This window comes from Engystomops pustulosus, chromosome 1, assembly GCF_040894005.1.
Source record: "Engystomops pustulosus chromosome 1, aEngPut4.maternal, whole genome shotgun sequence".
NCBI classification, from domain to species: Eukaryota; Metazoa; Chordata; class Amphibia; order Anura; family Leptodactylidae; genus Engystomops; species Engystomops pustulosus.
This window is the reverse complement of record NC_092411.1, coordinates 47571025-47859382: the sequence shown is the minus strand read 5'-3', so window position 1 is coordinate 47859382 and position 288358 is coordinate 47571025. Positions and strand designations below refer to the sequence as shown.

Sequence of the window (288358 nt, the reverse complement as noted above, 5' to 3'; positions counted from 1 at the left end):
GTCTGCGTTTGCAAACGCAGACAAAGCCGCACTCTCCGGGGCGGGCCGCGGCCCGATCGCATCTGCGTTTCTATGGTTTTGCATTAAAACACCGGCGGTTCATTCCCGATCGCAGGCGTTTCCATAGAAACACAGATGCAATCGAGCCGCGGCCTGCCCCTGTGGGTGCGGCTTTGTTTGCGTTTGCAAACGCAGACAAAGCGGTACATGTGTCATCAGCCTTAGTGTGATGGTTGTGTTTGAAGGCAGCTAGGTTTCTCATTTAACTTTTCAGAGTTGAATCCCAAATAAAATGTAGAAACTTTAAGTAATTCTTGTGTTACTGATGAGGGTATAAAATGGCCCAGGCCACTTTAACCCAGAGTGTAATCTAGGATGGGGGAATACTCTGGCCTGATACAATGGTATATAGAGCATTATGTTTCTACTGTGTGCATGTATATACTGTATTCAGTTCTTTGTGTAGTTACTGAGACTGAACCCTTGAAGGCCCCTGTGAACAAGAGGAATATTTAACAGCAACATTTTTTTTTCCCTATTACCTCTCTTCTAAATATAGGGTGACTAATGGTGAGGTGTATCTTATAGTCTGAAATATATGGACTCTAATAATGCTATAATTCAGACCATCAATAAATGGTGATCCCTGTACCAATAAGTGTTTTTGGACAAACCTCAGTCTTTCCCAGATTATGTAGCTCACCACTACACCATTACCATAGTTACAATCCACTGTGAATATACAATGCTAATGTTTTGTTTATACACTTCCGTAAGAATTTTTACACATTTTGTTGGACCTGTGATAACTAATTGACAAATGGGGTGCACAAATAACTGAAAGAAAATACAATACTGTATCTATTAAGAATATAATTTTTTTTTTTTTTTTTTTGGTATTTCAAGGTCCCACGGATATTCATTGGAGAGAAATGCATAGGAGGCTGTTCTGACCTGGTGCCTCTAGATGGCAGTGGAGAGCTAGAGAAGATGCTGGTATCGATTGGAGCCCTGCTGTAGTGATAAGGTAATTAGGACAATGGGAGCGGATTCTCATTTCGCCAATGTATTCTGTGTCATGTTTGAAATCTGGGAGATGCAGTTTTCTCATTGGTTTCTCTTAGTAAGTTTTTTTATATAATGCACACTTTAAACGAGAATGTTTTTAATTTCCCTTCATTACACCTTTATCTCCGGTGAATAAAGAACATTTAGCCCAATAAAATATGGTTAAAAGTTTTTAATCTGTATATAATAAATAACAGAAAGTATTCCAGCGCTCTTTTTCATATACTGAATTCTCACTCTTCTTTATTTCAGAATTCTACGACTGGTTCCATGCAGATTCCAGAATGATGGCCTGCAATGTATTTATAGGATTTTTCCATTTCCAAAGATGATATTAAGCTTGATTTACATGATACCCAATAAAATATGTATGGCTAACTCTCATTTTTTTACTTGTTTTTTTAAGTTCTAAAAATACAGAAAAAAACAGGCCTAATGCTACTATGTTGCCCAGTTCTGTGCTGCACCTTTTTAATGTTTTGTGTGTGTGTGTGTGTGTGTGTGTGTAATATATATATATTTGGTGGTACTTAGAGGAACCATAGGTCTCAGCATAACATAGCAATGAATAGTTGCACACTGGAACTTTTGTACATACAAGCAACAACTAGCCATGGACAACTACACACTGATAAGCTACATGTTCCACTATGTATAAGTATCATCCAATGTATAACTTGAAGCTGCTAGGCTCAAATCCACAATCTGCACTAAAATTGTAATGTGCACTTATTGAATAAAAATATAATAGAATATGTAATTAAAATATTAAAGCAATTTTATTTTGGAAAGAAGGAAGGCTCCTGTACCCTGTGGGCCAGCACTGGCCCCGAACACTCCCCTATCCAGGCACCTCTTCTCCTTCCTGCTGGTCCGACATTAGGACCCAGGTCCGTGCAGCCTCTAGAGAGGGGCAGGCAATGTGCAGGCTCCAACCCGAGGCTCTGTGGGCTGCATGTTGTGCAACCCTGCGTTAAATTAACAATTTTTTTGGTCTAGAAAAGAGACAGGATTTGTCATTAAAGACAAGAGTTCCAGTCTGTAGTATCGTTCCAGTGCAGCGCCTATTGTCATATTCACATACCTCCCAACTTTTAGGCGAGAGAAAGAGGGACAAAAAGCCCCTCCCCCTTTTTCTAAACCATGCCCATTAGTATAATATTGACCTTGATGGTCCCCACATAGAACAATGCCCCTTACTTTGGCCACTCCCTCCCCCCATGGACCCATATAATTACACCTAATGCAAATCTGTCCTGCAGCCTCCTCTTGGAGCTCCTGTCCTGCAGCCTCCCCTTGGAGCTCCTTTCTTTCAGCCTCCTCTTGGAACTCCTTTCTTTCAGCCTCCTCTTGGAGCTCCTTTCTTTCAGCCTCCTCTTGGAGCTCCTTTCTTTCAGCCTCCTCTTGGAGCTCCTTTCTTTCAGCCTCCTCTTGGAGCTCCTTTCTTTCAGCCTCCTCTTGGAGCTCCTTTCTTTCAGCCTCCTCTTGGAGCTCCTGTCCTGCAGCCTCCTCTTGGAGCTCCTGTCCTGCAGCCTCCTCTTGGAGCTCCTGTCCTGCAGCCTCCTCTTGGGGCTCCTGTCCTGCAGCCTCCTCTTGGAGCTCCTGTCCTGCAGCCTCCTCTTGGAGCTCCTGTCCTGCAGCCTCCTCTTGGAGCTCCTGTCCTGCAGCCTCCTCTTGGAGCTCCTGTCCTGCAGCCTCCTCCTGCACCTCGTCCTGTGGCCCTTTATCCTGTCCTCCAGCCTCCTCCTGCAGCTCCTGTCCTCTATCCTCCTCCTGTGTCCTCCAGTTCCCCCTTTCCTGCAGCCCCCTCCTCCTGTCCCCCACCAGCCTTCACCTGTCCCCCACCAGCCTTCACTGTCCCCCGGCACTGTCTGGTGCCTGTCCTCTAAACCATCTACTGGACATTCAGAATCTGATGAAGAAAGCAGCACGCCCTCAAAACACACAATCCACCACTTTAACAATAAACTTGATTACCCTCTTGATATGATTCCACCATTGGCGCCCACTGGCCCAGTTATGTTTACCACTATCCTCATCTGGGATCGCCCTCCATCCAGGACAAAGGATCCCCGTGCTGCCAACACTGTATTCTCTGCCGTGAACAAGGTAAACCCCTAACTATACTGGATATTGGGTGAGATATTTTGATGGAACATTGTGCTACTAGACTAAATTACTTACCCCTGAGAAAGTCACCAGTTCGGGTGACGATACGCGTGGGGTCTGCCTTACTCCCTCCTCCCCCTTTTGGCTGCCCCTGCAACCGGTTCGCATTAACCTGTCACTCTCCTACTCTGGGACCACCTTTGGTATTGTATGACCAGGTTCAGGGACAACTTCATTCATGCACCTTATCTGCACAGGCCACTTTATGTACCTTGTTTACTGATTGTTTATACATGAATTATTATTGAGTATTGTACCTGTGTGCGGATATTAGATTGACCAACTTGGGATAGGGAGTCTTTGGGCATCACTTTCCCTTGGTAGCTGTATACATCCGTTGGATGTACTTTTTAAGTGTTTTTAATCTTTTGATTGTCCTGTATGTTTAGTTACTTTATGAATTAATAATGTTATATCATGTATACGCATCCACCTTTGTCTTTTGTTGTGGTTACATATTGCCGATTGGGATGCGTGAATATTATTATGCATAATATTATATAGGTAGTGCCCGCTCATCTTTTTTGTTTCATTGACTAGACTAAATTACGCTGTGGGAGCACTGCCTGCCCTTATTAGCTGTGATATATATATCCATGTGCCAAGTTCACAATGCATGTTTTGTCAAGGTGTGTATTATTATAAAACTTTTATAATAATAAACTTGCTATATTATAGAATTATATACTATACTTATACAATACTTTTATTTACTATATTTTATTTTTTCTATGGTGAAGAGAAACATTATAGACGCCATATGGCTCCTAGGCCTGGGGGAATTCTTCTCCTTTCAACTTTTTCCTGGAAGCAAATGTCTTCTAATTTTTTGCTTTTTTATGGTATAGATATGTGGTTTGCATCTGCAGGCTGAAATCCATCCATTATATGATGATGCTCATTTCTATGTTTGTCTACAAAGCATTCACAAAAAAGGCACAAGAAATGATAGTTCCAATGTTTCAGTTTTATTTCTTTAAAATGTGGTATAGTCAAATACATTCCAGGCTTACACCACTCCTACATTAAAGTGCATTTTACTGTACATCACACATATAATACAAAATGGCAGTATATCAATGATTATATCACTCGGCCATAGCTCGGAAGCATTAGGTGTTCAGCTTAAGAATTCATATTTACAGGCAGTCCCCGGGTTACGTACAAGATAGGGTCCGAAGGTTTGTTCTTAAGTTGAATTTGTATGTAAGTCGAAACCGTATATTTTATAATTGTAGATCCAGACAAAAAAAAATTTGGCCCCAGTGACAATTGGAGTTTTTTGCTATAATAGGACCAAGGATTATCAATAAAGCTTCATTACAGACACCTTACAGCTGATCATTGTAGTCTGGGACTATAGTAAAGCATAGTCTGTAACTATGGGTTGTCTGTAAGTCGGGTGTTCTTAAGTAGGGGACCGCCTGTATTGGGGAAAAAAAGTTGAATTTAATTTTTGTTGGACAATGGCTCAAATATATAGTTGAATGGGTTGTCCAGAAAGAAACAAACATGTCTGTGCTTTTTCATAAATCGCTCCAAATCTGTTTGTAGGCTGTGTTTAATATTACATCGATGGTGCTGAGCCTTGTAGGGGTATTCCCGTGAGTTGTTTTAAACAGGTCTCAACAAATCCTCACGGATCCCTTGACATTTAATAGGCTCTTTTGGATGTCTTTGAGACTCTGGTATTGAGGACACAAATAGCACTGCAGATTACGCCAACCTTGTCTTCACTGGAATTTTTGGCACCATATTTACACTGTAGGATTATAGAACGCTCTTCTTGTTTTTGTGATTTTTTTTTAGCTAATAGCAACAAGTTTATCAACATTAGACGTTAATTACCTGTTTGCAGTTGCTAAACCTAGGGCTGTAAACTGTAAAGGGGTTTTCCACCTTATTGAAATTGGCAAACCATCCAATAGGTTATAAAACTGTATCAAGTGTGATTATATCCCTTATGCTGTAAATAGGAGAATACAATCTGATCTTTGGAAATCCAACTGCTGGAAAACCCACGATCTTGAGGACTGTCTATGAGAGTGGCTGAAGCGCAGTGCTCAGCAATTTCTAACGCTTCACATTATTAAATAAAGAGGCAGGATACATGCTTAACCTGACGTTCTATCAGGAACCTTGTTCTGAAGATCACTGGGGGTCCCAGTAGTTAGTCCCCACCAATCAGATTGTTATCCCCTATCCCAAGGATAGTTCATAACAATAAATCTTGGAATAGTCTTTTTAATACAGGATAAGTGGGGTTTCTAAAAGTTGGGCCCTCCTGAAGTCATTTGTCTCGCTAGAATCAACAAGGAAAATGACAATGGAATAAAGTGCTAAATTAGTTTTAGTATAAAACTGTTTTAAGAGTATATTCCTCTGTAGCAGAAATCCATGCACACAATAATGTATGTATCCAGCCCATGACGATGTATGGGATAGATTTTTAATTCGCTGAAGCTTGGTGTACAAATTGTAACAGCATTGCCGGAGAATATCTGGTAATAAAATTCCATTATACAAGTTTTTATTCTACCAAATCACATGATCGTACTGGTTGGTTTCCATTTGTTGTAGTCATCAGATGTGGTGCCACAGACCCTCCACAGATACTTATACTCAGGCAGGTACCTTTGGAAGGTGTCAAGATAGTACTTGTTGTAAATTGGTGCAGTATCAGTATTCACTGAGAGGTTATAGAAAACTAAAACCGGTAAAATAGTCACATGACTGCACAACTGTGTTTCGGTGAATGGATGTAGCTTCTGTATTTGGAAAGCTGATTCAGGTAATAGTTTGAAGGCCACTTGTTTATTTCCACAAAATCCAATTGCCATGCTAGATGAAATGATAAAATAGAGAATGAAAATAAAACCAAGATTACATAGGACTTCTGAAATACAGATATGCCACCTTGTGGCCCCAGCCTTAAAAAAAATGGTGCTGACTATATAAAGGTTTACTAAATATATATACAAAACCAGAACCAAGCTTACTACATAAATATGCTTACAGTACCAAGTTTATGGGGTAGCCAGGTTCATAGAACTAGGCTTACTGCATATATACGATGCTATAACATTGTAATGCTACCAGGGCTAAGCTCACTAAACAGATCCAGTACCAGTCAAATGTATTTTGTAGATACAATACCAGAAACTAGCTTTATACATAGAAATAGTTTGTGGCACAAGCATCTCCTGCGTACCTCCTGCAACCTATTTAGGCTACATTCACACGACTATTGTGGGACGTATATACAGCCGCAAGCTTGTGGCCGTTTATACATCCCTCATAGGCCGGCAATGGGCGCACGGAATACGAAGCAATACGTGTGGCACCGTACCACTTCGTACCCGGGGAAAAGATAGGACATGTCCAATCATTCCCTGCGTTATGGCGCCATGCGCCATGCATCTCTATGGGCAGGGGCGAGCAGCACTGACGCCCTCCTCCACTCCCGTGCGCTGACGTGTGCCCGAGCATTAGTCGTCCCATGCGTTAGTGTGAATGAACCCTTACTATGTGTGCCACAAATTTCCTCTTTTCCGGACACTCACGACTTGTATTGGTCTCTTAGTTTGAGCGCAGCTTTTTCTCCCCAATACTTTCTTGCTCTTCTAGTTTAACAACCCCTTTTTCTGTTGCAACTTGTATTGCCCACTTAGACCCACAACAGACTGGTCCACCACCTTCTTGAATGGCAGTTTCCGCTGTATGCAAAAGGCGCTGGGTATTTATTAAGCATACTTTTTGGCATATTTTTCGATACTCTAGCCTTTGTGATTATTTCAGGGCTTTTATGCCATTTTTGTGGCATAGAAGTCCTGATAAATACCCCCTTTGACTTTATTTGAAGAAATTGTTCTGGCAGAGGGCCCACTGTCAGGAAGTCAGAATACAAATATGGCAATATTGTATTGTATGTAATATAAACTGGAATTTAAATGATCAAATAAAAGTTAGATTTAATGTGTTATCTCTGTGGTTACACATATATCCACTTACAAAGGAACAAAACTCTGGATACATCATAAACAGAATATAATGACCATAGAGCTGTGCTTCCTTTTCCTCTCTTGTAGTAGACTTGAATAAATGCGAAAATGTGTGGTGAATCTTTGCTATCTGTGTTGTGGAGCCTATATTGCTGATTGCAATACAAAAAGAAGAGCAAAACTGCACAATTTAAAGATAAGTTACCTGAAAGGTCTTGGAACTCTTGCTTCTGACTGAAGATCTGGTAGTGTGTGGCAACAAAATGCAGTAACCAGTTATAAAGACTTCCAAAGTTATAAAACTGTCAGGCAAAACACAAGTGAAATTACAATAAGTCAGCTATATCTAACAAATACACAAATTCAGAAGCAATATATATATATATACCACATAACACATAACTTTTTTGCAGTTTTACTATGAAAACTCTTTGGCAATGAGTACACTATTCTCTATGGGTACAATGGAGGAGCCATAAAAAGGGCTCCTGACGACAGGTTCCCTTTAAACGTTTTTGTACACACAATTTTTTGAGTATCGTGTGACTTTGTAGGGTAGCTTCATCATGCTTGACCTAAAATAAACTTGTCTTGTAATGTGGTCAGCATATACAAAGTGGTTAATACTATTTGGACTCAAATAGTGGCCACAATACTACTCCTAAATGAAAAAAAAAGCAAAATAAAGCTACACATTGGGGCACATTTACTTAGTCGGAACCTGCACTTTAAGTGCTATTTTGGTGTATAATGCTTGGAGGGGCAATTCACTTTCCCACACGGGCCTAACAGAGTTCACCAACTTTTCTTGTGGTGCACCTTTAACATAGGGCGTGCGACACAAATTGCAAGTTAAATACGGCTCTTGGTCTGAATCAGGCAGACTGGGGACGCAAGCACGTCCCCTAATTTGTGCTGCATGGAGGCTACCGCAGCTGCGCCACAAAAGGGTTTGCCTGCGACAAAATAGCGTCGCAGACACTTCTTAAATACCTGTGGAATCTATTTTAGCCATGAAGAACGTGCACAGTGCGACAAAAGTGCAGTGCAAAGCATTAAGTAAATGTGCCCCACTGAGGTAAGGCTGTACAGCCATTGGCATAAAAGTAAGCTCTTAACAGACAACGTGACCAGATTACGTGGCCCCTGAATAGTCTTAGGTGGTTTTCACTTGTAGAATTTGACTTAAAAAATAAAAGCAACTAATTACAAGAGACATCACAAATAGCTTTTTACCTATTTTGTGGGTTTTGGAGATGTTTTTTTTCTATACATAGCAGTAGCTGTACCTTCCAAAATAGCAAAAGGGTATCCAGCATCCAGACGAAAATCGTTTTGTACTGGTTACAATTTACTTTATAAGGTATACATTAAAAACTTGAAGGAGCCATTAAAACATTGAACGTGACGCATTTTGGACAGTCTATGGTCCTTAGTCATAGAAATATAAATACAAACTAAAGACACGTTCAGCTGAGAGCTATGGTAACATGCTGAGAAATCTGCCAGCATTGAATTTTATTGCATGCTATGAAAAGTCTGCATTGCAGGTTGAGGTTCATACATTACCTTAGCCTTTTGCAGCAGACTAACTACATTAAGGCTCGTGGATGCCAGTTCTCTGCTAGTCATACTCTGGAGCTGGGTGGCGATACAACCTTCACAGATATGTTGTAGTCTGGACACTTGGTACATCTCAGAGCAAATCATAAGAGACATGGCTTCAGGAACACTAGCTGTAAGTAAATTTGGACAATTAAGGTTCTCATGAAATACTTTCAATCCAAATGAAACAGCATTATGCAGTTAAAGGGGTTGTCCACTTTCATCAAATATTTGATATGGATTGTGTAAGGAAACGTTATACAATTTTCCAATATACTTTCTGTATCAATTCCTCACAGTTTTCTGGATCTCTGCTTGCTGACCTGCTATAAAAGTTTCTATGTTTACTTCCAGCGGATAGAAATCTATCGATGTGATGTGATGGACATGCTGGTACATGAGTCGTTATTATCACAGAGAGTAATAGGAGCTGTGTGATAATAAAGGCTGGTACACCTGCCTGTCCATCACATCACATGGTCAGGTTTTTATCAACTGGAAGTAAACATAGAAACTTTTATAGCAGAACAGCAAGCAGATATCTAGAAAACTGAGGAATTTATACAGAAAGTATATTGGAAAATTGTATCACTTTTTCCTACACAAACCATATCAAATATTTGCTAAAAGTGGACAACCCCTTTAAGGTTTATGACACACATCACTTTTTTATCTGTATTTTATACCATTAAAAAATGAAAAATAATGTAATCTGCATATTCAGATACTCAAAACACTCCTACAGAGAAAGGTGTATTTTTTTGCAAAAATAAAACATTTTCAATTATGCTATTTCGGGAATTTTTAATGTTAGTAAAAAGGACATTTTTTTTTACCGGGCATTTCGGACACACAGGTACCTAGTATATTCATCATTTTATTTGTTTATTTATATAAACATTTGAGGGAAAGGGGACAATTTAAAACATTTTTTTTTAAATGTTGTTGCTTTTTTGAAATTTTCATTTACTGTTTTTTTCAGGCCCCATTGACCCCTAGGTCTGAATACCAAGGAATAGCTCATACAATATACTTCAATACAACTCTATTGCAGTATATTGTAAATGTACTGCTCCTTCAGCAGGCTGTAGTGGATTGTGCTGAATGATGTACTGGGAAAGCGGCAACTGATCGGCCCAATCAGGTCCCAGCCTGTAAGATGATGCTGTAGTTAGGTGCTGTGGATCAAAACAAGTTTACTGCTGGGATTGGTGCAAACAATGATCGCGCCAGTTAGCAGTAGGTGTCTGCTGTATAATAGAGTAGACATGTGCCCTCTATGGCTAAATATGGGTTTCTACTGAAATTCTTGCACTCGGTAACAAGCAACATGTGTTTTGCATTGCTTATATGCAAAACTTGTGGTGCTATTTGCCAATCGCTTGTATTTGACTTGAAATGCAAATGAAATCAGGACAAGCCCCGCCCCGTTCTGTTTGAATTGAGTTTTAAAACACTTTTCAACAGGAACATGTGAATATAGTCTGTGGAGAAAACTCAAACTGTGAACCAAACTGTTGTACAATTGCCTCATGGTGAGGGGAGGAATTTAATGTCTACTATTACTCCTACTTTGAAGGAGTCAAAGGTTACTCAAAGTATAGTGCAAAAAAACCCTGCTTTTAAAAAACCTTGTCTTGTTCTCAATCTAGTTTATGGCGTTGTCTTAGACCATGATTAAGATTCTTGGAAGTCAAAATGTCCTTTTGGAAATGCTATGTCTGTGATATGCTGGCACCAATGTTTTATTGGAGGACCCTGCAGTGCTGGAGTCTACATGTGCAAACCAATGTGCCCCAGGGCAAGTATTTCAACTTTTTATCTGCTGATTTTATAGCACTTTGAGTGAAATAATGGGGCAGATTTACTTACCCGGTCCGTTCGCGATCGCTGGATTCGGGTCCGGCCAGGATTCATCAAGGTAGTTCCTCCACCGTCCACCAGGTGGCGCTGCTGTGCTGAAAAGCATCTGAACGAACTGGAGTTCACCGGGCCGGACCAAGTGAAGGTAAGCGCATCCCAAGCGACACTTTTATTGTTTTAAATGCGGCGGCTTTTCCGAATCCGTCGGGTTTTCGCACGGCCATGCCCCCGATTTCCGTTGCGTGCATGCCGGTGCCGATGCGCCACAATCCGATCGCGTGCGCCAAAATCCCGGGGCAATTCAGGGAAAATCGGCGCAAATCGGAAATATTCGGGTAACACGTTGGGAAAACGCGAATCGGGCCCTTAGTAAATGACCCCCAATAAAATTACTTACCACTTCTTGCAGTTTCACCAGATGTGACTGAACAGTGTCAGGGATCAGTATGAGCGGTGTAACTTAAATCTGATGGGCCCTGGTGCGAAGTCTGTGCCAGGCCCCCTGACTATAATGTATGGTTTATATTAATAGTCTTCTCATATGAGAAAGTGAAACCTTATGGGCCCCCTAAACCTCTTGGGCCCGGATGCGGCTGCACCCCCTCAATTTACGCCCCTGATCAGTATGTATTATTTTATGGGATTGGAATGTGTGTAGAAACAAAGCATCTATGATTCCCAGGCAGGGAAGAAAGAAAAATAACTTTCCAAAGAATCTTGTTACCAGTGTGACTCACCAGGGCAAACTGTATCCGTATAGATGTACTCTAGGAAATTGAGGAAAGTGTCTTTTGATATACCATGTACTGGAATAAGAGCACAGTTCGTTTCCATGTAACTTCCACTAAACATGGCAGCCATGACATCACAGCGAGCTGCTAACACAGACCGATGAGCTGGAATTTTAGTATCTGTAGCCAAAAACACATAAATATATACTCAATAATATTTTATGCATATTAATTCTAGAAGTCAAATTTCCTCATCAATTGTTTAGCCTGCTCTGGACAAACTACAGATCTACGGTATGTTGCTACGCACTATTTTTTTCTTTTTATTTTTTTGACAAAGGAAAGCAGCCATGTGCATATAATGTACATTAGCTTCCAGCTGACATGTCAGATGTGCTTAGTTAGCAAACCTGCTCAGACAGGACACTGACCTATCATTTTCATTATAGGCAAGTAGAAGTTGTGCATGTGTTAGTACAGAGGTACATTGCAGCAGATTTACTAATAGGTAGTGAAAAGTCGAGATAGATTAGGGGTGCACAACATTTTATGGTCTGAGGTTTGCAAGCCTTGCAGCAGCAAGGGGCCGTACTGGTAATGACCAGAATAGAAACATTGAATACCAATAACTGCATCCCATATATGACTACAGTAAATGTCAGTAAACAAATAAACCGACCACAGATGAGATGATAAACAACAGCATAGACCACAGACCAGGCAATTTATAATAATGCAGATCCCAGATCAGATAATAGTAATACAGGAACCAGACTAGCCAATAATATTAAAAATGGTGCAGACCACAAATTAAAAAAGTAAAAATACATACCTTAGTGAGTAAGTAGCAGCAAGACTGTGGAAAGTGAACTGGGTGCTCTGGGTGTGTCATTCGGCCTGAGGAGCTTTCTGCTCTTTACAATGGCCTGTTCTTCAGCACTTTCCCTCTGCTGTGCGACCAGTTTCTATCCAATCAAAACTCTGTAGACAGCTCTTCAGGCACATAGGGGCTCACAGCTCATAGCCACAAAAACGTTGGATATTCCGACGATTACCGTACCATTTTGCGCCGCATTTAAAAGGTGATTTCATGTGACAGAAATGGGGGGGGCTGTCGGACGATCCGACGGATTTGGACTGAGCGCGTGAATTAACATTTAAATTGTGTCACAAGACATTGCACTTACATACGCCGGGTAGAAGAAGGTGAACTCCGGCAGACCTCAGAGGGGAAGCAACACATGCAGGATATCAGACGCACGATCTTAGTGAATCGCGCCGGACTTCATCTTCGTCAGACCGTGCGGATCGGGGATCGCGACAGGACTAGGTAAGTAAATGTGACCAATAGACTCCTCCATGGCCTTTGTAGAAGCGTCTTAAATGAATTATAACTTCACTTTTCACAATCCTTTCATGTTGCGCTAGCCCTGTCTGCACGATCCTGCCATCACCTACTCTCTGCACTGTGGAGAGGCAGGACTGCTAGCGCTACAGGGGAGTGAATCAATTAAAATACAAAGTGCTCTGAGACTCCCCGATGATGTAGCCGAAGTGCCCCAGGCTAATTAGCATGATTTTTATACTTCTGGCAAAATCACGGCGTATAGAGTTATAATAAATCCTGAGAAACGGATAGTAGATGGATAACAGATGTATACATCTACCATCAGTAAAACTAATGTCCTTTAAATATGGCAGGTTTTGCATTCAAGTCAATTTAAAGACTGCCTAGTTCTAGGAAAGAGGGGAAGGAGGGGTTTATTTGTTTTGTATTGTATTAAAATAATAAAGAAATATCTGATTTATGTCTAGTTAGTTTACCCAAGACAAATGCACCAACTTTGTAGTAATTATCGAATCTTCAGCCTTGCAAGTTTCCTAAAAAAATTCCCATTCACCAAATGCCACGTCTTGAAATATTTGTCACACGTTTGAAAATTTCTTTGAACAAATGACAACATAATTCTGGGGCATTTTATAGTCAATATGCCATACTTTCTTCAGCTTCCAGGTTTTGCAAGGTTCCTCCCGATAGACGGCGAATAAAAATATTCATTATTTACGCTGAAAACATGTCCTTCTGTATAAAAAAAACTCTGAAAATAAGGGCATGACACAAATAAACCTGTCTAAAAAAACACTTATGTGTTTAAGGTTGGTTTGTCCTAATCCAAAGGTGTGTACCTGCATATTTTACCTAAATGGGGCGTCATATAGGAAATGCAAATTCACAACTCCGAGCAAGTGCACAAAGACATAACAGGTTAAACAAATAAATGTTTTGCAAGAATAAATAATTATGAGGCACATGAGATGCGGGTGCAAAGACATTCTCCTATTGTCGCTTTCTGAAGGCTAACAGGCTATTTTTTTCTTTCTGTGTCTCATAGGCACAGGCAGAAAGTTATGTCATATTTTCACATCCAAGTTTTACAGCTCTTCTTCCATGTATGCAAAATACTGACCACACAAGGATAGCATCCAAGTGGCATCTTTTCCTTCACACACTCATTGACATCAATAGGCAAATTTCAGATCCGAGTAGTTCAGGTTGGATTTTTCTTGGATTGGATGAGATCAATGAACATCTGGCATGTACATAGCACAATAGACTATCATAAAGACAGAGTTCTGTCCATGTAGGCTCAGACACCACTCAAAAAAATCTGTGTATGGGCAACAAACCTCACAGGTTGTGAGTCTATTAGAACTGGCATCTACAGCATGGTAAATTTGTAATGTACGTGGCTAGTGTAACACATAAAACATCCATGTCCTTACCGTACATGGTGAAAACATGAAATAACACAGTACCTTGTACTTGGAAGACCACATCTGCCAATGATGTGTTGTTAAAAAAGAAGCCAATAGATTCCGATAAAGACAGAGGTGTTCCAGAATGTGAATCTGTACCCTTAGGAACAAAGACATTTCATAAATGCACCGATTAATACAGTTTACATTGTGCATACATATACTGTAGGTATTATATAATGCTTGTTTATGTAATTTGTTAGACTGCGATATTTATGAAAGATTTTTGAAACCAAAGTAGGTAACCAAATGAGACTCATTTGAGCAAGTTCATACTATCATGATAACAGGATCAGTCATATCCCCCACCATTGCTGTAAATATAGAGGCCATGCTAAATGAGCAGTCCACACATACCGCTAAGAATTAACTCTCATTAGACCAGAGAATTTTATTTTCAGTGTGTTTTTTTTGCAAACTGTAGGGAGGGTTTCATATGTCTTGCACTGAGGAGAGGCTTCTGTCATCACACTCTGCCATAAAGCCCCGACTGGTGGAGGCTGCAGTGATAGTTGACTTTGTGGAACTTTCTCCCATCTCCATACTGCATCTCTGGAGCTCAGCCACAGTGATCTTGGGGTTCTTTTTTACCTCTCTCATCAAGGCTCTTCTCTCAAAATTGCTTAGTTTGGCTGGATGGCCAGGTCCAGAAAGAGTTGTGGTCGTCCCAATCTTCATCAATTTAAGGATTATGGAGGTCATTGTGCTCTTAAGAACCTTGTATATCAACACATTAAGGATAGGACCAGCTGTCACGGCAGGGGTTTAGAAACAATTATTGTCTACTAACACTACCAGGGGTAGCGCAAAAAAATACCCATATCCGGACAGAACTAAATGATAAAACGTCACTTTTAATGGTACTTGAAATAAAAAAGTGGTAGTGTGTGATTGACTACTCCACTCGAGAACAAGGTATTTAAAAATACAGATGCCGAGGGCTCATGAGTAACACTGTTAAAGGTTATAGCAAGAGTGTAGGTAGAGGATGAGCCTGTAATCAAAAGAGCGAGTTGTCACCACAATGTGAGTAAAAATGCTGAGGGTAGCAAGGGTAAATGGTATAGTGCGGTCCTGGTGTAAAGGGTTATGTGATTTGAACCCAGTACAACGGGTTTGGTAGTGGGGGGATCAGAATGAGACTCTGACACACCGATCCAAATTATGTCCCTCAAAATACGTCCCTGATGCAAAGGGTTATTATATTTAAACCCAGTGCAGCGGATTCAGTAGTGGGGGGATCAAATGTGATCCCTTCGCATACCGAACCAAGCTATATCCCTCAGATAAGAAATTCTATGCTCACACGAAGCTAATGTGCCAGGCACCTCTTAATTGGCTAGTCCTTGCAGATGTCCAGACAGATAGCACTGACTGGAGCCTAACAAGTTCAGCCTACCTACATAGTAACTCATAAAGAACAAGTATATTGGTATGAGCCCAGTACGTCTGCTAGTTAAAAGACGAAGTATTAGCCCCCCGACATGTTTCACCGGAGCACCGGCTTCATCAGGGGTCGGGCTAATAGTATTTTTTTGCGCTACCCCTGGTAGTGTTAGTAGACAATACTTAAGAACCTTGAGCACTGCAAAAAATATTTTTGTATCTTTGTCCAGATCTGTGCTTTGTCACAATTCTGTCTCTGAGCTCCCCGGGCAGTTCCTTAGACCTCATGATTCTCATGTGCTCTGACATGCTCTGACATGCACTGTGGGCTGTGAGCTCATATATAGACAGGTGTGTGCGTTTCCTAATTAAGTCCAATTAGTTTAATTAAACACAGCTGGGCAACAATAAAGGAGCAGAACCGCCTCAAGGAGGATTCAAATGAAATGGACAGCATGTGAGTTAAATATGAATCTCAAAATCTTTCAGTTTTTCCTGTTTAATAAATTAGCAATAAAATCTACATTTCAGTTTTTTTTCAAGTTGGGGTGCAGGGTGTACATTAATGAGCAAAACTGTTTGGCCATTGTACAGCATAATTTTGTTCTGCTGCTTATTGGAAACTAGGGCTCTAAATCAAACACAATATATCATCAATTTTTCTATTCTTAGAGCAAGTGCCTACACGATTAAGGGTTATGCAGTGCTTTCACGTGTATATGATAACTTCTAAATGATAAAGTTGTTATAAAAAGATGAGGATTTCATGTGGGTGTATGGAAAGTATGCAGGAGTGTAGGAGGAAATGAAATATAATAGACTTACTGGTTTGTTTAATAAGCTTTGTACAATGTGGGAGACATAATCTGCTTCTTCATCATCTTTCAATTTTTCTTTAAGGTCATGCTCCAGCAGCTGCCACTGTGATGCACCTATAGGAACAGCAAAGTGTGATAATAACAACAGACTCTGATGAGGTATGCTATAGAATAATACATACAATGGGGCAAATGCTGATTTTGCAAGTTTCTCACCTCCAAAGAATGGAGAGTTCTGTAATTTTTATCATAGGTACACTACTACTGTAAGATAAATAATATAAAAAATATCAATAATGGGTTTTTAAATCATTACTTGCCTTTTATTGGATGAAATAAGTATTTGATCACCAATCAACCAGCAAGAATTCTGCCTCTTAGACCAGTTAGCTTTTTTGTTTTTTTTTAAACAAAACCTCCTTCTACTCTACACTCATCATCTGTATTAACCCCTTCCCACAGTTGCCCTTTTTTGTTTTTGTGTTTCCATTTTTTGCTCCTTTTTTAAAAATTTTCTGTGTAACAAATTGTGCTTCCAATGAGCTGTATTTAATCTTTCCATGCAAATTCCAAATGGAGTGGTTTCACAGTGCGCTCCAAATGACACCTCCCCTATATTCTTTGGTTCGGATTGATTACGGGGATACCAAATTTATATTAGGTTTTAGACGCTTTTAACAGGTTTTAAAAAATGAATTAAAGAAATGTCTTGCATTAGCCATTCTGACACTGACAATAACTTTCTCATACTTTGGGGTATGGAACTGTGTAAGTTAACATTGTTTGCAGGACATAGTGGCATTTTCTATGATTCCAATTTGTGGGACTGCAAAACCTTTTGATAACTTTTTATTTAAATGTTTAAATGTGAAGGTGGTGATTTGAACTTTTTGTGTTTTTATTAGTTTTTTTTAAATCACTTTTTTTACTATTACTATAACTAATCACAATTTTTTAGGCCACCCTAGGAGTTCTGATTGTTTCCACCATATACTTTAATACAGTTGTTTTGCAGTATGTGATGGATTTATTTATGATCTGTTACAATGTGCCACCCACAAATTGTAACAGGTCATCTGAAATTACATTGCTTGGAGTCATCCCCATGACTCCAGGCTGTCATGGGGATGAACGTTCTCTCCACTATTATGTCAAAGAGAGACACACAGTGAAGATGGGGGCCCCATTTGCCATTACATGCATATAAAAGGTTAACACCAGCAATCAGTGCTAGCCCGTGAGCCCTCTCCATACACATTGACGTACTATTGCATTAATGTCTGCAACATCATCTTAAAGTGGTATTCCAGGACTTTGTTTTAATAATCTACTTTTTATAGGTGATCAATATCTGAATGTTTTCAATATCAAAATTTCTTGTGCACACTCCAATCAGTTCTTTGAAGAACTGACAGGACTCCAGTCAGTGCTGCTTTGTCTTTTTAGCCAGTGATGACCCTTAGAAGCAAAGAATTAGGAGTTTTTTAACTTTTCCAATTCATTTCTCCTTAGCAGGTGATGGGCCAAGATGCCCATATGCACCTTTATAGCACTGTGTTATGGTGATTCTGTAAGCATAATACCTAAGATATGTTGGATTTTGGATAAAACAGAGTACAAAAACTTAAAAAGTATAAAAATGAAAAAATATTGTGAATGTCATATTTTCATACTTAACCAAACAAGGTGTTGTTTCACTGGTATTACATAAAGTAATTGTCACGTACCCCCACTCTCAGATCAAGTCACTGGGTGCACTCAAACTGGAAAGTCTCTCAATTTACCTGTTATAAAATTATACAATTTGCATACCTTATACAAATTCTAAAAACAATTAGGACAACTTTGTTTAAGAATTTGAAATGTAATACATGAATTTGCAGTGCAAACAGAAAAAAGATGACAGACAAAAGATGAAATAATGGTTGCTAAAAAATATACACACCATACAGTTAAAACTAGTTATAAAATAACTATCCAAATGGTACTGGAGTTCCCAAAGACTGGCTCTTGGGCATTCCACAGCCCTTTAATTTCAGCTTAGTGAATTTTCCCTCCCACCCACTGACTTGTGATGTCACTGAGAGGAGGTAATTCATATTGTAATTTGGGTTACCCCTCCTCTTGATTATATACATTTTAGTTACTCATTCTAGTAGACTCCATAAGTCTTGACCCTGTTAGTGGGTAATCATAGTTATGGATTATGTCCATGTTATTTGGAATTATAAATTTTTCCTCGGTTTGGTTTTTCGCAACAACTACAATCCATGGAGACTCAAAGCATTTAAAAGCGATTTTATTACAGGCATGTCTGTCCCTAAATGTAATTTTGAGAAGTAATGGGGGCTTCAGACAATAAAAAATGACAATATATCTGACAATGTACCTGAATAAATGAAGTGAAGGATGTCAGGTAAACATTTATGGAAGAGGACATCTTTAACAATGACTCTTACTGGAGTATTGTTCATGGAGACTGTAGGCTCCTGGTACACGGAGAGATAGGTTCGGACCGTCTCTTGTAGGTTGAATTCATGAATGTCTTTAGCAGGTATCAAATCAAACAGCAGCATAAATCCATAGCTCACACTACAAAGCACCACTCTGTGAGCTCCACATATCGGGTTTAAGTCTGCAGTACAAAAGTGAACATCCACACAGTGACACTGATCCAGCAATTTTCTGATATCAGTATTGTACCGGGAGGGCTCATCTTTCAAGACAGGCATTGTCACTATAAAAATAATAGAAAGTAACATAAGCAAGAATACTCACTACAAATATGTTATCTCTGTATTTTATTTTTTTATAGGACATAATCTTAATAACTCATTTTAAATGGTAAACAACTGGCGTGAAATAGAAAACTTAGCTGCAGAAGCCTAACCGGTATATTGAGTGGATTGTCCTCCCAAATTTCCTATAAACCTACTAGGCTAAAGAAGGAAACCCTAGATGACGTCCCATCAGTACCAACGTTCTTCAGGATAGAGTCAGGTGTGGGGGAAAGGTGCTAGTCTAGTGTAGTATGCCAGGTGTGAGAATTAGGTTAGGAGTCATCTGTTCCAGGAGACTCAGAGGACGCTATCTTGATACAGCAATAACCCAAAATTCATTCGGAAGTGTCAGGTGCCGGCGCTCGGAAGTGAACTTCTCCAGGTGTGATTCCAGACACATTTCGGCTTAACACCTAGAAAAGTTCACTTCCGAGCGCGGGCACTTCCGAATGAATTTTGGGGTTTTGCTGCTCTATAAATCTACTAAAAACACCTCTGATGCTAGACCTCTATGCCAGAGATGAACTTCCTTTGGCTTTATCCTCTTGTGCTTGAATAGAGCTCGTGGGCCAAAAAATCTTTTTTTAATTACTGATTTTAGGGGCAATTTTTTAAACTGAAGGGAAAACAACTTGTCTGAACACACATACTACATACAGACAGTCCCCGGGTTACGTACAAGATAGGGTCCGGGGGTTTGTTCTTAAGTTGAATTTGTATGTAAGTCGAAACTGTATACTTTATAATTGTAGATCGAGTGTCACTGTGGGCCCAGTGACAATTGGAGTTTAAGTATTTTTTGCTGTAATGGGACCAAGGATTATCAATAAAGCTTCATTACAGACACTTTACAGCTGATTATTGCAATCTGGGACTATAGTAAAGCATCCAAAGAGCTTCACCAGAGGTCAGAGGGGTCTGTGTGTAACTATGGGTTGTCTGTAGTAAGTCGGGTATCCTTAAGTAGGGGACCGCCTGTATATACATATTCAGTATATATATATATACACACACACACACACACACACATGTATACACAACTGGCTATAACAAAACAGTGCACATAGATAAAAGAAAGGAGTATAGGCGGTCCCCTAATTGAAGACGGACCTCTCGGCCCACTGTGTCCTTTGGTGGAGATCTCTGAATGATTTAATATACTCCCAAGCTGCATTGATAAGCTGTAAAGTGTCTGTTACGAAGCTTTATTGATAATCCATGGTCCCATTGTAGCAAAATATTTTGAAACTCCAATTGTCACTGTGACAAAAATTTTTTTAGTCTGGAACTACAATTATAAAATAAACAGTTTTGACTTACATACAAATTTAACTTAAGAACAAACCTATGGAACCTATCTTGTACGTAGCCCAGTGACTGCCTGTATACGCACTCATCTAGTCTTATTCTACTAGAATTAATTTGAAATGGACTATAAGCTATAGAACAAATTTATAGTGTAATTTAGGTACCTACAAAAGTAAGCCCTCTTCCCCAATCATGACAAAATCAAAAGGTCCTTCACCATGTCACCATGTAGTAAATGGTGACCATGTGGTCCACCTTGCTTATCCCCACAATAAATCCATTTCAGGATTGAAATAGTAGCCTATTAATATACATTATACTATCTATCCTATGTTTTATGCATAGGGTTAGTGAATAAGCAGGTAGGCGTTTACATATCAGAGCAATGAATAAGATCGTTATTTGCCTCCTACCCATCATCAAACAAATTTTCTAGTTAACCTGGTTCCATTTTCTTTTAACATGTGACTTATATTATAATTGATTTTATTATACTCACATACTGTCTTGTAAATGTATCTGCACTTTGGATGTATGTTTTGCATATTCGGACCGGAGGGGGTGTGTTCATTTCATGTGATCCGTTTCAGATCATGTGATCTCCTGGATCCCGGAAATGTGCTTAGTCTTGCGGTTTACCAGCGTTCCACGATCTTGGATTTCTCCGTTGGTTTCCGGGGAACACTGAGCACCTCCCTCCTGCCCGGGCGTTTTCCTCATTGGGTAAGCCAGTGTATATATGTTTTTTGTTAATGTGTTTGTTACAATAGGATCATGACTAAGACGCTGCCGCGTCGAAACGCATAGATCATTGTAATGTCCATTCTAAATGTGTGCGGCTATTTGAATAAAAAGGAGTTTTAATAAAGCTATCGTGTGGAGGTATCTGGAGTGCTGCTAATCTTTGTTTTGGAAACTATTTTGATCTGGAGGTCGAGGATCCAAGAAGCGTGCACCATTCACACGTTATTACCAACTAATAGGAGGTCTCATGTGATTGGGTGAGCAGACAGCTTTTTTCTCAAACTGTAGATTTTGCCTCTCCTAATATTGTAGAAATTTCTCAGATGCCTTAAGGATTGCTTGTTTGATCTGCATGGAGAGCTCCTTATACTGCATGCTTTCTTCACAGCAAAATGTTCCAAATGCAAGCACCACACCTCAAATTAACTCCAGACCTTTTATCTGCTTAAGTGAGAATATCTGCCTGCCCATACCTGCTCATAAAACGGCTTTTGAGTCAATTGTCCAATTACTTTATGAACATTATGTCTATGTCCATTATATAACTATAACTGGAATATGTTTGAGTAAATAGGTAAAAGAAATCAATTTCTATCAGTGTCCAAATATTTATGGACCAAACTGTAGCTGATACTTCCTCCAGTGGTCAATAGTGGTATAAATGTTTATAATATATTATTTCATTTGTATATGTCCCCCATGATTTTTAAAGCGCTACGGAATATGATGGCTCTATATAAATAAAGATTATTATTATTATTAACAATGTTATTATTCAATGTTATTATTAAATTTAAATATTACTCAACATGGGAAAAATAAATAAAAAAGTCACCCCAAAAATCATAAAATTAATAGACAGTAATTTACACTAATACAATTATATCAAATATACATTCCCTTTAAAGGGAACCTGTCATCAGAAATTGGTCTAATAAATACATTCTTTATATATAATAATACTAGTATATTGTCAAGCAGCGTAACACCTTCTAGTTTTTGGGTTTTTTTCACGGCCCATGGTGGTGACATCATCCAGAAAATCAACTTTGAAGTGAGATATAAATTGGTTAAATAAAGTCAAGGAGGTGGAGAGTTTAACACTGAAATCAAGGAGGGGAATTCTGAATGCCTCCTGCTCTGTGATTGCTATTGTGCAGTGGACTTCAGGAGATCTGGTTAGTGATGTCTCTGGATGTAGGTTCATGGGGGCATTCTGAGGCAGAGAGAACTTGACTTCAGTGTTAAAATCTCTGCCTCCTTGATTTTATACAACAAATTTACATCTCACTTCAAAGTTGATTTTCTGAACGACACCACCATACTGGGTCATGAAAGAAACATGATCTGAAATGTGTTCAGCTGCTTTGCAACATACTGGTAGTATTAAGTCAATTTCTGCTGACAGGTTCCCTTTAAGTGAAAAAAGAAGACTTTCTCTTTATGATATATATTCCAAACTTTCTTGCCCCCTTTTTTCTCACATAACTTGCTGGATATATTATTATTATTATTATTATTATTATTATTATTATTATTATTATTATTTAAGGAGCACCATTAATTCCATGGTGCTGTACAATCAGTAAGGGGTTCACATACATTACATTAAGACAAGAACAAATGCAAGTACAAATACAAAACTACAGTGATCAGGAGACAAGTGGAAGGAGGATCCCCACAATAGATATGATCAAAAATAATACTTAACATTTTTGATACATTTGAGAATGTGCCACTATAATGATAAATGAGCTTATTGCTGAAATATCTAAACAGAGTGTAGAAAAAGGTAGTAATGACTTCAAGGCTTTCTAGGCTACAAACAGATATTATTGTTCAAACCGCAGAAGCTAAACATGATCTTATATCAGTGATATTTCCTATATATCTTACCAGGCTAATTTGTACATAAATTATGGTTTAAAGATATAATTTACCAGGTTGCTCCAGTTTGGGAGGTTGAACGCGTATGACTTTATTTTTCTTCTTTTCTCTTGTTTCAGATGACTTATTCTTCATAGTCTGCACTATGTAGTATTCCAGCTAGAAGACAAAATGTAACACAACAATGATGACATTTGGGGAAATGCTTTTGCCTTCAGTATTGCCCTTTCTACATGAGCATTCCACCCATTTCAAGTCACATTGTCACATTGATTTTTCTTGGTCATGAATCAAGGAAGTATTTAATGAAGTTACTAAAAGGGAACTTTCCAGGAGCATTTAGGTCAATGCATTGTCACCAAATGTTATTCAGGTGAAGGAGAGACTCACAATGATGTCCTAATAAGGAACATGTTCAAGAAGACTGTACATTAAAATGTCAAGTTAAAAAAGTATGTATTAAATGGGGGTGACCCCTGGAGTCACATTCTTAGTTTGCCTCTGCAATCGGTACCTGTCCCCAATGGGGCTCACAATCTAAGAAACCTACCAGTATGTTTTGGAGTGTGGGAGGAAACCGGAGGACCCGGAGAAAACCCACGCAGACGTGGAGAGAACATACAAACTTCAATGTTTGGCTTGTTGCCCTGTAATGTTATTTTTCTCAGATATAAAAATGCCCTTTTATATTTAGTTTGACAAATGGGTCATGTCTTTTATATGGGCTATTGTAACGCAAACTGGTGGAAACTATACTGACATATGACAGAAGAACAGGTAATATTCCTTACTTTATACTTACCAGCTCTCTAAAGTAATATAAATTGTTTTTAAGATAAATACAATTAAAAGAAAGCAGTTCTAGGTATGTAGCTCCCAGGCCTATGTCCTTGGCAAGCTGAAGCCCTTCTAATGAAGATACGGTCATTGCTCTGTCTGAGGTGCACATGGGGCAGGTACATGATGGTGAATCTAAAATTAAAGAAAATTTATTAGCCCATCAATTATATGGCCTATCACTTTTCATAACATACTTGAAATTTTTATGCAAGATCAACGCCTTCCCCACCCATCTGATCCTGGACAATGCCTTTAAATTAATACCGGGTCCTCAATGAGGCTTCACTTTAAAAATCACTAAAAATGAAATACAACATGCCTTAGAACTTGAGACGTGGGAAACAATGTTTGGCACTGCCACCAATCTGCTGGACAAACTCGCACAGGAACCACATCCCTTCTTTGCCAAATGTGGCATCAGTTTGGTAGTGGTCTCCAAACCTACAATATGTATGGTACCATGTCCCCTTCATTATTTACCAGAGATAAGCAGCCACTTTAGTCAGGTGACTAGTAGGGGTGCCAAGAGGCAGCTCCCCCCCCAGTAAGATGATATTGATGGACTATCAAAGTGGTTAAAATATTTTGGCATATTGCTGATTAATTAATAAAGTTCCCAGTATACATGAAGGGATCAATATTCATGTCAACCACTATGATAAATAGCTGGGAAAATTTCTAGTTAGAGGTGAAGCTTGGTAAATATTAACTTCATCTACACTTTGGCCCAAAGACCTTCAAGGGTTTATGATGTCTTACAAGTGCATGATAAGAAATCATGCAAAACATTACATATATAACTGGTAAGGAGATAACCGCTTTTTGCTAATTTTTGTTATTTTCTATACCGTTTAGTATACAAAAAATATTCATGAAAGAATGTCTTGTAATCAGAACAAATACAGCACTGAATTTTTAAAGCTTTTGCATAAAATAACATTAAACATGCAAAGTCCGACAGAAGTGTCACATGCCCCATGTTAAAGGTGCAGTGCAGGGGGCGCCAGATTCATGAAGAACGGGAGGCAAACATCATGAATCTGGCACACCCTGCACCCTACACAGACAAACTGCACATAGTACAGTTGGTACTCTTTTTAGTAAATGTGCCCTTATAGGTTTCATTATAATATATGGATTTAATTTTTTTTTGGGGGGGGGATGGAGAATGTAAATAAATGATTTTAAGACCATCTTCTGGTGAATGGAAAAGGCCCAAATAGAATATTGCAATTCTAGGAGTAAAGAAAGCTGTTTCTGCAATTAACCCCTTAAGGACGCAGCCTGTTTGCAGGTTAAGGCTCGCAACTTTTTTTTGAAATTTGACCAGTGTCTCTTCCTGTGGTAATAACTTTTGAACACTGTTACTTATCAAAGCGATTCTGAGATTGTTTTTCCCCCACATGTTGTACTTCATTTTAGTGGTAAATTTTGGCTGATAAGTTTTGCGTTTATTTACAAAAAAAAGAAAAAAATGATGAATTTTTAGAAAAATTTGCCATTTTCGAAATTCAAAATCACCGCGTTTTCAGGCAGATAAATTTACCACCTAAATAACTTGCAGAATAACATTTCCCATTTGTCTACTTTACATTTTCATAATTTTTGAAATGTTTGGATAATTTATTTTGACGTCACGCGGCCTACAAATCGAATAGCGATTTTCCGTATTTTCGGAATTGACTATTTTGGGGATAAATACTGTTTGAAATCAAATTTTACATATTTAGCAACAAAACCCCCTATATAATTTACCCATTTTCAAATCTGCACCCCTCAAGCTATCAGAAACAGCATTTACAAAGATTGTTAACCCCTTGAGATCTTCATAGTAATTGAATCAAAATGGCGGTGAAATTTAGAATGGTCAAATTTTGTCGGTTATACGTTCATTTAGCCCTAAAATTTACACATTTCCAAAAGATAAAAAGAGAAAACTCACCATAAAATTTGTTCCACAATTTCTCCTGAGTGCAGCGACCCCCCACACGTGGACATTACTTGTGTTATGGGGGCACAGCGAGGCACAGAAGGGAAGGAGCACCCTGCAGCTGCCAGGATTTTAGTTTTCTGGTTGCCCCCTTTTGAAGGCTATAAAATTTTCGCTTTTCCGTTATTGGGGTCATGTGATGGCATTTTTTTTGCGGGACGAGATGCTTTTTCCAGTGTTACCATTTTGGGGCTGGTATCACCTATTGTTGAAAATTTTGGAACTTTTTTTGAGGTCATGAGTAGAAAAGCATCAATTCTGTACTGGATTTTTTACTTTTTTTTTTTTTCGTGTTCACCGTATAGCCTAATAATCATGTTATCTTTATTCTATGGGTCGATACGATTACGGGGATACCAGACATGAATATTTTTTCTTATGTTTTACTAAATTTGCCAAATAAAACCCTAATGTGGGGAAAAATCTATAATTTTTGCATCGCCGTCTTCCAAGTGGCATAACATTGTTACGTTTTTGGCTACAGAGCTGGTTGATGGCTTGTTTTTTGCGGGACATGTTGTTCTTTACAACAATAGCATTCTGGAGTACATATGTTTTGTTGATCACTTTTTATTGCATTTTTAGTGGGATATAATAGGTAAAAATCATAATTTTTGGCGGGTTTTTGGCGTTTTTTTTTTACGGCGTTCATCATATGGGTTCAATAGTTATTCAGTTTTATTCTATGGATTGTTACGGACGCGGTGATACTATATATGTGGGGTTTGTGTTATGATTTAGACTTTTTTGAGCGTTATATGTCTCTTTATATGTTTTGGGGCTTATGGGCATTTTTAGTGATTTATAAAGTAATTTTTTATTGAAAAACATTATTTTGTACATTTTTTACATGATCCACCATGGGATATGAACAAGCAATCATCTGATTGCTTGTTCTTGATAATACTCTGCAATACTAATGTATTGCAGGGTATTATCAGTGCCAGCCTATGCAGATGCATAGGCTGACACTTTGCCTTTAAGATGACGTCACAGACGCCATCTTAAAGGTAAACCCTCCAGGCTTTTCTGGGGTCCCGATCGGACCCCAGAGGAGCCAAAACAGCGATCGGCCCCCCGAAAACGGTGCGGGGGGGCCGATCGTGGGGTAAAGACCCCCAGAAGGCAGGTTAAATGCCGCGGTCGCGTTGACCGCGGCATTTAACGGGTTAAACACCCGCGATCGGAGCCCACTCCGACCGCGGGTGTTAGCCGGGGATGTCAGCGGTAAATTACCGCTGAAATCCCGCGGCTAACGATGCCGGTTCGGCTGCTATACAGCGCTGAACCGGCATCGGCTCTGCGCAGTAGCTGTACTGCGCTGAGCGCTAATCGCAGGACTCAGCGCAGTACAGCTACGGCGCAGAGCGCTAAGGTGTTAATGAATCTGTATATATGTATATGTATATATGTATATGTATATATGTATATATATATATGTATATATGTATATGTATGTATATGTATATGTATGTATATGTATATGTATATATGTATGTATATATGTATATGTATGTATATGTATATATGTATATATGTATGTATATATGTATGTATATATGTATATGTATGTATATATGTATATGTATGTATATATGTATATGTATGTATATGTATGTATATGTATATATGTATATGTATGTATATGTATATATGTATGTATATGTATATATGTATATATGTATGTATATGTATATATGTATGTATATGTATGTATATGTATATTTATCTTGTCCAATTACTAGATACAGAATCTTTCAATTAAAAACATTACAGATTGTCCCTCACAGCCTCTTTCATAAGCAAATCCACATACGGCAACAATAATACCTATACTTACCTCTATGCCCAGTTGCTAAAACGATTATTGGTACAGACTGGCGGTGACTGAATATTTGTTTTAACAATGGAGCAAAATTGTTCTTTATTTCCAAAAACAAGGGTCTGTTCTCTACGCCAAAATTTAACACAACGATATCTGCTCCTGCAAGTGTGGCCAGGGAGCTCTGCAAGTCACAGGAAAATTTATCCTAGAAAAAAAAACATATTTGTAGTTGTCACATTTATCAATGACCATATTTAGAATTTTGTGTATATAATGCTATTATCCTTGTCTACTAAAATGTGTGATCTATAATTTATTACAAGAAGATAATTCAGGGTTTTCACAAATGGGCAGATTTACTACTCCTGTCTAAGGCTACTTGCACGCGGTTGTATGCTTGGCTAGTGAAAATGTGCACGTGGTAGTTCAGTGTTGTACGGCGCTCGGACGTATATATGGGGAAAGGTATAACATGCTCTATACATAAACATAGAAAGAGATGACGGCACTCACCGGTTCCAAAAGCATGAAAAGCGTCCTTTATTGGTGGGGAAGCATGCAGGGGGTTAAACAGACAGGTTCCGGCAACGGGGCCGTTTCACGCACTGTGGCGGGTTTCTCAGTGCGTGAAACGGCCCCGTTGCCGGAACCTGTCTGTTTACCCCCTGCATGCTTCCCCACCAATAAAGGACGCTTTTCATGCTTTTGGAACCGGTGAGTGCCGTCATCTCTTTCTATGTTTATGTATGGATATCTTCTTATATACATTGATTGAGCACCACTGGAAAGTCCTACTGTGATCACCCCTGTCCCTGGAGAGTCGGGCCACGCGTTGGGCTGTCGGCGGTATCGTTGGGGCTGTGCCCGCCAGAGACTTTTCTCCATTTAATATTGAGAACATGCTCTATCCCTGCGCACAGTATAGTAAGGTGCCACCCGTGTGTGGTCAGCATACCGCCATCAGGCGCCATAGCTGGCAGGGTGAAAGGGGCCTGATATGCTAAATGTATTGTTCATGCTTTCCTTTGGATCCAAAAGACTTTATTGTGGTAATCATGGCTAACACTCCAAAAACTTGATATTTCAGCCAGGCAACTTTTGTCAAACACAGGAGTCATATATAAGGAAACTCCTTACAATGAGTATGTCTGTACTTTGCATATCTCCCACACAGGATAGACATAGTTTTAGTGATGCCATAATGACTAAAATTTTTTTCTTGATAACAATAAAGTATTTTGCATCCATAGGAGTGCTTTAACTCTATGTTTTAACATCTTCATCTACCTTATCTACCTTATTAATAGGGTACCCACGTATATACAAGGTGTGGCCATACACCCTACAATTACCCCTAAGATTATACAGTGTAAAGTAAGACTAAGAATTTCAGTAGATAATTATTTTTATAGTTACGTTTAAAAAAAAAAAATGCTGATGAACTAAGACGGCAACATAACTGGTATTAAATGAAAGCATAATAACAAAAATATGTAAAGATAAACTCCATATATGTACTCAAAGGCATAGCTTGAAGCCTGTGCCATTTATAAAACTTGTAACCTATATGACAGAGTAGCAATTATACCCCTGGGGTTCAACACCACGTATGGCGTTGCCTATGTACTGTGAGCACCATGGTTTGATGTAAGCAGTGGTTTTTCTACTGGGGTTCAGAGGTAACAAATGCCTCATGTGTGTACTTCAGGGGTGAAAATAATTATAAAATGGGCAAATAGTGCAGTCAACAAGGGCCGAGGATTCGGGGGAACCCGTGGTTACCTAAACCAACCAATAAGTTTGATATTGTAACTGCAGAACTGAACTAGACATCTTCCTCTGTTGTTTCTCTATGAAGTAAGCTTGGTTCTGGTATGATATCATATGCCAGACCATTTTAAAAAAAACAATAAGAAAGTCCAGGGCCTCTCTGCCTTGGCCAGGGTATTTGTCCAAGTGTCAGTTGAAGATTCCTGCTTTGGATAACGTGGCATATTTTTCAGGCAGAAATATTCACTAGTTGCCAAAGGTTGGACACTGCTGCAGAAAGTCTTCCTCTGTCCACAGAGTGTTGTCTGTATCTGTTGTTTGTCCCTTTATGTCCTTATGTGAACACTGATCTGTCTCTGACCTCCATCCAGCAGCTGCCAGATTAAGTAAGTTATCCCTATCCACTTGCAGGATCTCTCTGGGTCTGTTAGTTGGGTAGTTAGGTTCCTGATAGCAGGTTTGACCTTGTCAGGGCGGTTTAAGCAGGTCTGTAGCTTTCAGGGACACCACTAGGTGAGTTTACCACCACTTACCCAGTCTGACACCTTGCCCCAATTCTGGTAGTGGTTACGCTGTTTGCTGGACAGGTATATGACACACAGGTTACAACATATTTCTCAGTAGTCACTCAGTTCAGTGCTTACAATTTTTTGATTCATCATAAGCCGTATGCTGAGATGAAGTGTTGGCAATGAAATGAGACAATGAAACTTTTATGTGAATATGAGGTTAAAAAGTAGGCATGGGTCTAGCTGAGTATTTCAATTATCCAGTATGTTACAGGACATTCCTATGAAGGACAAGGACAATGCACCCATACAAAATTATTATTGGTTCAACGACAAACTAAAAAAGAGAAAAATGAATGAAAGTACTGGATTCTCTTACTGCCTCTAGGACTCTCTTAGGGTTTATCAAAAATAGTTAGTCTAATAGTTATAAATAAAGAGATGATAAGCATCATTTAGATGTTATTTGTTATTCATCACATTTTTTATGAGCTGATCTCAAAGAATTTTTCTTTGTACACAAAAGGCCATTTTCTCTCAAATTGTTCACAAATGTGTCTACATCTGTGTTAGTGAGCATTTCTCTTATTTCCAGATAATCCATCCACCTCACATTTCAAACATTTAAGGGTAGCCTTTTATTGTGTCCAGCTTAAAGGAAATCTACCATTTGTTTTCATGCATTGTGAACCCAACATACCTTGCGAATGCTGTAACTACACTGATGCAGGCACCTATGTTGTTTAATCCCTGAGCTGAGTGGTTTTGCTGGAAAAAAACAATTATTACAACGTTGGTAACGTTGGATTGCTTCAGCCTGCCATTGATAAACACATTTCACGGAGCTTCCTGAACTGTCTGGACAGGGATAATCAACCTGAGCTGGATCACCCATACACAGCAGCTAGGGGATGGTGCAGCGATTGATTACTTCTGCCTGTCAGTTACAACACAGTGATTACATCATTCTCCTGAGCAGTGCATACTTAATGTGATATGTGAAGCACTGAGACAGCCACAGGAGCGACAGAGCTTCATTATCATAATTCTATAATAGTTTTTTCAGCAAAATCACACAGCTCAGAGTTTAAACAATACATGTTTATATGAATATATGTATTCTCAAGGTATATTTGGTCATAATGCATGAATTAAAAGGTAGATTTCCTTTAAGGCCGCGGTCACACCTGCCGATAACATTGCATTCATAACGCAACTTTAGAGCACAGGTGAGCCTCGACCTGATTGTATATGCATTTCCAGGGGAATGTGATTGTTAACCTGCCTCCGGTGTCAATCATGTAGATTGCATGTTGCTTCTTGGTGACACACTGCCAACATTTATTATAATACAGTGAGGTCTGTCAAATGTCTTTAGTGTCAATTGTGCAACAGATTTGGTAAAAGCTGTTACTACACTGTGGTTGTGAAAGGGTTCTAGCTTGTAGTATCTCTCAATTGATCTTATTCAGGAAGTATTGTATGAATAGCAACAAGCAGAATTGTTATTAGAATTATATATTATAGTGCAGGCTACATCTCAAAACTAAATGAAACAATTGGTATGTATAACTCGTGACCTGTTTTCAGCTTCACAGTATTTATATTCTTTCTCCAAACTTACCAGGTCTAGACACTCATATGCCACAATTCCCACTCTGTCCTCTGATCTCAAACTGGCTTGGTAGACCTTGAAAACGGGGTGGCTTTCATTTATGTCCTGACTTCTCAGTATGTATCTAAGATATAAACCGACCACACTTGTTTTCTCAGTATCATATAATCCATTGTAATGATTTCCAAGTGACACAATCTGTATTGACCTTAAACAAACACATTAGTTACTCAATCAGTCTAAACGTGAAGTACTTTATACGGTTAATTAAACAATTAAATTGAATCCTGAAAAAAATAAGCAAATTACAGTCACAACCAATACAATCTTCTGTCATAAAGACTGATTATTCCTTATATTTTATTATATTATACTAGGCACATTTATCTTTCACATAATCATGGATGCTGTCTAAGTCTAAAACAATATTAAAAACCCATGAAAATAATTCAGACAAACGCTGTTTAGGGACACATCCCTAAACAATTAATATATCCACACATTTCAAATAGGGCTAAAGGGCAATTATTGCCATACAGAGGCTTAAAGGGGTATTCTCGCCTGGGAATTCACATTCAGTTTGATTAATCTGCCATTAATAAACATTTCTTCAATTAGATGTTATTAAAAAAAATGTTCCTGTGTGAAGATAATTTTCCATAAATGTAGTGATATGGTCCCTTAGAAACGAGATAGCTTCCTCGGATACGGCCACCTCTGCTGAAGGGATTGCACAAATAAACAAAAAGTTTTTGTATATGAAATATCTGAGAATTACTACATGTCCCACAGCCGTCCTGTAGTGATGATCGCTGAAGCCAGGTGGTCAGGCAGGGCTCAATAGTACATGTCTGGCCACTGCTGCCTAAATGTGACGTGGTCGTAACCGAGGAAGCTATCTTGTTTCTAAGGGACAACATGGCTATGTTTATGGGAAATTATCTTCACACAGGAACATTTTTTTTAATAACATCCAATTGAAGAAATGTTTATATATGGAAGATTAATGAAACTGAATGTGAATGCCGAGACGAGAATACCCCTTTAAGAGAAGATGCCACAGGTAAAATATGATGGAGATGACAAATATTTACTAAAACAGATTTGCCTGAAGAGTTGACAAGTATGTTAAAGGGGTTATCCGGGTTTAAATTTTTTTTTATGGCCGGGCTGGGGAGGGCTATTTAAACACAATAAACATGTACTTACATCCTCCGGTCCTGCCGATGTCCCGCGCCGTGGCCGGTCTTCTCTGTGCGCCGGTTTCATTACAAGAGCGCACAGAGAGCTTCCGGCCGGCCAGGGAGCTTCAGCTTACAACGCTGAGAGATAGGGACGGATGGGAGGAGCCGTCCACATCGCGGACCGGAAGCTCCCTGTGCGTGGCTTCCGTGCCCCTGTAAACAAACAGGGGCACGGATCGAAGGGACCGCGGCGTGGGGCATCGGCGGCGCCGGAGGAGGTAAGTACATGTTTATTATGTTTAACTAGCCCTCCCCAGCCCTGCCATAAAATTTTTTTTAAACCCGGATAACCCCTTTAAGGCTGGGAACACACGTAGGGGCACATTTACTTTCCCCATCTCCGGAGTTCACAGAAAGTGCATTATCCGACTCCAATGCAGTCTGCTGCAATTCACTAAGATCATGCTCCCAATTTCATGAATGTGTCACTTCCCCGCTAAGGTCTGACAGAGTTCACCATCTTTCTAGTGATGCATGTAAGTGCTTGGCTTGCGACACAATTTGAAAGTTAAATCCCGCTCTCCGTCCGAATCAGTCGGATCGTCTGACAGCACGCCCCCTAATTTGTGTCGCATGAAAGCCAGCACAGCTGAGCCAAAAAAAAAGGGTCGCACGTGACACAATCGCAACAAACCCACTACTTAAATACCTGTGCAAGCCTTTTTTCCATTGAAAAAAGGTGCACTGTCCGAGAAAAAGTGTGTGGCAAAAGCGGTAGTAAATGTACCCCATAGTAGTTTGGCAGTAGGTGTACATTAGCAGCATAGTGTGCCTGCTCTGGAAGGGGGATAGAAAGTGATCCCTGTTATGCCCCCATCCACTGCTTTCAATGCCTACATGATAACTTCTATAGGTGATACCCCCCACCCCCCATATTGGTGAATGTTCTATACACTGACTGTCGAGGATAGGAAAAGTCAAAATTAGGGTCATACCAAGATCATAATCAGGAGAGAGAAATGAGAGGTACGAACCAAATGTACAACCACCAGAGGGAAATGAATTAGAAAATCAGTAGACATGGAATGGACAGAAAAGAAAACAGGTCAGGCAACTCTCATCCACGACATGCAGAGCAAATACACAGAACCCAATAATTGTCAAGGTATCCTAGCCTCAAGAAAGCTTTTTAGCTGGCTAATGAGTTGACTGAGATCTAGCTGATCTAAACCACCTCATACTCCATCTGTCTACGAACCTTAGATTTCGCACATACTTTGGAACATCTAGCTTCACATATTGCCACCAATACCAGTCTAGGTACCGGTTGCAGTGGATGCCTACTGAGGACAGAATTATTACATCATGAGCAGAGGATGTCCAACTGAATGCGGGATTTGCGCTCAGGCCCAGGGACAATGTAAATTCTACACTCGAGGTGTATGGCTCCAGGGGCCAACTAAATAGCATGATAAGTAGTAAGGAGGAAAAGAATCTGAAACACACTGAGAGAAAGCATCACCAATTTGGTAGACAATACCAATACATTTCTCAAGACAGACTTTCACTAAAGATATAACCAACCACCAGGTTGTACCAAAGTAACCTCAAGATGGGATACCATGCATGACATAGAAAGGACAATTCTCTGATACTGATAAACTGAAGAGTAATGGTATACACACCCCACACCTAGAATAGTGTTATCTAGTCCACACAGTTCTAGAGGACACGACAATGGCACCAAGGGCAAATTTGCAGAATCCAATAAATTAACAAGTGAAATTTACCATGTGGGAAATACCCTTTGGCCCAGATATATTTCCCCGAGACCATCTAAGCTGGCTTGAACATCTTTGTACCGGGTTCTGTGCTTGAACCAGAGGTTGCAGAGCCCTTATTTGGTGAATCTCGTGAATGGAGACTTCAGACTGGAAGCTTAAGGCCTCTTGCACACTAGCGTTGCGTTTCACGTCAGGGTGCAATGCGTGAAAAACTGACGTTTTTGCTGCGTTTTTGTTTCATTTTTGTTCGCGTTTTCGGTGCGTTTTTCACGCGCGTTTTTTTAAGTCAATGGGACTTTTTCAAAGGGACCAAGGTTCGGGAATAAAATGTTTTATTTAATTGAAAAATAATGTCTTCTGATAAGTTGCAAACATCTGCGATCTATTCTTCACTGTTCCGCGCGCGTATATTATCTCCCGACAAGTTAGCAGATGTGAAGAACATTGAAGAATAGAATAAAACCAGTGAACACAGTGAAAACAGTGACCACAGGATCATTTAAGAGAAAAACACAGTGCAGAACACAGTGCAGAATAGATTACAGATGTTCGGCACATCTGCTTACTTGTCGGGAGATACGCGCGGAGCGGTGCGAACAAAATAGCATGTGAAGAACAATATATATGTGTGAAGAAGACATTGCAGATGTATGGAAACATCTGCAATGTGTTCTTTACACACATATATATTGTTCTTCACATGCTATTTTGTTCGCACCGCTCCGCGCGTATCTCCCGACAAGTAAGCAGATGTGCCGAACATCTGTAATCTATTCTGCACTGTGTTCTTTACTGTGTTTTTCTCTTAAATGATCCTGTGGTCACTGTTTTCACTGTGTTCACTGGTTTTATTCTATTCTTCACTGTTCTTCATTGTGTTTTTTTAATTAAATGATCGTTCGCGAGCAGGGGAAATACTGTTATACTGGTCACCTAGCAACCCTTACGTTTAAAACGCATTGCACTCGCATTGCACTTGCAATGATTGCGAGTGCAATGCGTTCTTGATGCATCTCCATAGACTTGAATGGGGCGTGAAAATTGCGCGTGACTCGCAAAAATAGAGCATGCTGCGATTTTGACGCGCGTGCAAACGAACGCAAGCACGCGCGTGCAAAACAACGCAAATGAAGAAAGACCCATTGAATACAATGGGACAGAGTGCAATGCAAGTTCTGCGCGTCAAATGCACACGCAGAACTCGCGCGTGAAAAATGCCAGTGTAGAAGGGGCCTAAGGGTTCGCAATTGCATAGGTTCATCCAAGCAACGAGATCCAGAACTGGAGGAGGTAGGGATGCTTGCTCTCTCCTGCACTCCCTAAGGCGTGAGTCTCCCTAAGGCATTGGTCTGACAGCTAACGTCATAGCTGTCCCTAGAGAGTCAAATAATTGGAACAGACCAATATGTCCTTAATCTGGAACTATGACCCTTGGCCAAAATAGACTCCTTAATGCTCGGCCAACCAAATGTCACTAAACCTATTCCAGAACTCATTTGTTACTAATCTGTGGCCCTGACACAGTCTGAAGCTTAGTGCTGCCCTATCAGGTTCTTTATATAGTGTCCAAAGCGTGTCCAAAAATCTACTCTCTGACTGTATTTCAGGGAGGTCAGAACTGCCCCATCCTGTGGGTCACCTCAGGTAAGTCATTATGACTTCCATCCCCTGGGATTTGGTGGCAATGGATTGGGGTCTCAGTCTGAAGTATAGCCTGACACTTCTAAGAGAAGTAAAAATGTCCAGACATGACTAGCTGCTCTATATATTCAGGGGGTACAGGGTATCTCTATTCTTGTGAATGGATGAGGGTCCCAATAATCAGACAGATCCCCAACTATCAAAAGTTCACATACCAAATTAAAATATTAAATAGAGTATTGGTTTAGGATTAATCGCTTTAGCATTATCATATCTATACAACTGCGACAGTTATGGAAATTTTGGAATATAAAATACAGATCATTTCCACAATAGTTTGTTTTTACCAGTACATGATTTGGCTATAAGCAGACGTGTTTGTCCACAATTACAGTTTGTGCTAGCGCAGTAAAATATTGTTATTCTGACTATATATAGCACAGATATCTTTTAAGCTATCAACAGGGTATAACACAATGGCCTAAAACTAAGACACAAAAGTGCAGAATTACAAGTAAGTAGAACTTCCGCTTCATAAACTCCCACTGAGATCACATTTAACCCATTCCAGAGAGTAAGAACCCTATTAGGCAGTGCAGCCCCCCTCTTCAGAGTATTGTACAATCTACATTACATAAGCGCAGAGTCAGTAGTATTCTGGGCAGTTCCCTTTTGTATTAAATTGAATTCCAACAAGTATTCCGAATCCCCCAGATCTGTAATGATCACCTACATTGCTGTAGATCAGCTGCAGCTTGTCACATCTGTCGGTGGAGCTGGCTGCAGGCGGTAGTGTAGAGGCAGGCAGAGGCTAGGTGTGGGTTAATGTTCAGCTTGCTGTATACACCAGCCCAGGCTACAGCGGTGCCTTCCCCAGCGTCATCATGAGCTCATCATTGACTCACTGCCGGGATGCACTGAAGTGCTGTTGCCTGCCCTAGATGTCTGTAAACAATACGCTGCAAGCAGCATGTTGTGCTATGGGCGTGAGCTGTGCCAGGCCTTACATAGTCAGCTGCGATTCCCTATAACGGAAGAAAAATCAGCCAGGCAATGCCTTTATTTATGCAATTGGCTAATTAAACACGGCAGTTTTCTGGTCAATATTTTGCATCAGTTTTTAGAATCTAAAGCCTGAAGTGCATTCTTAAACTATAAAAAATATAATGGAAAGTTTCTACATCTTTTGGTTGTTAGGCTCTGGGTCCCATTAATAATAATAATTCTTTATTTATAAAGCACGCACACACACATATAGCTGCACAAAGCTTGTCAGTTCAGTTCCTGTCCTCAATTGGGCTCACAATCTAATCAACCTACCAGTATGTTTTGGGGTGTGGGTGGAAACCGGAGGACCTGGAGTAAACCCATGCAAACACGGAGAGAACATACAAACTCTTTGCAGATGTAGACCCTGGGAGTTGAACCCAGGTCCCCAGTGCTGCAAGGTTGTAATGCTAATGACTAAGCCACCGGCCCCGTGACTTAAAAGGGCCCATTCCCAGCTTACAATCCATGTTCTTAGGATGAAGACAGAGTTGAATTCTGTGTCTGTAGTACAAGGAATGGCACCTCCACTTCGCCCACCAGGGGTACATGAAAGCTGCCAGTACGTTGTGTGCAGACCATGCTCTGCAGCTGCCCGCTCTAATCTCCCACACTATAAGCTCTATGGGCTCTAGAAGAGCCGGGCAGAGATGAGCAGGAGTGAAGTGAAACCTCAGCCAATCCTTGCTAGGTTACCGGGTCAGCAGCACATTAGATAGTACTGTGTATGGGGATATCTGTGTCCTACAGACAATTTGCTCTGCTGGAGACCATAGGGAATAGAGGAGAAGAACATTCTAAGAAAGACTGGTGAGGAGAGGATATGTCTTGTGAGGGGGAGGGGGTCCATTTGAGTTATAAGGGTTGAGGGTTAAAGGGGTCCCGTGTGTTTTGAGTGGGGGAAGTGGCTCTAATGTAGTACTCATGCCTGGTCACCCCTTTATAACTGTGTAACGCCCTGGTTTCCCCTTTATATCTGTGTAATACATCTTCTAATATACATTTCGTTGCAGTGATTACACTAGATTGAGGTTGTAGTCACACGTGGCATTTGTATTGAGTTAACAAATGCAATGCAAACACCCTGGGGCGGTGCTCAGCTCGATCACTTATGTGTTTCCATCGAAACGCATTTGATCGGCAACCAGAACCTAATGCTTTTAAATAATGCAAAACACTGGGTGTCTGTTACCAATTGTGTGCATTTCCAGGGAAGCATACATGCGATCGGGCCAAGCAGCACTCCCAGGTGTTTGCATTGCATTTGTAAACGCAATACATTTGGCACGTGTGCCTTCACCCTAACTGACCCTCTACAAGTCATCAAAAAAACTGAATTGAATGGTACATCAGGGAGCTATGGGCCTCTGATATTCTCTAAAATTGGCATAACTTGTCTTGGAGCCCACTTGAATGTGCCTTCCCCCCCCCTAATCTGAACCCCTAGCTACGCCACTGCTTCTGAATACAATCTTCCTACAGGCAAACCTCCCAACTGCCCTGGATCATTGACAGATTTCAGAGTCTGCCCTGCTGTCCCTGGTGGTGGAAGGCATGCCCAAGGCGATAGAAGGTATACATCTAGCTGCAATTCAGAGAGGGAGGGACAACCATGAGAGAGGAATCAGAGAGCAGGGGCCACAGTGAGGAGCAGGGTAGAAAGGGGGTCACAATGAGGTGGGGGTATGTAGAGGAGGCAACAAGGATAGGCGAAACTGAGAGGAGGAGAGCAAAAAGGGGGACAGCAATGAGAGAAGTATCTGAGAAGGGGGACCACAGTGAGAGGCAGGGTAAAGAGGGGGCCACAAAGTGGTGGGGAGCAGATGGGGGGGGGTGCAACAAAGAGAGGGGGAAGAATGTGAGGCAGAGCAGTGGGGATAACAAAATGTGTGTCCTCAATGTGTGTGTGTGGGGGGGGGGGGGGCTCAATCTGATGATATAATTGCGTCTGTCTACTTCAGAACCCTCAATGTGTGAGGGAGCAAAGACACCGGCCTCAATGTGTGGGGGAACACAGAGGAGGGCCTCGATGTGAGGTGTTGAAGTGAGGGAGGGATTTAATGTGTGGGCGAGCGGAGAGTGAACTATATAATGTAAGGCAAGAAGAAAGGGGATGTCACAAATGGGGGGAAGCAGGATGGTGGGCTTCAATGTCTTAGTCAATAGGAAGAAGTGAGTCATGTGCCAGATCCAAATGTATTGGTAAGGGGGGCCAAATCCTCACAATGCTGGCCATAGGGCCCAGATGCAACTGTGGCCACTGTGATCCCTATATATATATTCCACTAGCATTGGTATATTGTTCACAGTTACAGATAAATGGCTTACACTCTGTGCCTTACACTTATCACTTTGTAAATATTGGTTTTCTAGGTTTTTTATTTTCAGACCCTTGAAGATTAAGGGGAAATCAATACAACTGTACAAAGAATTCACCTAGCACTCATTGTTGGAGAGAAGTTGTATGAGGTGCTGAGGTGAATAATAATTTTATAATCTGCGGTACATGTTTTCAGAGGTCAATGTATATCACTTCCATTCATAATGCTGACAAACCAGGGTATAACTACAGCAGAGTGCAAGGTACACGGGCCCGTGGTGCATGGGTCAATCATAATTTATAATTGACATGCTCCCGAGCCCGACTGGCGCATATTTATTCCAGGGGCCCACTGCCCACCATACATGCAGAACTCCTTTGTGCAGCACACAATCAGGGGAGAGGATTCCCCACTGCCAGAGTTGAGGACAACGTCTGCTATATTAGGTTAATATTGTCTGAGCCAGTCCCTTATTCTGCTTTTCCCCAATATTGCCAACCTCGTCTGCCCAATCTGTCTCTTTTTCCTGCCTTCACCTTCTGAGTCAACGAGAAGAGCCTGGAGGAGCCATATACACGTGTGTATATGTATACATATATATGTATAGATACAAATGTGTGTGCATATATACATATTATAATGTGTGCCTTTCCCAATCAAGTCCAATCAGTTGAATTAAACACAGAGTATTCAGACACTCATATTTAACTCACATGTTGTCCATTACCTTCTGATTATCCTTAACATGGTTCTACTCCTCTATTGGAATCCAGGTGTGTTTAATTAAACTGATTGAACTTTATTAGGAAAATCACATACCTGTCTATATAAGACCTCACAGTTCACAATGCATGTTCACTGAGCACATGAGAATCATGAGGTCTAAGGAACTGCCCAAGGAACTCAGAGACATAATTGTGGTAAGGCACAGATTTGGCCAAAGTAACAAAAGAATTTCTGTAGCACTGAAGGTTCTTAAGAGCATAGTGACCTCCATAATCATATATGGAAGAAGTTTGGGACGACCACAACTCTTCCGGGACATGGCCATCCAGCCATACTAAGCAATCGTAGGAGAAGACCCATGGTGAGAGAGGTAAAAAAGAAACCCAATATCATTGTGGCTGAGCTCCAGAGATTCAGATGGAAGAAAGTTCAACAAAGTCACTGCAGCCCTCTACCAGTTGGGGCTTTATGGCAGAGTGTGTTAAGAGCAGCATCTCTTCAGTGCAAGACATGAAAGCTGTATACAGTTTGCAAAAAATACAGACTTCCAGATTATGGGAAATAAGATTTTATGTCTCATGGGACAAAGGTTTAATTTTTTTGGTTTTAATTCTAAGCAGTATGTGTGGAGAAAACCAGACACTGCTCATAACCTACCAAATACAATCCCAACAGTGAAACATGGTGGTGGCAGCATCGTGCTATGGGGGTGTTTTTCAGCTGTAGGGGCAGGACAACTGGTTGCAGGAAAGATGAATATGGACAAGTACAGAGATATCCTGGATGAAAACCTCAGAGTGCTGTGGACCTCAGACTGGGCCGAAGGTTCACCTTCCAACTAGACAATGACAATAAGCACACAGCTAAAATAACAAAGCTGTGGCTTCAGAACAACTCTGTGACCATTCCTGACTGGCCCAGCCAGAGCCCGGACCTAAACCCAACTGAGCATCTCTGGAGAGAATTGTAAATGTCTTCCACCAACGTCCACCATCCAACCTAAGGGAACTGGAGAGGATCTGCAAGGAAGAATGGCGGGGGATTTATAGGAATGTGAAGGTAGGATCGATTAATGAAAATCACAGAACTATTCAGGTGAAAATCTTATATATGTTATATTACTCTCCAGTTGCGTTGCACAAGATGAAAGTAAGAGTGTCTTCCAAGTGCTTTAAATGTGAAACAGAGGAGGCCCATTTCCTACATACAATTTGATCGTGTCCCAAAATAAAATGTTTCTGGGATAAAGTATACTACTGGATAAATAAAGCTCTAGAGATGTCCCTGACCCTCTCTATTAGTGCGGTGGTCATGGAAATGTTTGGGGGTAGCGACAAAATTGAATCAAGTGAGTGTGTATTGGGAACAAAGCTCTTGTCAAAAGCCAAGGTTCTCATAATTCGGGAATGGGGGAGTAGTATAATTCCTAACGTTGATCAATGGTATGGTCTTTCCCAGAAGATTAAAAGATATGAACAAATCTATGCCACAAGGGGAAAATGGGCTGAGATTTGGAGCAATTGGAAATAGAAAAATGAGTCAGTGAACTGAGCCAACTTGATGGAACTGCTAATTAATTGCTAATTGTTGTTTTCTCTTGCCAGTGGGTTGGGAGGGAAAGGGATGGGGGGGGGGGGGGTTGACCCATCATATTGTGAGTTATTAATAAGTGCATAAGAGAAGAAATGTGTAGGAAACAATGTTCATAGTTTTTTTGGATGTTAAATGTCTGTATGTTTTTGTAATAATAAAAAATAAATTAATTTAAAAAAAAAGGGAAGAATGGCAGAGCATCCCCAAGAAGCATCATGGCTGCACTAGCTCAAAAGGTGCTTTTACTCAATACTGAGCAAAGGGGCTGAATACTTATGGCAATGTGATATTTAATTTTTTTTTTAAATAAATTAGCAAAATTATTTACATTTCAGGCTTTTTTTGTCAAGATGGGGTGCAGAGTGTATGTTAATGAGCAGAAACAGGAATGTTCCAATCTTACCGATTGGCTGCAATGAAACAAAGAATAAAAAATGTAAAGGTGTCTGAATACTTTCCATGTGGTCTGGGGGAGAGGAGCAACTAAACACTTGCAGATAGCTAGAAATGCTTATTTTTGCAGAGTTAGGCAAAAGTTTTTCTACTTTACAGTTGTACTTTAAAACATTCAGGTGGCCATTTGTCTAGAAACAGTTTGGATTTGGTTTGTGGTGATGCATGGAGCCGACCTCCAACCTGGAGGATTCTTAAAACCAGGGGCATACCTCATGGAAAGAAGCAACAAAATACAGGACTGTTCCAACAGACCCAGTACTGTTAGGAGGTATGCACAAACAACAAATCCAAAAAATGGGGAGGAAGGCTGGGCACGCTAAAAGATTAAACAGATGAGCAATAGGGAGAGGTGAAACAGGAACCCTTACAAAAACCTAGAAGATTTAAGACAGCCCCCAAAAGAATCCCCAACTCTTAATGCCCCTCATTGTGCATCCCCACCAAGTCATGTACCTCAGAGTGTCCTCACAGTCAATAAAGCAATCTTAATGTGCCACCTACACTTAATGCCAGCTCACTTAAAAATGCCCTCTCCCACACTATTATGGTCACCCATATTATACTTCCCCTGATAAAGTTTCTGTGTAGCGGCAGGACACATGACCCCCCAGTATCCTTCATCCTGGACAAGTGACAAACATTCCCATATCAATAGGAGGGACGTGAGGCTGTCCATTAGTGTCTAATACTTATCCTGGTAAAATTTTGTATTAGAGGCCAATCCTTTTAATGAATTCATTGATTGCTTCACCAGTTCAATAACTCAAGTGCTAATTTCAGAAGTTAGATGACTACAAAGTGCGCAGGTGGTTGGGGGATTTCTGCCGTGATCTGCTTCTACACTGTGCACTGAGGCTATTATCCGCTCTGTGGACTCCTATAGCAGCTCACACCAGTCTGAAGTCCATGGAGAAGAATACATATACTGTAAAGGTGTCTGAATACTTTCCATGTGGTCTGGGGGAGAGGAGCAACTAAACACTTGCAGATAGCTAGAAATGCTTATTTTAGAGTTAGGCAAAAAAATTTCTACTTTACAGTTGTACTTTAAAACATTCAGGTGGCCATTTGTCTAGAAACAGTTTGGATTTTGGTTTATGGCATCTGAAGTCTTTCCTCTGTATGGTGATATTGTATTTGTCCACTAGATGGAGCAACTTTTATACAACTTCTGATTCAACATGAAGCATTTACAAAGCTTCTGGACGATGTTCAATGTTATTTGCATTGATAACTACAATATTTCACATAATTACACCAGACACATTTATTAAGGGCTTCGCGGCCGCACTTTCGTCAGGTTTCAGGTTTTGCGCCTTATTCCACCAGGATTTTGGTGCACGCAATCGGATTTTGACGCAATTGTGCTGGCTTTCACGAGACAGAAATGGGGGGGGGGGCGTCGGACAACCTGATGGATTCAGTAAAACCGAAGAATTTGAAAAACTAAATTTGTCGCAAGATCAAGCACTTACTTGCACCAGGGAGAAGCAGGTGAACTCCGGCGGACCTTGGCGCAGCAGCGACACCTACTGGATATCGTGCGCACGGACCTTATTGAATCCCGGCAGAACCCGAATCCACATCGGACAACGCGCCGATGAAGAATACATATACTGTATATACTCGTCTATAAGCCGACCCCAGTATAAGCTGAGGTACCTCATTTTTAAAAATTACAAAAAACTGGGAAAACCTATTGACTCGAGTATAAGCCTAGGGTGGGAAATGCATTGGTCACAGCCTCCACCCAGCATATAGCCAGGACGTGTGCCCTAGTATATAGCCAGTAGCCCATGCCCCCTATTGTATAGCCAGTAGCCCATGCCCCCTAGTACAAAGCCAGTAGCCCCCAGTATATAGCCAGCCAGCACATGCCTCCCAGTATATAGCCAGCCAGCCCCGGCTCCCCAATATATAGCCAGCAGCTTGTACCCCCAGTATATAGCCACACCCAGCATATGGTCACAGCCTCCACCCAGCATATAGCCAGCACGTGCGCCCTAGTATATAGCCAGGAGCCCATGCCTCCAAGTATATAGCCAGCCCCGCTTCCCAATATATAGCAAGCAAAATCAAAAAGCTAAACTACTAATCTCCCGGTTAAGCTCGCCATTTTCCTCAGTGTGATGTCTGGTTTTGTGCAAAACTGTCTTGCTAGCCTTTGGACCTCCGCCCATTTCTCTCCAGGCACGCTTAGGTGAAATAAGCTTGTATCTATGTGAAACCCTAAAAATATTAAGGACTGGGTCAGATCTAAAACCGATTTCTTTCTGCTTAAGTGGAAAGCTGTCTTTCTCAGCAGATCTAATGTTGTGGTTTATTGAACAGTCAACTGGAGCGGATCTAAATGTAAAATTAGCATATTGTCCAGATATACTAGGCAAATGATGCCTTGAGATCTTAAATGTGTTATGACGGGTCTTAACACTCGTGTGAACATGTATGGAGCTTTTCATAGGCCCAAAACCCTGAGGTGTTTTGGTGCAATTGAAACATTCTTTCAGGTCTTTCTTTATAAGAAACATGTCTTTTTCTAATAAAAGAAGAAAACCAAAAAAGCCCACATATGCAGTTTCATACCGCCCTCAAAAGATAAGAACTAACAAAACCAAAAAACAAAGAGCTTAAAGAATAATAAATGTGCTTTATTTACATACAAATAATAATACAAGTAAACAACTTCCAGTGAATATGTCTAGAAGTATAAACATAAGGGGAACCATGTTGTCCCGGATGGAATATGGGACTACCACAGAGTACCTATGACCCCCCCTCCTCCATATGCCCCAAAAACTGCCAAACAATGTGCTTGTTCAAATACATAGTTCGTCAAAAAATAAGACAGACCCAAATGCACCTAGGTAACTGCAAAAAGCCCGGAGGTACCGTCCGGTGTATACAACTGTCAATAGTGCAAGTCACACTTACCCAAAGGCATAGTAAAGGTCGGCAAAGAGGCGGTCAGAGGGGAGGCCAGAAGATACACCCCGATGCGCGTTTCGCACTGATGCTTCGTCCGGAGGTAAAATACAAATGTTGTGCTTACCCTTAAATACCCCCAGCCGGCGTGTCTGCATAGAGACGCGCCCATTCCGTGACGCGTCAGCTCCATGAGGTCGCGCACCGGAAGTGCGTCGCCATGACGCGCCCGGCCCGATCACATGATCGGGTCAGCGCTGCCATGGAGACGCATCCCGGATACGTGCACTTCCCCATGAGAAGACGCGGTGCACGCGCCTGGGCATGTCAACAGAACGCCGGACTGGTAAGTATGAATAGAAAATGATAACATAATTGTTAAAAAGGAATTACAATACAACCAGACACTATGGTCTGAATGATAAAACTACTGCTAGACATAAATTGAACATACATCACAGGAGGCAGCAAAAAATAATAGGAGTGAATGGGGGACAAAACATGATATCGATTTGAAGGCTCATACATGACCCGAACATACAAACATACAGATTGTCTCAAACTATCAAAATATTATGGGGAGTCAATACATAAAGTGCATTATAGATATATTATGTGTGTGACATAACAAATTTATATTGAAAACTCCTTATATCCGCTATATACAATTCATATTTAGTATATGTGACAAAAAGATTTTTTGATAAAAAATTCCTTATATACAATTGTGCAATTTACAAATTTCGAGAAAACCACCATGTACAAATGCATGTATATCAAAATACATAAGTGTAAAAAATGCATAATACACAACATAACTATTTTATATTTGGTATGTGTGACATTTAAAAAGATTTTATAATACGGAATCCAGTCACACTGATAATGAATTTGAATTTTTTATTTATTGCACACAGTTGTATTTAAGTGACGTTTCGGTCAATCACTGACCTTCTTCAGACACAGTATGCAAGTTAAGAAAGGGTTTCAAAAGCTGCTATGCAGGCTAGGCGCTTAAGGGGAGAGCGGGGTCCGCTTGTATAGTAGCAGCGCTTCTACTATACAAGCGGACCCCGCTCTCCCCTTAAGCGCCTAGCCTGCATAGCAGCTTTTGAAACCCTTTCTTAACTTGCATACTGTGTCTGAAGAAGGTCAGTGATTGACCGAAACGTCACTTAAATACAACTGTGTGCAATAAATAAAAAATTCAAATTCATTATCAGTGTGACTGGATTCCGTATTATAATGTTTGAATGGGATTGGGACCCTATCCAGAGCACCTGAGCAACTATACCTAAAGGTGTGCGATACAACTCCTATACGAAAATTTAAAAAGATTTTGTGATAAAAAAAAAAAAAGAATTTTTTTTATATATATATACAATTGTGCAATATTACAAATTTTGAAAAAACCACCATGTACAGATGCATGTATATCAAAATACATAAGTGTAAAAAATGCATAATACAAAGTAAAAAATGCATAATACATAAAATAACTATAATAATAAAGTGCCAGTGCATAAAGTCAAATACAATATACTGCCCACGCATAAATGGGCAAAAATGCGCCCTTAGAAGTGACTGACAAAACTGGCACACATGGCCATAGATCACTCGTATTATAGCCACCCAAAAACACGTGACATTGCCCAAAAATTGAAAACATGTGACACTACAATATACCAACCAAAAAACCACAGAAACCCCCCAACCCCACCCCAAATATAAAAAATGAATATACACATATTAAAATCAAACCCCATAATAATAATATGTCAGATCGTGGATGTCCATATGGGTCAATATGAGAGATTGAATTATAATCCTCCTTTTGCGAATGCCTGGAACGAATCAATATGCCTGGTAGATATCAAACTGCAAGTTTATTGTATACATCAGACCATTTAAAGCCATGTATAATATCTAAAAGTAGAAACGAAAGAAACATAAATTAGACACAACACCAAATCAACTGGACATAAATCATAAAAAAGGTTTAAAGCTTGTTGCCTCATTGAGACCCTTTGGTTGTACGGTGTCTAGGAGGGTGATCCATCTCAGCTCTTTCTGTAGAAGTCTTATCTTCTCGTCACCCCCCCCTAGACCCCATGATAACCCTGTCTATTCCTCTGACTGTAAGTCCCTTGGGGTTACAGTCATGTTTTTCACGAAAGTGTCGCGGGACCGGCTGTAATTTCAAATCTCTCAGGGGGCCAAGGCTATCGTCATTCCTGGCTGCTCTTATGCTCCGGACATGTTCCAGAACCCGTACCTTTAGAGGTCTGGTCGTCATGCCGACATATAATTGACCACAAGGACAGCGCAGACAGTAAACCACCGACTCAGTGTTGCAGTCGGTGAATCTCTGTGTGCGCTCCATATACTGGCAAGCCTTGCATTTTCCACAGCAGTAAGAGCCCCCTGTTGAACCCTTCTTCCCTAACCAGCTCTTTTCTATATAAGGGATATAATGGCTCCGCACCAGCATGTCACGTAAATTGCGTGATTTCCGCCACATAATGGACGCATTTGGCGTAAGATTTTGTGCCAGATCTTTATCAATCAGCAAGACAGACCAGTGTTTATCTATAATCTCCTTCAGGCATCTCCATTTGGAGTTAAAGCCAGTGATCAATCTCACTGGTTCAATCACATTTTTCTTTTTAGGTCTACTCACCAAAAGAGAATTCCGAGTTTCATTTCTGGCCCGGTTATATCCCTGTTGAATAGTGGCTTCCCTGTAGCCTCTGTCCCGGAACCTTCTCGTCAGATCACTGGCCTGTTTCTCGAATGATTGGTCGCTGGAGCAGATACGTCTCATTCGTAAGAACTGACCCACTGGGATGGCTTTTTTGGACTGTGTGTAGTGGGAGGAGGAAGCATGGAGAAGGGAGTTAACAGATGTCTCTTTACGGAATACATCAGTGGTGATAAAACCCCCTGTATCCTTCCCAATTAAGATATCAAAAATCTCAATCTGGTCCTGACTATACTTCCAGGTAAGTCTGTCTAATATTTTGTAAGTTGACGTTGAGGCCCTGCAAAAATGAATCCAAATCAGCGGCAGATCCCTGCCAAATGAAAAGTATATCATCTATATACCTTGACCACGAGATAACGGCGTCATGACCTGGTGTGTTATCAACGATTTCTCTCTCCCACAGCCCCAGGAAAAGGTTGGCATACGAGGGCGCACAAGTCGCCCCCATGGCCGTTCCCTGGAGCTGTAGGAAAAATCGATCGCGAAAAATAAAAAAATTATGTTTTAAAACAGAATCCAAAAGAAGCAAGATGTATTCTACCAGGTCCATGTCTAAATTCGACATTTCCAAAAAGTATCTTGACGCCCACATCCCGTGGTCATGGCATATAGATGTGTACAGGGCCTCAACGTCACAGGTAACCAGCCACATGTCTGGATCCAAATGGACCCCCCACCCCCGACATGATAGGCCTACCTGGGATGGGCGCGTCTCTATGCAGACACGCCGGCTGGGGGTATTTAAGGGTAAGCACAACATTTGTATTTTACCTCCTGACGAAGCATCAGTGCGAAACGCGCGTCGGGGTGTATCTTCTGGCCTCCCCTCTGACCGCCTCTTTGCCGACCTTTACTATGCCTTTGGGTTAGTGTGACTTGCACTATTGACAGTTGTATATACCGGACGGTACCTCTGGGCTTTTTGCAGTTACCTAGGTGCATTTGGGTCTATCTTCCCTTTACCTGTCTTATTTTTTGACGAACTATGTATTTGAACAAACACATTGTTTGGCAGTTTTTGGGGCATATGGAGGAGGGGGGGTCATAGGTACTCTGTGGTGGTCCCATATTCCATCCGGGACAACATGGTTCCCCTTATGTTTATACTTCTAGACATATTCACTGGACGTTGTTTACTTGTATTATTATTTGTATGTAAATAAAGCACATTTATTCTTTAAGCTCTTTGTTTTTTGGTTTTGCTTTTTCTAATAAAAGTCTGAAGTCTGTTATACTTTCCATCCTGAACATTTTCCTTTTCAGGAATCTGTTCAGCGGTTTTACGTTTAGGGTGCAGTCACACGTTGCAGTTAAAACTGCATGGCAATTAGTTTTGGGTTGGTTTTAGGTGATATTACTTATTTTAACAAGTGAAAGACATCAAATCAACAGGTGAATGACATTTGTGGAGCAGCTTTCTCCTTCAAAATCAAATTCACCCATTCAGTTCATGTCTTCCACCTGTGAAATTGACAAAACTGCACCTAAAACCACCTCAAAACTAATTGTGATGCAGTTTTAACTGCTACGTGTGAACGCACCTTCAGGACTGATCTTAATGACCAATCTGACTTTACCACAGTAAACATGTGGCTTATCCAACTGTTCTGATCTACAACTGCTTTTGAAATTTTTCCCACTTTTAATGCTAGCACCAAACTTTTTCAAAGGCAGATTTAGACCGTTTCTTATGATCTGAGATCTGTATTGCACTCCTTCCAGGCGCTCAAATATGCCCTTGAATGAACAGTATTCCAATTTACCTGATTGACCTGTTCTTGAGGTTCCAGGTCTGTAGGAACTACCTCTGACTGAAGAGATGCCTCTTGCTTTGGTCTGTCAGGTCTGTTCTTGGGACCTGTATGACTGACCTGTTGCACCAAAGGGACGTTTAAAAGTATGGGCAGACTTCTTAAAATCTACAAAAGATTTCCTTTCCCTGTATCTCGCTTTGACCTCCTGAAAGAATTCTGGGCCAAAAAGGTTAGTTGTGTTCGGAAACTTGTGTTCTTTTGGGGCTAAATCTAACATCCCTGCAGCTGTGCGCTATTTATCCCTCCATACATTGGTGCCAAAATTTAAATGTCTGACCCACTATGAGAACAGTCCTGCTTATGGTCTTTAGCAGCGCTATCTTAGACGCTAACAGCCTCTGGGTGTTGTTGGCCGTCTCTAAGCTGCCCTCCTCTTCTGCCTTGGGACAATGGACCAACCACGTCTGACATTTTAAATTGTATGTTGCATAAAATGAAGTCCATACTGGAGTATGAAAGGTTCCAGAAACGGACAACAGAACTAGAGCGTGCAAGTTCAGGATGCATCACGTGGCTGTGGTGGTCACTTTCAGTGCACCAACGGAATTAACAGGTGCTGCCACCCATTAGCTGGTGCTGGATGGCTGCCTCTCAAAGAATAAAAATGGTTCTCCAAGTTTAAAATACTGTAGCCACCCATATATTAACTGGATACCCCATGGAATGGCAATGACTAACTTTTTGTATCTCTGCACTATGTCATATTTTTATAATTATCGTTAACAAGACACACCAAGTCTCACACTCATAATTTATAACCACAGACTTGTGCAGACACCTATTTATTAAGGTAACACATTCTATTTTAAAAATAACAGAATTTTCTTTTCTTCCAAAATTTTACTCCTGTTCTGTATCATGAAAACCACTCCACCGAGAAAAGCTACCCAATTTAGTCATTTCGTTTTTAAAAGCTTTGATGACCCAGTAAGGTCAGGCTGCCCTAAGCTATTCCGTAAAAAGAACAATTCTTAGTAATGCTCTTCACAATCTCTACAGTTCTTTACATTCTGAACAGGCTTGCGATTAATCTGTTTTTAAACATTAAACATCTAAATGTAAATTTCTGTAGAATAGCTAAATATTGCATCCAGGCAATTTCCAGCATGACCCTTAGATCTTCGGAAAGGTAACATTTGTGGTAGGAGTTGTGCCAAAAATAGAACTACAAATACCGTAAGAAAATGTCAATGTAGTTTGATAGTTTGATTCTTTACAGGTCTCAGTTTTTTTGCTGTGTCAGACTGGGGTTCCTTAGGCCCACCAGAGAATCTTGGGGACCCATTCTTCATTATTTCCCAGGAAATAGACTCTATCATCTTCCAAATTGCTTTTTGCTTGACCTCTGAGGTTCAGTATTTCAGTAAGGTTAAACCAGGGCCCAGATCCAGATCCTCTGATACTCTGGTGGGCGAGAACGACACTGTTTTATGTAGTTCTGTTTTTCGTTCTCCATCTTCAAAAAGCCATTTTTTTAATTTATAGAGACAGATAAGGGCTTGTAATCTGAATGACATATTCTACTTTTTAATATTGGTGTCTGTATAGCTGCAGCTGAATATACTATGTAGCATTAAAGGTCTACAACCAGGATGAAGGATTGTAAACCAAGTACACATATATACTGGTGTGCCCCCTCTGGCAGGATCCACTTTTCTGTGATTTTCGTATGCCCTTGTTTTAAGAATAAAAGGCCATTAAACTATGCAAATGATCTTGAGCTACTAACACCAATGGAGCCTGGAGCCCCTCATTTGCATAATTTTTAAATCATTCTAGGTGCAAGGGTTCAGGAGATATAGGTGTTTGTGCCCTCCTCCAGCCGGTCAGCTTAAAACAGAAAGTAGAAGGAGCTGCAGGAAACTCTCACTTTTCATTATTGCAGAAGTACATGCATCCTCTGCATTTGTAACTGAACCTGGGAAAGGGTGATGGAATAATGCTGTACATATTTATAATATATTTTGGTAAAAGTTACTTTTTAAAACACACTTTAATTGGAAAAATTACCCAAAAAAAGTTATTTTCTCACAGTTGTAGACTATTTTAACCCCTTCCCGACAAACGCCGTACTATTATGGGTGCATGGAGATGGGTGAAGGTCCATGGAAAGGGTTCACGTGCTGAGCCCTCTCCTTAGCCGGTAAATCTTTGCTGCATATTGCTGCAAGCTACCAGCGGCTTAAAAAAGATGGTCAAGATCGTCGCTCTCTGTGACGTCACCGTAATGAATAAGGTGTAGTATGGCAGTATATGGTAGGATTGATCAGGCAACCAGGGGTTAAAGTACCCTAGGGAGTCTGAAAAATAGTAAAAGTAAAAAACGTTTTAAAAAAATTATAATAAAAAAACGTAAAAATTCAAATCACCCCCCTTTCCCTAGAACTCAGATAAATAAACAGTAAAAATCATAAACACATTAGCTATCGCTGTGTCCAAAAATGCCCATTATATCAAAATATAATAAAGTTTTTTCACTGCATTTAACCTTGTAACAGAAAATAGCGGCTAAATTCGAAAATGACACTTTTTTGTCATTTTGAAAAATATAAAAAAATGTATAAAAAGTGAGCAAAAGGTCATACAGTCCTAAAAATGGTAGCATTGAAAACGTCATCAAAAGTCACCACCAGCCACAGCTCCGTACACCGGAGTATGGAAAACCTATACAATTTGGTATTACCGTCCCAAAGAATAAAATAGACATGTCATTTAGGACATACAGTTAAATTCGGAAAATCCAAGCCCACAAGAAAATGTCGCAAATGCGTTATTTTCACAAATTTCACTGCATTTGGATTTTTTACTCTTGCTTCCCGATACACAGCATGGAATATTAAATATGGAAAAATTGAAATGAATGGAAATGAAAAAACAAAAAAGGGCCAGGACGTTAAATATGTATTTATTAAAACTTTTGTATCATGATAAAGTCTCAGATGTCTTCAAAAAAACAAAGTAAAATTTGTTATGATATGTAAAGCTTTTCCAGATATATTGTCATTTAAAGAAGTGCATAGCACAATGTCAAAAATTGACCTGGACATTCTGGCACCAATTACCATCGGTCCTGAAGGGGTTAAGGACTAAACGAGCCAAGCACCAGACCTTCATCTCTAAGGAACAGCTTATATTTTCATTTTATGTTACAGCTTTTAGCACAAATCACAGAAATAAAGCAAAGGCAAATTCTCAGAAATATTAGTGACTCACCATTGAGAAATACATTTAATGGTAGACCAATCTGTGTGATTACCCTCTGAAATGTTTTCATTAAATACTAGTTTTTACTAGATTTGACATTCGAATAGGCGGAATTTGTTGGACTGTGCACGGTTTTCGGGGATTACACGGCTTGGACAGGTGTCTGTGCTGACAATCGTTTTTTGGCACAGCTGCGTTGGCTTTCATGAGACACAATTTAGGGGGAGGGCCGTCGGATGATCAGACTGAGCGTGGGATTGAACTTTCAAATTGTGTCGCAAGACAATGCACTTACATGCACCAGGAAGAAGAAGGTGAACTGTGTCGGGCCTGAGCGGGGAAGCGACACATGCAGGATATCGGACGCACAATCTTAGTGAATTACGGCACAGTGCATTATTGCCGGACAATGCACTTTATGTGAACTCCAGCAGACCAGTAAGTAAATGTCCCCCAACATACTATACCCACTGGTATAGTGTTGTCACTTGTTCTCATTTCTTAGCCCCATAATAATTTAACCCCTTGACGCCGAGGCCCTTTTTTGTTTTTGCGTTTTCATTTTTCACTCCTCACCTTCAAAAATCTATAACTTCTTTATTTTTCCATGTAAAGAGCTGTGTGTGGACTTCGCACTTCATAGTGACAGTATTCAATATTCCATGCCATGTACTGGGAAACTGTAAAAAAATTCCATTTGTTGTGAAATTTGTGAAAAAACACATTTGTGCTGTTGTCTTGTGGGCTTGGATTTTACAGCTTTTTACTGTGCGGCCCAAATGAAAAGGCTACTTTATTCTTTCGGTCGGTACGATCACGGGGAAACCAAATTTGTATAGGTTTTATTATATTTTCATACATTTACAAAAATTAAAACCTCCTGTAAAAAAAAAAAATATATATTTTGTCATCTTCTGGCGCAATATGCTGCAAAGACTTACCAGCTACAGAGAGGGCTCAGCTCGTGAGCCCTCTCCATTCACCCGACGTGTGACGTAATACTACATTACATGTTAATAAGTAAAGTGTCACGGGTGCTCCCGCGATCCATGTCGCGGATCGCGCGTACACCCGTGCTCCGCTGCCTGCCGGTCCCCGTCTCCCTGCCCTCATTTACCTCTCTGGCTCCTGTCTGTGCTCCGGCTCCCGGCGTGTAGGCCGCAAGCCTCCTTGCCTGCAGTCGCACGCTCTCACCACTAGAGGGCGCGCGCGCGGACTTCTCAAGCCTTAAAGGGCCAGCATCCTCCTGATTGGCTCCTGCTAATCCGGCTCACCCTTATAATCCGGCACCTCCCTTCACTGCCTGCCGGATCTTCTCCTAGGATCTCCTATGGTTTCCATGCCAGGCTTTCCTAAGCCGTTCCTGTGGAAGAGAAAGCCCATTAGCGTGTCCAGACGCTTTCCTGTGTTTCTGTGTGTCTCCAGCGTTCCCATACGCTCCTGGTGAGTCCTGCCTTCCAGCGTTTCCAGACGCCTCCGTGTCTCCCGTCTCCAGCGTTCCCATACGCTTCCTGCTGTGCCTTCCAGGGCTCCAGTCCAGCGGTGTCTGCAGTCTGTGCCAGCGTTACCAGTGTTCCTCTGTGTTGCTGCTGTCATTCCAGGCTTGGACTGTTTCCTGCACATCCATGTACCTTGGCTGCCACCGCGGGCCTCATACCATCTCCTGCGGTGGTCCAGAGGGTCCACTGGTCCACAGACTCCTCCCTCCGGACTCTTCCCATAGAGACTTTTAGTTCTGTTGTCTGTGTGACCCGTTACATATAGAGGCCTATGAGGGAAGTATATCGGCAAATTTGCAGTCAGATATACGTTCCCCAATACGTTCTTGTGAATGTACCCTTATACAGACATGTTTATACAAGTACACACATTAATACACTCATATATACCCACCTCTACACTGGTATACTGGCACCTCTATACATACAATACCCTCATACACACACATTTATGCACACATATACATTTTTTCACTAATACACAGAGTATATACAAACTCATACAGTATATACACACATACAGTATACACATTATATACATATAATACATATACTATACACACATTTATATATATACATATATATACACTCACCGGCCACTTTATTAGGTACACCATGCTAGTAACGGGTTGGACCCCCTTTTGCCTTCAGAACTGCCTCAATTCTTCGTGGCATAGATTCAACAAGGTGCTGGAAGCGTTCCTCAGAGATTTTGGTCCATATTGACATGATGGCTTCACACAGTTGCCGCAGATTTGTCGGCTGCACATCCATGATGCGAATCTCCCGTTCCGCCACATCCCAAAGATGCTCTATTGGATTGAGATCTGGTGACTGTGGAGGCCATTTGAGTACAGTGAACTCATTGTCATGTTCAAGAAACCAGTCTGAGATGATTCCAGCTTTATGACATGGCACATTATCCTGCTGAAAGTAGCCATCAGATGTTGGGTACATTGTGGTCATGAAGGGATGGACATGGTCAGCAACAATACTCAGGTAGGCTGTGGCGTTGCAACGATGCTCAATTGGTACCAAGGGGCCCAAAGAGTGCCAAGAAAATATTCCCCACACCACCACCAGCCTGAACCGTTGATACAAGGCAGGATGGATCCATGCTTTCATGTTGTTGACGCCAAATTCTGACCCTACCATCCAAATGTCGCAGCAGAAATCGAGACTCATCAGACCAGGCAACGTTTTTCCAATCTTCTACTGTCCAATTTCGATGAGCTTGTGCAAATTGTAGCCTCAGTTTCCTGTTCTTAGCTGAAAGGAGTGGTACCCGGTGTGGTCTTCTGCTGCTGTAGCCCATCTGCCTCAAAGTTCGACGTACTGTGCATTCAGAGATGCTCTTCTGCCTACCTTGGTTGTAACGGGTGGCGATTTGAGTCACTGTTGCCTTTCTGTCAGCTCGAACCAGTCTGCCCATTCTCCTCTGGCATCAACAAGGCATTTCCGCCCAGAGAACTACCGCTCACTGGATGTTTTTTTAATTCTTTTTCGGACCATTCTCTGTAAACCCTAGAGATGGTTGTGCGTGAAAATCCCAGTAGATCAGCAGTTTCTGAAATACTCAGACCAGCCCTTCTGGCACCAACAACCATGCCACGTTCAAAGGCACTCAAATCACCTTTCTTCCCCATACTGATGCTCGGTTTGAACTGCAGGAGATTGTCTTGACCATGTCTACATGCCTAAATGCACTGAGTTGCCGCAATGTCATGGCTGATTAGAAATTAAGTGTTAACGAGCAGTTGGACAGGTGTACCTAATAAAGTGGCCGGTGAGTGTACATATATATATATATATATATATACACACAGATAAATAAGCATACCTTTTAGCATGTTTGAGGGCTGTATCGATGACCACCCAGGCGTAGCATCAGGTGGGTGTTCGGGTGGTTGGCGGGGGGCCACTCAGACGGCAGAAGGGGTCAGCGAGCGGGGGCGCGAGCGGGGGGGACGAGCGGGAGGGGGCGGGCGTCGGCTGTGCTGCCCTGCAGGGAGATGAGTGGGCGGGTCAGTGAGGCAGCGGGTGGGTGATCCAGGAGAGAGGTGTGCGGGCCAGTAGAGATGTGGGTGGACACAGGGGCACTGCAGGAACCGTGCATCCCCGGGCCTCTGAACCTCACGCGGTAGTTTTGCAACTGCTCTAGTCTATTAAAAAAATTAAAGAGGAGAAGCAAAAAAGTTTTTTGAGCTATGTGTGGGTGCGCTAATAACCAAGATGGAGAAGAAGAATATACAGATCTAGACTGAGAATAAAAGTTTAAACAGATCTAGACTGAGAGTAAAAGTATTTAGTGTTTTTACTACAGCAGTGAAAAATTAAAAAGTCCAATGGTGCAATGGTACCATTGGACTTTTTAATTTTTCACTGCTGTAATAAAAACACAAAATACTTTTACTCTCAGTCTAGATCTGTATACACTTTTATTCTCAGTCTAGATCTGTATATTCTTCTTCTCCATCTTGGTTATTAGCGCACCCACACATAACTCCCAAAACTTTTTTGCATGTCCTCTTTACACAATTCTGGTTCCTTTTGGATACCGGTCATTGGAGCAAGTGGGATCTGCTGGAGTAACCAACATAGGAGTTCTGCAAAAGGGTGGATACCATCCCCTACTTGATTTTCTTACTGCACCCGTACAGGTGAGCACCTATCAATACTTAACTGACGGAAAAACTACCTTGACGTTATCATACGAGGTGCCATCCTCTTTTGTTGTCCTTTTGTTCTCCACTTTAATTTAAAAAATTAACACTGTACTCACCTTCTCGATGCCCCCGGCAGGTCCTTTTCTTTCTTTGTGTGCTTCGGCTCCCCTTCGGTTTCCTCACAAGTGACAGAGACAGCAGCGCACAAACATTAACGTTGGTAAGCGTTGACGTCATTGTATGTGCCAGCCACATGCAGGAACCCAAACACGTAGCTGGAGGACACGGAGCCGGAGCTGGCAGGCTATATACTGGGGGATATGGGTTGGCAGGCTAAATACTGGGGGGCAGTGGCTGGCTATATACTAGGGGAGCAGGGGCTGGCTATATACTAGGGGAGCAGAGGATGGCGAGTTATATACTGGGGGCAGGGGGCTAGCTATATACTCGGGGCACTGATAGGCTGGCTGTATACTGGGGCAAAGGCTGCTGGCTATATAATTGGGGCAAGGACTGGATGGCTATATACTAGGGGGCATATATACTGGGGGAAGGGGATTGGCTATCTTTATACTGGGGGAAAGGGGCTGGTCAGCTATATACTAGGGGAGCAGGGGTTGGCTATATACTGGGAGCCAAGGGCTAGTTATATACTAGGAGGGCAGAGGCTGGCAAGCTATATACTGGGGGAAGGGGGCTGGCTATATACTGGGTCATTGGCTGGCTGGCTGTATACTGGGGCAGGGGCTGCTTGCTTTATAATGGGGGGCAGGGGCTGGATGGCTATATACTAGGTAGAATGGGCTGGCTGTCTATATACTGGCCGGCAAGGGCTGGTCAGCTCTACACTGGGGGGAAGAGGATTGGTTATCTATATACTGTGGCATGGGATGACTGTCTATATACTACGGTGTGGCGGGCTATATACTGTCTGGAGGCTGTGACCAATGCATTTCCCACCCTAGGCTTATACTCAAGTCAATAGGATTTCCCATTCTTTTGTGTTAAAATTAAGCATTTCAGCTTATACTCGAGTCGGCTTATATGGTATATATGGTATAATTATCAACCTGAAGCGTGGGGATGAGATATCCGGTGCATCAGGCTGCTAATTATTCATGCCTCTCACACCTCTCTCTCCCATGTTGGGAAAGGGAGGTTTCTATCATGGATGAGTCTTGAATTCATGATGTCACCTCCCTCTCCCAGAAGGAGGTGCGAGAGGTATCAATAACTATAAGTCTTTTTTTTTTTAGGCGATCCAAGCGTGTCAAGATTAAAGGTCAACACTAAGACTTCACACTGGTGACTGTCACTGAGTTGTTATCTTGCATTGGACAGACCTCTTAGCAGATGTCTTCATCCACCATGATGATGGCCACGCAATTTTACTGGAGCTTCAGCTTCAATGAAAATGTATTGGAGCCCAACCTCCAGAAATGCAGCACAGCTATTACACAGTGAATGAAGACATCTTCTTAAAGCTCTATCCACTGTGCAGTGACAGCCCCGGGGCTATTCCAATCAGATATTGATATCCTACATATCTTTAGAGTTGGTCATGAAAACAAAAAACATGAGAAACATAAATCTAAAAAAGTTAAACTTTTAAGGAAGAATAACATATAAGACTCCACATGCTGCTATTCTAACAAGAACAAGCAATGACACAGTAATCCCTCACAGTAAAAAATGACTAAAAATTTCTGCCGTCATCATCAGCAACAAACACATTACAGGGAGTCAGTAGAACATCACAGCTGGGAGCCGATGTCCATATTTCACTATACACAAAGCTTTTATGTTAAAAACCTCTTATGGAGTAGTTTTAACCACTCAACATTATAGAAGTGTACAATGAAAGTGTTTTACTTTTCTGTTCTTAATCTGTTGTAAAACCTTTTTTTTAACCTAAAAGGTTTATAGCGGCAATAAAAAACAGTATGTGCAACCTATAAATAGTCCAGTATAACCTTAAAGGACATCTATCTTGTAGACTTCCCAAACTTACTTGCTCGTTACGTCTGTCAGGGGTTGACTTCACTTTTGGTATCACCAAGAGCAGCTGGATTCTTTTAAAAAAAACCTCTGTAAAAACATTCAGAGGCACTTTGGTCTAAGTCATCCGAGCACCTCTCGGCTGCATTGCCTGCTCATATATGCCGCCTCCTCTGTGTTCATGGCAACCTGCTCCCACCCGCTGATCCTCTGACATCAGGATTGGTGGCTGGGACCAGGCTGCTGTGAACACGAGCACATGTGGAGCTGGAAGGGTCTTGGATGACGTAGGCCGGGGCACCTCTGGCTCATTTGAATATTATAAAAGTCTTTTTTTTTTCCGGTTGTACCTGGAGATACCAAAAGCGAGGCCATCCGCTGACAGATGAGACAAGCTGATGGTAGATGTCCTATAAGTCATAAACTCCTCAGTAAAAATAGCAAAATGCATCTGTACAACAATAACATGTGGCTGTGTATATAAGAATTGGGCCACAGTGATTATTGTGGCCCCTCATTGTTGTGATTCTGAATGGTCACTAAGATCAGACTTTGACAGATCTTATAAATAAAATCTTTATTGATAGGGTTATTCACACGAAGACAAATTCTTAAATATTCTGAAGATAACAAAATAACACATTCTCTAATTCACTGTTATTAACAAACATACAGCATTTCACAGATATAAGTCCAACCTTTTGCTTTCAATTTTGGTTGTCCCTGGATATGACTGTAAGTATTCTGACTACGGTTGGATTCTTCTCATGAAAGCTTCTCTTATGTGCACACTGCAGTGCTCTCTGCCTCCTGCCCCTCCCCCTTGCATTACAAGACCAGCTCGGACACAGGCACTTCCTTGCAGCAGGCAGCAGCATGCAGAGACTTACTCTACAAGCTATAGGCAGATTAGGTCTATATAGCACAGCTGACTCTGTATTTTATTGATTAAGTGAGTTGGCAGAGCTGAGAGTGTCATTGTGTTTTTACCAATCTCATGGATTTCTTCATCTCTCATTTCTGATCTGTTTCATTTCTTTTTTTCTATGCTAATAGCTACTAGTCAGTTACTAGTAGAATTTACAGAACCTAAGTAAAAGTGTAGATAAACCCCATCCTCCCATCATCTAAGCACATTGTCAGCACACAGCATCTCATGGCACAGAAGGATCATGAAGTGCCAGCTTAGAGAGTCACCGCCCACACTGGAATTTTTACAATAACCATCACTAAGTTATAGGAGATAAAACATCAATAAAATTTATTGTGTAAACATCACTAGGGGATTAAAATTTGAGAAATTTCATGGTTAAATCTCTTTAATAGATAACCACTTTAAGCGAGGTCTTCCACAATGGACAATTATCTACATTAAAGGTGATAAAAGTCCTATTCTGCACTGTTCTTTGCGCCTTTTACATTCACCATTTTCTAGTTTTCTGCAGTGTTTCCTGAGTTATCACGCAATTCCCCAAAAATTTTGGCTCAAATCTAAGTCTGCCCCTTAAAGGGAACCTGTCACCAGGGACAACATTTTAACTCAAGACAGGTTGCAAAAGCCCATTGCAAATATGCATTGCAAATATGTCCTTCTGCTTTCTCTGAGCATTTGTATTACAATATAATTATGTGTTCTAACTTACCTTGTACCCTGATAGGATCCTCTGTGTAGTCCCAGGGTTTTGGCTTTGGTTTAGATGCAATTCAAAAAACAACATGTGACTTGTCTGTGCTGCAGACTGCTCATCTCTCAGCCCCCACCTTTGTGCTCCTGTATAGCTCCTCCCTCCTGCTCCTTCACAGAGTTCACAGCCTGGGAAGCTGACATCAGTGGCAGAGAGCTGTACAGGAGCACAAAGGTGGAGGCTGAGAGCTAAGGAGTGAGCAGCACAGACAAGTCACATATTTTTTTTAAATGCATCCAAACCAAAGCCAAACCCCTGGGACTATACAGAGGATTCTGTCAGGGTGCAAATTATATTGTAATGCAAATGCTTAAAAAGGCGGAAAGACATATTTCAGCTATAATCCAGCTCTAAGGGGCTTCTGCAACCTGTCTTAACCAGGTATAGAAATTAGCTTACAGCTGATTGTGACTTTTTCCAACTTTTGTTTTTAGAAGTTGCAAATTCACTTAAGACCGAACGCCACATGTATCAATAAGATATTTGTGACCAGCACCCCCCCCCCAAAAAGAAAAAAAACTGATGGACAAAGCCAGACTTATGATACATGTGCCCCTTTTAATACATCTCCCTCAAGAACTCAAACAGCTCCATCAATGGAAAAATTAAAAAATGTTGTGGCAACACAAATAAACTAATTGACAAAAGTGTTCATACTGCGCAAAATGAGTAAAACACCAAAACCTTGGTATATTCATAATCCTACTGATCCATATAATTAGAATAACAATAATTACATCATACATGAATAACAATAATAAAAATGATTTATGCTGTATAACAAAACAAAACTCATAATAGTAAATAGTAACTGTAAAATTTGAAAAATGAGTTAATAAAATGTTTTTAATAAGTTATAGAAATGTGAAGGTGATACCAGTAATAGCAAACCATCAAAAAGCTACATCAAAGGAAAAATTAAAAAAAAGTTACAGCTTTTAGAAGGCCTATAAAATTTAAAGGGGTTGGCCAAGAAAATGTTAAAGGAGTTGGCCACTTTTTGTAAGGTGTATGTAAGTGTGTGTGTGTGTGGGGAGGTGGGGGGCAGGGTAATAGGTAACTTACTAATATACATCTATTAATAGTTCTGCATCGTAATTCAGAAATGTCTTTACTTCATTAGCTACCATACCTGACCATAACCTGTCCACAGATGGAGGGTCATGTGATCTCTAACTGTCCACCAATCAGTATAGTACATGCTCTTATTATTGTCACTCTCCTTTAACCCCTTAACGACTTGGCCTTTTTTAGTTTTTTCACTTCCATTTTTCACTCACCAACTTCAAAAATCTATAACTTTTTTATTTTTCCACATAAAGAGCTGTGTTATGGCTTATTTTCTGCGTAACAAATTGCACTTCGTAGTGACGGTATTTAATATTCTATGGCGTGTACTGGGAAGCGGGAAAAAAATTCCAAATGCAGTGAAAATGGTGAAAAACCACATTTGTGACGTTTTCTTGTGGGCTTGGATTTTACAGCTTTCACTCTGCGTCCCAAATGACATGTCTACTTTATTCTTTGGGTCGGTACGATCACGTGGATACCAAATTTGTATAGGTTTTATAATGTTTTCATACATTTAAAAAAATTAAAACCTCCTGTACAAAATATTTTTTTTTTATTTTGCCATCTTCTGGGGCCAATAACTTTTTCATACTTTGGTGTACGGAGCTGTGGATAGTGTCATTTTTTGCGAATTTTGATGCCGTTTTCATTACTATAATTTTTGGGACTGTGCGACCTTTTGATCACTTTTTATTAATTTTTTTATATTTTTCAAAATGGCAAAAAAATGCCATTTTCGACTTTGGACGCTATTTTCCGTTACGGGGTTAAACATAGTGAAAAAACATTATCATATTTTGATAGATCGGGCATTTTCGGACGCGGCGATACCTAATGTGTTTATGATTTTTACTGTTTATTTATTTTTATATCAGTTCTAGGGAAAGGGGGGTGATTTGAATTTTTAGGTTTTTTTATTATAATTTTTTTTTTTTAAACTTTGTTTTATTTTTACTTTTACTATTTTTCAGACTCCCTAGGGTACTCTAACCCTAGGTAGTCTGATCGATCCTATCATATACTGCCATACTACAGTATGGCAGTATATGTGGATTTTACTCCCCATGCATTACAATGTGCAATTAGCACAGTGTAATGCATGGGTTAAAAGGAAGTAGCCTTGGGTGTTCGGAACACCCGAGGTTACCATGGCGACGGATCGCCGCTCCCCGTGACGTCATCGGGGAGCAGCGATCCACAACAAGATGGCGGCGCCCATGCGGCGCCATCTCTTTGAAGCCGCCGGCAGCATTGCTAGCACCGATCGCGGGTGTTACCGGTAAGCCTTTGCTGCAATATGCAGCAAAGACTTACCGGCTATGGAGAGGGCTTGGCCCGCGAGCCCTCCCCATGCACCGGAACCCGGCGCACGCCATACTAGTACGGCGCGCGTCGGGAAGGGGTTAAGGGGTGTCTTGTCAACAAGTTTATAAACTCACAGCTTCATTCATAACGATAACCGATGTATATTGGTAAGTTACCTAATATTCTGCACCTCATACAATTACAATAAACTTAAAGTAAAGTGCCCAACTCCTTTAAGGCCAATACAGGCTGCATAGTCATGGGGCTAGACAGGATCAGGACATGGTTCATCATTGAACTTTTCTTTTGCATAGAAATCAGAGTCGCATCTTTCATTTAAATCTGAGAGTGTTACATAGATCTTCCCATCTTTCACCGTCACTTTGTGAGTTCTTTGCTTCTTTCCTTTAGAGAACCACTGTTTTGTTCGCTTTGGGTCTTGATGGTTAACTCCTTGGTACAGACCTTCACCAGTTTCCAAAACGATTTTATATTTGTGCCAAGGGCAAACAATACACGTTTTTCCATTAATATCCTGAATAAAAACAAGAGCATGTTTAAGTGTCTGGAGCCTGTACTAATGTGAACCTTGGGTGTAGGTCATGATGGCGGTCTACTGCACTTACTATAAAATCATGCAATATATGCAATATACTATAAAGAAAAAACAAGACTTCCATGCAATACTATGAGTTCCCAAACTTTGTAGTATAATTTACAATACACTGAAACTAATGCATGATGTTTGTGGAACATCACACTGAACTATACACCAGCTTGTAACAAATCTAACTAACATCAGGGGCGTAACTACAGTGGTAGCTGGTATGGGGCCCACAATGGCAGGGAGCCACGTCATTCAACCTGACAATAAAGAAGGGAGGATGTGCACCATTATATACATATTATGCTGCACACTGTATATGCTGTGTATATGTGTGTATCTGTGATGTGTCTATGGTGTAGGGCAGTGGTGGCAGACCTTTTAGCGGCCGAGTGCCCAAACTGCAACCCAAGGTGCCAACCAAAAATTTAAGAAGTAACTTACTGTACTGTTCTACAACAACTTCCAATCATATTGGCCTCCTGAGGACACCAACATAGGAAAGAGGAAGGGAAAACTTGCACTATCAATATAGCTTCTTTCCAGAGTCACACTGCACATGGAGAATCGTCTAATGTGCTGTGGTAGTGGCGTCGGGTGCCCAAAGCAAGGGCTCTGAGTGCCGCCTCTGGCACCCGTGCTATAGGTTTGCCACCACTGGTGTAGGGTGAATATATATGTATACTGTACGTCTGTATATGGCACTGTATGTGTGTGTACATATGAAGTGTATATGCTCTACATGTGTGCATATGTGTGTAAGAAAGTGTGTGTATGTGTGAGAACTGTATGTTTATGTATATAAATTTGTACGTGCATATATGAGTATAATATGTATATTTTTAAGTGGAAAAGGGGCCCTATTCAGAAATCTTCTATGAGGCCCTGCCTCTCCTTGTTATCCCACTGAATAACTTGTTAAAATATATTGAGGTAAGGTAAATGTCCTTAGAATTAGAGGTATGAAAGTGTTCTGTAGAGAGAGCTTAAATGCAATCTACCATCAAAATCAAGCATAATACACCAGGGACAGTTACTTGTAGATTCAGGCACAGAGACTGGTAGTCTGCTTATATTTGTTTTCCTTGGGCTCCTTCCTTCTAAATCAAAATTATGCTAATGAGTCAGAAAGGCTATGGGGAGCTTACCAAAGCCCCTCTGTGCTCTGGCTCCACTGTGTGCTGAAACCTCCTCTGCTGCCATGAGATTACAGCAAGCAGTGGGAGAGGGGAAGGGTGAGACAGGCTGTGAAGCCAGAACACAGTGGGACTCCTGTAATGTCCCTCAGAGCCCTTCTGACTGATAAACATAATTCCATAAATTGATTTTAGAAGGAAGGAGGCCACAGATAACAAATATAAGACAATTACCACACACTGTTGGTGGTAAATTTCCTTTAAGCTTTCTGAACTGAGAGGATACAGTAGACAATAGTTTGCTAAACGCAGAAGAACGTAGTAAATGTCAAAATTTTCATTCTTAAAACTAAATGTACTCATCACACAGGCTGATTTCACACACGTGGACTAGGCAGAAAATCTCATCTTAAAAGTTGTGCTGGTGCACGCAGAATAAGTCAGTCTATGTGTGCAGTAGAGATAACAGAACTCAGCAACATTACTGATGCCTGGACAGAAAGATAAAAAAATATCCTCTTTTTCCCGTGAATTACGCAGAATATGACGCTTCTTACGTGATCCATTACTTATGGCATACACTATGTCACTTCTCTGATACCAGGTACAAACTGTACTGCCTTCTACGTATCTACGTATTCCTGGCAAATATTAAAATAACAAACTGTGATACACAAAATATTACAATAAAAATAAACAAATTAATTTTTTTTAAATCTAACACATATTCTAGATAATTCTTAGAGCTGCTATATGTGTGAACATGCAGTACAAGGTTTAATCTTTCCCACTTAAAGTGTGAAATCCACACCATGGCCAAGAGCACATGTTAGATAATTGCTAAGGGATCAGTACAGATACATCAGGGGCTTTAGGGTTCTTTAATTTAAAGTAGCATAAACTATATGCTGTCCAACCCCAAGACGAAGTAATAGCACAAAGTATGATGAATATCTAATGATACATTATATTAGGGCTATGATAAAAGAGAACTTGTCACCTCTTCTGATTCTTGGAATAATTGCATTTTCCTAAAATAACAATTCACAATCATTGTTTTTCCTAACATTACGTTGTGCAGTTTCTTTGTTTTTCCTTCTAGAAATGTTTGAGTAGTTAGCCAATCGGGGTGTTACCAAGTTGGGGGTTTGATACTACCAGTGCTGCCTATATCTGACTATACAGTGACTTTCAAACTGGTTACAACTTCTTGTCTAACTACTCATAATTTTCAATAAACAAAGCAACTGCACAACACAAGATCATAGGAAAACATGTTTATTTCAGGAGGAACGCAAATAACACAGACAATGTGGCAGCTAAGTCAGGAGAGTTGACACTTTTCTTGATGGTTGGACTTAAGAAACAAGTTTTTTTTCTTTATCTAAGAAAAGCTCCTAAGATTTCGATAAAATAAAGCAATAATAATAATAATTCTTTATTTATATAACGCAGACAGATTATGCAGCGCTGCACAAAGCTTGTCAAATTGGTCCCTATCCCCATGGGGCTCACAATCTAAACAACCTAACAGTATATTTTGGAGTGTGGGAGGAAACCGGAGGAGCCGGAGGAAACCCACTTAAACACAGAGAGAGCATACAAACTCTTTGCAGATGTTGACCTGGGTGGGATTTTAACCCAGGACCACAGCGCTGCAAGGCAGAAGTGCTACCCACTCAGCCACCATTAATAATCTATGATTTATGATATTTGAAATACACCCACCTCGATTTCTCCAAGATGAAGGGGTCCACCGGAATCTATGGCAGAGAAAAACTAAAACTTTACCTTTATCCCGTTTGAAATGTTATTGAACTTTCTACAAAACAACTTACGATAGCAGCGAAGGTCCATGGCGTGATATTTGCCTAGATGATGAAATATTACTACTTCTCTGTCATTCACTGTGGTTCTGATCCGCTTAGATACTTTCAAGTCTTCTACTTTCCCCACCAAGACAGCAGATTCATCCAATTCTTCCGGCTCTTGGATGACTGTTTGTTGCTGACCCATTTTTACAATATTACTAGTAAATAAAGAGTTAATGTCACTTGTGCACTGATAATAAGATCCAATATCATGAAGAAAGACCTAACAAAATGATGTTCTAATATAAACCACCCATTGTATTACTACCATCTCCATGTGCCTGGATGACATATGCATGAAAAGAAACCCTTATCAGAGTGTAAAATCCATTAACCTGAACGATGCAACGTGCTGTAACTATCTGGGCCATCAGTCCGTGAGATATTACTGCTGGTTGTCATAAATAAAAATGATTGTGTATTAACCTGGACATGTATATTATCATTCACATGCCTTATTGGATGAGTGTTTAAACCAAAACTGGATGGCAAAAAAGAGGGGTATAAATCCAGATTCACAAAGCATTATTTAATGTTGATTTTATGTTTAAGTTTTTTTTTTTAGCAAAATCCAGGTCATAAAATAAGAACAGAAAGAAAAGATCTGTGATGTGATGTAACTAATAAAAGAATTGTTTCACCATCTAGAGATTTGTCTTTGGTAATAGCCCTAATTCCCAACTGCCCATGTCTGGAACATCTATGTACAGATGTAAATAATTCTTCTACATATACAGTATTAATGTATATATAGATGGCCCCTTCTTCAAGATATCAGTAAGTCCTTGTGTAAGCAGTAGATGATTGTAGATCCACTGATATACACTGTATCACCCCAAGTCTAGGCTTTCCTGTTTTGTACTTTTTGTAGGAATAACTACTCATACACATTATATCATATATCATAATATTATTATCATAATGTATAATTTACTCACCAGTCTCCTGCTCAATGCCACGGTCCTCTCATGTAAAAGACAGTGACACGATGAAGTGCAGTCCCTTATGTCATTTAGTCATGTTTTTGGGTGTCCCGCCCTTCTGATAACAAGGGCAGAACACCAAAATCTGCTCTTTGAGGTTTTTTTTAATTTTTGCTTACTGGACACGTGTAAGTTAGGGGATGGAATACATTGCTTATCCTATGTGCTTGTACTACATAGACTATACAGTAACTTAAAAGGGCTCTGTCACCAGCTTTAACCCCATTAAACTACTGCCCCCCTCAGGAAGAGAATGAAATGTCCCTTCTAGAATTTCCCGTTTTATGTAAAATCTTCCCTGTTTACCTATAAAAAATATCCTCCAAAGTAAAATGAAACTGAGCAGAGAAGAGTTAATTTGAAAGTTTGACGGGGGTATTCAGATGCCCGGTATCTTCAATTCTAGACATATTTTTTAAGGTAGAGGGAGATATTTCATATTTAAGAAGGAATTCTAGAGAGGACATTTCATATCCTAAATGAGGGGACTGCTAGTTTAGTGGTATAAAATATGGTGCCTTCAAAGAAGATTCTTCACCACGTTCGCATATCCTTTAATAAGCATTTGTTCCACTGATTCAGGTATAGTTGGGATCCCATGATGTCTCCATCTGACAGTAGAGATCAGAAGATAATGATATTGATTACCCCTCATCATTTCCAAGTGATCAATGTCAATGGGGGTCATTTACTAAGGGCCCGAATTATGTTTCCCCGACGTGTTACCCGAATATTTCCGATTTGCGCCAATTTTTCCTGTATTGCCCCGGGATTTTGGCGCACGCGATCGGATTTTGGCGCTTCGGCGCTGGCATGCACGTCATGGAAATCGGGGGGCGTGGCCGAACGAAAACCCAACGGATTCGGAAAAAACGCTGCATTTAAAAAACAAAAAGTGTCGCGGAGCTTGCACTTACCTTCACCAGGAATAGGCCGGTGTACTTGAGTGCATTTCAGCGGACTTCAGCGCAGCAGCGCCACCTGGTGGACGTCGGAGGAACTACCTTAGTGAATCCCGGCCGGACCCGAATCCACCGCAGAGAATGCGCCGCTGGATCGCAAATGGACCAAGTAAGTAAATCTGCCCCATTATCTCTTGATCTCTACTGTCAGATGGATGGAGCCTGGTTGTCTTCTCCAGCCCAGTACTAGCCATCAGACATCATGGGACTAGCAATGAGAGATAATATCCATTTCCATTTGGAAGACATAATGAATATATTCACACTCCAAATACCCTTATTATTGGACCTTGAATGAGTTTTTTTGATAAATGGTTACGTCTTTGTAATATATATTTTCACTTTAGTCCTGAATCCACTTTGTCAACTGGTGAAAGTACATATTCTTACAGTATTATTTGTAATCAAATTTATAGCATCAGAATCTTGATAACATGTCACATCAATGACCATGATCTGTGATTGCAGAATGTCTAGTTATCCAGGGAAGAGCTCTGTAATTTACAGTGGTATTAATAACGAGGTTTAATCAGAGGACATCCATTATTTACAGAATGAAAAGATGAACTGCTCTTCCTTGTGTAAGAAAATAAACGGCAATAATTTGGTCATTCTTACATTTCTACATTTCGAGCCATTTAAGACAATCATGGCATTATAGAAATGACACAGAATAAGATAGCATTTATTTTTATAGCTATAATAAAAAGAGCAGAATTGCATATTCTATTAAATAAAAATGCACTTCATCAAAGGGATAATTTATGAAGTCTTCAAAGAAAAAGAAAACTTTATTCTTGCTCTGTCTTCATTTTTTACACCATGTTATTGTAACGGGTCACACAGACAACGGAACTATAAGTCTCTATGGGAAGAGTCCGGAGGGAGGAGTCTGCGGACCGGTGGACCCTCTAGACCACCGCGGGAGATGGTATGAGGCCCACGGTGGCAGCCTGGGATGACAGCAGAAACACAGAGGAACACTGGTAACGCTGGAACGGACTGCAGACACTGCTGGCCTGGAACCCTGGGAGGCACAGCTGGAAGCTTAAGGAAACGCTGGAGACAGGAGACACACAGGAACACAGGAAAGCGTCTGATAACGCTAATGGGCTTTCTCTTCCACAGGAGCGGCTTAGGGAAGCCTGGCATGGAAACCATAGGAGATCCTAGGAGAAGATCCGGCAGGGATTGAAGGGAGGTGCCAGATTATAAGGGCGAGCCGGATTAGCAGGAGCCAATCAGGAGGACGCTGGCCCTTTAAGGCTTGAGAAGTCCGCGCGTGCGCCCCCTAGTGGTGAGAGCGCACAACTGCAGGCAAGGAGGCATGCGGCCTACACGCCGGGAGCCGGAAGCACAGACAGGAGCCCGGAGAGGTAAGTGAGGGCAGGGGGACCGGGACCAGCAGGCACCGGAGCACGGGTGTACCCGCGATCTGCGACATGGATCGCGGGAGCACCCGTGACAGTTAGCTTTTGGAAATAATTCAAATAAAACTACCCAAACTTACAAACATGTATTCAGAGTCATGGGCCCTGGAGCCTAATTGGGATGAACCTATCAAACCAGGCATCATTGTTGCCAGTCTGGTGGCTAGAATTTTGGACATAATTTTTATGTCCACATTGACCAAGGATATGGGTCTATAAGACCCTGGATCAAGGGTGTCCTTCCCTGGCTTAGGTATTAGTTTAATTAAAGCGTTCTTAGAATCCTTCCCTATTCGTCCTCTCTCTAGAACGTAACAAAACCATTTTTATAGCACTGGGACTATCTGACGGGGACCGTAACAAAAACATTTTTCTAGCACTGGGAGTATCTGACCGGGACTAAACTGTTGTAAACTTCCCTGGAAGCCGCCTGGGCCCAAAAATTTACCACCCAGCAAGCTTTATGATTCTGTATAAAAAGTTCCTTCCAATCATGTTGATTCACTGGAGCTGCTCACAGACCCTTCCTTCTGAGTCCCTTAAAGCTGTAATTTGAGTGATGAGTTTCTCACCTAATAACTTCCCAACCTAGTCTCCTAGTTTTAAAAAGTCCATCTCCAGTTCTGATCTATGAAACCCTTCCTTACGGTCTACCCAGGATTCATGTTCTCTTCTTACCCTGATCCACATACCTTTATCAGCTTGAGGCCTCCACGTGAGATCTTGCAGAAACTCTACATCCTTTGAACATGGTTTTATATTAGCATTGTATTGCTCTATTTACTATGTACTAATCATTGAAGCACTTGCACTTTTTGATACCTTTTCTATCTACTTGTTGAATTGTTTAATAACTGCAGGTCTGGTGCAGGATGAACCATAATATTTATGTCTTTTCTGCATTTATATTATTGACTTTTTTGGCTTGGCACATGGAGGGAGGTATAGTGTCTGGAGAGAGGTGAGAGGTGGACGACCCACACCTGGGTCTCCGCTCATGAAATTCTTTGTATTATATTCTTTTAGTTGTTTTTAAATGTGTGTTGGGTTTGTTTTGTCTGTCCTTGAATATTAATAAAGTGATGACCTTGTTTTTATATCTTGGCTTATATGACTGTTGACTAGAGATGAGCGAGCACTAAAATGCTCGGGTACTCGTTATTCGAGACGAACTTTTCCCGATGCTCGAGTGCTCGTTTCGAGTAACGAGCCCCATTGAAGTCAATGGGAGACTCGAGCATTTTTCAAGGGGACCAAGGCTCTGCACAGGGAAGCTTGGCCAAACACCTGGGAACCTCAGAAAAGGATGGAAACACCACGGAAATGGACAGGAAACAGCAGGGGCAGCATGCATGGATGCCTCTGAGGCTGCTTAAATGCACCATTGTGCCAAAATTATGGGCAACAGCATGGCCATGACAGAGTGACAGAATGAAGCTAGATAGCATCTAAAACATCCAATAATTGACCCTGACACTATAGGGGACGGCATGCAGAGTCAGCGGCAGCAGCGGAAGGCTAGAGAGTGGCATGGCGACATACCCTAAATGGACTTCAAACCAATGGGTAGCAGAGAGGAACCAAAGGAGGTGAGCAAGAAGCGCTCAAATAATATCGGTACATGATAAAAGTTTGCCAGTATATTTTGTGGATTACACAGCAGGGTGGCGACAAAGTTAACATGGAAGCCATGAAAACAATCCAAAATTCTGCCTGACACAGCTCGTTTGATAAGGGGACGATGTATGGAGGCAGTGAACTAGTAGTAGATTAAAGGTGCTGCAGTTAAAACTATGTTAGTTGTTTCTTGGCATGGAGCTGGCGCTCCGCTGCCAGGCAAGCTTTCGCCAATCCAAGCCCCTGTCTCTAGGCTACTCCCCAAACAGCACTTCTAAGAACCTTTCGGATAAGATCAAGTGTAGTAGCGTTCTTATAAGTTTGGGATATGGCGGGTGAGGGGAATGTAAACATCTGCGCAAGAAGCGCTGAAATAATATCCGTAAATGAAAAAAGTTTTCCAGTATATTTTGTGGCTTACACAGCAGGGTGGCGACAAAGTTAACAAGTTTGATGTGGAATGCCCTGCAATAGCTCTTGGGCGGTGTGCCTTTTATCACCTAGGCTCAGCAGTTTGAGCACCGCCTGCTGTCGCTTAGCGACGGCACTGCTGCTGTGCCTAGAGCTACCGACTGATGGCGCCATGCCCACGGATGGGAATTCGGAGGAGGAGGAGGTGGAGGAGGGGTGGGAGGATTTGGAGGTATAGTAGGCCTTTGAGACCTGGACCGAGGTAGGCCCCACAATCCTCTGCGTCGGCAGTATATGACCAGCCCCAGGGTCAGACTCGGTCCCAGCCTGCACCAAGTTAAGTGTAGTAGCGTTCTTATAAGTTTGGGATATGGCGGGTGAGGGGGATGTAAACAGATGCGCAAGAAGCGCTGAAATAATATCCGTAAATGGTAAAAGTTTGCCAGTATATTTTGTGGATTACACAGCAGGGTGGCGACAAAGTTAACAAGTTTGTTGTGGAAGCCATGAAAACAACCCAAAATTCTGCCTGACACAGCACGTTTGATAAGGCGGGCATGTATGGAGGCAGTGAACTAGTAGTAGATTAAAGGTGCTGCAGTTAAAACTATGTTAGTTGGTTCTTGGCATGGAGCTGCCGCTCCGCTGCCAGGCGAGCTTTCGCCAATCCAAGCCCCTGTCTCTAGGCTACTCCCCAAACAGCACTTCTAAGAACCTTTTGTATAAGATCAAGTGTAGTAGCGTTCTTATAAGTTTGGGATATGGCGGGTGAGGGGAATGTAAACAGATGCGCAAGAAGCGCTGAAATAATATCCGTAAATGGTAAAAGTTTGCCAGTGTATTTTGTGGATAACACAGCAGGGTGGCGACAAAGTTAACAACTTCGATGTGGAATCCATGAAAACAACCCAAATTTCGGCCTGACAAACCTCTTTTGATAAAGGGACGATGTATGGAGGCAGCTATATGGACGACTTTTGGAGGTAGCAATGGAGACAACGTGTGGAGGCTGCTATGGAGACAATTCAATTTGGATAGTGCCTGTATGTGGCAGTCCAAAAAATTTTTCAAACCAGAGGAGCAGGTAGGTGGCCCTCCAGAAAAATGGAATAGATTGAGTGCCTGTATGTGGCAGTCCAAAAAAGTTTTTAAACCAGAGGAGCAGGTAGGTGGCCCTCCAGAAAAATGGAATAGATTGAGTGCCTGTATGTGGCAGTCCAAAAAAGTTTTTAAACCAGAGGAGCAGGTAGGTGGCCCTCCAGAAAAATGGAATAGATTGAGTGCCTGTATGTGGCAGTCCAAAAAAGTTTTTAAACCAGAGGAGCAGGTAGGTGGCCCTCCAGAAAAATGGAATAGATTGAGTGCCTGTATGTGGCAGTCCAAAAAAGTTTTCAAACCAGAGGAGCAGGTAGGTGGCCCTCCAGAAAAATGGAATAGATTGAGTGCCTGTATGTGGCAGTCCAAAAAATTTTTCAAACCAGAGGAGCAGGTAGGTGGAGCTCCAGAAAAATAGAATAGATTGAGTGCCTGTATGTGGCACTCCCAAAAATTGTTTAAAACAGAGGACCGGGTCGGTGGCCCTCCAGAAAAATTAAATGCATAAGGTACTATAGGTAGAGCCAGTGGGCCCTGTCAAAAAATAGCCAGTTTCCTCTGCTTTACTGTACAAAGAGCAGGAGAAGGAGGAAAATGAGGAGGAGGAGTGGATAAATTATTCAGGTTGAGCTTCCTTCACCTGCTGGAGATTGGAAATTAGGAGAAATTCATGCTTTATTCATCTTGATAAGCGTCAGCCTGTCAGCGCTGTCAGTCGACAGGCGTGTACGCTTATCGGTGATGATGCCACCAGCTGCACTGAAAACCGCATTGACAAGACGCTAGCGGCAGGGCAGGCAAGAACCTCCAAGGCGTACAGCGCCAGTTCGTGCCACATGTCCAGCTTTGAAACCCAGTAGTTGTAGGGAGCTGTGTGATCATTTAGGACGATGGTATGGTCAGCTACGTACTCCCTCACCATCTTTCTGTAAAGATCAGCCCTACTCTGCCGAGACTGGGGACAGGTGACAGTGTCTTGCTGGGGTGACATAAAGCTGGCAAAAGCCTTGTAAAGCGTACCCTTGCCAGTGCTGGACAAGCTGCCTGCTTGCCTACTCTCCCTCGCTACTTGTCCCGCAGAACTACGCACTCTGCCGCTAGCGCTGTCAGAAGGGAAATACTGTTTCAGCTTGTGCACCAGGGCCTGCTGGTATTCATGCATTCTCACACTCCTTTCCTCTCCAGGGATGAGAGTGGAAAGATTTTGCTTGTACCGTGGGTCCAGGAGAGTGAACACCCAGTAATCGGTGCTGGAATAAATTCTTTGAACGCGAGGGTCACGGGATAGGCAGCCTAGCATGAAATCTGCCATATGCGCCAGAGTACCAACGCGTAAGAATTCGCTCCCCTCACTGGCCTGACTGTCCATTTCCTCCTCCTCCAACTCCTCCAATTCCTCTTCTTCTGCCCATACACGCTCAACAGTGAAGGACTCAACAATGGTCCCCTCTTGTGTCTCGCCAACATTCTCCTCCTCTTCCTCCTCATCCTCCTCCACCTCCACCTCCTCCGATATGCGCTGAGAAACAGACCTAAGGGTGCTTTGGCTATCAACAAGGGAATCTTCTTCCCCCGTCTCTTGTGAGGAGCGCAAAGCTTCCGACTTCATGCTGACCAGAGAGTTTTTCAACAGGCCAAGCAGCGGGATGGTGAGGCTGATGATGGCGGCATCGCCACTGACCATCTGTGTTGACTCCTCAAAGTTACTCAGCACCTGACAGATATCAGACATCCACGTCCACTCCTCATTGTAGACTTGAGGAAGCTGACTGACCTGACTACCAGTTCTGGTGGAAGTTGACATCTGGCAGTCTACAATCGCTCGGCGCTGCTGGTAAACTCTGGATAACATGGTCAGTGTTGAATTCCACCTCATGGGCACGTCGCACAACAGTCGGTGAGCGGGCAGTTGGAGGCGGCGCTGCGCTGCCCTGAGAGTGGCAGCATCTGTGCTGGACTTCCTGAAATGCGCACAGATGCGGCGCACCTTCGTGAGCAAATCAGACAGATTGGGGTATGTCTTGAGGAAACGCTGAACTATCAGATTTAACACATGGGCCAGGCATGGCACATGTGTCAGTCTGCCGAGTTGCAGAGCCGCCACCAGGTTACGGCCGTTGTCACACACAACCATGCCTGGCTTCAGGTTCAGCGGTGCCAGCCACAGATCAGTCTGCGCCGTGATGCCCTGTAATAGTTCTTGGGCGGTGTGCCTTTTATCGCCTAGGCTCAGCAGTTTCAGCACCGCCTGCTGTCGCTTAGCGACGGCACTGCTGCTGTGCCTAGAGCTACCGACTGATGGCGCCATGCCCACGGATGGTCGTTCGGAGGAGGAGGTGGAGGAGGGGTGGGAGGAGGAGGAGGCATAGTAGGCCTGAAACACCTGTACCGAGGTAGGCCCCGCAATCCTCGGCGTCGGCAGTATATGACCAGCCGCAGGGTCAGACTCGGTCCCAGCCTCCACCAAGTTAACCCAATGTGCCGTCAGCGATATATAGTGGCCCTGCCCGGCAGCACTCGTCCACGTGTCCGTGGTCAGGTGGACCTTGTCAGAAACGGCGTTGGTCAGGGCACGGATTATGTTGTCTGACACGTGCTGGTGCAGGGCTGGGACGGCACATCGGGAAAAGTAGTGGCGGCTGGGGACCGAATACCGAGGGGCGGCCGCCGCCATGAGGCTGCGAAAGGCCTCGGTCTCTACTAGCCTATAGGGCAGCATCTCCAGGCTTAGCAATCTGGAGATGTGCACATTAAGGGCTTGGGCGTGCGGGTGGGTTGCACTATATTTGCGTTTCCGCTCCAGCGTCTGGGGTATGGAGAGCTGAACGCTGGTGGATGCTGTGGAGGATCGTGGAGGCGACGATGGGGTTTTTGTGGCAGGGTCCTGGGCAGGGGGCTGACTATCAGCTGACACAGGGGAAGGAGCAGTGGTGTGCACGGCCGGAGGTGAACGCGCTTGTTGCCACTGAGTGGGGTGTTTAGCATTCATATGCCTGCGCATACTGGTGGTAGTTAAGCTAGTAGTGGTGGAACCCCTGCTGATCCTGGTTTGGCAAATGTGGCACACCACAGTCCGTCGGTCATCCGGTGTTTCCTTAAAGAACCTCCAGACTTCTGAAAATCTAGCCCTCGCCGCAGGAGCCCTCGCCACGGGAGCTTCACTAGTTGACACATTTGTCGCTGATGCACCAGCTCTGGCCCTGCCTCTCCGTCTAGCCCCACCACTGCCTCTTCCAACCTGTTCTGGTCGAGGACTCTCCTCCGTCTCAGAAGCACTGTGTTCACCCGGCCTCTCAACCCAGCTTGGGTCTGTCACCTCATCATCCTCCGATCCCTCAGTCTGCTCCCCCCTTGGACTTCCTGCCCTGACAACAACTTCCCCACTGTCTGACAACCGTGTCTCCTCATCGTCGGACACCTCTTTACACACTTCTTCCAGTACGTCAACAAGGTCATCATCACCCACAGACTGCGACTGGTGGAAAACCTGGGCATCGGAAAATTGCTCATCAGCAACCGGACAAGTGGTTTGTGACTGTGGGAATGGTCCAGAAAACAGTTCCTCAGAGTATGCCGGTTCAAATGGCAAATTTTGCTGGGAGGGGGCAGACTGGGGGGGAGGAGGCTGAGGTGCAGGAGCTGGAGGAGTGCCGATTTCGGTGACATGGGTGGACTGCGTGGAAGACTGACTGGTGGACAAATTGCTCGAAGCATTGTCGGCAATCCACGACATCACCTGTTCGCACTGTTCTGGCCTCAACAGTGCTCTACCACGAGTCCCAGTAACTTCAGACATGAACCTAGGGAGTGTAGCTCTGCGGCGTTCCCCTGCTCCCTCATAAGCAGGTGGTGTCTCACCCCGCCCAGGACCACGGCCTCTGACCCCTGCAGTAGTTGGACGCCCACGTCCCCGCCCTCGTCCTCTACCCCTAGCCCTCGGGTTAAACATTTTGAAAATGAGAGTTATAACTTGAATTTTTTTTTTAACTTTTTTTTTTTTTTTTGTTTTTTTTTTGTGTTTTTTAGTTTTTAAAACCAAACGAGCATCCTATTGCTATGGCTATTTTATAGCCAAGTATGAAAGCACACTACTATGCCAGATGAGATGACGCTGAGTTATGAAAAAAATAAACGTAAAATAAAAAAGGAAATGGCAGACTGTGCCTAATTGAAATACAACCCCGGGCCCTAATAAATTTTCCCACTTCGGTCTTTGCGATGGATATGTGCGTCACTAAGCGCAAAACACAGTGGTCGCAAGTCTGACTCCAAATTGCTCACAATTTGCTAGTAGATGCACTGCAACAACTACAGCCACCAGCAGATCAACCAGAAATCAAATATATATAACGGTACTGTAGGCGTAATTAAGCCGTTTGTATTCTCCTATGGCTATTTTCTAGCCAAGTATTACAGCACACTACTATGCCAGATGAGATGACGCTGAGTTATGAAAAAAATAAACGTAAAATAAAAAAGGAAATGGCAGACTGTGCCTAATTGAAATACAACCCCGGGCCCTAATAAATTTTCCCACTTCGGTCTTTGCGATGGATATGTGCGTCACTAAAACACAGTGGTCGCAAGTCTGACTCCAAATTGCTCACAATTTACTAGTAGATGCACTGCAACAACTACAGCCACCAGCAGATCAACCAGAAATCAAATATATATAACGCTACTGTAGGCGTAATTAAGCCGTTTGTATTCTCCTATGGCTATTTTCTAGCCAAGTATTACAGCACACTACTATGCCAGATGAGATGACGCTGAGTTATGAAAAAAATAAACGTAAAATAAAAAAGGAAATGGCAGACTGTGCCTAATTGAAATACAACCCCGGGCCCTAATAAATTTTCCCACTTCGGTCTTTGCGATGGATATGTGCGTCACTAAAACACAGTGGTCGCAAGTCTCACTACAAATTGCTCACAATTTACTAGTAGATGCACTGCAACAACTACAGCCACCAGCAGATCAACCAGAAATCAAATATATATAACGCTACTGTAGGCGTAATTAAGCCGTTTGTATTCTCCTATGGCTATTTTCTAGCCAAGTATTACAGCACACTACTATGCCAGATGAGATGACACTGAGTTATTAAAACAATAAACGTAAAATAAAAAGAAACTGGCAGACTGTGCCTAATTCTACTCAAACCCCTAATAAATTTTCCCACTTTGGTGTTTGAGGTGGATATGTGTGTCACTAAGAGCTAAACACAACGGTAGCAAGTCCCCCTGCTAATTCCTCACAATATGGTACTAGCTGCAAATAATAAAAAAAAAAAATTATAACGTTATTGTAGCCCTAAGAAGGGCTGTTGGGTTCTTTTAGAATCACTCCTGCCTAACAGTAAGCTAATAGAACACCCTAACGCTTTCCCTGACCAGCAGCAGCTCTCTCCCTAGCGGCATCCAGACAGAGAATGATCCAAGCAGCGCGGGCAGCGGCTAGTCTATCCCAGGGTCACCTGATCTGGCCAGCCAACCACTGCTATCTACGTGTAAGGGTACCACGTCATGCTGGGTGGAGTGCAGAGTCTCCTGGCTTGTGATTGGCTCTGTTTCTGGCCGCCAAAAAGCAAAACGGCGGGAGCTGCCATTTTCTCGAGCGGGCGAAATACTCGTCCGAGCAACGAGCAGTTACGAGTACACTAATGCTCGATCGAGCATCAAGCTCGGACGAGTATGTTCGCTCATCTCTACTGTTGACCACTTTTTGTTCATTGCTTTGGTTTTGTGTTACAAGTCGCCCAGTTTGTAACTTATTTCCAAATCTGTGTTTGGGGATTGCTTTTACAACATACTTATACTTCATTCCAGTTAAGGACACTGTGATTATTACAACTTTATTTTAAGATTGTGCCACTTAAATCCAGAAGTATTCGGACTAGTTACCTTGTTATTCGTTTCTGAATATCCCTATGGTACAGTTAGGGCAAAGTTCACACAACTGTATAAAGTATTAGTGTGTCGTAACTGTTACTGACACATCAAACTAGTTGACAACTACAGATAGCTTGCCCGCTGACACGTTACTGTCAGTGCCTTGTCACTATAATCTCATCACAACCTATCACAGCAGTGTTATGTCATATCCATCCTAGTTGTTGGTTAAAAAATATAGATGCTTATCATGTGGCTGTCCATGGATTATTCTGTAGCTGTGTAACAGCTTACTATGGATTTTTGCACTTCTTAATAATTATAGTTTGTAGTTAGTTGTTCCTAGAAACTGTTCATTAGCTATCTATAGTAATCCAGGCTAAATAGCTTCTACCTGATGTATAGCAATTGTGAAGATATCTGTAATATAACCAATTCCCTTGCTCTTCTCGAGTGCACGGCCCGTGGTCTATTGCCGCAAATCAAAACATCACAGGCAATCAGCCTTACATTGTGTTCTATCTTCCTTTTGTGGATTACACTGACTATCTGGTGTTAAAAGCTCATGCCCTTCCATGTGTATTTACACAGCGTGCAAATAATATACCATGCCCATAGCCGTTGGGCTAGTGACTGCCTGCAAGGGGTGGGGGGGATCCGGTAGTGCGTTAGAGTAAAACGGCATAGTGGTAGTCTTATTCTCCATGTCTTTCATTCTATGAGGGCTACATCATGTGGGCTGGATTCTGGAGTTGGTGGCCATAGGGGTTGAGTAACATACATAAATGTACGCTGGTGGGGGTACTCAGCCTCTTTTCCTAGAAATCATCAAACCATCCCTCCCTTTTATCTTTATGGATTTAATGTCACAGCTGGGGATAGTTAAGTGGGTTTGTGACCTACATGCCCTGTTTCAGGCTGGCATACAGGTGTCTGATTTAAAGGACATTTACCACAAGGATGAAGGATTGTAAACCAAACACACTGATATACTGGTGTATGTCTCCTCTGGCAGGATCTGCTCTTCCTTTAGCTTTTTATGCCATATCTTTAAAAAAAAAAAAAAAGGCTTTTTATTATGCAAATAAGCCTGAGGGGCTCTGGGCTCCATCGGAGTTAATGGAGCCCCTCAGGTTTATTTGCATGTTTTTTTAAAGCCATTTTTTCTGAAAAACAAGGAAATAAGCAGATAAAAGAAGAGCACCTCATATTAATGACCTGTGGCAGAACACCAGCCAATCACGGCTCAGCTTCCAACTGCCATAGCAGCAGCAGCAGACAATAGCTCCTGTATATGGTGGTTAATAAGTGGATTTTGTAAAACACAGGGTGAAAATTTTGGCTCGAAACCTAGTCAATGACATTCCCTGAGTCAGAGAGATCAGCTGTGAAAAATTTGGTGAATGTAAACACAACGATGCAGATTCCTTTAGCGGACATACATACATACACTAAGCTTTATATATCAGATGAGACAGCAGAGCACAGTCTATTATTGTGTCTTATATCCATCTCATGACTCATCTCTCTTTTTCTATGTGTCAGACACTAGTAGACTGTTCAGAAGCTAAATGAAAGTGTAGATAAACCCTATACCCTGATAATGTAAGCACCTTGTCCGCACACAGCATTTCCCAGCACAGAGAAATCTGCTTCAAACACTCTGGAATTTTATACTTATCAACACTGAGTTATAGGAGCTACAACATCAATAAAACTAAGTCAAATTGTAAAATCTTTATTGTGTAAACATCACTATGGGATTCAAATGTGAGAACTTTCTTTCATGGACAAACCCCTTAAAAGGAAAACTTTGAAAATGGAAAGAACTGACTTGATACATTTGAGCAATATTTTTGAGACATTTCATTAAACAGTTGCAAAAAAAATTTACAAATTTAACACAAGCTAAAAGATGAAATAAATGAAAAGTTGCTCAGAGGTGAAAAAGACGGGCAAAAACTAGCAACACAACAAAGAGAAAAGACTAATGACCCCCATTGATCCCTTTCCCTAAATGTTTAAATTGATATAAGTGTATCTTATGTTTTACTTCTATTGCCCATTTTTGTTTATAGCACTAAATATTCTAGATGATTCTAATGTATTTAACACACACACAGCTATGCACTGAATTAGCTTTGTTATCATGTGTAGAGGTTACTTAGATCCTTTCCCATACATTACTCAGGAGGTTTTCTGACCAACCCTCTCCAATGAGATGTAAGCGGGGAGGGATTGCTTCCCTGTGCTCACATTTATAAGGGAATGTTACAGTAGTATGGTGCTTACTACCACTACACACCTGTGGAGCTTAATGCAATACAAGGTATGTTATTATTTTTATATTATGGTTTATGTTATATCCTTTGATAGCTGCAAGAGATATTACTTTGTTCCAGATGGTATCCTTTATTGCATGCTATTTTACACAGAACTGTTAACCCCTCAAGAAGTGATCCTCTATTTGGAGGCTTTAGATTAGTAAGTGTAATGTATGTTGAGTGTTGCTGTTCTCTTCCATACAGGATAATGGGATCTTGCTGTCGGTTTCTTTTATATAATTTATAGGTGAATTGTTAACCCCTTAATAAGATCTAGTAATCTCGCTGGTTGCCTGTTTTGCACAGTATATCCTGCTTCTTATACACACAACTACTGTATGTCATACCTCTGTAGGTTGACTCTAGATATTATAGTACCATGGAAAATAAAGGGACCCTCTTTTACACAGGAGACGGGGGTCTTTCCGCTTGCTTCTTTCACACACAGAATTCAGAAGGAGTTCGGTATGCTGCCCCCACCCTCCCTCTATTGAGAGGTAGATAAAGGGATTCTTGGGCTTCTTGGTAAATTGTAGAACATGGTAAGGAATACTAGAATTTAACCAGCAGAATGCTTTGTCTTACAGATTTCTAAAATGCCTTCATTCTTCATTAGTTACCAATAGACCTGAAGATAAAGACATGAAGAAGAAAGCTCATCAGAAGAACAGGGTCATACACTGTATCTGTCTGAGATGAAAATCTGCAGAACTGATTGATGTGTGCCCCCACCTCATGTAATGAGCAGCGTATTACAGGGGTACCGTATATCTGGAGACCACCCATACATGAGCATCACAGGACAAATGAAAGCTCTTGCTGTGCCAGTCATTAGATAAAGATTTAAGCACCTGGGTAACAGTGGACAGATCCTGCGGGCACGCAGAACATGGACGAACTCTTCCTCTATGGAAGTTTCTCTCGAGACAGGAATTTCACTGTGGTTGGAAGCAATTTTCCGCAAGCAAAACCACTTTTGAATATCTCTTCTGAGCAAAACAAGACTATGGAAACCCCAAGGTACAACCGGCAACTTCGGATAATCACTATGACAATCATCCTGACAGTGGCGCTAGTAGGGAACTGTTTGGTGCTGTACAAGATTTGTAGAGGCAAAGACAAGAAGAGGAAAATTAACTTTTTGATCACCCACTTGGCATTAGCTGATCTCTATGTTTCAGTAATGACTCTCTTCTCTCAGATTGTGTGGGAGCTACTGGAGGATGAATGGTTGGCTGGAGACATCTCTTGCAGGATTTTCAAGGTGTTCCAGGTTTCTGGACTGATTGCATCATCTAATATAATAGCCATAGTGGCCCTGGAGAGACACCATGTCATTATGAACCCTTTAAGCACTCCGCTGCCCACTAGATGCTTTGCAGCATTGGGCTGGTTGTTAGCTCTTCTCCTCTCTGTCCCACAGGCTTTTGTGTTCAGAGCCATCTCTACAGAGGAGGGGAGCAGGTGTCGCAATATTTTTGGACAGCTTCCCCGGTGGCACTTCCAGGTCTATGTCATATACAGCTCTGTCACAGTGTTCTTTTTGCCCTTCTGTATCTTGACTGTGGCATACATCCGTATCCTCTGGCTTATCTGGAGAAAGGGTAAAACCCCCAGAACACCAAAGGACCACATTGGAGACTGGGATCTTCAGATGACCAAGAGACCATTAAAACTGATTGCTACTAATAGTTGTATTCCAAGAGCTAAGATCAAGACTCTTAAAATGACCCTGGTGATCATCATCTTATTCATTGTGTGTGGCCTGCCCTACTTCATTGTAGAGATGAAGGTTGCCTTTGGAACTATCACTGGGCTGGATGAAGAAGTGATGGCAGTGCTTGGTGTTTTTGTTGTGACCAATAGTGCTGTTAACCCTTATGTGTATTTATTTTTTAAAACTAACAATGTTTTCCTCCAGAAACTAGAAAAGAAGTTGTGTTTCTCCTGTTGCCTCCGAGAACACAAAGAGATCCCTTTCAAGAGGGAACTTTTCCCATCCTGCAACCCTACGCCGAAGAAAGAAGCATCCACCACCACCACCACCTCCGATATTGAGGCATCTTCTACCTTGCATCGATCAGTCTCTTTTCTGCATTCTATGATACCCATAGACAATGAACTCAATGCTCCTTGTGAAAGTTGTATGTAATGTATTCCTAGACAGGACTTAAAGGTTTTGGCCACTTTATGCTAATGTTTTATTATATATTGGGGACATGATATTAACAACTTACCAATAGATGTTCAAATAAAGTTCTTCACCATTTTTATGAAATCAGAAGCCACAGCCCTCCTTCAGATATGCCTTCCAGCCCAGCAGCCAGCAGATGGCAGGAGATGGAGGGTCCTATACTCCAATGATCACTTACTCCTCTACAGCATCCTGTGATACCAATGCACAGATACCTCACAGGATGCTGTAAAAGAGTGACTGCTCATTGGAGTCCATGACCCTCTATCTCTTGCCATCTTATGGATGTGGAGGAGCAGGCTGCTCAGACGTGAGGCATTTCTGAATGAGGACTGTGGCTCTAATTTCATGAAAATTTTGCAAAACTTTATCTGAATATATATTGGGAAGTTGTTTGATATCACGTCCCCAAAATATAATTAAAAAATTACGTAAAGCGGCCAACCCATTTAAGGGTTAGTCAAAAATATGCAAGTACCAGACAGTAATGAAAAGGATGTTCTACAATCTTACTAATGTAATGGGAGGTATAGCAGTACAATGATAACTTATTTTTGGGAACTTCTTATTATAAATATTTTAAAGTTGCAGTCACAAGTTTAGTTTTTTATGGTTTCGGACTCCTGATAAAATTATAGGAGAGCTCCCCCTGAATGCAGAGTACCCCTGAAGACTCCCAGGTGATGGAATGATACAAATTCACAGTAAATACTGACCTATGCTATAGAACTTGCAGAATGTCAATTTATGCTTTTGGATTCTCCCACAGGTTTCAACCTTTACAATGCAGTAATGCTATCGTACAAAGGACTACAAATCCGTTTTTGCTATAGTGGAACCTGAACTTCATAACTGAAAGGACATCTACCACCAAGATGAAAGAATGTATGCAAATGAGCCTGAGGAGCTCCAGGCTCCATTAACACCTATAAAGCCTGGAGCCCCTCAGGAACATTTGCATACAGTCCTTCATCCTGGTTGCTCTTTAAGTTCAGTCATCTTGTGTCACTGTATCCTTAAAAAGTAACTATTATTTTTGGTGAAATATGCTCTGTGTTGCCACATGTGCCTGTGTCTGTGTCTCTCCTAGTTAGCTCCATCTCCCCCCATTGACATATGGAGACAGATCTGAGCAGTTATGCAGAAATAAGAAGGCTATGAGAGATGATACTGATATTTTTCCCTTATGAGGTATAATACAACATTTCTTATATTCACCTGAACTATCCATGAAAAACATTTTTAAAACAACAGTTACTCGTTTAAGGTAAGGAGACATGTTCTGTTTGAATGCAGTTTTGAAAGGGAACATGTCATCAGGTTTTTGCCATTAAACCTAATGAGAGGTTCCTACAGAATTCTTCATATTGTGTCCCAGGATTTTTTTTGTATAAAAATCTATAACTCAGGTAAAGCTGAGTTGCTGGCACCTTGCTCGACTTACCAAGTCACAAAGGGCATGTTTTCTCTTCAGCTGAGTCTCTCAACTCACTCATTTCCCCTCCCTCGGGAATTTCTCTTCAGCGTATCACACACAGCCAACATCTCTCTCAACTCCTTCATTCCTCCCCACCCTCATTCATGAAAGGTGACTCAACTGAACAGTGATTTTAGCTAGATGAGAGGTTTTATTCAAATAAAATAAAGAATGGGCACAGTATTAAGACTTCTGTGGGAAGTCATCAAAAAACCTGATGACAGATTCCCTTTAAGTAAAGGACGGTTTATCCTAATGAAAGTTTAGGTTTTAGCTTCAAACATTGCTTGAAAAATCTACCACCAGGATGTAGAAGTGCAAACCAAGTACACTGACATGCTGATGTTTTCTCCCTCTGGCAGAATCTGCCCTTCTTTTAGCTTCTTAATCCCTGTTTTTTACAAAATATAAAGGATTTTAAAATTATGCAAATAAGCCTGAGGGGCTCTAGGTTTCATAGGTTTTTATGGAGCCTGGTGCCCCTCATGCTCATTTGCATAATTTTTAAAGCCTTTTATTCTTAACCCCTTAATGACCTGGCCCTTTTTTTTTTTCATTTCCATTTTTCACTCCCCACCTTCAAAAATCTATAACTTTTTTATTTTTACACATAAAGAGCTCGGTGAGGGCTTTTTTTCTGCGTAGCAAATTGCACTTCATAGTGACAGTATTTATTATTCCATGCCGTGTACTGGGAAGCAGAGAAAAAATCCAAATGCCGTGAAAATGGAAAAAAACGCATTTGCAGCATTGTCTTGTGGGCTTGGCTTTTACAGCTTTCACTGTGCTCCCCAAGTGACATGTCTACTTTATTCTTTGGGTTGGTACGATTACAGGGATACCAATTTTGTATAGGTTTTATAATGTTTTCATACATTTACAAAAAATTTTAATCTCCTGCACAAAAAATGGCGCTAATAACGTTTTTATAATTTGGTGTACCGAGCTGTGGTTGGTGTAATTTTTTGGGACATTTGATGACGTTTTTAATGCTACAATTTTTAGCACCGTACGGCCTTTTGATCACTTTTTATTGAAATTTTTAATGTTTTTTTAAATGGCAAAAAGGCAAAAAAGTGCCATTTTCAACTTTGGCTGCTATTTTCTGTTACAGGGTTAAACGCAGTGAAAAAACGTTAATATATTTTAATAGATCGGTGATACCTAATGTGTTTATGATTTTACTGTTTATATTTATATTAGTTCGAGGGAAAGGGGGGTGATTTGAATTTTTAGGTTTTTTTTATTACAATTTTTTTTTTTTACCTTTTTTATTTTTACTTTTACTATTTTTCAGATCCCTAGGGTACTTTAACCCTAGGTTGTCTGATTGATCCTATCATATACCGCCATACTACAGTATGGCAGTATATGGGGATTTTCCTCCTAATTCATGCGCTGCCAACTATTTGAAGCCACTGGCAGCTTTGCCGACCTGTGAGCCCTCTCCATGTACCCGCACCCAATGTACTATTACGGCGTGCATTGTTAAGGGGTTAAAAACAAGGACATAAGAAGCTACAAGAAGAGCAGATCCTGCCAGAGGGGGCACATACCAGTATGTCAGTGTGCTTGATTTACAATCCTTAATCCTGGTGGTAGATGTCCTTTATCCTCAGAATACAAAAGGTGTAAGTACATTGTGAGACTTCTGCAATAGTTGCTGAATATTTTCCCCATAGAGAATATAGGGGGAGCCTGACTGGAGGCCTCACCTACATGTAGAAAACTAACCACCATAGAATAAAGGGCTTGCATATTAAACATGGTGCTAGACCCCTTGTAAAAATGAATATATCAATAAACATTTCTGATTGTCATTGCTCTGTTGGTGTTGATGTTGGTGTATGATGTATCCATTCATGTCCTTTCTATTCCCACTGTTCTGTATGGCACGTACTACTGCTAATTAATCTGAAATATTAAGATACAAATCTGACAAACCTTTAGGCTAAAAAAGTGACTGATCAGCTTTTATATGAATATGTGGAAGTCTAGCAAACAGCTTGTATAGTTTTGTATTGTGCACTGCCCTTTCTTATCTGTGTGCCAGGCTATATAGTCAATGCATTGTAAAGATTATTGTAAAGCATTGCTAAAAAGGTGACTTTTCCTATTGATGTGGGTTATGCACATGGCTGGTTTTGGTATTGTTCTTGGAAATTATTAAACAAATATATTATTGAAATTTATTACTCTAAAGTATATTTATATCGCAGTGTAAATACATGTTGTAGAGTTATAGTATTAGACACAATGGGGCACATTTACTTACCCGATCCATTCGCGTTCCAGCGGCGGCTTCTTTGACGAGCGTTCGGGTTTTCCGGCGATTCATGAAGGTGCCCGATGTCCACCAGGTGTCGCTGCTGCACCGAGGTCCGCCGCGTTGCGTCGGAGTTCACTGATCTCTTCCTGGTGCATGGACCACGCCCCCCCCCCCCGATTTCCGTTGTGTGCATGCCAGCGCTGATGCGCCACAATCCGATTGCATGTGCCAAAATCCGGGGCAATTCAGGGAAAAGTGGCGCAAATCGGAAATATTCCGGTAACACGTCGGGAAAACGCGAATCGGGCCCTTAGTAAATGACCCTCAATAAATCATGAAGCCTCTGTGGCCACACTTCTGGCATAATTGCTTCAAAGACCGCTTTCCTATGCATGTATTAAGGCTTTTAAATAGTTTTTTTTTCCCCTTTACCGACTCGATTGACAAAGTAGTGTGGTCCCTGGAAAAGGGGCATAGTCCGTGTACCAGAAAATAAGAAGCCTAAAAGCTGAACTGGACAGTCTTAAACTACGACAAATACATCAATGATGAATCTGTAACCAACAAAAGAACAAAAGAGAGGATACGTATGATGGACTAAGGTAATATCAAAAAAACTTTATTAATACATAAACACAGTAACAACAAAACCACATAATAAAAACACTTAAAAAGTGCACCATGCAAGGTGTACTTGACCTCCCAGGACCAGTGTGTCCTGGGCTCCCCAGCCCCAAGCCGACCAAGTCAAAACGACAAATGTGTCGGACAAGGTCGGACCTTGCCTTTCTGCCTCTCTCACCTTACCATATGGATCCACATTAGGTACCGTATACTTCAGGCATTTAGGCTACTATATACAGGACTGTTGGGTTCATTTATTTTTTGCACCGGTCACTTTATGTATGCACATATTGCCTGTTGCACTTTGATGTTATTCAGCTGTATTTAGTACTCCCCTCATTGTCCTGCATCACACATTTGTCGTTTTGACTTGGTCGGCTTGGGGCTGGGGAGCCCAGGACACACTGGTCCTGGGAGGTCAAGTACACCTTGCATGGTGCACTTTTTAAGTGTTTTTATTATGTGGTTTTGTTGTTACTGTGTTTATGTATTAATAAAGTTTTTTTGATATTACCTTAGTCCATCATACGTATCCTCTCTTTTGTTCTTTTGTTGGTTACATGCTCTCCTAGGATACGTGGACTTATTTGTTATCTGTATACATTGGTAGTGCCTGTCCTATTCTTTGTTTGGTCAATGATGAATCTGTCGCCACAAAAGCTCTGCATGGTCACAGCCTGCAACACATTAATGAATTCCCCCCAGCGTGCAAAGATACAAATACAGGCGATCCCCGACTTAAGAACACCCGACTTACAGGCAGACTTTTCTGCCCACTCTGACCTCTGGTGAAGATCTTTGGATCCTTGGAGGTAATTTTCTGACCTTTAGCCCTAGGTTAAAATGATCAACTGTAAGAATTATCAAAGTGTCTGCAATCTCAACCCAAAGGCCCACATTTATCAAAAACTATGTACAGTTTGCCTGTGAAGTGTGTATAGTGCGCCTGATTCTTGAATTGTGGTGCACGTTCTTCATGAATCTGGCGTCCTTTGCACTATTCAGGAAGTGTACGCCATTTTTTTTTTTTTGTGCACTTTGTTTATGCTGCAGAATTTTGGTGCACGGTCCGACTAAGCACTAACACAGCCCTTTTGGTGCACATTTTTTGTCTTGTGGGACACAGAGCATCCGCAACACAAAACTGGCGCAGACACTTTATAAATACATGTACAAGCAGTTTGCACCTTCTTTCTAGTGCAAAGTCAGACAGAAAACTGGTGCAAACACTTTAATGAATGTGGGCCAAAGGGGCACATTTACTTACCCGGCGAGCTCCCCGAAAGTGCAATGACCAATAATATTGCACTGTGCCGCGATTCACTTAGATTGTGCGTCCGATATCCTGCATGTGTCGCTTCCCCGCTCAGGTCCGACATAGTTCAAGCACTTACATACACCAGGAAGAAGGTGATCTTGCGACACAATTTGAAAGTTAAATCCCACGCTCAGTCAGAATCAGTCAGATCGTCCGAAGGCACGATGAAAGCCAGCGCAGCCGTACCACAATCCCATCACGTGTGACACAATCCCATCGTAGACACCTGTTAAATCCCTTTCATAGTCATGCAAAACGGCGCAAAGTGCAGCGCGCAAACCCTTACCAAATAAGCCTGAATGTGTCTCACGCACCCTGATGGGGCGACATTCATGGGGGTAGGGGGGATTGGGGACCCTTTACTCCCCCTCTTTTCTCCACCTGGCTGTGTTCTATACCCGGGATCCTGTCTGGGCGAGCACACGGCCGTGAGAATTCCTGACGTATCCTAAGACCTCAATCACACAGCCGTGTGCTCGTCCGGACTGGAACTGAATGGTTCTCTGACAAAAATATAGTACCACACACACTTTACAAATAAGGCTGCTTTTATCTCCCAGAATCCAACATAATTTATACCACATGAGGCATAATCAAATAAATAACTCCTCATATCATAACATATCCTACATCCTACTTACCTGAACCAACTTCACATTAATAGAGAAAAATACTAGCAAATGCACATTTTCTGATGACTATGTCATATGCTGTAGTAGAGAACAGAGCAAGAGTAAATGGATCAAGCTTTCATCTCAGGGAAACAAATAATTACAAAAAATTGCTGCCTGTATAGTGATATGCACTCCTTGAAAGGGTTTTCCAATTGTAATTGTATCTACCTCCATCCATATGTTCTTATTGACCTCTGAATGGCTGGAGCAAGCTACATGATTGAGATATTCAATAATCATACCACTGTCAGATCAAATATACAGTAACTATTTTTGTATAAGTACATTTAAAGGAAACCTACCACTTGGGATAGGGCTTATAAGCTGGACATGCCGCGCACCAGCTCAGGGTGAGCTGGTGCCGGCGCTTATCTCCGTTATGTTTTCAAACAGTTTTAAAGTGTTTTAACAGTTTATTAATGTTTATATCCTTACTGGCTTTCCCGCACCGGGGTCCGCGCTCGGTGCACCATGCGCGCGACCGTGCGTGCATCTGAATAGCAAGTGGTAGTGCGCATGGTGCGCCGAGCGCGGCCCCCGGTGCGGGAAAGCCAGTAAGGATATAAACATTAATAAACTGTTAAAACACTTTAAAACTGTTTAAACATAACGGAGATAAGCGCCGGCACCAGCTCACCCTGAGCTGGTGCGCGGCATGTCCAGCTTATAAGCCCTATCCCAAGTGGTAGGTTTCCTTTAAAGGCAACAAATTCATTTCCAATTTACCTTGTTTGTTGGGGAAACAAATACATTAAAAAAAGATAAATAAATGTAAATGTAATTTTGTTCATCTGTATAAATTATAAAATGCCTTTATATAATAATTTATATCATTCCAAAGGACAGGCGGCCCCCTACTTAAGAACACTTGACTTACAGATGACCCCGAGTTACAAACCAACCTCTGGTTCTTGGTTATTTACTGTACTTTAGCCTGAGGCTACAATAAACAGCTAAACAGTTATCAGGCGTCTGTAATGAAGCTTTATAGTTAATCCTGGTTCTTATGACAATCCAACATTTTTAAAATCCAATTGTCACAGAGACCAGAATAAATTGTCTGGGGCTACAATTATAAAATATACAGTTCCAACTTACATACAAATTCAACTTAAGAACAAACCTCCAGAACATATCTTGTAAGCAACCCGTACTTGTAAGTACTGTCAGGCTATGAAAACTCTGAGCTTCCATCTGATTCACTTAGTCTGAACAGTGCTCCAGTGGCTGGGCTAATGATTTTATGCAAAGCTCACTGCAAGATTTGTTCTGACCAGTAATGATTAACATTATCCAACTTTCAGAGCTCCCCCCCTTCCACATGGAGCAGAGTTTCTTCTCTAATAAATATTCTGTGGGTGCATTACATATGACTGATTTAAGATAGTTTGCTAGCTCCTCTGTCTGTGTATCTATTTAGTTACTTCTGTATTTTTCGATCTTTGGCTCTTGTTCTTGACTATTCCTTGTATTCGCAATTTTATGTCTGACTTGCTATCTCAGTTGTGACCCTGAGTGCTGTCCTTTCCAGCTCCAATTGAAAGTGTAGTAGCCTTATTGAAACACCATGGTTACATCCAAAATAGTAAACAGATTGCAGGCTAGTCAATGTGTTTTTGGCAGTTTTTTTGTTGTGTTTATAACAGAAGATGCGGAACTAGTCATAATACAAAAACTTTCAGACCCCAAACATGAAACTTGCACAAGCTTACAATAATAATTTACTGGTCATCTGCATAGGATTAAAGGACACCTGTCATCAGGTCTCTGTCACTAGTCCTGTCACCACTACCTGTTGGAGCAGCTCTCTAGGATTCCATCCCAGCCTTTATTTAGTCAAGTCATACATAAATCATTCTAAAATCATATTTTCTTTATTATGTAAATGAGGCTAGGCACATGTCAGTGTGTAATGTATAGTAAAACATTGCTACTGTTTGTGCTTTACCTGCTGAAATGCTGTATTCTGCTATACACATGTGAGAGAAACAGACATCAGCTACACAAGTACCTGAAATGTTCTGTTATACACTTGTGAGAGACACAGACATCAGCTACACAAGTACCTGACATGTCCTGCTATACACATGTGTGAGACACAGACATCAGCTACACAAGTACCTGACATGTTCTGCTATACACATGTGTGAGACACAGACATCAGCTACACAAGTACCTGACGTGTTCTGCTATACACATGTGTGAGACACAGACATCAGCTACACAAGTACCTGACATGTTCTGCTATACACATGTGTGAGACACAGATATCAGCTACACAAGTACCTGACATGTTCTGCTATACACTTGTGTGATACAGACATTAGTTACACAAGTACCTGACATGTTCTGCTATACACATGTGTGAGACACAGACATCAGCTACACAAGTACCTGACATGTTCTGCTATAGACTTGTGATAGACACAGACATCAGCTACACAAGTACCTGACATGTTCTGCTATACACATGTGTGATACAGACATCAGTTACACAAGTACCTGACATGTTCTGCTATACACATGTGTGAGACACAGACATCAGCTGCACAAGTACCTGACATGTTCTGCTATACACATGTGTAAGACATAGACATCAGCTACACAAGTACCTGACATGTACTGCTATACACATGTGAGAGACACGGACATCAGCTACACAAGTACCTGACATGTTCTGCTATATACATGAGAAAGACACGGACAACAGCTACACAAGTACCTGACATGTTCTGCTATACACATGGCTGCATCCTGGAGCAGTTATATCACACACAGGCTGCAGGAGGCGTGCCCGCCAGAACCAGAAGTTATAGAGAGGAGCCATTACATCATTATACCTCACACCATTATACAGGCTGTCAGTCAAGCACTTGGGGTGTGGCTGTGCCTCCCACTCATGAATAAGCTGGACAGCTGAATATGATAATGACTCATTGGACATCTCACAGGTCATTTGCATACAACTTTAGTACCCGATTGTTTGAGTTTACAAGCATGTAGAGGGACAATGCAGGGGTAGGGGAAATGCTTTCTAATGGCAGTTTATTAAGATACATTTAGTTTTGGGGGTTAATTTGCCTGACGGTTCTCTTTAAGGTAGTTATTATGTTATATCACAGTACAGTATGTGACTGTTGGTTAGCATGTAAATAAGAATGCTGTGGGATTAAACTAAAACCCTTGAAAATCCTCCAGGGACCAATATCCTTTCAAGAACAAATGTTAAAATAAAAAAATCTCAAGCATCTGTGTTTAGGGATTCACAGAGCTCTCCATATATTTTTGAAAGAGTATTGTAATTGTCATTAATCACACAAACATATGTGAAAGTCAAGAGTCTTTAGTACAGTAACATTTTATTTAGTTAGATTATATATATATATATATATATATATATATATATATATATATATATATATAGCCATAACATAGACCAATATAGCACCTGCTATTTAACACCAATGTCCCTAACCAACTGGATTGAGCGCCATTCATTTGTACAACTGTACACTACCCCCTGCGACTTTTCCTACTCAACTATATATCCCTATTATCCACAGCTCCCTGCGTTTGACAAAGACCACTAGGCCGAAACGTTACGCACATATTGGAGTGGATATCCAAGCCCGTGTTGCACCCACCCTACCGATGAGCGGTTCTTTTATACTTACTGGGACAACACTACATCCAGTGTCATGTACTTGATGCTTGGATTCATTTTCCACACAATGGGGCACATTTACTAAGCTCCTTGCCCCAGTTTTCTGGATAACTGTGCACATTCTTTTACGTGCTGTGAGAAAGTAAGAGGTATTGTGTGGGAAAACCGCTATCTGTCCTACAGGCAGATGAAATACATGTGGTAAAAGCCCTGGGTTTGTCTGCAGTAACCCAAGGGTTAATGCAGACATGATAAGCAGGAATAGTCTGTTTTGTCTGTGTTGGCCTAGCTAACACAGACACATTTGTAATGTCCGTACTGGGCCTGCTTATTATGGAGTAGGGGTAGGCTGGTAGTGGGACTCCTACTCCACCCGGGCTTCAGTCCTGGGCTTTTGTATAGCCCACAGGTGCGGGTCACAGGCTTCGTTAGGGCTTGATTTAGTCTGCAGGCCAGAAGCAGTAGGGGAGGCCCTACCCGGAGAGCTGAAAGCGAGATTGCATTCTCACAGCAAAGGTAACTGAGGGTCTCCTGTCTTGCTGCTGGCCAAGAGCGTGTGCCAGGCAGCCTGGTACCCGGATAGCTAGGGTCCGACAATTGTATTAGACAGCGCCTAGCCGGGCAGGAATTACTTTTGTAATGTTTTTGCATGTGCCTAAACCAAGGCTGAATTTGTGTTCTGTTTTGCAAGTGTGAATAAACACTTAAGTTGGACTTTTAAACCTGCGTGTGTCACTGCTTCCTGCACTGCTACCTGTCAACTACCAGAGCAATTCCCCACACATGGTGGATTGGAGCGGGCATAGTGCAGTGAAGTATACACTAGTGCATGTCCTGGACAGCACTGAAGCTGCAAGCCACAGCCATGGAGGAGTTAATCAAGCAGCTTGTCCAGTCCAACGTGCAGCAGCAAGAGACAAACAGATTGCTGCTCCAGCAGGTAACAGCCCTGACCGCTGCTCAGCAAAGGACTGTCCCAGCAATGACGGTGAAGGACGCCAGGAAAAAGGTCCGCAAAGTTATGACCAAGATGACCGCCGAGGATGATGTGGAGGCCTATCTGACAGGCTTTGAGAGGGTGGCCACCCGAGAGAGGTTGCCACAGCAGCACTGGGCAGAGGTGTTGGCCCCCTTCCTCGTCGCTGATCCCCAGCAGGCATACTACGACCTGAGCGAGGAGTATGCCCGGGACTACTCCAAGGTAAAGGCAGAGATCTTGGCCCGACTAGGAGTTGATCAGCATCTACGCGCTCAAAGAGTGAATAGCTGGAGATACCAGGAGGCGCTACCACCGAGTGGGCAGATGCACCAACTTGTTCACTTGGTCCGCAAGTGGCTTCAGCCGGAGACATCAACCCCAGCCCAGATGGTCGAGAAGGTTGTTTTGGACCGTTTCCTGAGGGCCTTGCCGGGTGAGATCCAACAATGGGTGGGACACGGGGACCCGTCTGATGCCGATGCGCTGGTGGGGTTGGTGGAGAGGTTTTGTGCCACTCAGGCCCTAACAAAGAAAGCCCCTTATACCAAGACAGGCCTTAAGGCACGGAAGGTCTTGTCACCCACAAATTGCCGGGGCAGGACAACACCCAATGTCCGGGAAGTACCCCAGGGGAGGAGGAGGGAGGAGGCTCCCACCTGTTGGACCTGCCATGAGCCAGGTCATATTGCAGCCCATTGCCCCAATTCCTCAGAGCCCATGGACTGCAGTTCCGCCAGAAGGGTTTCTCTCTATGCTGCCCCTGTCTACACAGCTAATAGCCCCGACTCTGCTGATGAGCGCCACCTGTGCCGGGTGACTGTGGCAGGGCATCCAGCGTTGGCCCTGCTGGATTCAGGCAGTCGGGTGACCTTGATTAATGGGTCCCTCACAGACCCCAAGGCGGTCACAGGGCGCACAGTTGGAGTCCTGTGCATCCATGGGGACGTAAAGGACTACCCCACCACAGTTATTAACTTCCAGACCTCTTGTGGAGAGACGCTACATGAGGCAGCGGTTGTCATGAACTTGCCCCATGATCTTATTTTGGGACGGGACTTCCCCATGTTCTGGACTCTATGGCGGGGAAACCAAGAGTTGGGGGGTTGTTCTCCTGTGTTGTCTGGTCAGATCTCTGAACCCGAGCCTGATGACCCAGATTCTGGAGTTCCTGCCGTAGGGGTGACCGCCACAGAAGATGGAAGTGTAATGTTTCCCCTAGATGTTATGGCAGGCGAAACTGAGGAGGTAGTGACAGGACCGCAGTTGTCTGATTTGGAGGTATCCCGTGACAACTTTGGTACTGCACAACTCCAGGACCCCACTCTGGTCCGCGCCAGAGAAAATGTGGTAGAGATTAATGGTGTACCTCAGCACCCAGGTGCGGATAAGTTGTTCCCTCGAGTGGTGGTAAATCAGGAGTTATTGTACCGCATTGATAAGGTCCACGGTGAAACCCGGGAGCAGTTAATGGTACCTCAGCCATATCGTCAGATGGTGTTAGACCTTGCACATAAGCATGTGATGGGAGGGCACTTAGGTACCACAAAAACTCTGGAACGCATCTTGCAGCGTTTTTATTGGCCCGGAGTGTACGATAGGGTAAAAAGGTATTGTGAAACTTGCCCTGATTGTCAATTGCATGCTCCCATGGTACACTTTCGAAGTCCATTGGTACCTCTGCCCATTATTGAGGTACCCTTTGAAAGGGTCGCCATGGATTTGGTCGGTCCTTTGGTTAAATCTGCTCGGGGGCATCAGCATATCCTGGTAGTCATGGACTATGCTACCCGATATCCTGAGGCCATCCCACTACGGCACACCTCGGCGAAACTAATTGCTAAAGAGTTGTTTGCCATGTTCTGCCGGGTGGGACTTCCCAAGGAGATCCTCACAGATCAGGGGACTCCTTTTATGTCAAAAGTCACCAAGGAGCTATGTCGGCTCTTTAATATTAAACAGTTACGCACCTCTGTGTACCATCCTCAGACGGATGGATTGGTAGAACGGTTTAACAAAACTTTAAAGAGTATGCTAAAAAAGGTGGTAAACAAGGATGGGAAGGACTGGGATGTACTGTTGCCATATTTAATGTTCGCCATCCGAGAGGTTCCACAAGCCTCTACTGGGTTCTCGCCGTTTGAGTTAGTATATGGCAGACATCCCAGGGGTCTCCTGGACATAGCCAAAGAGACATGGGAACAAGAGCCCACCCCCCACAAAAGTGTAATAGACCATATCTCAGATATGCAGGACAGGGTGGCGGCCGTCATGCCCATTGTCAAGGAGCATATGGAGGAGGCACAAAGAACTCAAAGCCGGGTTTATAACAGGTCAGCAAAAGTAAGGACCTTTAATCCCGGTGATCGTGTGTTGGTGCTAGTCCCCACTGTAGAAAGTAAGTTTCTTGCTAAATGGCAAGGACCGTATGAGGTGATAGAGAAAATAGGAGAGGTGAACTACAGGATACGTCAGCCCGGACGGAGAAAACCCGAGCAGACTTATCATGTAAATCTGTTGAAGGCCTGGAAAGACAGAGAGAGTCTGCATACAGAGATGGTTCTGGCTAGTCCACCTCCTGCGATACCCTCACAGGCTGCAGGTAAGCCTGTGCCGGAGGCAGAAGTGCGAATAGCCGATACCCTAACCAAAGAGCAACAGCGAGAGGCTCGAGAGTTTGTAGCAAGAAATACAGATGTGTTCTCAGAGTTGCCAGGCTACACATCTGTAATTAAACATGATATTGTCACTGAGCCAGGGGTAAGGGTAAGATTAAGGCCGTACAGAGTCCCTGAAGCTCGTAGACAAGCCATATCAGAGGAGGTTCAGAAGATGCTGAAGCTAGGGGTAATTGAGGAGTCCAAAAGTGAGTGGGCCAGTCCAATTGTTCTAATTCCCAAACCGGATGGGACGTTGCGATTTTGCAACGATTTTAGAAAATTGAATGAGGTGTCTAAGTTTGATGCCTACCCCATGCCCCGGGTGGACGAGCTTATTGAGAGACTAGGGAGTGCTCGGTACTTCACCACCCTGGATCTAACTAAAGGATATTGGCAGGTACCCCTGACAGATAGGGCTAAAGAAAAGACAGCCTTTGTTACCCCTTAAGGGCCTTTTTCACTATGTTGTGTTACCATTTGGGCTTCATGGGGCCCCCGCTACCTTTCAACGGTTAATGGACATAGTGTTAAAGCCACATAGGAGATACGCCTCAGCCTATCTAGATGACATTATCATCTACAGCCAAGACTGGGCGAGTCACTTGGCCAAGATACAGGCCGTAGTGAACTCTCTAAGGGCAGCGGGCCTGACTGCAAACCCCAAGAAGTGTGCGCTGGGAATGGAGGAGACACACTATTTGGGGTATGTGATTGGTCGAGGTATAATTAAACCTCAGGTCAACAAGATTGACGCTATACAGGGTTGGCCTCAACCAGTGAGCACGAAACAAGTCAGGGCATTCCTGGGCATTGTCGGGTACTACAGACGGTTTATACCAAACTTTGCCACCGTGTCCGCTCCCTTGACAGACCTGCTGAAGGGTAAAAGGCCTGTCATGGTGCGGTGGAATGAACAAGCAGAAGGGGCTTTTCAGGCCTTGAAGTCTGCATTGTGTGGATCTCCCGTCCTCATTACGCCAAACTTCAAGAGAGAGTTTATTGTGCAGACGGATGCATCAGATGTAGGGCTGGGAGCTGTCCTGTCTCAGGAGGTGAATGGAGAAGAACATCCCATTACCTACCTGAGCAGGAAGCTCACGCCAGCTGAGAAAAATTACAGTATCGTAGAGAAGGAATGTCTGGCGATAAAGTGGGCATTAGAGTCCCTACGGTACTACTTGCTGGGACGACGGTTCCGTCTAATAACTGACCACTCTCCTCTCACGTGGATGAGTAGAACTAAGGAGAAGAATGCCAGGGTCACTAGGTGGTTCTTGTCCCTCCAAAATTTCAGCTTTACGGTGGAGCACAGAGCCGGGAAGCTACAGGGCAATGCAGATGCCTTGTCCCGAACGCATTGCTTAATGTCAGGAGTTCGCCCCGGTGGGTCTGAACTGAGGGGGAGGGTATGTGAGAAAGTAAGAGGTATTGTGTGGGAAAACCGCTATCTGTCCTACAGGCAGATGAAATACATGTGGTAAAAGCCCTGGGTTTGTCTGCAGTAACCCAAGGGTTAATGCAGACATGATAAGCAGGAATAGTCTGTTTTGTCTGTGTTGGCCTAGCTAACACAGACACATTTGTAATGTCCGTACTGGGCCTGCTTATTATGGAGTAGGGGTAGGCTGGTAGTGGGACTCCTACTCCACCCGGGCTTCAGTCCTGGGCTTTTGTATAGCCCACAGGTGCGGGTCACAGGCTTCGTTAGGGCTTGATTTAGTCTGCAGGCCAGAAGCAGTAGGGGAGGCCCTACCTGGAGAGCTGAAAGCGAGATTGCATTCTCACAGCAAAGGTAACTGAGGGTCTCCTGTCTTGCTGCTGGCCAAGAGCGTGTGCCAGGCAGCCTGGTACCCGGATAGCTAGGGTCTGACAATTGTATTAGACAGCGCCTAGCCGGGCAGGAATTACTTTTGTAATGTTTTTGCATGTGCCTAAACCAAGGCTGAATTTGTGTTCTGTTTTGCAAGTGTGAATAAACACTTAAGTTGGACTTTTAAACCTGCGTGTGTCACTGCTCCCTGCACTGCTACCTGTCAACTACCAGAGCAATTCCCCACAGTGCAAAATGCTTGAACATGTATTTAAGAAGTGCCCACGGCACATATGTGTCGCACGCAACCATTTTGTGTCTATGTAGGAATAGAGAAATTTGGTCACTTTCCTACTCTATTCAGTGGAGCATGGCAGAGCTCTATACTGTATAAGCCCGATTTATATGTAGCCAGTAATTTACATCTAGTCCTCCAAGGCAAATGGATACTGATGCTGACCAGGAAGTCTACACTAGATAGACCGCCACTGAGGGTTTGCACGGTGGGTTAGTCTGCAGCTCTGGAGAAAAGTGGTTCAGATAATCCATTGAGCAAAACCTGCTTGTGACATGAGAAGATGGTACGTGATGTTAGCTCTGGAAAAGTCTTCTAAGTTCCTGGAATAACTTGGGGTATCCAAGGATGATCATGCCTGGAGTCTACATCAATATCCAGCGTACGGCTGTGCTAGAAATTTGCTCTTCTATACTATTACAGATCAATTCTCTTTTATTTCACTGGACTCGTGATGCAGGGGTTCATTTAAAGCAGGGGTCGGGAACCTATGGCTCGCGAGCCAGATGTGGCTCTTTTGATGGCCTCATCTGCTTCGCAGCCAGGGCCAGGGCCGCATCCAGAGATTGGGTTTGTAAATAAGCCTCGCTACTCTCCTCCCTCCCGCGCTGCAGACATTACATCATAGCTCCCAACCGTCCCGATTTTGACGGGACTTTCCCGTTTTTCGTACCTCTGCCCCGCGTCACGGGCAGCTATGAGATTGTCACGGATTCTCCCCCCAGGTCCCGCTGTGTCCCGGCGCTGTGTCCCCATAGTAAATACTTTGAAAGTCTGAACTCACAGTACAGAATGGCTTCTACAGACATCGGGAGGGAATCCTTTTCAGAGAAGTGTCGGCTTAGCAGAGAGAGCAGGGACCATGTCATCAGGTCAGATCAGTATCTGTCCATATATGGTCACTGCATCTCCTAGGGTTCCCCAGAGCAGACATCGTGAGGGAATCCTTTTCAGAGAAGTGTCGGGCTTAGCGGAGAGAGCAGGGACCACGTCATCAGGTCTGATCAGCATCTGTCCATATATGGTCTCCAAGGGCTTCCCCAGACACAAGCTCTTTATTAAATTAAATAAAGTTTTGGCCAGGCTGAGATTCAAACCTGGGACCTTGTGCACCATAGACAGGAGCTTAACTAACTGAGCTATAAGCCCAGTGATACAGAGCTGAGGATTTCTGGTAACTAAGACATGTTATCAGCCAGTGTTACATTGTGATACAGACTAATGCACTGATATATAGAGAGGGATCTTCTCAGAGATTATTATTGTAATTATTGAGACTATTATTATTATTATTATAAATTTTATTATTTTTATTATTATGGAGATGATTATTAATAATGGTAAAAATAATAATAATCATCTCAATAATAATAATCATCTCAATAATAATAATAATAATAATAGTCGCAATAATTACAATAATCTGAGAAGATCCCTCCCTATATACCAAGGCAGTATATAGTCATAGTTCTTAGTTACCAAAATTCTCCACCTTGTTAATCACAGCGGCTACGCGTGCCGCCATTTTGTCCCTCTTTCCTTTTTACAAATGTTGGGAGGTATGATTACATTACTGCAGCTGATGGCCCGATGGTCATGGGACCGGAGCCCATAATTGTGTACATACCACTGACGCTCCGGTCACATGACCAAACACTAAGTCTGCCGGGACCTCGTGCTGCTGGAGCTGTGCCTGACCCTCTCCTGTAGGAGCCGACTGTGTGAGGAGGGGGGAGGGGCTGCAGCTCATGTCTGCCGGGATCCAGCACAGAGAGCAGACACTGAGCTTCCTGTGCAGCCTCTGTACAGACCCCTGTACTGATATCCTGGGGGATTTATTTAGAAGACTTCTATCTCCACCACAGGCTGTAAGTGTATAAAAGTAACTGTAAATGTGTGTCATATGTATTGTACTGTGTGTGTAGTATCAGTGTGTCATATGTGTTGTACTGTGTGTGTGTAGTATCAGTGTGTCATGTGTAGTGTACTGTGTGTGTGTAGTATCAGTGTGTCATATGTAGTGTATTGTGTGTGTAGTATCAGTGTGTCATATGTAGTGTACTGTGTGTGTGTGTGTGCAGTATCAGTGTGTCATGTGTATTGTACTGTGTGTGTGTGTGTGTGTGCAGTATCAGTGTGTCATGTGTATTGTACTGTGTGTGTGTGTAGTATCAGTGTGTCATGTGTATTGTACTGTGTGTGTGTGCAATATTAGGCCACATGCACATTAACATGGGGGCATTTTGCAGGCCACAAACAATGGGCTTTGTCCCATTGTCTACAACCCATCTGATACCGGTGGGGTGAGTGGTACTCATCTCGTAAATGTCCAGAGTATGTGACTGTGCGGGATACAAAGGCGGCAGGTCTTTCTCCTGTCGTCTTTGCATGTATGAGGAGGTTCTGCAGCAGCTGAGGCTTGTGTGTAACAGTGTGTAACAATGGTAATTCCCTGTAAAATAAAAACTAGATAATTTACATTGGAGCTTGCCATGCAGGACATCTCGCCCAGCACTCTGGCTTCTCCCTTCTTCTGCGCAGGCCTGAAAGCTGCATCTCTCATCTTTAGGTGGGAAGGAGCCAGATCCAGGCAGCACATTAAAAAGAAGCCAGAGTGCTGGGCGAGATGTTATGGATTGCAAGCTCGCATGTAAATTATCTAGTTTTTATTTTACAGCTAATTACCATTGTTTCGGTCCAGTTGTGGCTTAGTACAGTGTCCCTTTAAACATATTGTATGGCTCTCGCCAAATTATATTTTAAAATATGTGCCGCTTATGGCTCTCTCAGCCAAAAAGGTTCCTGACCCCTGATTTAAAGGATTCATCACAGGTCCAAATTAAAAACTCTGCTATACATGGAAAATGAAAAGTAAACACACTTTGTACCCTTTTTTAACCCCTTAACGCTCTGCGCCGTAGCTCTACGGCACAGAGGTATAAGGGATGTATGAAGAGGGCTCACGGGCTGAGTCCTCTTCATACAGAGGTGGGGGTTTTTGCATTTTGCACAAAACCCCCACCGCTAATAACCGCGGTCGGTGCTTGCACCGACACGCCTATTAACCCTCTAAACGCCGCCGGCAAAGTCGCCGGCGGCATTCAAAAGACGGCGGCGCGCGGGCGCCGCCATCTTTTTTTCGATCGCCACGCCCCCAAACGTCATCGGGGGGCGGCGATCGGTTACCATGGTAGCCTCGGGTCTTCTTTTGACACGAGGCTACATGGTTTATGCAGGTTCGTTACAATAAGCCAGTGGCTCATTGTAATGTATGACCTGCAAAAATGCCATATATTGCAATACTGTAGTATTGCAGTATATGGTAGGAGCGATCTGACCATCTAGGATTAATGTACCCTAGATGGTCTAAAAAATAGTGAAAAAAAAAGAAAAAAAAAAGTTTAAAAAATAAAAAAAATTAATAAAATATTAAAAGTTCAAATCACCCCCCTTTCCCTAGAACGGATATAAAACATAACAAACAGTAAAAATCACAGACATATTAGGTATCGCCGCGTCCCAAAATGCCCGATCTATCAAAATATAAAAACGGTTACGGCCGGCGGTGACCTCCGAGGCGGGAAATGGCGCCCAAATGTCCGAAATGCGACTTTTACACCTTTTTACATAACATAAAAAATGAAATAAAAAATGATCAAAATGTCGCACAGACCTCAAAATGGTAGCAATGTAAACGTCGCCTCATTTCGCAAAAAACGACCCCTCACACAGCTCCGTGCTCCAAAGTATGAAAAAGTTATTAGCGTCAGAAGATGGCAAAAAAATTTTTTTCTTTTTTGTACACATTCGTTTAATTTTTGAAAATGTATTAAAACACAATAAAACCTATATAAATTTGGTATTACCGCGATTGTACTGAATCAAGGAATAAAGTAGGTGTGTTATTTGGAGCGAAGAGTGAAAGTCGTAAAAACTGAGCCCACAATTTTTCCACATTTTGAATTTTTTTTCAGCTTCGCAGTACACGGTATGTTAAAATAAATAACATCACGGGAAAGTAAAATTTGTTACGCACAAAATAAGCCCTCACACAGGTCTGTACACGTAAAAATGAAAAAGTTATGGATTTTTGAAGTTGGAGAGCGAGAAATCAGCCGAAAAACCCTGCGTCCTTAAGGGGTTAAAACCTGCTGTTGCTATCTCATCATTATGAAGCTTTACTTCAGTTTACAAAATAGCCATGTACACCGTGTGCCTTGAAAGTCCAAGACAGCCCCTTAAAGGAAACCTACCATTTAGAATGGTCGGTGTAAGCTGTAAGTACCGGGCACCAGCTCAGGGTGAGCTGGTGCCGGTACTTACTTTCGTTTGTGTTATAAACCACGGTATCGCGGTTTTAACACTTTTTAAACTTTAGAGCAGAGGACGCTTCGGCGCTGCGTGCGCGCCTACATAGGAAATAGCAGAGATGTTGCGCGCGCACGGTCGCGCGCAGCACCGAAACCCCTTCTGCTCTAAAGTTTAAAAAGTGTTAAAACCGCGATACCGCGGTTTATAACACTAACAAAAGTAAGTACCGGCACCAGCTCACCCTGAGCTGGTGCCCGGTACTTACAGCTTACACCAACCATTCTAAATGGTAGGTTTCCTTTAACCCAAAGATGTAGCATCTGCCCATGGGGAGAGTCTTCCCCCATGCATATTCGAAAACTGGCAGCTATTTTGTTACATGCAAAAAGGACTCTGGACAAACAGGAGCAGTAGCTATCAAAAAAATGCATGTTTATTGTACACTGAGTACCATTTACAACCATTTGCAGACTGAGAGATCACTACATGACTACGGCTGCCAATAAAGTTGTATTCAATTTATTGCATTTGTACAGAGCTGATGACTGTAAAGTTTCTAAAATGCTTTTTAATTGGTACACAAATAGGATCTGGTTTTTCCTCACATAAAACATTGAAAATAGTGTTTAATTGCATTATTATTATTATCATGAGACAAATCATTAGTATCCAATGCTCTTTTTTTATGTGTAGCATGTACTTTTGGAAATACCGTTATTCTCATTCTTCAGCCACCTCTCAATTGCTAGTTCATAGGCCTTGGGTCTTAAACTCCAATCCAAATGCCATCTGAGATTAGAAATTACATTTGTGTAATTACTTCTGATACTTTCCTTCCATCTAGCAAACGATTGCTTGTTGTATTGGTGCACAACAGCAGAGACTTTCTTATAGTCTAGAATGGAGCGAAGCTTCTTTTCCATATAGCGAACAATCTCAGGAAACTTTTTTGCAACATTTTTCAACTCCTCTGGGTCCTTTATTAAATCTGAAATTAATAATAAGTAATTGTATTACAATATGCTTTTATTCTGACCATTTAAAAATCTGATTAAATGATTAAATGTGATAATTATCACCATAAATTCTCCAGGCGAGAGCTTCAGCAAACAGACTTAGCAATGCAACACCGGAACCAGGGACCTGGAGAAGGGTAAGTTACTTTTCTTTACTTATGTCTTCCTAGCCCTCAAATTATCAGAGCCACCCTTTAAATTATCAGCTGCATTATAATGCAATAGGGAAACAAGTCTGTTTAAACTGTTATAGAATATAATCTCTAACTTTTCAACATACTTTAAACAAATCAATAGGACAAGTGTCAAGACAGGAAAGAGGTGTGAGCCCCGAGTTTGCCACAATGTTGTACCTGCCTAATTGCCAACTCTGTGCTAAACTGTAAGCAACAACCAGGCAATGGTCCATGCCTTGGATAAGTGCACATTAGAGTAAGGAAGACAAACAAAGAGAAACACACAGACAACAAGGCAAAGTTGAACAAACCAGATGAAAAACAAGATGTGGGTAGGTACAAAATCATAAGGTAGAAGAGATGTCAAGGTTCAGGCAAAAGGTCAGAATTACAGCAAAATGACAGCAAAGTATCTCAGAATACTACAAGGCACCATAAAGACAATGTCAATAACAGAACATGAATAAAAGTTCACTAGTAGTGAAAACAACACTGAAAAATGGATGCAATTTAGTTACATTCATGGTTAGTCTATAAGTACATTAGAATTATTGCAGGTTCAACCATTCCAGCCGTTTTTCAATCATTGCAATATTGCTTTATGACTAATGTTTCACCTACTGTGTTCACCACTGACCATAATCATATTAAAAACATGTTTTGTCCATAGGTGATTCATTCAGTAAAAAAAAAGATTGTTATTGCTTAATAAAAAATTTTTTAGTGGTATCAATGTGCTGTCTGCGATATTTGCACCCATAGACTTCAATTAGTCTGCATATAGTCTGCATAACCTACACCCATTCAGACCAGAAAACTGCAATTCAAGTCCATGCGCATTATTATAGTTCAATAGGAAAATCCACATATACTGCAATACAGTATATAGTATTGCAGTATATGTTAGGATTGGTCAGACCCCCCCAGGGCTCAAGTACACAAAGGGGTATAAAAATAATAATAGTTTTTTAATAAAAACCTAAAACCTCAAATCCCCCCACTCCAAACAAATAAAATCATAAAAATGTTAGGCATTGATGCATCCCAAAATCCCTGGTCTATCAAAATATAAAAAAGGTTATTAAAAATTTTACTAAAAAGTAATCAAAAGGTCATACAGTCCCCCATATGGTAGCAGTGAAAGCATCATCTCATTGTGCTAAAACATGACACCTTACACAACTCCCTGCACTGACGCATGAAAAAGTTATTGGCCTAAGAATATGGTAAAATTCAGATTTTTTTTTTGTACAAAAGATTTTTGTAATCTTGAAAAAAAATGTCAAACCTTCTAAAACATGAAAAAAACCTAAATTTGGTATCTTGGTGATTGTACCAACCCAAGGCATAAGGGGGAGTTGTCATTTGGAGGGCACAGTGAAATCTGTAAAAACAGGACCCAATAGAAAATGGTGCAAAGGTGTTGTTTCGTCTATTTCCCCTCATTTGTAATTATTTTCCAGCTTTCTAGAACACGACACGACATATTAAATATCAGGACTAGGAAGTACAATGTGAAAACAAACTCTCATTAAATGTGGGGAGTGAAAAATGAAAACGCAAAAAAATAAGTTTGTGGAAACACAAAAGAAGAGCTGTGTTCTTAAGGGGTTAAACTACTTTGTAAACAGAATTCTCAAGCAAAGAGACCTTACATATTATTAACAGATGCTGCTCTATTCTCCATAGAACCTACAATCCTAGTGAAGAACTGGGGCTAATTACAAGGTATATACTGTATACATCAAGTATTCCTGGAATGGAAGTAGCAGATTTCCTTTTAATCTTTATGCACTTTATAAAATATCTATTCACAGCCATTTATCTAACAGTTACTATGGAAATACTGAACATCTTACATAACAAATTAATCACCAAGATTAGTTTCATTAAGACTAAATCAGGTCATTGAAATGTATGGCAACATCTGAGACATTGGTTTCTGTAATGCAGTATTTGTACCAATACATATCAGTTTAGTACATAATTTGGAGATGCTCTTAACAAGCCGGAAATCCTATCAATTCACCGATTCCATTATTACTGATACTGATCTGTTATTATCAGCAATTACTCTATCCTTACAGTAGCATCAGAAACTAAAAACCATAGTTAGACGATGTATACATAACACCATGCATAAAAAGTCACATTGGAGTTTGTGGAAAAGGGGATACCTACCTGTAAAAAAATTTAAATAAAAAAATTCTACAATCAATAATCACATCAAAAGGGGGTGTATCAGATATTCCATGTGTAAATGGGCAATTGACCAAACCAACAAAGAAAACTTCCCCATACTAGTACACAACATTGAAAAATGATATAATAATGATTTACATACATTTAATTTGTTTAATATATTTGGGTTCGAAGTAAAAAAAAAGTCTAAAATATATAAATAATGAGCAATGCAGTTGCTTTTCCCGTACAGAAGAACCACCAGTTTTGCTAATATTCTGCTGACCTGTAGCTACTAATTGGTGAAGTGTGCTGTATACAGATTTAGGGCTAAAACACTCCACACCACAGTGGCTTGGATGGGAGTCCTTGCATCATATTCACATATGAGAAACATGAAGATACATTTTCTAGGATGGGACAAGGAAAACCTTGACTATTTTGTTACCTTAGGCTTCCTGATGGTAAGGGAGCTGCCTTACAATATAGCAAAAGATGCAAGGTTTTCCTTGTCCCATTCTAGAAAACGTATTTACATATTTCCCAGAATCTCCTAGTGGAGCATCAATGGTCTCTACATGGTCTCTCAAAGTCTCTACAGGCCTGCAAGGCGGCCTTTATAGGCAAAGGAGAGCTCTCACTTCCTGATCGATATGTGACGCAGAGAGTACTTTATTTCCCACTAAACTTCAGCACAAGAGAATACCAACAAGAAGCATGTGAGACCTTGTATCAAACTACCAGTACCAAAATACAATATATAAATCTTTATTATCACATATAGACAATCAAAAATTGGACATTAAAAACATACACATTAAAACCACAAGAACAAACAGCATGGTGGTGGTCAAAGAATGCATTAGCCATAATATAGAATAATGCGTCATAATAGTCCACAAAATGAATCCATGAATGTAACAATAAGGGCTGTACCAAGCACAAGGAATATAAAATACATCACAGTTAAATCCCAAGTATCAAAGTATTATACCTGTGCCTCAGGTCAAATTAGCCCCAGACCACCACCATGGCCATAATATAGAATAATGCGTCATAATAGTCCACAAAATGAATCCATGAATGTAACAATAAGGGCTGTACCAAGCACAAGGAATATAAAATACATCACATATATATGATAATAAAGATTTATATATTGTATTTTGGTACTGGTAGTTTGATACATGGTCTCACATGCTTCTTGTTGGTATTCTCTGTTTGCGTAGCATAGGGGCCTGTTACTGAAGAGGTGGGTACGTTTATTGGTATTTATTAAACTTCAGCACAAACCTGTAGTCATGATGCACAGAGCCCCAGAGCAGGGATACCCCACGCTGGTGCATAAGCTATAAAATGTGGCAGATCCTGATACAGGTTATGGCTAGAGATGAGCGAACACTAAAATGCTCGGGTACTCGTTATTCGAGACGAACTTTTCCCGATGCTCGAGTGCTCGTCTCGAATAACGAACCCCATTGAAGTCAATGGGAGACTCGAGCATTTTTCAAGGGGACCAAGGCTCTGCACAGGGAAGCTTGGCCAAACACCTGGGAACCTCAGAAAAGGATGGAAACACCACGGAAATGGACAGGAAACAGCAGGGGCAGCATGCATGGATGCCTCTGAGGCTGCATAATCGCACCATTATGCCAAAATTATGGGCAACAGCATGGCCATGACAGAGTGACAGAATGAAGCTAGATAGCATCTAAAACATCCAATAATTGACCCTGACACTATAGGGGACGGCATGCAGAGGCAGCAGGCTAGAGAGTGTCATGGCGACATACCCTAAATGGACTCAGGCTTCAAACCAATGGGTGGCAGAGAGGAACCAAAGGAGGTGAGCAAGAAGCGCTCAAATAATATCGGTACATGATAAAAGTTTGCCAGTATATTTTGTGGATTACACAGCAGGGTGGCGACAAAGTTAACATGGAAGCCATGAAAACAACCCAAAATTCTGCCTGACACAGCTCGTTTGATAAGGGGACCATGTATGGAGGCAGTGAACTAGTAGTAGATTAAAGGTGCTGCAGTTAAAACTATGTTAGTTGGATCTTGGCATGGAGCTGGCGCTCCGCTGCCAGGCGAGCTTTCGCCAATCCAAGCCCCTGTCTATAGGCTACTCCCCAAACAGCACTTCTAAGAACCTTTTGTATAAGATCAAGTGTAGTAGCGTTCTTATAAGTTTAGGATATGGCGGGTGAGGGGAATGTAAACAGATGCGCAAGAAGCGCTGAAATAATATCCCTAAATGGTAAAAGTTTGCAAGTATATTTTGGGGATTACACAGCAGGGTGGCGACAAAGTTAACAACTTTGATGTGGAATGCCCTGTAATAGCTCTTGGGCGGTGTGCCTTTTATCGCCTAGGCTCAGCAGTTTCAGCACCGCCTGCTGTCGCTTAGCGACGGCACTGCTGCTGTGCCTAGAGCTACCGACTGATGGCGCCATGCCCACGGATGGTAATTCGGAGGAGGAGGAGGTGGAGGAGGGGTGGGAGGAGGTATAGTAGGCCTTTGAGACCTGGACCGAGGTAGGCCCCGCAATTCTCTGCGTCGGCAGTATATGACCAGCCCCAGGGTCAGACTCGGTCCCAGCCTGCACCAAGTTAAGTGTAGTAGCGTTCTTATAAGTTTGGGATATGGCGGGTGAGGGGAATGTAAACAGATGCGCAAGAAGCGCATGATGCGCATGGAGCTGGCGTTCCGCTGCCAGGCGAGCTTTCGCCAATCCAAGCCCCTGTCTCTAGGCTACTCCCCAAACAGCACTTCTAAGAACCTTTTGTATAAGATCAAGTGTAGTAGCGTTCTTATAAGTTTAGGATATGCCGGGTGAGGGGAATGTAAACAGATGCGCAAGAAGCGCTGAAAAAGTTAACAACTTTGATGTGGAATCCATGAAAACAACCCAAATTTCTGCCTAACACACCTCGTTTGATAAAGGGACGATGTATGGAGGCAGCTATATGGACGACTTTTGGAGGTAGCAATGGAGACAACGTGTGGAGGCTGCTATGGAGACAATTTAATTTGGATAGTGCCTGTATGTGGCAGTCCCAAACATTTTTCAAACCAGAGGAGCAGGTAGGTGGCCCTCCAGTAAAATGGGATAGATTGAGTGCCTGTATGTGGCAGTCCCAAAAATGTTTCAAACCAGAGGAGCAGGTAGGTGGCCCTCCAGTAAAATGGAATAGATTGAGTGCCTGTATGTGGCAGTCCCAAAAATTGTTCAAACCAGAGGAGCAGGTAGGTGGCCCTGCAGTAAAATGGAATAGATTGAGTGCCTGTATGTGGCAGTCCCAAAAATTGTTCAAACCAGAGGAGCAGGTAGGTGGCCCTGCAGTAAAATGGAATAGATTGAGTGCCTGTATGTGGCAGTCCCAAAAATGTTTCAAACCAGAGGAGCAGGTAGGTGGCCCTCCAGTAAAATGGAATAGATTGAGTGCCTGTATGTGGCAGTCCCAAAAATTGTTCAAACCAGAGGAGCAGGTAGGTGGCCCTGCAGTAAAATGGAATAGATTGAGTGCCTGTATGTGGCAGTCCCAAAAATTTTTTAAAACAGAGGACCGGGTAGGTGGCCCTCCAGAAAAATGGAATAGATTGAGTGCCTGTATGTGGCACTCACAAAAATTGTTTCAAGCAGAGGACCGGGTAGGTGGCCCTCCAGAAAAATTAAATGCATGAAGTACTATAGCAAGAGCCAGTGGGCCCTGTCAAAAAATAGCCATTTTCCTCTGCTTTACTGTACAAAGAGGAGGAGAAGGAGGAAAATGAGGAGGAGGAGGAGGAGTGGATCAATTATTCAGGTTGAGCTTCCTTCACCTGGTGGAGATTGGAAATTCTGAGAAATCCAGCCTTTATTCATTTTAATAAGCGTCAGCCTGTCAGCGCTGTCAGTCGACAGGCGTGTACGCTTATCGGTGATGATGCCACCAGCTGCACTGAAAACCCGCTCGGACAAGACGCTAGCGGCAGGGCAGGCAAGAACCTCCAAGGCGTACAGCGCCAGTTCGTGCCACATGTCCAGCTTTGAAACCCAGTAGTTGTAGGGAGCTGTGTGATCATTTAGGACGATGGTATGGTCAGCTACGTACTCCCTCACCATCTTTCTGTAAAGATCAGCCCTACTCTGCCGAGACTGGGGACAGGTGACAGTGTCTTGCTGGGGTGACATAAAGCTGGCAAAAGCCTTGTAAAGCGTACCCTTGCCAGTGCTGGACAAGCTGCCTGCTCGCCTACTCTCCCTCGCTACTTGTCCCGCAGAACTACGCACTCTGCCGCTAGCGCTGTCAGAAGGGAAATACTGTTTCAGCTTGTGCACCAGGGCCTGCTGGTATTCATGCATTCTCACACTCCTTTCCTCTCCAGGGATGAGAGTGGGAAGATTTTGCTTGTACCGTGGGTCCAGGAGAGTGAACACCCAGTAATCGGTGCTGGAATAAATTCTTTGAACGCGAGGGTCACGGGATAGGCAGCCTAGCATGAAATCTGCCATATGCGCCAGAGTACCAACGCGTAAGAATTCACTCCCCTCACTGGCCTGACTGTCCATTTCCTCCTCCTCCAACTCCTCCAACTCCTCTTCTTCTGCCCATACACGCTGAACAGTGAAGGACTCAACAATGGTCCCCTCTTGTGTCTCGCCAACATTCTCCTCCTCTTCCTCCTCATCCTCCTCCACCTCCACCTCCTCCGATATGCGCTGAGAAACAGACCTCAGGGTGCTTTGGCTATCAACAAGGGAATATTCTTCCCCCGTCTCTTGTGACGAGCGCAAAGCTTCCGACTTCATGCTGACCAGAGAGTTTTTCAACAGGCCAAGCAGCGGGATGGTGAGGCTGATGATGGCGGCATCGCCACTGACCATCTGTGTTGACTCCTCAAAGTTACTCAGCACCTGACAGATATCAGACATCCACGTCCACTCCTCATTGTAGACTTGAGGAAGCTGACTGACCTGACTACCAGTTCTGGTGGAAGTTGACATCTGGCAGTCTACAATCGCTCTGCGCTGCTGGTAAACTCTGGATAACATGGTCAGTGTTGAATTCCACCTCGTGGGCACGTCGCACAACAGTCGGTGAGCGGGCAGTTGGAGGCGGCGCTGCGCTGCCCTGAGAGTGGCAGCATCTGGGCTGGACTTCCTGAAATGCGCACAGATGCGGCGCACCTTCGTGAGCAAATCAGACAGATTGGGGTATGTCTTGAGGAAACGCTGCACTATCAGATTTAACACATGGGCCAGGCATGGCACATGTGTCAGTCTGCCGAGTTGCAGAGCCGCCACCAGGTTACGGCCGTTGTCACACACAACCATTCCCGGCTTGAGGTTCAGCGGTGCCAGCCACAGATCAGTCTGCGCCGTGATGCCCTGTAATAGCTCTTGGGCGGTGTGCCTTTTGTCGCCTAGGCTCAGCAGTTTGAGCACCGCCTGCTGTCGCTTAGCGACGGCACTGCTGCTGTGCCTAGAGCTACCGACTGATGGCGCCGTGCCCACGGATGGTAGTTCGGAGGAGGAGGTGGAGGAGGGGTGGGAGGAGGAGGAGGCATAGTAGGCCTGAAACACCTGGACCGAGGTAGGCCCCGCAATCCTCGGCGTCGGCAGTATATGAGCAGCCCCAGGGTCAGACTCGGTCCCAGCCTCCACCAAGTTAACCCAATGTGCCGTCAGCGATATATAGTGGCCCTGCCCGGCAGCACTCGTCCACGTGTCCGTGGTCAGGTGGACCTTGTCAGAAACGGCGTTGGTCAGGGCACGGATGATGTTGTCTGACACGTGCTGGTGCAGGGCTGGGACGGCACATCGGGAAAAGTAGTGGCGGCTGGGGACCGAATACCGAGGGGCGGCCGCCGCCATGAGGTTGCGAAAGGCCTCGGTCTCTACTAGCCTATAGGGCAGCATCTCCAGGCTAAGCAATCTGGAGATGTGCACATTAAGGGCTTGGGCGTGCGGGTGGGTTGCACTATATTTGCGTTTCCGCTCCAGCGTCTGGGGTATGGAGAGCTGAACGCTGGTGGATGCTGTGGAGGATCGTGGAGGCGACGATGGGGTTTTTGTGCCAGGGTCCTGGGCAGGGGGCTGACTAGCAGCTGACACAGGGGAAGGAGCAGTGGTGTGCACGGCCGGAGGTGAACGGGCTTGTTGCCACTGAGTGGGGTGCTTAGCATTCATATGCCTGCGCATAGTGGTGGTAGTTAAGCTAGTAGTGGTGGAACCCCTGCTGAGCCTGGTTTGGCAAATGTTGCACACCACAGTCCGTCGGTCATCCGGTGTTTCCTTAAAGAACCTCCACACTTCTGAAGATCTAGCCCTCGCCGCAAGAGCCCTCACCACGGGAGCTTCACTAGTTGACAGTGGCGCTGATGCACCAGCTCTGGCCCTGCCTCTCCGTCTGGCCCCACCACTGCCTCTTCCAACCTGTTCAGGTCGAGGACTCTCCTCCGTCTCAGAAGCACTGTGTTCACCCGGCCTCTCAACCCAGCTTGGGTCTGTCACCTCATCATCCTCCGATCCCTCAGTCTGCTCCCCCCTCGGACTTCCTGCCCTGACAACAACTTCCCCACTGTCTGACAACCGTGTCTCCTCATCGTCGGACACCTCTTTACACACTTCCACTACGTCAAGAAGGTCATCATCACCCACAGACTGTGACTGGTGGAAAACCTGGGCATCGGAAAATTGCTCAGCAGCAACCGGACAAGTGGTTTGTGACTGTGGGAAGGGTCCAGAAAACAGTTCCTCAGAGTATGCCGGTTCAAATGCCAAATTTTCCTGGGAGGGGGCAGACTGGGGGGGAGGAGGCTGAGGTGCAGGAGCTGGAGGAGTGGGGATTTCGGTGACATGGGTGGACTGCGTGGAAGACTGACTGGTGGTGGACAAATTGCTCGAAGCATTGTCAGCAATCCACGACATCACCTGTTCGCACTGTTCTGGCCTCAACAGTGCTCTACCACGAGTCCCAGTAACTTCAGACATGAACCTAGGGAGTGTAGCTCTGCGGCGTTCCCCTGCTCCCTCATCAGCAGGTGGTGTCTCACCCCGCCCAGGACCACGGCCTCTGACCCCTGTAGTAGTTGGACGCCCACGTCCCCGCCCTCGTCCTCTACCCCTAGCCCTCGGGTTAAACATTTTTAAAATGAGAGTTATAACTTTTTTTTTTTTTTTACTTCTTTTTGTTTTTTTTGGTGTTTTTTTGTGTTTTTTTTTTTTTGTGTGTTTTTTGTTTTTTTTTGAGTTTTTAAAACCAAACAATCCTATCCTATTGCTATGGCTATTTTCTAGCCAAGTATCAAAGGAAGCACACTACTATGCCAGATGAGATGACACTGAGTTATTGCCTAATAGAAATCCAACCCCTACTGAATTTTGCCACTTCGGCCTTTGCTATGGATATGTGCGCCACTAAGCGCAGAACACAGCGGTCGCAAGTCTCACTACAAATTGCTCAGAATTGGCAAGTACATGCACTGCAGAAACTACAGCCACCAGCAGATCAACCAGAAATCAAATATATAGAACGCTACTGTAGGCTTCAAGAAGCTGTTTGTATTCTCCTATGGCTATTTTCTAGCCAAGTATCAAAGGAAGCACACTACTATGCCAGATGAGATGACACTGAGTTATTGCCTAATAGAAATCCAACCCCTACTGAATTTTGCCACTTCGGCCTTTGCTATGGATATGTGCGCCACTAAGCGCAGAACACAGCGGTCGCAAGTCTCACTACAAATTGCTCAGAATTGGCAAGTACATGCACTGCAGAAACTACAGCCACCAGCAGATCAACCAGAAATCAAATATATAGAACGCTACTGTAGGCTTCAAGAAGCTGTTTGTATTCTCCTATGGCTATTTTCTAGCCAAGTATCAAAGGAAGCACACTACTATGCCAGATGAGATGACACTGAGTTATTGCCTAATAGAAATCCAACCCCTACTGAATTTTGCCACTTCGGCCTTTGCTATGGATATGTGCGCCACTAAGCGCAGAACACAGCGGTCGCAAGTCTCACTACAAATTGCTCAGAATTGGCAAGTACATGCACTGCAGAAACTACAGCCACCAGCAGATCAACCAGAAATCAAATATATAGAACGCTACTGTAGGCTTCAAGAAGCTGTTTGTATTCTCCTATGGCTATTTTCTAGCCAAGTATCAAAGGAAGCACACTACTATGCCAGATGAGATGACACTGAGTTATTGCCTAATAGAAATCCAACCCCTACTGAATTTTGCCACTTCGGCCTTTGCTATGGATATGTGCGCCACTAAGCGCAGAACACAGCGGTCGCAAGTCTCACTACAAATTGCTCAGAATTGGCAAGTACATGCACTGCAGAAACTACAGCCACCAGCAGATCAACCAGAAATCAAATATATAGAACGCTACTGTAGGCTTCAAGAAGCTGTTTGTATTCTCCTATGGCTATTTTCTAGCCAAGTATCAAAGGAAGCACACTACTATGCCAGATGAGATGACACTGAGTTATTGCCTAATAGAAATCCAACCCCTACTGAATTTTGCCACTTCGGCCTTTGCTATGGATATGTGCGCCACTAAGCGCAGAACACAGCGGTCGCAAGTCTCACTACAAATTGCTCAGAATTGGCAAGTACATGCACTGCAGAAACTACAGCCACCAGCAGATCAACCAGAAATCAAATATATAGAACGCTACTGTAGGCTTCAAGAAGCTGTTTGTATTCTCCTATGGCTATTTTCTAGCCAAGTATCAAAGGAAGCACACTACTATGCCAGATGAGATGACACTGAGTTATTGCCTAATAGAAATCCAACCCCTACTGAATTTTGCCACTTCGGCCTTTGCTATGGATATGTGTGCCACTAAGAGCTAAACACAACGGTAGCAAGTCCCCCTGCTAATTCCTCACAAAATGGTAAAAGATGCAAATTAAAATAAAAAAAGTAGAACGTTATTGTAGCCCTAAGAAGGGCTGTTGGGTTCTTTGAGAATCACTCCTGCCTAACAGTAAGCTAATAGAACACCCTAACGCTTTCCCTGACCAGCAGCAGCTCTCTCCCTAGCGGCATCCAGAGACAGAATGATCCGAGCAGCGCGGCCAGCGGCTAGTCTATCCCAGGGTCACCTGATCTGGCCAGCCAACCACTGCTATCGACGTGTAAGGGTACCACGTCATGCTGGGTGGAGTGCAGAGTCTCCTGGCTTGTGATTGGCTCTGTTTCTGGCCGCCAAAAAGCAAAACGGCGGGAGCTGCCATTTTCTCGAGCGGGCGAAGTATTCGTCCGAGTAACGAGCAGTTTCGAGTACCCTAATGCTCGACCGAGCATCAAGCTCGGACGAGCATGTTCGCTCATCTCTAGTTATGGCCCATAAAATAGGGTCTGGCATAGAATTGATCTGGGCACAAGACATGCACAACCAGTATCCTGCACAACATGCCCCATGTGCTTCTCCGGGACTAGTAAAAGAGTAGATGGGTGTTAGTTAAAATGTTGGCAAAACTGATAAAAAGTTGCCAAAAACTGAACCCCATCATGTGTATGGCTGATCTCTTGATGTCCCCCTAAATAAATGCCCCTTTCACATTCACTTCTCCCCATAATCCTGTCTGTCCACTTTTGGATGAGTGCCCACAGGATTTTGCAGATGTCCAATGATATCACTACACATAATTTACTAGAGATGAGGCACCCGGTAAAGCCAGGGATATTACTTTAATAAAGTGTATCCTTGGATAAGATACAATTGAATAGATGTAGGTGGAACTGTCTCAGAGGTGGCCTGTGGTGGCCTGTGCGGCAGCGTAGATCACACATAGCCGAGGCTATACAGGTTTTATTATACAATAGATGGGATTACCATTTTAACTGATTATAAGAAAATGTCTATAGATATTACCTGGCCACATTGCAGGAGAAATTAGATGAAATTCTATAACAGAATACAGCTGCGGTAATGGGGAATGGTTAACAAATCTCATCCACGCGCTGCATGGAGAAAGTATACAGCAGTAACCTGATATGTGAGGTGTATTTTACATTTGTGGATTTTTTTGTGCAAAGAATAAAGTGAAACGTGCTGTATAATCCACAATGTATTATTTGCCTCCCACTTGGACGTACCTTTTGTTACAATTGGACTATGACCAGTAATGAGTAATAATGAATAAAGAACCAAGTTTCTGCCTTTGTCCATAACACACAATTACATGTCCATAACACTGCAGGTTCTTATGCTTTTATGAATTGAGAATGAGAACAAAAAAACATGCATGACACATTGCAATTATATAAAATGGACAGTAAGAATATAGTCTCTGACTTGACATCATAATAACGCTGTATTGTATACGGCTTGTGCAGTGTTAAATGGGCTTTCAGTATAAGTATTAGTATAACTAGGCTGACTAAGAACCACAGCTGTTGTAGGAAAAGGCCTCAACCGCAAAAAGTGAAAAAGGGTTCATATATAATTACTACTAAAATAGTCACCCGACATGGTTTTCATTCAGCTGGAACATATTCAATTAAAGGAGTTGTTCACTTTCGGCAAATAATTGATATTGTTTATGTTATCACAAGTTATACAATTTTCCAATATAGTTTCTGTATCAATTCCTCGCAGTTTTCTAGATCTCTGCTTGCTATCATTCTATAGGAAGCTTAATTGTTTACTTCCGGTGGATAGAAATTGGTCTCTGGTCATGTGATGTCACACAGGTGAATGGCTCGTTATATAGCCCTGTCATGTGATATCACACAGGCGTACAGCTCATCATATCACAGGCAGTAACTTGATTCGTGCACCTGTGTGACATCACAAGACCAGGGACAAGTTTTTGCTCACAGAAAGTAAAGATTGAAGCTACCTGTTGAATGACAGCAAGTAAAGATCTAGAAAACTGTGAGGAATTGATACAGAAACTTTATTGGAAACATTTTTATTACTATAACAATATCAATTCTTTGAAAATGGACAACCCCTTTAACTTACATTATCATCTACAAGATAATCAAAATGATACAATTTTTTTGCAACTGCCGTACAACTGCACATATAGCACAACATCAGACCACAGGGAATTTATACTCGTTTTAGAATTTTATTCTCACCAAGTCATATTTATTATCTACAGTAGACATATTTAAAACTTAGGTGAGGGTACATACATAACAAGCCAACTACATAAAGACCTTCAAAATAACAAGATGCTACTGAAAACTCACCAGTGTGAAAGAAATTTAAAAAAAGCCACATCCAAATGGCAAATGCATTTTTGTAAATTCCACCACATTTGGAATTTTGCATTTTTAACGCAAGAAATAAAAAAATGAAACACCTCCTTTTAGGTTAACCTCACTGGTATCACTTTTTATCGGTGTTAACTTTACATTTGTCGATAGCAAAGCAGTCCTGGCACATGCCGCATTTTCTCTATAACCATTCCTTTGTCAACGCCATTTAACTGGTAACACCCGCAAGCAATGCCAGAACCAATCTTACAGGAGGGATGAGCATTCCGGGCTGGTTACTTGGACCTGAACCGAACTTTCAAGTCCTGTTCCGGTCCATTTATACCTACTCTTGGGTGTTATGTTTGTGGGGCTGCATTTTAAAAGAAATCTACCGGTACCATTAAATTATAGGTGTATGAAACATAAATGCAGCTTTTTTAGCTCCCGGCGGCTTCGTTACAGATATATATTTATCTAGACCTTAGCTCCAGTACTTTAAAGCTCTTTACAGATCAGAGCTGATACTCAATGTGAAATCAGAGCGTATACCCAATGTGACTAGAGATTTCAGCAGAGCATGGGAGGGGGAGAGCAGAAGGAGCAGGGAGCCGGTTATAATTGTTTCAGACAGTGTGAAATAGCCAGAGAAGCCAGATACTCTGGTAATGCCCCTGAAGCACTTGCTCTTCATTTGCATACGTATTTAACTTTTTTTTTATACCGAAAGCACTGGAGCAAAGCCCTAGATAAAAAATATAGCATTAATGGCTCATACACATATGATTTAATATTAGATTTCCTTTAAATATTAGTAATAACAGTTATGGTTAGCAATTTATTGTTATACCCAATGATCTCTGCAAATCCGTTCTATCAATATTGAATCACAGAGCTTTAACATATAGATCCAAACACATTATACAATATGTAAATATGTTTATAAAAAGGAACAAGAAAAAAAAACACTAGCAGAGAGTACTGTAACATAAATGAATCATAACTATACGTAAAAATAAACATGATAGGATGTAATTACCTTCGTAAATTCATGTCATGCACTGCAATCACATAAACATTATAAACACTCTTCAGTAATAACAATTATATGGCAAGATTTGTTGTGTGGAACAAGTAATTATATGCAAGTGGGGAATACTAAAAATGTTTTCTGCACTAACACTGATCAAACCTGATTACTTCCTTCGTTATTTATGCAATTAACAGCGGACTAAGAAAGTACGGTATATACCATATGATATAATGGCGAGCTTAACCCTGCATGAACATGTATCGCACATAATTACAGGAAGTACAATTGCTCATTAACTAGAATAATCCACTACTCTGTACACACTCAATTTTATGCAATAGATGATTAATGAAAGGTAACATCCGATTAGAAAATGTTTTTCTTTCAGCTTCTATTACGGGAAAAAGGATGTCATGGGGGTTTTTGTAGAGGGGCACCTATTAAAGGATGCAAAGGGTTGTTGTTTGTAAGAGTGGTTGTTACCCTTTAACCCCTGAAAGGAAACCTGTCATCACGAATGGCATAGTTCAGTGATGACAGGTTCCAAAAGGGCATTTAATACTTAATTAAAAACATATTTTTGTTAGTACATGAATCGCTTTAAAGGAAATCTACCATTTGATTCCTTCCTCCCAGATAAAGACCTAATCTTGCCTGTAGCTTGTAGAGTAAGTCTCTGCACATTGCTGCTTGCTGGTAGGAAGTGCATGTGTCAGAGCTGGTCTTGTAAAGGAAAGGTAGAAAGCAGAGAATATGCAGTGTGCAGACAAGAGAAGCTATTCATGAAAAGAATCCGACCATAGTCAGAAGATTTACGGTTGGATCCAGGGACAACCAAAATTGTAAACACCAGGACTGAAAGAGACACGTTGGAATTATATCAGTGAATTGGTGTAATATTCTTAATCACAGTGAATTAGAGAATGGGGCAGATTTATCAAGCAGTCTGAAAGTCAGAATATTTCCAGTTGCCCATGGCAACCAATCACAGCTCAGCTTTCATTTCACCAGTGCTCATGAATATTTTAAAGGGGAGCTGTGATTGGTTGCCATGGGCAACTGGAAATATTCTGACTTTCAGACTGCTTGATAAATCTGCCCCAATGTGTTATATTGTTAGTTAATTTGTACATTTAATAATATTTTCTTCATGGGAATATCCATTTAATCTTTCTTTAAAGATTTAATCTTCTTTTTAAAGATTTGATGCAGAGGTGTAAAATAAAATAAGCAAGACAAGTAAGTAGGCAGCTGATATCAAAATGGGGCTTCCAATATAACCTTTCTGTAAGCTATAAACCCTAGGTTATGGCCTTCACACAAATGTTGTCCCCATGTAAGTGCATACTGTTTTCTGTGTACTTTTTATGACTTATTCATGGAAGAGCATAGAATTTTAACTGCTAATCTGGATTCTTATAGTGCTGCTAATCACTAATCACCTAATTTCAGAGGATTAACAAAAAGCTAAATTCATTACCGTAACTCAAATTCACATTTCAGAGGCAACAGCAATTACCATTAACACCAGAAACATCATTATTTGTAATTCTTGAATGAGAGCAGGAAGGTGTGGATGCAAAGACATTAGTAGTAAATGGAACGTACAGTATTTTTATACTGAAATGAATAACAAAATCCACATGTGTATATAAATAACCTTTACTGCAATGAGATGAGTAGTTAAAATACACAAAATAGAAATGGCAAAAGATATAACTCCATTGTTCTATTGACCCAGGGACTGTCCGGCTACTTTAAAGAAAATCTACCATCAAAATCAATTATGATAAACCTGGGGAACTTACTCATAGATCTAGGCACCATGACTGTGGCAATCTTTTTATATTTGTTGTCCTTCCTTCTAAAATCAACTTTTCAAATTATGCTAATGAGTCTGAAGTGCTCTGCTGGGCGTTTCCAGAGCCCCATTGTACTGTTTCTACACAGGCTTTTACAATGAGCAGAGCAGGTCTCCCCCTGCAGTTCCAGTTGCTGATAGATTACACAGGCAGGGAGGAATGAGAGAGCAGGGGGATGGGTGAGACATGTCCTGGTCATTGTAACAGCCTATTAATCTGCAGCACTGAGCCGCTCTGGGGGTATTACCAGAGCCCCTAATTTTTGCAGATTCACAGGCTTATTCAGATCCACAAGTTTATTCAGACGAATTAGCATAATTTTAAAAGTTGATTTAAGAAGGAAGGATTACCACAGTGTCTCTGGTTTGTCATGCTTGATTTTGATATAAGATTTTCTTTAAGCCTGGGGAACAAGTTCACATGCATTAGCAACAGTAACACAACATGCTAACATTAAAAAAAGCAAGTTACTAATGTAAGGACAGAATTATGTCCATACAATGGGGCTCATTTCCTAAGGGCTCTGCGGCCGCACTTTCGTTGGGTTTCCCGAATTTTTCTGTTTTGCGCCAAATTTTGTCGGGATTTTGGCGCACACAATCAGATTTTGGCACCAGCTTTCACGCGACAGAGATCGGGGGTCGTGGCCGTCGGAAAACCCGACGGATTCGGAAAAAACGCATAATTTAAAAAACTAAAAGTGTCGCAAGATCAAGTACTCACATGCATCGGGAAGAAGAAGAAGGTGAACCTCGGCGCAGCAGCGACACCTACTAGATATCAGGCGCACGACCTTAATCCCGGCAGAACCCGAATCCTCGTCGGAGAACGCACCGCTGGATTGAGACTGGACCGGGTAAGTAAATGAGCCCCATTATCTGCCATACACTGGTTCTACATAGACACTTTGTCACATGTAAGTCATTATAGTGCAGACAGTCCCAGGTTATGTACAAGATAAGTGCTTTAGGTTTGTACTCAAGTTGAATATGTATTTAAGTCGGAACTGTATATAATAATTCCAACTTTTTTACAAAAATTACACATTTTGGAGCTCCAGGCAAATTTTTTTTTGTCTCTATGACAATTGGAACAGGGATAATAAATAAAGCTTCATTACAGACACCTTACACCTGATCATTGCAGTCTGGGACTAAAGTAAAGCATCCAGAAAGCTTCACCAGAGGTCACAGTGAGCAGAGAGGTCCATCTGTCACTAGTGGTCGTCTGTAAGTCTGCTGTGAGGATCGCCTGCATAATAAATTTGATAACTTAAAGTTCTCTTATGGCACCTTATGTTGTATAGTGTAATAGCCATGTGTAAAGCGAACAGAGTGCAGTGGGTACAACAAAAATGTAAGCTTTTACTCATCTAACATTGATGTTTCAGTATGACCGTCAGCTGTCAGACATCATAGTGCCTGCTGGTCCTGTGTACCATATAGAAAGTCAGTGCAAAAAGCTACCATATATACTCGAGTATAAGCTGACCCGAGTATAAGCCGAGACCCCTAATTTTTCCACCAAAAACTGGGAAAACCTATTGACTCGAGTATAAGCCGAGGGTGTAGTATACAGCCAGTCCTAAGTGGTATACAGCCTGCCCCCCCTCATGTATACAGCCAGCCTGCCCCCTCATGTATACAGCCAGCCTGCCCCCTCATGTATACAGCCAGCCTGCCCCCTCATGTATACAGCCAGCCTGCCCCCTCAGGTATACAGCCAGCCTGCCCCCTCAGGTATACAGCCAGCCTGCCCCCTCATGTATACAGCCAGCCTGCCCCCTCATGTATACAGCCAGCCTGCCCCCTCAGGTATACAGCCAGCCTGCCCCCTCAGGTATACAGCCAGCCTGCCCCCTCAGGTATACAGCCAGCCTGCCCCCATGTATGTTGAGCACATTTGTCTTCTCTTGCCGGCGGAGGCGCGTCCATGCGATCTCCCCGGCGGCGGTCACTATGATGCGGCGGTGTCGCCGCTGATGACGTCATAGTAAGCGCCGGCGGGGAGATCGCATGGACGCGACTCCGCCTGCAAAAGAAGAAAGAAGACAGCCGCAGCCAGGGATCGAGAGCCACCGCCGAGGATCGGAAGCCAGCGCCGTGGCTCGGGGGTGAGTATCGCCGGAAGGTGAGAGCTAAGTTTATTTATTTAATGTGCTGAACTTCGGGAGCCGCCGGCGGGTATCGGGAGCCGCCGCCAGTGGATCCGGGCACCTGAGGGTGAGTATTAACATTTATTTTTTTTCATTGACTCGTGTATAAGCCGAAGTGAGGTTTTTCAGCACATTTTTTGTGCTGAAAAACTGGGCTTATACACGAGTATATACGGTAATACTCTGCCAAAGGTTTCACATTTTTTGGACATTGTTAGGACACTGATAAGGTTGGACGTGGGGAATTTTTACTCTGCTTCTTCTTGGTCCATAAAACCAACTCCAACCTCTTCAGGGGAGTGATCAAAAAATCCATATGGATACTGGCACATGCCCCTTTGCCTCCCCATCCCAATCCACTACTGTTTACCCATACTTGGTGCCAAGAGTGGATTATACTATAGGCCATTAGTCGGTAGCCTTCTATGGGGAGAAAGGCCACCATAACCACCTACCAAATTTTCTACTCAGAAGGACCTTTACCCATGAAATCCTCATAAATATGTTCCTGCTCTCAATACACATGTACACAAGAGCCATTTCACAACTTTTGAAGGCTCTGAACCCGCAGATGGAAAGCAGCAGAAGGGACACATCCTCCATTCTCCAAGAAGCCGTTTCTAGTACCATATTTAGGGAATTAATTCCAAACTTGTAGGGGCTATAATATTCATACAGCCCAGGGCCCATGGCAGTCATGGCCTGCTTACTGCTACAAAAAACCTATGATATCTTAATAAAGGAATTTATCATAAAAGAATCTAAACTATCTGATGAATGTAGTCATTAAAATACATACATGGGGATGTGAATAAGGCCTACCGTAATTAGATTTACACCCTCCAGAAAAAAAATATTATTTAGAAAATTCATGAAAAAGTTTTTTTTCTTCTGATAGTTGTTATGAAACGCTGAAAAAAGCTTCAGTTTTTGTTGGACTGAAGTGAAAAACTGAAATAAAAAAACAATGCCACTCTGTCAGGAAAAAAGTAATGAAATACTAAAGCAAAACTTTTTCAACACTTATGAAAAATTGTCAATTTTTCCCTGACTGAACACAGACTGTTTATGCATTGCCCGTGTGCAGCTATCCTTACTGAAATATTAGGTCTAATTTTGTGGCTTTAAAGTAAAAACAAAAAAAGCACTAAGTCAGAATATGACAGGATTGAAAGCTAAGAGGGGAAAATTACGGTACATTACTTTCTTCAGGTTGGTGACATTACTGGTAGTTGAGACAAATGGGGTCATACCGACATAGACCTGCTCTGACAAAGATAGCAACACTATTGAACTCAGATTCCAACTTTAACAACTACTTTTTATTTCTGATTCAAAAAATTAATGAAAACTTTGTTACAGTAAAAAGACAATGCAAAATCAGGTAGGATGCTATCTGCACAACTTAAAAATATTAGCCACAACATGGGGCAGGCCTCAAAAATACCAGCCACAGCAGGAGCCCGTAATCCAGTACACAGACCTACCCAAAAACTTCAAGAAACATACCACAAATAGAAGTAGTATTTGTATGTCTCTATTGAAATTCAGCTGATATTATCTGCCCACCATTATTATATTTATCTTCTCTAGGGTTTTCTTTTACTGCCCTGGGGTCTCCTTTATTATTGTCTATATTATTATTTGTGTCTCCTCAACTTGGAGTATCAGCAGATGTTTTCTTATCATTCTCTATACTCCTCATCTCCCACTGTACTGAATAGAAGGTAGAGTGATGGAATCCACTGAACAGCCTGACAGACACGTCCATCATGTGTCCCCCACCCAGCAGTTCCTATTCATACTGTGCCCCTAGAAGCTCCCTTTCATACCGCCCCCCCAGCAGCTCCTTTTCATACCGTGCCCCCAGCAGCTCACTTTCATACCGCCCCCCCAGCAGCTCCTTTTCATACCTTGCCTCCAGTAGCTCCCTTTCATACCTTGCCCCCAGCAGCTCCCTTTCATACTGTTGCCCCAAACCAACAGCTCTTCTTCATACTGTGGCCACCCCAGCTCATACCCACATGGCATTGAGGTGGTGAAGGCACAAATATAATTGCTATTTCTTGCAGTTGGCAAGAAATTGCAATTATTTCAGTGCATCTACAGCAGAAACTGGCTTAGAAGAACTGATAAATGTCCCCCTTAGTGTGTGCATGAGTTCCATTAAAGGGGTTTTCCCACGAAGAAAAGTTAGGCCCTATCCACGGAATAGGGCCTAACTTGCTGATCAGTTGGGTCTCATCGCTGAGACCCCCACAGATCGCAAAAACAAGGGATCTGTCAGATAAATGGAGCAGACGGCCGCGCATGACTGTTCTGCTCCATTAATCTCTATGAAGCTGAAGGAAATCAATAATTACTTGGAATTTCAAAAGTCTTCTTAAAGGGGTTTTCCCACAAAGAAAAGTTAGGCCCTATCCTCTGGATAGGGCTTAACTTGCTGATTAATGGGGGGTTCAGTGCTGACCCCTCGTCAGACTGCCGCGCATGACCGTTCTGTTCCATTAATCCCTATGGAGCTGACAGAAATTGTCGGGGGCTGTGCTCACAGATCTCCGTCAGCTCCGTAGAGATTAATGGAGCAGAACGGTCATGTGCGGCCATCTGCTACATTAATCTGACGGACCCCTTGTTTTCGAGATCAGCAAGTTAGGCCCTATTCCATGGATAAGGCCTAACTTTTGTTCGTGGGAAAACACCTGTAAGGAGTTAATTCTTGATTGCTGGTACTGGGAGTGTGAACAGAGGAGAGACTGGCATGATAAACATAAAAACTGCTTGAGGTTTCCATAAAAATGATCCATATGGGGTGTTTGATTGCAGGCTGCAGGACATGCTTGGCATCTATGTCCCAGGCTTAGACAGGCATTACTAGGCTAAATCCACTAATACTCCAGGATCATGGCCACCAATGTCCATGTATTTTATATCCAAGGACATCTGTTCTACCAAAAGTTTCAGCATCATATTTGTGCACCATTTGATAACCGAATGGGAAAGAAACCCGCTGGACACAGGTGATGCTTAACCTCAGTTTCAACAATGTTTGAGAAATCAATACTTTCTTTCTTGTTCTTCGACCAAATAGCTAATAGGTAGGATATTACACCATCCGGATAAGGAGCACATAAGAAACAAATCAAATCTATTTTTACTAAAAGTAACGTAGAAAATTACAGCGACTATTCTAACAATTGATCTTACCAAACAGCTGTGGAGGAACTGAATCACCATCAGAGTATGCAATGTACTTCCACTTATCCACTCTCAGCATGTAGGTTGATGCATTTGCATCAGAACCATGAAACTGACTCAGAGCCCAGTTAGGGTGAAGGTCAGATTCTGAAATCAAATCATTCTTTGACCTTGCATAGGTTAATGGCATCAGAGAAAAGCCGCTTAAGCGTTGAGGCATAGAAACTCCAGCGATTTCTAAACAAGAGAAAACAAAAAAAATGTATTGAGACAAACATTTGGCTGATTCTTTATATAACACATAAGCACATAATAAACTGGCAATAGAAATTATCAGAGGATCACAAATCGTTTGGACACATATTATTATACCAACCTATGATACCTAGGGCCAAGGCTCAAAGCATCATAGTTATCCCCTGCCCCTGCATGATAACTGGCCTATTCTGTTATTCTGTTTCTAGTACAGGACAGAAGTTCCGCAGGGATGAAGAAACTTTCCGTTTCATAGATGACTATAATGCTTACAGTTATGCTCCCTGGCCAGTGAAATATGGCCAAATATGTTTGCCTGAATAAGTTTTAGTGTAAAATTCCACTTATCATCTGAATGGTAACTGGTTGTTGCCTGGGTATAAAAGCCACTATTTACAATCAATTTGCAAATCACAATAATAAATATCAGAACAACATGCCCAGATACTGGAGGAAATTTACCAAGACTGGATATCCTCCTCAGGGCCGCCATCAGGGGGTGTTAGTGTGATTGTGTTCAGGGGGCCTCGAGGAGAAGAGGCTCCAAGTCACAGAAAATCCTCCTCCCTTCCCAGGTGTAGGGAACTCACTGTGCACACAGGATTATCATTCTGTGGGGGACTAGCAAAATTTCCCAGTCAGGGGCCCCAAAATACCTAGTGGGGGGGGTCTGATCCTCCCCACAGGCGCAGGGTTGTGTATGTATTTATTTATTAATTAATTGTGTAATTGTATGTATAACTAAATCAATCTTTTGGAAAGAACATATGATTGTGATATTATATCACAGTTATCCTTTATGTACCGTATATACTCGTGTATAAGCCAAGTTTTTCAGCATAAAAAATGTGCTGAAAAACCTCACCTCGGCTTATACACGAGTCAATTAAAAAATAAAAAAAAAACTTAATACTCACCATTCGCTGCCCAGATGCTTGGTGCGGCTTCAAATTCTCAACGCGGGTCCCAGCGGCTCCTCTTCTTTCTTCTCTAGCCAGCAGAATCGCGTCCATGCAATCTGCCAGTGGGCACACACTATGATGCAGCGGTGTCGGCACATCATAGTGTGCGCCCACCGGCAGATCGCATGGACGCGACTCTGCTGGCTAGAGAACAAAGAAGAGGAGCCGCCGGGACCGCGCCAAGGATCGGGAGCCACACCGAGCACCGGGGGTGAGTATTAAGTTTATTGTTTTTATGTGCTTAGCAGGGGGCTGGCTGTATACTACATGGGGGCTGGCTGTATGCTACACGGGGGCTGGCTGTATGCTACATGGGGGCTGGCTGTATACTACATGGGGCTGGCTGTACACTACATGGGGGCTGGCTGTACACTACATGGGGTCTGGCTGTATACTACATGGGGGCTGGCTGTATACTACATGGGGGCTGGCTGTATACTACATGGGGGCTGGCTGTATACTACAGGGGGGCTGGCTTTATACTACAGGGGGGCTGGCTTTATACTACAGGGGGGCTGGCTGTATACTACATGGGGGCTGGCTGTATACTACAGGGGGGCTGGCTTTATACTACAGGGGGGCTGGCTTTATACTACAGGGGGGCTGGCTGTACACTACATGGGGGCTGGCTGTATACTACATGGGGGCTGGCTGTATACTACATGGGGGCTGGCTGTACACTACAGGGGGCTGGCTGTATACTACAGGGGGGCTGGCTTTATACTACAGGGGGGCTGGCTGGCTCTATACTACACCCTTGGCTTATACTCGAGTCAATAAGTTTTCCCAGTTTTTGGTGGTAAAATTAGGGGTCTCAGCTTATACTCGGGTCGGCTTATACTCGAGTATATACCTTCTAGTGATGTGACCATATTTTATGGAATTGATTTCATAAGAAATTTCAAAAGTTGAGCCAAGATAAAGCAGCATGAGCCAGGATAAAAAAAACACCTGTTTCTAGTGATTTCAATATGCAAAGACCAAATTATTCACACAATGTAATATTCATCTATTATAATCCACAGAGAGTAGATAATGATGAAGCATTTTATAGGTAAATATTTCTAACTTACCAAGCATAGTGGGGTAAAGATCCACAAGAGATACAATATTTGATATTTTCTTTCCAGGTCGGATATTGGGTCCCATTAGAAGAAGCGGAACATGAGAACTTCCTTCATACATGCTCATCTTATAAAATTGCCTGTGCTCCATTGCAAGTTCCCCGTGGTCTGAGGTAAAGAACACGTATGTTGTATTGAGAAGTCCTGTTTCCTCCAGTGCTGAAATAATTTCACCTAACAAAGATAAATACAGGTGATTTTCAAACCGTTCATGAAAACTGGTGAATTATTTCAAAGTTATGTCATAAATCCATGTATTAGGAAAGAGTTTGACCTCGGATTTATTTATTGCCATTTTTTTCAGATGCAGTCCCATTATACTGATCGTAGGACTCTCTCTGCCCCTGGACCAGAGGTAATGATAATAACTTGCTGTTCTTACACTTTAACTGCACAAAACTGTTTTCAACCCATCAGAGTTATTACTTATTAAAGCAGGAGCGAGACATCATCAGCCAGCGTGGGACTGGCCCACCAGAGCCTCAGAGGATCCTCCGGAGGGCCCATGGTCTTTCCTACTATTGGAATAGCAGAAAATAGCGAAATAGCAGAAAAAAAACTAATTTGGATGCTGTTGGGTCTATTTCAAAGGGAAAGATGAAGTCTCTCTTCCCTCGATTTGGCAGAATGAATGCGATCCCCTGCAGAGGACCCTCCCATGATGTCTATATCCCCATAATATTGTATTCTAGCCGAGGAAACCTGCGATGTAAAATCAAAAATCCAAAAAGAAAAGCCAAAATTATACACAATCCTTTTAGTGGTTGCCATGGATTCAAAAAATAATCCTATAATTGGCTGAGAAACAGGTAAAAGCTTTAAATATAATGGAGGTAATGTTTGTTTGGAAATAACAAACCTACAGAATTAGTTGCTAAGGAAAAAGTATGTTCCATAGCTGGGTGCAAAATGCATAAAAGCTTCCACTAAAAGCACAAAAGTCATTTGATTATCGATTGACAATTTATTGAACACCCGCACTTGTGATGGCTCGGAACCCTATGGCTTGAATCCAGCCATTGGGAAAATATATAAATGCTTTCCCAGCAGGTTTGCAGGTTAGTAAGATATTTTTCTTATCAGATTATTGGGGCTCTAATATTCAATAAGCTAATTTTGTAAGTCTCTATTGCTAGAATAACATCAAATAATGAAATGAAAATCCTTCTCCGTTCTCGGTTTCTGCAGCTCAGCTTTAACCCCTTAAGGATGCAGAGTTTGTTCTCTCATTTTTCATTCCCCACCTTCAAAAATCTTTTTCATTTTTCCTGTACAGAGCTGTGTGAGGGCTTATTTTCTGCGTAACAAATGTAACTTCTCAGTGACGTTATTTATTATTCCATGCCGTGTACTGGGAATTCCAAATGTGGTGAAATAGGTGAAAAAACATATTTGCTTTACTTTCTTGTGGGCTCAGTTTTTACGACTTTCATTTTGCACTCCAAATGATGATACATCTATTATAATCTTTGAATCAGTAAGATCACGGTGATACCAAATTTATACAGTTTTTTTGTGTTTGAATACATTTTCAAAAATGAAAACAATGGGGCACATTTAGGTGCAATTTTAGGTGCAAACTGCTTGCACAGGTATTTAAGAAGAGCATGCACCAAAATTGTGTTGCATGTAACCCTTTTGTGCCGCAGCTGCACTAGGCACCATGCCCCAAATTAGGGGGCGTTCCGGTACTCAGTTGGACCGTGCGCCAGATTTAACATCCAAAGTCCGACAGAAGTGTCGCAAGCCCTATTGTAAAAGGTGCACCAAAAAAGTTTTTCGAACTTCAGTGTACGGAGCTGTGGAAGACATCATTTTTTGCTAAATGAGCTGTCATTTCCACTGCTACCATTTTGAGAACTGTGCAATCTTTTAATCACTTTTTATTAAATTTTAATGCGATGTAAATGGTGTAAAAGTGGCATTTTGGATATTTGGGCTCTATTTTCCATTATGGGGTTCACCACCAGGAATAACCTTTTTTCTATCTTGATAGATGTTTGTGATTTTAACTGTTTGTAATCACATGTTTGTGATTTTTACTGTTTATTTAATTTTATATCAGTTCTAGGGAAAGAAGCACGATTTTAATTTTTAGGTTTGTTTTATTTTTTATTTTTTTTATACTTTTTATTTTTTTTTACTATTTTTTAGAACCTCTAGGGCAGTGGTGGCGAACCCATGGCACTGGTGCCAGAGGCGGCACTCGGAGACCTCTCTGTGGGCACCCAGGCCATCACTCCAGCATGAAGTTCACCATACAGGACTCAAAGAATCTTCCTACAGAATCTTCCTATAATAATAGGTGAATTGACCCTCCTCCTTTCAACTGCGTTGGTGTCTTTAAGAGGCTGAACGATTGAAAGTTGTCAAAGAACGAGGAGAAATAAATTGTTGCTTAAATTGCTGTGCTGGCACTTTGAAATAAATAAGCGGCTTTTGGTTGAAGTTTGGGCACTCGGGCTCTAAAAGGTTCGCCATCACTGCTCTAGGGTACTTTAACCATAGATAGTTTGATTGTTCCTACCATTTACTGCAATACTACTAAATTGCAGTATATGGCGTTTTTACATAGAATTCATTACAATGTGCCGAGGCTGTCATGGTAACTGATTGACCATCTCAACAAAGATGCACAATTAAGTGGTTAATATCACCAATCACGGGTGTTAGCGGTGGGTGTTTATGCAGCAAACCCCACTACAATATGATGTGGGCTCACCTCGTGAGTCTTTTTCATACAGTGTTAGCAGCTCTGCGACTTACATGTACGGCACAGAGCGATTAGAGGTTAAGAAAAATCTACCCTCAAAATCAAGTATGATAAACCAGGGACACTTATTCCAGGCACTGTGAGAGTGGCAATCTTCTTATATTTGTTATCCATGGCTTTCTTTCTTCTAAAATCAACTTTTAAAATATGCTAATGAGCCATCAGGTCTATTGGGGGGTGTTACCAGAGCATGCTGGAGCTGCACAAGTTGTTACACTGTGCATGAGAACTTCCCCCTGCTACTGTGTCAGATTACATTTGCCAGAGGGAGAGGAAGTGTTGAGGAAGCAGAGGGAAGGGAAACAGTGTAATAGCCTGTGAAGCTACAGCATCGAGGGGTTCTGGCAACGCCACCAGAGCCCTTCTGGATTGTAAAAATAATTTGTAAACCTTTATTCCCCTAGAATGAACTTTACCAGGGTAAGTACTATATGGAGAACCCCATTAGGGTCTTGGACTTTGACTGTTAAAATGTTGTGATAGTGACCAACCCCTTTAATAAGGAATGTAGCAAAATTGATGTTTTTTGCGCCTCTCAGAGAAACCCAATGCTGTATTTTCATGCAGGAAATTCAGAAACAAAGTCATTCCATTTGGATATAGTCTTCAAAACTGAAGCTGAATCTCATATTTACCTATTTGTTTTTATGAGTAATAGATTATGAGAATTTACTAGATACGTAAATATTTATAGACCAGTCTCTGCGCCTATAAATCTACAGAACAGTATTTTTGACAGAACAGTAATTACATTTGTTTCTCTAAGCTAAAGTAAAACTTCATTATGCAATATCCTGCTATAGTAACAGCACGAGCATTATCTCAAAAGCCCCTTCAAGTTCATCTCAAGAGCAAGAAAAGAACCCGGGAATTAATTCACTGTTATGAGTTTAGCTCTATATCTTATGAAAGGTCAATTTTCTTTCTTCTCATTCAGTTTATTAATTAGCATAACTAGTAGCAATAATTCAGTCCTGCCTTGAATGCTAATCGACCCATCTAGTTCTGAAAAGACAGATGTTATTTTGTTGGTTATTTAAAGTAAATTATTTTACTTCCAACAAATATATACCATGTTAGACGCATTCGACTATATGATGCACAGTCGTGATCATTGGCATAATTTAAGAAGTTGATTTTAAAAAGGAGGCCATGGATAACAAATATATGAAGATTACCACAGTCATGGTGCCTGGATCTATGAGTAAATAGTTTATCATGATAGATTTTGATGGTAGATTTTCGTTAAAGAAAGTGGAAGGGGTCGACAGCACTAACTGCACATACTGGGGGTCATTTACTAAGGGCCCGATTCGCATTTTCCGACGTGTTACCTGAATATTTCCGATTTGCCCCGATTTTCCGTGTATTGCCCCGGGATTTTGGCACACGCAATCGGATTGTGGCGCATCGGCGCTGGCATGCACGCAACGGAAATCGGGGGCGTGGCCGAACAAAAACCCGACGGATTTGGAAAAACCGCCGCATTTAAGAAAAAAAGTGTCGCGGGACTCGCGCTTACCTTCACCAGGTATAGGCCGTTGAACTTGAGTGCATTTCGGCGGGCTTCGGGGAACTTCAGCGCAGCGTCGGAGGAACTGCCTTAGTGAATCCCGGCCGGACCTGAATCCACCGCAGAGAACGCGCCGCTGGATCGCGAATGGACTGGGTAATTAAATCCACTATGCTACCCTACGTGATTCTCAATTTAAAAACAAATACAACAATGCTCATATTGTGTGGCACACCTTGTTCTTTTTCCATAGTAATGTCAGCTTCTGTTCTAAAGCTACTCATAAGAAATCTTCCTCAGCAATAGTGAAGTGGGCGACAATGAGAAGAACTGCTTCCTGTCTCTGCTTTGAGCTGTGTCAATTATAAACTGCCCACATGTCCCATGTCGCTTTGTGTTTTCCAATGAAGTAATTAATAATAATAATAATTTATTGTCCCCCAAAAAAGGGGAAAAGAAGAGGTCACAAATCAGTTTAAAAGTACAAACAAGCCATAAAATACAATAACATAAAAACATTAACAATACAGTTAATACATGAATGTAATATGCCAAGAAAGACATTAAAAGATATTACACTGTGGGACAGAAGACAACCACCAAAATTCACCCCTAACCTACTCAGTACCCTGTTATCATATCTGCCCTGCAAAAGCAATATTAAAACATACAATAGCCATGTTTTAGCCACCTACTGTCTGACCCTAGTCAAAATCCTCTGACACAGCCAATCCAGTTCCCTACGCTGTACTGAGGCGACCGAACCAGTTCTACAATTGGGAGTCTGTTCCTTCTAGAATGGATATACTGGTTTGGCTTAGTCCCACACCATATCTTTAGACTTCTTGTAGGTCATACTTGATGTTAAGGGGGCTGCCTTTCAAGGTAGCAAAAGGAGGAATTGTTTTCCATTTAACACCTTGGAAAACGTATCTGCATACTTCCCGGCAGGGAGCCAAGTAATGTCAATCCAACTACTATAAGTTACTGGACTGATGCAGAATGCTGACAAAGGCATTGTTAAAATCAGCATAGCATAGGCTATTGGATCCTGTCACCAGCCAACAATCGCATTCCTGGTGACAGGTTTGCTTTAAGGCTTATGGGGTTTTTAGGCATTAAATTAAAAAATAGACAGGAACTGCACCTTTATCTGCAGCTTGCATTTCCAACTATCTCTTTAGCTGTCTGTACCTGCTTCTGTAGCTCACAAAGCCATAAGTCTGATGTGATCTGAAAGATGAGATACTTATCTTTAATATGATGATATGATGCTGGGGAGCCAGCATTTTTTTCTCTTTTAAAATCACAGATTGCTGGTATGTAAAAAAAAATGGACATCTACAGTCGGAGACTGTATGCCAACGTGCCAACCTCAAATGCACTTTCGCACCAGTTAGAATTTAAGATTTTTCTTAAAAATCAATTAATATATACTTTTTGCGTAGTGCAGTAAATTATGTACCGTACTTATATAGTGCATAACATTATACAGTCCCTGACGGACATCTACTGAGTTAATAAAGAATTAACAGAGGCATGACGTGCGACACAATCGGCACCCCATAATTGCTGCTGCAGGGTGCTGAGGGGTGCAGAGGGAGCTTACATGATGCAAGAAGTCCCTGCATCCCCACAGCAAAGCAGCAATGTACTAAAAAAATTATGATATTACCAAACAGTGGCCCCTGCAGGAACTCCGAGCATCATATATAACTGATGCTTCCCCTTCATGAACCGTGCAGGTCCATATGATTTGGCTATAGATAAATAGGTATTACTCACCCATTATACCATCTGCCTCTGCACACATTGCATAATAATAAGCTCTTATATCACGGATCTCCTGGCTGGTGAAGTGGTCAGTGCAGTTTTTGGTATAAGATGAATAGTAATCCACCTGGTGCATGGCTTCTAACGGCAACCATTTGGGAACAGTAACATTCTTATACGCAACCTACAGACGGCAGAAAGATACTGAACTGAAGATACCACAATAACACATATTTTACATAAAGAAAACAGAATGTAAGGAAGTGAAACATTTGTATTTATCATTCATGGTTATATTTTGCGCAGAACTTTTCCAGATTTATCAGGGCCTTACCCAAAATTATTAATATGTGAAAATGAAACACAAAACATGTAAGTTTTTAAATGCAGTCCACAACCCGTCTTACCTAAATCAGCAACATCAAGCTGTCAACGAAAGGAAACCTCAGACACCACTACTTTTAACCTGTGAATGGCTCTACCCCAATTGATGCCGAGAAGAAGCTTCCTGTACAAGATCTACAAATTCATTTTTATACAACGTCTCAAACACTTGCACAAAGTAACACAAATGTATCTTGCTAATATGTAGCTTCACACTCTGACACTGCAGAAGGACCTGACAGTTGTAGAGTTTTTTAGGTGCACAATAACTAACAAGGAATATAGAAATATCTCATTGTTAATTATTATTGACATATGGAAATATGGTGTCAGGTCCTAAATGCATAAAGATTTGATGTGCCTATAAATACCAACTGAGTTTAAAAAAACTTACTTTCTTAAGCCAGTAAGTAGAAGTTAAAAATGTTGATGAACCATAATTCTCTCCCATGTTTTCTGAAGGATAAGGGTGCGGCAAGTTTAAGCCTAAATATAAAAAGAAGGGCTGAGTGGAGTCTGCTGCTTGTTTTCTTAACCAGCTGGTGGCTAGATCTACATTTTTCCAATCGTCTAGCATAATGCGAGTTTGAGTCTTGTTAGCAGTAAGAGAAGCCACTGGTCTGCCTTCTTGTCTGAGCAGAAACGGCACATCCCTCGTCCAGGCTTCCACGCGATTACTGAAAGAAGACAGATTTATATCAGTAGGATTTAGGCCATTTAAGATTTTACCCCGATCAATGATCAATTTGAGCTACAAAACTGTTATAGTTCAGACGCTGTCGAAGGGAGATGGACAATGAATTTAATATATTTTTGAGGTTTCTATGTACCGCAACCCCAAGTGAGAGTGAGTTATGAAGCAAATTCTCTACTATCTACATGTATCACAGAAGTGATTTTCAAAGACAGAATTAAAGATAGAGCCTATAGAAGGGAAAACTGCTAAAATTCAATATACCAGACTATATACATATGGATGGCCATAAAAAAAATTAAAGCTGCTTGATCACATATGTTGACATCCCCCAGTCAGCACTGATTCCTCTCACGGTTCGTGAGGGGCAAACCATCTGAGAGTCTCTTTGGTAAGAGTCTGTGGACCCTCTGGACCACCGCGGGGGTTGGCATGAGACCCACGGTGGCAGCCAAGGCAACAAATGCAGGAAACAGTCACAACCTGAGATGAGAGCAGGAACGCAGAGGAGTACTGGTAACGCTGGTACGGAGTGAAGACACCGCTGGGCTGGAAACCTGGACGGCACGGCGGAAGCACGGGAAGGCAGGAGGTCACCACTGGGCTGGAACCCTTGACGGCCTTGAACTACTAGGGAACCCTATTGCTCACTATTTGATTACATTACTATAATCTATTCACCGTTTTCTGCACAAGGGGTTCACAGGTATTTTGCATAGGGACTACTGCAGGAGTCCACATTTTTACACCTCTTAGTACTTTGGTTTTCCAGTACTGTTTTGTATGTATTTTCTGTATTCTTTGTAACAATTAATTATTGTTTATTTTGTCTGAAGGAATTGTCCCTACTTCTTTGCACTCGTGGCTGTATGTGGACCTTTGTGATCGACCTTGGTCCACTAGTGTGTTTTTTGATTTGTGTTTTCCCACTTTTAAATGATTTTATGAAATTTTGATGCATGGAATCTATCTTTTTGCATTTGAACTATAAGAAATAAAAAATTGTATATATCTTTGCCTATACACACTGGCGTTTTCTTGGATTTTTCTTTTAAATTAAGGATATTACCCATAATAAGGATACCCTTATTAAGAACAATGGAACATCTCACAGTGCTGTTAGGGAACAAAATGGAAAGATTGACTTAGTCGGACCTCAATGGGATACATACTATTCCAGACTTTCCATTGGTCCTGGAAAACCTCATGTTTAACTGTCTGTATCTGTGGTGATCTGAAAGAGGGGATTCTTATTATTTAATATGCCAAAAAATGCATGTTTCTAAATACTGTACTATAGTACCTTGCTGCTGCATGAGGGCTGCTGCAGTGACACTCCTCATGACTCAACTTAGGCAAAATTTTACTCCTCTCTGCTCATTTTTTACGTAACTTTGGAGGGGATTTTATTAATAGGTAATTGGGCGAAAGTTCACATAAATGTGGGATCCTAGAAAGGACATTTCATTCCTTAGAAGCTAGTAGTTTAATGGTGTAAAATCTGGTGGCCGCGTCCCTTTAAAAAGTGAGTTTAAATAATTACAAATAACACCTTTCACCCAATATTGAAAATGGGAAGAGGTTATACTATACTTGCAGATAAAAAAAAGAAACCTTCCAAACTAGATACATGAGGAAGCCCATCCATCATCATCTTCTTTAACCCCTTACCGATGTGTGACGTAATAGTCACACATGGGTTGCCGCTATATGGAGAACACATATTGCAGCAAATACCCACCGGTATCACCCACGAGTGGTATTAGCCCAATCCCGGATGTTAACCCCCTCGATTGCCAGCAGCCTTAAAAAGCCGGAGGAGCGTCACTATATTGGCTTGGATTGTCGTTCCCTGTGACATCACCAGGGAGCGGTGATCTGTTGCTATGACAGCCTCAGGTCGTACAAAGACCTCATTTTAACACACAAAGGTCTCCATTTAATACATTCATTACAATGTGCAATTTGCACATTGATATGAATGATGTGGTAAATCCCCATACACAGCCATTCTGTAATATAGTAGTATATGGTAGCATGCATCAGACCACCTAGGGTTACAGTACCCCAGGGGATCTGAAAAATAGTAAAAACAAAAAAGTAAAAAAAATGTAATTGAAAAAATCTAAAAATTCAAATCACCACCATTTCTCTAGAACTGATATAAATAAACAGTAAAAATCATTAACAAGGTATCACTGTTTCCCAAAATGTCTGATATATCAAAATATAATGACGTTTATTCCCAGCGTTTAACCCTGTGACGGACAATTGTGTCCAAAATTGAAGATGCCCCTTTTCTGCCATTTTGAAAAACATAAAAAAAATTCAATTAAAAACGGTAGCATTGAAAATGTCATCAAAAGTTGCAAGAAATGACACCAGCCACCGCTCCATACACCAAAGTATGAAAAAGTTATTAGCGCAAGAAGATGGCAAAATGAAGATTTTTTTTTTGTACAGGAAGTTTTAGTTTTTGCAAATGTATGGAAACATAATAAAACCTATATAAATTTGGTATCCCCATGATCGTACCGACCTAAATAATAAAGTAGACATGTCATTTGGGGCGCACAGTGAAAGCCGTAATATCCAAGCCCACAAGAAAATGGAGCAAGTGCATTTTTTCACCAGTTTCACTGCATTTGGATTTTTTTTCCCGCTTCCCAGTACATGACATGGAATATTAAATACCATCACTATAAAGTGCAATTTGTTACCCAGAAAACAAGCCGTCACACAGCTCTTTCATGGAAAAATAAAAAAAGTTATGGATTTTTGAAGGTGGGGAGTGAAAAATGAAAACGCAAAAAACGAAAAGGGCCTGGTCGTTAAGGGGTTAAGCCTCTTTTTATCCAAAAAATGTTATTAAAGCATATCTAAATCCAAGAGTTACAAGATAAGAGACAAGCAGGAAATTAATTTATTGATATTGTATGCTAGATATTGCAACGAGGACATCCCTCCCACCTCTTTTTCCATGAACGCCACGACCACTCCTCCATCTTGCTGCCGATGACTTGTTGTTAAAAATAAAACCTTCTTTAATCTGACAAAAAAGCACTGCTATTTTTTCCTGCTACTCTGTACAAAGATGGTTTAATGATTTCAACAACAGAACTGAAAGGTCAAAATGTATACTTCCATTCAGTGCAATCATCTGCAATCATAAAGTCTTTTTTAGTGCATTTTATGGAGTCCATTTGTGCAGTTGTCTAATACACAGTCTATAGCGTTCAATTGAGTTGGATGAATTTTATGATGCTTTAAAAAATATTGAAAGCTTAACCCTTTAAAGCAGCATTCCCCAAAGTTTTTTTTTACCACTAACTGGGCCAGGTAACCCTCTTACCATGGTCTCTGGAAAATAAAATTGTATGCCCGCAAAGAGTCCATATCTACCCCAACCCATATAATGTGCAGTTTCCTGCAGCCCCAGGTCTAAAATGCCCCCTTTCCAGCAGCTGCCGCTTTCTGTAGCAGCCCCTTTTAAAGTCTTGATACAGAAAAAGGGACATTACAGGCAGTCCCCGGTTTATATACAAAATTGATTCCATAGGTTTGTTAAGTTGAATTTGTAAGTAAGTCGAAACTGTATATTTTATTATTGTAGTTCCAGACAAAAAAAATTTTTGCCCCAGTGATAATTGGAGTTTCAATATTTTCTGCTGTAATGGGACCAAGGATTATAAATAAAGCTTCATTACAGACACCTTACAGCTGGTCATTGCCTCTTGGGACTATAGTAAAGCATCCAGAGAGCTTCATCACTAGGGGTCGTCTGTAAGTCGGGTGTCTTAAGTAGGGGACTGCCTATATAATACCCCTTTTTCTATAGCAACCCCCACACAACTATAATGTCCCCTTGTCTTTGGGCTTTTCACTATTTGGAAAAAAAAATATGTACCACATATACGCATAGTACTCCACCTAATGAAATGTCCCCAGCAGTGCCCCCCATTAAAGAAACATCCTCAGCAGAGTTCCCCCATCCAATGAAATGTCCCCAGCAATGTCCCCCTTACAATGTCTCCAGCTGAGCGTCCAACACAATGCCCCCAGCAGTGCTCCCCCATTAATAGAATGCCCCAACAGTGCTCACCGCCTAATTAAAATGTTTCTAGCAGTGCTCTCCCCATTAAAGGGGAATTCCCACGAAGACAAGTTTATTAAATGTACTCAGGATAACAAAATAACACACTGGGGCACATTTACTTACCAGGTCCAGTCACGATCCTGCGGCGTTGTCCGGCGCTGATTCGGGTCTGCCGGAATTCACTAAGGTCGTGCGCCCGATATCCAGTGTCGCTGCTGCGCCGAGGTCCGCCGGAGTTCACCTTCTTCTTTCCGGTGCATGTGAGTGCTTGATCTTGCGACAAAAATAATTTTTTAAATTCTGCGTTTTTTCCGAATCCGTTATCCAACTGCCACGCCTCCCAATTTCTGTCACGTGAAAGCCGGAACGGAAGCAACACAATTCGATCGCGTGCTCCAAAATCCCGGGGCAATTCGGCGCAAATCGGAAATATTCTGTAAACCCGATGAAAGTGTGGCGTTTGGACCCTTAGTAAATGATCCCCAGTCTCTAATTCACTGTTATTAACAAAAATACAGCATTTCACACATATAATTCCAACCTGTCTCTATCAGTGCTGTTGTACACATTTTCAGTTACCCCTGGTTTCCACCCCAGGATCTTTTGAAATTGGGGTCAAACATCATGTTTGATGAAGGGGGAGTGTCGCCCGAAACGTCACAGTATGTGGCTCTCATTTTGTGAGGCGTTTGGAAGAGTATGAGTCTGTGCCCAAGATCAGGACACATGAGTTTTTTCCATTTATGATCTCTAAACTACGCTATACTGGCGATTAAGCAAATGGATTGTTTTTGGAATTTATATACTCATGGGGGCATATTTATCGGGACCTCTGCGCAACGCCAGTGGCGCTGAAATAATCGCAAATGCTAGCTTTTGCGATTATTTGCCCCGATCCCCCACCTTCACGCCAGTGGGAAGTGAAGGGGGGGGTGCGGACGGCCAAGCTGGCGGCGCGGACGGCCGGGAGTGGGCCAGCGCGGGGCTTTACTGTCCCCACGCCGGCCCACTTACTGCTGCCGGCGACTTTTCATATGTGAAAAGGATAAACGCTGCGCAGCCGGCTGCCCCGATACATCAAGAGGCGGAAACCTCTTAATGTATCCCGCTGCGAACATGCAGTGTCGGGGCTATCATACGCTCGCACACGAGCACCAGCTTATGATAAATATCTCCCATGATGTCTATGGTCAAGAAACTGCAAGCTATACTATTGAGTAAATCGCTGTGTGTTCCTATATTTATATGAATATTGGAATTGTTAAATGAAAAAAACTTGTAAAAGTAAAGTGAAGTAAAGTGAAGAAAGATTATGGCATACTTATATTGTGGTTATTTTCTTGGTGACTATTCATTGGAGTATGGTAAATTATACCCCCAGGCAAAAGACAATGGACAGAATGGGTAATTTGCTTATATTAGCTGTAGCCACACCCCATGACACCCTTTAGGTGGCTTTAGAGAACATCCCACCTTGGTTCAGACCTTGGATGAGTTCTAGCTTCTCAATAGCAGGTCATATGATCAGGGTTCTGGTCTCATCCGATCTTTAGATCTGTAAATACTGTTGAGACCAGACATGACCCACTTACTTTGCTTACTATCCAGAGTTTTTCAAGGCCATTAGAGCAAGCTGAGACCCAGGCTGGTTGTGGATCTATCAATCCATTCCTTCAACAATGATGGTTCTTTTTGAAGCCATTTCGGTGTGATTACGAGTTTCGCAGCGTGGGTTACATGTGTAGCCGAATACGTTTATGGGGTTTCCAGGTCTCATTGGCTAACCACAGAAGTACTGAATCAGATGTGATACTAATTTCCTTCCACAAGATTTGGAATATTTTCTCCTTCACTAAAGCCCAATAGCTCCAAATAGAATGGCAAGACTACACTATATGCCCTATGCCCCCAGACCATTCCTACAGCGCCAACAATGATTGGAGGTAGCTAACCCTCACTTTCTCAGAGTGGAGAGCGTATTGTACCACCTTGTAACCGTTTTTATAGGAGTTCTCTTGAATTCTTACACACCTTGAAAATCCTATTGTGAATGACTGCTATCTGTGCTTCTGTTTTGAGCTCTTCTTCCCATCCCAGTATATAAGTTGGTTTAGCTTCTATGTTCCTATTGATTTTTAAGAGATATTTCTCACATACTTTTTATTGTTTTTCGATCCAAAGTGTATTTCTCAAAACATCCCCATCTTTGCTAATTTTTTTACCCATTTTGACGTTTTGATTTTCAGACCACCTGTCAATGAAAATGACTTGAATCGTAGATTGAATCAATGTAATTTTCCTGGGGAATACGAATCAGAAATAAAAAATGGGTGTTCCCATTTAAAATATTAAAGTTGCCCCTACCCTCAGGTGGGCTAAATGCACAGGGTTCCCAATCCCACTATAATTGGTCAACTCACCTCAGTGAATGAGATCCGCTTCTGTAGTCTTCTTTGCCAAATTTCTGAGTGATGTATCCCTTCTGTTTTACGAGGTCCATCCATGTGGGGTGATCTGGGTCTAGACACTTGTAGTTATTCCAGGATTCTGTCAGGTGAGGGAATAGACCACTCCACATAGCTAGAACAAAGCAGAATCAATTACATATTCCCTTATCACCAGTAATTAAATCTAATTGTCTGAATCCTCTAAAGGGCTCTGGCTGCTGGGTTCTGGGCTTGTCAGCCACACCCAGGACTACCTTACTGGAAACAGGTATTGTCAGCTGTCTTTTCAGAATCCCTGGAAAGCTGGGTGGTTCATTATGGAAGTAATTGGTTTTAGCTGTGGGCAGAATAATATAGGGCCTAGTCAGTCAGCTGATGTGGGCGGCATCCTGGGTCTGGCTAAATGGCTGCTGCTCAGTTCACTCAAGGCAGGTTATGGTTTCTTCTGAGACCTGACTCTGTACCGCATTCTGATCCAGTACTTCTGTAACTTGCAGTTCTCCTGCCTGTTACATATACCTGACTCCAGAACCCTGTATCCTGCCAGCAGCTCTGAAAACTGTATCTAAGCCTGTAACCATCAGGAGCCAGTACTCTGAGCCCCAGTGTGATCTGTTAAATGTTCCTGTATCCTGACTGATCTGGAACCCCTGGCCTGGAATCCTGTATCCTGTCTAATCTGATTTGAAACCTTGTATCCTAACCTGATCTGGAACCTTGCATCCTGAAGTGATCCAGAACCTTGTATACTGAACCTGTATCTGGCACCACACATCCTGAACCTGTGTCTGGAACACTATACCCTGAACCTGTGTCTGGAACTCCATATCCTGAACCTGATCATGAACCCTGAATCCTGTCCCTAACCTGAACCAGAACCCTGTTTCCTGCCTGATCCAATAACCCTAAACCTGTACTCTGAACCCTGTTTCAGAAATTGCACCCTGTCCCTCAGATTGTACCATGATTCCTTTTCTGTTATCTGATACACTAAGGGTGCATTCACACGCTGCGCGGGCATACCGCCGTGTGCTGGAAAGGAGGAGGAGGTGATCCTTCCCCCTCAATAAGAAACAGTGGTGCACGGCCGCACAGTCGGTAAAAGATAGAGCATTATCTATCTTTTCATGGTGTACGGTGTGGTACGGTGCCACACGTCGCCGTCTATGGGAACGTACATGTACGTCCCCCCAGACAGCCGTCTGAATGAACCCTCTGCATACCCATTTGCCTTGCCAGAATAAACCTGACAGTAAGATTATTTTAGGGGCAGAAATAAATACAAGAAAGAGAAAAAAGACATTTAAAGCTGTCTTTAAAAGGGTATTCTCACTTTGGCAAATAAATGTTATAGTTTGCATGATGAAAATGTATAATTTTTTCAAATGTGCGTTCGGTATCAATTCCTCATAGTTTTCTAGATCTCTGCTTGCTGTCATTCTATAGAAAGCCCCTATGTTTACTTCTAGTGGACAGAAATCTGTCAATGGTCACACAGGTGCACGGCTCGTTATATATTAGAGGAAGTAATCAGAGTGTGGGATATAACGAGCCGTGCACCTGTGTGACCAGGGATAGATTTCTGTCCGCTGGAAATAAACAATGCATCTTTCTATATAATGACAGCAAGCAGAGATCTAGAAAACTGTGAGGAATTGTTAAAGAAAGGATTGCTGAAAATTTACGGTAATAACTTTTCATTATACAAACAAGAACATTTATTTGGTTAAATAGGATCACACTTTTAAATATCCAGTTATATAATTAGGAAAAGTAAATGCTTATAAGAAGTAAGCTATCTCAAGAAAAGCTGTCTGTATTTACTTTACTAGTGGTTTAAATTGCATATACAGTAATAGATCCTAGAACACATCTTATATCCTATACACTTCAAAAAGGAACTACGCTGCAGATCCTGGCGGCAGCCAATAGGCAGAGAACAGAGCCGAACTTCCAGCTCCATTTACTGTTGTTTTTCCAACAACACCTCTGCCAATGCAAGGCAGAGGAGTTGTTGCGAATAAGCCCCTAATATGTGTGTTCCCCTAGTAGAGAGTCTGATCAGCTCCTCTGCAGGACACTATACATATACTTAGGTAATTGTGCAGCAGTAGATACTGCCTGCATAGGCAAGGGTTAAATATTGTTTATTGTCATCATCCAATGGTATGCCTCAATGCACTTAATTGTGAACTGGAATGTGATTGGAGAAGGATATCACCTGACCAGGGATTAACTAGACCCTTGGTCACGGGAGGAGTTAGCTCTCTTCAGATCCAGGTTCTCAACACAGGAGGAGCTCTGAGCACCCAGCTTCTGACTGAGAAGCACCACCTCAGAGCACATGCTCTGCCCACAGGCCTCCTAGGCCTCAGCAACTACACACAGAGTGACACAGGACAAACAGGACAAAGCTGCAGCTTCCAGCATTGGACACAGCTACATCCCAGCCTGCCCCTGCATCCAGGTTGGTGACCCAACTCCTGAGGTTCCCTCTCCAAGATCACTCCAGTATTGGCTTTGTACAGAATCGTTTGTCTTCCTATAGACAGGTAATCAATAACATCATCCTGTGAAAACATTTTAATAATGTACCTGAACGTGAAGGACAGCAAATAGGAGAGTTTGTATATGCATTCAGGAACACAGCCCCATGCTTTTTCAGAAAATTTAAGTTAGGAAGAGCCACCAGATGATTTTGTTGACCAATTGTTAGTCGTCCATCCTATAATAAAAGATATTGTCATGTACAGAATTGAATCATTTATGCAAGCATATTTGCAATCGTGCCTTAAAATTGGACTTCCTATCATTTTATTTTCTAAGCTTGGTGGATCTCTATGGTAACAGACTACAAACAAGCCCCTGTACTTTAATATTTCCTTAAACATCTATCGAATATGATAAATCTGCTTCCCAACATACAGATATGAGATGAAACTGTCGATTGTGCCTAAAGGTATAGTATTGGTTAGGGAAGAGCAGCAACATATTTGCCATATGTTAAAAACATATAAGAAGATTGTTCATTTGCATCAAATACAAGGCGCAGGATACATAACTTACACTAGCTCTGATAGGATCAGTTAAGGATCAACTTATACCGTTTTTAGCTAATGAAAATTATTATCTTTTATGCGAAATATGAGTTTATTTATACTTAGCTATGTATTTTGTGATTTGAATAGTGTAGTAGACTCATATCATTGAGCACCAACTATAACATTAAGGAACTATATAAACACTAATCAGAGAATCAGATGGCGCGCTTGACACAAGTGTGAAATGCGCTGTTCCAGATTAATTTTTATTTGCATGCATCCATTTTTAAGTGTTATGTGAACCACAAAAAGTACATTATATGGCAGTTTTCCTTGTTGCCACCTTGTGGCCACCTTATCACCTAACTACGCCTCCTTATCTTTCTGTACATTTGGCCCTGCATCTAGGCTCCTCTTCTACTCCCCCGTCTGGCAAGTGTCTCATTTGAATTCCCACGCATGCGCCACATTTCTTCTATTTTTGGCATCGTATTTCAGCTAGCTGGCGATGTGAACTGCGCATGCGCAGGGAATTCGAATAAGACACTGGCCAGACAAGGTAGTGGAAAAGGAGCCAAGATCCAGAATCTGATGTGTGTATAGAGCGATGAGGAGGCATAGTTAGTCCTGCTCGACTGCCATGATGAAAACCCCAGTGCCCTGACTGGATGCTGAACGAGAATATAAGTTCATTTTTGACGCTGCAGTCAGCATTGGAAACGTATAAAGATATAGCCAGCAACAAGGAAAACGGCCATGTAAAATACTTTTTGTGGTTTACAAGCATGGGGGCTGGTTAGGGTTAGGTTCACTTCGAGGAGAAATTGTATTTACAAATAAAAGGGTTATTCCAGAGCACTAGATTAACATCCATTCATCCTACAACCCTCTGTAGATAAACTTATGTGTCTGCTTCCCCCAACTAACAGATGGGTTTCTCTCAGATAAGTTGCTGTGACATCACAAGCATCAGAAGCTTTTGTGACATCACAGTTTCATTCAGGCTAGCTGTTATGCCAGTTTTACTGTTTCAGTGATATTGTGACATAACAAGTTGGTTTCTGTTTGAGAGGTTTATGTGACATCACCAGGGAGTTTCACAAGTGACTTGTTATTAGGTGAATTGCTACCAGTTTCTGGTTACCATAGCATTAATGTAAGGTAAAGCACTGTGACATACTAAGTTACTTACAGATAACTCAGGATATCTTCGTGGGTTTTAATTTGTTGAGAAGGTAATATATCATATCTCTCAGTGAAATCATACTGGGGTACATTTACTTACAGCGTCACCGGAGTTCACAAAAAGTGCATTGTCCGACTATAATGCAATGTGCCGCGATTCACTAAGATCGTGCGCCCGATATCCTCCATGTGTCGCTTCCCCGCTTAGGTCTGACATAGTTCACCATCTTTTTAGTGCTGCATCTAAGTGCTGGGGCTTGCGACACAATTTGAAAGTTAAATCCCGCGCTCAGTCCTAATCTGTAGGTCCGTCTGATGGCACACCCCCTAATTTGTGTCCATCTTCTGCTAGAATCCATTGCCACAATCCCTTCAAGAGGGGACTAAAGGGGGTCAGATCCTCACCAATCTAATTACGGTACATTTGTAAATATGAATGATGCTGCTAGGTGGTAACACCTCTAAAGCTCCTCCTTTAATTCCCAAACAGAAAAGATACACAAATGTGAGGTATACCGTAAACTACACATAAAAGCTCCATCTGCTGTATTTAGTATGTAGTACACGGAGACTATATTTATACTTCTGTATAATAGGCAACTGGTCTCATGATCAGAAGGAAAGTCAGGAAGTCTCCTAGTGATTTCATCATAAATTTAAAAAAAGAAATGCATGTTTTTAAACCTTTAACTCAGGCCTAAAGTGCTACTGCTTATCATGGCAAACTAAAGCAAAAGTTCTCCTAAAAATGTTTAGTTCCCACAACCTACAATCCATAAACATTATAAACAGCAGAAACCGTGTTATCGTGCATGTGAATGTTAATACAGTATCATATACTTACAAAGGCATCGCTCATCACCATGACTACATTATAGCTGACTCTGCTGTTTCGGAGGGGGGGTATGGACTTGGAAACAGATGGCAGGAAGAACAAGAAAGAAAGGAAAGGAGCAGATCTCCAGGCCAGGGAAGACATCTCCCATTAAAGAGGAATTCCCGCAGAGAGGAAAGTTTAGGATCTTCTGGAAGTTGTATCCTTCTCCAGGACGCAGGACACAGCTCTAAAGGTTGTTTATGCTTCAACACATCCGTAACCAGAAGGAAAATGTTTAATAAGTTTCCACTTCCTGCCATGTGAGCTGCACAGTCAGATTTACCCATCTGATCGAGCTCAATGCACAGACATAGTGTTATAAATATTTCATAGTTCGAGGGCATTATATAGCAGCAACTAAAATGTATACAGCAGAAAAAACCCCAGAATAGTACAAAGGACATTCCCCAAGCTACGCGATATATTATAACAAGCCAGGAGTTAGTTATATATATAGTGCGGGACAGGGGTCCACAGGAGGAGGGAGTATACAGTGAGGGGACCACATAGAGGAGGCATCATACACTGGCTGGAGGAAATATGAAACTAGCGGGCGTCTACAGCAGGGGGGAGGTGATATATTTGCAAAATCCCCCACCGGGCCTAGCCTTTTCTTGGGGCCTGGAGGCAGTCAGTCCAGAATACCGGAGTGGCTGGCAATAGCGGCCTAGGGCACGCTGTGGTCACGGTGCTTGGTATGGGGACCGGAGGGCTGTCCTACAGCATGGCAGGTCTCCAGCAGGTGGTGTGTGCAAGAAATATTAAGGGAGAAGCTAAAGTACTGGTTTCTCCCTGGGGCAACCCCTGAGTGTCTATAAGATAGGTCCCTGGGTAATGGATGGGGAGCCCGTGGTGGTAGACAGCCGTATCCAGGGATCAGACGGAGACAACCTTGAGTTAATAAACTCACGGTTCTTTATTGAACAACAGGTAGCTGGCAACGGGCCAAAACGGTCAAACAGCAGATTTGGATTCTGGTACTGGAGGGGTTGTGGAGAGTGGTCCGCAGGATAAGGCACCAGCCTGATGGTATATGCAGGCTGGGATAATGGAGATGGAGCTGTGTCCAAACTGTGGAAGCTGCAGCTCTGGTTAGAGTCTCCTGAGTCAGGTCCTGGGATTGGTTTCTGTGACAGCACTAAAGGTGTACTTGAACACTGTCTCCCCCTGGTCAGGTGGTAGCACCTCTCCAGTCACACTCCATTTTACAATACAGCCACATAATTGGATAACATCTTACACCCATTTAACTATTGCCTTTCCAGGCAGAATCTACAGCTGCTATTACATAGTTCTAGAAACTTCAGAGTGGGTTCGCGACTCCCCCTAACAAATCCTGACCTGGGGGCACTATTCGCAACTACCAGCCTGCCTATGTATTGGCAGGAGTGTTGAACATTCAGGGGCACAAGCATGGGCGGAACTACAGGAGTAGCAGACATAGCAGCTGCTATGGGGCTCACATTGTCAGGGGGCCCCATCACCTGGAGTATTGGGTGTGTGCATGTGTGGTGTGTAAATACTGTATGAGTGTGTATATGTTGTATGTCTGTATATGCTCTATATATGTGTAAATATGTGTATATGATGTATGTCTTTGTATATGCTGCATGGGTTTATATTTATATTATGTGTGTATTTGCTCTATGGGGGAGATTTATCGAGCTGCCTAAGAATAAGAATGTGCTTAGTTGCCCATGGCAACCAATTGCTCCCCTTTAAAATATTCATGAACACTGGTAAAATTTAAGCGGAACTGTAATTGGTTGCCATGGGCAACTAAGGAATCAGGCGATACCTTTTTGAGGCTAACTGAGTATATCTGATGGTGAGCTTTCGAGAATACTAGTTCTCTTCCTCAAAACATGATGTTATTCATGAAACCGGTGATACTAAAAAAAAACATTTTCGCCAAATTACTTTTTATTCAGTAAAAATGGGAAAAAAATTACAAATCTATATAAATGAGGTATTTTCGTTATCTTGGCGACCCATAGAATAAAAATAATATTCTATTTTTATGGTATGGTAAACAGCCAAAAAGAAAACACAAAAAAATCTTCCTAAAAATTCATGATTTTCATTTCCTCCAGCAACAAAGAGTTAATAAAATCCCACCAATTAGTTATAGATGCCCCAAAATTACGTACCAGAAAAGTGCATCTCATGTGGTAAAAAATAAGCCCCTATAGGTCCACAATAAATAAAGAAAAAAATGTATAGCCTGTACAATGTGACATAGCAAATCTGATCTGGATGGCGCCTCCTTCCCTTCTATGCCCAGCCGTGCACCCATACAGCAGGTTACCACCACATATGGGGTATCAGTACACTCGGGAGGAATTGGGTATCAAATTTTGTGGAGCCTTTTTTCATTTAGTCCATTACAAATGTTTCATTTTCCACCCAAAATGAATGTATTGTCGAAAAATCTTACAATTTGCAGACTGCACCTCCATTTTGTTTTCACCCCTTTAAAACACCTAAAGGGTTAACAAACTTCTTAAAAGTGGTTTTTCATACGTTGAGGGGTGTAGTTTCCATAATGGGGTAACTTACGAGTCTAGCTATTACTTAGGCCTCTCACAGTCAATTAAAAGTTGAGCAGGTCCATCTAAATACGGGTTTTGGTGATTTTCCCAAAAAATTGAAAAATGACACCGAAATTCTGAGCCTCATAACATTCTAGTAAAATATGTGGAATCCATGGTAACATAAAGCAGACATTTGGGAAATGTAAGTTATGAATTTATTTGGGTGCAATGACTATCTGCTTAGAACTTTGAAAATAAAGAATTTTACAAAATTTTGGCAATATTTTGTTTGTTTTTTTTATAACTAAACACAAAAGATATCATCCAAATTTTCAAACTAATTTGAAGTACAATGTGTCACGGGAAAACATTCTCAAAATCCCCTGGATATCTCAAAGCGTCCCAAAGCTATAAGCACTTATAGTGATACAGGGCAGATTTGAAAAATGGGGCCGCGTCCTAAAGACGAAAATAGAGTCCCGTAGGGTTAAGACCACTTTGTAAGGTGTTGAATCTCCTTATTAATTTATACTCCAATTCTTTCCTTTCCCTCTGTGTCTTAAAATGTCACATTAAAATAGTAATCTTCCATAGTGAGGTCCTCTCTGGAGAAATGTGCAGCCACTTGCAGATCTTTCCTTTCATTTTTAATATTAGATCGGTGCGAGTTCATGCGTTGATAATGTGCTGAAAAACATACCCTCGGCTTATACATGAGTCTATAAAAAAATAAACTTCTTTCTTCTCTCTGCTGTACAATGATACTAAGCCGTGCCAAGCATCTGGAGCGCCGGAAGGCGAGTATGCAAGTTTATTTTTTTATACGACAAAGGGCTGCAGGGGGCATTTCATCAGAAGAGGGAGGGGCCTGGCAGCATGGGGCATTTGATAACTGGGGTGGCTGACTGCATTAAAGGGAACCTGTCACCAGGGACCTCATTTTCACTAAAGACAGGTTGCGGAAGCTTATTACACCTGTAGTGCAAATCTGCCTTTCTGCCTTTTCTAAGCATTTGCATTACAATATAATTGTGTTATAACTTACCTTTCACCCTGACAAAATCCTGGGGTAGTCACAGGGGCTGGACTTTGGTTTGGATGCATTTCAAAAAACAACATGTGCCTTGTCTGTGTCACTCCTCAGAGCTTGGCCTCCACATTTGTGCTCTTGTACAGCTCCACCTCCTGCTCCTTCTCAGAGGTCACAGCCTGGTCAGCCTGACATCAGTGGGGGAGGGACAAGCTGTACAGGTGCACAAACATGGAGACAGCCCGCAGCTCAGACAAGTCACATGTTGTTTTTTGAAATGCATCCAAACCAAAGTCCAGCCCCTGTGACTACCCCAGGATTTTGTCAGGATGCAAGAGTAAGTTATAACACACAATTATATTGTAATACAAATGCTTAGAAAAGGCAGAGAGGCAGATGTGATTTTTTTCATTCATAAATTTTTGCATTTACATTTTTGTTTAATTTATTGGTGAATTCTAAGGGTGAGGTCCAATGTGGCGTTGACATATGCATTTTAAAACGCATCAAAACAGTTCAGAAGAGCAGATTTGCTAATTACATTGCTGTTAACATGGCGTTTACAAAACGCATGCGTTAATGCAATGTTATCACCATGTTAAAGGTATACCATGACTACAAGTTTCTTATATGTACTCAGTATAACAATATAACACATTCTCTAATTCACTGTAGTGTACACAATTTCAGTTGCCCTTAGACACGACCCTGTAACTTCTGACTTAGGGTCGGGCAGCCGTTTTGTACATGGCTTGTGTCCACTCCTGTACTAAAGCGTCTATGTGGATTTGAGACATTTGCATCAAAGGTCTCAAAAAGAAGCCGGAATTTGCACCTGCTAGGACAGGAGATATGATCATACACAAGGCAAAGTATACACCAAGGAAAGAAAATCTATGATGTCCCCCAGTACAGTCACCAGGACTGCTGTTCCGCACTCATATGGTTAAAGTAGTGCGCGGCAGACTGGTCACATGATCAAGACGTCACCAAAGGTCCTCAAGCTGTCTATAACGGATCTGTTCTTCTCCGTTGAAATTAACAGGTCATGTGATCTTGACGTAATCAAAGGCCCTGCAGCCTACGTGGATGTAACATCTGCGGCGCCGCTTGTGATGTGAGTGTATATGTGACAGTGGGCGGTGTGTGCGGTATATATATATATATATATATATATATATATATATATATACGTGTTTGTACAGATACTGGGGGCCTTGCGGCAGGTGGTGGAGGAACCGCTTATCGTACACTGCACTGGTCCACCTGCTGTGTGCATAGGCGCATACGTGTATGACAGCTCTTATACACCAGTGCCCACCATAATCTAGTAGTAACCAGAGTGCGCCCCATAAACCAGTCCTAAGCAGAGGTGTCCATAGACTAGTACTAGCCACAGAGTGTCCACATGTAGTGCCAGCCACTAAGTGCCCTTCATATAATATACCCGACATAAAAAAGAGTGTGCCCCCATATACCAGGTGCAGTGTCAGTGCCCACTATACTAGTGCCAGGTTACTGCCCCCCATGGGCCAGACCCTCTTATACAGCAGTGCCAGCCTTGTAGATTTGTAGTCTGAGAGGTGACTTTAAAATAGAACCAACCCCGAGTGTCCCTATAGCAAAGAGCCGACTGATGAGTGTCAGCCGCAAATATCAGCCCCCAGTGCCAGCCAGGGAGTGTTACTAAAAGCTGGTGCCATTCAGAGGGACGTGTGAGTCAATCTCCCATAGAACATTGTGCCAAGGATGTATCCATAGAAGATAAATATATGACTCCTGGAAATGACTTGACATTGATCACATCAGTGCCATGAGATGAAGAGATACCCGGCTCCTTACTTACCTTCCAATACTTTCCCTTTCCAATCAGATTACTACGGATATGTCCGTAACAACAGAAACATAACAAGAAAGGTCCAGCAAAATGGCTCAGAATGAGAAAAATAAATATTTTAGAAAAATCACCAAAATGATGTATAAAATCTGGTGCATATGAATAGAGGCATAATTGATTCCACCAGGAAGTGGTGATCACATAGCGTTATGTAAATAGTAGCCAAATATTAGAGTTCTATAAATGTAATCCCTCTTCTTTCTCTGTGTACCATTAGTCACCATGTCAAGTAAAGAAGTGAAGGCTGCATTGAAAAGTGCCAGAGATGCAATCCGAAATAAGGAGTACAAGGAAGCACTGAAGCACTGTAAAGTAAGAGGCGTTACGTAGTCACAGCAAGAGGTCACACAAACATTTTTTTGTTAGAGTAAAAATACTCTTCTTTGCATTTTGGAGGAGAATTTTAGCTGAGGAGGAGACTGAAATGAGGATAATTTAGGAGGATTTTTGACGTATTCTTACAACAGAGAGCAGGCAGTGCTCATACAGTGTGATATGTCATCTGGTTTGGTCCTCCAGCCCATAAAGTGGGAAAATGAATGAACATTTGGCAGGAGGCTGTGATTTGCTGCCGTTTGTACTATGAGGGCAGCCAACAGTAAAATTATCCCCTGTTTGTTGCCCAATTCGGCCAGGTGGATATGTGTGGGTGAGCTTGGATCCCCCACCCATGTGCATAGGAAATGTACCGTAAGCCTGCGCATTAGACCGCCGTGAGCTGGCTGCAGTTTTTGTGGCTATCTCACCACCCTCAAAAACGGGGCCATACAGTGGCATCTGTCATTATACTTTCTGCTGAGCATATATTGCCCTCTCCCGCAAATAGAAAATTTAGGCAATTCTACATTTAAAGGGGTTGTGATTAGGAAGAACATTGAAGCTCACTACTTGTAGTGAGAGGATGTGGATTCTGTAAACTGCGTCACATAGCCTTCTTCCCAGCACCCGAAAACAAGGGGTCTGAAGCGGTATTTGGCAGTCACTATCAGTTCCGTAGAGATGAATGGAGCAGAACAGACATGCATGGTTGTCTGCTCTGCACATCTTGGGGAGTGACAAGGGGTCTGGTCTGTGGGTGTCTCATCACCCCCACCGATCAGCAAGTTGGGCCCTATCTTGCTTTGTCTGAAAACTCCTTTAAAGTTGAATTAAAAAGTGATGAGCATAAAAAGCCTAGTACCAAGCTAAATCATTTGGTTGCCTTAAATCATTTGTTAAATGTGACTAAATGCAACATGTTTTCATTTTATTCATATTTCTTGTGTTTTCCCTACTGTAATATTCAAGGAGTAATATTATATACAACTGCAATCATTTTATGCATTTTCTCTGGCTTTGTTCCACATATAGGCTGTGCTCAAGCTAGAGAAAAATAACTACAATGCCTGGGTTTTCATTGGAGTGGCAGCTTCTGAGCTGGAGCAACCAGACCAGGCCCAGGCTGCCTACAAGAAGGCCACGGAGATCGAACCAGAACAAATTCTGGCTTGGCAGGTATGGAGCCAAAGGATTGGCTACTAATGAAGATGAGAGAGGTTCTGTCATACAGTAATCATGATGGAAATGATTGTCTAGTTCTGGTCGCTTATATTTTGGAGAACTTTGTAGTAAATAGGGTTATCACAATCTCCCCCCAGTAGGTACAAGTCCTTCGTTGCCCCTGTGAGGTCCGGCCAAGGAATAATGCAATAGATAACAGACAGCACAGAGATGGAGAAATCTAACAATGAAGATTGTGTCTGATCAGAGCAGGGAAAGATGTGTGTTACACTCTGTACATCTTATATGTATCTGGTATTGAGGTGAGAACAACAGGAAGGGAAAAAGGTGTATTTCTGGATTGTTGCTGTAAATGTCAAAAAGAAATACCAGATCAATCCTTTTTTTTAATGGAAATCTACCATCAAAATCAAGTGTGATAAACCTGGGACATTTAGGCACGTGGCTGTAGTAATCTTCTTCCATGGCTTCCTTTCTTTTAAAACCAACCTGTATAATTATGCTAATGAGCCTGAAGGGCTTCTGGGTGAGTTACCAGAGCCCCTCGTGTTGCAGATTCACAGGCTGTTAAACTGTGCCAGGAACACTACCCCTTCGCACTGTGTGCTGAAACTTCCTGTGCTGCAGTGAGATAACGGTAGGCAGATGGAGGGGGAAGTGCCGAGGGAGCAGAAAGGGAGACGGTGTAATAGCCTGTGAAGCGGCAGCACAGAGGGGCTCTGGTAACACACCCAGGAGCCCTTCATGCTCCTTGGCATAATTATAAGTTAATTTTGGAAGGAAGGAGGCCATGGATAACACATATAAGAAGATTACAACACTCACAGTGCCTGGATCTATGAGTAAGTGTCCCTGATTTATCATGCTGGACTTTGATAGTAGCTTTCGTTTAATTCCCCAAAGCACTCATATGGATACAAAATAAATCAAATAAATTGCACATTGTGGAAATAGCCTAATATGACACATCCCTTAGGTTAACACTGGATGCGGCGGTAAGGGGAGTTTATTAGGTGTGCAAAAGAATATTAGGGTGCACCACAGATTTAGTCTTCACAAGAGAAGACCGCTATGAATGCTGGAGAGGTACATGATGTAAATCTTATTACTGTTGTCTGTATTATTTCGTATACCCTTCCTTTTGGTCCTTAACCATGTCATAGATTTCAGCAATATCATCTGACAAAGGATACTTTTTTCATCCTGTGTCTGCCTTGTGTCCCCACATCAGTTTACGACCACATGTGGGATTATTCTGTACCCCGGGGAAAATGTGGGGTGTATTTTTTTCTTTTACTGTTGTTAATAGATTCCATAAAATTCTTTACTGTTCTTGTACGTCAGTATATCTGCAAATGCATAATGGCACTTGAGAACTGTTTCAGTAAAGTATTGGCACTTTAAGCTTACTTATTTATTTTTACATATAAATGCAAAATATATTTACCAGGATTTACCACCATTATGAAGTACAATGTGTCATGAAAAAAACCCTATCTATTGTTATTAACACAAAAAGTAACCTGCCAGGTATGAGTTTATATGAGAAAGTCTAAAACTAGCTGTGGTGGGAAGGGGTTAAAGTACTACCACAGCAATGATGCTCTGTGTTGGTTAATAAAAGCACAGCATGAACACTGAATTAGTGCTAATAGCCCAATTATAGCTGATATGTGGTTTCCATTAAGAATGGTAATCACTATTATTATTGTTTACTTTACCTATTACCGTAATTATTATAATAAACTTCAACTCTCTCTTTACTAACCCATCCTGTGTTATCCTCCCGTCTGTTATCCGGCAAACACCAGATATATACCAAGCTACAGGCTGTGATTCACCTTGGAGTTTGTGTAAAAGATGATGACTGATAACTGTTTCAAAGAGAAGAATTTTTACTTATTAAAATATGTTTTATCATGTTCCCTTATAAAGAATGGCTGGACCATTATACAAGCTCTTATACCTCTTGTGTCACCCTTTTCAACCTTATAGTCTGTAAGCTCTTGTGTCATGTCACCCCATCATCCTCATAGACTGTAAGCTCTTGTGTCATGTCACCCCATCATCCTCATAGACTGTAAGCTCTTGTGTCATGTCACCCCATCATCCTCATAGACTGTAAGCTCTTGTGTCATGTCACCCCATCATCCTCATAGACTGTAAGCTCTTGTGTCATGTCACCCCATCATCCTCATAGACTGTAAGCTCTTGTGTCACCCCCTCATCCTTATAGAATGTAAGCTCTTGTGTCACCCCCTCATCCTCATAGACTGTAAGCTCTTGTGTCACCCCTCATTTTCATACACTGTAAGCTCTTGTGTCACCTCCTCATTCTCATAGACTGTAAGCTCTTGTGTCACCCCCTCATCCTCATAGACTGTAAGCTCTTGTGTTGCCACCCTCATCCTCATAGACTGTATGCTCTTGTGTCACCACCAGACTGTTAGCTCTTGTGTCACCTCCTCATCCTCATAGACTGTAAGCTCTTGCATCACCACCTTATCCTCATAGACTGTAAGCTCTTGTGTCACCCCCTCATCCTCATTGACTGTTAGCTCTTGTGTCACCCCCTCATCCTCATAGACTGTAAGCTCTTGCATCACCCCCTCATCCTCATAGACTGTAAGCTCTTGTGTCACCCCCTCATCCTCATAGACTGTAAGCTCTTGTGTCACCCCCTCATCCTCATAGACTGTAAGCTCTTGTGTCAGCCCCTCATCCTCATAGACTGTAAGCTCTTGTGTCACCTCCTCATCCTCATAGACTGTAAGCTCTTGTGTCACCCCCTCATCCTTATAAACTGTAAGCTCTTGCGAGCAGGGCCCTCACTCCTATCGTTCCATATGACTATGTTTTTACATTGTAATGTGTTATTATCTGTATATGTCCCTAATAATTTGTAAAGTGGTACAGACTATAATGGCGTTATATAACTAAAGATTCTAATTACTATTATTAACTTATTGATCTAATCATCTCTCTTCATGTAGTAAGATGTATTATTGTATGACAGTATGGTCACCTTTCTGGAAAAATGGGCATTGGGGATTTTAATAAATATGTTCAGATTTACAGGTGAGTAAAAATATCTTGAAAGCTGCCAAGTAAGGGTCTGTTTTTCTAATAGGAAAGTGGTTGTGTTGCATGTAAGAAGACCATAATTGTCTCTGAAATGGATAACATCAATCAAATTTGCAGTTTCTTTTGTGGTCATCAACACAGAATGATGCAACAACAATTGGGAACGTTCCCTGTGATGCACAGCTATATTACATATTGTCCTTGGTGTTCAACACAAAGATGAAGGTGCTGGTTCCAGTTGTTCTAAACCTGCATGAGAATGTGTCCATAATTTTAATACCACAAGATATTGTAAATCTGATTGCGGCAATCATGACCACCATATAAATGGGAAAAAAATCTTCAATCCAATATTGTGTCTTTCAAGACGGCAGCCATGTTCCAGACATAGCCTTAGAGATGGGCCCCTTACCCATTACTTGCTGGGGTATTCAGATACGTAATTTTCTCTTTTGTTACCAAAAGAAGAAGGTGTCCAGGGACTTTGTGTTCACCCTGTAGAAATGTTCAAAGAGTTTATTGTGCAGTTTATAAGATTTTTTTGCTTTTTGTAGGGTTTGGTCAACCTTTATGAAAAGGGCAACCAAAAAGATTTTAAAGAAGATTTGCCAAATGTATATCGAAAATTGTTGGAAATTTACAAAAGGTGAGTTTATTTATGATTTTATCATACCGTATATACTTGAGTATAAGCCAAGACCCCCAATTTTACCACCAAAAACTGGGAAAACCTATTGACTCGAGTATAAGCTGAGGGTGGGAAATGCATTGATCACAGACCCCCCCCCCCCTCAGTATATTGCCAGCAAGTCCCCAGTAGTATATAGCCAGCCTGTCCCCAGTAGTATATAGCCAGCCTGCCCCCAGTAGTATACAGCCAGCCCAGCCTGCCCCCAGTAGTATACAGCCAGCCCAGCCTGCCCCCAGTAGTATACAGCCAGCCCAGCCTGCCCCCAGTAGTATACAGCAAGCCCAGCCTGCCCCCAGTAGTATACAGCCAGCCCAGCCTGCCCCCAGTAGTATACAGCCAGCCCAGCCTGCCCCCAGTAGTATACAGCCAGCCCAGCCTGCCCCCTTAAGTATACAGCCAGCCCAGCCTGCCCCCTTAAGTATACAGCCAGCCCAGCCTGCCCCCTTAAGTATACATCCAGCCCAGCCTGCCCCCTTAAGTATACAGCCAGCCCAGCCTGCCCCCTTAAGTATACAGCCAGCCCAGCCTGCCCCCTTAAGTATACAGCCAGCCCAGCCTGCCCCCTTAAGTATACAGCCAGCCCAGCCTGCCCCCTGTAGTATACAGCCAGCCCAGCCTGCCCCCTGTAGCATACAGCCAGCCCAGCCTGCCCCCTGTAGTATACAGCCAGCCCAGCCTGCCCCCTGTAGTATACAGCCAGCCCAGCCTGCCCCCTGTAGTATACAACCAGCCCAGCCTGCCCCCTGTAGTATACAGCCAGCCCAGCCTGTCCCCTGTAGTATACAACCAGCCCAGCCTGCCCCCTGTAGTATATAGCCAGCCAAGCCTGCCCCATGTAGTATACAGCCAGCCCCCATTGTGAAAAAGGAGCAAAAAAAACAGACAAGGTGTCGATTCAGCTCACCCCTTCCAGTTGCTCCGTCTCTGATACTGTGCAGGTGCTCGTGGATCAGTGTGAAGGCTGGAACACGAAGACGTAGTGGAAAGATTATCCCGGCACTGCTCCACAGACTCGCAAGACATTTGTAGTAAAGATTCTCTTTTATTGAATACACGATATAAAACAGAGAACACGTATCCAAAGAGTCCAATACACAGACCTACGCGTTCCGGCAGTCTCGCCTTATTCCTGCCCCCACTAGTATACATCGAGCCCAGCACTGCAGGCGCATAGTATGACGCGGCCGCTGCTGACGTCATACTATGCGACGGCCGGGAGAAGAACATGGCGGCGCCCTGCAGAAGACAGAAGAGGACCCACGCTGACATTGGGGGAGCAGCACAGTGCATCGGGGCCACCGGAGGGTGAGTTTATAAGTTGTTTTTTTTTAGGGCTGGGCTGGCTATTGACTCGTGTATAAGCCAAGTTTAGGATTTCCAGCACATTTTTTGTGCTGAAAAACTCAGCTTATGCACGACTATATACGGTACATATTTATAAATTATTGTCTGTATTTATACCAATTTTCTTCAGTTTTGTTCTTTAACTTTGCTAATTTTCATCCAAATTCGGTGTTTTAAACTGAATGAATTTCACGCAAGCCACACCTACACAAAAGAAAGGATTAAAGCACATTCTTCTGGTTTATTTAGCTCGAAGAATGTATACCAGTGTATGTACAGTACCCTAATAGGGCACCCTTTATTGTACTTGGGGTGCATTTACGCAATGGTGGCCCAGCAGCGGTACGTGCCGTACACTGGGAAAAGATAGAGCATGCCATTAACACCATTAACTTCTCTCACTGTTTCCAGTGTGTTAAAGGGGTTCTCCAGTGACAACAAGTTAACCCCTATCCACAGCGCTTACACTGGCTGCTCTATTCATTAATTCAGGAGAGTGCTAAGCACAGCGCTCGGCTATCTACATTAGCACCATAAATGTTCATCTTGGTATACATTGAGAAAATAACGGACCCCCGCTTTCGTGATCAATGGGGTTTCCATCAATGAGATCCTCACCAATGGCTAGGGCTAGGGGCTATCTTGTTTTTTACTGGAGTAAGCTTCTGAACGTTTCGGTCTAAATGTGTCAGTACTGAATACATAATAGTTGTACTTTAACATTTCCTGTAACAAAGATGCAACTTGGTCATTTACCTTAAAAGCTGCAACTTATTTCTGCTCTCTTACATTGACCTTTAAGTATAGAAGTGGTTGTGGGTGGATTTTGCCCATCATTAGCATGTAGCAAGTTCCATCAAACATCTTTCGGTAGCATGTAATGATTTCAATAGCTATCGTTTTTCGTTCTCTGCCATTAAACTCAGTAGGAGGTGATGATTAAATATGAATTTTTTTTGTAGTTTATATATAGTAGCGGACATTTAGTATTAAGTGATTGTGAACGCTCAAGGATCTGAACTTACATAGGATGATGTAAAATAGGGCATTGTAGCACATTATTAGAGCAGGAGGGGCTGCCAGATTGTACTCAGGTCTAATCTGCAGGCAGTATGTTACAGAGTAGGAGGAGCTGAGCAGATTGTACACATTGTTCTATGTTGCGCAGCAGCACGTTATAGAGCAGGAGGAGCTGAGGAGATTGTACATACTGTTCTATCTTGCACAGCAGCACGTTATAGAGCAGGAGGAGCTGAGGAGATTGTACATACTGTTCTATCTGCAGGAATTATGTTACAGAGCAGGAGGAGCTGAGATGATTGTACATACTGTTCTATCTGCAGGCAGCACGTTATAGAGCAGGAGGAGCTGAGGAGATTGTACATACTGTTCTTTCTGCAGGAAGTATGTTATAGAGCAGGAGGAGCTGGGGAGATTGTACATACTGTTCTATCTTGCACAGCAGCACGTTATAGAGCAGGAGGAGCTGAGGAGATTGTACATACTGTTCTATCTTGTAGGTAGCATGATTATAGAGCAGTAGGAGCTGAGGAGATTGTACATACTGTTCTTTCTGCAGGAAGTATGTTACAGAGCAGGAGGAGCTGAGGAGATTGTACATACTGTTCTATCTTGCACAGTAGCACGTTATAGAGCAGGAGGAGCTGAGGAGATTGTACATACTGTTCTATCTTGTAGGTAGCATGATTATAGAGCAGTAGGAGCTGAGGAGATTGTACATACTGTTCTTTCTGCAGGAAGTATGTTACAGAGCAGGAGGAGCTGAGGAGATTGTACATACTGTTCTATCTTGCACAGTAGCACATTATAGAGCAGGAGGAGCTGAGGAGATTGTACATACTGTTCTATCTTGTAGGTAGCATGATTATAGAGCAGTAGGAGCTGAGGAGATTGTACATACTGTTCTTTCTGCAGGAAGTATGTTACAGAGCAGGAGGAGCTGAGGAGATTGTACATACTGTTCTATCTTGCACAGTAGCACATTATAGAGCAGGAGGAGCTGAGGAGATTGTACATACTGTTCTATCTGCAGGAAGTATGTTACAGAGCAGGGGGGGCTGAGATAATTGTACATACTGTTCTATCTGCAGGCAGCACGTTATAGAGCAGGGGGAGCTGAGGAGATTGTACATACTGTTCTTTCTGCAGGAAGTATGTTACAGAGCAGGAGGAGCTGAGAGGATTGTACATACTGTTCTATCTCCAGGAAGTATGTTACAGAGCAGGAGGAGCTGAGGAGATTGTACATGCTGTTCTATCTGCAGACAGCATGTTATAGAGAAGGAGGAGCTGAGGACATTGTACATGCTGTTCCAAAGGTGAAATGTTTTAATGATATGACACAGATACTTCAAGTAAGGCCTCATGCACACCAAAATATCTGGCAGCCATATGCTAGAAGTATGAACGGCAGCTAGTGTACGGCCGCAACCTTCTGCAGCCGGCAATATGCTACGCACTGGTATGAACCTGTTTGAATCCTTCCATATCTTTCAGGGCTCTGGGGGGTCATATCACCACAACCGGGACTCCTCGTCCATCTTTACACTAATAATTATTCTATATGGCAGGGGCTTTATGTTTGGCGCTGGTGTCCTTCCTGAAGATTACATTTGTATTACTACTATTTTTGACAGCATTCTTACTTTTTTCATTTTTCACTGCCCTCAAACTTTTGCACACTGCTGTATATATTATATGTATCTGTAAATATTATGCACAGATTTAGTTATTTCATTATTATTCTGTAACTGTTTGAAATTGTTTCTTGTCTTTCCAGTTCTGACAAACAAAAGTGGTGTGAAGTCTGTAAAAAATTAGTAGAGCTGCATCAGCAGGAGAAGGAATATGTACAGGTCAGTTTGTGTATGACATTAGATGTAGCATTGTGATTTTTTTAGTCTTTTTAATGTTGAAATGTTTTAACGTTGGTTCTGAAACAACACCAGAACCATTGACTAGCCCCTTGTATCCAGAACCAGAGCAGATTGAAGTGTGAGCTGCTTGTGCTCCCAGTTGAAACTTCTGCACTGTTTCTAAATATTGAATTGCTAGTATGCAATGTCTTAATTTTATTGAACATTTTAATATTACACTACGTTTTCATGGCAGGCTGCACGTGCATGGCAAGAGTTGATTAAGATGAAGGAAGACGAAGACGTCAAAAAGGATGAACTTTACCAACTATGGAAAAAGATGACTCAGTTACTCGGAGAAGAGATAGAAAGCCAAGACAATGAGATGCAACAATTGGTAAATTGGTGTCAATACAGGGGTCCTCAAAGACAATGCGCCCTATGCTTAGGGTTTAGCAATAATTGGAGATTAGTGAGGTCCTGTGAGGATCCTAAACCAAGGCCCCAGGCACACACATATTACACACATATGCAATCAAAAACAATAACAATAATCTTATCCCATGGTCTGATTGCATGATCTATTAACTCTTTCCAGACATCCACCACATATAGGGGTGTCTTTTAAGTTTAATGTGGCACTAACTCAAAAGATGAACCATCATCATAGCAGGCACAACCTGTCATCAGAGTCCACAGTAAGATCATTTTGTTGGGGCTGGGGTAAGGGTGGGAAAAAAAAAAAGCATAATTAACCCAACTTTAAGTCTGGGGAGCATGGTACCCGCTCAGTCCAATCCTTGGCTTCCTCGGACAACTGAGGTCCCATGGTCCGAGGAGGCCAACCAATGGCCCGGGCACAGGCTAATCTGCATTAGCTGGATTTTTAGAACTTCTCAGAGTCTCTTAGAAGTGAATGAAGTGGTAGCCATGTATGTTCACTATGCACCATTAACACAAAAGCATTTTGAAAAATGATATTGTGACTACCTTTTGCCCCATTCACCATAACTATAGTGTGTATAAATTCTGCATAACAACATTACAAGGTTGTGGAAACAGCCAGTGTTTTTGTGTGAAACTAATTTCATTAGTTCCACTTAGCCACCAATTAAATTAATTAGAAATACTTGGTCATATTAAAGGAAATCAACCACACAAAAAACATTTTAAAAACCTACAAATACTCACCTCCGCTCCTCTTCATCTTGATCCCGACGCTGTCGGTTGCTAAGCTTGACACACTGTGATCACCTAGAAAACAAACTTATGGGAGAGGGAGGTGCAGGGGCTTACATTATTAGCAGCCCGGAGCGCCAGACCTCGATCCCTGCTGCTAATTATAAATTTGTTTTCTAGTTGATCAAGACCAGCATGGGAAGCGTAGAATCTTTATAGCAGGGGAAGGAGGTATGAGATGAAGCAGGGCTGAGAGTGTCATTGTTTCTTATATTCATCTCATGGATCTCATCATCTCTGATCTGTGTCATCTTTCTATTTCTATGATGCTAGTGAATGTCCAGAAGCTAAATGAAAGTGTAGCTAAACCTGTACCATGATGATCTAAGCACATTGTCAGCTCACATCGCATAGGAATCATGAATTTTACACTGACCATCACAGAGATATAGGAGCTAAAACATCAATTAAAATTAGTAAAATTGTAAAGTAAGGGTTTAAAATGATCTTTATTGTGCAGACATGACTAGGGGATTAAAATTTGAGAACTTTCTTTCATGGACAAACACCTAAACTTTTAATGCTTTGTGCACTAATTGTGCAGATTGTATACTTCCTTTCTTGCTGGTTTTGTATTACAAACATCTACTCTACTTCCATTACAGCTATTACATGCATTTGAAAATGCCCTCTCCTGCCTGGAGGATATACCGGGAGAAGAACATAAGGCACTTTGTCAACAGTACATACTTTGCTTGTCTAAGGTACAAAAAATCTGAACATCCATCTGATACAATGTGGGGAATGTAACAATGGGGCAGATTCACTTACCCGGTCCATTCGCGATCCAGCGACGCGTTCTCTGCGGTGTATTCGGGTCCGGCCGGGATTCACTAAGGCAGTTCCTCCGACGTCCACCAGGTGTCGCTGCTGCGCTGAAGAACATCGGAATGCACTGAAGTACACCGTCCTATCGTGGGTGAAGGTAAACGTGTGTCGAGCGTCACTTTTTGTTTTTTAAATGCAGCGGGTTTTTTTACGGCCACGCCCCCGATTTCCGTCGCGTGCAAGCCGGCGCCACAATCCGATCGCTTGCGCGAAAATCCCTGTTTCTGTCTGATAACATCTCAGTGTAGTATAGAGCACTGGTTTGGGTCTGTGAGAGGCCATGCACTTAGGTCAGGAAGGGATTCATTCTCCTTTGCAGGAAATAGTCAGCAGAGCATCCATGACATGTAAAATAAATACCTATACACCAGAGAACTCAATGGAATGTACCACAAAACCTACAACCCTGGACAACATCTACCTATTTGGTATTAGTAGGCCATGCTATAAATAGCAAAAAAAAAAAAAAATACACAATAATTAAATCAGTTATACATATCAAAAGATTCTGATGATGGTGGTCCAAATAATGGTACGTATCCTGGTCCATATCCAATGTAGTAATAGTATAGATAAACGAGCACAATATAATAACAATATATCACGTGTGTATAACCAATTATAAACCCCGGCAGCAAGCAGTAAAAAAGAAAGTTAATAACCTCACCACAATACAAGTGATGGGCACAGAGGTACATTGTCACAGAAAATACCAACCAGGCTACATGCTGGAAAAGGACCAGGACGACCACACCACCACGGCTGTATTTGTAGCATGGTCCATTTGATGGTATTAATTGTAGTCCAGGGTTGTAGGCTTTGTGGTCCATACCATTGAGTTCTCTCGTGTACTTGTAGTTATTAAATGTCTGACATTTAAAACCTGGTATGCCTTAAAACAGGGGTCAGGAACCTTTTTGGCTGAGAGAGCCATGAATGCCACATATTTTAAAATGTTATTCTGTAAGAGCCGTACCATATGCACATGCCCCCCAGTAGATAGGTAGTCCCAGTGTCACGGGTGCCCCTGCGATCTACGTCTCGTGTCCCTCTCCATGGAGGCGCCCCTTTCCGAGCTCACTCAACTCACCACTTTCCAGCTCCCATCCTGGCTGGCCAGCGCTTGCACGCCGCCACTTGCAGATTTAAAGGGCCAATGCTCCGCTGATTGGCGCTGCCCACTTCCCGGGTTACCATAAAGACCGGCAGCTCCCAGCATTGCCCATCGGATCTTAGTGCTTCATGCCTATGAGGAAGCTTTCCACAGTGTTTCCTTCCCAAGTATTGACCTCCCATTGTGACCCGGACAAGTAGATGGGTAGCCACAGCAAATACTCCCAGTAGATAGGTAGCCACAGCACATGCCCCCCATTAGACAGCTAGCCACAGCACATGCCCCCCAGTAGATAGCTAGCCACAGCACATGTCCCCCAGTAGATAGCTAGCCACAGCACATGTCCCCCAGTAGATAGCTAGCCACAGCACATGCCCCCAAGTAGATAGGTAGCCACAGCACATGCCCCCCAGTAGATAGCTAGCCACAGCACATGTCCCCCAGTAGATAGCTAGCCACAGCACATGCCCCCAAGTAGATAGGTAGCCACAGCACATGCCCCTCATTAGACAGCTAGCCACAGCACATGCCCCCCAGTAGATAGCTAGCCACAGCACATGTCCCCCAGTAGATAGCTAGCCACAGCACATGCCCCCAAGTAGATAGGTAGCCACAGCACATGCCCCCCATTAGACAGCTAGCCACAGCACATGTCCCCCAGTAGATAGCTAGCCACAGCACATGCCCCCCAGTAGATAGCTAGCCACACACATGCCCCCCAGTAGATAGCTAGCCACAGCACATGCCCCCCAGTAGATAGCTAGCCACAGCACATGCCCACCAGTAGATAGCTAGCCACAGCACATGCCCCCCAGTAGATAGGTAGTCACAGCAGTCAGCTCCTCATCGCTCCCACGCTCTTCTCTTTGACCCAGGCTTAGACGATGGCGCCTGGGTTGTTCAAAGGATGGAGGCGGTGGTAACATCGCTGTCTGTGTCCAGTGATCAGTCTAAGAGACACACAGCAGCCATCACTATTTATTAAAGATCTGTCTGAGAGCCAGATGCAGCCAACAAAAGAGCCACATCTGGCTCCCGAGCCGTAGGTTCCCTACCCCTGCCTTAAAAGGTTATCAGCAAAGACAAATTCCATAGTCTTCTACTTATAGCATTTAGTGAGTTTTACTTTTATATGAAAAAAAAATGTTTGCTGGGAAACTGGATTTACTGTAAGAATCAGACACTCAATAGCTTTTCAACAAACTTTCACTGATAAAAAAAAAATAAACCCAGTGATTTTATTTTACGCTTTAGCCTTTTCACATAGACCGATCTTCTGGCTTATAATATCACAAGATCTGAAGATTTCCCCAGACTGACTACTGAAGAACACCTAAACCTGCATCAGATTTGTTTTGTTTTTTATTCTTTGGCTCCTGAAGACTCTATGTAGGATAAAAAAAAAAGTAATCTGTGAATGTGAATTCAGTCATGCATGTGGAATGTTTATATATCTTTTTGTATCTTTAGCTGCCACATGAAGAGACAAAATTGAAGGAAATATGTGAGAGCACGGCCACTGCATACCCTTCTTTATCATATCCCCTGGAGGTGCTTAGCTTGCATTTTATCAGGTCTGGTAAGTATTTTGGATCTTTGCTCAGTTTTCTTTATAGCACTTTTAGTAAAGTAAAATGTATGTTTCGGGGACAGATTTAGAGGGGTTGTCCCATTGTAGCAAGCTAGGGTCTTATTTGCTGGTCAGTGGGGGTCTCAGTGGTGGGACACCCACAGATCACGAGAATGGGGGACCGCTGCACCCAATTGTCACCCTGAGACGACCAGAGCAGCCGATCATGCAGGCCTGGGCTGCCCCGTTCATCTCAATGGAGTACAGCACTCGGATATCTCCATCAGCTCCATAGAAATGAACGGGGCAGTCCACACATGCGCAACCAGCAGATCTGGCTATCTTGGGGTGCAACGTGGTACATACATTCTCGTGATTTGTGGGGGTCTCATCACTAGGACCCCTACCAATCAGCAAATGGATATGGCTTAACTTGCTACAATGGAACAACCCCTTTAAGAGCGTTTTACTTTTTTGTTTTGTTTTTTTGTGCACAAATTAGTTGATTTAGATGCTGCTGATCTACATACTTGTACCGTACAGTAAGCATTAAACCTTATTGACCAGATTATCATCTTATTATCACAATACAATTGCACATTTAAAGCCATTTTTAAAATGCCCTTAAAATGCAGAGAATAAAAAGCGCCATGGTGTGAATAGAAATTTAAATTTACCCACATTTAACATAGAGCCATTATTATGACTGGGCTCTAAAGTAGTTGGTGTACAGTATGGTGATTTTCTATTGGTAATGTATTATGATACCATGCAACTCACCAGGTACATGAAGCTGTATAGTTGTGTGCTTCAGTCCGTTTTTTCATGCGAAGAATTAGCAATGAATAATATGAGTGCAGAGTGCAATCTTCCTGTATGGGGGAAGCCACGGATGACTGTCAATACAGAAGCCTGTGTGTAATTCTCGTAATTGTGTTTATTTAGTATAGATAGAAAGCAGGTGCATATTATTTTCCACATACCGGGATGAACATGGTGTACATGGTGCACCACATAAAGCTCTTCAAAACTACAATACATAATTGTTTGTCCTCTCTACTGCCTTGCGAATCATTGCCAGCTGTGTATCACTCATCATATGGAATAAATATCCATTCTGAAAAGTGTCTTGTGTTATCTAAGCTTTATTAAGAAAATAAGCTAGCCTTCATGAGGATGACCTTTGGATGGGTTTTCGAAGATCTGTGTGTCCTTTGTCCATATTTTTCAAACCAAAATCGGTAGTGTATTGAAAAAAAGTTGCTATCAGTCCCTTTAGGGTGCAGCATATTTATTTAAGGGACTGGACCTTTTCTCAAGGGAAAGCTTGAGAAAGCGTCCGATCTCTGAAATGTTGCACTGCCTTGTTCTCACGCCAGTTCTGGATCCTAAAGCTTCTCTGCTTACTCAGGTTGGACGGACTATTTACATTTGAGAGACTATTTCTTTAAAATGTTTGCCTTTTTCACTTCATGAGAAAGTAAAATAATATTGAATTCAGTATGCATGGCGAGCGCATTGTTTGAATGGCTTTCGATGAATGATAAAAATATCTTTCAAAAGTGCATTCCATTTTTTACAACTTTTAAGAGGCCGGGGTCACTATTCCTGAACAAGAACAGGGATGGTTAAGTTAGGAAATGTATTTGTAATGGCTTTCCAAGCTAAAAATCCATATTATGAAGTGCAATTATTAATCGTGTCCATCTTTTCCTGTCGCCATGTGCAGGGGACGCCAGTGAAGAAGCGGTAAGGTGTTACAATAGGCTGCTGGAAATGGAGCCAACCAATGCTTCTGGCCTTATCGGAATAGGTGTCAAAGCTCTGCACGATAAAAAGTATGACATGGCTCAAGAAAAGCTTTCCCAAGGTAAAATAACATCTTCATTGCAAATGTGTCAAGTACTGTGCATTAAAGAGGACCTGTCACCAAAATTTTACCCCTCACACCAGTAATACCAGCTGTTAAAGGGTTAAAAGTCCTCCCCATATCATCAAAAATGATTTGCCACTGAGGCACTGTACCTTAGTTACAGTCATTTTTCTGATATGCTAATGAGTAGACATCAGTCCACTCATGCGTCTTCCTCCCAGACACCTCGTTCTTTTGATTGAAAGCTCTGTGTCTCTTCAAATCTCAGCCGAAGCAGACAGGAAGTCCTCTCCCTATCCACTTCCTGTACTTACCAGAATACTGTCCCTCTCACTGCATGATGTATCAACCAGTGAGCACTGAGTGGGAAACTGCAGATCTTCTCTCCAGTTTATCCACCACGATGGGCATGGGCAAGCAATGGTGATGGGTCAGGCCAACTTAGGCAAGAAAAGGGAATTATTTTACCTGTGGGAGGAGGCAGATTTAAAGGTGGATTAAAATTTGAGAAGTTTCAAAATCAAACCCCTTTAAGCCAGGACACTGGCTCTGCACGTAAGGTTTATTGTGACTGTCCTTTATGACAGGTTACCAGGCTACCCTTAAGAGTCAGCACATATTATTATTACAATTTAAGAGCGACCTGAGCAGTATGTGACTTTATTTACATCCGCGCTTTGTTGCAGGGGGACACAAAAAAAAAAAAGACAAAACACAGTAGTTCACTGCCCAGTACTTATGACATGTTAGAAAGAGATATATATATATATATATATATATATATATATATATATATATATATAGATATAGATAGATAGATAGATAGATAGATAGATATAATATATATAGATACACAGGTAATGCCAAATAATCTGAATATCTTACTCAAACAGGAGATTTCACCCTATCAGTGTGTCTGTAAAGGAATTTAGAACATGATAAACCACTGTCAGAGCCCATAACCAGACATTCTAAAACGTAAATTTTAATGTCACTTTATAAAAATTCATGAAAAACAATACTGTGATTTGTGTTCAACAAGAAAATAATTAAAATGACTATTCGCCTTAGTGTTATGAAAAATGTCTTTTTTTTTGTAGGATAAATATTCCTGTTTGTATATTGTGGAAACGTGTTCAATTAGTTCCCGCTGGGCGCCTGTACTTGGCATCTAACAGTTGGCGCTGACAGTAGGTTATAACATATTCAGATCTGATTTTAATCTCAGGCTCTTAGTTAAGCTGTCAATTATCACAAGTATATGGCAGGTGATATTGCACACTATAATTTGCTATTAGCTTCGATCAATGACTAGTCCTAGATAGGGATTAGTAATGATTACTAAAGGCTGAACTACAATTTAAAATTTCAACATTATAAGCCCCCCCCCCCCCCCGCCAACATGTTTTGCCAGTGAACTGGCTTCATCAGGGCTTTAGGGCTAATGATAAATAATGCTGCAACTACAAGCAAAGGATATAAAGATTATACTCAGCCATCCCAAAAAAAAAAAATAGATTTTGTGATGGGCGGAATATAATCTTAATATCCTTAGCTTGTTGGCTCTGTGCTCCTTATTAGCCCTAAACCCCTGATGAAGCCAGTTCACTGGCAAAACATGTCAGGGAGGTGGGGGGATCTGAACAACATGACAGCTGAATACTTGTCATAACTGACACTTTAACTAAGAGCCTGAGATTATAATCACATCTGAATTTGTTATAACTTAAAGGACATCTACCACCAGCATGAAAGATTGTAAACCAAGCACACTAACATACTGGTGTGTGTCCCCTCTGACAGGATCTGCTCTTCTTTTATTTTCTTATGCCCTGGTTTTTAAGAAAAAAGGCTTTAAAAATTATGCAAGTGAGCTTTAGGGGCTCTAGGCTCTATAAAGATCTATGGAGCCTGGAGCTCCGAAGGCTCGTTTGCATAATTTTAAAAGCCTTTTTTTGTAAAAACCAGGGAATAAGAAGATCAAAGAAGAGCAGATCCAGAGGGGGCACACACCAGTATGTCAGTGTGCTGGGTTCACAATCCTTCATCCTCGTGGTAGATATCCTTTAATTCTACAGTCATAGACCTTAGTGTCAGCGCTATTTGTCATATCCAAGTAAAGGGCGCCCAGTGGGAGCTAATTGCTTAGGTTTCCACAATATATGAAAAGGGAAATTTATCCTCCGAAAATTTAATTAATTATATAATACTGAGGCGAACTGTAATTTTAATTATTTTTTGTTGAGCACAAATCACTGTATTTTTTTTGCATTAATTTTAATAAAGTTACATTAAAAGTTAAGTTAACACCAACAGTGATTTATCGTGTTCTAATTTAATTAACCTTGCCGTGACATTGGTCCTATCTGCCTTTGTTGAATAATCTGTAAAGTAATCCTGCTGTGTAATAAAGTCCTGTGATTACAGCAGCCTCTGCACTGAGCAGAGCACTGGGTGACTATTCTTCTACAGCTGTAGGATGGCATACAGTGAATCTGTTAAAGAGAACCTATCATGCAAATTAACCCACCCAAAATAAAGACTGCATTAAAAACTATATTGAAAATTAATTGCCCTTATCCCTAAATGCTTTCTATGGCTGCAATGTTACAAAAATCAGTTTGTACTCGACTGATGTGAGTCAGTCACACTAGTTGAGTCATGCATATTTAATTTTGCTTGCATTGCCCTGCCTCCTTGTTCATGATTGACAGACTATGATATTCTGCGGTATGGAGAGCTCTGTTACATCATTGGGCACTTAAAGTCATGTGACCAGGGTAACATCATCTAAGGTCATGTTGCATCTGTGACATCTACCTCATGGATGTATCTGATCACATGAATTACAGCATGCCTCCATGGAGGATGAGGAGGAGTAGAAGTCCATGGAGGCTGCTGTGATTTCATTAGATATATGCATAGGGTACAGTTTGCTAATGTTAGGAGGCTAAAGGACCTGTGATGATGTCACCCTGGTTACATGACATGTTGAGAAGAGGCATAGGACAAGAGAAGGTGTAGATGGGAGGGGTCACCCAAACAGGAAAAGTCGTCTCTGATGCCAGGGAATATAAGATAGAGTTGATGTTAATATAACAATTATTTAGCTAAAAGAAGTGTATTAGTTAGTAGGTCTCTGAATCCTGCCACTAGCTGTAAATGTGAAAATGTGGTGACAGGTTCTTCTTAACCTCCACTTTGACTTCCAGTGGGTTTTGAAAATATGTTCTGTTAACATGAGTATCTATATATACTGTATGCCTACAATGATGAACATGCTTTCCCAGGAGTCCAGCAGATGAGCTCATGTCCCAGCGCCTGGTACTTCCTTGCTGAAGCTCAGCTGAAAGTACACAGACACGAGAAGGCTGCCTTTTCCTGTGAACAAGGTGAGGAGCATTTCCTAGGGTTTAGTTGAAACACATTATTTTAATTTAATAATAATGCATTTATTTTCTTTCTTTAGCCATCAAATTTCTATCCCAGGATAAGCTTTGTCATGGAGACTCTAAGCTGAAGGATCGTGCTCTTAGACTGAAAGCTGAGGCTTTGCTGGAGTGTACAGATGGGGATCACTCTGAGGAGATATTGCAAATCTTGAACCAGGTATTTTTGTGAAATGCTGTTTAATTGGCGAATATTGTGGTTTACAAGATATTAGTCTTTTCCTTTTCTAAAACTATCCACAAACTGCTATTGTCCTGTTACCTAGGACATGTATATTCAAGACATTTAGCATTGCATAGAAAAAGTCATTTGTATGCTGTAAGGAGTTATGGGAGAGGATAACCAGCCTGATACAATACCCCCTGCTGGTTTGAATGATGTCCCACGGGACTAGTAGATACATTTTTTTAATAGTATTTATTCTTGCGTTTTTCCAGTAAAAGATTAAATATACATATGGACAATATAATATAAATATGGCCAATTTCCCACAAGAGTAACACATGTAAACCAGGAGATACGTTAAGTCACATGCTATTTGTCATGTCAAGAGAATAAGTTTACCGTAGAAACAACTACACACACATATACGCAACCAGATGCACCCACATGACTACACAAATACCCTGTTTCCCCCGAAAATAAGACAGTGTCTTATATTAATTTTTATTCCTAAAGAGGCACTAGGACTTATTTTCAGGGGACGTCTTATTTTTCCATGATCAAGAATTTACGTTTATCAATCAACAAAAACATTCAACTTCTCTAATATCCTTATGACTCTCCAAACTCTGAATTTCCTGCTGTATTTTTTGTGACTCCATTTCTATTAGAATCATTGGCCCCAATCTCTCATGTTTAGTAAAAGAACTTTCCGCTTCGTCCCCCATGACGGCCCAACCTGGAGGATGCCCCTTGACCTCTGCAGGGACAGGAAGAAGAGAGGTTAAATGCTCCCCCCCTTGCATCCTCCCGCCAGTGTTCTTCCTGTCCCTGCCGAGGCAGGACAAGAGAGGTGCCCTCTCTCCTCCAGGGGGGGGGGGACGAAGTAAACTTACGGGTAGTCCTGGCTGGCTAAATCCCGGCGGGCTGGGGCGTTCGGTCGGCCTTGTGTCCTCCCTTTCGCCGCCCTTCCAGTCCGTTCGTCCTGGCCGCCGCTCCGCGATCCGTGTGTGAGCGCGCGGCGGCCGAAAAAACTACATTTCCCGGCGTCCCCCGAGGTCCGATGACGACTTCCGGTCGCGACCGGAAGTGGCGGCTCACAGGACCGCAATGCATCCCTGGGAACGGGAGCGCGGCGCAGACGAACTCTACAGGGGGATGGGCTCCCCATTAAGGTATTTAACGTCACCTGGAGCAGGTAGTCACGCTGATCTCAGGTCTAAGATCTGTGCGTGACGCTGCGGTGCTGGTTTCCTGTGCTGTGTATTTCTGAAATTTTCCTGTGCGCTTCCACGGCTCTTATGATGGCTGACGAGGCAGACCCTACCCTCCTGCATCCTCCGGTTTCTGTAAGTGGGACTTTTGTGCAGGTTTGGGTTTTTTACTGTGTGTAAAAATAGTGGGTCATTTATTATCCTCCGCTTGCCCTTTCAGGAGAAAGACCAAGGGTCTAAAGCGAAAGGCAAGGAGGATAAAGGGGATAAGACGAGCAGGTCGGAAAAACCCGAGAAAAGCCGGCTTAGAAAGTGTAACATGTGTGCCCACTCTATGTCCGACTCATACAAAAAGCCGATTTGCAAGTCTTGCATCGACAATTTTATGAGAGAGGAAAAGACATCCTTCTTAGATGAATTAAAGGGGTTTATCGAGGAGAAAATAAGCTCTTCAGTGGCCGCTGCTACGTCCAGGCCTCCACCGAGTAAGAAACCTAGAGTGGAGCCGGATTCTTCTATATCTGAGGGGGGGGATGATTCTGAAGCTCCCTCTTGCTCATACGTAGAAGATGATGATCCTACGGATTCACAAAAAACAGAAGATTCACGTCATCTGTTTCAGTTTGAGGAACTCGATGGTCTCTTAAAAGCAATTAGACAGACCTTGGAAATCGAGGAGATTCTTCCCCCTAGATCTAAAGAGGAGGAACTTTTTGGGGGACTGAAGGCAAAACGCCAGAGGGTGTTTCCCCTGAATGACACGTTAAAGGAGCTGGTTTCTGAGGAGTGGCAAGAGCCAGAAAAAAGGGTTATCGTGTCCAAAAACTTTAAAAAGAGACTTGTTTTCGAGCCCGAGGAGTCTAAAGTATGGGACACTTGTCCAAAGATGGATGTGCAAGTTACCAAAATAGTAAAGAAGACTGACCTTCCTTTTGAGGACGCGGCCCAATTAAAGGACCCTATGGACAGGAAGTCTGACTCCCTGTTGAGAAAGGCCTGGGAGACCTCCATGCTCAGTCTGAAAACTAACTTGGCTTCCACCTCAGTCGCAAGGAACTTGCTGTACTGGCTGAATGAGTTGGAATCCCACATCAAGGAGGGGACTCCGAGATCAACTATCTTGGAGAACTTTCCTTTGCTGAAATCTGCAACAGCCTTCCTCGCAGATTCTGCTGCCGAGGGAATTCGTTTCGCTTCAAAGGAGGGAGCACTTACTAACTCTACCCGATGGGCGCTGTGGCTAAAACAGTGGAACGGGGACATTAGATCCAAGGCAAAGCTGTGCAGTCTTCCCTTCTCAGGGGAGTTTGTGTTTGGCCCAGAGTTGGATGCTATACTTGAGAGAGCATCAGATAAGAAAAAGGGCTTCCCTGAGAGATCGATACCCAAGAAGCAGCCCTTTCGGGACTTCAAAAGGATTCCTACAAGGATAAAGGGAAAAGGGGACGCTGGAGCTACCCGAAAGGAGGTAAAGGGAGAGGGTTTCTGTTCTCCACCCCAACAGACCCTAATAGAAACAAAAAACAATGATGCCATAGTAGGGGGAAGGTTGCTAAGATTCAGAGGAGAATGGACACAGGTCACTTCAAATCCCTGGGTCTTAGATATATTACTGCATGGTTACAACATCGAATTCCTCAGACTTCCCCCTACGAAATATATGCCACCTTCACCTTCCATGTCACTTACATCCCACAGCTTAATATGGCAAGAAGTAGCTTCTCTTTTGTCTTCTGGAGTGATTATACCTGTTCCACAGGATCAAGAGAAATCCGGTTTTTACTCTTCTCTTTTTTTGGTAAAGAAACCGAATGGCACAAACCGACTAATCATCAACCTGAGAGGTCTCAACGAGTTTATCGTCTACCGGAAATTCAGGATGGAGTCGGTAAGATCAGCCACACACATTATTCACCAAGATGCATTAATGTGCACTATAGACTTAAAGGATGCATATTATCACATCCCTATACACCATTTCTCACAAAGGTTTTTAAGGTTTTCTGTCTTGTCTCCAGAGGGTGCTACACTACACTTTCAATTCTGTGCACTCCCCTTCGGAATATCTTCTGCACCAAGGACCTTTACAAAGGTGATGGCAGAGGTGGTGGCGTCTCTCAGACTACAGGACGTACTGATCGTCCCGTACCTAGACCTGCTTATTGTTGGCCAAGACAGGGGGAGCTTACTCTTCTCCAGAGATCTCACCCTAGAAACCTTAAAAAGACTGGGATGGATAGTAAACTACCAGAAGTCAGAACTTTCCCCAGCTACTGTGAGGAAATTCCTGGGTGTAAACCTGAACTCAGTTTACCAAATGTCGTTCCTTCCACAGGACAAAGGAGACCACATCAAGGATCTGATAACAAGGTTCAGGAGAAAGTCAGTGATCTCTATCAGAGAAGCTATGAAGATTCTGGGCTCCCTAACAGCCTGCATCTCCTCGGTAGCCTGGTGTCAGGCCCATTCCAGAATACTCCAGGGATGGATCTTAAGATCCTGGAACAGAAAACAGGAGGATCTGGACAGGAAAATCCCAATCCCACCTGCCGTCAAGGAGGACCTGCTATGGTGGTTGGAAGACGGAAATCTGAGGAAAGGGATCTTCTGGTCAAACAGCCCTTACATCCCAATCCAGACAGACGCGAGCCAGAGGGGCTGGGGGGCAGTGATGCCTCAGCAATTTTCCCAGGGTACCTGGACAGAGGAGATTACAAGAAGATCCTCAAATTTCCGAGAGTTGCAAGCAGTATGGGAAGCACTCAGCGCGAACACTCCTCTTCTTGCCCACCAACACCTCCTAATTCTATCAGACAATACAACTACGGTCTCCTACATAAAAAGACAAGGAGGAACCAGGTCTCCTCTCCTGAGTACCCTAGCTCGGAAAATATTTTTGTGGGCAGAACAACACACTCTGTCAATTTCTGCCACTCATCTAAAGGGCACGGAGAATTCAAGGGCAGACTTTCTAAGCAGAAGAAAGATCCTACCAAACGAGTGGAGCCTCAAGGAGGAGATCTTCCAGGGGCTAACATCTTTGTGGGGTTATCCTCTAGTGGACTTGTTCGCAACAAGGGAGAATACCAAATGCCTGCATTATTTTTCTCTGGAAAAAGGGGAGAACAGGGAACGGCTGGACGCCTTCTCTCACTCCTGGGACATTCCACTAGTCTACGCCTTCCCCCCAATTCCCCTGATCGCCAGGGTCCTGAGGAAAATATTTCAGGAAAATACCAGAGCCATCTTCATCTGCCCGAACTGGCCGAAGAAAAGCTGGTACCCACTCTTGAAGAAGATGTCACCAGAGAATCCAGTCATTCTTCCGCTATCAGAGGACCTTCTACATCAGGGTCCAATCCATCATCCAAACCCAGGGAAATTACAGCTGTTTGCCTGGATCCTGAATCCAGCTTCTTAAGCTCTCAGGGACTCTCATCTGAAGTCATCAAGACCCTGAAGGCAAGTAGAAAACCAGTCACCTTTGCCATCTATCATAAGATATGGAAGAGGTTCTGTTCCTTCTGTAAGGACAGTCCACCTTCCCAAGCTAACCTTAATATTTTGCAGGTGCTTGAATTTCTTCAGAAGGGTTTGGAGTTGGGTTTGTCTACCAGCACCCTGAAGGTCCAGGTGTCGGCGCTTAGTGTCTTCTTCGACCAGCCTCTCATCGAGCACAGGTGGGTCAAGAGATTTATTAAAGCTGCCTCTAGGTTAAAGCCTCAGACTGTCAAAAAATCATCAGCATGGGACTTAACTCTAGTTTTGAATGCCTTAATGAAGGAACCATTTGAACCTATTGATTCCTCCAGTGTTAAAAACCTGACACTTAAGACAGTTTTCCTGATAGCCATCACTTCTGCTAGAAGGTTAGGTGAACTTCAGGCTATATCAATTAGGGAACCCTACATGAAAATTCTAGATGATAGAATTGTTTTGATGTTGAATCCAAATTTTGTTCCCAAGGTGGTTTCTGACTTTCATAGGAATCAGGAGATTATCCTACCCTCCTTCTGTGAGAACCCTTCTTCGGCAAGAGAACGCGAATGGAGTTCTTTGGATGTAAGACGTTCTGTCCTAAAATACCTACAGATTACAGAGGCCTGGCGTATTGACTCTAACCTTTTCATCCAATTTCAGGGGAAAAATAAGGGGAGGAAGGCGTCGAAGGCGACTATTGCAAGATGGCTGAGACTGGCAATTGCCTCATGTTACGACCTACAGAAAAGCCCGATACCAGCAGGAATCCGAGCTCACTCGACCAGGGCTATGTCCACTTCTTGGGCGGAAAGAAGAGGAGCGTCACTAGATCAGATTTGCAGAGCTGCAACGTGGTCTTCATCCACGACATTCTCCAAGCATTATAGGCTGGACTTGCACTTGTCAAAAGACCTATCATTTGGACGCAAGGTGTTACAGGCTGTAATCCCTCCCTAAAAAAGCTTACTAATTTTGTAAGTCTCCAGGTTGGGCCGTCATGGGGGACGAAGCGGAAATTGTGAATTAGATTACTCACCGGTAATTCTATTTCCGTTAGTCCACCATGACGGCCTATATATTTTCCCTCCCAGCTGGATTTATTCCTTTCTTTGTGTTGTTATTTCCAGATAATTTTCCTTTGTATGTGGAGCAAACATACTAAATAAATCTGGTTGTATCTTCCTCAGCATGGTTATTTTGTAATCACTGGCGGAAGGATGCAAGGGGGGGAGCATTTAACCTCTCTTCTTCCTGTCCCTGCAGAGGTCAAGGGGCATCCTCCAGGTTGGGCCGTCATGGTGGACTAACGGAAATAGAATTACCGGTGAGTAATCTAATTCACAATTTCCATAAATGACCCCTCCTTATTCTTGTAGCTGCTGGGATCACATTTGCAGCACAACAGTCAGTGATTTTATCCCATGATATCTTCCCCCATGTCACAACCTCTTGCTGTATCTAAATGATCTACTAATACTAATGCACAGTCTGGGGGGAGCTGCTGCAATGGCTGCCACTAGGTCTTATTTTCTGGGGAGGCCTTTTATTTCAAAGCCTGAACAAAATTGTACTAGGTCTTATTTTCGGGGGTTGTCTTATTTTAGGGGAAACAGGGTACATGACAACATACACAAACAACAAACATACCATAAAACTTAGGGGAAGATACAAATTTACAGACATTTATGCAGTCGAATGAGAGTTCCGGTATCATCGTGACTAGATGAGCTCCAACACTTCCTGTTAATATACACTGAACGAGGTGGATAATGCGATTAATAAGCAGGATCCGTCACCTCAGAGGAGGGGGCTCTTGGTCCTTCCAGGTCATATTCTGCACCTTGAGGGCATAATAAAAGACGAAGCAGAAGAAAATCTTGTCATAATGACCATGGACTATCTCATTTAGAATACCGATGAGGCAGACCTGCGGGGACATAATTTAAACTGTAGCTCTTGTTAAAAACAGATAAAATGAAATGAGGAGAAGCCAGAGAAATATAGCCAGGAAATTCCTTTTAATTTTCATGAAAGATATGGAAACAAACTGCATATCTGTATATTAATACTGCGGATACTCTGATTTATGTACCGTATTTTCCGGGCCATTAGGCGCACCGGAATATAAGGCGCATTAGTCCGATGCGCCTTATATATGTAATATTTCCATATATAAGGCGCATCGGACTATAAGGCGCGGGGTCCGGGGGCGTGTCGGAGGTCCGGGGGCGGAGCGGAGACGCGACGCGGAGAAGAGACGCGACCCGAAGACGAGACCCGACGAGACGCGGCGAAGGTGAGGGGGAGGTGGAGGAGGGCAGCGGACCATACTTACATAGGTCCCCTCTACCGGAGACAGCAGATCTCCAGCGGGAACTGCAGACCACGCGGCAGAAGTTGTTCGTGCCGCGTGGTCTGCAGTTCCCGCTGGAGATCTGCTGTCTCCAGTCTCCGGTAGCGGGGACCTATGTAAGTATGGTCCGCTGCCCTGTGCCATAGATAGGGCACACCGGACTATAAGGCGCACTTTGGATTTCCAAGGAAATCCAAGGCTTTTAAGTGCGCCTTATAGTCCGGAAAATACGGTAATTAATAAAATATTATAGGTTTGTTGGATGTATCAGATATGTTTATACGTTTCATCTTTTTTTTTCTTTTAGATTTCCGGTAAAGAAGATGATCCAGTGCTTATTGCCCTAAAATGCCAGGTGTATTTAAAGAAAGGATCATTAGAAGAAGCATCAAAGGTAAGAACTGCCTCCTTGTTGTTAATGTGGAGTGTCACTTTTCTGTTGACTTTGTTAAATTTAATTTCTCTTAATTCTGTGTTAATTTTTTTTAAAGGAAACCTGTCAACGGTGACCTAATTTTCACTAATGACAGGTTGCAGAAGCCCATCTGCATTGCAAATATGATTTTATGCCTTCACTAAGCATTTGCATTCATAACAGAAACCTCTGGGGTTGGGCTTTGGTTTCTATACATTTCAAAAAATAACATGTGACAGGAGCACAACGGTGGGGGCTGAGAGCTGAGGAGCAGCACTGACAAGTCACCCCCTAGGACTACACAGAAGATTCTGTCAGGAAGCCAGTTAAGTTATAACACACAATTATATTGTAATGCAAATGCTCAGAGAAGGCAGAAAGGCAGATTTGCAATACAGGTGTGATGGGCTTCTGTAAACAGTTTTTAGTGAAAATCAGGTTCCTGGTGACAGGTTCCCTTTAACTTTTATATGTGAAAAAGATTTTTTTATTTAATACATCAGCGAAACAATAAAACATACTGCATGTAAGTGGCACAAGTGGCAGTAGAACCCTGAGTGTAATATACATTGCTGTATTTTTAATTGAAAATTCTTGAAAGTCTTTTAAATGTTTAGCGAACATTCCTTAAAGCGAATCTGTCAGTCAAATGAACCCCCAAAAAAAGAAATATATTTTCATAAACTGACATGCTCTTAAAGTTGTATGCAATTGACCTGCAGTGAGTCTTATCAGTGTCTACCCTGAAGTTGAGGTCCGACTTATTCATGACTTTCCTGCACAGCCAGGTCATTGTGCTGGGAGGAGCAGGGGGTCACAGGCTGCCCATCCCCCCCCAGCACCATTCTCATCCTCACAGAACTGTTTTAGCTGCAGTGTGTGCTGAGGGAAGGTTACAGGATGCAACCCTCTGTCTTGAGGAAGGGAGCTAGAACTTCATGTAGCTGCTGCCTTATCTGTGTCTCTCCTAGGCAGCAGATAAAACAAAATAACTGCCAATACAATTATTTACTGTACATAGAAAAAAGAACAAGGGGAGGAGATGGGGGGGGGGGGGGGTTCCTAATTCCTCACTTCAGTGGCGAAGCTCATTTACATAAGAAAGAAAGAGTAATTTTGCAACAATAAATGTAATGGATCAACAAGATAAAAGCTGGGATTCAATCCTTATGAGTTGTTCTTCTATCCATCACTTATGTAACAATAATATGGAGTTTTTCACGTAGAGCAGGGAATGCAGTAGTGCTTCCAGCAGAAGAAATATAGAGTAAGATGGTAGTTTGAGTAGATTTTGTTATTCTGTGTTTAGCATTTGCTCTTTTTTTTTTTTTATCAGGTCTCTTTGCGACTCCGACAGACACATCCTGAGTTTGCAGAAGCACATTTTTTGGAGGGTCGGCTGTATTACATCCAAAAGAACTACACAGAGGCAAAGAAAAGGTATGAAAACATACAGGGCTACATTTAACGGGAATTGCACCTATTTCCCTTATTACGCCACCTCCACGTTAAGTGGGCGTGGAGGAGTGTGAAGGGGGAGTGGTCCGTTCCGTTGCAGGCGTTGTGTTTGACCTGGTGTTGGAGTGTTCCACCGGTGCAGATGCCCATCGAGATTTATCAAGAAGCCGGAGCCTCCTAATAGATCAAGCAGTTTCCAGGGGCACCATTATAAGACAGTGTACTTAGCCCCATTGTATGATAAATGTGCCCCACAATGTATTCCGGGAAGGCCACATGCTTTATATTTGTATTATTAAGGCAAATTCTGCAGCCTATGGAATGTGAGGCCCTGTGATAGGTTTATATGATTTATGGGATCATTGAATAAATTGTGACAGGATTCCTGGGAGGGACAATGGGAGTCCAGATTACCCCTTCATATACAGTGTTTGAGAACTTCTGTGCACACACACTGATACAGGCAGCCATAATCTGGACGCAGTGTCTAAAAAAGCTATGGGAGACAGCTTCTTGCCATTTTAAAAAACTGTGTTTTATTTTTTTTAGTTTTTTACATGCGATTGAAAAGAATCCTGCAGTTGCCAACTACTATTTCTACCTTGGTTTAACTTACTGGTTTATGAATGAAGAGACCAAGCGAGATAAAACGAAGGCGGTAACACAGTTTTTAAAGGTAATTTTAGTTGTAATAAGTTGTATTCACTATTTTTATCTTAATGCTTAGGTACAGTGGTTTTTTTTTTTACATTGACACTAACTTAGGTTTCTTTTAATCCTTCAGAACTTATATAATGTCCATGCCCTTTCCATGTATTTTTTTGCACATTTATGAATTCATGACTCATTAATGCATGATATATTACATAAATTATAAATATAATAGTTTACATTATTTTGATTATTGTGATACACGTGAAGATTATAGGGCCACATGTGCACCTGTGTTAATTCTCTTGTCTTTAAGTAGGATTAGAAGCATGGGGGGTTTCAGAGAGGCTGATATCATTAAAACTTAAGTGTTTTTTGAGAATATGAAAGGAATAGACAAGCAAACAAATGCATTTCCCTGCACTGTCATGGTAACACACAAACCCAGTGGTGGCTCTTTACTTCTTTTGACCATTTGCATGTGTGTGTATAATGCTCACCAGCATCTGGGCAGACAATTATACTGGACAGGAACCAAACTGAAATTGTTAGAACTAAGTATCTTTCTGGTGATCAAATAATAAAGGCTTCAATTATACAGTTACTTCAGACGTCATTGATCCAAATCTATTGGATGGGCATTAGCTCTTTCTTTATTAATTCCAAAACTTAATTCACCATCTGATAATAGACCCTTATTCTGTGCTGTTGTAAGTACCCTTTGTTCCATCAGCTTGTAAACTATACGGAAGTGGAGTCTAAAAAGAATAAAGGTCACAAAACATTATTGTAATATTTATAAAGCATATGCCCTGACATATTTTTTCCTGTTGTATTCTGCTGCAGTACTCTATAAGTGGCAAAATATGTCCCCGTGTATAAGTGGCTAGCGGATGTCTCCGTGTATAAGTGGCTAGCGGATGTCTCCGTGTATAAGTGGCTAGCGCACGTCCCCGTGTATAAGTGGCTAGCGCACGTCCCCGTGTATAAGTGGCTAGCGCACGTCCCCGTGTATAAGTGGCTAGCGCACGTCCCCGTGTATAAGTGGCTAGCGCACGTCCCCGTGTATAAGTGGCTAGCGCACGTCCCCGTGTATAAGTGGCTAGCGCACGTCCCCGTGTATAAGTGGCTAGCGCACGTCCCCGTGTATAAGTGGCTAGCGCACGTCCCCGTGTATAAGTGGCTAGCGCACGTCCCCGTGTATAAGTGGCTAGCGCACGTCCCCGTGTATAAGTGGCTAGCGCACGTCCCCGTGTATAAGTGGCTAGCGCACGTCCCCGTGTATAAGTGGCTAGCGCACGTCCCCGTGTATAAGTGGCTAGCGCACGTCCCCGTGTATAAGTGGCTAGCGCACGTCCCCGTGTATAAGTGGCTAGCGCACGTCCCCGTGTATAAGTGGCTAGCGCACGTCCCCGTGTATAAGTGGCTAGCACACGTCCCCATGTATAAGTGGCTAGCACAGATCACAGACCTTTCTTTATGGCCCATAAACAGTTTGTGTGCTTGTAGTCTAACCCTGCAGAATATATTGGCACTATATAACCCACATTAATTAAAATGTAAAAAGAAATGCACCACGGTTGGTTTTTTTGATGTAATATTTATACAAAATCCATTGTTACACTTTTTAGAAAGATTTTGCTTGTATAAGGCTTGAAATGGATTAAGGTACTTTCCATTTTATTATTGTGCAGGCGGCCCAACTTGACCCCTTTATGTCAAAAGTGTTTTGTTACCTGGGACATTACTACCGAGAAGTAGCTGGTGACAAGTGCAGGGCTCGTGGATGCTATAAGAAAGCATTTGACCTGGATGGCAGCGATGGAGAATCGGGAGCACAAGCGGTGGATCTAAGTGTAGAGCTCAATGATATGGTAATCCAACATCTCTGCAATATTCAAAAGTTTTATGCTTCAAGTCATCTACTCGTGTTTTAGAGCCCAAAACACATCTGCCTGAGAAAATGCCTGTTGCTTTTATTGTCATATATATTTATTGTCATAAAATACTTTCTTTCTAGGACACAGCTTTATCCATTTTGTCAGGTGTAACAGAGAGAGTGAGCGCAGGAACAGCAAAGTGGGCCTGGCTCAGGCGAGGCTTGTTCTACCTAAGAATGGGTCAGCACTCCAAAGCTGTGTCTGAGTAAGTGCTTCAACCTTTGTATCAATACTTCTAAAAATCCCCCATAGTAGTATTCACTGTAATAGTAAAGCATAACACACTTGATGCCCACAATTGCCTTAAAGGAAATCAATATCCATCATTATGAACCAGGGTGACTGTGGTTATTTTCTTTTATTTGTTCTCCTCGGGCTCCGTCCTACTTAATTCAAGTTTTAAAATTATGTCAATGAGCCAGAATAGCTCTAATGGCATAACCTCCATAACCATAAAAATATCTTGTCACTAGAGCCTTTTCAGACCGTGTCACTACGGGGTTAAAACTGCACTGAGCAACGCGTGTCCTGGCATGTCTGGTACTGTAGAAGGATGCCAAGGTTGATGAACTGTGTGCTGGGGTGTCCACAGACATGACTGTCCATGCCATAGGTTTGCCACCACTGCTATGGAATGACAGCAAGCAGAGATCTAGAAAACTGTGAGGAATTGATAAAGAAAGTATATTGGAAATTATAATTGTAACTTTTCATTATACTAACAATAACATTTATTTGCTGAAATGGGAACACTGCTTTAAGGACTGTTCCCAGAACCTGGAGCCCATTCATATTAGGCAGCCTACTAGTCGCAGAGTGAACATCACTACAAAATTAATTATTTACTTGTCCTTCTGTTTGATATCCTTTCTATCCTGCCATATACTGTATACTTATGGACCTGCACTTGGATGATTTTCACATTTTGTTGTAGCCCCAATTCCTGAAATGATTAATTAATGATTGTCCTTCAATCGTTTGTTATTTTGAGATCTCTGCATGTGTACGTATGGCACCTTATATTTCTCATAATCTTCAAAGAATTTTAGGTGAATATGAGCATTTCTCTCATACCTCCTACACCTAATGGCTTTGATGACGTCAGTCAGCGGGGGGCGCCATTGATTGCGTCCACAGTTGCCTTTTACTCCCTGATTTCATAGCACACTTGATCTCAGCGAGGGGTTTCCAGACCTTTCTCACACACGTGTGTCCTGTTGTGTGGATGGTGTCAAACCTCTGGCAGAGTAGTAATCACTTCACCATTTATCTGCGCTTTTCTATCCCCAATCTATACACATGACATTTACAGCCAGCATTTGATTCTTATTGGAATATTGTAAAGTGAAGTCATTCATTTGTTTTCTATCATCTGGCTGATCTATTGATTTTTTTCCTGTAATGGTTTAGCTTGCACGCCGCTCTGATGGCCGATCCCAAGGACCCTAACTGCTGGGAGTGTTTAGGAGAAGCCTATCTAAGCAGAGGGGGCTATTCTACCGCTCTCAAATCCTTTATGAAAGCCAGTGAGCTGAACCCTGATTCATTGTACAGTGCCTACAAAATTGCATCCATCAAACAGATCCTGGGCACCTACACAGAAGCAGTAACCGAATACCAACATATCGTACAGAAGTCTGGAGAATATGTCCCGGCATTGAAAGGTAGTATATATTCCAATTACAAAACATCATCCTCTACCATATAAATTGAGTGCATTTGTCGATGTCATTCCATTCATGAAGGGGACATTTAGCCCCTGTTTTCATGATAAGTGGGACCCCAGTGATCATCCGGACATTAAGGGTTAGTGCCAACTTAAGTTGATCCTGAGAATGGTACTCCCAGAGGGGTCCCATTCTCTCTAATGGGTGAAGCAGCAGGATGGCAGTCAGGACAGGCATGGTTCTCCATCCGCTCCACCCTTTCTCCAAATCGCTAGGATTCCCTCCTTGTGATTGTGTGGTTTCCAGCAGTCAAAACCTCACTTATAACCTTGTTATCCCCTATCCACTTTCCATACAGTAAAGTCATGCACACAGACTCTGTGGTCCCCTTTTCATTGAAAACAACTAAGAAACACATAGACGTATTCCGGCAGTTTTTTTTTCAGTAAATTCTCCAAAATTCCTCAGAAGAATCAATGGTATGTTCTTCTCATGTAGCAGTCTTCATTTCTATTAGATCTGACCAACTGTAATGCTATAGGCCCATGGTAGTCTATGGCTGCCCTTGCTGTGCCTGATCCATTACATTCATGTAGAGTCTCCTCTGAGTGCGGCTGTAAAGTTCCTGATTAGGAAGCATGGATGTCATTTATAGTAAAGATCCATCCTCTGATCATCATGAAGCTTGGGTAATCCAGCTCTTATTTGCAAAAATGAGCTTGATTATCTTGATGTTCAGAAGAGCAGAACACTTTGCATAGAGAACTTGTGACGAGGCTTGTAATAGCCTTGTGTTTCTTAAAGGGGTTGTCCACCATTGTGTATTTCGAAAAGGTTTAGAAAGGCAAAACAAAATGAAAACCTCACCTCCCAACTTCTGCAGTCAAATTCTGTTATGTCATCTTTGGTTTATCTATAGTATCATTACAGAGTTTCAGAGGTTGCTATATATAGAGTATGTATGGATGACAAACTGCCAAACCTTTGTAAATTATCAGAAATGATAGCATGTCCCAGTTGCTCTTAGTTCTGTAAATGTGATGACGGGCGGCTCTATGTGTCTCACAGGTCTAGGTGAATGTCACCTGATGCTTGCGAAAAGTGCACTTGCTGATTTCCTTGATGCCAAAGCTGTGGATTCCATAGAAAGGGCTCTCGGGTATCTGACACGGTTGGTACTAAAGACTTATTTACTGCTTATTTAACCCATTCACAACTGCTATATGGCTATAAACATCTTATTCGCACATTTCCTATGCGGATAGCACGAATGTACATGGAACACTTTAAACTGCCATATCTCTCGAAACATGGTGTACACTTAAAGAGGATAATCTCCCCTTTAATATAATGGGGCACATTTACTTACAGGGTCACCGGAGTTTACAGAAAGTGCATTGTCAATAATGCACTGTGCCGTGATTTACTAAGATCATGCGCCCCATATCATGAATGTGTCACTTCCCACGCTCAGGTCCGACGAGTTCACCATCTTTTTAGTGGTGCATGTAAGTGCTTGGGCTTGCGACACAATTTGAATCTTAAATCCCATGCTCAGTCCGAATCGGACTGACCGATGGCATGCCCCCCAATTTGCGCCGCATGGAAGCCAGCGCAGCTGCGCCTCAAAAGGGGTTGCGTGTGCCACAATCCCAGCGCACACACTTATTAAAACCTATGCAAGCCGTTTTATCACCGAAAACGGTGCACAGTCCGACAGATTGTATTAGGGGAGATTGTGTTTCTAAGTTAAACAGAGCCGGAGATATCCACTGTTTACATGACAGTAAAAACATGTGATTTAAAATGCAGATCTCAGTGGACATCTCGAAACACAAGCCTGACAAGATATTAAAGGGGTGATTGCCCTGTTTAATAACACACCAGACATTGGGGTCATTTACTAAGGGCCCGAATTGCGTTTTTTTCCAACGGGTTATCCGAATATTTCCGATTTCTGCCAATTTTCCCCGAATTGCCCCGGGATTTTGGCGCACACAATCGGATTGTGGCGCATCGGCATGCACGCGACGGAAATGGGGGGGCGTGCAGTATGCCTATCACTGATGCCTATCACTCATATTGGGTTAAATGTCTTTTTTTTCATCATATTATCCAGAGCTGTTCAGCAGCGTCCTGACCTTTTATGTCTTTGGAAACTTCTTGGCGATTCTTGCACCTGCCTCCATTTGGTTTCTCCAATCAAAGTCAGAGTTAATGTCTTAGGAGCCCTTGTGGGACAAAATACTGACACAAAGCTACTGAATAAATCTGAAATTTTGGAACTTGGGGGAAGGTAAGAACTTATGTACTTATTTTTATAACAACTTATTAGCATATATATATACGTTTCAGAATGCTAGGGGTCTCAACACTGGAGCCCCCATTACTCACAAGAGCAGAGGTCTCTCTTCCCTTGTCGCATAAAAATTGAAAGGCAGAGCAAACACCTGACCATCGATTTATTCAGGTAGGACATGGAACTTTACACACTCATTATGATGCGCTAATTTGTTGGATTAAGGCAACCTAAACAATTTCTGCAAATCTGGTGCCAGTTGGACCTAAATTGAATCCATGTGCAGCAGCCTGGATTTTTCTGTACACTCAGTCGTACCCTAGACACTGTGTGAACCTAGTCTTTTGTGTAGTTTTATCATTTACAGTGTAATATATTACAGTGTAACATATATTATAACAATAATGTTTCGTAAAAAAAGGAAGAATTAAAATTACAGTGTGGTCTACTGTTCCCCTTTACAGGTGTTATGGGCGAGCACTGAAGCTTCAATCTTCTGCAAACCTATGGTGTGATCTTGGTATCAATTATTACTACCAGGCGCAGCACTTGCTGCTTTCTGACCAGGCTGGAAGTAACCAGAGCGAATTACTGGAGAAGTCTGTGCAGGTAATGTTGTTATATTTAGGACATAGGGTAATCACTATAAAACATTGTATAGATCTAGTTAAATTTGACATTGATGTACAGACAGTCCCCGACTTTAAGGGTTACACCCATTTTGGCAAATTAATATTATTGTTTGTTTGATGAAAAATGATACAATTTTGGCTTAGTGCAGAGCTAGGCAAAAGTTTTTATACTTTACAGTTACATTTTAAAAGTTACCAAAGTTGTCTATGATGAAGCTTTATTGTAAATCCTTGTTCCCATAACAATGCTAAATCTTGAAAATCCAATTGTAAAATAGACAAAACAAAATATACCTGTTCAAACTTACATACAAATTGAACTGAAAAACAAACCTACAGAACTTATCTGGTGCGTAACCTGAAGATTGCCTGTATTTGTTGTGGATGCCCCCAGTGGATGTATGAAATCCATGCACTATATTTAGGATCTAACAAACTTTCGAATCAAAGAGACATCAAAGTGATTTACATAGAATAGGGGATTACTAGCTGATCGGTGATGACAGCCGGGAGCTATGCAATCATGAGAACAGGACTCCCAACTCTCTATAGAATGGGGATCCTGTTCTCACTGATGGGTGGAGTATTCTGACATTCCATTGAAAGTGAGAATGACGAAAATAGGCGAGCACAGCACCACATATAGACGGCGAATGGTGCGGCAGGGCACATGCTCGTACTACCCCTCCATCCATTTGCGAGAACGGGATCCCCATTCTCTGGAGAACTCCGGGACACGTTCTACTGGATTGCTTGGGTTCTCAGCAGTTAAATCTTCTCTCCAGCTAGCTATCCCCTTGGTTGTGGAGGAACTCTGAACACCAGAACTGTGTTTCTAGGTGCCACTGTCTATTCATGTGCTGTGTAGTTAGGATGTAAATAGTCGTTTGGTGGTTGTGAAGAGGTTATAAAAATACATATCTCCTCTCCCTGTCTCTGTGTATGTGTATTTAAATAGATTAGCTAAAGAATAAAATCATCATTTTATCTAGTCTGCTTGGGAAGGAACAAAACAACAGGAATGTGATGGATTTGAAGGTTTTTGAATTCCCTGGCTGAAAAAAATGGGAAACAATGGGAAAGTTATGGCCATGAAACAGCAGAACTGCACCGACACTGGGGATCACTCTGCTCCTGGAGCCTTGTAGTGTCAGGTTCACCTAACCTGCATGTTTTATAAGTTATTTGTCATTGATTACTAAGTAACACATTTGAGATTTGTGTTGAAATGTTCATAAAACTGTATAAAAAGCTCCTAATAACATCCACCATCAGTCATCAGCCGCTGTTATTCCCGGGGCTGTATGACTTTCATCCTTTGTCACATTACGGGAAGTACTGCAGGCTTGTTCTGGGCTGTGATTTTCCCCATAAGCCTCTATAATATGCAGTGTCACACCCCATATTGTGATAAAAGTCGCCTGCCAGCTTGTGCTGTTCTATTTGCCATCTTTCTCTGTGTTAACAAAAGCCATCACGCAGCCTGGCGACATAATGAACACATTGCAGAAAACATTTCTGACTTTTAATGCTTCATTACAATAACACAAGTGCTGTTTCAGACTAAGTGGTTCTTGAGCTAGAATTGTGTTAAGTCTTTCTAGTTAAAGCACCTCCCGTGTCCTATGCCTGAAACTTTATTTAAAGGAAAGCTACCATCAAAATCCAGCAGGATAAACCAGGGCTACTTACTCATAGATCCCGGCACCGTTACTGTGGTGATGTTCTTATATTTGTTATCCATGGCCAACGTCCTTCTGAAATCAACATTTAAAATTATGCTAATATCCCCCCCCCCCCCCAGAGCCTCTTCTTACTGTAGCTTCTTAGGGTCTTTAAACAGCATCCAAGGTTGCCAAACCTTCAGGTACTTACTTTGTGTACAGGCTGGCTCCGCCGATCGCTCCTCCTGCTGAGCTATTGTTAGCATCTCTTGGGCCTAGGCATGAACTGTGGGGATGTGGAGGATCTTTAGTGGCTTGGAATCACGTAGTGTAATAGGTTTCTCTTCTGCACTCCAGTGAAGCCAGAGAGCACTGAGATTAAAGTCATTTCTGGGGTATTGTCGACAGTGGAGCATGAAATAGTACGGTATGCTTCCAAAAGGGTTTGATTTCATTGCATCCCCCTCGATGGGCACCATGTCTCCTCTGGACGTTTCACAGTGGCAGCATAAGTCTGAGACTGATGGAAAGATGGCATATAATTGGGTAGGGACCCGGTACCATCTGGAGAGTATCCACGGCAAAATAGAATCCTCAGTAGATAATGAGCAAACTAAATCTCGTAATGAATGCTGGGATAGTAGTATCCGATTCCTTTACCAGTGGTGCATAAATGTGTGAGATACCATGATCCGGGTCGGGAAGAGAGGCCTTCAACCGTACTGTAGCTTCTTAGGCTGTTACACTGTCTCACTTTCCCCCCTTCTTCCGCCTGATGTAATATCAATGCAGCACAGGAGGTTTCAGCACACAGTGGGAGGGGAAAGTCCTGTGAAGCTACAGCATAGAGGGGCTATGGTAGCGCCCCCTAGAGACCTTAATATAATTCCTTTTAGATGTTGATTTTAGAATGTGTGTCCTCCTGTACTTTCCCAGTTGTGGATGATGAACAACTGTACGTGATATTACATTATGATAAAACATGATATTATGTGAGGTAATCTCGTGGTTGTGTTACGAATTGTAGCATATCAAGGGTATTGCTAGAATATTGTAATATTGTATTGACCTGGTCTCAGCAAATTTAAGCATAGGTAAGGGAATATGACAGAGAAGGACTATAATTCTCACATCCCAAGTAATTTCTTCTGAATCTATTTGCTATCTAGTGCATCAAGAAGTCAATCATGATGGAGAGCAGTAACCACCAGTACTGGAATGCACTCGGTGTTATTTGTTGCTCGAAAGGTGAGATTGTTTCATTCATTCATTCTTACAATGTTATATACTGACATATTGTAGAGGCACGTCCCATGAGCAGTGACCTCCAACCTTATCAGTAGAGACAAATGGATCTTCCAAGATTCCCTTCACTCAAACTGCACTGAATGTTTTGTATGATTCAGTCTGATTCGTTTCTTTCCGAACCAATATTGGTTTAATTGTTCTGGAAATTGTTATGCACTCTCTGGTTATGACCATTTTTTATTTCATTAATTGTTTACCATTTTTTTTATTTTTATTTTTTACTAAAACGATAATAACGGAAACAATAAAAATTCCATTCTAATCCATGGAGATTTTAATGTACCAGTATCAGACTTCTGTTATTGTCCTATATGTACAAAATTCGTCCGTGCTAATCATTTGTCCAAGCCATATTATTTGGATTCAGTTCGTGATTGAAAATTGCTGGATTCTTTCCGAATCAACAAATACACTTGCTCAGCTCTAATCATCAGCTCTTCTCCCTAATAGTCTAGGACCCCTGTGGTGGTCTCCCACACAAAGCCCAACTGAATGGGCATAAGCCTCAGCAGATGAAGGACCATGGACCATAGGAATATCTCAGGAAAGGATTAAACTGAGATGGTGGAATATTTGACTTAACCCTTTGTCATGTCTTTTGATTTCTAGATATTAACAATAAGGCCCTTGCACAACACGCTTTCATCAAATCAATCCAGTGTCAGCAGAATGTGAGTACTAGGTCTGCATTTCCGACCCACTGTAAAGGGGTGGTCTGGGCTGTGGCCAGTTAAAAGATTGCAGCATTCAGAGGAGCTTCAGGATTTTCACATTTTACTAAGTACTCTGCCATACCTTATACAGTCTTATACAGTGCCAATGCTTGATATTGCATTTCCCATCATGAGTGTAAGACCTGGTTATACATAATACACTGATGTTAACTGAAGCCACTGGCCGATCTTCCAATGTGGGGAGTTACCCTATGCCTAATGCTCATCCCATACATGCTTTGCCAATCCAAGTTTATAATTCTGGTAATAAGGGGGACAGGTTTGTCAAGTCTTTTGTCTGGCAGCTATTCAAAATGTATGATCTTTATATCAAGATAAAGCTGATTTCAAGCTCTATCCATCTTTTGCAGAATGCCATTGCTTGGACTAACCTGGGTGCTTTGTATTTGTTGAATGAAAATATTGAGGTAAGTAACACACAGGGGAGCATTTATCAGGAGTTGTACATCATTTCTCTGGTGTATAAGCCCTGAAGGGTTGATGGTAATAGCGCAGTTCTGCCGCAGCCATCCTACAGAATACATGTGTATCCGACCTTTAAGAATGGACTGCTACAAGCTGAAATATTGCGATAATATCTTATAAACTTGAACAGCCCCCCTATAGTACCCTATTTCACTGCTTTTACTCTTCTAGGCAATGCTACTTTTATGCAGTGTTCAACCATTCATAAGTTTTATTTCACTTGTTTTCACAGCTAAGTCATCAAGCCTTCAAAGTAGCCCAATCCCTTGATCCGTCATATGTAAGATGCTGGATTGGGCAGGTAAGCTGATCTGTATGCTTAAATGCCTATAAAATACTATAAGACAACAGCAATTATGTATTACTGACATACCCCAGCATCGGACTGTGGTATGATGGGTCTACCAGAGGTATTGATGTTGAGGGTCCACCCCTCAACCATAACATCCCCAATGTAAGATGTATCATCTAATAATCTAATCAACCTACAGGAAATAGACCATAGTGTCAAGTGATTGTTCCGTTCATTTAATTTGTCTTGAATATTTTGAAAACCATTATGATGGGCCTAGACCAAATGGAGACATCTCTGGTACTTTGCTGGGTCAATCCATCTCTGTGGTAGAGCACCATATGTCCTCATGTTAAGGTACAACCTAGTGCAGAGTGGCATCTATATTATAGTGTCAAGTTCTGCCCTTGTTCACACAACCTCAGGTTCTCCAATGACTGATAACATTCACAGAGTTGAGCTCAGGAGAAATCAAACCGAGATAACGTATGGTATAATATCTCAGTCTCTGCGAACTGGTGCCATCAAAAGTAAGGCAGATGTGAGCTGCTTTATTTTGTATCACACAGTATTATACAGGGAAGACCTGGGCTTAATTACTTAGGGATAAAGAAGTAATGTCCATAGTCCATTGGTTGGTAAATTATTACATGGGCATTGGAGATGCAAAGGCTTTGTTTTCCCTGAAGTGTATATAATATTGTAAATCCTTCTTGTGAGATGGGTAAACATCGGATGGGGTCTTGTATTCCTTTGGTAGAGTGGACTTTGATCAGCTTCAGCCATAGTCAAAGCTTTTTTTTATGGTATTCTCAGCATTCAGAAAGTATATGAAAAATATAAAAACATCAAAATATGTAAAAAATTTGTAAGCTCATTATGATGGGGCACTCCACGGGTTCTTGATTCAATACACAGACAGTCCAGTTGTGGCTTAGTTTCTTTATTTGTAATCCACAAATACAAGGCAAGCATGGGAGATGCCTCACCTCAGCCTTGGCCGCAGCCTCAGCTGCTTCCCAGACACAACACTCAAGACACAACAACAACTGGATCGCATCTGCTTTACATCCTACTCTATGATCAGCCCATGGGGGGAAGGAATACATAGTTAGTGGTCATGCCCTAACACCCTTCCCCAAAGGGTAAACAGTGTCCTCTCCTCCCCCAGACACTACACAGGGGCTCCACAATGTCTACCAGAGTACTTATCTAGCTGGGCCTTCTGCAAAGCTCCAGGACAATGTAATCCCTCCCCCCTAATAATATGTGTACAGGTTTCATATACAAATCATATGCACATAACATTTCAAGAGTCCAAAGGGTTCACAGAAATTAAACAGCTATAAATGCAGAGGGTGCATGTACTTGTGCAAACTGTGAGCTTTGTCTGCCTGCATCTCTTTCTCCATTCTGACTTCAGCTGACAGGATGGAGAGGGGGCACATTTTGAGCACATAACTTCTGTACTCTGTGCTTCTAGGTGTCACAAGTGTTCTGTTGTCATTTTAAAGCAAATAATTTCTCAACAGGATTGTGTTTCGAGGTGCCCAATAATAATTATTCCTTTATATAGGGCACGCGAATTACGCAGCGTTGCGCAGCTTTTGCCAAATCAGTCCCTGTCCCCTTGGGAGCTCACAGTCTAATCAAACTACCAGTATGTTTTTAGAGTGTGTGAGGAGACCAGAGGACCTGGAGAAAATGCATAGCAAACACGGAGAGAACATACAAACTCAGATGTTGACTTGGATGGGACTTGAGCCCCGGATCCCAGCGCTGCAAGGCCGTAGTATTAACTACTGAGCCACCTTGCTGGCTAATGCCTAAGAGGCAAAGATTGTTACAGTCAACAATTGAAGCTGTGGATAAAAATCGCACTCCAGATTGCAACCGTGACAGTTTATCATTGGTTTCTGTGGCACCTAGAATCACAATCTTGGTGTGATATTACTGGGGAGATTCTACTCTTTGAAAAATCTTGTTACAGAATATATAGCCGTTTCAAGTTTGCCTCTGCTATGTCTATACACGTGCTGCCTGCATGGGGTATTTGCAATCCGGTAATAACTGTACATTTAGTTAAATATAGTAAGATTCTCTTATTGCACACATTTCTGTTATTTCCTTAGGCCCTGATTGCAGAAACTGTTGGAAGCTATGAGACGATGGATCTCTTCCGGCATACGACCGAGCTTAGTATGCATGTAAGTGTATTGTGCGCCCCATCTGTTCCTTTTGGATGGGAGGACAAATTTAAAAAATAAAAAAGCCAACGTGAGGCACAGTTTGAGTTATGCCATTCAGCATTTTGTACTATCTCTATATGAACTATTTCTTGCAGTCTCATAAGTCTCCCTTTACTACAATATCTTCATTTAATTATTTTCTATACATTAGAGCTATACAATAATGTTTTGTATATTGTATTGTGGAAAGTATTTTATAAGTCCAGCTACTCGTGTTCCTCTACTTACTCATAGGTATAGTTTTGTTATGTCTTTTCTTAGACTGAAGGAGCAAAGGGATATGCTCACTGGGTCTGTATGACCCTCCTGGATAAAAGCAACAGGAAAACAGAGCTTTATCGCTATAACATCGTGCAGATGAACGCCATCACCGCCGCTCATCTAGCGTTAAACAAATACACAGGTAACTTACCAGCCATTACATTCCAGTTGATGTTACCTATTACTTTCCAATGAGTTAGTTAGTAGATGGATACACAGTACGAATTCAGTTATAGTATGGACAAATATGATATTGGTCTATTGTTACATAATATATTGTCTCCTGTCTCTAGAGCGAATACAAAGCGATTCTACTGCATTTGAGATGCTGGGTTATCTAAATGATCATCTCAAATTAAAACGACAGGCAAAGGAATCCCACGAAAGGTAATACATTGTAGACAGGGAGTCTATAGACATCTGAATGCATCTATATTGGGTATTTGCTCCCTGTGCCATGTTGAGTTTTTCATCCATCTATAGACTCTCCATCATCACAGTAGTAGTCAATTTACTTGTCTACTCGTGGACATTCTGACCAACCAGATGCTTCATAAATTATCGCAAAAACTCATAGACACCTTGGGGGAGATTTATCATACACAGGCTCCCCTGCATCGGTGTATGATAGCGGCCTCTTGATGCATCCGTTGGGCAACGTGGGCAGCAAGCAAAGCTACGCCAGTTCGGAACTGGCGTAGAAAACTGGCTTTGAAGCAGCGATAAACGTCCTTCCTTGTGATCAATGATTACTGCTTAGAACGGCGCCCGTCGGGTTCTGGTGCATGGAGAGGGCTCACAGACTGAGCCCTCTCCATAGCTGGTAAGTCTTTGCTGCATATTGCAGCAAAGATTTACCAGTAACATCCGCGATCGGTGCTAGCAGTATGCTCACACAGTGGGATACGGTGTCCTCCCTCGCTGAAAGCAGAAAGAGAAGCGAATATTGGCAGCAGGCAGTGATTGGCTGCTGCCGATGTTCAGGGTGTTTCCCCAGTGATGTAACTTTCTTTATATTTACAGTTACATATCTGGGGACCTCCCTGAGTGTACACTCGGTGTAGGTCAGGAGTGGATGTTTATATAGATGTATATAAAGTTACATCCGACCCTCCCACCCCCCATAGACTATTTTGGTCTCCGCTGAGCATTTACATCTCTCAGCAGGAGGAAGCAGGATGTAAAGATATAGCTTGCTAAGCCTGTGAATGTAGGCTTATATACAATAGTTTACCAAAGCACATGAAGACCACAGCATTTTGCCATCACATTGGGTTGTACAGTGGTAGGGGTCTGGGGATATATGAGCCCATAGTTTCCACATTATTTATGAATTGCCATTAGGTTACATATGAATTTTTAAATATTTTACATTGATCTTTATTTTTGTTAAGGTAACCTTCTACAAAATGTGATTTTCAAGAATCAGCTATATACGAGTTAGTAGAGATGACAGTGAAGTTTCACCCTTTGATCTTCCCATGTTATCTGGCATATCCTCGTCATTAAATGTCACTGACGCAGTGCACTCCAGAGTGCTGTACCTCTTTGGCTTCTAATGAGGAGGTCATTATATCTCCATTTTCTTGTAGTATTGTTCATTTCATGCACAACATGTCAGAAAAAGATGTGTAGGAATGAATCTCGCCTCTGTCATTTAACCAGATCATAAATCAAAATGAAGGTCTATATGTTTTATTTGGTATAACTGGTAATTTATTTTCATTGCTGCTTCGTGCCTTCATGTCCATCAACAGCCTGCATTGCAGTGTATGTCGTTTTATGTGTCAAAGCGACATCTTGCTGAAACCCAATGGGCCTCATTATGGGTTATGGTGCCTGTCAGGCTCCACTGGTGTCCATTCTATACCAGGTCTAGAAGTGCTGTAGCTACTATTAATAAGAAGCAGCAATGCGGATGTGAACAGAGCCCTAGAAAATACCCATTCTCTATCATTGTAGTCATCTGTGATGCCATGTCTGATGAACTTTTTAAAGGTGTTGTTATTTTACTGCTTTTTGTTTTTTTCTAGAGCCGTGTTGATTCTTCGAGAAACTGACGACAAAGACCAATATCATCTTGCACTTCGACATTACGGACGGTCACTATGGTAAATTATTTTTCAACTCTGTATTTCTATAATGCAATAATAAATGGACTAAATGAGTCAATTCCCAATCATAAAAGGGGATTCGTCAAATAAGGGTTGCAGCAGATATTGATGATGTTACAACAATAGGTTTCGGGAAATGCATAAAAATTACTTTCAAGATTTGGCTTTCCTGTATAATTGGTCACATTTTAATTATTCTGTACATTGCTTATATTATTTATGCTCAAATTTTAAGAATTGACTTTAATCATAACATGAAAGTGAACCTCCTCTTCCCTAGTGCTGTAGGCCAGTATGATGAAGCCATCAAAGCCTATATGTCTACACCACTGGCAGAGTACGATGACCTCACTGGACTGGCTCTTGCCTATTTCAAGAAGGGCCTTTTGCAGGAAAGTATTAGAGGTAATTATTTTTGGATCATTTGTTTTCAATATGTTGTTAAAGGGAAACTCTGAGGGTGATTTGAGACACTAGCCAGGTCTTCATGGATCTGTGGTTTAGTGTCCCAAATCCACCCTATATCACCTCTGCCCAGTGCTGTAGTGCAAAAGAAACAACCTTATATTTAAAGGATATTTACCATCAAAATTGGGCTTGATAAACCTTATATTTCTTATCCATGGTCTCCTTCTTTCTAAAATAAACTTTTAACATTATGCTAATGAGCCTAAAGGGCTATGGGTGTGTTAAAGAAGCCCTCTGTGCTCTGGCTTTACAAGCTGTTGTTACACTACTCAGTCTTCTCCTCCCCTGAACTTCCTGTAATCTCGGCAGCAGTGAACAAACAGTGGGAGGGGAGGAAGTGCTCTTTCAGAATATATTTTATAAGTTGATTTTAGAAGGAAGGAGGCCATGACTAACAAATATAAGAAGATTACCACAGTCACGGCACCTGGATCTGTGAATAAGTGTCCCTGGTTTATCATGATGGATTTTGATGGTAAATTTTCTCTAACTAGAGACTCACTGGTTCTTCCTGCGCTTGTATGTTACTTCAATGAAGGGTAATACACCCAGTATTTATTGTGCATGCACCCCGCTATACTGAATTGCTGCATAGGCGCTAGGAGGTACGGACCAGAGTAGGTCCAGACAGAGTAAATATAGGGCAGTTCACACCTGTGGGTGATTTAGTGCCCCAAGCCTCTCTGAAAGGTTCCTTAAAAGTATTAAAACAGTAATAAAAAAGATTATCTACTTATTTGGGGAGAATCAATTAAAATCCATTTTAAGGAACCCTCTATTCCTAACATATTTCTCTTTTCTCTCTTCATACATGTTTGGCAATCTTTTTTTATCACATTATTTTTATTGTTTGTTTTTAAAAAGAAGGACACACTTTTAAGTTTTTTTGGTAGACCAATAAACAAAGGGTCCAACACAAAAAGTATGAAAACACACATAAACCAAAGGTTAAAAAGTCTACTAAGATGCATGAAAAACAACAACACAAAATCAGCTGGGAAAAAGCAGTGCTATAGAGAAAACACACTATGAGTAAAAGTACCAGAAAGAGCACAACTGAAAGTTTCCTTGTAATATTCAGTACATAGCCCCAGTGGACCATCCCCTGGTTCAGACCAGTAATCTGGGACATATTTATGGATTCTCCCTAAACTATGGTTAAAGTAATTTCACTGTCAAATATTTTCATGAATATTTTTTCTGCACTAAACATTTTTGTCAGCTCAGGTAGAAGTATCTGTATGTGGATGTATGTAAAGGTCTGGTTAATGTACGGTAGTTGCTTTGAAAGCCGTTTAATTATGGTGTCTTGTGCTAGACAGATCTATCCACTAACAAGCTTTGATATCAGTGCAGCGTGCCTATAGTCATGGTCCTATTCATTAGGGACATATGAGAGGAATGAAAGCCTTTATCCACATCTTTGTACATCTTTTGTTCCGTTCTTTGTGCTATCATTAGTTCTCTTCATTAGGTCTATTCATAATGTTGCTAAATAGACAAACACCAAGCCTTTTACATGCGTTTTACATGTTTATGTTATGTTCTCTTATGTATTATTAGTTTACAAGACTGCCTTATCTGTTGCCAAGACTGAGCAAGAGAAAGCTCACATCCTGACCGCAATGGCAGTCATTGAGTACAACCAGGGCGACACGGAGTCCTCCAAAACACTCTTGTTCAAATGGTAAGTTGTCTCTCACCTAAAGCTGTTTGCATCAAGTGTGAGTTGTTTGTAAACTTTTGCAACAATTCAGCCACTGAATAGATGAACACAGTGGGGCACACTTACTAAAATCAGTGCAGTTTGCCCTGCAGATTCATGCCAGATTCAGGATTTCTGGCAAACTTTCTTATGAATTTGTGTTACGGGAAGAGTAGTGCAGCCGCGATACAAATGTGGCGTGGACCCTTCTTAAATACATGTGCAGGCAGTTCGCATACAAAAGAATGTGCAAAGTCCAACAGAAAACTGGCGCAAATGTGCCCCAGTGACTCTTTTCTGCGGGCAGTGCTGAGATGTCTACTTTTACTTAGAAGTCTTTAGACTTTTGGGCCTTTGACCGATAACTATCTCCGTCGTTTGCCACAGCATGGTCAAGCTGGCCAAATAGTTTTACATGGTAGAAGCTTATAGATCACCAGCGTATATCAAAAGGACAATATGAATTCCGTATGTCCCAGTGGATACATTCACAAATCAGATGAGCTTTCCCCTATTTTTTAGGCTATTTACATTTTTGGATATCTTTTGGTCTTTTAATTGATGGAACAAGCATATATATTTTTGATACTTGCATAATGCAGCATGTGATGACAACCGAATTGCAGAACGGCAGATATCAGGATTCTTTAGGGTTGCACTTGATCATTTATTGCAAATACATATCCATGGTAATTGTATGGTTAAGAACAATATCTTATTATGTATGTAATGATTTGTTTCCTCTGTATTTACAGCTCTGTATTAAAGGAGCCCAACACGGAAAGTCTGCACGCGCTGTGCGCCTTGGGTCTAGCTAAGCGCGACATTACTCTGGCAACAGCTGCTCTTAATGAGCTTCTCAAGCATGTGAGAAGTGACCATGATGTCTATGAGAGATGCCTTATTACGTCTGCCATATATGCTTTACAAGGGAGGAACGTAGCTGTACAGAGGCAGGCCTGCAAAGCTATACACAGGTGAGTGTGCTGCAGTGCCTAGTATAAAGACAGACACTGCATGATATTACCTACCAGAGTAACTTTACCATCTGGGATAATTGCTATATTTAGGGTGTGGTCACATGGGGAGCAGCGCTCAGCCCGATCCAGTAAAATGCATACAATTGGTAACCAGCACTCAACAATACAAGACACTGGGTGCTGCTTAGCGATCACATGCATTTCACTGGAAAGACATAAGAGGTCGGGCCGAGAATGTGTGACCGCACCTTAAGGAACAGTTTGCATTTGCAGAGATGGAAAAGAAAATGGTTTTGAATTGCTAACTTCTGTTTCACTATGTATTACATGACGTAAAAGGGGTTAGCCATTTATAAAAAAATTTTAACAGGGGAAGGATAAGACGTTAATAGGGTCACTATTATTATATTTTCATGCTCACTGGTCTCCTTGTCGCGTGTGCTGGCTACCAGCGGATGGAGGTGGCTGTGCAGTAATTACTGTATACACCCCCCCCCCCTTCCCGGGGTGGTTGGAGGGGTGGCATGCCCCTTCAACCACTGATATCGGAATGGTTATCCCAGAGGGCACGTGCATACAGCACTGACACGGGACGTCACAGGAAGACCGGAGTCCTGCTGCGTATGTGAGCCACAGCTCCTGCCAAAGTTTAACATGTTAAATATAAAATGAGTGACCTTTTATTAGGGCTATATTCTTACCCTGATAAAGATTAGTATAAGTGACCAACTCTTTTAATAACTTCTATGTATGACTGTTGTCTTGGAAAAATCGATATAGGGGGTCATATATCTTTAGTCTATTTTTGGGGTCCTCTTTGACTTATCTCATGTTATGTGCACACGACTGTGCTGCTCACCCCTCCCACCTCTGCGTAGCGATACTGGCAAGAATAGGACCTGCTCATCACTCCCTGACCCTGCAGAATTGTCTTCTATGGGGTCCGTGAGCAAGCTGTGTGCTTGTGGCATTAGAAAGTGATAAAACTGGCATCTGATTGTTGTTTTTTTGCAACTTTTTTTTTCTTCCAGTCAAACAAAAGTTGCAGATTTTTGAGCAACATATTGTAATCATTTTATTGTGCTAGCAGGGTAGTGGAGATGTTTTGCGCCAAAAATATGCACCCCTTTTTTTACTTGAACATCAGTATTTCAAAGATAAATTCAGCAACACTTGAAAAACTCGCTCCTGCCAAACTTTGCTGGGTGGGAGACTAAGTCTTAAATCTTTCACTGCGTCCGAAAAAGTTGAAAGTATAACAGGAAAAAAAAAGATACATGTTCTTTCATATAATATTCAATGACTGTAGTCTGTGGAATTCTGTGGAATAGTTACTTCACTATATGTAATGTTATAATGTATAATGTATTTTCCTGCATATTTTCTTGGAGGTTACTATTGTCATTATACTAATCTTCAAAGAATGAGCAATAGCTGTGTTTGTCATTTAATCTACATCGTTCATTGTTTCTTCCATGTAGCCATCCAGGGAAACCTGAGTTGTGGTCTCTCTTATCAAGAATTGTGCCTCAGTATGCTCCCAGGAATGCCAGGGTAAGCAGAATTGAATTGCTTCTGTACTTAAGGGCTCATTCAGAAGGCTGTGTGCTCACCCGGACTGGCTTTACATTATGTTAACATAGTGTTTACACAAACATGCTACAACACATTTGTTAACACAATTTATACAGTATGTTGCGTTAACACAACATAAATGCAACTTAAATGCAACACGTGAACGTAACCTTAACTTGTGGATGGATCAGGTTTATCTGGTTATGTAACCATCACATTACATAATTTTTCACAATGACTGCTTGACTATATGAAGCTGCGGTGCCTAGTCTTGAGGCTTGTGAGATATGCCACACGGTAGTCATTTCTGTATTAGATCACAACAGATTTATCCACGGTGTAGGAATATATATTATAGACAGCACTGGGGTCCTGTGTTCATGTCCCAGGGTCAACATCTGCAAAGAGTTTGTATGTTCTCTGTGTTTGCGTGGGTTTCCTCCGGATCCTCTGGTTTTCTCCCACACTTCAAAACATACTGCTAGGTTGATTAAATGAGGTGTAGTTAGAAGGAATGAGGGGTGATTGCTATTTGGGCTTTTTCTATGGAAAAAGAACCAAGGTTGTCTGTCCTGGATTAGTACCTGGTTGAGTGGTATCAAGTGGACTGCTGACTATTCATCAACATTTATATCATACATCTTATCACAACACATGGGCGCGGGGTTTAGGACCTCCCATCTATACTAATATAAGATTTATGTTACAAGTGGAAGATAGTAATTATACTAGTAAACAAATACATAAATGGACATTATATAGTTCAGTTGTTTGGCTTTGGTTAAAGCAATTTCCTATATATTCATTGTGTGATCACTTATTGAATAGGGAGGAGCAGCTGCCGGAATTGTTGCACATTCACTGAACCTGAGTCAAGGAAAGGTAAGGGCTTATGTTCTTTTAGTTGCAAAATTTAGCATATGTCAGATTTTCGGCAACTTACTGTAATGTTGTTTTTCTTAGACATCACTATTGTACACAGCAGTCAATGAGTTAGCCGCCGGGTGTCTGACAACTGACAACCAGAAGCAGAATGCTCTAAAAACTCTGCAAAGAGCTGCGCACTTCTTCCCAGGTATTTACAATTTGTACAGTTTTATGTTTTTTTTTTTTGTTATACAAATACAGACAGTCCCCGAGTTACGTACCAAATAGGTTCTGCAGGTTTGTTCTTAAGTTGAATTTGTATTTTAGTCGAAACTGTATATTTTATAATTGTTACCCCAGCCAGAATTTTTTTTTGGTCTATGTGACTATTGGATTTTAAAAATGTTGGGTTGTCATAAGAACCAGGATTAACAATAAAGCTTCATTGCAGACGCCTGTGATAACTGTTATAGCTGTTTATTGTAGCCTAAGGATAAAGTACAGTAAATTACCAATATCCAGAGGTCCGTTTGTAACTAGGGGTCGTATGTAAGTCGTGTGTTCTTACTTATAAATATACCATATATTTCAGCCTTTTATAAAAAAGAAAAAGTGATTAATGATGTAATGACTAGTGTTAAAACATGAACCCCTGGCTGATGCTGTGCAAGTATACAGATCAGAGATGAGAAGAGGAATAACCCAACCAGTCACATGTTAAAATTCTACAGCCCTAGAGTTTTCTTAACATGTGTTTTCTGGATGAAAGTCCTTACAGACGTTAGTATTAATATTGTCTTGGAAGAGAAGCCTTTATATAAGGAATTTATTAACACATTCCCTGCCTTAACTTGTAAACGCTATGGTCAGAAATGTTTCCCCTGGCAACCAGTCTCACATAAAACATATTTTCATATAAAATTTATCAATATCTATTTATTTAGTAATGTATGTTTGGACCTGGACATAACCAGATATACATTGGGATTCATTGTGTAAACGGCAGTGCCCTCTTCTGTAATTTTTTGGTACAACATATCAACTGTGCAGAACATACAGCACAGATCCATCTGTCACATAACTTACATGCATTCACATGTATGTATTCACACGCCGTGAGACGCTGGAATATTTCCCTCTTATGCTCTTCAGCGCCAGTAGTTTTTGAAAAAGATCTAAGGGTCGAAATGTTACAGATAGATTGTTGTAACAAGGCTACAGTAAAAGTTTTATCAATTATCTACATTTCATTGTACCCAAATTTATTTTATGTTATGGTTTGAGCATAAGAAGAGCATAATTGAATCTATAGCAACATCGAACAGAAGGTCATGTAGGCTTTGGCTATATTCACATCACGTCTGTTCCCTCTGTTATAAGCATACATTGGGCTGATTCCCAACATTTCCCTGTGAGGAAGGACTAAGACTGTATACTCATTCAGTTGAAAACATCAAAGTGGTCTTTTTCCCCTGAAAGCGGATGGAGGAGTAAACATGATGTTTAAGGTGTTTCCCCAGTGATTTTACTGTCTTTATATGGACAGTTATATCACTTGGGACCTCCCAGAGAGTACACTCAGCGGAGACCAGGGATGGATGCAATTCGCATTTCTCCTCTATAGACTATTATGGACTCTGCTGAGTATATATGTTGCGCAGCAGGATGGAAAGATGTAGCTTTCAATTCTGTGTTGCCTGCAGGAAAATACAAATACTGGTCAGATGGAGGCAAAAATGAGGCCTTTGCAGTATAGTCTATGGGTACATTCAGGTTATATGCCAGGAGCTTTCTTAACTTATACGCTGAACATATCCATTAAACGAGGTGTGAATGTAGCCTTAAATGTATGAAAGGTCCCATTCCATCATGTCTCTGCTAATTATAATGGTGGGGGCTGCTGCAATAAAATATGTATATATACATAATATATAGTATATTTTTGCATTGTACTACTTTTCATTTCCAAATGTTTTTATTTTTTCAGATAACCCGGCAGTATGGGCTGGATTGATGGCTGCATGTCAAGCAGAGAAGACTGCTTCATGTTTTAGTAAAATTCTCACCAAAAGCAATGACTGTGGTGTAGCATTTGTAGCATCTGTGAAATCCAAGAGTAAGTACCTGCTGTTATATACATGCATGTACAAATACCCCACTATATACCCTTCTAGTGGACATGAGCTGCCCATGCCATTCTACATGTAATACTACATTACCACCAGAGGGAGCGCTGCAGGACTAATACTTGCTTGGCTTTGACTGTCACTAGAGAATTTTAGAACCTCATTGTAACTTATTGATTCTTTATATAATGTGTGCAGTCAGTCTTGTACATCATTCTATTCCATATACTTACATGTATATTTTCTGTATGTGCAGTTGAAAGATCAAGTAATTTGCCAGCTAGTTATGGCCAGTCCCTGGAGAGCTGGTCATTGTATCAGGCCATCTATTCACTGAAGGATCAGAACAAGCTCTCGGAGGCTGAGGCTCTTTGCACCAAGGTAATATTGTGTATTGTATACGCTGCTTAAAGGTACAGTGCAACTGTATATACACTGTATGCCCTGTATATAGATGTGACAGCTGATGGAGGATCTGGATATCCTGAATATTTTATGATTGCCTAAATCATCATGTGACCAAAAGTACTGGCCTTTAAATTTCCAGTGTATTTTTTTTTGGGGGGGGGAGGGGGGAGGGGCCTATATCAATACAGTATCTTATATACTATGAATAACCTTCCAAGTTGCTTTTGAACAAATAAACACTATTTCATAATTGCTTGCACCAGGGTACTGTAGGGAATTTATTAAGAGCTGGCAACATGATGTGTCAGTTTTAACATTCCCACTCCGGATATTAAAGGAGACCTACCACTGGGAAATGGTCGTTCTGACCCACACTAACCTGCACATAAGGGGAGCTGAGCTGGTGCAGGCACATTTTTTGGTTAAACAAATAACAAAAAGGATAGATCATAACTATAGATTCTTAACTTTGCTAATAACCCACTCGGCGCTTGTCTCTACGTCATAGCGCTTGGGCATTAGCATACGAGGGGAGGCATGCAAAGTGCCATCCCCGCCTCCCCCACCCTGCTTTCTACACTCCTGAGAGGTGGTGACGTTACAGAGCCTTCAGGAGAATTAGAGCATGCGGATTGCCGGCTCATATGGCAGCTGCACCTACTATCGGCGATAGTACGCGCAGCCACCCTGCGAGTCGACCACGAGACTTCGGCAGTCTCCTTGCCAAAGTCTCGTGATAGCACGCAGAGCCGGCGATGCGCATGCTCTAATGCTCCTGCGGCCTCGTAATGTCAACGGCTCTTAGGAGCGTAGAAGGAAGAGTGGGGGGAGGCTGGGACGGCACTCGTATGCTAATGCCCAAGCGCTGTGACGTAGAGACAAGCGCCGAGTGGGTTATTAGCAAAGTTAAGAATCTATAGTTATAATCTATCCAATTTGTTATTTGTTTAACCAAAATATTTGCCTGCACCTGCTCAGCTCCCCTTATGTGCAGGTTAGTGTGGGTCAGAACGACCATTTCCAAGTGGTAAGTTTCCTTTAAGGGCTCCAGCCTTTTAGTAAATCTGGTGCAGTTCTTGTGCGCAAGAATGACATCTCTGCCTTGTCAGACCTGGCGGATATTACAGCTATAACCTCTTCTGGCACAGGCTTATAAAAATACAGCAGGCTTGGGTTTCACGTCCACTTTTCGGAACAGTGGTGTGCAGAGCAAAAAGCACTCACAAAGCACATCCAGAAATTGTGATTTTTTTTTTTCATGTCTTTACTGTTAAAAATCTGTAGATGAGTCGAGAAAAATGCCCTAGTGTATATGTTTTGTTTCAATAGTTTGCAGAGCCTTTAGCAAGACCTGGCATTATTCTTGTGTAGCAAATTATCATACACCTATTAGGCTATATGCACACGACTGTGTGTTCACCCGGGCCTTGTCCCAGACGGGTATGTTGCCGGGTGCAGAAGAGGGTAGGGTGAGCTCTCCTTACCCCTCTCTGCATTAAAATCGGAGCCTCCACGGACAGATCCTATCTATTGCAGTGCAGTGGGGTGAGACAAAATGTTCTCACCGCACTGTGATCTGGTGCCATAGTCCTCTATTGTGGCCGTGATCTGGTGCAGCCAGTCGAGTGCATGTAGCTTTAAGCTGTGTTGCCTCATATAAAGCTAACTTGTTTATGTCTCTATATTGAATTCGTTATGTTTTAGGGATTACAATCCTGCCCGGACAAAGCACCCTTATTTCTGCTGTTGAGGCAGGTGCAGTTCAGACAGCTGCTGCAGTCCCAAGCTGCGTTACCTGAGCCTGTACTGGAGGAGCTGAAGAAGACGGTGATGTCTAACCCTAATTCACTGCCTGCCTGGCATGTAAGTCTGCTAAGATTCTGCGCCGTGCCCAGCAGAGGGCGTCCAAGCTACAGGTTCTTTCCTATGTACCATAGATGCTCCATATGTTATTGTAATATCCAAGAGAATTAGGTTCAACACAATACCATCATCTATCAGTTTTTGTCTATATTTGAATATCTTATAATAGACTTAAGGATGTTAAGCGCTACAGAATTTGATGGCGCCATATAAATTTAAGATTGTTATTATTACAAGCAGACACATGACCTCATGTCTGCCAAGTCAAGTATCCACAGTCCACACAATAATATGGCTGAGCTTGTCCTCAAAGTTCTCCCCCCACAAGTAGATTGCATGAACAACCTTTAACTACAACCTACTTTATAGGTTCCTTCCATAAATCATAGTATTTTCTGATTTTTTTCTGAGCTGTCATTTCTGACCGCATGTGCTGCCCATAACATAAGATAGACATAAGTCAGACAGAAGCTATCTCTCGGGACTCCCTACTACAAGTGCACACTTAGCTTAGCAGAGGATGCCTATATTTGAAATTTTGAAGTGGCTAACTGCTAGCAGCTTTGGTGGAATCCCATATGGTGTCTGTTCCATAGAGCACTGCTCCCCAACCTTTTTGTATCCAGGTAAAACCTGCAGCCAAAATTTTTTTCCAGGCACCGGGTCTGGTAGAAAAAACTGGTCTCCTGTAAATACAGCCGGGCACCAGGCGTACCCGTGGGGAAAGGAGGAATGAGCAGCGCTTATCCCTCTGCTTCTCCAGCCGAACCTGTACTACGCATACCACACATTTGTTTGAAAGAAGCCTTATTACTCTATTTTTTTTTATCTCCATTTACACTTTTTGATCCTTGTTCCATTTATTTATTTTTTTTAATATATATATATATTTTTTCATTTATTCTATTTGTATGATATGTTGGTTGAAAGTTATATTGTACTACTATGTACTTTTATATAATTATACATTTATTTTTCATAGTCTCTGACTTCAAGATACAGTTCTACAGTCATTTGTAATGTATAAAAGAAAATTTCATTTAGCCTGTACTAGAAAAACTTTGCTCTGGGTGATTCATTTTGCTGCCCACACTGGTTTTGCACAGCTGTTGTATGAAGGAAACTTTTATTTCTTTAGCAATCCTATGAGCAACATCATAAATCACCTACTATTGTATTATAACTAAAGAAAAGCTGTGACTCACGTCACATCACGGAATAATAGTCTCTTACCCTGAGATTTAGAAATTCTAAACAATTTAGAAGTCAATCTAAAAGGACGTTTCCATTTTCATCTCCTCACTTGTCTTTGATAAACCAGCAGATCATATTATTGGTGGAATTCCATAATTCCAATGCCGATTCCCTTGTAAAATCCACATTATCTTATTGAAATTTCATACTTAGGCCCCATGGACACAGCTCTGCTATGGGGCTCGGGTACAAGTGTATTGGTAAATATTGTACTTGATTCACTTCCCTTGTTGGAGACTCCTTCAATCTCAGTTTGTGGTGAAAACCTTTTGTATTTTAATTTTAAATTGATCATTTTGCTCTTTTTTCAGTGGTTAGCCGATGTTTACCAGTCCCAGGGAATGATGATGGATGCAGAGATGTGCTATAGGAAGGGTTTACAGCTGGCATCCCAACACGGAAACTGGAGTGGGAAACTCTCAAGCTTACTGCGCTTAGCATTACTTGCACTTAAAGTTTGTATGGTACGTATGATGGTTAGATTTAGTAAACGTGTATGAAAGTAGCATGGGTGCAGACATGTAGTCTTAGGCCCCTCTCACATTAACGTATTCTTGTCTGGGGTGGTTCCTGGTCATATTGTAACGCCGGCTAGAGAAGGGGAGCGCTCCTCTCCAAAGGCTCGCCATGACTATGTCAAAAGATAGAGCATGCTCTTTTTTCCGGCTGCGGTACAATGAAGCACGTTGTGGTCACCGTACCATGCCCATACACAATGCACTAGAATGATGGCCGAGTGATAGCTGCCTTTCGTACGGATACCATACAGCACCATAAACTTTAGCGTGAAAGGGGCCTTATAATGTACCACATTTATTTTGACTGCCATAAATATAGTAGGTTGATTCTGTATTGTAGACTACTGCACATTCCGACTTCTACTATTAAATTAACCCATTCTGACTTGTAGACTACAAACTCTGCATATAAGACTACTACATTTTGGTTCTCTTTAGAGTAAGTAACAATACACTCTACATACTAGGTTATGAAATTGCAGGGTTTTTGTTTTTGTAAAGAACTCTCCTTTTATCCATTTCTACGTTTTCTGTGCAGCACTGCATAATCTGTGTGCGCTAGATAAATAAAGGAATTGTTATTAAAAGAATTATTATTAACATACTTGACACTTCCCTTTAATTTTTACAATCAAAGAAAAAACCTACCGTATGCATCAGAGCAGTGTGAGGCCCTGACTACAGTCCAGAGGAATAGTAACTGAGTGCACTCCTGTGGTCTGCATCCATCTCTCAATAGTCACTAAAACAATCTCTGTGTAATCCCTGAGTCTCTAACCTGCCCTTTAATGGATCAGAGCTTTAACTGTACAAACCTCTAAGCCGAGAGAACGATTTCTTTAAATATTTATTGCTACATTGTATTTATGGTAATCTACTCCAACTCCTTTGCATCATGATGTAGACATTTATTGCAGTATATAGTAATATAAAGACGAGTGATTTTGTGATTTTGCTGTTTAACTATTTATTTCAGCTGTAAGAAATAAATGGGATCAGTTATTATAAGTGTTACCACCATTTCTGTTCTAATGGATTTTGGAAATAACTGCAAGTATTTATGCGCTAACAGTGGTAGACACAGACCATAGTTATGACATTGTCATGCTTCCCATGTGTCTCTATTAACTGCTTAACATCGCAGCCCTTTCCTGTTTTTGTGCATCCATCTTTACTCATAATTTTACAAAATCCTGAACTTTTTTTTTCATACACAGGGCCATTTCAGGGCTTACTTTCTACAAGACAAATTGTACTTCCTAGTGGCTCCAGCTCTAGGGTCATCCAGCCACCTCATATCAGGTTTTACTACGTTGCCACAATTACCTTTGGCTGGATAACCTAAGTTGCTGCAAAATTTGCCATGTAGCATGAGTCTTTAAGGGAATCTATCATCAGTTTTGACCATAATAAACTTCAGGCAGTGCTAGATGTATTGGCAATGAATAGCTAGATAACCATATATTTGAGTGTGTGTATTAAGTAGCAGCTGGGCAGTGAAAAGTGCATTTTTAATCCAGGTTTGCTGCTCTGCAAGTGCTCTAGGTAGGTAGTTCAGCCTGAAGAGCTTTCTTTTCTTTGCAGTGAAGTGTGTTACAAAGCCCCTCCCCTTTGCTCTAAGTAAATGCTGTAAGTAACCAAAATCCTGATACAGCTCCTACTGTTAGCAGTGGAGAGGGGCTGTGGAGCAGCACAGTGCAGAGAGCAGAAAGCTCTTAAGGTTGACCCGCCCAGAGCCCTTGCAAGAGCTGCCAAGCTGGACTATAACTTCACTTTTCAAAGTCCTGTCACTATTTACTACATACACAAAGGTATGATTACACAGATCTCCATGAACAATACATAACCCTGTTTGCAGCTGTGCATGGACAAAACTGCTGACAGATTCCCTTGAATCTCAATATATATATATGGTTTATGATAATCCAAATACGACAAAATTAACACATGCCTAGGTTTAGACTCTTTTGGTGATCTCTTCAACAATGGATGTGGCTCAGTGGAGCACAGGAGTGGATTACATAAAAGGGATCAGAAAAGTGGCACAAATAATGGTGGTCAAAAGTTACATTAACGTGCCAAAAGATGCACCAGATTTGTCTTACATCATGAACCACTATGAAATCTCTATCGATGCCAGCTATGAATCTGTAGTACAGCAGAAGACCATGCCCATTGCCAACCCCTCGCACTTTTTGAAAAATCGGGGGAGGCGAGGGTCCCAAATCATGGGCAGATGTTATATGCACTAAAACATGTGATTCTTTACATAATACTATTAAACTCTCATCATTATGTATTATACTGTACATTACCCAAAGTCTCATGGTCACTACTGAAGACAATGCCAGACATCCTTTTACATGAGCCGCTTTCTCTCTCTCTTTCTCTCTTTCTCTCTCTTTCTCTCTCTCTTTCTCTCTCTCTCTCATTATATATACCATATATAGTGGAGTATAAGCCGAGGCACCAAATTTTACCAGAAAAAAAAATAGAAAACCTATTGACTTGAGTATAAGCCTAGGATGGGAAAGACATTGTTCACAGCCTCCCCCTCTCCCCCCCCCCCCCCCGACTATAGCCTGCAAGCAAGCCTGCCCCCAGTAGTATATAACCAGCCTGTCGCCATTAGTAGTATAAAGGCAGTTTGCCACCGGTAGTATTTAGCCAGCCTGCCCCAAGTAGTATATAACCAGCCTGTCCCCAGTAGTTTATAGCCAGCCAGCCACCATTAGTAGTATATAGCCAGCCAGTCCATGGTAGTAGATAGCCAGCCTATCCCCAGTAGAGTATATAGCCAGACTGTCCTGATTAGTGTATAGCCAACCAGCCCTCTTCCCTCAGTATGCTTACTTACCTTTTCGACACCCTTCACAGGTCCTCTTCTTGCTTCTTGTGCACCTGCAGTGTCAGGTCCGTGCACACTGGCAACATACACACTATTATGTTAGCAAGCGTCTGACATCACAGTATGTGGGCTGCCGGCGCACAAGAAGCAAGAAGAGGACCTGTTGGGGGTTTCAGAAAGGTAAGTACTGAGTTTATTTTTTATACACCCAAGCAAAAATTATACTGAAAAACTTGCCTTGTACTCAAATTTATACCGTATATGTTATGTTTTTGTACATTGGATTACCATACAGAACATGGTACCGACGTCTCCACACTGAACCGATCTACAGATTGGTTACCTAATGCAAATTCTCATGAAAGTAATATTTCAACGTTACAATAAAGCCAAAGCAACTCTACACTTCCCAAATGTCCGATCACCTAGAAAGCCTGTGCATGTAAGTTTTTTTTTTTTACAATTTGTGATATATATCAATGTATTGCTTGAATTACGGTTCCTTTCAGGCCAAGATCCCAGATACACGCTGGCCAGCACTTCTACAGGAGGCTACAAGTGAAGTTTTAAAGATGACCTCTTGTCCATTAGCCATTCTCCTTCAAGGCATCCTACAGTTCAGCACAAAGGGGTCCCGGTAAGATTTAACATTTATAAGGTTTTCTGGGCTAGAACTGTTGATGATCTATCTTGAGGATGTCTCCTCAGGATGCCGGGGGCGCAACACACACAAAATAAAGCTGGAAGCAGACCGTAGATTACTATACTAACCTTCTCGGCATGGTAAACTGCATTATCCTGAAGTGCACAGAAGACATCTGCACTAAACCATTGTGCCTTACAGACTACTACACTAAACTATTCCACCCAGCAGATTCCCTCATGTTTGTAATGTGTGTGTAAGTGGGCTGCAGTATATCATCTAATTTACCAATATGCATCTATTAAAAGTTCTGCACTGCTTTCGTGATAATGCGATTCCTTTTGGAAAGATTTTATTTCACCTACAAATTTGCCGTAGTAGCCTTGATAAGAGTCGCACTGTTCTCCTACAAAATCCATCTAAGACCAAAAAAGAAGGGGATGATACTCTGAGAATCATAGCTACATTTGATAATGGGTCAGAGGAGGCCAGAAAGATCCTTGAGAAACACTGGCCCATTTTGACATTAGATAAAGACATCAAGGATATCGTTGGTCCCAGGCCGAATATTACCTTTCGCAAAACAAAGTCTATCAAAGATCGACTTGTAAATAGTCACTTTGTAGCACCTAAACCAAGGGGTACTTGGCTGGATAGGCAGGTCATAGGGAATTTTAGATGTGGAGGCTGCATTGCGTGTCCATACATGCAGACAGGTAAAACCTTCACGAGTAACGTTACAGGTAAAATCTATAACATCCGAAAATACATAAACTGTAAGAGTACTGGTGTTATTTATAAGGTGACCTGTAAATGCGGTCTAGAATACGTAGGGAAAACCTACAGAGAATTACGCAGAAGAGTAGGGGAACACCTGGGTGACATTTCACACCGGAGAGACAAACCACTTGCGAATCATGTCTGTACATACCATAATGGTGATGCAATCACCTTGCGTTTTATGAGGATTGACACTGTTCCTTATCCAACGAGAGGGGACAACTGGGACAAATTTATCCTTCAAAGATAGGCTAGATGGACCTTTACCCTAGATACCATCGACCCCAATGGCCTGAATGACCAAATTGTATTTTCCCCATTTTTATAACTCATGTCTATTGTTCTCTCTGTAAAGATCCTGCTTAGATACCTACTTAAACTACAGGGTCGTCGTTATTATCTATTATTACTCCTTCTGTTTGTACTGACTCAGGCCCATCTGAGTATACTCACCTCTGTCCTCGTGGGATATGTATTAGATGGCCACCTTGCATATGTATTTAGTGATCGGCAATGACCAGAACTATGTCCATCAGTGTTCGCTCCTTCCTTATGTTTTTTCTTTTCTTTGATCATTATCAAAGTTTATGTACACTTGGAGCCTCTTTGTCTGTCTGTCTCTACCTGCTGTCCGTTTCAGCCACCATGACCCATAGTGGTAATCACGCCCACAAAGGGGATGGGCAGTATAACGTTGCTATGTCAGCGCAATAAACTCACACGCAGTAACTGGCGCATGCGCAGTACCGTTCCGTCGGCTGCTACTTGCTGTTTACCTTGCGGTCCGCCGCTTCTCAGCCTGGATGAGTTTACACTGTGGTCCGCAAGATCTTTGTGTGCGGTCCGCAGTGCTACCAATAGCGAGCCGAGTTTCTATATGCGCATCCAATAGGATTGTCGCAAGGGCGGGGTCTAGAGTTTAAATGGCCAATAGTTTCCTCAGTTTGGCGAGAGTTTCTGTGCCAGCTGCACACAAAAGGTCCCTCAGTCCACCACCGAGACTAGGGACTTTATTATTGTCTCTCAGGCATCAGCTCACAGCAAGCCTGGTTAAGTTCTTATGTGCATGCCACTTGCGATTGCAACTGGAGGCGAGTATCTGGCAGGTTGCTTCATTTATTTACAAATCCCTCTGAAGAGTCTATTTGACGAAACGCGTCAGGGTACATGGTGATTTTAGGGGTCATGCTCTATCTGTACAGGGTCAGCTGTGGACTGTCCTTGTAAGGGCAGGAGTCAATTGGGGTGTTATAGGGATAGATCTCCACCTGTCACCCCTGATTTCCGGCCCGGAAGCTTATTGGCGTCAGAATCACGGTAAGGGTGTTGTTTTCCCTATAGTCGACGTCTAAGTTTACACCGAGATCTGTGAGGATACGGTACTCAATAAGGTTTAATTTTTTTGTTTTTCCTTATATCACACTACTAGCACATGTCACTTCAGTGCAGTTTTATGTGTACTAAATAAAAGTTATATTTTAGCATATTTCCTAATTAGCTTTTTTCTGTTCAGTAATTAATGGGAGTACTTGAAATACATCTATTTTTTTGCTGTTCTTATTACACCTACAAATTTGTCAATGGAAATACCAGCTGATATCATGTAACTGTATGCCAGTGGTGGCGAACATATGGCACGGGTGCCAGAGGTGGCACTCAGAGCCCTCACTGTGGCCACCTAGGCCTTCACCAGATAGGACTTGAGGTATCTTCATGCATTGCTGTGCTGAATGCCATTTTAAATTGATAGTGGTGCCTGGGACTACAGGGATTATCATTGTAGCTCCTGCTCCAGGACACATGATTCTACTATCTGTTCTGGGGACCTTTCTATTATATTGGTGTCCACAGGATGCTGTAATGATTCAAAGCTACAAAGGAGCAGGGAGCAATAAGTTACAGCTTAAATTGCCATGGTTGAAGTTTGGCCACTCAGTCTATAAAAGGTTCACCATCACTGCCCTAGGGGGTCTAAAAATTTTCAGAAGTTAAAAAAAAATATATAATTAAAACAACATAAAAATTCAAATCACCCACTTTCCCTAGAACTGATATAAATAAACAGTAAAAATAAACATGTAAACAGGTATTGCTGCATCCCAAACTGTCCGATCTATTAAAATACAATAACAGTTATTCCCGACGTTTAACCCCGTAACGGGAAATAGCGTCGAAAATGCCACTTTTTTGCCATTTAGCAAAATATTAAATATTTTATAGAACGTGATCAAAAGGCTGTACTGTCCTTTAAAATTGAAAATGTCATCAAAAGTCACATACAATGACACCACACAAAGCTCAGTACACTGAAAAATTTATTAGCGCCAGAAGATGGCAAAATGAAACAGGAGGTTAACATTTTTTAAAATGTATGAAAACCTTAAAAACCCCCGTGATCGCACTGACCCAAAGAATGAAGGAGACATGTCAAGCGGTAAAATCCAAGGCCACAAAATTGCTCAAATGCATTTTTTGCACATAATTTCACTACGTTCAGAATTTCTTTTTACTGCTGCCTAATACACGGCATGAAATATTAACCCCTTAGCGATCTGCGCCTAGCTGTACAGCGCTGTGTCCCGCAAATAGCGCTCAGAGCAGTACAGCTACTGTGCAGAGACTATGCCGGTTCAGCGCTGCATAGCAGCCGAACCAGCATCGTTAGCTGCGGGATTTCAACGGTAATCTACCACTGACATCCCCCGCTAACACCCGCGGTTGGAGTGGGCTCCGATCGTGGGCGTTTAACCCGTTAAATTCCGCGGTCAACGCGACCGCGGCATTTAACATGCCTTCCGGCGATCTTTACCCCACGATCGGCCCGTTTTCGGGGGGTCTGATCGCTGCTATGGCACCTCTGTTGTCCGATCGGGATCCCAGAGAAGCCTGAAGGCAGTGCCTTTAAGGTGGCGTCTGTGACGTCATCTTAAAGGCAAAGTGTCAGCCTATGCATCTGCATAGTCTGGCACTGCTAATACCCTGCAATACATCAGTATTGCAGAGTATTATCATGAACAAGCAATCAGATGATTGCTTGTTCATATCCCATGGTGGATCAAGTAAAAAATGTAAAAAAAAATGTTTTTCAATAAAAAATAACTTTATAAATCACTAAAAATGCCCATAAGCCCCAAAACTTATAAAGAGACATATAACGCTCAAAAAAGTCTAAATCATAACACAAACCCCACATATATAGTATCACCGCGTCCGTAACAATCCATAGAATAAAACTAAATAACTATTGAACCCATATGATGAACGCCGTAAAAAAAAACGTCAAAAACCCGCCAAAAATTATGATTTTTACCTATTATATCCCACTAAAAATGCAACAAAACATATGTACTCCAGAATGATACTGTTGCAAAGAACAACATGTCCCGCAAGAAACAAGCCATCAACCAGCTCTGTAGCCAAAAACGTAACAATGTTATGCCACTTGGAAGACGGCGATGCAAAAATGATAGATTTTTCCCCACATTAGGGTTTTATTTGGCAAATTTAGTAAAACATAAGAAAAAATATTCATGTCTGGTATCACCGTAATCATATCGACCCATAGAATAAAGAGAACAGGATTATAAGGATATACGGTGAACACGAAAAAAAAAAAAAAAAAAGTAAAAAATCCAGTACAGAATTGATGCTTTCTACTCATGACCTTAAAAAAAAGTTCCTAAATTTTCAACAACAGGTGATACCAACCCCAAAATGGTAACACTGGAAAAAGCATCTCATCGCGCAAAAAAAATGCCATCACATGGCCCAAATAACGGAAAAGCGAAAATTTTATAGCCTTCAAAAGGGGGCAACGAGAAAACTAAAATCCTGGCAGCTGCAGGGTGCTCCTTCCCTTCTGCGCCTCGCTGTGCCCCCATAACACAAGTAATGTCCACATGTGGGGGGTCGCTGCACTCAGGAGAAATTGTAGAACAAATTTTATGGTGGGTTTTCTCTTTTTATCTTTTGGAAATGTGTAAATTTTAGGGCTAAATGAACGTATAACCGACAAAATTTGACCATTCTAAATTTCACCGCCATTTTGATTCAATTACTATGAAGATCTCAAGGGGTTAACAATCCAAACATTTCAAAAATTATGAAAATGTAAAGTAGACAAATGGGAAATGTTATTCCGCAAGTTATTTAGGTGGTAAATCTATCTGCCTGAAAACGCGGTGATTTTGAATTTCGAAAATGGCAAATTTTTCTAAAAATTCATAATTTTTTTCCTTTTTTTGTAAATAAACGCAAAACTTATCAGCCAAAATTTACCACTAAAATGAAGTACAACATGTGGGGAAAAAACAATCTCAGAATCGCTTTGATAAGTAAAAGTGTTCAAAAGTTATAACCATATAAAGAGACGCAAGTCAGAATCCAAAAAATGGGGCTGAGCCTTAAGCTACAAAATGGCTGCGTCCTTAAGGGGTTAAATACTCATTCTCTATGAAGTGCAATTTGTAACGCAGAAAACAAGTCCCCACACAGCTCTCTAGATGGAATAAAGAATTTATATATGGGGAGCAAAAAGTGTAAACACAAAAACAAAGTGGAGCCAACTCGTTAAGGGGTTGTCCGCAAATAATTGATATTTTTGTGTAAGATAAAGTTGTACAGTTTTGCCAATATACTTTGTGTATCAATTCATCATGGTTTTCTAGATCTCTGCTTGCTGTCCTTCTATAGAACGCTTCTAGGTTTACTTCCAGTGGATAAAAATCTGTCCAGGCTTATGTGATGGACATGAAGGTGCACAAGCTTTTATTATCACAGAGAGTAACAGAGCTGTGTGATACTAATGGCTCATGCACCTGTGTGACCATCGCAAGACCATGGACAGATTTCTGTCCACTGGAAGTAAGGCAGCACGGTGACTCAGTGGTTAGTACCACAGTCTTGCCAAGTGCCATCCAACTCAACATCTGCAAAGAGTTTGTATGTTCTCCCCGTGTTTGTGTGGGTTTCCTCCGTTTCCTCTGGTTTCCTCCCACACTCCAAAACATACTGGTAGGTTGATTAGATTGTGAGCTCCATGAGGACAGGCACTGATTTAGCAAGCTCTGTGCAGCAAGGCGTAATCTGTAGGCGCTATATGAATAAAGGAATTAATATTATTAACGTTATGGAAGAGGAGCAGCGGGGAGCGCCGGAGGCAGACTTTGCGATAACGCCTTTACAAGTGTCTATGATGCAATCGGAGACTGATTTACTTTCCCAAAAATAGACCAAGCATGTAGGAATACGCTTGGTGATTCTGTTGTTCACTGTCTGGTGGCCAGTTCTGGGAGGGTCTGGGGCCAGGGTCAGCATGGTCTTATTACTATAATTGTCTAAATTGGCTGCTTAAGTACAGGAAACAGGGTCTGTAACAATTTATTGAATAAATAATCGTCTATTAACACTATATAAGACTAGGAGTTATATATTTGTATTACTGAAAATTTCATACCCCTCCTCGGCTTAAAAATACTCCTCAAAAACAGTAAGTATCATTAACCTAATGGAAAATGTTAGTGCAACCTCTGGCCAGAGGAAAGTATATATCTTTTTTATATACACTCGAGTACAAACTGAGTTGGTTATTTTCAGAACAAAAATTTTGCTAAAAACCCAGCTTATACTCGAGTATATACCGTATATACTCATGTATAAGCCGAGTTTTTCAGCACAAAAAATGTGCTGAAAAACGTCCCCTCGGCTTATACACGAGTCATATACGAGTTAAAAATACTTAACAAATAATAAACGTATATACTCACCCTCCGGTGGCCCCGATGTGCAGCGCTGCTCCCCTGATGTCCGCACGGCTCGTCTTCAGGCTTCCGTGCCCGTCTTCTCCCGGGCGGCGCCTAGTATGACGTCAGCAGCGGCGTGTCATACTAGGCGCCGGCCGAGAGAGAGAGCAATGGCGGCGCCCGGCAGAAGAAAGAAGACGGGCGCAGAAGCCTGAAGACGAGCCGTGCGGACATCGGGGGAGCAGCGCTGCACATCGGGGCCACCGGAGGATGAGTATATAAGTTTATTATTTTTTTTAATGCTGGGGCAAGCTGTATACTACTGGGGGCAGGCGTATACTACCGGGGGAAGGCTGGCCGGGCTGTATACTACTGGGGCAGGCTGTATACCACACGGGGCAGGCTGTATACTACCGGGGGCAGTGCTGTATACTACCGGGGGCAGTGCTGTATACTACTGGGGGCAGGCTGGGCTGGCTGTATACTACTGGGGGCAGGCTGGACTGGCTGTATACTATAGGGGGCTGGTTGGCTATATACTGGGGGGGGGGGGTCTGTGACCAATGCATTTCCCACCCTCGGCTTATACTCGAGTCAATATGTTTTCCCAGTTTTTGGTGGTAAAATTAGGGGTCTCGGCTTATACTCAGGTCGGCTTATACTCGAGTATATACGGTACTTGGTATACAGTATTAGGCTATATTCACACTGCCATATGGGGGATGTATATACGGCATATATACGTCCCCCATAGACGGCAATGGTGCACAAGGGTGGCACCGTTCCGTAGCCAGGAAAAAGATAGGACATGTCCTATCTTTCCCCGGAATACGGCGCTGTGCGCTATACATCACTGTGGAGAAGAACGGGGATGAGCAGCGCTCACTCCCTTCTCTCCCCGTTTTCGACTTGTACTTGCCATACTACGGTACGGCGGGCACGCGTTGTGTGAATGTTGCCTTAGTAGTTATATATCCGCTAGCTGGCCACAATATGATCCAACTACTTTTTGCAAGAAGAAAATGCTTATGTATTATAATATTTGGCCGTATTACGTGGTGCACTTGGCAATTATCCCTGGCACACGGACTTATTACTGACAGTTAATCCATGGTTCTTGGCACCACTAAAAATTATATTTAGTCATAGTCTATAGCCCCATTACATTACATTAGCACTAAACTTCCAGGTCCCACCTCACTTGTGCTTGTTTGCTGGTATGGATTCTCTGTGATCCTATGGATTCATATCCCTTTATGCACCACATGTTATAGTGAGCCCCATCATCTCTTCCATATTAAATAGTGATTTAGCATGTTGTCCATAGGTGCTCTTTAATTTTATAAAATGGAAATCTGTTAGTGTCTCAAGATTGTGACACTATTAGCATAGTAGACGTTTCTATTTTCAACTTTGTAAGTAATATAATGTGAGGTGAATTGTACAAGAGATAACAGTAAAATGATCTGTGCACTAAGAGGTGGTGGCCAGTCCTATTATTATTGTAGGCAGGTTAATGGGTCCTTCTCCATATTGATGATCCTCGCTCAGAACATCTGTAGGCAGTGATATATTGTAAATGGCTAATGCACAGATATTCTTGTTAATCTTGAACTAATGCATATTGTCTGTGCATAAATTATTGATACTCTAATGAAAAAAGAGTTTGAATCCAACTATGTATTTGTCGAGTTATAGGGTTCCCATTTACTGAATGGAGTAGAGCTAAAGTTTAAAGGGAACGTGTCAGCACCGCATGTGTGTACCAGAATGACAGGCCCAAACGCTGAACAACAGAACTGAACAGTCACGAGTCCGGCTCTGTTGCTCAGCGTTTGGTCCAGTCATTTCAGTGTGACTGATCAGATTCATGTGCAGCCGGTGTTATATGTTATGTTCTTCTCTCAGTGCTTCCTCCTGATGAAAAGGCCAATGTTCATCAAAAGATTTCCAGTATCATTTTTGTGATTAGCCAATAAAGGTGTCAGAATTTTGACGCTTTTGTATTTTTTTATCATCACAGAATTATTTTTTTTTTTTAATTTTTTTTTTTAATCTTGCCTGAACCCTGAGTGGCAAAATTTCCAAATGAGGTAGGACTTTTGGAGTTCAGTTTGCTGGTAATCAGCCACGTTGGTGCCATATTTCATGTCCCTTTCATTCCATCAAATGATGGGCCTCCAGATCAGCAGCGTAACTAGGAGAAGCAGGGCCCCATAGCAGGCTTCTGAATGGGACCCCACTACTTAGCTAAAAAAATATATTTCCCTGGTTTAGAAGCAGTGAAATGACTGTAAATACATCAAATACATGTGGCTGTGGTGGGGGCATAGAGGGGCGCGGTGGCCGGTGTATATAAAGGTGCACATCCTCCATTCATTAGTGTATCTGGTAGCATGACAGAGCCCCCTGAGAATGCAGGCCCCATAGCAGCAGTTATTCCTGCTACGACTATTGTTCGTCTCTTAAATTTTTGAATTGTGTAGAGCACCACTGGTGTCTGTAATAAGATAGAGTAGGCTTTCAGAAATGGAGAAATATGAAAATGCAAACTGAGCCTCATTTAGTTATCTCGTGACTCTGCTGACTAGATGGCAGTTGACAATCCGTTTCTGAGGAAATTGCAACCAATGCTTCCTGCTTCCTGCAAAAGAAATTCTTCCTGTAAGAAATTGTAACAGCAATTGTAATTATTTCTGTAAGAAATTCTGTACAATCCAGGTGACAATATCAGACAACCCTTACAGGGTGAATAGTAAAACCGAGTTGTCAGTTTATACAAGCAGAAGATCTCGAGTTTTATTCTAAGTGGTTTTATCTATGAATCGGATTATGGAACATTGTAATGTGTTCAGAGATGGAGATATTTTCCGGAGAGCGATTGTCAGTTGGCATCTTGCGCTCCAGTGTTTAGTATTACACACAACCCAGCGCTCGCCATCTGTGATCTCATCCTGGCAGAGATACGGATGTACTGCAGCAAGTCACATCTTTTCTCTGACAGTTTCAGTTGTGTAAAAATGAACACATTTCTTAAGATCTCTGGGCCATTCAGATCAACCACAAAATGTGTTGCACTATTTGTTAGGAAACATGAAGGAAGATAAGAGGATAGATGTGAAAGGTCTGGAATAGTCATGTTTTCTTGAAAGCTTGGCTTTATCTATTTTTGCAGAGCTCAGAAATAAGCCACTGAGATATCTGGATCACTGCCGCCTGGATAGGTATTGGTAATCATCCTGTACACTTCAGGACATATTACTTTTGAATTATAGGTTATGTTTAATTTAAGGCTGATTTAATACTTAGGCAAACTACAGCAGTCATACCATAGCTGTGCTCTCATCCACTATATGACCCAAAGTCACAACTCTGGTTCCTTCAAAGCCAAACATTATGGCAAACAAAACCTTGGCACTCTTGGCACTTGTCTAATGAGCATTAATCTATCCAATTATCTACCTAGTTTGTAACAAGAAAAGGCCTTGATCACTATTGTACAGTATACCCAAGAAATCCAACATATACACTCGCCATATCCACATGGATACATTAGCAAGACAGAGGTAAACATTTGATAACTTTGGACTCCATCTGGCTGGTATTGCTAGGATAAAATTGAGTAATTTGAGTATTTTTCGGACTATAAGGCGCACCGGTTTATAAGGCGCACCATCAATAAATGCCTGCTTAAACGTCTAGGTTCATATATAAGAAGCACCTGATTATTAGGGTGAATGACCAACAGGTAGCAGACCTGTGCAGCTGATGTCTGTAAGTACGGTTCATATATAAGGCGCACTGGACTACAAGACGCATCTTTGATTTCTGAGAAAATCAAAGGATTTTTAGTGCGCCTTATAGTCCGAAAAATACGGTAGTTGACTATACTATAAAAACAAAAGTTTAAAAGTATTTTTGTATGTTCGACAGATGCCACTTTTAACAGTTTAAGAATTTGTGGATTCTGGCTACCGCTCTTTCCCAGCATCTTCCATTATGAGGGAGTTAGGAGGCTCCAATGCATTTGGAAAGTCTTGAGACCAAATTCATTGTGTAGACAACTTCTTAAAACTGAAGGAGGTTGGAGTAATCACAATCCTTCCTAGAGCTGGCTGATCCATCGAAAGCAAGTAATCGGGGGGAGAAGTAAGAGATGACGGAGAGCCAAATGGTCATTCTTTTACAGCTCCAATGATCATGTGTATAGATGCAATAACCCTTCAGAAGGTCATGCATCACTAAACCTCCACCTTTTGGCCTTATCATGTCTAGAGAAAGCCAGGCACTCTTTCTCAACAAAACTAAATTTAAAAAGTGCATTAGATGCTCGAAAATTCGCTCAGCCACCACACAAGGGATGTATAAGTTTAGCTTTGCTGTTAAAACTATTAAAAAAGTAATACACTTTTTTTTCTTTTTGCAGGAAAACCCGCCAGCTTTTGGAGAAAGTGGTGTATCACACCGGATGCAGTGAGACAATCGCCTCTGTCGCCCGCTGGTATCTCTTAAGGCATTTACATGCTAAAAACGATGATCAGCTAATCGCAGTAAGTCTGTCTTCTTGGTTGAGTGATTGACTGCTCCAGTCATGTCACATTAATAAAAACAATGATTACAATTGTCACTCGAACATGTCATGATCAAGTTCCCATAGACAAGCTCATAGAGCCGTCTGACAACTGCCTATTGTACTGCACAGATGACTTAATCACTTCTACCTGATGTCAGCTCCTGCATCTCTATCAATGATCCTTCACATATCTCACACAGAAAATGATTTCCTAGTTATTAACCTACACATGTAATGTTCTATCTACTGGTAGGGGATCGGTTGTCTACAGAGACTGTAGTGCTTATGCATAGACTGGGACTTGGGGTTGCCTCAGTGACATTGGTGCACAGTGTGTGGCCCGCTACTTACATCTTTAGAAAGTTATTATGTCCCTATTTTCTGTAAGGTACGGCTTTGTATGTGTGCACTGATGCCAGTATGCAGTGTCCCTAAATAGATTCGGCAGAACCACCCACATGCCGTACATGAAGTCACAACAAATTACAGGTTATCAGAAAACCCACTGATTTCAGACTAATAATCCTACTGGCTTCGTTTGGTAATAACATTTTGGGTCTGCAAAGGAATGACTTGTTTTCCAAGACTCTTTATAGAATGCAATCTAATCCTAAGGTGATTTACACTTCTGCCCTTAAAGCATAACCGTGAAAAACGGAAGTGTCAATGGTGACAGAGTAATTAGTTTTCTGCCGCTTTGTTCATCTTATCTGCTGGGCCGGCTAACTGTGACAAAAGATTGCTGTGACTGAATAGTAATAGACTCTGCGGCAATAAATAAGCCTTTGGTTGTAAATAAGAATGCTTCGCTTCATTCCCGGCAAATAGATATTTTAAAATGACAGGAAACCGGTACAGAAAGCTTATCCGAAAATTGTACACCATAAGGTGGCCCTCCTTTCTAGAGGTTTATCGCATGGTCATGACTTCATCACCTTTAGTCCACGATAATCTAGAATATATACCGGGATGGGGGTATATTTTGGATTGTAACCTTTAAACATTGCGCGTTGTGACCAAAAGGTCATACAGTTCCCAAATTGATATCAAAGAAAATATCAGATTTTCCCACAAAAAATGATTCCTTACCCCTCCCTCCTGACTTGCGGCTGTGCCCTCCCCCGGTTCAGTCTCCTCGCTGGGTGACAACGTGCAGGGTGTACACAGAGATGTGCTGCTGACACTATGACGCCGTGTCCAGCGGGCAGCTTGTAAAGTAAAATAAATAAGGGCATCAAAAAATGGCAATACAGAGATTTTTTTTTTCCAGGGAAAGTTTCAAAACTATTTGAATCTGGTAACTTTTTTTTTTTTGGCCTTAAAAGCCAAACTCATGAGAGAATGGTGCAACAGTACTTTTTCCATGTACAGGCAGTCCCCGGGTTAGGTACACGATATGTTCTTTAGGTATGTACTTAAGTTGAATTAGTATGTAAGTCGGAACTGGTATATTTTATAATTGTAACTCCAGAAAAAAGCATTTATGTCCCTAGGACAATTGGATTTTTACATTTTTGTGCTGTCATGGCAACAAGGATTATGAATAAAGCTTCATTACAGACAGCTGATCATTGCAGCCTGGGACTAAAGTAAAGCATCCAGAGAGCTTCACCAGAGGTCACAGTGGGCCATCTGAGGTCCGTCTGTAACTAGGGGTCAGCTGTAAGTCGGGTGTCCTTAAGTCAGGGACCGCCTGTATTTGGAATCGTTTTACAATTTCCCATTACATTGCACACAATATTTAATGGTACCACTTGAAGGTACAATTTGTTGCACAGTGAACAAGTCTTATAGCACACACTTATAGCTTGGATTATTTTGTAGTAAAAGAGATGTATATTTAATAGTGCCCTATGACTACATATAACATAACAAACATATTCAACTAATGGATCTTCCATTCTCAACTCTACCAGGAACCCCACTGCTCTGCTCCTCCTAATAAAGCAATGACATCTCAGCATGATGCACTTTGTTTTGTTTGTTTTGTTTTTTTAAGGTCCTTTTAGAAGATGCCAAAACCTATGAAGATAAAAGAGTTCTTGATCTCTACATGCAACTATCGAAAGATTCATAGACGTCTAAAGACAGGTCTCTGTATTACACTGCCATCTGCCGAAATGTAACCTGCTTATTTCTGTAACACAGTATCAGTTTGCTGCTTAAGTCCGATCCCTCAATTTTAGTCAACATTATCTTTTGGCTTATTCTTTTTTTGGCTAATTCTTAATGTATTGATTAGAAAGTGGGTTGAAATGCCTCATTAGCCATAGAATATAAATATAATAAAAAGACCCAACTTTCATATAAAAACCATTTTGCTGCTACCATATTATTAACATCCACGATCACATTAGTATGTGCCTTTAATGGACTTCAAGCATATAAAGGAGATCATTTTCGTACTTGTTTTGAGCTATAGCGCTCTTAGTCATACCAAGTCCTAGTCATGCAATGACTAAGAATGCAACAGCTTAAAATGAATTAGCGATACTTTAGTCCAATAAGGACGTTTTGTTCAAGGACAGTAAAGTGTTGGATGTTTTTGAAAAAAAAATGTAGTCTACATACTTAGACATAATCAGTTTGAACCATAATAAACTGCAGACAACACCAAGTATAGGCCCTAATAAGTTGTTTAAGCATATCTTTGATTGTGTAGTAACAGCAGGACTTTTAAAAGTGAACTTTATATCTAGGTTTGCAGCTCTGAAAGTGCTGTGGGCGGGTCAAAAGAGCTGAAGAGCTTTCAGCAGAGAACTGTGAATATGCAGATCATTCTTAGAATTATGAGTCACTTTTTGATCATTGTTACATAGCATGACACCTCTCAGTTTCTTATACTGTACCTTTTTGGGAATAAAATAGCACCCTGCAAATCTCTTTAAATTGATATTTCTCCGGCTCGCTACTCCTACTGCACAATTACAAGTGGTGACTCAAATCCAGGACTAAAAACAGCTTTATTTTCATACCAGCAACGATAATTACTACATGATTACCATTTACATGTAAAAAAGGACAATTTATGAAAATACATTTGAATAAAGTGCAAGCAAACAAACAAACAACCAACCGTGTAATTGTGTTATAATTATAGGACCTATGTCTGAAGTCACTTCTTCTGTCCTTAACCTCATCAACCAGACATTCCTGTCCCTACAATGGCTGCAGATGGAGGGTTATGTGATCTCTATCTGTCCAAAGTGCAATCAACCTTATGATAATATTCATGAATATAAGATCAAGGTCTTGGCAGGGAAGTTTCTGTATACCTTTTATTTAACTTCTAATCAATAGAAATACATACAGTCTCCAGTTGTCATTAGATTCGGCCACCGGCACATGGCAGCAGCAGTGGTCATGCAGGTGTATAGAGAATGGGTCTGAGAATATGGGAATGTGCATAGCTTGAGTTTTCGACCACCTCACTTCTGAATGTTCACTAGATCAGGACAGCAGCAGCGCATGCTATGCACATTACTTAGATAGTACTGTGCCTCGGCTCCTCAGCCATCCTAATCACGTTGGAGCAGGACATCTGTTCACTTAGGCTATATTCACACGTCCGTAGGGGGATGTGTATACCACCGCAAGCTTTCAGCCATACATACTTCCCCCATAGGCCGGAAATGGGCGACAAAGCCATACAGTGCAGTGCACGTGTCTAATCTTGTCCTATTTTTCACCGTGTTATGGACCCGTGTGCCATGCATCGCTATGGAGAGGTGAAGGGTCACCACTCCTCCACACCATCGCGGCAAACGTATGCCCGCCGGGCAAATTCTTTTGTGTGAATGTAGCCTTAGACTGTGCCCTGGCAACTGCTGTCCAATTCAAACGTGATCAGGATGGCTAAGAAGCTATGGCGGGCCTTAAGTATGTCCTGATCTAGACAAAAAGAAGTGAGGTGGCCAATGCATGCACAAGCCCTGCCATGTGGTAACGTACCTAGTGATTTCAGAGGCTGGAAACCCATTCATGCCGTGCGATGCTGGCCGTATCTACAGGAGGCTGCGTATCTAATAACAATAGGAGGCTGTATGTAAGGAGCATATGTATCTAATCACTACAGGAGACTGTATGTAAGGAGGATGTGTATCTAATCACTACAGGAGGCCGTATGTAACGTAAGCTGTAGCTAAGGGACATGTTAGCCCCATTGACAGTGAATTATCCACACATAGGTCCATTTTGTTAAATACCACCAAATGAAGAACTGTATTTCTATAGTTCATAAACTAAATAAAAGGCATCTAGTGAGATGGGAATACCCCTTTAAGGCATCTGCGGTAAGTAGCATTTTTCTTTTTTTGTGTGCTATAAAATATGTAAAAAGCTACTTAAAAGAAACCCATTGTCTTACAGGTTTCTGTAGATATATCACACCCTGTTCATTGTTCTCATTACACTTATTTATTCTCTTTTGTATTATATAAATTCATTATATATCAGTATATTACAATAATGGGCTTGTAAAGCTGCCAAAAATGTCTATTATTTCTGTAAGGGAGTAATAACAAGTAGAAAAGAAAGTACAAAGCAAACAGCTCCCACATATAGAATACAGTAGCAACTGCATCAGGACCACTGGCACAAGGTTAATTTGCCATGTACGCTTTAATATAATGAGCCTAACAGGACCTTATATTACCAAATATAAGTATCTCAAATGTCTTTGAGCTCTACAATTTTGCGTCGTATTTGCTTGATGTCTTTCTTGAATTTTCTGCTTTCCAGTTTTACTTTTGTGTCTTGAATTAGTTGGAGAGAGTTCAGAGACTCCTGTATTGCCTGAAATCCTGTTAAGAAAATATTGTAAGGGAACATTAATGTTGAGGCCGAATGATTTGTTTCTGCCTGAATTCCCACTGAAATGCAGTCGTTTTTGTAACATGTGAAACTTTGCATCACTAAGGATCTAAAGAGTGAAACCTGCAGCAATAGTAGTAACCAGTAGTTACATGGCTGTTACCCAATGCGATTGTGACCTGGCCTAAAAGCCGCCTGTAGGTGGCACATATACACTGCCGTGTTATTTCAATTCTCCCCTATAGAAAAACTACATTTGTGCAGATTTTAAAGTAACTCAATGCTGTACATTTTGAAATTGTGAATTTTATGCTTTTTTATACATATAGCAAAAGGTGCAAGAAATGTTGCTATCAAGCACAATATATGCAACCAAAAAACACAGCATTTTTAGGTGTTTGCCATTGCCGATTTCACAGTTACAGTGCCGATGATCTTCAATGTATGCATCCACATATTGTACCTAAAAGAGGTCATCCACTTCCAGCAAATAATTGATCTTGTTCGTGTAATGAAACGTTATACAGTTTTCCTATATACGTTCTATAATGCCTTACCGTTTTCTAGATCTCTGCTTGCTGTCATTCTATAGAAAGCTTCTATGTTTACATCCTGTGCATAAAAGCTGGTGCCTTGTCATGTGATGTCACAGAGGTGCCGCACTCGTTATATCACAGATACTAATTAGAGCTGTGTGACATCACATGACCATGGACTATCTACTATCTGTAAGTAGACATAGAAGCTTCCTATCAAATGACAGCAAGCAGAGATCTAGAAAATGATGAATTGATACAGAAAGTTTTCATTACACAGACCATATCAATTATTTTCTGAAATTGGACAACCCCTTTAATGGTAAAAATATGCCAATAAAAAGCAAAACTAGTAAAATATATATATTTATTATCTATAAAATCTAAGCCTACAATGTACATAGTAAGTTGTTATTATTATATATTTAGGATATTTACACTCTTCATGAGTATCCTTTTCACTCAGCCCTCTAATTTTCTCATTTTATACTGATGATTTGGCCAGAATAACCTATTAATCTGCAGATAATGTGTACCTGGAGCCCCAGTCTCGGTTGCTCTCAATAGCACTTCTGCTCCATTTATAATAGTTAATACAGAGAACACTTCTTATCCCACCTCCCACACACTCATTGAAATGCATTGTAGTTACTGCCATAAACCTGTGTGGATTTTTTTTAATTAAATGCTAGTGTTTTTTCTCCTTCAGGTTGTAAGATGTTGTAGATCATAACTGAGCTGGAAGCTATAATACACAAGGAAAAGCAATGACTTGCCTGCTCTGTATTCACTTTTCATATTCTCAATCTCATCCCAGATTTGGCTTTCAAGCTTCGTGATTCTGGCAGCCATTTTGTCTTCTGCATGTTTTAATTTGCTGAATTTCGCTTCCAGTTTTTGGGCATGGTCGGTGTTATCAACTTTCAGAGTCAGGTGATGTACATTCTCCTGTAGTCTCTTTTCGGTAATGTCCTGTAATACCATAATCCCAATATAGTAGACATAGAATATAGTAGTAATATGACAAAACAATGCAGTGTTGAAGGGACAGGGCCTGATAGGAGGAGAGGTTGGGGAGGCAGAGGTTACGAGACAAGGTGACAAAATTTTAAAGCTTTGCAGGGACAGCAATCTCCCCATGAGTGTGCTGGGAAGCTTCCTTCAGGTGCTAAGGACTTAATTAAAATCTACACAGTATACACGATGGTGCTTTATGGAAGCAGTCAGCGCTTAAAGCATAACTAAACTTTTGACAAAATTGCAATAGTGTAGACCATAATAGTCAACTTTATAATATCCTTTGATAAAGAAATCTGCCAATGTACTTCTTTTTCCTTTGCCTTTCTTCCTTAATTAAAGGGAACATGTCTCCAGGATTTTTAGCTGGAGACAGTTTCCAAAAGCATTATTGGAATAATACTATTATGTCAGTGTGCTTGGTTTACAATCTTTGTCCTGGTTGTAGATGTCTCTTAATATGAAAAGTGTCTCTGAATATTCAGAAAACCACATGGGGCCAGATAGAAGAAAAGAACTACACAATTACCCTGCTGAAATTCTCTGCTGTGATGGAAATGCAACATCCCCCACCGGCCCTAGCCTTTTCTTGTATCCTGGGACCCCAGGATAGCAGAGTGGGTGGCTAGTGTGGCCTTGGGTGCGCTGTGGTCACGGTGCTTGGTATGGGGACTGGAGGGCTGACCTACAGCCTGGCAGGTCTCCAGCAGGTGGTGTGTGCAAGAAATATGGAGGGAGAGGCTGATGCAATGGTGTCTGTAAGATGAATCCCTGGGTGATGGATGGGGAAGGTCGTGGTGGTAAGCAGCTTGTATCCAGGGATTAGACAAAGGCAATGTTGTGCAAATCAACTTACAGTTCTTTATTCAACAGCAGCAGGCAACGGCCAAACGATAACAGCAGATTCAGCAAGTTGGAAGAGTCATGGAGAGCTGGACCACAGGAAGGTTACCGTATATACTTGCGTATAAGCCGAGTTTTTCAGCACAAAAAATGTGCTGAAAAACCTCACCTTGGCTTATACACGAGTCAATTAAAAAATAAAAAACTTAATGATCACCCTCCGGTGTCCGTATCCTTGGCGCGGCTCCCGATCTTCGGCTGGCGGCTCCTCTTCTTTCTTCTCTCTTTTTTTTATCTGGCCGAGTCGCGTCCATGAAATCTGCCGTCGGGCGCACACTATGATGCGGCGGTGACGCCGCTGATGACGCCATCAGCGGCGACACTGCAGCATCATAGTGTGCGCCTGCTGGCAGATTGCATGGACGCGACTCTGCCGGCTAGAGAAGAAAGAAGACAGAAGCCACCCTAATAGCTCCTGACATGGAGAGGGCACTATCCGCAACTAACACCTTGTCTATGCGTTAGCAGGGGTGTTGCACGAATATGTTAGGGGTTGCAGGACCCTTCACAGGCACTATTGACAAGAAATTTACCAGTGTCAATCACCAGGACCTACTGATGCCCCTAACTCTGATGCTGGAGCTGTGTAAGTGTACTTTTTTAGATTTTTCTTAAACCTACCCCAAATATTCTTTAAAAAACACCTCTGGTGCAGGTTTTGGATTGAGACTTGGGAACTTCCAGCATTGACCCTGCTGAGGATAAATGTGAAAACGCCATAATTTATCACTTTGACAATCTTGGCGCTGGAGTCCAGTACATCAGCAGTTGTATTGTACTAATGTGCTGTAAATGAAAATAACACTTACCGAGAAATGTAGATGACATTATAAGTGATGCCATTTTAATCCACTAAAATACATCAGTGCTTGAAATTATTTTAATGACTTATTTCTCAGAAATGCTCAATTTCAAGAACAAGCCACACGGTTATAGAAATTCTAATTAGGCGAAGTGGTAAACAGAGGAAATGTCGAGCTGGCCAACATGACCTATGATTTGCATAGGGAAAAAAGCCTGGGAACAGTGTATAACATGATAATATGCAGAAAACCAATATGCCCCTAGCCAGTCCATGTAAATACTCAATTCAGGATGATCTCCACCAGATGTGTGTAGGGATAGGAGCTGTTAGGGGAAGAGCGGGATAGTCTTTTGGGCAATATTGTTGGTGACAGTGATGCAGAAGAAGGCTGCCATGGATCGTTTTGTGGTCAATAGACGTCACTGTTGCTGTTGGTAGGATACCATCAATTGTTTTAGGGCTGCTTTCTAACAGCTCCACTTCTGCCGCGAGGGGAAAGTGCCCTTACTGCAGACAGCATGTTATAGAGCAGGAGGAGCCAAGCATACATAGTGTCTTAACTGCAGGTGTAATGGCCCACTTGGTAGGGTCATTATGAAATAATTTGCTCTCTTTAGGTACCATATGTCCCATAGAGCATGATCACCACTGTGAGGGTATTGATGTGAGGATATTGATGCCATCTACCGTTCATAACTGGTAAGGCAGCTGTAATGTTTTATCTGCCTGAAGGGAGGGTTTACTTGTTAACCAATTATAACTCCTGTTTTATAATTGTCCATCCTGTCAGCCTCCGGGTTCCTAATTGGTTGGATGTCTGAAAAACCGCTCAGAGTGGATGTTTATTAATACTCCCTCTGGGTGAAGTTCCAAAGAGCAGAGAACTCTCAGAGAGAACAATCTGAGATTCTCGTTAGAGAGGCCTGCAAAGATAGCAGCCTGCAGAGACCACCTCTCTCCATCAGGCCTGCAGCTCTGATTCCCCACACAGAGCCTGCCTTAAACTTGCTGCCAATGCAGCTTCTATATTCTCCAGCCCCAGAGTTCCTGAATCTGGGCTGTGAGCTTCTATACCAGACTGCATTCAACCGGCTACCTCGTACGTTGGTAGATAGGAACCACTACATCTGCCTGTTACAGTTTCTGTGTTAAAGTGTTGGATTAAAGACAAAGTGAGCTTAATTTTCTTCACCTTGTCTCCACATATGATCCCTGGCTGCTGCTAACATCACAGGTCTCCCTTCTACCATCTACACTGGGATACCTACATCAGGCACAGGGGAGTGCCTCATGGAGAAACCTCCATCCTTTTACACTCTCCCCCTATTCTTGCATCCCCTCGCTGGCCCTGGCTGGTGTGGATGAGGCTTGTTCCACAGCAGGCAACATGTTTTATAGCAGGTTTCTGAATTACATCAGATGTTATGCACATGTAGACAAATTGACATTATCTAGGATAAAACCGTGAGCGTTCTCTGATGCTACTCACCATCCTTTCTCTCAGGGTGTTAATGAGATGTTGTATGTGCTGCGTCTGCTCATCAGCTGTTCTTTCTAGTTGCGATTCTGCCCACTTACGCTGATTTTGGATTTGTCCTTGAATATCTTCTAGTACTCCACCAAGTCTAGGGAAATACATTGCAACTGTATTATCCACCCCCAAATGCAGAAATAGGTTCCAAAGAAATACATTAAGCTACAGTTAGTAATTATAAGGAATTCTTCACTTTGGACAGTACCTACCTAGAAGGGTAGGTTCCCTCTTACTTACAGTCATGGACAAAAGTTTTGAGAATGACACAAATATTATATTTTCACCTGATCTGTTGCCCTCTGGTTTGTCAGATGTTTTTATCACATACAGAAATACAAGTGCAATCATATTATGAGTAACAAAAGCTTTTATTGACAGTTAGAAGGAGTTACTGCAGCAAGTCAGTATTTGCAGTGTTGACCCTTCTTCTTCAGGCACTCTGCAATTCTCCCTGGCAGCTCTCAATCAACTTCTGGACCAAATCCTGACTGATAGTCGTCCATTCTTGCACAATCAATGCTTGCATTTTGTCACATATTTGTTGTTTTTTTGTTTGTCCACCCGTCTCTTGATGATTGACCACAAGTTCTCAATGGGATTAAGATCTGGGGAGTTTCCAGGTCATGGACCCAAAGGGGGATATTTATCATACGCTGCCTCTTGATGTATTGGGGCTGATTGCAGCGCAGCGTTTATCCTAGAAAAAAAACCACAGCCGGTGACTTAGAAAAAACCACAGCCGGCGCCGGCCCACTCCCATCCGGCCGCGCCCTCCGCTCAGCCGGCCGTGCCCCCCCTTCCCGCCCCACTGGCGTGAAGGTGGCGGATCGGGGCAAATAATCGCAAAAGCTAGCAATAAGCTAGCATTTGCAATTAATTCAGGGCCTCTGCGCCACTGAAGGTCCTGATAAATATGCCCCAAAATCTCTGTTTTGTTCCCTGAGCTATTTAGTTATCACTTTTGCTTTATGGCAAGGTGCTCCATCATGCTGGAAAAGGTATTGTTCATCACCAAACTGCTCTTGGACGGTTGGGAGAAGTTGCTCTTGGAGGACATTCTGGTCCCATTCTTTATTCATGGATGTGTTTTTAGGCAAGACTGTGAGAGAGCCGATTCCCTTGGCTGAGAAGCAACCCCACATACACTCACCGGCCACTTTATTAGGTACACCTGTCCAACTGCTCGTTAACACTTAATTTCTAATCAGCCAATCACATGGCGGCAACTCAGTGCATTTAGGCATGTAGACATGGTCACGACAATCTCCTGCAGTTCAAACCGAGCATCAGTATGGGGAAGAAAGGTGATTTGATGCCTTTGAACGTGGCATGGTTGTTGGTGCCAGAAGGGCTGGTCTGAGTATTTCGGAAACTGCTGATCTACTGGGATTTTCACGCACAACCATCTCTAGGGTTTACAGAGAATGGTCCAAAAAAGAAAAAAACATCCAGTGAGCGGCAGTTCTGTGGACGGAAATGCCTTGTTGATGCCAGAGGTCAGAGGAGAATGGGCAGACTGGCTCGAGCTGATAGAAAGGCAACAGTGACTCAAATCACCACCCGTTACAACCAAGGTAGGCAGAAGAGCATCTCTGAACGCACAGTACGTCGAACTTTGAGGCAGATGGGCTACAGCAGCAGAAGACCACACCGGGTGCCACTCCTTTCAGCTAAGAACAGGAAACTGAGGCTACAATTTGCACAAACTCATCAAAATTGGACAGTAGAAGATTGGAAAAACGTTGCCTGGTCTGATGAGTCTCGATTTCTGCTGCGACATTCGGATGGTAGGGTCAGAATTTGGCGTCAACAACATGAAAGCATGGAGCCTTGTATCAACGGTTCAGGCTGGTGGTGGTGGTGTCATGGTGTGGGGAATATTTTCTTGGCACTCTTTGGGCCCCTTGGTACCAATTGAGCATCGTTGCAACGCCACAGCCTACCTGAGTATTGTTGCTGGACATGTCCATCCCTTTATGACCACAATATACCCAACATCTGATGGCTACTTTCAGCAGGATAATGCGCCATGTCATAAAGCTGGAATCATCTCAGACTGGTTTCTTGAACATGACAATGAGTTCACTGTACTCAAATGGCCTCCACAGTCACCAGATCTCAATCCAATAGAGCATCTTTGGGATGTGGAGGAACGGGAGATTCGCATCATGGATGTGCAGCCGACAAATCTGCGGCAACTGTGTGATGCCATCATGTCAATATGGAGCAAAATCTCTGAGGAATGCTTCCAGCACCTTGTTGAATCTATGCCACGATGAATTGAGGCAGTTCTGAAGGCAAAAGGGGGTCCAACCCGTTACTAGCATGGTGTACCTAATAAAGTGGCCGGTGAGTGTATGAATGGTTGCAGGATGCTTTACAGTTGGCATGAGACAGGACTGGTGGTATCGCTCACCTTGTCTTCTCCGAACAAGCTGTTTTCCAGATGTTCCAAACAATCGGAAAGGGGAATCATCAGAGAAAATGACTTTACCCCAGTCCTCAGCAGTCCACTCCCTGTACCTTTTGCAGAATATCAGTCTGTCCCTGATGTTTTTCTGGAGAGAAGTGGCTTCTTTGCTGCCCTCCTTGACACCAGGCCTTGCTCCAAGAGTCTCCACCTTAGTGCGTGCAGATGCACTCACACCTGCCTGCTGCCATTCCTGAGCAAGCTTTGCACTGCTGGTAGCCCGATCCTGAAGCTGAAATACTTTTAAGAGACGGTCCTGGCGCTTGCTGGTACTTCTTGGGCGCCCTGGAGACTTTTTGGGAACAATGGAACCTCTCTCCTTGAATTCCTTGATGATGCGATAGATTGTTGACTGAGGTGCAATCTTTCTAGCTGTGATACTCTTCCCTGTTAGGCCAGTTTTGTGCAGTGCAATAACCATGGTTAACAGAAGAGAAACAATGATGCCAAGCACCAGCCTCCTTTTAAAGTGTCCAGTGGTGTGATTCTTACTTAATCATGACAGATTGATCTCCAGCCCTGTCCTCATCAACACCCACACCCACACCTGTGTTACTGGAGCAATCACTGAAACCATGTTAGCTGCTCCTTTTAAGGCAGGCCTGCAATAAAGTTGAAATGTGTTTTTTTGGGGGGGGAAAGTTCATTTTCTAGGCAAATATTGACTTTGCAATTCATTGCTGTTAAGTTGATCACTCTGTAGACTTTGTAAAAATTAACATTTGTATCATTCTCCAAACTTTTGGCCATGACTGTACTATAAACTCCCTGCAGCGCCACCATCTGGAGGATGATGAATTAGGTGATGGCCATTTAGGTCATTGTGCTGCCTCTGTAATGAGGGAGACTTCCTTTGTATCTTCTGTTCACTTAGCTGAAATTTGGAACTCGATAGGGTATATTTGTCTTTTCTGTATGTACATGGGAATTGTTTATATCTTCTATATTGGAACTGTAAATGTGGTTTAACCCCCAGCGATTCTGCAGCTCCAACTCGCAGGGATTATACTGTGTGTGATCCAGTTCTTACAGACGATCTATAGCTATAAATGGGTGCTTTGTAATGAATAGTTTTGCCTGTAGTGGCGCTATAGGGAAATCAAACACTGGCTACCAGATTACCCCCCAGAAATCAGCTGAACACAAGGACACTGTCATTGACAATAATACATTTGGATTGTCCAGAATGGAGGACCCCTTTAATTTAAGATAAATAAGGTACTGTAGAAATGAGAAAATCCAGCTTTTGCAGCCTGTATCGATTGAATGTCTAGTCTTGTGCCAGGCTGGCCATTACATTGAAGCTTTTACTCCTACCCTGGGCTGCATTAATGTAATTAAAATACATACTTGAAATCTAGGAGCTGGATCTCATGGCGTTGTTCCCCCTGGGCACTCTTCACTTTGTTGTTCTGTTCAGAAACGTAAGTCTCCATTTTCCCTATTAGCTGCATCACCTAATAAAAATTCAAAAGAGATCGGTCCATCAGTTCTTGCATTAAATCTGCACCATTTACTTAAAGCACTCAGGAGGAGAGGAAAAGTTCCCGCAACGAACCAACATCCGCAGTCACATTTTGGCTGTCCACTAATAGACAGCTTTCTATTCCAAACCCTATAAAAGCCCTTAACCTAAATGTTAATGCATCTGGATAACTGCAATAAATCTGAGTGCTTTGACCCAATTATTACTTTTAGCCTCCAGTTTTGTTAAATGTGAACATATTATCCAGTATAAATGACTCAATATTGTAATAAGTACTGAAAAATGATGGTGTGCATTGTCATGTCTAGAAATGTATGTAATATGCATAAGTATGCTGTTATAATCTGTTATAATGATAGTCTTGAAGATGGTGTTTTGAACGCCAGTCTTTATTTTCCACCCGCCTGCGCTGTGGCTCGGCCAGGTCAGGTCTGTTTAGACCAGATCAGACCTGGAAGAGATTTCAACTACAGTCCCTACTGGTTTTCCAGCAGAGACTATCTATAGCACATAAGTTGGGCCGAGGTGTTCCTGCCCCCACCCTCCCTGTTTTCCACCCCTCCACACCCAGAGCGTCGTGGGGAATGGAAACCCACCAAAACCGGTGTAAATACTGCTTTATACATGCCTTATCTGCCAGAACTAGCACACAAGGCATGTTCAACCTTCCCCTATATGTGCTCCTCCTGCTCTGTTGACTGCATAAAGGACACTATATGCAATCTGCTCAGCTACACCTGCTCTATAACACACTGCCTGCAGATATGACACTGTGTACAATCTGCCTAGCTCCTCCTGCTCTATAATATGCTGCCTGCAGATAGGACACTGTGTACAATCTGCTCCTCTCCTGCTCTATAACATTCTGCCTGCAGAATATATATTCTGCCTGCAGATATACAATCTGTTCAGCTCCCCCTGCTCTACAACATGCTGCTGCAAATAGGACACTATATATAACTTGCTCAGCTTCTCCTGCTCTATAACATGCTGCCTGCATATAGGACACTATGTCCAATCTGCTCAGCTCCACCTGTTCCATAACATGCTACCTGCAGATAGGTCTCTTTACTAGTGATGTGTCGTTTGTGAATGACTCCCCTCAGTGCACCGATGGTCTTTAACCCCTGCCCCTCACCGGCTCGCCACGCCCCCTTTTACCAGAGTGGTTGATGTGGGGTGATTGACTGGTCTGCGGCTCCCTATAATATATATTAAATAGGGAGCCTTTCTTAGTGAGTGCAGCCTAATGAGCCAACTCACTAAGAAGAGCCGTAATTTCCATCACTATTCTCTACAATCTGCTCAGGTCCTCCTGGTCTATAAAGGCTGCCGGGTTATTGGACAGTATTTTCATGGGGAAGGGTTCCCTGTGTTACTTAGGGCCCTTTCACCCATGTGTTCTTACACACGTGTTTTGCATATGTTTGTAATGTGTGGAACTTGTATTGGACTTATGTGATGGGCGAGTAAGAAAAACGCCCTATACAGGTCTTTGGAAACACATTGTGCATGCAAGTGCAATGCATTTTTCACTGATCCATTTCTATAGAAAACATTGACCACAATCATCTTTTTTTCAATGGCATTGAACAAGACAGAAAACTGATTGAAATCTGATGGAAATTGTTTTTCACCGACCAAAAAACTCTGCAAGGCTCATGTGAAAGGGTCCTTAGGCTTTAAAGGAAATCTACCATTTGTTTTCTTGCATTGTGAAACAACAAACATACCTTGAGAATGCTGTAGCTATACTGATGCAGAAACATATCTTTTTTTAATCCCTGATCCAAGTGGTTTTGCTCAAAAAACAAATATAAAATTCAGGACTTTGGGACAGCTGGGTGCATGCAGGCTGCGGTGCATAAACACATTACACTGAGCTTCCTGAATTGTTCAGACAGGAGTAATCAACAGGAGCTGGATGACTTATACACAACTGCTGGGGGATGGGGCAGCGATTGATTACTTCTGCCTGTCAGTAATTACATAATTCTCTGAAGCATTCGGGTAAGAAGAGAAGCACAGAGCAGCCACAGGAGCGACTGAGCCTCATTATTATAAATGTATAATTGTTTTTTTCAGCAAAACCACTCGGATTAGGGATTAAACTAAATATGTTTCTGCATCAGTGTCACTACAACCATCTCAAGATATGTTTGGTTCATAAAGCATGAAAACAAATGGTAGATTTCCTTTAAGATAACTCCTTTTCCAGTCCTGATATCTCAAACTTTTCACTCGTCTCAGGTAATTCCCTAATTAGCTGTGCTTGACTCATGTTGTGAATCACTGCTCCAGTGTGGAACACATTCATCTGGATTGGTAAAGATTTATTTTTATCATCCTTCATCTCCCTAATGTTTGATTGTTATAGTATTTTTGGAAATGTAATTATGCCTTTAATGGCCTGTGAGGAATGACACATTGCTGTTCCACTGCCAGCTGACATCTACAGACTGTGTAGGAGATAAGGGCATTATGTGCAGCCTACAGACACGGATGTAAGGGAAGAGAAGGAATGTGCTGATGAAAGGATCAATTGTCATTGGACGCTATATATATCCCCAAATTCAGAGGTAGATAAACTAGACAGATAGGAAAGACAGAGATGGATGGGTATATATATATATATTAGTTCAAGGCTGCATCCTGTGTATGGTGATCCAAAAAAGTAGGGGTGCAGGGCCAGCAAGCCAAGGCAGGACCTATAGTGGACAAAGGTGTAGCACCCATTGCAATATCACCACATGAATAAACCTCACATTTATTGGATTTATTTTGGAGAGCTAACTACTTTTTTACTACATACATAGAAGATAGATAGATATGATAGACAAAGAGATAGATCATCCAAGTATTAGGCAGCACTCCAAACTTGAGCTGAAAACAGGGTGTCTTTATTCCATAATGTGAATTTTCAGTAGCACAGCACCTATTTCAAGCGTGGCACTGTAACACTGAAACGTCGTATTATGGAATAAATAATTCCAATTGTGGTAAAATTGACAAAAAAAAACACATTTGTGGCGTTTTCTTGCGCACTATTTTCTGTTAGGGTGATCACAGGCGGGAATAATATTTTGTATATTTTGATAGAACAGGCTTTTTGGGACATTGCGATACCTAACATGTTTAGGATTTTACAGTTTTTTAAATTTTTATATGTGTTCTAGGGGAAGGGGGTGATTTAAACTTTTACTTTTTAAAAAATATTTGAAAATAATTTTTTACGTATTTTTTACGGGGTGCAGTGTTTTCGACATTCCAAGGTTGCGGCACCCATAGGCAGCAATGTTAAGTGCCGTGGCAGTAATAGACGGGTGTCAGCTATGTTATACAGCTGACACCTGCTGTGTCTGGAAAGAGCTTAGCTTGTGAGCTCTCTCCATACACACTCCGCAGCACCAGGACGTTATATTACATCCTGGTGCGCGAAGGGGTTAATTGGAGTGCTGACATTTTCCTTTTTACTATTAGTAGTTCCTTTATAGATACACTACCAATGCAGCCAATTACAGGCCTTAGAGGTATTCTCAATCTTAAATTGTGTGTTATTAAAAAAAGAATTACCTGTGTGAAGATAATTTCCGATAAATGTAAACCCTTAGAAACAAGATTCCTTGGCCACGACCACCACTTCTAGAGTAATTCCACAAAGAAACAAATAGTTTTGGCATTTGAAATGGCCGTGAATTTCTGCATGTCCCACATGCCTCGCTACTGCTGCCAGGGTGCAGTTGTGGTCGTATCCAAGGACAGCTATCCTATTCTTAAAGGACAACTTGGCTACATTTATGGAAAATTATCTCAACACAGGTTTATTAAATTGAAAAAATGTATGTATATGGTAGATGTGTCTCAATCTACCCATATAAATTGTGAGCCTCTGTGGCATAACTAGGAGAGGCTGGGCCCCATGACAAACTTCTGCATGGGGTCCCCCTTCCCCTGAATTAAAATATATATACATATTTTGTACAAACATATTTATACAATTACACACATTTATATACTTATATCTCCTTCTCGCTCTGCGTAGTACAGAGCTACTATGGGTGTATGAAGAGTGCTCACGAGGTGCCGCCCCGGAGTTCGGCCGGGGGAGCTGTAGGCGGAGTTTGGGCCGGCTGGGGTTTTTTAGGACGTGCCGGAGTTTGGCTGAGGGGGGGGGGGGGGGCAAGCGTGCGCAGAGAGTTCGGGTGGTAAGGAGGGGGAGAGGCAGGCGGAGTTTGAGTGGGCTGGCGGCTCCCCGGGACCCTCCCCGCTAAGGGCCGGGTTACGCCACTGGTGAGCCCCCAGGGTCCACCTTCCACTTGTATACTGATCACTGCAGTATTTGTATTTGTTCTTCTCTTAATGTAATGTATGTGACCTTTTTGATGTACAGCAATGTGGAATTAATGGTGCTCTATAAATATTACTGACCTAGCCAATGTGACACATATGTGGAGGTCACCATTAAAGTAATTCACTAGTGAAAAAGCAGAATCTCCAGGATCTGGCGCTGAACACAGAATTGTTCCTTACCATCATTCTGTACATTTTGTGTGTTCTATTTAGTTTTTCCCTAGTAAAAGTAAGCCACTGCTTGGTCATGCGCTATGAAACACCTAAAATTAGGTCAGAACGAGGCCGAGCGTTCTCTTCTTCCAGGAGACATACTGTACTGTACATGGATGATTTCATCTTATAAAACATTCAATCCTTGTAATAACACATGCAAATCATAAAGGTTTTCTGTAAATGAATCTGGTAATGTAGTTTTGGATATGCTACCATTCTAGGGGCATATCCATAAACAGGTATTTAGCTCAATTCACCTATTCACTGACAACATGCAGATATCTTTTCACAACGTATGCAGTTGTTTTCCTTATTTGCATTAACCCAGAAAAACCTAAAGCAGGGTCTCCAAATGTAAAGAGGACCATTCACCATCTCCATCAAGTCCAATTCTGTGAATAGGTGTCACTCCAGTGATACTTTCTTGAGCAGTCGCTAATGTGATTTTGTACCAGTTATGCTATGTACTTTACTGCTACATGTTGGTGCTTCCTCCAGCCCAGGACCACCCACCTGACAATTTACTGCCTAATTAGCATAACGGATTCAAAGATTTGTATTTGGTGGTGGTAATGATAAACCAGGGACATATATCCATAGAACGAGGGATTGTGACTGTAGTGATCTTGTATTTGTTATCCATTACCTCCTTTCTTTTAAAATCAGCAATTATTCTAATGAACTAGAAGAGCTGGGGGGGCGTTACCAGAGTTCCTCTGTGCTGTTACACGCTGCAGGAGTACATTATCCCTCCCACTGTGTGAGATTACAGCAGGTAGAGGGAGGAGGTATGTGTTCCTGCACAGTGTAACAGCCTATGAAGCTGCCGTATAGAGGAGCTCAGGTATCTCCCCCCATAGCACTTCTGGTTTATCAGCATAGTTTTAAAAATTGATTTCAGAAGGAGGGAGGTCATGCATAACAAATAGAAGAATTACTAGTCACTGGAATGAGTGAGGGTGCAGTCACACGTTGCAGTTAAAACTGCATCGCAATTAGTAATGAGGTGGTTTTAGGTGCAGTTTTGTCAATTTCACAGGTGAAAGACATGAGCTGAATGGGTGAATTTGATTTTTAAGGAGAAAGCTGATCCACAAATGTCATTCACCTGTTGATTTGATGTCTTTCACTTGTTAAAATAAGTAATACCACCTAAAACCAACCCAAAACTAATTGCGATGCAGTTTTAACTGCAACGTGTGACTGCACCCTAAGAGTCACTGATTTATCCCGCCTCATTTTGATGGTAATATCTCACCTGTTCAACTATTAAGAGATGAGTCACTTTTAGAGACTGGACTGGTTCTTAAGTACCTAGAAAGGTATAGTTGGAAATGCGAGCTGCGGGTAAAGATTCAGCTCTTACCTTTATTTAACTCCCCCAAAAATTTTTAAACAGAAAAAACTGAAATTTTACAAGTATTCAGACTCTTTGCTATGAGGCTTATATTTAACTCTTATCCTGATCCGCCTTGAGATGTTTCTTTTCCTTCGTTGGAGTCCAGCTGTGTTTAATTGAACTGATTGGAGTTGATTAGGAAAGGCACATACCTGTCTATATTAGATCTCACAGATCACACTACGTGAGGTCAGAGAACATGAGAATCATGAGGTCTAAAGAACTGCTCAAGAAGCTCAGAGACAGAATTGTGGTGAGGCACAGATCTGGCAAAGGTTACAAAAGAATTTCTGTAGCACTCATGGTTCGTAAGAGCACACCATAATCCTTAAATGGAAGAAGTTTGGGACGCCCAAAACTTTTGTTTGACTTGGCCATCCAACCAAACTGAGCAATTGTGGGAAAAGATCCTTAGTGAGAGAGGTAAAGAAGAACACAAAGATCACTGTGGCTGAGATCCAGACATGCAGTAGGGAGATGGGAGAAAGTTCCACAAAGTCAACTATCACTGCATCCTCCACCAGTCGGGGCTTTATGGCAGAGTTTGCCGATAGAAGCCTATCCTTAGTGCAAGACATATGGAAGCCGCATACAGTTTGCGAAAAAGCACATGAAGGACTCCCAAACTATAAGAAATAAGATTCTCTGTTCTGATGAGATGAAGATTGAGCTTTTTGGTGTTAATTCTAAGCGGTATGTATGAAGAAAACCATGCACTGCTCATCAAATAAAATCCCAACAGTGAAACATGGTGCAATTGCAATTGAAAGAAATATTAATGTGGCCAAGTAGAAAGGTATCCTGGACCTCAGACTGGGCTGAAGGTTCACCTTCCAACAAGACAATGACCCTAAGCACAAAGCTAAAACAACAGAGACTTAAGAACTAGTCTGCCCATTCCTGACTGGCCCAGCCAGAACCCTGACCTAAACCTGATTGAGCATCTCTGGAGATACTTGAAAATGACTTCCCCCAACACTCACCATCCAACCTGAGGGAACTGGAGAGGATTTGCAAGGAAGAGGCAGACGATCCCCAAATCCAGGTGTGAAAGCTTGTAGCATCATTCCCAAGAAGACTCCTGGCTGTACTCACTCCAAAGCTGCTTCTACTCACTACTGAGCAAAGGGGCTGAATACTTATAAACATGTGATATTTCAGTTTTTCTTGTTAAATAAAATTAGCAAAAATATCTACATTTCTGATTTTTTTTCTTTAAAGACAGCGGAGAGTGTAGAATAATGAGCAAGAATAATAACTTTTTGATGCAACGAAACAAAGAGTGAAAAATGTAAAGGGGTCTGAATACTTACCGTACCCACTGTAAGCTGTAGTATTTCACTTTCCTCTTATACTGTATGTATAATGGATTATTCTGCCTCCTTGCAGATACATTTGAATGATTTTGGCACATACACTCTTGGTTGCGCTCCTGCCAGGTATTCATAGATTGTAATACTTAGTAGACACATGGGATATCTATAGTACCTGAATTTAGGAGGGTTGGTATCTGCTTTCCTGATTTCTCACTTGTGTTGCCATCCTGTCTAGTAAGAGTCGTCATCCAGCAGATCTACTTTGTTTGACATGCTCTGGCTGACAGGTGGATGGGATTTTGACATATTTCCCTTCTGTTAGCTTCTTAGCATTGACAGCATTTATACATTTTAGGTGCCTGGAAATGGGCAGATGTCCATCACAGAGAATATCTTCATCTCTATCCGGGATGTCCTCCTTGTATATACATCATCATAGAAATACTGCTCATCATTTTATATCATTGCCAGACATAATGCACTTTATTGATGGGACATATTTATTGCAAAGCCAATACATAAGATACCACGGCATCTGTAGATTTATATGTATAGTCTGCTAACATTGTACTATTGATTATTCCTACTTTTATGCATTTGGCTGTGTATGTAGCTGTTTATTATTGTGAGAATTGTTTATATGAATGCAGATTGTGATATTCTGTATGCCAGACCAGAAAGGAAAGAGGTGCAGAAGAGAGAACAGTGATGTTTAAAGGTGACTTTACCATTCTCCCTCCTGTAACCAATGTAATTTTTAAACTGGCAAGGGGTAACAGGTTTGGGGGGAGGGGGCATTGATTATTTTGTTACTCTATAATGTCTGACTTTCTTCCAGAAATCTTGGAGAACACTGTGGGGTCTGGAGCAGGGATAACAAAAAATTGCTTTAGTTAAAACTATGCCAGTGCAGAGGGAAGGGTCTGGTGTGGAGAAACAAACGACATGCGGAAGAAATAACTTAAGGGACATCTACCACCAGGATGAAGGATTGTATACCAAGCACATTGACATACTGGTGTGCACCCCTTCTCGCAGGATCCGCTCTTCTTTTCACTTCTTATGTCCTGGTTAATAAAAAAAAAGTTTTAAAAATTATGCAAACAAGCCTGGGTCCATTTGCATAATTTTTAAAACCTTTCTTCTTAAAAACAAGGGCATAGCAAGTTAAAAGAAGAGCGGACGCTGCCAGAGGGAGCACACAAAAGAATGGCAGTGTGATTTGTTTACAATCCTTCATCCTGGTGGTAGATGTCCTTCAAGAGTGAAATCCCTTAAGGCTTATTCACACAATTTTTTTTCTCAGTGTGCTGTCAGTGATATTCAAGGACAGCTGACTGTTTTATGTGCCTTTTCACATTTCCATTTTTCTCCAGTGATCCATGGAAAATATGTAGAGCTTTTCCTATTTTTTCCTGTGTGCGGCTCATGAATGACAATAGAAGTCAGTGGTGGTCATTTATAATGGCCTTTCAAACAGAAAACTGGTGCTGTTTTTATTATCCTCTCTACGCCTCTTGCACCTTAATGTATGAAGTGTTGGTGCCACAATATTGGCATTTTCCGACACTCCCGACTTTTTGGGCATAATATTTTGGCGCTGCTTGTCAATCCAACAGTTTTATGGTGTTTCTATTTTTCTGATTAGTTTTTTGGCTCAATTTGTGGCGCAAAAAGAGAGCAGCTAAAGTCTATGGAGTTCTAAACTTTTTAGTCAGAGCGCCAATTCATTAATCTTTTATGCCACAAACTTACATCCCACTGAATAAAATATACTACAGTTCCTGTGCCACCCTGCTGCGAAATTAATAAATGCCTCTCTATGGGTCTGCAAGAACCAGATATTTTTTTATCTAATTGTTGCAAACCGTGCAAAACCCAAAAAATAGGCGCGGATACAAAGCCAGAGAAATACTTTGACACACGTACCGGACACATGGAGACAACCCAGGCTGTGTGCCGAAGATCGGGAACCAGTATCAGGAGAACAAAGTGCCCCAGAGAGTTTTTCAGCATAACTATCTGTTGGCAATCTATAATTAAAGAAAATTTGGGGGAGGGTGGGAATTTATCTCACCAGTGCACAATCTACTCCATGTACCAAGAGGTGCCGGCTCACTCCCTGTCCCCTGCAACTTGGTGTAACAAACTTCCCCCCATTACTTAGCAGATTCAAACATACTGCTATATGTGGCCTTGCAAGGGTCATTTAGCATACAGGAATTTGAACATATTCCTGACAGGGAAAACCCATGCCAAATTCCCCCTCCCACTGAACCAAATGGAAAGTTGTAAAGTATTCAATATGCACACAGAATCCAGTTGTCATGCACGTCAAATTCTGTGTCAGAAAGCAATATTTAAGTGGATTTTGCAAAAGAAAATCTGCATTCCCCTATGTTTATATTCCCTTAAAGGGCTATTCCCACAAAGACTATTCCCACAAGAATTTTCTCATGAATAGCTTCTCTTGTCTGCACACCGCAGTGCTCTCTGACTCCTGCCTCTATCCTCAGTTCAGACACAGGCAGATAAGATCTTTATCCAGGAGAGAGGTATATAGCAGAGCTGACTCTGTGTTTGTTAAAGGTGAGTTAGCAGAGCTGAGAGTGCCATTGTGTCCATCTCATGGGTCTCATCATCTTTCATCTCTGATCTGTCTCATCTCTCTTTCTATGTGTCAGATACTAGTGAATGTTCAGAAGCTAAATGAAAGTGTAGATAAACCCTGAACCCTGATAATCTAAGCAAATTGTCAGCACTCAGAACTAGAGGAATCATGAAGTGTCTGCTTAGTGTGTCCACCCACACTATGGAATTTTACACTTCCCATAACTAAGCTAAAACAGCAATAAAACTGATTAAAATTGCAAAGTAAGGGGTTAAAATGATCTTTATTGTGTAAACATCACTAGGGGATTAAAATTTGAGAACTGTCGTAGGAAAACCCCTTTAAGCTACAATCCAAAAATAGAAAAAAGGGAAGTCAGCTCACCTGGACATTGAGGACATTCTGGCGTGGATATCGTGAGCAACGAAAGCTATCTCCATGCCTCCAGGTTGTATGTAGAACTATTTCAAAGTTTTCTGAATAAATGTGAATTTTTTTTATCTAACGTGGACTTGGTTTGAAGCTGGATTTGTTTACCTATTTGTACCTCTAAGGTACAAAATTATAACATGAGGAACTTGGACATAGAGACCAGAAACACTGTATTTACTAAGAGGTACTTGTGTGACAAGGTGAATTCTATGCAAGTTCCGACTTGATGCAGAATCCAACTGTGCCAAGTAAAATTAGCTGGCCAGGGCATCCTCTAGCATGCCACACCATAAAAGTGGCATATGGGACAGAAAACCAAAGTCTAAGGCCCCTTCCACACTAGCGAGTGTGATGCGATGAACTCGCATCACACTCGCAACGCAAGCTGCCGGGAACGCACGGCCCGAACGCTGCACCGCGGGAGTGAACTGACATGCTGAGTTCACTCCCGCGGTGCAGCGTTCGGGCCGTGCGTTCCCGGCAGCTTGCGTTGCGAGTGTGATGCGAGTTCATCGCATCACACTCGCTAGTGTGGAAGGGGCCTAAAAGTTGCTACTGCTTGGCCACGTGCCAGGAATTGCAACTTTTTTAATGCCTCATTTAATGACGGCATTGTTATTTAGACTGGTGCACAATAAATTGCTCCCAATGTGTAGCAGATATTTTGTGCATCTGACTCAGGGCTTTGGGGCCTTTCTGACTTTGGGACCTTGAGAACTAATAAGTCCACCCTGGGTATGTATATTAACTTAAATCTACGTTGATAATGGGCACATTAAACACACTCAAAGAAGACAAGCAGTTCACCTTAACAGTCATATCCATCTACCATGTTATACAATGTAATGCACATGAACTGGTGATAGTAAAATAAAAATAGGAGCATTAAGATGTTCCGCGTGTAAAAAATGATGCCAATTTCAGCCCCCACACTGTCTGTGGGAAGTGTCACACCATGTAGCATATGTCTTCAATGTCTGGGAATGCAGAATATACAGTACGTTCACACTGGTAAAGAATAAGAAGCTTTGAAATCCTATAATTCTCTAAGTGGCAAAGTAACTTACAAATGACATAATTGTTATATCTAATGTATTCATAAACTAGCAGAACAATGAGTCAATCCATGTCACAGAAGTCATCGGGGAAGATTATTTCATATGGGCACATTTATTAATGCTGTATAATCGTTAGACGAAGTTAGTGCAAAGTGGCAATTGATAGTCTTAAAGAGTTGATCCAAATTTAATTTTTATCCCTTTCAACAGTATAAGGAACTGATTAGTAGGAGTCCCCCGAATGGGATGTCCACTGATTACTAGAACGGGGCTCCTGATGCTCCCTAATAAATGGAGTATCAGGTTGAGCATGCTACTACTCCATGCAATGTCTATTAGTTTGGCAGAAGCACTTTCTCAGAAAAGTTTCAGAATTCTCACAAATAGAGTAGCTGGAGACGTGTCTAGACTGCTCCCCCATCAGTTCAGAGGATTGGGGCTATAGTTATTATTATTGTTAGGGGTGTCAGTGTTCGCACCCCTAACCATCAGATTGTTATCTCCATGCTAATAAGCTGTAAGCGCTTTGGGGGCGTGCCATTGCTGGAGGGGCTCTGGTGATACCCTTGTAGCATTGAAGCTCGTTAGAACATCCTTTTTAGGCAAAGAAGACTATAAAAAACTATTACAAGGCCAGATCCTGCATCCAGGTGCAAAGAGAGACACTACTTTATAAGGTATGACTCAGAGCTTTCAGTCTCCTTAGATTATGAAACTTCTTGGGACCAAATCTGGGAAACAAGTGGACAGATTTATATATAAATTTTTAAAAAATAATTAGGTGCATAGGCACAAAGATCGTAAGGGTGGCAGACTTACGATTAGGACCTTGTTCTCACACTTCCACCTTGGATGTACCGTGTCAGGAAAAGTATTTTAACAAGTGCAAACCACCAGCTGCTACTACAAATCCAATATCTGCATAAATGGACTAATTACATCTTACAGCACTTTTCTTATACACTTACTAAAGATTTTGAAGTGTATGTTAATTTTATATCAGTATGTAAGATCTGTAATTAAAAACCCTGTATGAATTAATTTCTAGCTAGTAGCCATCTATCTTCGTCATGGGAAACTCTGTGAGACTCCAACACCACTATCCTGGATGGAAGATCTACGTTAGCTCTAACACTGACTCAAGATTTGGCTCTTCCCAAACAGCTCTAGAGGCCCTACTTAGGCCAGAATCCCCTCCTGAACACGTGCTATCCCAACTCTATGCCATCCTACTGAGAGAATCTTCTTGTGGGTGACCAGGGTTCACATATACCTAGGTGATAGAGATATCAATTGAGCTTACCAATGCGGACCAAAGGCCTTCCTGTTCAGTCACAGATTGCCAGTATGCTGCAGTTCCCAAGAGAAAAACTATAAAATACTATCAAGGTGGTACACGTGGCCCCTTATGATTCACAAAATGTATCCAACATTTTCGGAACTTTGTTGGAGATGCGGTGCAGAGGAGAGATCCATGTTACACATCTGGTGGAGCTGCACAGGGATCCAACCATTCTGGCACATGGTGTTTGATACCTATAGACGGGCCACTGACAGACCATGGACTCATGCCCCCAGTCGACTCTTCTTTCAGTGATACAGCGATTCCACACCATTGGAAGAGCCCTCATCTACCCACTACTGAGTAATGGATACAAGAGCTCCGTTTTATACAAATAATGGAGGAACTGTGGCCGAGGACTCCCCAGACCCGAGTAAAACAATTCGAGTCTGGGCCCCTTGGAAGGAATACCAACTGACCCCTGCTTTTCAGGTTTCATCCTCTAAACCTCGGCAAATGCAACCCTATCTAAACAGATATAATGGTGGGAATGCAAATATGGGAGTCACCTCTCCCTCCGTCGCCTGGACCCCCCATTCCACCATCTTGTCCTTGGTGTATATACGTCGTGTCCGTCATTGGTTAGTTTTGGAACATTTAGACTGAGCAGGAGACCGCACAGAAGTCTTACCAGGGTCAGGTCCTATAAAGTATTCTCTAGAGCAAGCTATGACATGTTGTACCTTTATTCACTTTACACCCTAAGCTGGGGTCCTGCGTGATCACCATTGACACCATAGAAGCTTACGTTTGTTTTATGAAGTTCATTAGTAAACGTGGATAAAACATTATAAATTTCTAGAAAGAAATATATAATTTCTCAAATAGTTCATATGATGCCCCTGTCACAGGCTGGTCGGCTTTCTGGTTTTCCCTATTGTTCATTGTTTGTTTGGCTTGTCCTCTTTGATTTTACTTATAGTTAAGCAGGGACTGTCACCCAGTTACCTGCCACTGTCTACAGTGGTTGCGTGTAAGTAGGTAGGGACCATAAGGTGGGTTCAGTTTTAGAGCTCATAGTCTATCCGTTTCTCTTTTTTATAATTCTGTTTTTTTTTTTTTTTAAGATATAACATGTAACACGAATAGTACAATATGCATTACAGGCACATATTCCACATTTGTACAATAAAGATATTATGCTCAATACATACGTGATGGTCATATGATTGATTAAATGCAATGTACAGTTATCAGTGGTACCACATTTTTATATCTTGCCTGTATATTTATATCCATGTTACAACAGTCACATTCTAAAGAATAGGTAAACAATAAACATAAGTTTAAACTCAGAAATTAACTTGGAGGGGGGGTGGGGAAAAAAGGGGGGTATAGGTAGGGTATTGATCTCCCATCCCTTTTGTGTGTTAATAATATGCTAGTAACGGTGGTGGCATCAGTAGTCATAGCAATGCTATACATCACTATATCTTAGGCTCAAGTGTTAGGATTGGTGTTACTTGAGTGAACCTCCAGATTGTTATTATTCTGGGTAGGGGCAGGGGGCGGTTGGCCTTCCACGTACCGTCTCCAAGGGGACCATGTAGTCTATCCGTTTCACAGTATGTATTTATTTTTTAAGGAAAGTACAGATATTCCATATTTTTTCCACAGTTGGCAGCAAAAGTGGGAGCTTTTTAGACAAAATATTTAGTTGGGACCCCCATTCTTCTGCTGAGATTCAGACCTCACCCCACCTCTATTGCAGTCACATATAACAGAGGTAACTATACATGTGAGTAGCCACAGACGCCGAAAAGATGTCGTCTATGGAGAAATCCAAGTACAAGTTTTCCCCAAGTTAGAGACAACCCCTAGTTACAAACGGATCTCTGGTAATTGGTAATTTACTGTACTTTAGCCCCAGGCTACAATAACCAGCTATAACAGTTATTAAAGGTGTCTATAATGAAGCTTTATTGTTAATCCTGGTTCTTATAACAATCAAACATTTTTAAAATCTAATTGTCACAGAGACCAAAAAAGTTTGTCTTCAACTACAATTATAAAATATACAATTCCAACTTACATACAAATTCAACTTTAGAACAAACCTACAGACCCTATCTTGTACGTAACCTGGGGACTGCCTGCAAAAGATCCCCATTAAAACTACACATTATCACTGGTAAACCATCTACTGTCTGGTAAAGCTTATTCTACTAAGCAAGCAGTGACATGTACAAGATATTGGCATAGAGCATACAGTAACTTACTGTACATGTCAGACTAATGGGAACACCTATAATATTTTCTCTGACTATTATATTACTATACACTATTACTTTTATATCTCATTGTTATGGCTTGCTATGTTACTGAGCTATTTTGATTCTTGTAAGTGCTCTTTGTCTGGACTAGAAACAACAACTATTAAGGACTATTAAAAACCACAACAATATAAATGGAAAACTGCGGTAAAAACTAAAAAAGTGATATTTTACTCATATGTTTTCATGAAAGTAGGAGAAAATAAGTAAGGCTAGATGGTTAGCACTGTCTGAATCCTTTCAGTTTAATTAGGTTTCCTTTTGACTACTTTACTTTCCCTCCAAATTAAAAGAAAAAAACCATTGAGCCAAGTGTGCATGTCTATGCTGGAGAGAAGGAATCAGGTTATGATGTGAATTTCTATACATGATATATAGAACTGAGCATACCCCAAGGTAATACTATACATTCTAACCTTCAAGTCAAGATTCTTGATATGGGCCTCCAGTGCGGCGCTGATCTTGTGAATCTCTTTCTCTTGGGCATGTAGCTCCTGTTTAGTTGTCACCAGATCTCCCGATAACTTTGTTATACTGGCGTCACATCTGCAACAAGAGAAAACGCTAATTGTGAACTATAACAAGCACTGAGGATAGGTGACCAGGATCTTTTATGTGAATCCTGGTACCAACGCTGATAGGATAATGGCTTCATCACAGCAGGTTAACTGAGAGAGAGACTACTGGGAGTGGTGCACATACTGCTAGGAAGGAAAAGACCAGCGTTCAGATCTTGTTGAATGAGGATAATGGCAGTGTAGCAGGCCAGAGTAACCCTGTCACAGATTATACGAGTACCTGGAATATACTCTGGCTAGGCCATAGTATAACCCCTCCAACACCAGAATATATAAGATAAGATAAGATAATCCTTTATTAGTCCCACAGTGGGGAAATTCACAGCATTACAGCAGCAGAGAGGGTACAGAGAGTGAAGTACAAACTATGACAACAATAATATTAGGAATAAATGAACAAAAAGAAAAGGGGGATAAAAAGCAATGATCGGCAGTTTGATGTTCAGTCTGTGGATGGGACTTGCAGGGACTGGTTAGGTGGGGGGCGCAGGTTACTTCTGTTTGGGCCTTGTTTGTTGAACAGCCTGATGGCAGCGGGGAGGAATGACTTACGATAACGCTCCCTTTCACATTTGGGGTGAAGCAGTCGGTCACTGAATGTGCTCCCCAATGCCACCACAGTCTCATGCAAGGGATGGGAGCTATTCTCCAGAATAGACTTCAACTTACACAGTGTCCTCCTCTCAGCTACCACCTGCACTGTGTCAAGAGGACCCCCCAGGACAGAGCAGGCTTTCCTAATCAGTTTGTCCAGTCTGCTCCTCTCCCTCGCTGAGATGCTGCTACCCCAACAGACTACACCAAAGAAGATGGTTGGTGCCACTACAGAGTTGAAGAAGGTCTTAAGAAGAGCCCCCTGCACTCCTAATGCCCTCAGCCTCCTCAGCAGGTGGATGAGCTCTAGGAAGTATAAAATAACCTAGGCCCTCTCCATCCAGACCTATTTAATTTCCAGGAAAATTTAGACATTTAGTTATGTCAACTTACTAGTTTTCTCCACTTATGCACACGACTGTTTGGGCGGCGGTAAACGGACAACACAAACTGCTCATTGCCTTGCACTATGCATGGCCGGTGCACACCATGTCTCACCACAGCACGCCCGAGCCACAATGTTATGTGGGGCACATGATATTTAAAGCGTGTTTACGTAAAAGCAATGTGAATTCAATGCTAGGTTGAGATGTTAGAACACATTGGGGCAGATTCCAGCGTCGCGTTCTCTCTGGAGGATTCGGGTCTTCCGGCGATTCACTAAGGTAGTGCGCCCGATGTCCACCAGGTGTTTCTGCTGCGCTGAAGTCCGTCGGAGTTCACTGAAGTTCACCAATCGTTTTTTCCGAATCTGTCCGGTTTTCTTACGGCCACGCCGCCGCATGCATGCTGGTGCCGAGGCGCCAAAAACCCGGGGAATTCAGGGAAAATCGGCGCAAAACGGTAAAATTTGGGTAACCCCATGGAGAAAGGCGGTTCGGGCCCTTAGTAAATGACCCCCAATGTATATACTGCATTACTATTTGAACGCAATATAAGCCTGCATTCACACACCTTTCTATAACATTGCATTAACATTGCGTTGATTTAAACCATGTTTATGCAAAAGCAATATGAAAAAATTGGGGCACATTCTCGAAGGGTCACATGCTGCACTTTAGTCGGACTTTGCACCTTTTTTGGGATTTGCACAGCTTGGACAGGTGATTGTGTCGCACGGTATTGTTTTCTGTCGCAGCTGCGCTGGCTGAGCGCAGGATTTAACTTTCAAATTGTGTCGTAAGACAATGCACTTACATGCACCACTAAGAAGATGGTGAACTCCATCGGACCTGAGCGGAGAAGCGACACATGCATATGGGGCGCACGATCTTAGTGAATTGCGGCAGAGTGCATTATCTGTGAACTTTCTGTGAACTCCAGTGACCTGGTAAGTAAATGTGCCCCAATTTTTATACCCTATTTACATAAACTATATGTTTACATCAAGGTGATAATTGCACAGTGTTTACGTAAACACAATTTGAACAATGGTGATTTAACGCTCTCTGGAAATCAGATGTCTGAAAATCCATACGCCAGGTCCTCCCATACTAAGCCCTATGCCACATGCAAACAGTGCTGAAGGCCTCCATATCAGGTGGTTATATCCACAGTATGAATCATCTTTATAATGTCATAAGTAAGGTGCGCTGCCACTTTAAATCATTTAGTTTTGAGCTGTGACAGTAATTATTGTGGTAAAGTTTCTGGATAAAGCTTCTTACTTCCTGGCTGTACTTGATAAGTAATGTCTGGCCTGACCATAATTAATACAGTATTTCATATTAGGAAAATGTGATGTGTCAGCGCTTCTCCTGATTTTACATTTTATTTAATAGAAAAGCTGCATTTTGCTTCTTATTAGAATTAGAATTAGAATTTCATTTTCCTGTCAGATTTTCTGTTTGACTTGCATATCGTATAGTAATATGGACAGCAGCGGGGTTAGCCAGGAGGTGGAACATGATAAAAAATAATAGAATAGGATAATAATTGTAGTTTATATGCCAGTGATATTAACTTTTATGGATTGTTATTAATATTTGCCACTATACATAATGAATACATAGCAGAAATACAATCGGAATTATTCCACAAATATATGGGAAGATTGTGGGAGGTCTGCAGCCTCATTGGTTGGGTAGGTGACTTGTCTTAACCATTCGTTGGATGAGTGCCCTCCCCTAGTGCTTCCTATGGTGTCAGAGGCTCTGCGAGAAGTGCAGGGCAGCGGGAACAGAGGAGTAAGCAACATTTTAGCATCTCTTTAACATCTCTTGTAGTTCGTGACGACTTTTTCGGTCGAAATATGTCTTTTCTTATAGTTTTAGGAACCGAGAAACTGGTTCTTAAAACCAGGCGCGGGCAGAGTGCCAGCTCCTACTACGTAAGGCAGCACAGCAAGTTAGTGGTCTGTGACTACTGGGGTCATCACTGTGATTACTTTCTACTGGGGGCAGATACTGTGACTACTTGGAGGTTCACTATGAATACTGGATACTGGGGTTATCACTGTGACTACTGGCTACTGTGGGCAGACGCTGTGAGTACTGAGAGGAACACTGTGACTACTGGATACTGAGGGGATCACTATTATTATGATTCACAACAAGAGCAAAATGACAGCTATGAAGAAGCCACAAAAATAATTTTATGGCTGGAGGTCACCACAGCATGAGCAACTGTGTTGAAGGGTTAGGAAGGTTGAGAACCACTGCCTTACTGGTCCCTAATAATTTTATTGCCAGGAAACTCCCTTTTACCTTTAAAGCAAGGAATTGTAGTTCTGTTTCCAAAAATGGAGCTCTGCCTGGTACAAATTCAACCCCAACCAGTACACCACAATAATAGTAAAAGTTGTAACAATTAAGGAGGAATTAACCCCAGAACAAACAGCACTAAGAAAGTTTAATTTGTTAAACCAACAGAAAACATAGAATTTAAAAAACTTAAATCTTTTGTACAAAATAAAAACATTGCTGTTTTTTATTTTTTTGGCAAAAGAGTTTCTTGGTACATAAAATGTTACAACAGCTGCTGCCCCCATTTTCTTCTTTTGATGCTTCCTGCCACAATTCAGTACTGCCCCATACTCTCTGATTGACATCCCATGATGGGATAAGGTGTAAAAAGAAGACAATGGGGCACATTTACTAAGAGTGTAGGAAACTGCACTAAAAGTGCTCTGCCCAAGCATAATGCAGGGGGTGCAAGATTCATTAAGAATGTGCGCAAGAAATCATGAATCTGTTGCTTCCTTGCACCGGGCCGACACTAACTTTTTTCTTTTTTGTGGTGCACCTTTAACATAGGGCGTGCAACAGACTTTGCGTGTTACATCTGGCGCATGGTCCGACTGAGCACCGGAACGCCCTCTAATTTGTGTAGCATGGTGCCTAGTGTAGCCGCGCCACAAAAGGGTTGCATGCAACACACTAGTGGCACGGACACTCCTTAAATACCTGTCCAAGCCGTTTCCATTAGAAAGAATGTGCAGAGTCCGACAGAAAACTGGCGCAAAGCCCTTAGTCAACGTGCCCCAATGTGTGCACCAGCAGAAACAGCCACATCCCCTGAGCACCACAAAGTGAATTTGCATAAATATTAAGAAAAGCAAAACTGGAAAAAAATCCTCTAGTGAATTCAGTTTCTTGAGTCACCTAAATAGATATGGATAGTCATTGACACTGACCTGGCCACACGACCCCGCAGATCACCGATCCCAGCTAGGTGCTTCCTGTCCAGGCTTTGTACAGCAAAGCTTGTCCCACTGCTCACCGTGTCCCTGGTTCTTATCTCATTTTCCAAAACCTACAACAGTGAGAAGAAACATCCATCTTTTGAGAACACTAAATTATCAGCCTGTACAACATTACACTGCAATAAAAAGCGGAAATCACAAAATGAAACTTTCCCTTAAATCTGCAAGACATACAGTCCATTATGAAATATATTTCAAGAAAGAATCGATTACCCATCATTGTGAGCTTGTAATGCAACTCATTTCTGGTTCTACCAGGCAGAGTGTCAGTGTAGATTTTATTGTAGAGGCAATCAGGGATTTCATGTTCAAACACCCATAAATGGACACAAAACATGTTGAATAGAGTTACAGAAAATAAAACAAAATCTTTTAATTAGTTAATAAGTTAATACATTTCTTAATTGTGGAGAAAACTAAAATGATAATAAACAACCATATAAAAAAAAAATCATGAAATTTGGACAATTTGGCAAGTTCTGTGAAGCGCTGAGTAATCTGTGTGCGCTATATATATAAAGGAATTACCGTATTATTATTATTTGACAGCATCTGCATGACTTGAAGTGCTATTTCCTTACAGAAACAGCTTTTCAAAAAAAATTCCATTTTGTTTGTGTAAAAGCAGTAAAACAGAAAAAAACTATACTTTTGGTATATCTGTAATTATACTGACTCACATTATAATTTTATCGTGTTATTTACTGTTCCGTGAGAAGCACAAAATCAGTAGTTAAAACAAGCTCTATTTTTGTGTTCACCTCTAACGAAAGATTTAATCAAATATAATCATGATTTCATTTCAAGCCTAAATAATGACACCAATAATAAACGCAATTCTTAAAGAGAACCCGTCATTCAAAATAACCCCCCCTAAACTAAATATATATTCATAAACTGCCATTAGAGAGCATTGCCTCTATCTTTTCATTGTCCCTCTACATGCCTGTAAACTTAAGCAATGAGGTCCTAAAGCTGTATGCAAATGACCTGTGAGATGTCCAATGAGTCATTATCATATTCAAGCTGTCCAGCTTATTCATAAGTGGGAGGTACAGCCACACCCCCAGTACATGACTGACAGCTGCTCCATGTAATGGCTGCTCCATGTGCTTGCTGGTGGTCACGCCCCCTGCAGCCTGTGTGTGCATGTGTGTGTGTGTTTAGGAGAGATACAACAGCTCCAGGCTGCAGCCATGTTATAGCAGAACATGTCAGATTCATGTGTTGCTGATTTCTGTGTATCACACATGTGTATTAGGAGGATGCAGCATGTCAGCAGATAAAGCACAAACACCAGCAATGCTTTACTATACATTACACACAGACATGAGCAGGGGGAGGAGAGGGGAGGGGTAACAGGGGTGACATCACTGCCTCTCACCATGTGGCCAGGCTCATTTACATAATAAAGAATAGATGATTTTATAATGATTCATGTATGAAATAGCTAGATAAAGGCTGGGATGGGATCCTTGTGCGCTGCTCCAACAGGTAGTAGTGACAGGACTAGTGACACATAACTGAAGACAGATGTGCTTTAATGCACTGATAATGAAAGGTCCTCTTGTAGGTTCAATCAGACCAGATCATTGAGGGTTAAAATGTGGAAAAAGATCGATTTGTACATCTTTGACATTAGACTTGGAAGTCAGAAATGCACAACCTGTGAGCCTAGGGTCAGCTCCAGGTTTCAGCAGGCCCCTGGGCAACAGAGCCTCAGTGAGCCCCTTTGCAGTGAACTCACATGGCGGCATAAGAAATTAAAAAACTAAAACAGGCCCTCATGGTTATTTTATATATGCCCCCTCACACCCTATGGATTTAGCAGATTTACCCCCCCCCCCCCTCATCCCCATGAATTCCTTATGTACAGCCTTATGTGGGCCCCTTCAGCAGCTCTGGGCCCTGGCACTTGCCCAGGTATGTTCAGAGCTGGTTCTGGTTTTAATCCATTAGTGTTTCCATTCTTACACTAGTGATGTAAGTGCTCATTGGTAAAGGGGCCTGAGGTAGCGATGGTAACAATAACAGTGCCCCTACACATCCACTGGGCTCTGGAGCAAAATTACACATTTCTCCATTCTGAAGGACAGAACAAGGAGTCTATATCTCACTGATAAGCTTGCAGCACTGATTACCATCAAATTTGAATACAATTAAGGGGAACATGTTACATCTGAAACCCCCCAATCCAAACAGTACCGTATAGACTATCCAAGTATGCCTTAGATGTTTTTATAGATGCTATGCGCTGAAGCATTTCTTTAAAATGACCTAATGTCTCTCCTGCGATCCAGTCAAGGAGGTGGGGAGCCCAACCATGCAGTCAAGCTACCCCGCCTCCTCTCAGCTGCTTAGATGCCTAACCCTGCCCCCTTCTTGCACCTCACTTTCCTTCTCAGTGTGATGCACCTGTAAGGTTGGCGCTGGTCCTACACTTAGCCCATTAGTGCTGGCCAGCTTCACTGATGCACCATGCATGCGCCATCCTCCACTCTCTCTATGACAGGATCTCCGGAGAGACAGGACATGAATAATAGTCATTTTGAAGAAATGCTTCAGCACATACAAGCTTTAAAAATGCCTAAGGCATACTTGGATAGTCATCTATAGGGTACTGTTTTAGTTTTTTGTGGGGTTTCAGGTGTGTCAGGTTCCCTTTAAGACTCTCTGCATCGTCTTCCTCATTTAAATCTACTGCTCTACCTGTGGTCTCCATTCTGTCAAAGACTAATATCCTTTATAATCTGATCTTCTGCATCCAAGAGTATAAAACTACCTTTTATAAATAGAAGAACCCCGAAATAACACAAGAGCGGAGCAGAATTATACAGCAGATACCCGCCTGTAACTGCCCTGGTTCTGACAATGGTTGTGTCCGTAACCTGAAAGAAGGTGTGGCCACACCAGACTGTGAGACCTAAGCAGTGGTGCCTCCCATAATGGCCCAAATTGCAGAAATATAAAACTCCTATGAAGATGTTAAAATTGAAAAGGACCCTACAGGACCAATCCCTTTTTCTCCACTCCAAAAGCCATAACTTTTAATGTTTCCATTAACACAGCCATATGGGGCTTATTATCTATGGAATACATTCTAGAAGCATAAATTAATATTCTGTGCATGTGCGGAACCAAAAAGTTTATCCATTTTCTTGCAGGCTTTGTCTTTAGAACCTTCATGATGTGATACATATGGCACATTCCCTTTCTTCTTTGAAATTCTTTGATTTAGTACAATAATTCAGAAACCAAATTTCTCATTTTGTTATGTCTTAATAAAAAACTACTAAAAAACGACGTAGCAATTAATTTTTTTTCTTAATATTTCTGCCCCCCCCCCTGGGTGTTTTAACCATTGAGGGGTGTACTCACTCATACATTACTAACAATCTGCTTTCCTATCAAACTCACCAGCAGAATGTAATACGTTTCTTAATATGACTCCCCTGGGCAAGACAAGGGGCTTACAGCTGTTGTGTCAACCAATCAGCTCCCTCCAATGACATAATGGAAGGTGAATATTTAGGCAAATATGGTGGGTTCCATGCACCACCTATATTTAGTTGCTGTGGTCAGGCTAACTGTTAGCATTGATAAATCTGTGGGCTCTCTACACACAGCTCCTAAAAACTCATTTGTTTAGGCAGGCCAATCACATTCCCAGTTCTCTGATCACAATTACTATCCCTATAATAACCCCTGTGTGTTTAAACCTTTTTTTTTAATCAATGGACGAGCATATTAGAATTATAATTTTTGTCATTTTTAAAATTAGTCTTTTTAATTAATTGTACAAATGTGTTGGATGATCTACTGAACCTATGTTGAAGTTGTGACTCCTAAATTCAACTACATCCAGCCGATTAAAACTGCATGTCTGCCAACTTCTCAAAGGTAAAAGAGTAGAATTCCCATTCCCAATTTTCAAATCTGATATACAAATGGGGTGAGATTTTCACTGTTACTATATGTGGGCGTAGAGGGACGCGGTGTCCTATGAAGGGGGTGGGTATGGGGTATTCCAGGCCGTGTCTGCATTCTTCTGAGAAACCAGCAAATGAAAGGTTTCACGTAAAACAACACCAGGTCTGACCTGACGGCCCGCCACATACATCAACAGGCCTAAGCCTTTTAACGTAACTGGCCAACGCGGAAGGGGGGGGGGGGTGGCCACCATAAACTATCATAAGTATGGTACCTCTCCCCCATGGAGTATGCAATATTATACCTCAATATCTCTGCTCAGTTGCTTGATTATTTGTATGACAGTCTGCATGTGATTTTCCAGCAAGCGTTGGGCAGTTGAGTCCCAGTGTTGGCCATGGTTTCCTCGAAGCATGGATACATCCTCCTTTATCTTGAAGGCTTGCTCTAGGAGGATACTTGTGGTCTTTTCTTGATTTAATAATCTGTTATCTAATAACTCCACCCGATGACCTGGAATTGCTGGCAAGAAGGACTGTCCCCTAAAATACAAAAGAAGTGAAAAATGAACTGGAGATAAATTGCTGAGAAATAAGAAACTACTCTTGTCACGCTAAAAGCATAAAATTGTTCACAATCTACCATATTAAACAGATTTTACATACAACATTTGCATATAAGGGACAGCTAAAGGGATTGTCCATGAATTTTCCTATAATCAGCATAGGCTATCATTATCTGATTTTGGGGAGTAAAAGACCCCTACAACACACATCTGGTTTGAGCCTGCAAAGTAACTCAGCACAACAGAGTGTATTTAGAGGGAAGAAGATGGCCCTGTGGTCTGTATAGTGCCCATGCCATTACCAATTCAGCTTTTATTAAAGTAAATGGGGGGGAAAGCCACTACATAAAACATGCAGCCATCTGGAAAAAAAAAGTAAATTTTACTTAATACTACTGTTAGATTTCCTTTAAGGGAATTTCAGAAACAAATCTGCCACATGTAACTGCTTTATATTATAAAAGTAACCGCACAGATCCCTCCACGCCAAATTCATTACAAAATCAAGGGAAATATCTGTGTTGAACTGTTATGTAATAGGTGCAAACCCTACATTTAAAGGGAATATACCATTAAAATCCAGAATAAGAAACCAGGAACACTTACTCATAGATCCAGGCACTGTGACTATGGTAATATACTTGCTTACTTACTTAATTTGTTATCCATGGCATCCTTCTTTCTAAAATCAACTTTTAAAATTCTACTAATGAGTTTGCTTTATGCTCTGGGGGGCGTTACCAGAGCCCCTCTGTGCTGTAGCTTCACAGGCTATTGCATAGTGCAGGAGTGAAATTTCCTAAGCCAGAGGGAGGGTGGAAGTGCTCAGCGTAATAGCCTGTACAGTCAGAGCACATAGGGGCTCTGCTAACATCCCTCAGATCCCTTGTGGATCATTAGCATAATTTGAAAAGTTGATTTTAGAAGAAAGGAGGCCATGGATAACAAATGTAAGAAGATTACAATGATCTTGAGTAAGTGCTTCTTGTTTGATTTTGATGGTAGATTTCCCTTAATTCTGCCTTGTATTTTACAGAGGTTGTCTCCTCTCCCTCTGTCCAATCTTAACATAGACTAGTGGAGAAGATTTATGAGACCTCTGGAATCACTGCACACAGTATCGAGAATCGTGCAGGCTCCATAGTTTTAATCTATGTCTGAAAATCCCTCCTGTTAACATTTTGTTTCCGCTCTTCTCTTCTATTACTTTAAGTAAAATGAATGTGATATTCAACAAGGTTGCTGGAGCTGTGATGGAGCTAATGAGAATCCAAATTAATTGTGCTAAGTCTTGAGACTTGCTGAGCTGGTGATAGAAAAAGACGATTCTCACAATAAGGGAACAGGTTTTATTAAGAATTATTGCACTCACTGTTATGGTCTGCACATGTGCAAAGCAATAGTATAACTGCAGTACAGCTGTATAAACCTTAAAAGAAGCCTACCAGTAGGATCCTACCTATTAAGGTACATCTGATGGTAGGTTTCTACTAATATGCTACGTCATATCTTTTACTAATTCTATAACACGTTCTAACTTGATCTACACTTTATATAACTAATATTCAAATTTTTGGCAGAGGCTACTGGGGCGTGGAGTAGCCTCTCCAAGCTGTAGGAGTAAAGGCTACTCCACGACCCAGTAGCCTCCGCCATACTTCCTACCTGTGGGTCCTTGACATTCCTTGTTGTGCTCCTACTCAGCACCAGCTTCTTTAAGTTCTGTGCATGCACAGTAACCCCTCCAGTGCTGACAGCTGCCAGGATATGTGCATGCGCTTTGAGCAAGAAGATACTGTAGCTTTAAAAATCCGGTAGGGAGAAGGACCGTACCAAGAACGTGCAGGTAGGAGGGATTGCAGAGGCTACTGGGACGTGAAGTAGCCTTTGCTCAGAGAGGATACTCTACGCTTTGGGAGTAGCCTGGGACAAGGGATGGGTGGGCGTGCCAGGCAGCCGGAAGCAGTGAAAGCAGAGGTGCTGTTCCCCTGTAAACAAACAGGCACAGGAGATCGGGTGCGCCGGAGCAGGCAAGTACAGTTTTTTTTAACAGCCCCCTACAGCACACCTTTTTATGAAAGTTGGACAACCCCTTTAATGGTTGAGAATTGACCCAGTCATAAGCAAACAAACAAGCCATGCCTGGCTGTTTACAAACTACACAGCTGAAAACTGTAAGATACATTCAATAAAAGAGAGCAGGCATAATAGAGGACACAATTGTTATTATAATATTATCATAGCCAGACCTACAGCAAATCCCAAAACCCACACACCACCATCCAAGTTGTTGTTGTTCAGTCCAACCAAACGCTCAAGAAAGAGGAATTGGTGTTTGACCATGAAGTAAGTTTTGATGTACTGCCAAAGGTTGACCTTGTTTTTTTATGATCTGGGGAAATTTTATACGTTTGGTGAGTTGCTCCTTCTGAAGGACAGTGTTTATCCTGCTTCCATGCGGAACAGATATTCAAGCTTGGCTGACACAATGAAACCAAATTAGGATCCGCGTAAAAATGAAGTATACTCTTGCGAGTAGCACTGCCCCAAATAGCCAAAATACAGTTTTCAGATTTAGAGAGCGTTGACTGACTTCCACCTGACAATATGTTAAAAAGAAGTTAAATTCAAAAAAATATGAAAAAAAACCTGAGAAATATGGTCTGTAACTAGGCCCCATAACCTTTGAGATGGGGCACATTCCTGAAAAATTATGATAAATGTCAGAGTCTCTCATACTACACTTGGCACAAGAAAAAAGACTCTAGAGGAAAAATACACAACTTAATGGGGCTTATTTACTAAGGGTCGCGGATTGCACTTTTATCGGACTTTCCGACCTTTTTTGAGGATTGCGCAGCTTTGACAGGTAATTAACAGGTTTGCGCTGGGATTGTGTCGCACGTGATTGGATTTTGGCGCAACTGTGCTGGCTTCCATGTCAGAAAAATCAGGACATGGGCCGTCAGGGGATCCGACTGAATCGGACTGAGCGTGGGATTTAACTTTCAAATTGTGTCACAAGATCCAGCACTTACATGCACCACGAATATGAAGGTGAACTCCGGCGCACCTGAGCGGGGAAGGACACATGGAGGATATTGGGCGCACGATCTTAGTGAATCGCAGCACAGGGCATTATTGTCAGACAATGCACTTTTGGGGAACTTCATCGGACAGGTAAGTTAATGTGCCCTAATATGTGGTGTACTATAGGCTCTGTGGAATATTAACCCCTTAGTGACCACCCATACAAGTTTTTATTTCGGTCACTAAGGGGCATTAGGCTCGGCCGATGATCACTTGTTCATGTCATATTACAGTATTATTAAAAAAGGTAAAAAAAAAAAAAAAAACACAAAAAATAAATAATAAAATTAATCAGAATTCCCCAAAAGTCCCCAATATTGATGAAACAATATAAAAGTTTAAGTAAAAAATCACAACACATTAGTTATCACCAAAATGGCCAGTCCATAAAAATATAAGTACAGTTATTAACAGCGGTTAACCCCGTAATGGAAAAATGCGCCCAAATGTCAGAATCTCCACTTTTTTGCCATTTTGCAACACCTAAATCTTTAAAAGTTATCAAAAGGTCGCCAGTCCCCAAAATGGAAGCATTGAAAACGTCATCACGTTCTGCAAAAAATTACACCTTACACAGCTCCGAAGTATCAAAATGTGATTAGTGATTAGAATATGGTGAAATTAAGTATTTTTCTAGTTCAATAGGCTTTAAGTTTAAATTTGGTATCACTGTGATCATACCGACCCAGAGAATAAGTTAGATGTGAAAGATGAAAATACAAAGCCCGCAAGAATCTTACGCAGATGTGTTTTTCTTAATTTCACAGCATTTGGAATTTTCTCCCACTAAACAGTACACGGCATGGGAAATAATATACCGTCAAGTAAAATTTGTTACACAGAAAATAAACCCTTATTCAGCTTTGTACACTAAAAAACAAAAAAGTTATGGATTTTTGCAGGTGGGGACCAAAATTAGAAACGAAAAATTTAAAAATTCCATTTGTAGCAAGGGTTTAAAATGCCCCTATACCCCTTAATAAAAAAGTTTACAAAATGGTGTTGTCTGGGGGAAATGGGTTTCGGCGACATCAGAGGCTCCTCAAACATGTCATTGAACCTGAAAGCCAAAATCAAAATCTGCCCTACAAAAGCTTAATAGCTCCTTCCTTTCTGCACCCTGCCATGTGCCCAGACTGCGGGTTACATCCACATATGGGGTGCCTCGTATTCGGATTAAATTTGAGAATTTTCTTTCATGGGCAAATCCCTTAAATAACAAAATTTCAAATAAAACCTTCATTTTGTTTTATTTTATGTAAAATATTTAAAGGGTTAACAAGCTTCCTACGTGCTGTTTTGAATAGGTTGTGGGGTAACATTATTAGAACAGGGTGATATGTGGGTGATTTATATTAATGCGACTTCAAAAACCCCTAGATAAATAAAATGGTTTCTAAAATAATTAATTTAAATATTTTCTTGAAAATTTGAAAAAATGCTGTTCACCGTATATACTCACGCATAAGTCGGCCTGAATATAAGCCGAGGCTCCTAATTTAACCACAAAAAAACTTGGAAAACCTATAGGGTGGAAAATGCATTGGTCACAGCTTCCCCCAGTGTAAAGCCAGCAGCCCCTGCCCCATTATACAGCCAGCAGCCCCTGCCCCAATATACAGCCAGCAGCCCCTGCCCCATTACACAGCCAGCAGCCCCTGCCCCATTATACAGCCTGCAGCCCCTGCCACATTACACAGCCAGCAGCCCCTGCCCCATTACACAGCCAGCAAGCAGCCCCTGCCCCATTACTCTTCCAGCAGCCCCTGCCCCATTATATAGCCATCAGCCCCTGCCCCATTACACAGCCAGCAGCCCCTGCCTCATTACACAGCCAGCAGCCCCTGCCCCATTACACAGCAAGCAGCCCCTGCCCCATTACACAGCAAGCAGCCCCTGCCCCATTACACTGACAGCAGCCCCTGCCCCATTACACAGCCAGCAGCCCCTGCCCCATTACACAGCCAGCAAGCAGCCCCTGCCCCATTACTCTGCCAGCAGCCCCTGCCCCATTATACAACCAGCAAGCAGCCCCTGCCCCATTACTCTGCCAGCAGCCCCTGCCCCATTATACAACCAGCAAGCAGCCCCTGCCCCATTACTCTGCCAGCAGCCCCTGCCCCATTATACAACCAGCAAGCAGCCCCTGCCCCATTATACAGCCAGCAGCCCCTGCCCCATTACACTGCCAGCCAGCAGCCCCTGCCCCATTATACAGCCAGCAGCCCCTGCCCCATTATACAGCCAGCAGCGCCTGCCCCATTACACTGCCAGCCAGCAGCCCCTGCCCCATTATACAGCCAGCAGCCCCTGCCCCATTATACAGCCAGCAGCGCCTGCCCCATTACACAGCCAGCAAGCAGCCCCTGCCCCATTACTCTTCCAGCATAGTTTGGCTTTTTGTGCTGAAAAACTTGGCTTATACTCGAGTATATACATTCAGAATCTTTCTAGCATTGTAATAAAACAAAAGTACACAAAATGACACCAACACAGAGCGGAGTTATGGTAAATGTTCATTAGTAATTATCAGTTTGAAAAACTGAACATTTAGAATTTTTAAAATAGCTATTTTTTCCAAAATTTTTGGCAAATTCACCTTTCTTCATATATAAATTCAAAATATATCAACCAAAATTTCCCATTAACTTGAAGTACAACATGTCACGAAAAAAACAATTGAATAAGTTAAAGTGTGCTAAAAATATTACCGGATGGCAGGTTTGAAAAATAGTCCTTGATCATAACGGCACAAATGAGCTTAAAGGGGTTTAATTAGGGGTGGTTATAACTGCACATGCTTTTTATTCTGTTTCTACTTTTAAATTGCAACATTTAAACAGGACCTGTCACCCATTTTATCGGCACAAGGAGCTCCTAGTGCTTGATCAAACGCCGCAGTGTTAAAGTGATAGCGTTACCGGAAACCTCCAGTAATGCTATCTAACACTGCGGCGGGGGACAGTGTAATTGTCAGACAGCTTACAAAGCTGTCCGATGTATTCATGAGGGGATGGGGTTGGGGCGTGGCTAGGGGCGGTGACTGCCACCTAGCGGGTGTTTTTTAATCTGTGGAATTTCTTTCTTTTAGGAGAAAAAAAACTAACATTTTTAATACAGTTTTTGTTATGCTAAACAACTTTTGTGAAGGGGGCATCATTTTCCATCAGTTGTTCCTAGCATTATTGTCAATCAACCTCTGCAGACATAATTCATATATGCAACCAGATCCCAATTATAGTGATTGGCCTATGCTAGATATCTGTCCCCATATTCTAAGGATAGGGCATCTATAACATTTAGGTAAAAAAAATCCCTTTCATAATCATTTACTAATATTAATAAAGTTTTCATAAATATAATAATAATCCTACCCAGTCAATGGTAAGGACTTGTACAGTATTATAAAAAATGACAGCAAGCAGTGTTCTTACCTGTCAGGGTAGGGGACAAGCTGCACAGAGTTCTCTCTTGACATTTTACTCTTCCAGTATTTTTATCTGGCAAAAATAATATACAAATAATAATTTATCTTATCATCAAAATCTATTGATCCCAGTGTGACATGAATCAGCTCCGGACCTCTGCAAGCCTTGTAATACCAAGAGAAAGCCTAACTATAGTCTTCAGAAACAATTACACATTAACTATTAATTATCAAGTCTCTGGAGGAGGTTAGAGCATATCTCCTGTATGCATGGAAGCACAAGGTAGTGCACAAGGTCAGCAGGCAGATGCTGGAGATACTGGATCTTAACTCAGCAATGTATTTAATCTATCTATCAGTCACATATCTATCTATTATCTATATACACTGGGTAAGAAAAGTATTCAGACCCCTTTAAATTTTTCACTGTTTGTTTCATTGTAGCCTATTGGTAAGATCAAAAAAGTTCTTTTATTTGCTCAAAAATGTACACTCTGCCCCCATCTTGACAGTTTTGCTAATTTAATAAACAAGAAAAATGGAAAGATAACATGGTCAGAAGTATTCAGACCCTTTGCTGTGACACTCAAATGCTGTCAATTTCCTTCTGAGATGGTTCTATTCTTTCATTGGTTTCCAGCTGTGTTTAATTAAATTGATTGGACCTGAATAGGAAAGGCACAAACCTGTCTATATAAGACCTCACAGTGTATGTCAGAGTACATGAGAATCATGGGGTCTAAGCAACTGCTGAAGGAGCTCAGAAACAGAATTGTGGCAAGGGACAGATCTGGTCAAAATTAGAAGAGAATTTCAGCAGCAATCAAGGTTGCTGAGAGCACAGTGGCCTCAATAATCCTTAAATGGAAGAAATTTGGGATGACCACAACTCTTCCTGGACCTGGCCATCCAGCCAAACTAAGCAATCATGGGAGAAGAGCCTTGGTGTGAGAGGAAAAGTAGAGCCCCAAGATCACTTTGGCTGTGCTCCAGAGATGTAGTAGGGAGATGGGAGAAAGGTCCACAAATTCCACTATCACTGCAGCCTCCACCAGTCGGGGCTTTATGGCTGAGTGAGATGACAGAAGCCTCTCCTCGGTGCAAGACATATGAAAGCTGCATACAGCTTAACACATGAAGGAAACCCAGACTATGAGAAATAAGATTCTCTGGTCTGATGAGATGAAGATTGAACATTTTGGTGTTAATTCTATGTGGTATGTCTGTAAAAAAACAAGCAATGCTCAGCACCTGCCAAATACAATCCCAACAGTGAAACATGGTGGTGGCAGCATCATGCTATGGGGTTGTTATTCAGCTGCAGGGACAGGACGAAGGAAAGATGAATGAGGACAAGTACAGAGATATCTTGGATGAAAACCTGTTCCACTGGAAACCTCTTGAGGTCAGACTGGGTCGACGGTTCACCTTCCAACAAGACAATGGGGCACATTTACTAAGGGTCCGCGGACTGCACTTCCGTTGGGTTTCCCGACTATTTCCGATTTGGGGCACATTTAACAGGGGTTTTTGGCGTACGCAATCGGATTTTGGCACAATCACGGTGACTTTCATGTAACACAATATTGGGGGTGTGGCCGTCGGACAACCCGACTGATTCAGACTAAAATCAACACATGCAGGATATCGGGCACACGATCTTGGTGAATCGCGCCGGGTTTCATCCTCGTCGGACAGTCCGGATCAGGGATCACGACAGGACTGGGTAAGTAATTGTGCCCCAATGATTCTAAGCACAAAGCTAAATTATCTTAAGTAGTAGCTGGTTTTTTTTCACACATACTGCTTAAAATTCACAAAAGTTCAATCTTAGTCTCATCAGAACAGAGAATCTTATTTCTCATAGCCTGGGAGTCCTTCATGTGCTTTTTTGCAAACTGTATGCGGCAGGGCAGTGCAGCAGTGATAGTTGCCTTTGTGGAACTTTCTCCTATCTTCCTACTGCATCTCTGGAGCTCAGCCACAGTGATCTTGGGGTTCTTCTTTACCTCTCTCACCATTTTTTCCCACAATTTCTTAGTTTGGCTTGATGGCCAAGTCAAGGAAGAATTGTGGTCGTCCCAAACTTCTTCCATTTGAGGATTATGGAGGCCACTGTGCTCTTAGGAACATTGAGTGCTACAGAAATTATTTTGTAACCTTAGCCCTTTGTAACGTTAGCCAGATCCCATGTGCTCTGCCATGCACTGTGAGCTGCAAGGTTTTATATAGACAGGTAGACTAAAAAGTCTATCCATCTATGTATCTATCAATCTATCTGTCTGTCTGTCTATCTATCACATATCTATCTGTCTGTCTGTCTATCTATCTATCACATATCTATCTGTCTTGTATCTATCTATTCATCCATCCATCTATCAATTACCTACCTATCAATACATTTCTATATCTTATATCTATTTATCTAATTTCCATCTTTGAAATATTTTAATATATTGATATTGTTATCTGGTGTGCCTTTTCTTTCTATTTTATATTGGAGGCCTTCTGTCTGTGCTTTTTTGGTCCTGTACCTGTTAATTAGTGTTTTTTTTTAAGGCTGCTCTGCTCTATCTATCTATCTCATATTTATGTATCTCATTTCTAGCTTTAAAACATATTAATGTATTCTGTGAACATGCCATAAATTGAAAAGATAGAATAGACATCACATGGCATTTATTACAAGCATATGTGCCGATAACTATGTCATTGTTATCGTATTTTGAACATCAAATCCCTACATTTTAAAGATCTCTGCTTGCTGTGAGTAATTGGAAATGTTCAGTTCCTACAATCAGTGACTAAAATTTGTTCCACATGTGGGACTTATTGGGGAAATATGTGCAGTCAAAAAGATATTATCTTGGGAAAACTGGTTCTTTTCAGTACAAAATCATCAGCAAAGAGGAAGTGAGATGGAGAAAGGTTAATAGAAGAGAAAGCAGTGAATTATAAGAAATAGTTAGTTGTGTTAGTGAATAAATGTGTTTAGGAGAAGCAGCGTTACCTCCGCTCCGGGCTCAGCACAGATTGTGGTCTGCCTCACTTATCTGACTCTACTGCAGCATTTCCTGGAGACAACAAAGTAACCAAACTTGTTCTGTGTATGGAGAAAACTTTCTCTTATCTATTACACAAGAAGTAGCAGCAGCAAGAAGCCTCAGTGATCAGCACAGATATATGGGGGCCATAGCACAAGTCCTCAGATAGAACTATATCATGATGTATAGACAATTACCTGTATGTATGAGCAGGTGACAGCTCTGGCATGTCACTCCCAGGCCCGGATCACCCCCAGCCTGGCATCAGTCACACCCCTCCGTCCATGGCTTGTGTTTACTGCAGTTACCAGGCTACAGGAATGCGCCTCTTACTCACTGATCCATACAATAGAGCAGTCTATTGGAATTGTCCCAAAGTGATATCTGAGCACTCTTATGACAGCATGGAGTGACCCTGTGACTACTGAGATTAATGTGTCACTCACCGCACTATACCCAATATTTTATTTATGGAAAGACTTAACCCTAAAAGTTTAATTAGATTCATTGTGTTTCCATGTGATGTAGTAGAGCTGAAGCCAGGTTTAATGATAAGGTGTCTATGCCTAACCCAACATCCTGATGATATATGTTTATCTATACATAGAAAAAATGTCTCTGTATATTATGAAAGACTTTATCACCCAGTATTATGGCAGCATTTATCCACTTTTTATATTGTTATTACAAGTGCTGCTTAATTTTTCCTATTGTATCATGAATCTATTTATCAAGCTATGTCCTATTCACCTATGACATATCTATCTATCTGTCTATCTACCTCAAAACCACACAAGTGGTTAAACCTTTAGTGATGCTCTTTACTATTAAAGTTAGTCCTCAAAAACCTTTGGCGTGGAAATATACAGTTATGCTGTGGAGCGGCCATGACACACCCAGCCTCATCCAATGAAGATGTTTTGCTGATAATTCATTACACACTTATTATTTAGTGACTGTAATGTTAACAGTACATGATACAGTCACTAAGTAATAATTTTGTAATGAATTAATGGCAAGTGTATTGGCACCCTTGGAAGTAACATTGACAAAGAAAAGTCTGATTTGTAACAACACATCGGGGCACATTTACAAAGGGTCCGTTGGACGCATTTCCGTCGGGTTTCCCGAATATTTCCTATTTGCCCTGAATCGCACAGGGGTTTTTGGTGCACGCAATCAGATTTTGGCAACACAAATCAGGGGCGTGATTCGGACAAACCGCAGAATTTAAAATTCAAAATGTGTCGCAAGATCAGCACTCACATGCACCGGGAAGAAGATGGTGAAATCCGGGGGACCTGAGCAGGGAAGCGACACATCCAAGCGACACATCCAAGAGCGCTCCAAATCCTCGTTGGGCATTCCGAATCGGCGGACGCAATGGGACGGGTAAGTAAATGTGCCCCATCATGTAATTATTAATTACATTTTAATTACAGAAACACCAGTCTCCAGAAGAAGAATTTACCACACCACAAGTTATAGAATATAGGACACAATTCAGATTTATTTTCTCCGTCATTTGAAATTCAGCTGTGAAAATTTTTTTTTTCATTTGCCTCAATTTGGCATCTGTTTTCATTGATCCTTATAAACTATAGTCTGTGAGAGGTTGGTAAAAAAACGGTTCACACTGACATGCGCTTTACTTTTTAACACATCAGTCGCATGGTCCCTAAAATAATGGCTGTGAGCTAAATGTATTGCAATTGAGACAGACGTGTGCCACTTGTTCCAAAAGCAGACAGCGCTCTTATGCATCAGACCCTTTTCTAGGGAAAGAATGGAAGACTCCACATAGTATAGAGCAGTATGTAAAATTCAATATAAAATTTCTTAAATTCTCAAATCAGTCCTTTCAAATGAAATTACAACAAGTATCCTCTGCCACATACCGGTATACAGGGTGTACCTGATGTGATTCCTTTTATATTCATAAAGATGTGTGGTTTGCTTTAAATGCATATTGTCTCACTTATTTTCATCATTAAAAACCCTGATGACACTTAAACCTCAGATTTGCAAATATGGAAATGACAGAATAAGGTCCTGGTCAGGCATCCAATACCATAATCCTTGCACACAAGCATGGTGAGTGACATTGCCAACAACATGGCTTCTATAGTTTTCTACAGCATTTCAGCCCTCATAAATATGGCTATACTGTACACGTGTCTCTAATTACCCTTTATGGGTTATAGGAGTCTAAGCATGTCAGGATAATCACGTGTGGAGACTTTATAACATGATTTTTTCCATTGTGCGTAACACTATGGGGGACATTTAGGGGCTAAAATTGTGATGATAGAGTCCTTTTATAGGTCTCCTATGCAGATGGGAAGGAGGTTTATAACAAAAATCTAAATGGGGCCTCTCCGTTACATTGGTTTATTTTACCAAACCTCATATTACTGGAGATAATTGGCTGTGAGGCCCCATAGCAGCTACATGTCCTACATGGAGAGTATATACATTCATGACCTCATGCATAAGATATTCAACAGATTCTCTCGTATATTTTAGTCTACCTCCTGCCTGGGAAAAAAGCAACATCCTGCAATTTGGATTTAGCTTCTGCATGTAATACAACCAGCTGGATTATGGACGGTTCCTGCTGCACAAGATAACTGCTCCAATCTTCACAGCGTCGTAGCTCCAGAGCTCCAGTATTCAGCAAGAGCCGCATAGCTACAGCTCCAATAAAAGTGAAAGCAATGTGCAAAATGGCAAAAAGTTTTTCAAAAAGTTGTACAATATACTGCCTTCTGGTCCCTGGAGGACGGCTGTCAGATGTTGGAAGTTGTACAGACCTGTTCTGAAAACAGAGTTTTGTGCTTGAGCCAAGGCTACAGGACAACAGAAAATTCAATTTCCCAAAACTGCAATACGAGTTTAGATACAAATCTAAAAATGTCTATATACTAACTGGTTCTGGAGACGCTAGGTCATTAAAGGACATTGAAGAAGACTTGTCACAAAGTACAAGGTGCTATTATATGGAATACCTCACTTGCCATCGTACAATGATCACACAGTGCTTTTTTTTTCAAACTGTTTTTGTCAAGCATTTTCATTATAAATGTAAAAACCTCAAAAATTGGTTACGGCACTCATGAAAGAAACACAAATTGTCCAAAAAAAAAAATAACAAATAGCTATTGTTCAGGAACAGGTAGAGACTCCTAATTCTCTGGATTATATTAGCAAGCCTTCATTATGGTAAACCAGTCTATACCCACGTTTCTAGAGTTGGAGTGGCAACAGAACAGTGCCAGAAGTCTACGGTCACAAGATGCATTGTCCATTTAGGGATGTCGCCGGAGATGAGCTTACTAGAGTCGGACTGGAGATAAGCTCACTACCTTTACCTTCTGACAATGACATATCACGTCCTTGCCCATAATTTTCCCCTCAAGTCACTTCATAGGAGAGAAGGAGCAGCCTCCCACAAGCACATGGCCAGGTTTAGTCATCCTAAAATCTGCTGCTGGTACCATGCCATTGCCTTCCATTACCATGCCATTGTTCCCCCATAACTGAAAGAACCCTGGAAACTAGCCTCCTGGTAAAGGAAAGTTTATCCAGAAAGATGAGTAGACCACAATGGTTGGTTCCACACCTGGAAGAAGGCCTTAGTACTAGCGGCTGCTACCATATGTTGGATATGTGCATCATCCCTACTGTTACTATGGATATCCCTGTCTATACACTCCAGGACTACGCGGGGAACACCCTAAGTGAACAGTGTTATTAGGTGTGTACAAGCAATGATACAGGTTGTCCTCTTTGTTCCCAGCACTAAAAACATGTGAATCCATATATGCCCATTCTGTTTCCCCACTAAAGGGTCAGATCTCAATAAATCTCGAGGGAAAATAGCGTTATGTGTCTTTCATGGTCTTAAATGAAAGTTAGCATCAAATTCAAGCATGATAAACCAGGTGCACTTACTCATAGATCCAGGTACTGTGACTGTAGGAATCTTCTTATATTTGTTATCCATGGCCTCCTTCCACTTAAGTCAACTTTTAAAATTATGCTAATGAGTTCACCTGTTTTCAACCCATTGGAGTCAAGGCTAAAGAGAATTTCCTCAAACCAGGGAATATAAGCTTTCATTTACACACAGCATATAACCCCTGTCCTCCTAATGAAATTATAGGTTGCTGACCCCCTTGGCTAGTATGACCCATTTCACACAAAAGTGTTTTCATTGCTGACATAGTGCTGCTCCACTACTTTTTCTTAGTTACTTTAGATTTCGCCTATCCTGGAAAAAGGTTTAATAATGGATAATATCTTCCAGGTATATCCAGTAAATTGTGCAGTTCTCTTGTATATTGGATGTGCTGGCGATTTCTCTCTTAAATCCTCACTACAACTACACAGGGGGATGCAATCACACACATAGGTGCTCAGGACTCTGTCCTCCTGTTCCTCTCTCAAATTAAATTATGAAAGCCTGGACCAAATGAACTAGAAAATAGAGCAGTAGAGAAAAATCACAGATGTGTTGTCAGAGCAGAAGTAGAATATTATGAGTACTGTACAGTATTATACCCTGCGTAGATAAAGCAGAATACATACATGTGGATTGTTATCAGTACACGGATTGCTGATCCCCTAGGATCATGAGAACAGGACCACCAGCAATTCGGAGAATGGGGGTTCCGTTTTTATAATCAGCAGAGTGGCAAATTGTGCATACATCCTTCTGCTTTATTATGGCAGTGTCTGATATTACAGAGCAGGGAATGGAAGTGCCGGAGATAATCAAGTTCCATCCATTTGTGGGAATGTGATTCCCAGTCTTCAGATTGCTGGGGGTCTCCTGATCAGTGGGTGTCCCAGTAGTCGGACCCTCACCAATCAGCTTCTTATGTTGCACAGCTGGTACAAACCCTTTTAGTTGCAAATACATAAGTGGTTTGTTATTTGGTTAGAGAAATTGATGACCTATTCACAGGTCAACAGATCAGTTTCAATACCCAATATGCTAATTAGGGTCTCAACTAGAGGTCTTATGCCAGAGCAAATTGCTTGGAACTGTTGATCTGACAGTAAAGATCCGAAAATCATGACATTGATTGCTTGAGAATGTTTGGGGTTAGAAAGAAAATTATAACTATGCTGGAATCAGTGAAGGTTTGCCTATTAAAGGAGGCAAATAGTTGGGGTTGATGAGGGTTGGGTGAAGTCCTGTATAAAACAAGCATGACAATATATTACCCCATACCAGTATCTGAACACAATGAACCCCAGAGCTCTCTATTAGTGGATAAGGACAGCTGGATTAAGTAATCTCTACATAGCAGCATAATCCAACAAAATATGGTAACCTTACAACTCCTTGGAACAGTGATTTATATGGAAACCTGCTCACTTCACTCATTCTGCTCTGTTCCAATTTCTTCGAGCACTAAATCTTAGTGGCATTTGTCATCTGCTGAAGGGATAATTAAGGATTTCCACCAATGTTGCTAGATTAAGGGTTGTCACTGTTTTCTATTTTAACCTGCACAAAATCTCCTTTTGGGTAGCAAAAACAGCTCTGAGTATTGCACTAAGCACAAGATGCTTTTAGAGACTAATCTTGGCTTACATGCAATTGATCAGCTTGATTCTCAGGCCTCAGCTTTGCTCTCAGACATATCCTTAAAGTCTTTGTTCTAACAAATTGTAAAAGGCGTGGGTGCAGGGAAAATGGAAATACCATGGAACAAATGGGATGTAAAGCATTAGCATTGCAATATATTGTATTGGTTACATGCTCCAACGGCTTTGATGCAGTTTTCTTCTTCAGGCACTTTAAAGATAACAGAGCTGTTATCTAGCCTTGGTGCTGGAGACTGGTAGAATCAGCCGACCACTGTGGTTCCTAAGACTAGTGGTGGCAAATGGAGGTGGCACTCAGGGCGATCTCTATGGACACCCTGGTTGTCACTCCAACACAGAGTTTGGCAGGTAAAGGGACTCGCGGCCTGCTCCTGCAGCCCTCAGTAGCCGTGGATGTGCTGTGTTCAGCGCTATTTTATAGCAACACTTCCTGAATTTTCCTTCTTTTTTTTCAACGGTATCAGTGTTCTCTAGAAGCCAATACGATTTAAAGCATTTCCGAGTAGGGAGCAATAAGTTGCTGATTACATTTCTGTGTCAGCACTTTGTGATAAATCAGTGGGTTTTTGGCTGTAGTTTGGGCACTTGCCCTCTTAAAGATTCACCATCACTTCCCTAGACCAACAGGGGTTGGGGTGGGGGGTCGCACAGCACCATGTACAGCCTGCAGTTCCAGTTCTGTGTACCACAGCTATCCCAGTTGTCAGGACAGCTGCATACAGCCACAGCATAAAAGAAAAAATGACTGCTGCAGGAGGAAGAGGTGAGTAGCCAATTTTTTTCACAGCAAGAAGGTAATATAAGTGTATGGGAGGGGATTGTATACAGAAAAGGGGGCTTTATAGGCATGAGGACTACAAAATACATCAAAGATGGGGGTGCTAAAGGAAGGGGGCATTATAAAGAGGGTTCTCTAGAAATGGGGGAATTATAATGAGGGGATAAAGCAAAGGGGTAAAATATTGAGGCTAGAAAAAAAAAGGGGGAATCGTACAAGGTAGGGTTTTTTAGCTACCGTATAAGAATGTCTGCTTTCCGACCCTAGTCATAAGCCTCTCACTCAGCCAAACCAGTTCCCTTCATTGTACTGAAGAGATGCAACCACACCAAAACTGTGCTGTCTGGAGTTGGGAATCTGTTTCTTCTGGAATAGATATACTGGTTTGCCTTTAATCCTGCATCATGTCATTAGGCTTAGTCATTCTTGATGTCAAGGGAGCTTCCTTACAAGGTAGCCAAAAGAGGTGTGGTTTTCCTTATACCATTCAAGAAAACTTATCCAATAGTGGAGTGTCAATGGCTCTAATTCTCCCCACGCCTACAAGGCACCTTAATTGGCAAATTTTTTGGAAGGAGAATGCTCACTGTACTTCCCAACAATGTAGGGTTACACAGGAAAGGGGATATTATACTATATGGCAGCAACCAAGGTGGAAATTATACTGTAAGGGTATTAGCAAAAATGCAGGGTATTAGAAACATTTCCTTGTGTGCAGCCAGTTCCTGATTCAAAAAAGTTTGGGGACCACTGAACTAGATCACCAGGGAAGCAAAGATGAACCCTCCTGGGATAAATATATTAACCTCTTTACTGTAGAAAGCGATCAACGCTTTTTAAAAACCTCAGTGGTTGTTCTGTAGATGAAACAGGTGCATGTCTGTGTGAGCGCTGTAAAAGAACACTTCATATTCATGCAAATTGGCTAAATAGATTATATGCAAAACTTATGTATTCATTCTTCCAGATCACTGTGTCCTATTTACCAGTCTAATCTTCAATTTAAATGTGGAAAGATCCCAGACACTGAAAAACATATGAAGTTTAAAAGAAGTATTTGTCAGAGTAATACGCCACCATAATGAACCAAAATGCAACTTCATTTAATTTGTTTTTAAATGTTATTAGACACATATTGGGGCATATTTACCAGGGCCTCTGCGCCAGTGGCGTAGAAGCCCTGAAGTCATCGCATGTGCTAGCACTTGCGATTATTTTGCCCTCTCCGCCACCTTCGCGCCAGTGCAATGTGAAAGGGCGTGAAGGGGGGGCACGGACAGCCAGGAGCCGCTTTCATTTATATGTTAGTCAGGGCCTGGCGTAGAATAAACGCTGTGCAGCAACCTGCCCTATAAATCAAGAGGCTGATGCGGGGCTATCATATGACGGCACATGAGTGCCGGTGTACGATAAATATCCCCATTGTTTATTCGATTGTATGTGATTTGCAATAAAAGTGGCGAGTAAAAATATTACAAGTTGCATCTTCTATGCCATCCGCCACTTCTCCAGAACAATGAATTTGTTTATAGTTTCCCACCTTTGGTAGCGCTCTTTTAGCTGGTAACATAAGTAATACTCTTCTTTTTTCTGAGGGGAGTTCAGTCAAAATGAAATGCCTTTTAGAAAATGCAAACCCATCTTTATTTTATTTTTATTATGGGAGAGAATTAGGTCAGGCTCCATCAAGGGAAGAGGAGGGTATTGTTTTAAAACAAGGCCAGGGTTTTTTGAAAAATGTGATGCTATTTAAGAAAATCATACACATACATGCAGTTCCCAACTTAAGGACACCTGACTTACAGATGACCCCTAGTTACAGACCCCTCTGCCCACTGTGACCTCTGGTGAAGCTTTGTGGATGCTTTACTTTATTCCCAGGATGCAATGATCAGCTGTAAGGCGTCTGTAATGAAGCTTTATTGATTATCTTTGTTCTCATAACAGCAAAAAAATTTGAAAATCCAATTGTGCCTGGGACAAACTTTTTTTTTTGTCTGAAGCTACAATTATAAAATATACCTGGTCCAACTTACATACAAATTCAACTTAAGAACAAACCCAAAGAACCTATGTTGTATGTAACCCGGGGAATGCCTGTACTTATCATTTTAATGGGCAAAATCAGGACATTTAAACCACTCCCCAGGAATCCCCCCAAAATGACTTGTTTTTTAGGTTTAGGTTACCAGATTTATCCATCAAAATTAGGACTTATAGCAAATATGCATCAAATTTATAATTTAAAGGTGATGTTCATATACCCACATAGGACATATGAACAACATTTCTGTTTGTTGGAGAACATCTTTTTACATGTTCTCTTTACTATTTATACCATTCTCAACATTTGATCTGTATTTGTGTTCTGTACCTTGAAAAGAGAAAACCTTTTTATCCTGTTAATGATAGATGTTCTAGAATTTGGAAGCAGATGGAAATTACAGCTGCCAAAGATACACACTCTCCTGAGCATCCAAAATAATAAAGACGTATTGTTAATGCTCAGTAAACAGTCATCCTGGCTAACCATGTAGTATTTTCTAGCATCGTTACGCTTCTTACCATTCAATGACTACTCCAAATAGAATTAATTTTCCTTTATGTGTTATTCTTTTATTTGCAGGTTATTTATTTGGTAATTTAATAATCTAAGGGCAGAACCAAACCAATTATTTATGTGACAATTTTCTTATTTATTTTAATTAAAAACAAACTGCAATGCCTGTATCTTTCTATACAAATCAGCAATATATAAAATTAGGTCATTTGGTATCAAAGTTGAGATTTTTAATAACTCACCTTTGAGAACTCGTCATACAGATCTAATCGACTTGCCTGTATGTCCTTAAATTACTCCTATTTGACCAATATATTTTAAACTTTTGATCTGAAACCATCAGTGAATTTTCTATCACTACTTTGCATGATTTAGAAGGTGAGACAAGATCATTTATAGTAGTTGATATATTGACCTCAGACCATTTATATATTAAAGCTTGGCTAAGCTTAATAAAACACTGATGGATATAAAGGTTAAAATAAAATACAAAAACCAGTGTACAGGAGCCTAAAAAATCCATCTAACAGACAAATGATTGCTTACTTTACAGATGTATGAATAAAACACTAATTTTCTGCAATTAAAGAGAATTCTTCTTGATGTCTATTGTTGCAGATTTTTTACAGCATCCAAAACACTGATAGAATGTGATCTGTGGCCTTGTCAATCCAGCACCTCGGTTCTGACATATAAAGAAATCCTGATAAATGCAAATGTTAGCTTTAACTATATTAAAGGAAACCTGTCATCAGGATCCCTTTTTCTGACTCCCCCATATGTCCCCATAGAGAATAGTGTGTCCATTGCCAAAGAGTTTTTATAATAAAACTCGCTTTTTACCTTAAAAAGAAAAGTTAGATGAAAGTTTACTTTTCTCTCTGCAGAGCAGTGTCCTGTGTCCCATGTCAGTGGCCAGTGAGAAACCCCCTACCCTCAGGAAACGGCTCCCTTATGTATCTATTTAAAATTTTTAAAAAAGGCAATATCCCTCCTATTTGAAATGGACACATGACAGAGAGGTTTCCCGGTGGGTGGGGGGAGGAACCACGGCTCACTGGCCACTCCCATGGGACACAGGAAACTTCTCTGCAGAGAGAAAGTTAAACTTTCACCTAACTATTCTTTTTATCAGAAAAAAAGCCAGTTCTATTATAAAAACACTTTGGCAATTTGCACATTATTCTCTATGGGGACATGAGGGAGCCAGAAAAGGGACTCCTGATGACAGGTTCCCTATTCTGCTGAATATCATTTTATACATTACAGGCGACTTACAGACGATCCCTAGTTACAGACGAACCCCCCTGCCCACTGTGACCTCTGGTGAAGGTCTCTGGATGCTTTACTATAGTCCCAGACTGCAATGATCAGCTGTAAGGTGTCTGTAATGAAGCTTTATTAATAATCCTTGATCCAATTACAGCAAAAAATTTGAAACTCCAATTGTCACTGAGGAAAAAACACTTTTAGTCTGGAACTACAAATATACAGTTTTGACTTACATACAAATTCAACTTAAGAACAAACCTATGGAACCAATGCTGTACGTAACCCGGGGACTGCCTGTATAGGTAGAGCACTTTCACAAAGCGGAGCCTCTTTATACCAAAAGAGACCAGGGGTGATGTGAGGTGCCATGCTGAACCTTCTGAAAGGACCAAGGTAAGTATCTATTGTTTATTTTTATACCACCTGAGAGCCATTGTAAAAGAAATTATGAACCCTGACAACCCCTTTAAGTACATAAGAAAAAAAAAACAGTACAACAACAGGTACTAATAAGCAACAGATTGGTTCAAAAATAGAGGGTGTCAAACACGGGGCTCACAGTCTACAAGGGCTGGGAGACAGACACCAAAAGAGTATAGAATCTGAAGATGGTGAAGAACCCATGGCACAGGTGCCAGAGGTGGCACGCAGAGCCCTTTCAGTGGGCACCCAGGCCTTCAACCCAGCACACAGATTGCCAGAGAGGAATAATGGCCTCCTCCTGCTGTCATTGACAGCCCAGGACGCGCCATGCTATTTTATAGTGACACATCCTTGGCGGAGAGAACTGCAGGAGGAGTGAGAAGTCTTCGATAGAGATTCATTATTACTGGAGCTCCTGCTCTGTGTCCCCTGATTCTTCCTGTTCAGTGGACCCTGGAGGGAAGCAACAATCCAAATGTTTCCTTTTTTTCTACTGCATAGGTGTCCTCAGGATGCGGATACATTCAAACCTGTGATAGAGCAGGGAGCAATAAGTTACTGCTAAAATTGTCATGTTAGCACTTTGCTAAATATAAGTGGGTTTTGGTGGTAGTTTGGGCACTTTGGGGGTCATTTACTAAGGGCCCGATTCGCGTGTTCCCGACGTGTTACCCGAATATTTCCGATTTGCGTAGATTTCCCCTGAATTGCCCCGGGATTTTGGCGCACGAGATCGAATTGTGGCGCATCGGCGCTGGCATGCACGCGACGGAAATCGGGGGGGCGTGGCCGAATGAAAACCCGACGGATTCGGAAAAACCGCCGCATTTTATAAAAAAAATCTGTCACGGAGCTTGCACTTACCTTCACTCAGCCCGGCTCGGTGAACTCCAGTGCGTTCCGATGCTTTTCAGCGCAGCAGCGCCACCTGGTGGACGGCGGAGGAACTACCTTAATGAATCCCGGCCGGACCCGAATCCAGCGCAGAGAACGCGCCGCTGGATTGCGAATGGACTGGGTAAGTAAATCTGCCCCTGTCTCTGAAAGGTTCATCATCACTGTATTAGGGTAATTGTAACCTTCCCTTTTAGAGATGAGGAAAACCCTGATTGGTTGGGGCAGCAAGTTCTTGAGTATCATGGTCAGGCTAGCTTGTGGTTGAAATTTATTTTGCTATTTTAAATACATTTACAGGCAGATGGAACTTAAAAATGTAAATGTCTATGTTTTTCTCTTTAGCATATTTAAAGGAAACCTACCACTTGTAGTGGCAGGTTTCTGATGGAAATACCGGGCACCAGCTCAGGGTGAGCTGGTGCCGGAGCTTATTTTCGTTAGTGTTTTAAACCGCAGTATCGCGGTTTAAAACACTTTTCAAACTTTATAGCCGGCGCAGGGAGGTACGCGCTCGGCGCTTACCATGCGCGCGGCTCTCATTCACTTCCTATGTAGCCGCGTGCATGGTAAGCGCCGAGCGCGTACCTCCCTGCGCCGGCTATAAAGTTTAAAAAGTGTTTTAAACCGCGATACCGCGGTTTAAAACACTAACGAAAATAAGCTCCGGCACCAGCTCACCCTGAGCTGGTGCCCGGTATTTCCATCAGAAACCTGCCACTTCAAGTGGTAGGTTTCCTTTAAGGTTTATACCATTTTTCATAATATGACCTGCTGTTTTGTGGTGATTTTCAAAAAGGCTTCTATAGATGACTCGAAAATTCTACTCAAATGTTATATGTAAAAAGGTGAAAAAACACAGAAAAAAATCACTTGTAGAAATGCTATGAAAAAACATCTAAAATTCACAGAATTTCTTTTCTCGCCAGACCATTTGCATGGTCCATTTGCAAAGGAAAATTAGAACCACAAACAGCTATGCAATAAACTATCAGATATTCAGTTAAATAAAATACTTATATTCCAGATTAATGACTGGACAAATTATTATCAATCATGATTTTTGTTTAATTAACCCCTTAAGCCTTAACTTATACACGTTTCCTTATGGAGATTTTCCTCTGCAGGACGGACGCCTTTACAGGCGCACACGTTGAGAGGCCATGTGGTCTCCAGTGAATACATCACCAGAATTTGACTGTCAAAGTACAATTATGTAGCTGGTGAGTTTACTCCTTGTGCATTGCCCCAGTCCTGTGCTAGTATATGCAGCACAGAAGAAAGCCCATTCACACACCCATAGAAGCCCATATGGGCAGGTACTGAATACGGCATAGATGACATAAGGGGAGGAAGCAACACCTTGACTGCACCACAGGCCTAATTAGCTTTCTGATTAAAACTTGTATTTTACAGAATGTTCAAAACAGCCAGAGAAATGTATCTCTTTGATGCCCCTTAACGCCGAAGCCACTTTTCACCTTCCTGACACGGCCCATTTTTTCAAATCTGCCCTCTGACACTATAAATGGTTATAACTTTGGAACGCTTTAACATATCCAAGTGATTTTGAAATTGTTTTCTCGTGACACTTTGTACTTCATGTTAGTTAAAAAATTTTGGTGGTATGTTTTGCATTTATTTATGAGAAAATCAGATATTTGGTGAAAATTTGGAAAAATTAGCAATTTTCGAAATTCAAAATTTTCTACTTTTTCCACACATGAGTCATAACACCAAAAAACGTAATAACTAACATTCACCGAATGTCTACTTTATACCTCCGTGGTTTTTTATGCATACTCTTATTTTTGTAAGATGTTATGGGGCTTTGAACGTCACGTGCAATTTTTCACATTTTCATAAAAAAAGCTAAATCCTGCTATTGAGGGACCTGCTCAGGTTTCAAGTCACTTTGAGAGGCCTAAATAAAGTAAAACCCCATAAATTACTCCATTATAGAAACTACACCCCTCAACGTACGTAAAACAACTTTTATGAAGTTTGTTAACCCTTTAATTGGTTTACAGGGGTTAAAACAAAATCGGATGCAATTTCGAAATTACATTTTATTTGGCTAAATTAATGTGTTTTTCATAAAATGTACAAATTCTCAGTGGATAAAATTCCAAAACGCTCCTCAAAATTTGATCCCCCATCTCTCCCGCGTATAACAATACCCCATATGTGGTGGTAACCTGCTGTATGGGCACACGCCAGGGCATTGAGGGGGGAGCTGCGCCATTCAGAGCAGATTATGCATTGTCACTTTTTATTGGCTATACAATCTTTATTTTTTTGGCAATTTGGACATTTAAGGGCTTATTTTTTGCGACATGAGATGCACTTTACAAATACTTCATTTAAGTGGGTCTATAGCTTTTCGATGAGATTTTATTAACTCTTTAATGTATGGAGGAAAAGAAAATTGTCAATTTGGGGTTTCTTTTTTTTGTATATTTTGGGGGTCGTACACCATACACTAAAAATACTATAATATTTTCATTCTATAGATCACTACGATTACGGTGATACCTCATTTATATAGTTTTTCATTTATTTTTACAATTTTACTGGAGAAAAACTAATACAGAGGAAATCTTATTTGTTTCTGCATCGCCATCTTTTCGGGAACTTAACCTTAATATTTTTTGGTTGACAGAGCTAGTTTAGGGCTTATTTTTTACGTGTTGAGTTGTTCTTTCAATTGGTACCATTTTGGGGCACATAACTTTTTTTGATCACTTTTTAGAACATTTTTGTAAAGGGATTTTATGAAAATTTATATTTTTGGCGAGTTTTTCGGGTTTTGTTTTTACGGCGTTCACCGTACGGGTCCAATAATGTTTCTGACTTATTGTACAGATTGTTACGGACGCGGTGATACCAAATATGTGGGGGGTTTTGGTGATTTTCAGGTATTTTTACTTTATTAGATGTGTATAGGGAATGTTTGTGTTTAGGGGACTTTAACTCTATTTAATTAATTATTTTCATTAAAAATTGTGTTTATTCAGTGTTTTTAACTTTTTTTTCTTTACTTTTACAGGTTAGCTTGAACAAGTGATCCACTGATCACTTGTTCAAGCTATTCTTCACCTAATACAGTGTAATACAGATGCGCATGCTGCGCATGCTCAGTGTGTCACAGCCGGGTCCTGCCAGGAGGCACGGACCCGGCACCCGGAAGAAGATCGCGCAGCCCCGGGCACCGGCAGTCCCGGGGCTGCGATCAGAGCAGCGGGACCCCCCCGGTAAGCGCCGCGGGGGGGTCCGAATCCTGTTAAATGCCCCTAGCACGCCGCGGTCAGCGCGACCGCGGCGTGTTAGGGGTTAACACCCGCGATCGGAGAAATCTCCTATCGCGGGTGTTAGAGGAGGGTGTCGGCTATAATATATAGCCGACACCCGCAGCTTCTGGCCCCGGCTCCATTCAGGAGCCGGGGCCAGAAGTTTGACGTACTATTACCGCATATTGCGGGAACGCACCTCCCGCCATGCAGTAATAGTACGTCAAATGTCGGGAAGGGGTTAAAGGGGTTTTCCCAACCAAACAAGTTAGGCCCTAGAGGTGACCAGGACAGACACATGACCTGTTATTTGAAGGTTTTCGAAACCCATGGATCACTGCACAGGGTTCACCTACCCCTGAAAGCAGGGCCCTTATGGTGTCACTTTCCCATATGAGAAGACTATTACTATACACCATACATTATAGTCGGGGGCCTGGCACACACTTTGCACTAGGGCCCATCAGCTTCTAGTTATGCCACTGCCTGAAAGGGCTCTGTCTTTGTCCTCTTAAGGACATTGGTAGATTACACATGGCTCACCAATACGTATGCTTGTTACCACTCTCACCTCTAGCGACCACCTATACTGGTCTTGTACTAAGTCCATTCTCAGGTTAATCCAACCCTCCCCAACCCTTTACCCTCCTCCCACATTCACTTGTTCACTTTGTTTAACACAGTAGCTGGCTAGGCATCACCGTGAAACCACTTTATGAGATCCCCCTGCGAGGGGCCAATGTTGTGCCATGACCTATTGTAAGCCACTATTATGCTTGTAATTCAATAAAATTTTGTTGCAACTTAACAAGTTAGGTCACAGCAACCTCTGTCAACTCCCTAGAGATGAATGGAGAACGGACATGCCCGGCTGTCTCCACTCATCTTGGGATGCAACGAGGGGTCAGATGGAGGTACCACGGGCCCCATTAGACCGCCATTCTCATGGTCGGTGGGGACCCCCACGATCAGCAAGTTAGGCCCTATGCTGTGCATAGTGTCTAATTTGTTTAGTGTGAAAATCCCTTTAACCGGGAAGAGCTTGGAGCACATCCCGATCTTCAGTGGTTGACTTTTTGCAATATACAGGCAGTAGAAGAGAAAATATAGTCCAGTGATCCTGCTTCACTCTCATGCAGGGCCGGCGTTAGGGGGCAGCAAGCTGGGCATTTGCCCAGGGCCCCCAGTCCTAAAGGGGCCCCATGCATGTGAACTCTTGTAGGCAGAGGATGTATTGGTCTTTTAATACCCCTTGGTTGAATGCCCGGTTGAAGGTGCTTATCATCTTCCTGTCTAGTTATCTATCTCCTATAGCAGTGATGG

At 41.8% G+C, this 288358-nt stretch overlaps 7 protein-coding genes and 1 long non-coding RNA gene across 11 annotated transcripts in view; 4 read left to right on the top strand and 4 right to left on the bottom strand.

The window, feature by feature from the left end:
• GLRX (glutaredoxin) overlaps positions 1 to 1446 on the top strand; it is a 7452-nt gene extending 6006 nt beyond the window's left edge. Inside the window, exons 2-3 of the mRNA XM_072139844.1 lie at positions 907 to 1027; positions 1321 to 1446. Of these exons, the coding sequence (XP_071995945.1) occupies positions 907 to 1020 (114 nt within the window). The 3' untranslated portion in view covers positions 1021 to 1027; positions 1321 to 1446. The remainder of the gene's footprint in view (positions 1 to 906; positions 1028 to 1320) is intronic.
• Positions 1447 to 4974: 3528 nt separating this feature from the next.
• Positions 4975 to 37296, bottom strand: RHOBTB3 (Rho related BTB domain containing 3). The gene is made up of 12 exons (XM_072139832.1): positions 37069 to 37296; positions 31736 to 31934; positions 27848 to 28037; positions 23980 to 24149; positions 23231 to 23336; positions 18848 to 19195; positions 16466 to 16572; positions 14255 to 14354; positions 11444 to 11617; positions 8808 to 8974; positions 7444 to 7540; positions 4975 to 6078 (listed from the first exon to the last, which is right to left on the bottom strand). Coding segments are annotated over exons 1-12 (1776 nt in total). The 5' UTR covers positions 37071 to 37296; the 3' UTR covers positions 4975 to 5962.
• Positions 37297 to 63510: 26214 nt separating this feature from the next.
• RFESD (Rieske Fe-S domain containing) lies at positions 63511 to 68067 on the bottom strand. Its single transcript, XM_072119321.1, has 4 exons — positions 67956 to 68067; positions 66985 to 67175; positions 66875 to 66909; positions 63511 to 63941 (listed from the first exon to the last, which is right to left on the bottom strand). The coding sequence occupies exons 2-4, from the start codon at positions 67160 to 67162 to the stop codon at positions 63672 to 63674; spliced, it is 483 nt and encodes a 160-aa protein (XP_071975422.1). The 5' UTR covers positions 67163 to 67175; positions 67956 to 68067; the 3' UTR covers positions 63511 to 63671.
• Positions 68068 to 81677: 13610 nt separating this feature from the next.
• Positions 81678 to 87555, top strand: GPR150 (G protein-coupled receptor 150). The gene is made up of 2 exons (XM_072139818.1): positions 81678 to 81735; positions 82318 to 87555. Exon 2 carries the CDS (start codon positions 82620 to 82622, stop codon positions 83880 to 83882), a length of 1263 nt encoding a protein of 420 aa, XP_071995919.1. The 5' UTR covers positions 81678 to 81735; positions 82318 to 82619; the 3' UTR covers positions 83883 to 87555.
• A 16862-nt stretch (positions 87556 to 104417) lies between these two features.
• Positions 104418 to 148222, bottom strand: ARSK (arylsulfatase family member K). Its single transcript, XM_072139767.1, has 8 exons — positions 147939 to 148222; positions 145464 to 145593; positions 142842 to 143001; positions 136026 to 136308; positions 135260 to 135431; positions 129138 to 129362; positions 126857 to 127084; positions 104418 to 104990 (listed from the first exon to the last, which is right to left on the bottom strand). The coding sequence occupies exons 1-8, from the start codon at positions 148071 to 148073 to the stop codon at positions 104686 to 104688; spliced, it is 1638 nt and encodes a 545-aa protein (XP_071995868.1). The 5' UTR covers positions 148074 to 148222; the 3' UTR covers positions 104418 to 104685.
• On the top strand, positions 129194 to 131429 carry LOC140120833 (uncharacterized). Its single transcript, XR_011853987.1, has 3 exons — positions 129194 to 129381; positions 129493 to 129543; positions 131343 to 131429. It is a non-coding gene; the product is annotated as an uncharacterized lncRNA (long non-coding RNA).
• A 4297-nt stretch (positions 148223 to 152519) lies between the features above and the next one.
• Positions 152520 to 227779, top strand: SKIC3 (SKI3 subunit of superkiller complex). 2 transcript variants are annotated; one of them, XM_072139746.1, is made up of 41 exons: positions 152520 to 152652; positions 153650 to 153744; positions 154783 to 154926; positions 158571 to 158662; positions 162852 to 162927; positions 163184 to 163324; positions 164772 to 164870; positions 167579 to 167687; positions 169408 to 169548; positions 172842 to 172943; positions 173021 to 173160; positions 180518 to 180604; positions 181962 to 182065; positions 182633 to 182759; positions 184429 to 184608; positions 184755 to 184879; positions 186085 to 186338; positions 187410 to 187512; positions 188461 to 188637; positions 189105 to 189249; positions 192106 to 192184; positions 192854 to 192915; positions 193329 to 193385; positions 193676 to 193744; positions 195868 to 195942; positions 196246 to 196387; positions 196539 to 196632; positions 198279 to 198356; positions 198640 to 198764; positions 200391 to 200514; positions 201288 to 201509; positions 202994 to 203066; positions 203916 to 203969; positions 204051 to 204162; positions 205942 to 206070; positions 206337 to 206461; positions 208193 to 208351; positions 209917 to 210069; positions 213481 to 213608; positions 224562 to 224685; positions 226708 to 227779. In XM_072139746.1, the coding sequence occupies exons 2-41, from the start codon at positions 153655 to 153657 to the stop codon at positions 226783 to 226785; spliced, it is 4698 nt and encodes a 1565-aa protein (XP_071995847.1). In that variant the 5' UTR covers positions 152520 to 152652; positions 153650 to 153654; the 3' UTR covers positions 226786 to 227779. The 2 variants fall into 2 exon arrangements, with proteins under 2 accessions (XP_071995847.1, XP_071995856.1); XM_072139755.1 differs by lacking the exon at positions 152520 to 152652 and adding an exon at positions 152748 to 152826.
• On the bottom strand, positions 227659 to 272508 carry FAM81B (family with sequence similarity 81 member B). Of its 3 annotated transcripts, none has more exons than XM_072139789.1 (10): positions 272397 to 272501; positions 272166 to 272229; positions 269163 to 269228; positions 262378 to 262615; positions 258075 to 258193; positions 253685 to 253814; positions 238136 to 238242; positions 234271 to 234406; positions 230833 to 231028; positions 227659 to 229510 (listed from the first exon to the last, which is right to left on the bottom strand). In XM_072139789.1, exons 3-10 carry the CDS (start codon positions 269204 to 269206, stop codon positions 229377 to 229379), a joined length of 1104 nt encoding a protein of 367 aa, XP_071995890.1. In that variant the 5' UTR covers positions 269207 to 269228; positions 272166 to 272229; positions 272397 to 272501; the 3' UTR covers positions 227659 to 229376. The 3 variants fall into 3 exon arrangements, with proteins under 3 accessions (XP_071995890.1, XP_071995899.1, XP_071995882.1); XM_072139798.1 differs by having other exon boundaries at positions 272166 to 272258; positions 272397 to 272454; XM_072139781.1 differs by lacking the exon at positions 272166 to 272229 and having other exon boundaries at positions 272397 to 272508.
• Between the last annotated feature and the right edge of the window lie 15850 nt (positions 272509 to 288358).

Coding starts and splice junctions, on each gene's coding strand:
- RHOBTB3 (XM_072139832.1), bottom strand. Junction 14,355..16,465: donor AAAGCTTATTAAACAAACCA/GTAAGTCTATTA, acceptor TTTGTTCCTAAG/GGTACAGATTCACATTCTGG. Junction 11,618..14,254: donor TGTGGTCTTCCAAGTACAAG/GTACTGTGTTAT, acceptor TTTTGGCTACAG/ATACTAAAATTCCAGCTCAT.
- RFESD (XM_072119321.1), bottom strand. CDS start 67,162: ATGGGTCAGCAACAAACAGTCATCCAAGAGCCGGAAGAATTGGATGAA. Junction 66,910..66,984: donor CATGGACCTTCGCTGCTATC/GTAAGTTGTTTT, acceptor TCTCTGCCATAG/ATTCCGGTGGACCCCTTCAT. Junction 63,942..66,874: donor TTCATCTTGGAGAAATCGAG/GTGGGTGTATTT, acceptor GTTTTTATTCAG/GATATTAATGGAAAAACGTG.
- GPR150 (XM_072139818.1), top strand. CDS start 82,620: ATGGACGAACTCTTCCTCTATGGAAGTTTCTCTCGAGACAGGAATTTC.
- ARSK (XM_072139767.1), bottom strand. CDS start 148,073: ATGTCTTCCCTGGCCTGGAGATCTGCTCCTTTCCTTTCTTTCTTGTTC. Junction 129,363..135,259: donor AGAGGCAGATGGTATAATGG/GTGAGTAATACC, acceptor TATCTTTGTTAG/GTGAAATTATTTCAGCACTG. Junction 104,991..126,856: donor AGTTCCTCCACAGCTGTTTG/GTAAGATCAATT, acceptor TATTAATTTCAG/ATTTAATAAAGGACCCAGAG.
- SKIC3 (XM_072139746.1), top strand. CDS start 153,655: ATGTCAAGTAAAGAAGTGAAGGCTGCATTGAAAAGTGCCAGAGATGCA. Junction 153,745..154,782: donor AAGCACTGAAGCACTGTAAA/GTAAGAGGCGTT, acceptor TTCCACATATAG/GCTGTGCTCAAGCTAGAGAA. Junction 182,066..182,632: donor TACACAGAGGCAAAGAAAAG/GTATGAAAACAT, acceptor TATTTTTTTTAG/TTTTTTACATGCGATTGAAA.
- FAM81B (XM_072139781.1), bottom strand. CDS start 269,206: ATGTCAAGAGAGAACTCTGTGCAGCTTGTCCCCTACCCTGACAG. Junction 258,194..262,377: donor AACTGAGCAGAGATATTGAG/GTATAATATTGC, acceptor TCACTGTTGTAG/GTTTTGGAAAATGAGATAAG. Junction 234,407..238,135: donor ATCCAGCTCCTAGATTTCAA/GTATGTATTTTA, acceptor GTATTTCCCTAG/ACTTGGTGGAGTACTAGAAG.